Source organism: Tenrec ecaudatus, chromosome 1 (assembly GCF_050624435.1).
Source record: "Tenrec ecaudatus isolate mTenEca1 chromosome 1, mTenEca1.hap1, whole genome shotgun sequence".
In the NCBI taxonomy this organism is placed as follows: Eukaryota; Metazoa; Chordata; class Mammalia; order Afrosoricida; family Tenrecidae; genus Tenrec; species Tenrec ecaudatus.
Window position 1 is genome coordinate 229,266,168 of NC_134530.1, and position 288,358 is coordinate 229,554,525.

Consider the following 288,358-nt stretch of genomic DNA (forward strand, 5'->3'; position numbering starts at 1 on the left):
TTCTGGTTTCAATAATTCCTCTCAGTTACCTTGCCCTTGGTCACTCCCTACCAGTCCTCCCATCCCCTCCCTCCACTGGTTTTGAACCACTTGTTCCCTTGTCTCTGGGTTGGCCAACACCTTCTTCCTTCCCCTACTTCCCACACTCTCATGTCCCTCTGGGACTGTTGGTCCTGTTATTTTCTTCTCACATTGTTTGTCCAGCCTATCTCATCTAGGTGGACCAGCAGATATATTAGTATGTGCATAAAATTAGGGATGGCTTTGACAGCACCAAAGTGGCACATAAGAACATGGCGACGACAATTATATTGTGAATGAGGGGAACGCGTGATGGGGACCCAATGCCCATCTGTAGACAACTGGACATCCTTTGCAGAGGGGTAGTGGGAAGGAGATGAGTCACTCAGGGTTCACTATAGCAATAAGGAAACTCGCAACCTTCCTCTAGTTCTTAAATGCTTCCTCCCCCCCAACTATCATGATCCCAATTCTACCTTGCAAACCTGGTTAGACCAGAGGATGCACAGCGGTACAGATAGGAACTGGAAACACGGAATCTAGGACAGATGAATCCCTCAGGACCAAATGTGAGAGTGGCGATACCGGGAGGGAAGGGGGATGGAATGGGGGAACCGATCACAAGGATCTACATATAACGTCCTCTCTGGGGGATGGGCAACAGAAAGGTGGGTGAAGGAAGACGCCGGGCAGTGTAAGATAAGATAAAATAATAATTTATAAATTATTAAGGGTTCATGAGGGATGGGGGATGGAGGGGGATGGGAAAAAAGGAAAATTAGGAGCTGATTCCAGGAACTCAAGTGAAGGCGAATTTTGAGAATGATGAGGGCAACGAGTGTATAAATGTGCTTTACACAATTGATGTATATATGGATTGTGATAAGAGTTGTATGAACCCCAATAAAATGATTTTTTAAAGACAGGATATATCAGATCAAGCCGCTTCCCTGGAATGTACATGTAAGCTTGCCCTGGATGCACTCTAAGAGGATCAAAAGAACAATCCACATCTGGAATTATGAATTCACATTTGTTTTGAATAAACTCAGTTGCATTGCCTTCACAAACAATGAAACAAAAAGGAACATGGGGACGACAGCAGCAACACTGACAAGCTAACAAACAAAAAAGCTAATAACATACAAAATTTAAAAGAAGAGTAAAAAAAGAAAAAAAAACCAAACGACAGGAAAAAAAGCCTATTAGTAGTTCGAGGTCTGTTTGTTGCCCTTAGGAGTGATTTCTGACAAGTCTGATGGGGTGTCACGTCCTGGCCCCAAAGTCCATCCTTTATGCTCCCTCGGGACCTCCTTGCTCTGCTTCCCCCGCTGCTCCATTGCACGCTTGCAGTGTTTTGCCGCTGAGTTTATAAATTAGATTGAATTTACTTAAAAACATACCTAAAATCCTCTTTGTTTATACAGTCTTAAGTTTCTCTTGTTGTTAGGGCAGGTTTCTTTTATTTTGGTAAAGGTGAGTGATGTTTAGTCAGTGCTAATAAGGGATGATCTTAAATGGAGGGGGCTGACGTTTCCCAGCATAGTAAGCATGAATTACTGCTGCTTGATTGGAGTACATTTTAAGCCTCTTTTTAAGATTCCTTTTCTGGCTCTAGAATTTTTAATTAGGTTGTAAATTTATAGAACCCCAATGCTAGCAAAGAGTAGAGCTTTTGCTGCTATAATTAAGATGACACTTTCATTTACAATTTAATAGAAGGTGGATATCATGGCGCTATCTTTTCTCTCTCTCTCTTTTTGTGTGAGGCATTCTTAGCTTGCTGGAGCTTGTTAATGAGAGGTTTCTGTGTATCCGGAGTGGAAAAAGCCTTCCCCATTGACTCATGCCTGTTGTTTTCAGTCTTATCTTCCGAATTGAAGCGGTGTAACTTAATATCATTATCAATGGGTAAAGCAGGCCCTTCGCTTTGGAGTTGGGGAGGTTCATGAGAGAAGGGAAATGAATATGTTAGGAACAGTCACAGGAGTGCGAGAATCTGAATAACCATGAGAGAGAGAGAGAGAGAGAGAGAGAGAGAGAGAGAGAGAGAGAGAGAGAGAGAGAGAGAGAGAGATGGTAAAAATCCGAGAACCAATCCTACGCCTCTTCCCTAGTCCTGCCTTTCTCTGAGATGTTGCTCTCTGCATGTGGCATTTTCTCTCATCTCTTTCCTCTTTTTCTGAAGCCCGTGCTGACATGTTGGAATGTAAAACAATTGTAACTAAAGAGTTTTGCAAAATGACGCCTGGAGGCCGACATTTAGATATCTAAAGGCTATTTTCACTTTTCCTAACCCATCCGCATGGTTCAACCAAGTTATGTACTATTTAACATGTGGTATTGAAAGAGGAAAGAAACTCTACAGAGGTACGGCTAAGCAAAAGGTCACAGTACATAGGTGTAATGGAGTAGTATTCAGTCAGGAAGAGTATCGGAATATGCTACCATAGAGATGAACCGGGAAAACATGGTGCTGAGTAGAGTAAAGATGGCTGAGGACAAGAACAGTGTGCAAGCCCACTTCCATGGACTGTTGGGAGAGGAGACTGCATTCAGCCCTTCATGTAGGTCAGTCATTACCGGGGCTGCTGGGGGAAGCTTGAGCGGGGACTTGCTGTTGAGTTTGTTCTTGAGGTGCTGAGAAACGCTGGGAGCGAAAGCCTGGTGATGGTTGCACATTATGTGAATGTAATTAACGTCACTGAATTGAGCACCTCATTAAGATGACAGTGTTTTTGCTATGCACTATCTATATTTTTATCACAATCAATTAAAAAAAGTCCATCCATAAACCACTTTGGTAAATGACATTTTTTCAGCAAAGTCAGTAAACAGCTGAACATAAGTAGTGTTTTCCTAGTCCTCTGCTGGGGTCTTGTAAGAGCCGCCACATGGTTTCCCACCGCAACCTCCCCATTTCACATTCCCAGCAACCACGTGGGAGCTTCCGGTTACTGCACATTCTGGCCCATACTTGTTGTTTTCCACTTGTTCAAACCATAGCTGTTTCAGTAGGGGTAACATGGAATCTGAATATGAGTTTGATTTGAAATTTCCCAAGAACAACTGGCACTGAGTGTCCTTCATTGTGCTTGTTAGCTAATTTTATGATTTCGTTGGAGAGTTGTCTATTAATAATTCATAATGTAATTATATTTTTGTTGTTGTTAATGTGTAGGAATTCTTTGTATATTCTGGATAGTAACCCCCCAAATGTGATTTGCATACATTTTCCTCTGTGGGGTATCGGTTAACTTGGCACTTTGTATGTAGAGCTCATGATGCACAAATGCTTTTATTCTGAGGAGGTCCCATTTATCTAGTTTTTCCTTTGATACTCCTGCTTTTGGTGTCGTACCTAACATCATATTGCCAAAAACAAGACCCTAAAACTTCACCCCTTTGGGTTTCTTCCAAAGGCTTTTATAGTTTCTATATTTTGGTTGTTGACCCTACTACGTGCACTTTTGTCTGTGGGGCGATACGTAAGCCCATCCTCATCCGTTTGTGCGAGAAGATGCCGTTTTCCAGGCACCCTGTGGAACAGACCCTTAATTCCCCGCTTCGTGGACCTGGCACTCTCGACATGGAAGTAGCTGTCTCTGGTCTATGTATCTGTCTTCACACCAGTACTTTATAACACACCTTAGGGTGTGTACTTCACACCAGTACTTTATAACACACTTTTGGGCTTTTTAAAAATTAAATTATTTTATTGGGGGCTTGTACAACTCTGATCACAATCCACACATACACCCATTGTGTCAAGCACTTTTGTATAATTGTTTCCCTTATCATTCTCAAAATATTTGCTTTCTACTTAAGCTCCTGGCATCAGCTCCTCGTTTTCCCCTCCTTCCCCGCTCCTCCCTTCCCCATCCCCCATGAACCCTTGATAATTTATAAATGATTACTTTGTTCTGGGGGACAGGGAAGAGAGGGAAGTGGGGAAAAGGAAGTGGGTGTTAACAAACCCAGAGACAAGGAAACAACAAGTGATCCAAAATCAGTGGCAAGGAGGGTGTAGGAGATCTGGCAGGGCTGGCTCAAGGACAGTGTAACCGAGAGGAATTCCTAAAACCCAAATGAAGGCTGAAAATCATAGTGGGACCAGAGGAAAGTACAAAGAAATAGAGGAAGGAACTAGGAGGCAAAGGGCATTTATAGAGATCTACATACAGATAAATATATATATTTATATACAATGAAGGGGAAAATAGATCTATGTACATATATTTATAGGTTTAGTATTAAGGAAACAGATGGACAATGGGCCCCTACTCAAGTACTCCCTCAACACAAGAACACTTTGTTCTAACAATTTGGCGGTCTGAGATGCTCACCTTCCTGATATGATCGCTGAAGACAACGGGTGAACAAGCAAATGTGTTGAAGAACGTTGATGGTGCCTGGCTATCAAAAGATATAGTGTCTGTGGTCTTAAAGGCCTGAAGATAAACAAGCGGCCATCTAGCTCAGAAACAAAAAAACCCACATGGAAGAAACACACCATCTTGTCCCAACATGATGGCTAAAGACAAAGCGGGGGCACTTTTGGATTTTTAAACTGTAGTAAGTATCTCACTGTCATCTAGTCCATGCCCAGTCAGAGTAGAACTGTCCTTGTGGGTTTATGAGACTGGAAGTCTTTCCAGGTGTAGAAAACCCCATCTTTATCCCTTGGAGCAGCTGGTGGTTTTGAGCTGCTTAACTTGTGGTTAGCAGCCCAATGTGTAATCACTATGCTACCTGGGCTCTTGTAGTAAGTGTAGATGTAACAGAACATTTGCCATTTCAACCTGTTTTTACATATATAATTGAGGGACATTAATTATGCTCATCATCTTGTTCCAGCTATTTTTCCATTACTCTTAACAGAAGGTTGGGAGAAAGATGGGGCTCCCTGCTCTAATTAAGCTTTAGTCTCAGAAACTGGAAGAAGCAATTCTGCTCTGGCCTACAGAGTTGCTATGAGTCAGAATTGATTTAATGGCAGCTGGTTTGGTTTTGGGCTTTGATTAACAGAACTTCAGTTCACCCTAAGCAGTAACTCCCTTTCTTTCTCTTTCCTACACTCAATCGCTGCTAGTAGACTTTTATTTCCATATATCTCTACCTAACTGCCATTGACTGGATTCCAACTCATCCTGTTTTTGGCTTCTGTCAAGTCAATCCCCACTCATATGAGCCCTGTGCACAACAGAACGCTATCCTGCTGAGTCCTGAACCATCCTCAAAATAGTTGTTATGTGTGAGCCTATTTTATAGCCACCATGTCAATTTATCTCATTGGAGTCTTCCTTTTTTTAACTGACCCTCAACTTTAGCAAGCATGATGCCCTTTTCCAGGGACTGAAGCATGTCCAAAGTACATGAACCAATAAACTTTGACCCGTACCTTACATCATATATGAAATCAACTCAAAATGAAACAAGGCCTGAAACCAGAAAATTCTGGGAAGAAAACAGAGCAATAAATCTCATGTATCTGTCTTATCTGCTGCTGTTCCCACATCTTAAGAGTTCATTGCTAAATGCTACATTCTGGAGCAGTATCCCTATATTTTCTTCATGTGGGCGGTAATATATATATATATATATATTTGTCCCTCCACTATTTTCTAATAGTGAAAATAGTGTCCAATCCCTATTTAGTATATATAGTACCATCACTGTTCCTAATGAAGTCTGTTCTTCATTGAATGGAACCAAATTCAGATTTTATTAATTCTGTTGATTTTCTTGTCTTTTGCATTTATCCCCCACTTGTCTGTCAGTTTGACACTCTGTGGCGGCTCATGTGTTGCTACGATGGCGGAAGCTGTGTCACCTGTATTTAAATACCTACAGAGTCACCCAAAGTGAACAGGTTTCAATAGAGCTTATAGACTAAGAATAGAAGGAACTGGCTGCCCACCTTGGAAGAATTAGCCCCTAAAAACCTTATGTTCAGCATGGGAACATAGTCAGACACTGGAAACAGAGTGTGTTAGTCCGGGTTGACTAGGGAAACAAATCCAGAGACACACACATGTATGTAAGAAAGAGCTTTATATCAAAGAGCAATTGTATATTGAGAAAACATTCCAGCCCAGTCCATATCAAATACATATGTCTGATTTTAGCCCATCTTTCCAACGCTAGTCCATAAATTCCTTTTTAGACTCATGCAACCCATACAATCATGCCGAATGCAAGAAGAACACAGGCAGGTGAGTGGAAAGTGTTGTGGATCCAGTAGCACTGGAAGTATCTCAGCTCTGGCATGGGTCTCCCCATGGTTCCTGCTGTTCCAGGGCTCTGGCTCGATCAGCATAGTTCCATGTGGCTTGTCAACAGGAATATAGGGAGGAAGACAGGAATTCCTAGAATCCTCAGGAGATTGGATATGACCTAGTTGACAGGCTAGACTCCACCCCTTCTCTCAAGTTGACAAGAGATTATATAATTGCCACACGGAGCATTCATTGTCAGAGGTAGTGCCAAAGGATGGGCCCTTTAGGTTGGAAGGCCTCCAAAATGTGACTGAGGAAGAGCTGCTGTCTCTGACCATAATCGACCAAGGCGATGTAAACAGAGTAAAGCCTGTGGGAGTAGCAGCTTTGGGATCGTCATTTGCTGCTGGGGTGCAACTCAAAATGAGAAAAACACCTGCAGATAAATGACAATTAGGACTGGGAATTTACAAAGTATGACTCTAGAACAGGGTTCTCAACCTGTGGGTCTCCACCCCCTGGGGGCCAAACAACCCTTTCACGGGTCGCCCAATTCATAACAGTAGCAAAATTATAGTTATGAAGTAGCAACAAAAATAATTTTATGGTTGGGGGTCACCACAATATGAGGAACTGTATTAAAGGGTCACGGCATGAGGAAGGTTGAGAACCACTGCTCTAGGAGAATTGTAAGTTATCCAAAATGAAATGGAACTCAGAAAGATAGTTATTCTAGGCATTGGGGAACTGAAATGAACTGGTAATGGCCATTTTGAATCAGGAAATCTCCTGGTTTCCTATGCTGGGAATGACAATCGAGAGAAATGGCATCACATTAATGGTCTAAAAGAACATTTCAAGGTATATCTTGAACTACAGTGATAAGATTATATTTATCCTCCTTCAAGGAAATCTAATCAATAAAACTTACTCAAATGTATACAGCACCTATTGATGTAGAAATCAAAGAATTTTACCAACGTCCACAGTCAGAAATTGATCAAACATTCAATTAAGATGCATTGCTAATTATTGGCGATTAGAATGTAAAAATTGGAAACCCAGAGGAAGGAACAGTAATCGGAAAATATGGCCTTGATGATAGAAACAAAGCTGGAGATTGCATGATACAATTTTGCAAGATCAGTGTGTTAGATAGGATTCTCTGGAGAGACAAAACCAGATTTCTAATAATTATATATATATATATTTATACAGATTGATAAATATATAACACAAGAAATGAACAGTTAAATTATAAGGCAGCACAAACGGCTCAGTGCAACTCACTCCCGTGAGAGAGTTGTGAGACACTGGCAGTCCTTCAAGTCTTGAGGGCTGCCAGGTCTGTAGAGAGATTCAGGCTATCCTGGCACAGGCAGCAAACAGCAAGGCAGGTCACCAACAGTCAGCCAGGTCTCCAACAGTTAGGTCACCAACATTCAGTCCCCATCCCAAGAGATGTAAATTCCAATTGTGTGGTGAAGCATGTCTTGAAGAAACCTCGAATTACAGTGACACATCCATGGGTTAGGTGTCCCATAGGTAGTGTAGCTTGCAAATTGAGGCACAAAACAAGCAAGGCAGCCACACACTTTTCCGATGATCAAAGAGCGAGAGACAAGAAAGGCAAGACTCGCCGAGCCATTTATCTCTCCACCCTTCAATTAATCCCACATGTGCTTATTGGCCAGGCTGGCACAATAAACTAACTACCTCAGTCAGCGACTTGTTCATAGCAAATACCCTTTTCCAACAACACAAGCAGTGACTGTACACGTGGACTTCCCCAGATGGAATACATAAAAAGGCAATTGACTATGTCTGTGAGAATAGACTATGGAGAAGCTCACTGTCAGCAGCTAAAACCAGGCAAGAGAGACTGACTGTGGAACCAACCATCAATTGCTCATGTGGAAGTTCAAGTTGAAGCTTCAAAAAAGTAAAACAAGCTCACGAGAGCCAAAATATGGCCTCGAGTCTATCCCACCTGAATTTTGAGAACATCCCAAGAACAGATTTACTGCACTGAACACTACTGACAGAAGATCTGATGAACTGTGGAAGGACATCAAGCACATCATAAAGGTGATTAAAGAGACAGGGAAGAAAGGAAAGATCAAAGTGGATGTCAGAAGAGACTCTGAAACTTGCTCTTAAGCATAGAGTACCTAAGGCCAATGGGAGACAGGATGAAGTCAAAGAGCAGAACAGAAAAAGCCAAAGGGCAGTTCATGAAGCAAAGTAACGTATTTTTTTTAGGCTTAAGTAACTGTGTTAGTCCGGGTTGACTAGAGAAACAAATTTAGAGACACGCATAGGTGTGTTAGACAGAGTACGTTATATCACAAACCAATAGTACATTAAGAAGACATCCCAGCCCAGTCCAGATCAAGTCCATAAGTCTGATATTAACCTCCCCCATAAGTTGACACTAGTCCATAAATTCCTCTTTAGACACACACAGCCATACAATAATGCCAAATGCAGGAAGATCACAGGGCAGTGGGTAGAAAGTCTTGTGGATCCAGTGGTGGTAGAAGTATCTCAGTGTTGGCGTGATTTTCCACGTGACTCTTCCAGCTCCAGGGTTGTAGCATAGATCCATATGTCTTGTCATCAGGAATACAAAACAGAGAGTGGGTCTGGCTTCCAGTGAGCTATTTATCTCCTTAGTGCCTCAAAATGAAGTCATCAAGCCCCACCCCTCCACAAGTTGACAGGAGATTATATAAATGCTACAGTAACTTTATTGCCATATATACTCAAGTAAAAGCCTGCCCAAATATCAGCCGAGGCACCTAATATTACCACAAAAACTGAATTTAAATATGCTGAATAAGATAGACTGGATAAACAATATGAGAATAAAATAATGGGACCAGCGGTCCCAGAGGGACATGAGAGTGTGGGAGGTAGGGGAAGGGATGAGGTGTTGGCCAACCCAGAGGCAAGGGAACAACAAGTGGTTCAAAACCAGTGGAGAGAGGGGATGGGAGGACTGGTAGGGAGTGACAAAGGGCAAGGTAACTGAGAGGAATTACTGAAACCAGAATGAAGGCTGAACATGGTAGTGGGACAGGAGGAAAGCGTAAGAAAATAGAGGAAAGGAGTAGGAGGCAAAGTGCATACATAGAAGCCTAAATATAGACATGTACATATGTAAATATATTTCTGATTATGGGGGAAATAGACCTATGTGCATATATTTATAGGTTTAGTAGTAGGGTAGCAGGTGGACATTGGGCCTCCTCACACGCATTCCCTCAATAAAAGAGCACCTTGTTCGGCTAAACGGTCATTTTATGAAACCCATCTTCCCAACATGATCGCTGAAGACAGACGTGTGCATAAGCAAATGTGGTGAGGAAAACTGATGGTGCCTGACTATCAAAAGATATAGCGTCTGGGGATCTTCAAGGTTTGAAGGCAAACAAGGGGCCATCTAGCTCGGAAGCAACAAAGCCCACAGAGAAGAAGCACACAAGCCTATGGGAACACGAGGTGTTGAAGGGATCAAGTAACAGACACCAAAGAACAAAAACCATCATTGCGTGATCACCTTCTCCACATAAGCGCTGAAGACGAATGTGTGCATAAGTAAGTGTGGTGAAGAAGGCTGATGGTGCCCGGCTATCGAGAAATATAGCATCTGGGGACTTAAAGGCTTGAAAGTAAACAAGCGGCCATCTAGCCCAGAAGCAACAAAGCCCACATGGAAGCAGCACACCAACATGTGTGATCATGAAGGGCCAAGGGGACCAAGTTTCAAGCAACAAATGTTGGGGGAGGGGGGAATCATATCGCGAATGAGGGGAGTGCAGGATGGGGACCCAATGCCCATCTGTAGACAACTGGACATCCCTTGCAAAGGGGTAGTGGGGAGGAGATGAGTCACTCAGGGTTCAGTGTAGCAATAATGAAACTTATAACCGTCCTCTAGTTTTTAAAAGCTTCCTCCCCACAACTATCATGATCCCAATTCTACCTTGAAAACCCTGTTAGAACAGAGTATGCATAGTGGTACAGATGGGATCTGGAAACACGGAATCTAGGACAGATGAAGCCCTTAGGACCAATGGTGAGAGTGGCAATACTGGGAGGGAAGCGGGGAGGGAAGTGGGGTAGAAAGGGGGAACTGAACTCGGGGATCTACATATAACTTCCTCTCTGGATGGGTGAAGGGAGATGCCGGGCAGTGTAAGATAAGATAAAATAAAAATTTATAAATTATTAAGGGTTCATGATGGAGGGGTGAGTGGGTTGGATGGGATAAAAGGAAAATGAGCTGATTCCAGGAACCCAAGTGGAAGGCGAATTTTGAGATCGAGGGCAACGAATGTATAAGTGTGCTTTACACAATTGATGTATGCATGGATTGTGATAAGAGTTGTATGAGCCCAATAAAATTATTTTTTAATGTGCTGAAAACACGGCTTATACACGAGTGTATACCGTGTGTCCTGTATAAAATCGGCTGGAGCCTGGGCACTCAGCTCAGAGACCAGTGTGAGGCCTTCACCAGCTGGTCAGTGGATCCCTGATCGTGAGCCCTGGTGAATCTGACCTTTCCAGAGGCCGTGCTTCCTTGTGCTGTGGGCAGGGTTGTTATGGGTCAGAACTGAATCGATGACGCCGAAAAACAATTTTTTATATGTACTCTAGTTTTTATTATTATTTTCTCCATTCTGGTAGCTAGTTTTATGTTTGTTTGTTTGTTTGTTTGTTTGTTTTTCTGGTCTCTCAAGATATATAGTTTGGTTTTTTATTTGAAATCATTCAACTTTAATATGCATGTTTGTACTATGAGTTTCTCTCTGAACATTGCCTTTGCTCTCTCATAAATTTTAGCATATTGTACTTCTGTTTTTTATTTGTGTCTAGGTGCTTTCTAATTTCCCTTAAGATTGCTTCTTTGGCTCGTCGTTTATGCAGCAGTGGCTGCAATCTTTTGAAATGTGTTTTCTCTTTTCCATAATTTAATCTCACAAGTTAGATAACCCTAAATGACCTTTAAGAAATATATCTACAAGATTGGAGTGATATAGTTGGTGACACAGCGTATGCTTGGAGATGATTTCCCCAAAGACTTGGTTGTTCACCTCGGTGAGTCTTTAATTACTGTAGAATGTGGTTGTCTTTAATCATTTGAGTCTTTAATCCACTTGGCATTCATTTCAGCCTGAGTAGACTACAGCTTCCTGTGTTTCTTCAAATGACTTTCCAGTTATACACATCTCTGTTACTGAGTAATGTATCCTCTCCGAGGTGACTTGATGTCATTTTTATCATATATTAGATCATTATATTTAAATATATGTCACATTTTATATTTTAAATGTTTCTTTTGCTTATCTGTGTTATCTGTTGTTATTCTTATAAGCCTGTTACCTTTTTCATGATTCTTTGTTAAAAAACATTTTTTTCTTGGCATTTTCTGGTTTATTTTCCCCAGATACACGTTGGAGTCACTTTGTCATGCATGTTGTTGTTGTTGTTGTTAGGTGCCATCAAGTTAGTTCCGATCCATTGTGACCCTGCTCCGTCCTCACAATTATGCCTGAGCTCCGTGCTGCAGCCACGTGCCAGTCCATCTCCTTGAGGACCTTCCTTTCCCCGCCTCTCCACTTCACCATGCACGGTGTGCTTCTCCAGGGACGGTTTCCCATGACAATGTGCCCAAAGTACGGAAGACGAAATCTTGCCCTCCATGCCTCTAAGGAGCATTCTGGCCATACTGCTTCCAAAACAGATCGCTTTGTCCTTTTAGCTGTCCACGATACCTTCAACTTTCTTTTCCAGCCCCACCGTTCAACGAATTGAGTATTCTTTGGTCTTCCTTATTCCATGTCCAACTTCGACATGCATATGAGGCAATTGAAAATACAATGGCTTGAGTCAGGCACACCTTAGTCCTCCAAGTACATCCTTGCTTTTCTGTACCCTAAAGGAGTCTTGTGCAGGTGATTTAGTTAATGCAACTCATTATGATCTCTCGACTGCTGTTTCTTTGAGCATTGATTGTGGATCCAAGCAAGACAAAATCCTTGACAACTTCAACCTTTTCTCCATTTATCGTGATGTTCCCTATGGGTCCAGTTGTGAGGAGTTTATTCTTCACATTGAATTGTAATCCATACCAAAGTTGGTTCCCCCAGTCACACAATAGAATGAAACATTGTCTAGCCCTGTGAAGTCCTTGCAATTGTTAGGTTGAGCCAACTATTATAGCCACTGGGTCATTCCATCAACTTGGGGGCTTTCTCTTTTTCAGTGCCCTTCGACTTCACTACCACTATGTCCTTTTCCACTATGACCGGTCTTTCCTGATGACTTGTCTGAAGTAAGTGAGACAGAGTCTCACCGTCCTTGCTTCTAAGGAGCATTCTGGTTGTATATTTTTCCCAAGACAGATGTGTTTATTTTCTGGAAGTCCATGGTAACTTCCCTAATTTTCGCCAGCACCATCTTTCAAATGTATCCTTTCTTCTGTCCTCCTTATTCTGCCTCTAACTTACGCTTGAATATGAGGTGATTGAAAATGTCATGGTTTTGTTAGGTGGCCGGGTAGGGAATTGTCCCTCTCTATGCCGAGGCGCCCCTACAGGAGGTTGCTGCAGAGAATCAGGTGAGCCCAGGCAGCCATAGGGGCTGGAGGGCATGCTTCCATTCAGGCTCCCAGCCAGGAAGAGGTGGTCCATCTAGGTGGGTGGTACACTTGGACTAGCCCATCTATGCCAGGTGAATTTAATTCAGCCAACGGGGCTAACCAGTACCATCAACCATGCCTTCCAGTGGGCAGTGGGTGGTGGGGGCACCCTGAAAAGCAAGAAACTTTGAGATCACCAGCCTTGTGTTCTCTCTCTCTTTCTCTTGTGCTCAGTTTTTGTAAAGCCTGAAACTGCTCCTATCCTTTATAAAAAATGCACTTGGATCACAAACCGAGCTTTAGTGTGAATTCTTTCTCGTGCAAAGCCAAGGACCAAGGTATTTCCCACCCAAGGAAATTTAACAGTTTGTGTCAGGCACACCTTCATCCTCAGAGGGACATCTCAGTCTTCAACAAATTAAAGAGATCTTGTGCAGCAGGTTTGTCTAGTACAATATGTCCTTGGAACTTACTACTGCTTCATGAGTATTGATTTTAGATCCACACAGGACAAAATATTTGGCAACTTCAGTCTTGTCTCGGTTTACCATGTGGTCATCTATCCATCCGGCTGTGCGGATGTTGATGTTCTTTATAGTGAGTTGTAACGCACACCAAAGGTTCAAGCCTTTCTCTGCGTTAGCACCCTCCTCGCTTTCATCAAGTAAGGTGTGTCCCTGCATAATGTGAGTTATCAGTGGGCTGTCCTCCAATCCTGGTGTTGCACTTTTCTTCATACAGGTCAGCTTCTCGGGTTATTTGCTGAATTACAGAGATTGAATAAGTCTAGTGAAAAGATACGACCCCGACACACACCTTTCCTGATTTGAAACCACTCAGTATTTCCTTTTTCTGTTCGAACAACTAACTTTTCATCCCTGAACAGGTCGGCATGAGTACAGTGACTTCCCATTCTCCTTAATGGGGTCCCCAGTTTGTTGTGACCCACATTGTCGAATGCCTCTGCTCCGTGAGTGAAGTACAGGTAAACATCTTTCGTGCATTCTCCTCTCACTGAAGATTCATGTAATGTCAGCAGTGATATCCCTCATTCCACATTCTCTTCTAAATCCATCTTGAATTTTTGTCAGTTCGCTGTTGATGTATATACCCTCCTATATTTTATGCTCTCCCCTAAAGAATCCTGATTGGATTGCATTGAATTTCTGAAAGATTTGTTGTTTCATTCAGACACAAGAAAACCCTTTTTTTAAAAAAAATGTATCTTATGTATCTCAGCTAGATTTATAGCCATGCACATTTCTTAGGAAGTGATTCTAATTTTACTTCAAAGGTTTCATTGCTATTGTTACTGGAACTTAAAATTTTTCTAACTTATTTTTCATAAGTTGTGTATTTTTGTAACTGACGTATTACTGAAGTCTATTAGTTTTACAGTTTTTTAGAAGTTTTTGAATTTTAAAGGTAGAGAATTAACTCATTTCCAGATAATTATATTTTTTCCTATTTACAATGTAAACATAAGAAAAAAGGAAAGAAATATATATCAAGGTATCAATGAAATATTTTCTTAGAGATCATATTTACTTTAAACTTTTAAATATCAATGAGATGAGACTAAAGTATGAAAATCATAATCTTTAAATAAAATTTGAATATTAATGGGATGAGAGATTTAAAAACTAAAACAAAATTATAGTTGTTACAAGTTAACAGATATATGAAAAACACTCTAAAACAAATCATATGCTACAATAAAGGAAAGAGAACTACTTTTGAAAAATATTGATATAGAAGATGGAGAGATAATAAAAGAGGTAAAGGAAACTGTGAGGTGGGGTTGCGGTACTTCTGTCTTACCCAATGAACAAACTTAACTTCTTTTTTTTTTCAAACTGTCAAGCATTTGCTTTCAGGTAGATAAACTTTACCCTCTTCATATCCTGATTTTAGAGGCCTGTGTCCTAAAAAAAGCCCCTTCTCTTTGGAAAAAGGACATATGTCTTAACTTGGAATCTCAAATAGAAGAATCCCCATATAGTTTCCCAGTCTATCTGTGTGGAAGCTTCTTTGGGAACCTTTCCTGTTTTTTCACAGTGCAAAATTATTATGAGAGTCTGGCTTTTTTTCTTCTTCCTTCCTTTTTAAAAAATATCATTTTATTAGGGGCTCGTACAAATCTTATCCAAATCCATACATACATCAATTGTGTCAGCACATTTTTACATATGTTGCCATTATCATTCTCAAAACATTTCTACTTGAGCCCTTGGTATCAGCTCCTCACTTTTTCCCTTTCCTCCCCGCTTCCCTCCCCCATGAACCCTAACACCCATTGAAAAGGAGTTTAAAATGACAAAATGAGAGAGAGAGAAAATTTCATGGAACTAGAATGTGGAAAATGAAACAATTTATATTGAGTTGCAACTATAAACTGCTTATCAGCGTCAGAAACACATAAGCGTTTTTAAAATGACAAACGTGAGCTTTACTACAATATTTTCCCCTTGACATGTTCGAGTTGTGGAAAACAGTCATGAAGATCATTTTTGCAGTAAATGTCGAAAAGCTTCATCGGTTTTCCTACAAGCTTTTCTTACTTCTTTATGTCAAGAACAGCATTCGGATCATTCTTTCGGGGTGTTCGTTTAAAGTTGCCATTGTCGTCATTCTTAGCATCTCTTTGGGCACAGCTACATAAATACTAAATAAAGAGACGGCTAGCAATGAACTCGGGGTGTACGTTAGGGCAATGAATCAGAATCTTACAGAGTGGATTTAGTGAAGCCGGGGTTCCAGTTGGTCAAGGGTCCTCTGTGTGGAGACTTGCTAGGAGGACTCGTGGGTGTCAGCCTTCGTCGCTCTGATACGATGGACACATAGTCAGATGCACAACTAGATCAGACCATAAGGAAACAAAAGATAGATCAGATCCAGAAGGATCCAGATGCAGGATTTCTTTCTATTCTCTCATGTTCTTTCTCTAGCAACAATATTACAGCAACATGTGTGTGACGCTTCTGCCCTAGAAAGCCTACTAGAGATTTAATTTCCGGGTTTTAATTTAGGGTTGATCTCAGATAGACCTTCTGCCCATCAGTGTAGCAAATGTTCACACCTCCAGAAGGAAACCATGGGTTCAGCATCAGCCACGGTGTTTGCACAAACTACCCAGGGCCAGTGAACCCCTATTATCAATGAACTGTTAAGTGGGGACATGGTAGGAGCCGAGTTCCTAGATGCCAGGCAAGGGCCAGTCTTGCAAGCGGGTCTAAGGATAGTAGTTTCGGCCTGCCTGCTATGCTCACTGTTTTCTGTACTTACACTCAGTTACCCCAGAAAGTCAGACTGTGAAGAAAGTGATTTCGAGTTAATTTTGGTGTATGATGTGAGGCACGCACTAAAGGAAACTTTCAATATGAGGGGACTTCAGAAAAGAAAAAGATATCCCCCAGGTACTTTTGAAACCCCCTCATATGGACACTCAGTTGTCTTAACACTGTTTGTTGTTGAAAAGTCTGCTCCTATAACTTGATTCCTGAAATCTCTATTCTGTTCTACTTACCTTCCTTGTTACCAGTACTAGACTCTCTCTCTTTTTAAAAATCATTTTATTCGGGGCTTTTACAGCTCTTATCACAATCCATACATCCATTGTGTCAAGCACATTTGTACATATATTGCCATCATCCTTTTCAAAACATTTTCTTTCTACTTGAGCCCTTGGTGTCAGCTCCTCGTGTTTTGCCTTCCCCCTCCCTCATGAGTCCTTGATAATTTATAAATTATTATTATTTTCATGTCTTACCCCTGTCTCCCTTCACCCACATTTCTGTTGTTCATCCCCCTTGGGGGGGTTATACGTCAATCATAGTGATTGGTACACCCCCCCCACCCTACCCTCATGGTATCACTACTCCCATTATTGTTCCTGAGGGGGTTTATCTGTCCTGAGTTCCTTGTGTTGTGAGCTCTTATTTGTTCCATTGTTCATGCTCTGGTCTAGCTGGATTTGTAAGGTAGAATTGGGGTCATGATAGTGGGGGTGGGTGGGGGAAGCATTAAAAAACTAGAGGAAAGTTTTATGTTACATTGGTGCTATACTGCTGGCTTATCCTTCCTTGTGACCTTTCTGTTAGGGCATGTCCGATTGTCTACAGATGGGATTTGGGTCTCAACTCCACCCACTCCCCACTCCCTTGTGCCTCTTGTTTGCATCAAAATGGTTACTTGTTTGGGGTCTTCTGATGCCTGATACTTGATTCCGTCATGACACCTTATGATCACACAGGTTGGTGTGCTTCTTCCATGTGGACTTTGTTGCTTTCCAGCTAGATGGCCGTTTGCTTATCTTCAAGTCTTTAAGACCTCAGACAATATATCATTTGATAGCTGGGCACCATGAACTATGGATACTACATTTGTTTATGCACCCATTTGACTTCAGTAATCATGTCGGGAAGGTGAGCATCACAGAATGCCAGGTTATTAGAACAAAGTGTTCTTGCATTGAGGTAGTACTTGAATAGAAGCCAAATGTCCTTAGTATTTAATATTAACATATTAATATTTAACATATATGTACATAGATTTATGTCCCTATCATTATCTATAAACATACTTACATATGTACGTGCCTGTATTTAGACCTCTATAAAGGCCCTTTGCCTCCTAGTTCTTTCCTCGATTTCCTTTTATTTTCCTCTTATCTCATGATCATGTTTGACCTTCATTCGGCTTTCATTAATTTTTCTTGGCTACATTGCACTTGATCAAGCCTCACCAGGCATCCTACACCCTCCTCACCATCAATTTTAGATGACGTGTTGTTCCCTTGTGTATGGGATTGTTGGCTCCACCCTTCCTTCCCCTATCTCCCCCTCTTCCATGGTCCCCCTGCCTGAACCATCGGTCCTTTGTTTTATCCTTGGGATTGTTTATCCTGCCTGTCTTATCTAGATAGACATGGAAAAACAACAACAACAAAAACCAGAACAACAACAACAAAGAAAAGCCTGTAAATAGTCCCAGGTCTGTGTGTTGACCTTTATGTGTGTTTTCTGGTTGAGTCTGATGAGGTGCCACGCACTGCCCTGAAGTCTATTTTGGGGATTCCTCAGGAACTTCATTGCTTTGCTCCCCTTGCTGCTCTGTTGCATGCCCTTCGTGGTTCACCGTGGTGTGGTGAGCTCAGATTGGGCCCATTCCCGAACTCTGCCTCTAGCTTTGTCCCCTGTAATGCTTTGAGTTAGTGAGGGGATGCTGTGTCTCGTGGTGGGGGCCAGCCTAATGTTCCTCTCTGTGCACTGACTGCTCCCAACAGGAATATCATTCTCAGAGCTTGGTGGGCCAGGCAGCATTCCGCTCGCTCTTTCTCTCACCTTCCCTCTTAGTTTGCTCCCGTACCATACTGTCTTGAGTAGCTTTTTAATTATTTAGGAATACAGGCAGTATAAAAATCTTCCAATTTTGTTCTCTTGAAAATACCTAAAAGTTAAATATATTTTATATTACTTTTAAAGCACTTTAGGGGGAAATAGAGCTTGGGTCTATAGTTACATTAACTAGTAGATAGATGGTGCCATCTAATGGCTAACATAAAAATCTGCTTAATCAATTGCCTGAGTCTTAGCGAGGTGCTTAGGTCCTGCTTCCATTTTAACACAGAAATCTTTGATGCTTTTAAGGTCCAAGATACATTTTTACTTAAGTGCATATTTTCATTGAAATATTAAGATAATTATTTTTTTCATCTCAATTCCTGATGTTTCCAAAATTTGACTATATCAATGTGTGATGATTTTATGTCACATAGAAAGGCATGTGTGTGTGTACTTAGCATATTTAAAAATATTTTCACTTTGAATTTTTAATGTCAAATCAGTTTTCACAAGCAAGTGACATTTGTGCACCTTCCCATCTGCGATCTTTTCACGTTCTCCTTCCTCCCTCCTCTTGGCTCTGGAGCGCCGTTATGATCGCTGCCCGTGGGACTGCAGCTCTGTTGTGAGCAGAACTCATTCTTCCTGGCTTCCTTCCCTCCCCCTGCTTCTTCCCTCCCCTCCATCCTCTTTTCTCTCTACACATGTGCTAACGAGATACATATCTACGACCCGAACATAAGAACATAAGTACATTCTGAAAGGTGCTTCTAGACTCTCAGGGGCTCTGAGGCTCCCCCCAGAGGCTGTATGGAAGTTCGCATAGTCCAGCCCCGAGCAGTGCCCTGAAGAAGACTGCTCAAGCTTGTGTAGCCCAGGATTTCCTAACTAGCTCATCCTACGGCCTCTTCCCTTTTTTTTTTTAAATGACATTTGTTAGCATTCTGTCGACTCAGTGTCCTTCAGACTGTTGAGAAATAATTCTTCTTTTAAGGATATTATTTGAGTTTTGTTTCAATGGAGTCATTTTTTTCTGGTCATATAAAAATACCCGTTCTTGATCAAAAGCCTGGAGATTGCAGAGCGATGTCACTGTTGTTTCTGCTCACGGCCGAATCGAGCAGACTCTGACTCTTGACCGCTTCCTGTGTGCACAGTGGAACTGCTCTCGGAAGTTTCCAACGCCAGGACCCTTTAGACTCAGATTGCCAGCCCTGTTTGTCAGGCAGCCCATGGGAGCGTTCCAACCACCAGCTTTTATTTTAACTTACTGTTTTAATTAAATACTTATATTGGGGGCTCTTACATCTCTTACATAATCTATATCCATCCATTGTGTCAAGCACATTTGTACATATGCTGCCATCAACATTTTCAAAGCATTTTCTTTCTACTTGAACCCTTGATATCAGCTCCTCATTTCTTCCCCCTCCCTCACCCACCTGCCCTTCCTCATGAACTCTTGATAAGTTATGGATTATTATTTTCATATATTACATCATCCTTGTTCACCCTTCAACCACTTTTCTGTTTGTTCCCCTGAAAGGTGATTATATGTTGATCCTTGTGATCAATTCCCCTTCTCTCCTCCCACCTTCCTCTTATCCTCCTGGTATCTCTGTTCCCATTGTTGGCCCTGAGGGGTTTTTCTATCCTGGATTTCCTGGGTTGCAGACTCTTATCTGTAGCAGTGTGCAGGCTCTGGTCTAATCTGATTTGTAAGGTAGAATTGAGGTCATGATAGTGGGGTGAAGGAAGCACCAAAGAACTAGAGGAAAGTTGTGTGTTTCATTCGTGCTATTCTGTACCCTGATTGGCTCATCTCTTCTTTAGGACTCTTCTGTGAGGGGATGGCCAATTGTCTACAGATGGGCATTGTGACTCCTTGCTCTCCCCCACTCACACTGAGTATGATTTTGTTCTGGGTCTTAGATGCTTCATACCTGATCCCATTGACACCTCATGATCACACAGGCTAGTGTGCTTTTTCCATGTGGACTTTGTTCCTTCTCAGCTAGATGGCCATTTTTTTTAATCTTCAATCCTTTAAGACCCCAGATGCTATATCTTTTGAAGCCAGACACCGTCTGCTTTCTTCACCAAATTTGCTTATGCACCCATTTTGTTTTCAGCAATAGTGTCAGGAACGTAAGCATCACAAAATGCCAGATTATTAAAACAAAATATTCTTGTGTTGAGGGAGTACTTGAATCAAGGCCCAATGTCCATCTTGAACCTTAATTATTAGGCATATAGATATAAGTACTGTATACACTCAGGTATATATCAGTCACAAGTCTCTCTTCCTTTCTCAGGTGTGCATGGATTGCTATGAAACTTCCTCTGATAACTGCATTTGCTGTGTCCCATAAGTTATGGTATGTCATGTGCTCTCATTCTCATTGGTTTCTAGACATTTCCTAATTTCATCTCTAATCTGTGCCAGTACGTGCTCCTTTATCAATAGAGAGTTATTCATCGTCCAATTGTTTGCTCTTATTTTTTTTCGTCTTCCTTTTGTTGATTTCCAGCCTTATTGCACAGTGGTTAGAGAGAGGGGTCTGTGTGACATCAATGTGCTTAAATTTATGTAGATTCACCTTATGTCCCAGCATGTGGTCTATCTTCAAATATGTGCTATGTGAGCTTGAAAAGACTGTGGGGTTTTTTTTGTATTTGGATGAAAAGCTCTGTAAATATCAGGTCAAAACCAACACAACAATAACACACACACAAAAAACAAAATAACAACCAAAAGAAAGCCACTGACAAAATTGGAAAAGCCTATACATGTTCAGTGTCTGCTTGTTTCCCTTTACACGTGTGTTCTAGTCCAGTCTGATGGGGTGCCATACTCTGCACACTCTGTCTCTAGAGTCTGTTTTTGGTATTTCTTGGGGATTTCGCCACTTTGCTCCTCTTGCTGCTGTGTTGCACACCCTTAGTGTTTCTCCCAGGTGTGATGGGGTCAGATTGGGCACAACTCCTGCACTGTGTCTCCAGTGTTGTCCCCGTGGTGTTATGGTTCAGTGAGGGACGTCGTGTTTCGTGGTGGGGCCGGCCCTATTGTTCTCTCTGTGCATTGTCTGTTCTGAGCAGGAATATCATCCTCTGCCCTTGGTGAGCCAGGATCTCACCAGCTTTTTGACTAATAGCATTTACCTATTTGCACCGTGCATATGGAACACACATAATTCCATCATCCACATCTATTAATATTTAAATATAGTCATATATGTTGTGCTGGTGGTAGTGGTTAGGCGCCACTGAATCAGCTCCAATTCTTAGCAGTCCTACGTAAAGCCGAACTAAACAGTGCAGCAGTGCCTGGCCCTGCACCATCCTCACAGGTGTTTTGTGTGAGCCTGCTGCTGCAGCCACTGTGTCAGTCCATTTTGTTGAAGGTCTTCCTCTTTGGGGCTGCTCCTCTACCCTATGAAGCAGCATGTTTTTCTTCAGGGGCTTATCTCTCCGGAGAACCTGTCCAAAGCACGTGAGATGAAGTCTCACCATCCTTGCTGCTAAGGAGCTTTTGCTGTACTCCTTCCAAGGACAGATTGGTTTGTTCTTCTAGTAGTCCACGCACTTTCCGTATTCTTTGCCAGCACTGTAGTTAAAGTACATCCAGTCTTCTCTGGCCTTCCTTATTCAATGTACAGTTCGTTCTCATATGCAGTTGAGGCTATTGAAAATACCATAGCTTGGGCTAAATGCACCTTAATCCTTAAAGTAACATCTTTGCTTTTTAATACTTTAAAGAGGTCTTTAATCTGCAGCAGATTTGACCAGTAATATATAGCCTTTTAATAGACATATGAACATTTTAAAACCAAATGGAGGTCACATTTTGTAGACTGCTTTGTATCCTGAATAGTAAATGCATGTAATACTTCAACATGGCTGTTAGTTCATGCTTTTGACTATTTTTCTTTTTTAAAAATTTATATCTTATTTCTTAATTGCTATATGCTATTCTGTTATATAGACATAATATTTATTTATTAACTTGTCTTCTGTTCCTGGATGTTTAGATGTATATGCAAAGTCTAAACTAATATTTTTTACTTGGTCTCTAAAATCCATTGCAAAGGCTACACAGAACTCGCAGGCAGAATTCATAATTAAAGGATTTATTAAGGAAGTCAGCAGTTGTAATGTCACTGGGAAATGCTCAGGGTTGAGCTATTTATCAAGACATGTTACAAAGTCCAGTCAAGCCTCCTAACTAATGCCCAACGGCTTAGACCCCTCTGCTGTAAGCTTCGGCCTAAAGGCATTCAGCTTCAGCTCCGTGGGCAGCAACACCAGCTCTCCGAATGAAGTGCCCAGAGGAACCCTTCTCCAGTAAGCCTCAGCCCAGAGGCACTCGGCTCCGTTTCCGTGGGTCAGCAAGTCCCACTTTCCCAGTGAAGTGCCGAGACCATCCAGGACATTCACTGCACAGGGATCTTGAGTCCAGAGGACTCCCTCCACGTCTGGCTCTTGCTGATGCGGTCCCTCCTGCTTCTCAGAAGTAGGATTTTATACACAGCAGGGTGCCATTCCAGGGAATCTCACTGAAATTACTCACAGTGAATCCTATCAGTATCTTCCCTTACCTTCTGACCAGACCCATGCAGGAAAAGTTGTTTCATGAGCGTTAGAGACTTTGACTAGAAGAGCCACATCAAGTAATCCACTGCCCTTCCATTCTTGTACTAAGCTTACCATGCTACAGTACAAACAAAACACGTATAAGATGTAACAGCTAATTAATTCTTTAGAGGAATTCCTAGCACTGGACTTTCTGGGTCATCATTTTATGGTTCTTTATAAAATTTGTAATAATGTACATGGATAATAATCACATTTGGGATTTACCTTTTTGTCATCTCTTTGTTAAAAAAGCAACACAGAAGACTCTGCTGCTAGGGCTTTAGTTCATGCATGCCACATGGATTTCAGCCCGTCTGCGATCAGTGGGTTCTCTCGGTAATGCACTTTATCTTGTTAGGGTGCCTCAAAACCATGGTTTCTCCGGGGAGCTGCTAGGTCAGCTAAGTTCAGTGCCGAGAGGTCAGCGCAGAAGATTGTGGGCCCTGCTTTGTGGGGTCTCAAATGGGCAATTTTGATGGATTTACTCAAAGGACACAAAGCGATCCTGAGGGCTAGTTAGGAAGAAATTTTGGGAAAATTGAAACCTTCTTTGATGATAAAAAGGCCAGGAAAATTGCACCAAGAAACGTTTTCCCACCACAGTTCACTTGCTCGCTCTTCAGGGGAACAAGCAGCGCCCCCAGGAGAATTTCTGTGGGAGCCCTACTCCGTCCACTCTGCAGCCCTGGTCTGCCCCTTCAGACTTCTTTTTGGTTCCGCAAAAATAAATATATACCACATACACTCCAGCATATGTCGACCCGAATGTCAGCTGGGGCACCTAATTTTACCACAAAAACTGCATAGAAATATGTGCTGAAAAACTCAGCTTATTCTTGAGTATATACGGTATCTCCATTTAAGAGGAACATGATTTGAGTTCCTCCGTATGCCCAAGCTGTCATTTGCTAGGGTGTAAATTGAAGAACACAGATTTCGGAAATACAGATCTAGATGGAGGCTCCGTCAAGACACAACACTTTCACATTGTGATATTTTTCTTTAATGCAGATTTCTATCCATTTGTAGCAGTGCTTTTACTTGCCGTCCTACTACCGCTGTAAATTGAAAGTGAATAGTTTTTCATGTTTAATGATGATTTATAATTATTTTTGTGAATGTTCTTTGAAAACTGGTTCAATAGATATATTACTTCTCTGTATTTCAAAATATCTAGGGCATAGTAAGGAAGATATTCTTTTTGGCCACATATTAAAATTTGCCTTCCTCTTTTTGATTAATCTTTGAATTTTGTTAGTGGTTCCCCCCCCTTTAATAAATATTAAACAGACAGACAAACAAGAAACCAGGTGGTGTGGAATTGATGCTGATTCATAACAAGGACCCCTATGGGACAGACTGGAACACACTCCATGGGCTTCCCAAGGGTGGTAACGTGTGGAAGCGGACTTTCAGAGTGGCCAGTGCATTGAACCACTGACCCTCCGGCTAGCAGCTGAACCTTAACTCTTGTGTCACCAGCATTTCTATGTAGAAAAAGCATGGGTTTTTCTTTAAGGGTTCGCTATGTTTATAAGCTTCTACTTTAAAATTAAGTTTTATTGTCGTTATCTGTTTCACGGGTAGTTAACATAGACTTTTCTGGTTTTGAAAGTAGTACAGATTCATTATTGAACAATTCTAAGACAGAGATTAAGAAAAAATCAAATTCAATTCTTATATCAAGAGTAACAACATTCATTGAAGAACCAGCATATTTATCTTTTCTTCACTTACTTAAAACCCTGTCATATATCTATTAGCCATGCATACCGAAATTCATTCTGAACTTTTATAGTGTTTTATTGCACAATCTAATTCGCAGACTTAAATTTTTTTTTCAATGCAACCAGAAATAAAACTTAATATCTGGTTTAGTATATTTTTAAACATTCTCTTTCAAATCTTTAGCATGAGTTTTGGAAATAAACCTCTTAAACTGACAAATATGAGGGGGTGTCCCCCACAAAAATGGAATTTTGCTTTTCAAAGCTATGTATTTAATTTTTTTTTACAAAATAACTTTATCACTCTCCAAGGACTCTCTATTACACTTAATACATTTGTCAAGTCTGCTATTGAATTTTTGTAAACAATTTTCCAACTCGTTTGTTTGGATGGCTGGCAGCACCTCCCTCGGTTTCAGCTTCACCTCTTCTATGTCGTCAAATTGCTGTCCTTTCTTGTTCCTTCATTCACAGAAACAAAAAGAAGTTGCACAGAGCGAGGTCAGGTGAGTAAGGTGCATGGGGCAAGAGAGGCATGCTGGTTTGGTTTTATTTTGCCCAAAACTGGTGCACTGAGATGACTGCTTGAGCAGGTGCATTGTCGCGGTGGCAAAACCAGGCCCCCGTCTGCCACAAATGAGACCTTTTTTAGTCACCCACTGTTACGCAATCTTTTCAGACCGTCTACATGGAAAGCTTGATTACACATTGTGACCTGGTGGAATGACTATGAGTCAACATTCTTGTCCAGTCGGGAGGTTGAGGGACGTCCAGGACGAGGTTTGTCATCACTTGACACTTCACCTTCTGGGAAATGAGAAAACCACTCATACACTTGAGTTTTCCCCATAGCGCTATCCTTGTAATATGTGTTGAACCTTCACAGCAGTTTCTGCGGCACTTTTCCCGAGGTGGAAACAAAATTTCACAGCTGCACACTGTTCTCTTCAGTCAGTCTTCACAGAAAACAAGGTTCCAACGGAACGACTTTTATGAAAAAATTCCCTGTGACCAGAGAGAACCTTCCCAGGTAACACCTCTAGGTGCACTAACTCCGAGGGAGTTCCTTGATGCTCACCTAGTGGGAAAAAGGCATACCATGAAACCTCCACTCCGCCCAGTGAAATTCTGTTTTTTTTTGTGCGTGTACCCCCTCATATATCTTCATATTGACTCAAGAGAACTTCATTAAACCCTGGTCGCTGTTGTTCTCTTTCTGTGTCTACAACGTGTTTGTATAATGTTCTCTGAGTAGGATCAGACAGTATGTGACCTTTGCTATTGCCTGCCCCCCACACTTATAATGCCCTTGACGTCCAATTAAATTGCTGTTTGTATCAAGATATTTTATTTTGCTAAGACTGTGCCATAATATGGAAATTTAGCCTGTCCGTTACCTGATGATGGGCATTTGAGTTGTTTCTAATTTTTGACTATTATTCATCAAGTTGCTAAAAAGATTCATACAGATCCCCCCCCCCCTAATTTATAAAGGTTCATTTTAAGATCTAGGCCATAACCAAGTAAAACCATGTGTAAATTTCTACCCAACACCAGCAGATGGAATGTGTGGTCGCATCATTCTGCCACTAGCATTGTCCCTTTTTCTTTAGTGTATCTAGAGAGCTTGTGCTGCCTTCCATCCCCCCCCACACCCTCCACCATCGCCCAGTCAACTCCCCCACACACACCCTCCACCATCGCCCAGTCAGCTATTCACACATTTTATTTTATCACACTCCGTGCAGACCCTTCAGTGTAGCAGGACTCTTCCCATTTCCATCCTGAGTTCCTGTTTCCATCTGCCCATCTTCTCTGCCTCTTCCTGCCTTCTGAGCTTGGTTTTTGGGTTTATGCTGCTGTTTTGGGATGTAAATCTTCATGTCCCTTGGGTAAATGCCCGAGATGGTGATGTATATGAGCATTGGTTGGTACTGACTCATAGCGACCCCGTGCACAACAGAACCAAACACTTTACGTCCTGAGCCAGACTCACTGCTGTTGTTAGGTTTGAGCCTGTTGGTGCAGCTACCATGTCAGTCCGTCTCCTTGAAGATCTTCCTCTTTTTCACTGACTCTGATGTAACAAACACGATGTCCTTCTCCAGGGACGGGTTTCTCCTGGTGGATAACATGTGCAAAAAAGTGCGTGAAATGAAGGCCCACCGTTTGAAATTGGAGACAATACTGGTTTAATAAGAATCCTACAGCATAATTGAAGACTTAGTTTACCTACTAGAAACCTTAATTGCTGGGTTTTACTGGACTTGTATTATTTAGTTATTTTTAGTCTTTTTCTCCTACATTTTGAGTCAACTTTTTTTTTAACAATTATTTTGTTTGGCTCCTAAAAGGGAAGTGATCTTGCAGTTATTTTTTGAATTTTTTTTTGTTTTGATGTATTGTTTCTTTAATATCAAGGTCTTTCGTGTATCATTCTTTCTTTCAATGAATTAACAATCATACCCAATTTACTATTCTTAGTATCCTCTACAATATTGATGACAGTGTTCTCAATTCCTTCATTCAGGCCATGGTCAAGGTATTAAATGACACAGCTCTATGGCATGCTTCTCTTGAAGCTGATTGAGCCATTACGTCGTGAATACACGTGAATACAGTTACAGCCTTTCGTGTATGATCTATTTCGAGGTGCATCTGAACACTCAGTCATACAAACAGTTATTTACTGTGCCCTCCCTTCAAGTGGCTGTTCCGCTAAAGAGAGTGTGACTCACCTGGTCTCTTTGGCATTGGATTCATTAACCAAGAAGGACAAATGTGACAGACCAGAGTTGCTGGCACACAGCTAAAAGCAAAACTGATACTTGTTTCAGCGCGTGCTTAAGAGGTGTCTGAGGCGGTGTGGTTGATCATGAGCTGTTGTGTCCACTCCATTGTTGACATTGTAACAACCCTATATGTCTCTGGGTGATGCAAAGGACTACCGTGCTTGGCAGCTAACCAAATGGCCGGATAATCAAGTCTGCCCATAGGCGCCCGGGAGAAAAGCCTGGCAATCCACTTCTGAAAAACCAAAACTCCATGAAGCACAGTTCTCGGGCACACACGGGCTGGCCCCAAAGCCTAATGACATCGTTTTTTGGACTTTTGAAGCTTCATCTAGAGTCTGTCGCCTAGCTCTAGATTTGTTGATGTAACGGAAATTTCATTTAGGAGAGAATTAGGTTTGTTCAAGAACGCTACTTGTCTGCTTTCCTTATCTACGTAACTACCCTTACATGGAAATTAATTTGTTATTTTGATATATATCACTAAGACATAGAACTTGTCCCTCGGCGTCACATGTTTTTCTAATAATTTCTGCAAAATTGATGATCTAAGTTGGTATTTTGATAACTAATATTTTCCCATGTATCTACAGTAGTATTCTTAACAACTAGCATTTTGTTTTTAACCCACAGCCTATATGTTGTTGATTTCAGTGTCAATGTAACCATTGTAGACGGAAGATTGTTTGGCAAAATTTGTGTGGTGTAGTCTCCTATTAATGGAGCCATAGATCCAACACATATTGTATAATTTGTTAGATGATTGTGAAATAATGCCACGGACTGGAAGTTCTATGTCTTTGGAAGTAGAGGCATCAAGGGGGCAAAGTGATCTAAAAGGCGATGTCGGGCATGTTCTGTGTGTGGACATGCGTTTCCTAGTTTGCACGTGTGACACAGTGTGAAAGGTGGGCTCCAGAAACACGCTTCCTTGCTGCATATTCACTCGAGGCCCAGAGTGCTAAATACCAGGCCTTCATCCACTGTTGCCTGGAACACTGGCCTAGCCTTCAGATCGCTCCCTTGCTAGTTCTCCTTCATGCCCATCCTCATTTCAGAGTCCTTATCAATTCTCTGCCGAAAATACTCTGGCTGAGTCCCCATTGCCTCAAGAGTAAGATCCACACTTCTTACCAACTTTTCTTCAGTCTCCTGACTTTGCCCTCACTTACTCTCCAGCATTACCTCTTGTCCCAGTTTCCATCTTTTATCCTTTGCCCTTACCGGGTCATCAGCTCCAGCCGTTGGGCCTTCTCACCATAAATGGCATTCTTTCCTTTTCACTTTCTTCCTTTCTGCAGCAGTGTTGTGCCTACTACTTATGTACATGTCAGTGTAGGAGTCGCTTCCTCCAGGGAGTCTTCTGGAGTTTCAAAGTCGGAACTAAGTGCTGTAATACTTACCAAGTCCCTGAGTGCAGGGCCCACGTTTGTCTTGTTCAGGGTTTCATTCCTATTACTTCATTTTTGTAATTTATAACAAGTCCCTTAAAGAGATAGAGAAAGAACTTGGAGGCAAAAAACCATTTATAGATTTATAGAGAATATATGCGTGTGTATATATAAATATATTAATATAACGATTAAGATCTAGGTCTATTTACATATATTTATATGCTAATTATCAAGGTAGCAGACAGACATTGGGCCTTTACTCAAGCACTCCCTCAATGCAAGAACACTTTGATTTAATAACCTGGCATTCTGTAATGCTCACCTTCTTGACACGATCGCTGAAGACAAAAGGGGTGCATAAGCAAATGTGGTGAAGAAAGCGGATGATGCCTGGCTATTAGAAGATAGAGCATCTGGCGTCTTAAAGAGGCTTGAAGTTAAACAAGTGGTCATCTAGTAGGGAAGCAACAAAGCCCCCAGGGAAGAAGCACACCAGCCTGTGTGATCACGGAGTGTCAATGGGAGCAGGTATCGGGCATCGGAAGACTGAAAACAAACAATCATATCAGTGCGAACAATGGGGATCCGAGTGGAGACCCAAAGCCCATCTGTGGAAAATTGGGCATTCCCTCACAGAAGGGTCACAAGGAAGGGATGAGCCAGTCAGGGTGCAGTATCGCACCGATGAAACACACACATTCCTCTAGTTCTTTAATGCTTCCACCCCCCAATATCATGACCCTAGTTCTACCTTAAAAATCTGGCTATTGAGAATGATGATGGCAACAAATGTACAAATGTGCTCGATACAATTGATGTATGAATTGTTATAGAAGCTGTGAGAGCCCCCAATAAAATGATTTATAAAATAATAATAATAAATAAGTACCTTAAAAATAGTACTTCTCTGACTTTTTTGCGCACCACAATCAATCCTGTTCCCCAGGGATAACATTGAAAGACGCATGACATTTCCTTAAAGTTGTGCTTGGGATTTAAAAACTATAAGCAAATTAAAACGTTTTTATTTTTATCTATCTCAAATATGGAATTAAAGTTTGCTTATTAGTGTAATTATTGAATATCTCCTTAAATCCCATTCTAAAATGGGTGCTGCTGAAATATGCGGTGGTACAACATTTCACTTCTTTCAACTTCGTCATTACGTTGCTGGCTTTCTGATTTTTGATCGGCAATTTTTCTCTTCAGTTTTGAGACTAGAGCTGATTTAATTACTGATCACCCCCAGAACCTAAACTTGTAGCACAACTCCCTTACTTTATAATACTTTCCTTATTGAAACTCTTCTACTTTACTGGTGTAACGTGAGAACTTACTCCATTTCAGGACTTCCCACTTGATGGCACTAACACCACCAGCCAGTGGCGGCTCAGTGACTGTCTGCCACAGAGATAGATCACTTGTGCAAAACCCTTGAAGAAGCCCTGCTGGCTCAAGGACAGGGGTTCAAACTTACCAGCTGCTCTGTGGAAGAAAGATGAGGCTAGCTGGTCCTGGAAAGATTTACAGCCTTAAAAAGCCTGAATAGGGCTCTCTGGGTCTGGGTCGACTCAGTGGCAGAGGGTTTGGGGACCTATGCCTTTTGGACTGGGCAGCATTTCATTGTTAGACATAGGTCTCCATGAGACATCAGCGTCAACTTGGCAGCTACTTCAGTGGTGGTGGGTTATTTTTGCTTTGACTATCCCCATGGGGGTAAAGTGGTCACACGTTGGGCTGCTGCTAACTGCAAAGTCAGCAGTTAGAAACTCGCGGCCCCTCCTCAGGAGAAAGACGAGGCTTTGTAAGAGTTATACTCTCAGAAATTCACAAGAGCAGTTCTACCCTGTCCTGCAGGGTTGCTAAGAGTCAGAGCGGACCCAGGCAGTGAGCTGTTGTTTGTAATATAGCCAATGTACATATTAGGCCAAAGGGTAAACTGTTACCACTTTGTAAGTAGGACTCTGAATGTTACATTCTGTGATTGCAGTGCAACTGAGTCGTCTTTGCGCAGTTGTTGTTGGTAGGTGCCCTGGACCTGGTGCAGACTCATAGCAACCCTTTTCAAAACCGAAGGAAACCCGTCCTGCGACATCCTCACAGTCGTTCTTCTGTTTGAGCCCGTTCTGCAGCCACTGTGTCCGTCCATCGGGACCAGGCCTTCCTCTTTTCCACACTCCCTCTTCTTTACCAAGCAGGATGTCCTTCTCCAAGGACTGGTTTCTCCAACAGGTCCAAATTTTGTGAGACAAATTCTTGCCATCCTTGTTTCTAAGGAGCATTCTGGTTGTACTTCTTCCAGACAGATTTGTTTGTTGTTGTTGCTTAGATCTGTTTGTTCTTTTGGCAGTCCATGGCGCCTTCAGTATTCTTTATCAGTACTGCAATTCAGATACATCAGTTCTTCTTCAGTCTTCCTTATTCACTGTCCAACTGTCACACGCATATATGAGGCAGTTGAAAATGCCCTGACTTGGGTCAGGTGCACCTTAGTTCTTAAAATAACATTGTTGGACAGTGTAATATATGACAAAGTAATAATAATTATGAATGATGAAGGGTTCATGAGGTAGGGGGCAATGGGGAAGGAGGGGGGAAATGAGCAGCAGATATTAAGGGCTCAAGTAGAAGGCAAATGTTTTGAGAATGGTGATGACAACAAATATACATATGTTCTTGACACAATGGAGGTATGTATGGATTGTATAAGAATTGTATGAGCCCCCAATAAAATGATTCAATAAGAAATAAATAGCGTTGTTGCTTTTCAACACTTTAAAGAGGTCTTGAGCAGCAGACTTACCCAGTGCAGTGTGTCACTTGATCTCTTGACTGCTGCCACCATGAATATTGATCATGGATCAATATTCAGCCTTTTCTCCTTTATTATGATATCCCCTATTGGTCCAGTTGCAAGGGTTTTAGTCTTCTTTACATTGATTTCCAGTCCCTACTGAAGGCTGTAATCTTTGATCCTCATGAACAAGTGCTTCAAGTCTTCCTTATTTTCAGCTAGCAAGATGGTGGTGTCTGCAGACTGTAGTTTGTTAACAAGCTTTCTTTCAAACTTGATGCCGAATTCAATGAGGGGCCCAATGTTACCTGTTGCTTTATCAATGCAAATGAAAGAATGCTGAGCCTGTGCATTTGATGGTCCTGAGAAAACATGATAAGCTGTTGAGGAAGAACGACTTTTGCTTCCATCCGTATGTGTTCAGACACTGAGTCTGGGCCTTTTGTACCCTGCAGTCAGGTTGTCAGTACAAGCCTGGTCACTTATAAAGGAAGCAGGCTGGTGGGGAACGAGGATTGTAGGGTGAGAATGGATGAATCTGAATTTATAAGAAAACAACTCACGATAAAAGGATACTTTCATTACTGTAAGGAAAAAAACTAGTTGGCATAATATTAAAATTTATTAAGAAAGTTGTCTAAGGGATCTGAAAGAAATGGCCTTGAATTTATGAGCAATTTGATGGATAAATCTAATCCTGAAATAAACATCTGCAATTATGGCTAACAGTGCAAATTGACTTGTAAGTAACTAGGAAATTGTCCTGTATTGGGGGTTGAATTTTTAGAACCTTACTTTTCGTATCCAAGCAATAAAATCTTACTTGCTTATGGAAGAGCAAAGAAATATTGAAAAGTAAATGAAGAGGAAGCATCATGCATATGTCTTCATCCTAGCATCTATCGTTCAAGGTGTTTTGGAGGAATTGACATGTATCGAATAGATAATGAAAAAGTTGAGGCGGATAACTCTGATTTATATTTCACAAGACTAGTTTTGTTTTGCTGTAGGGCCTTTAGCCGGAAAATACGCATGTCTTAGTGTAAACTTCTTTGAAATTGTAATATTGAAGCCTCAATCAAGACTGTCTGAAGAAAACCCTCTCCCAGAGAATGTTTAGTAAGGATTTGCTATCAAGCATTTGGTTGAAACATTTAAGTACATAGTAAGTATATTATTATTATTTTATCTAAGTATAAGTGTCTCGCTATGATATCTAAGTATTAAGTATATTACTGACTTGGTTTCCCTTACTTAATTAATGGTTAGGCTTCCGTTTTAACTTTGCTAATATTTTAAAAGTTAGATTTGGGTATTTTTGGTTCCACTACATGCATACAGTTTCAATTAAATAATGATATGGGAAACAAGGTTCCATGTATTGGTGATTTGGTATGTGAAATGGGTTGTGTCGTGTTTGTTTCTTCAAGGTGGCCCAGGGGAGCATTTCTTAGCATTTCTTAGAGCACTTTTATTTCTCTGTTCAGAGGCTGCCCCACTGTCATCTGTACCTGCCTTGCTGGCCCTTTAAGTTACTCAGCAGTGAGATATACCACATATCCCTTAAGGTAGTGGTTCTCCACCTTCCTCATGCCGCGGCCCTTTCGTACAGTTCCTCATGTGGTGGTGACCCCCAACCATAAAGTTATTTTTGTTGCTGCTTCATAACTGTAATTTTGCTACTGTTATGAATCAGGTCACCCCTGGGAAAGTGCCCTTCCACTCCTGAAGGGGTCGCGAGCCACAGGCTGAGAACTGCTGCCTTAAGGGTACTTTTTGCTGATTGATTTTAGAAAAATTAGAGTTAGTAGTTCAGTATTACAACATTCCACTGTTTCTAAAATTCGTACATCATCTCAGTTTTGCATTATTTATATCATAATATAAAAATTTCAAGAGTGATTTCATTTGTGAAGGTAATTGAGATGTTTCAAAAGCATGTTTAAAGTGAGCACATTAATCGTTCATACCCTTGCATTGTTTGTTGGAATCGCTGATAAGTTTTTCTTCCATATCCAAAGCAAAGCAAATTCTGAACCTGTTCTGAAAAAGAAACTGGAAAAATATTTAAGGTTCATTAAATAGAAAACAAGCTTTCATCTGAATGTACATGTTTATTTCTTACATTGTTCCCATTTGGGGCCAAGAGATAGAGTTGCATCTATAAATGAATTATGAAAGTATCCATGACAGGTAGTCAGGGACCAGAGCTGCACCTCCAGCAGGGCTAGTGCACAAGCCAGCCCTTAGGTTTCAAACAGTAAGTTGTTGTTTTTATCTTGTTCTCTTTGTCAAAAGAATGGAAAGGAGTTTATGCACTTTATTTACGTACTTATCTAAAATGTGATGCATAGGATAATTAAATCTTTTAAAAATTGAAATTAATTTGCCTTGATACCCATACATTTTATTTATGACAGAGTAATTATGAGTGTGGTACCAATAACTGAAAGTTTTAAATATGTTCGTTTAATTAAATATCTCCTTGGGCTTAGTGCCAAAGGTTTATAGGTAATGGTTTATGCAAGTATCCTTGTATTTTCCTCATAAACTCTATAGAAACAGTTTGCATGAGAAAATGTCAAGTGTAATTTAAGCAAGATCTGCGATACTTTCAAAGTTAAAACGGTTGCTTTTATTTTGACAAGACTTTAATCGTGTCATTTTATATATAGAAATTAAAATGATTTTTTGCCCTTATTTGGGAGTTGGACTTGAATAATTTTTAAAGTTTCTATGTATATTGACATGCATGTACATTTCTATGTATGCAGTAAAAAGAACTAGAACCCATTCAGTATATGTACCATAATCCTTAATCATGGGCAAAGTAAACTCTTTGTCCTTCCTGGTAGCCCTTGTAGCAGTCCTGGTAGCAGTTTGAAGCCATCAGCCCTCATGGGAGGAAAACGAGACTCTGTACTTCTGTACTTTCAGTCTCTGAAAGCCACGGGGCAGATCTAGTCCATCTTGTAGGGTCGCTACGAGTCAGAGTTGACTCGATCGATGGCAGTGGGTTTGGAGTGTGGGGTTTTGGGTGGCAGCCTTTTAAGTTCCCAGTGATTAACCAAAAGGTCAGTGGTTCAAGTTCTACAGGAGAAAGATGTGCCAATCTGCTTCCATAAGGATTATAACCGTGGAAACTTTTAGGGAAGGGTCTACTTTGCCCTGTGCTGTTGCCACGATGTGGGATCAACGTGATGGTGATGGGCTTGGTTTTAGTCCAGCGCCTCGCGGGACTTAGTTATTGCCTTTAGGCGCTTCGTGTAGAAGGTCATATATTACACATTATTACACAGTGAGTAACTTTGTTTGATTGAGCATGACTAATGACTCAGCTTTATTATTCTATAAATACCTTTAGTCTTGGTATGCAACGCACAGCTGTATCATTGATATTGGTTCATAAGCATCATCCTAAAATTCGTTTTTAAGATATTTTGAAAGTATCGTTGGAAAAAATGCACTCCCAGTTTTATGTTTCGTGTACTTATTTTGAGAGAACTAAAATTAGTTGATCTTTTTTTTAAAACATAGAGATTAAAAACCTAAGTATTGCTTCTAGGTTTCAGCTTCGTACCCTCCTGGGTGTATTCCTAACAAAACCTGTTTAACCCTGTCTCTGTGTTCAGTGATGCTGCAAACAGGTGCGGTTAGTAATACACTTGTCTTGGTCTCTGTAGGGTGCCATCAGAAGAAGGCCCACTCAAATAGCAGTTGTTGAGGCCTCTGCGAGGTCAGCTCAGAAGGTGACTGTTTCCTGGGATCCCAAACGGTGATCCTGATAGATTTGCCCAAATGTCAAAGGACATTCACAGGGGCCTATTGTGATGAAGTTTTAAGAAATTTGAAAACTACTTTAGAGAAAAGAAAAACAAAGAAAGTCGGTAAAATTGCACTGAGGAATTTTTTTTCCTTCATGACAATAGACCTGCTCATTGTTGGCAGGCAGCAAGGATTTTCAGTAGGAAACCTGACTGCTCCATTCTACAGCCCGTTCTTGCCCCGAAAACTCCTTTTTGTCCCCAAAATATAATATTTCAAAGTAACACAATTTGAATCCCTCTAGAATGCCCAGGAACCATTTTGATACGGTATAAATTGTCGAGCACAGATCCTTCCAGGAAGAGTTAGAGGGGTGGAAATGCTTCCCTGAGGAATCTATAGACCCAAATCCAGAATATGCTCAGACACTTTCAAGCTTCACTGTTTGGTGCTTTTGTCTACAATTTTTTTTTAGAATTTTGTAGCAATACTCTTTGGTTTATCCTCATGAAATACTTGCTCAATGTACATGTAGGCTGTGTTACTTTGATCATGTACCTTTCTTTTGTGTTTTACATTACAGGTTGGCATGTAAAGATGCTTGGTGTTGAAGACCTTACGCTCTAGAGTTAAACTATCTGGATTCAAATTCAGGTTCTACTGCTTCCTAGAATGTGACTCTGGGCAAGTTATTGCTTTCTGGCCTCAGTTTCTAAAAGACAACGATGATAGTATTATAGCATTTAGCTATCACAAAAGCAATATAACAGTACTTAGAAAGTGGGAGTCAGTGAGGTTAGAGGAGAAGAATTTGGTTTTAGGAATCAGTATGCCTGAGTTCAAATTCAGTTTTGTCCTCTAGCAGTCGTTGTACAGTTTGGAAACATTTACTTATTTTCTTCCGAGTTTTGAATCCCGTATCTGTAGTACTGAGTTGCATTAAGGAACAGGTGAGATAATGTTTGCAGAGCACTTCAGACAATCCTTGTCCAGCAATTGCTTTTATTCGATCTTGTTAATGGCATTTTAGTCAGGCTAGGTTTTGATGTTTATTACATCGGAAATTTGCAAGTGTGCATTATAGGGAAGTGGCTCAGTAAAATTTTAAGTTAATACTAAATTCAGGAAATTCAGTTCTTCAAATATATATATATTAACTTAAGCTAATCATTAACCTATATTCTATTAAAAGGAGATTTTGAGGAGATTTTAAAGAGGTTCTCCTTAATAGGACAATGCATTTTTAAATTTACTTATTACCTTTTATTGTGAATTACACGAATGTTTACAGAGCAGCTCATCCGTTTCACATTGAAAAATTCATACACGTTTTGTTTCAGCTCATGCACTGCCATCCCCTCAATCACTTATCCCATGTCCTCTCCGTGTTTTCTGTGTCCATTCCTCCTTCTTTCCCGACCCCCTGAACTTTGTCCACGAGTCAGTGGTCCCTTTGATCTTAAATCGCTGATTAGTCTAACAGGACGGAGGAGCAGGTGAGTTCAGTTCTAGACCTGAAGTGTGACTGCAGTCAGCCAGTGAGCTTCGCCTCTGTCTGATTCTGAGCTCGGTTCCGTATGTTTCTCCTTCTCTGTCGAGGAAGTCCGAAGCAGATCCTTTTCTGAGAAGCCGTGGTCACCGGGCAGCACCTCGTTCTGATCGGAGGGTTGTGGACACGTATGTGTGCGTAGCTCATTAGTTCGTTGGATTAAGTGGTTCTGTATGCCTTTCTATGGTCACCACTCTTCCGTCCTCTGGACACAGGGAGACCAATGGTTTCACCTCAGATTGCTGCTCATGAATCTTTAAAACCCCAGTCATTACTCACCAAAGAGGATGTAGAGCATGTCTCTATGAAATGTGGTAGGCCAGTTCACCTTGGTGTCCTTTAGACTACGGTTCCGAAATGCCCAGCTCGGCGACTCCTTCCCTTGGGGTGTTCGATTATGTCTAACCATTGGACCTTGCATGCTCCATCACCTTCATCAAGGTCAATACACATATACACATACAAACATCCTCTGTCAAGTCTCTCTATACATATGACTGTAGGTGTACTCCCATGCCTTCCTCCCGTACCTGTGCAGCCTGTGTATCTATGGAAGCTTCGACTTGAAGGTCACCATGGCAGGATGGTGCACACAACAGTATTGCCTCTATTTCAATTCCTCCCCCCTCAATGTCTTAGTCCATGTCTGTCATTTGGGGCTGACCTGCTTTGTCATGTGCCATCCCTTTCACCCAAGCGAATATTCATCAGCCCTCTAGCTAGTGACTTCCCTCTGCTCCCTCCCCTTCTGTGGCAGTTACATAATTTCACGTCAACCTGAAGACATGTAAACGTGTAGGGGTGGAATTTAGCTTGTCAATAGGGTCACAGCCTGATGACCTCCCATGGAGTGTGACCAAGATATATAGCTTTCTGGAGGGCAGCACCCTCTTCCTCTGCCTTCACCTTCCTGCTTGCTGCCATGCTGAGAGCTGCGAGAGCCCGCTAATGTTACCTCCCACCATTGGTTCCACAGGACTTTGAACCTACCAGCCTGTGATCTGCATCATTGCATGTGACTTCGTGAGTCTAAAGAGGGACTTAAGGACTATTATGGGACTCATGGACTTGAGTTGCACCTGGTTGGGATATTTTCTCCATATAGATTTACTTCTGGATGTAAAACTCTCACACATATATGTGTGCCTTTGGTTTTGTTTCGCTAGTCAACCCAGCAGAACACACCTTGCACTCTTGGTAACCACCAAAGAATGCTTTAGTGTGAAAACCTATTCTTGACTTTGTACAGTAGTGATCCTATACCGTATATGTTCCTGTGTACTTGACTAATTCCACTCACCATAAGGTCCTCCTGGTTCATCCATGTTATGAGAGGCTTACCATTGTGTGTCTGTACCAAGGTTCATTGAGTCTTTCTTCCATAGATACCCAGGTAGGGTGTTTCCATCTTTTTGCTGTTGTGAATAGTGCCACGAGGATCATGGGAATGCATCCATTTATGTCACGATTCTTATTTCTCTCAAACATATACCTAGTGGATGAATGGCTGGATCATAGGGCATTTCTCTTCCCAACTTGATGAGGATGTGTCACAGTGATTTCCAAGTGTATCCACCATTTGACAGTTCCACGTGCAGTGTAGGAGGGTTTTAATATCTCCACACCTGCACCAGCAATTTTTGTTTTCTGTTTTTGAACTTTGTTATTATTCTGAAGTGGGGAGATATTTCACTTGCAGGGAGATGCATCTTAAACTATTCATAGTACATCTAAGACTTTAGTGGGAAATTCAACTCTTAGGCTGACTGAAAATGTATTTTATATTAGTGAGCTCTGCCAAGCCCTTTGCGGTTGAGTTGATTCTGAGATCTGTCCCCTAGGTATTCCAAGCCTGTAATCTTTATGGGGCAGGGGCTCTGGTGGTGCAATGGTTACATGCCTTTGCTGCTAACCAAAAGGTCGACAGTTCCCCCACCAGCCACTCCACAGGAGAGACATGTGGCCTTGGGAACTCTGTCACCTAGGGGCGTGATGAGTTGGAAGCTACTTGATGACCATGCATTTAGTTTGGGGAATCTTGAGCTGAGCAGATTGCAAAATCTGACTTTCTTGGAATGGCTGGTGGATTCAGACTGTAGATCTAGTGCTGAACCGCTACACCCCCAGGACTCCTTCATAAGGTTCAAGTCAATGTGACTCTACTTAAACAATATTATGACTGATGTACAGTATTTATACTTTTAATTTCAGGGTGTTTTCTGTTGTGGTTTTGTATGAAGGTGAGATTTGTTAAATGTTATTATACACCAAACTGAGCTGAGATACTTTGGTAGCGTGTCATTTGAAATAGTATTGATTTTCAAAGAAGAATGAAACAAAACAGAAGTCACACTCTAAGTATTTTTATTTGAAATGCTGTTATCGATTTTATTGGCTACAATTGTATCACTTAAAAATATTTCGATACATGAAGTGTTTCCAGGGACTGGGGAGGGTGAGGTGTAGCCAGGTGATGTGCAGAAAGGGGTGTAAATGCTGCCGAGTCTGGCATCTTGCACATCTTTCCAGTGGTGGAAGTCACAGTGTTCGTGTGAAAATTTGAAATATAAAATCTTATCACTAGTAGAGCCCAGCACTATTTATCGTTTTCCAGTTGGATTTGCATTTAGTGAGTAAAGTCTTATAGTTGTTCACAGAATTTATGAGTTAAAAACAAAAAACTAAATATTTGGGGAGTAGCCTGACATTCACCAGAGCACCGTACTCATTTCCTACTATTTACTAGTGTCTGTGTTAGTCCGGGTAGACTAGAGAAACAAATTCATAGGCACACATATGTGTATAAGAAGGAGCTTTATATAAAAGAGCAATTGAATATTGAGAAAACATGCCAGCCCAGTCCAGATCCAGTCCATAAGTTTGATATTAGCCCATATGTCTGAAACAAGTCCATAAATTCCTCTTTAGACTCACACAGCACATGCAAGGATGCCCCATGCAGAAAGATCACAGGTCAGTGGGCAGAAGGTCTTGTGAGTCCAGTGGCGGTGGAAACGTCTCAGTGCTGGCACAGGTCTCCACTTGTCTCTGAGAGTCTCAACAGCAGGAAAGAGAAGGCAGAGAGAGAGAATGGGTCTGGCCTCCAATGAGCTATTTATCTTTGTCGTGCCTCCAAATGAGGTCATCAAGCTGCTGCAACCTGATTGACAGGCTAACCTCCACTCCTTCGTTCAAGTCGACAGGAGATTATGTATGTAACTGCCACAGTGTCCACACTTAAGTATTCTGTTGGCGTGTAACATGCCCAGAATGGAATCATTATCTAAAGAGCCCTGGTGATGTAGTGGGTCACCAGCTGGACTGTTAAGGCAAAGCCATCAGTTCAAACCACCAGTGCTCCTCAAGAGAAAGATAAGGCTTTCTACTCCCATGAAGAGTTACAGCCTCAGACGCCCCCGCGGGGAGAGCTCTATTCAGCCTCAGACGTCCGCAGGGACAGCTTTCTGCCCTACACGGGCACGTTGAGTTTGGTTTGTTTTTTGTTGTTTTTCCCTCCCCCTGCCCCTTTCCCGTTCTCCTTAGCCTCCATGTCACCAACCCTGTTTGCCTCGCTGCGGCTGTTTTTCATGTTTGCTAATGGTGTACCCGTCCATCCCGTTACTCAAGGTAGAAAGTGTGGAATTATCCTCAACTTCTCTTCTTCATCCTCTACTCGATCAGATTGTCCTTGAACGACCACTCTAGAATGCATTCTTCTTCTCGGGCACCCGGTATTACTGCTTAGTTTAAGAATTCTCCATGTTTGCCTGGAACTTTTCCATGATCTCACAGTTGGCTTGATAGACACTACTCCCCCGCTGCTGTTGATTGGTGTCAGGCATTGTGATTCCATGTGGCAAACCTGTCATCATGTCGGTCTATGCAGTCATATCACTGGGGTAGTATTAAAGGTTGTTTGACAACTTGGACTGCACTTTTAAAAAAATCATTTTATTGGGGCTCTTACAGCTCTGATCACAATCCATTTGTATGTCCAATATGTCTAGCACATCTGCACATATGCGGCCATCATCCTTTTCAAAGCATTTTCTTTCTACTTGAGCCCATGGTGTCAGCTCCTCATGTTTTCCTTCCTTCCCTCCCCCATGAACCCTTACTAATTCATTTTTTCCCTGTCTTACAGCAGCCACTGTCTAACTTTTCTGTTGTCTGTCCCGCTGGGAGGGGGCTATATGTCGATCATTGTGATCAGTTCCCCCTTACTCTCCCCGCCTTCCCTTACTCTTCTCCTAGTTTCACTAATCCCCTTTTTGGTCCTAAGGGCCTTATCTGTCCTGGATTCCCTGTATTGTGAGCTCTTATCTGTACCAGTGTACACGTTCTGGTCTAGCCAGATTTGTAAGGTAAAATTGGGGTCATGATAGTGGGGGTGGAGAAGAAATATTAAAGAACTAGAGAAAAGTTGTGTGTTTCGTTGATGCTATACTGCACCCTGACTGGCTCCTCTCTTCTTTGTGGCTCTTCTGACAGGGGGTGTCCAATTGACTAGTGAAGGGCTTTGGGTCTCCCCTCTGCCACCCCTTCATTCACATTGATATGATTTTGTTTTGTTTTGTTCTGGGTCTTTGATGCATGATGCATGATCCCTTTGACATCTCACGATCACACAGGCTGGTGTGCTTCTTCCATGTGGGCTTTGTTGATTCCGAGTGAGATGGCCTCTTGTTTATCTTCAAGCCTGTAAGACCCTAGATGCTATATCTTTTGATAGCCAGTCACCATCACCTTTCATCACATTTTCTTATGCACCCATTTTGTCTTCAGCAATCATTTCAGGGAAGGTAAGCATCACAGAGTACCAGGTAAGTAGAACAAAGTGTTCTTGTGTTGAGGGAATACTTGAGTGGAGGCCCAATTGGATTCCACTTTCATCTCCAGTGGTATATATATCCTTGTTCTTTCCTGAATGTTCATTCATTCATTCACTCATTCTTTAGTAAAAGTCCAACATTGTTAGCTGTTAAATGCATTGAAGACACAGAGATAAATACGACAGTTATGACCCTTGCTCATTTGTGTTTGTGCACATTGTTTCTTTGTCTTTGGCTCTGCTGTATCATCTACTCTTGTACTATGTACACCATTTCTGTTATTTTAAACCGTGCTCAAGTGTCCTCTCCTTTCTAAAGACATTTGTAATATCCCCAGCTAGTGTTCCTAATATGTGTGCCGGCAACACTTTGTATTTCTGCTTCTATTATAGAACTCACAGTATTGCATTACATCAGTTTGCTTGTAATTACTGTTTCCCAGTTAAGAGAGCGACACAGGAGGAGCGCAGAAATAGGACTGAGGTAAAAAATAAGAAGAGAAGGGGAAAGGAAAACAGGTGAAGCAACATGCGCATGGTTAGCAACACAGACTCTGGATCCTGACTCTGCATTTCCTAGCTTGGCATGTAGTTAATTTCCTTTTGTTTCTCTGTAACTCTGTCCCAGTTTGTCTCAGGGATAATAATAGTCCCGTCATGGTGACAGTTAAATGTGTTACTATTGTTATACACAATGAAAAATGGTGAAGAGTACACAGTATATATTGTTATGCTGCTTAGTATATATTATTATGCATTTACTGCTGTTATTAACATTTACAAGCTTTCTTATGTATTTCTTAAATTAGGAGAGATAGCATTCGTTTTATTGCTGTTTGTTAGTTTGTTTTCCCGCTCATCTAGTTTTTGAGTTGGAAGGGTTTTAGGTTACATTATGTCTAATTCTATGTGGCCACTTTTAGGCATCAAATTTGTTGGGGGCTGGAGGGTGGGTAACTTTTTATTGTGATTTAGGGAAAAGTTTACAGAGAAATGGCTTTCCATTAAACAGTTCACACGTGCCTTTTTGATTGGCGACATTGACTGCAGTCCCCACAGCATAACAGCGCCCTGCCTACTGCCACCACCGGCCCTTATTTCCTCCCCCCCCCCGCCCCCCTCCACACACATCTGACACGTGCTGCCCTATTAATCTTGTAAGGCTGGTTTTTTCTGAGAACTATCTACCTCCCTAAAAGCATCAAACTTTTGTTCTAATTATGTTTGTTCTTCTCAGTTAGTTGGGAATTTACATTTCAAATCATTATTTTTATATTCAACAATGTAAACAGCTTGTCAAATCTCCCTGTTGCTTGTCCTGCCTACGCCCCTCACCCCCACCCGCTTTTGGCTCTTCTCCGTCTTGTATGTAATTATTTTCTTCATTCAAACAGTTAACACTTGTCGACCTTCTAACCGTAGGAGCCCTGGTGACATGGTGGTTATGAGTTGGGCTGCTAACCACAAGGTCACCAGTTCAAAGCCACCATCTGGGAGAGAGAGAAGGCTTTCTTCTCCCATAGAGAGCTACAGCCTCAGAAACTCGTAGGGACTGTTCTTCTTGGTTCTACAGGGGAGTGGGAATCAACCCATAAAGTGTTGAGATTGGGGGGGGGGACCCTCTAGACAATTGTTGTCCCTTTCCTGCCTTTCTCTTGCACCCCTGGGATAAAAAGTCTGCTTCCGGTGGTCTTAAAACCATTGTCTTGGGTTTTATTTTATAGCAGTGGTCTCATGCATTATTTACTCTTTGATAATTGGCTAACTTCATTCAGCAGAATGTCCTCCAAATCCATTCATATCATGAGGTCGTTCATGGTTTTATCATGACTCCTTCGCAGTGGGTAGTCTTCCATTGTGTGTATGTGACAGAGTTTATTTTGATTTATTCTTGCACTGATTGATCTTGAGGTTGTTTCCATCTTCTTGCTACTGTGACTAGTGCTGCGATGAACATCCATCTGTGGTTGGGGTGTCCGTATATCTACTTGTGTTTTGTTCCTTATTTCTTTAGGTTTTACAGTGAGCTTAGAGGCTGCTGGGTCATATGCTCTCTCTGTTCTCCGTGGTCCGGGCAGCTCACTGCCACCCTCCCCGGAGCTCATGCAGCTGTCCAGTCCCGCCCGCAGGGTTCCCGTCTCTCTGCTCTCTGCCCAGCATTTCTTACTTTCTGTTTTGTTTTAACTTTGCAAGCAACGCTGGTGTGAGGTAGTAGCTCATCATTTTTTTATTTACACCTCTCAAATGGTTAGTAATCATGAGTATTTCTTCATATGTTTGTTGGCCCCTGGGGTGTCGTCTTTGGTGCACTGTTGGCTCATAGCCTCTGCCTCTTTTTAATTGGATGCCTTGTTTTTCCCATGTTGGGGGTGGGGGCAGCGAGCAGTCCCGTGGAAGGCATCGACCTTTTGGGTGTACTTAGTTTGGAGGCTAGAAGGGTTGTGCCTTTAGATACTTTCTGTTTGTACTGTTACAGTAAAATACTGTTCTCCTTTCCCCTCACACCAGATCCCACGTAGCTAATTAATGAATGTCCTGGCTGACGATAAGCTCCTAGTTTCACTCGTAGCTCATCCTCAGGCTTGAAGGGCACCGTTGTTTTTGCTTCATTGGGTTCCTGGCTGTGCTCCGGACTGAGTCTGCGGTCCGTAGGACTGAAGTCTGGGAATAGTTTCTTGGTTCTAGTAACAGCACTTTTCCCAGGAGCTGGTGACCAGCTAGCACTTCCTTCCACTCCCACTGCCTCCTCCCTCACTCTCACGGCCTCTCCCCTACAGTAGCACTCTTTGCTCCATCCCTCCCTCGCCCCTGTGGGCCCAGCTTTGAGGAGATGATAAGGCCACATTCAGGTCTACACCTGTGTAGCTCTCACAAACAATGAAAGATGAACCAGCTAGTGACTTCATTTTAAAAAAGCTTTATTGACATATAACTCACAGATGCAATTCAATAGTTTAATCATATTTAAAAAGAATCGTGCAATCATCACTCCAGTCCATTTTAAAACTCTTTCTTCTTTCTTGTGCTCATTAATTTTAGCCTCCCATTCACCCCAGCCTCCTCTGACATCATGCTAAGAAACTGTGAATCTAGTTACTGTCTCTATAGATTTACTTACCTTTGATTTCATTTACAGGAAAACATACCAAAAACAAAACATAAAACCCAACAACAATAACAAAGTAAAATAGAAAAACAAGCAAAAAGAAAGCAAAAAATATTAAAAATGCGAACAAATGTAAAATAAGTCAAAAGGGAGAACTGATGACAAGGTTTTAAATTATAATCGAGCTCCATCTGTATTAATCCGCTTTCCAGTGCCTCTGTCTGCTGGCAGCCTATTCGTACCCTCAGTCAGTGATCGCAGGGAGTTCACTGGAGGCTTCATCCATGTGACAACCTGGCGTTTGGATTTTGGGTTTCCACTGCCATCCATAACCTTCTACAAAGTGGGTGCTCGGGATTTAAGCTGGGAGCTTAAATACCCTTTCCTCCTCGGGTCTTGGATTTTATTATTTACTGTCCTGGGATCACACGGGCTAGTGTGCTTCTGGGTGCATTTGGCTGATGCCTTATTTGGATGGCTGCTTGTTTTAAGACAAGCCTTTATGATCTCAGATACCGTTCTTCCTGATAACGGGGCACCATCTGATTTATTGGGACTTCATTTTTAACAAATGAGTTAGATGCTAATTACCACAGCTCTTCTGATTAGAGAAAATACCTTGGAGGTATGAGATTTTAGGTGTTTCTGAGAACTAAAAAGTCAATTGTAGATGGAGGGAGGCCTCATGAACCCTTAATAATTTATAAATTGTTATTTTGTCATGTCTTATAATGTCCGAAGTCTCTCTTCACCCACTTTTCTGTTGTCCGCCCCCCGAGAGGAGTTTATATGTAGATCCTTGTAATCGATTCCCCCATTCTACCCCACCTCTGGTATTGCCACTCTCAGCACTGGTGGTCCTGAAGGGATCATCTGTCCTGGATTTCCTGTTTCCAGTTCCTATCTGGACCAGTGTACATCCTCTGGCCTAGTTAGATTTGTAAGGTAGAATTGGGATCATGATAGTGGGGAGGAGAAAGCATTTAAGAATTAGAGGAATGTTGTATGTTTCATTGTTGCTATACTGCATGCTGACTGGCTTCTCACCTCCCGCGACCCTTCTGTAAAGGGATGTCCAGTTGTCTACAGATGGGCTTTGGGTCTCCGCTGTGCACCTCCACCCTCATTCACAATGACATGATTTTTTGTTCTGATGATGCCTGATACTTGATCCCTTTGATACCTCGTGATCACACAGGCTGGTGTGCTTCTTCCATGTGGGCTTTGTTGCTTCTGAGCTAGATGGCCGCTTGTTTATCTTCAAGCCTTTAAGACCCCAGATGCTCTATCATTTGATAGCTGGGCAGCATCAGCTTTCTTCACCACATTTGCTTATGTACCCATTTGTGTTCACCTGATCATTTTGGGAAGGTGGGAACGCACTGATAAGATTTTTTATCCTTTGATGCCTGATACCTGGTTCCTTCTACACTTCGTGGTCACACAGACTGGTGGGCTTCTTCCATGTGTTCTTTCAGAATTTGAATATGTGATAGCTAGCTCATTATAGCAAAATTCCGATCTGTTTATATACTATGCAGTGATATCCTGTGTCTGACCCTTTGCACATGCGGTTTCTTTTCACTGGAACATAGTCTTATCTGAGCTCATTCTTGAGGAGCCCTGGTGGCTTAGTGGTTACACACTGGCTGCTCGCTGCACGGTCAGCAGTTCAAACCACCTGCTACTCTGCGGGGCATAGATAGGGCTTTCTACTCCCCCAAAGAGTTACAGGCTCAGAATCTCACAGAGCCATTTATGAGTTGAAATCGGCTCAAAAGCAGTAAGTTGATTTGTTTCTTTTGACTAAATCTTACTAACTCCTAAAATCGAATCCCAGAAACAGTAACTTTCAGAAAAGCTGTCTTGATCCCTCAATATTTGATGAGCATTCCATGGTTCTAATAGTTCCTGCCCTTTCCGTGTCATAACTTTCATGATGTGGGACTGTAACTGCTTCCACTAGCGTGCTCTTGGAAGACAAGAACTATGTCTATCAGTGCCTGGCACCCCAGACAGACTTGCCGGCTGAGTGAATGCGTGCTATGATGGAGAAGAGTTGGTCGTTCCAGGGAGAGAAGAGGAGTTTTTATTTAGGGAGAGCTATATAACTAGAAAGAGACATTGAGACTTTTGAGATAGGAATAATAATATACGGCATGTTCTCATGAGTTTAATTAAGTAATGAACCAGTACCTTAGAATTATTTTTTTTAGTCTTATCGTAAAATTTCTTTAATACTCTTCAGTGGATGAAACATAAGATAAATGCTTATTTTGTAAACTCCTTTGTTTTGAGATTATTTGTTTCCAATGTAATTTATAGGGAAACTGGGATTTGAATGAATGCTATTGCTTGAATTGAACAACTGTCATTAAACACAGTTAGTGTTTCTTATAAATGAAGCTGTCTTAAACTATGACAATTAAAAGATATAATTCAAATAAGCCAGCAATTTAACACATGTATGGGGGTTTCCTTTTATTTGTAGTTTAAAAGAAGTAAATGCTTACAGCTGTGACTTTCTCCCTCCAGTGTCTCCAGAGGCAGTTGGATGTGTGTCAGCTGCTGGGGTGTTTATTATCTTGGTGCTGCTCCTTTTTCTCTGTATTAATAAGAAGTTCTGTTTTGAAAATGTTGGCGGGTTTCCAGATCTTGGTTCAGGATACAGTACAAGGAAAAATTCACAAGATAAAATATGTAAGTATGATGTCATTGCTTCTCTTTGTAAAAGAATGTTTTAGTCTCTGCTACTCCATTATTTTGTATGATTTTAATATATAGACAATAAAAGGTTGATTTACATTTACAGAAGCGAACATTTGAACCACTATTACGTGAAAGTAAAATATTTACCATTAAGTAAATTATGCCAATTATATTCCTGTTGTCCCTAAATTGTCAGTTTATTGCATACAAATGAATTGTCCACTCTATAAAAAATGAATATCTTATATGTAGTGTATGCTTTTGAGTCACTAATATGGACAGATACACTTTAGGAGAAGAGGGTATCCTGATGCATTTGTAGCTTAAATCCATTGTCCAAGTAGCTTCCTAGAGAGTTTTTTCCCCAGGGTCTCCCTGGGGCTTTTGGAAATGTTTCCCCCCTTCCTTTACCTGCTGTTGCATTTCCAGCGGATGGCTATTTCATTGTTTCCCCCAGTAATTCGGAGATAAGAATCTGAGCAGGGAAGGCAGTGTTCTGCTGGCTCCCTAGGCAGCACAGGCATTGTATGATGTGAATAGTCCGAGATCCCATCATTTATGAGGAGTTTGACGCTCCTCTTTCTCTTATGCAAAACTATGCCTTTTAACTCGTTATGAGTCTTAATTTTGTATTTTTATAACAATAACTGCAAAAACAATCTGAGAATTACAAACGCAAGGTGTTAAATTAGGGCTTTAAGGAATAATAACAAAGAGCCTTTTTTATATGCGCAAATGTTCGAGAGATACTTTTCTAGTGTGATAACTTAAAAGTTGACAACCTCCTTGTTTGTAAAAATTGCAATTGGATTCTCTGACTTTTGAGTTAGAAAACTATACAGTACACTCTATGGTTTTGAATTGATTACATTCAGTGTTTTTCATACTTCATTCCAGTTCTATTTTCCGATCTTTTGGATAGTGAGAGATGCTCGTTAATGGTAGGCTCTCTGCAGCATTGCGTTATTTAGGTGCTAAGCACAGGTCAGTACTTTGACCCTACAGCCGCCCCAGGACAGGAAGGTGAGGCTTTCTACTCCTGTGGGGAGTTTGGAAACACGCAGTGAGTTTGCTTTTGGAGTAAAATTATTAGCATTTCAAATACATTTATTTATATTGACCATGTTAGAAGTCAAAACTAAAAAATCAAAATTTTATGTCAGTTTACTTTTAAAAATCATAAATATATTAACATAAATAACATTTTACAACTACAAATCTATTTCCCCTATGAGAAAATGTTTGGTAAGAGGGACTGTCTTACATTTTTGCAAACCATTTTTAACCTCTAGTGTAGTAGGTAACAACCGGATTCTCATATTTTTTACATCTAGTCTGTCACGTAGCCTCCAGGAAATGTTGCAGCAAATGAGAAGGAGAAGGTTGCACACCACCTTCCCGTTACTCGCCAGTCAATTCTGCGTCACGTCAACCCTACAGGACAGAGGAGAACTCCTCCGTAGGGTTCCGGAGACTGCAAATCTTTTTTCTTTCGCAGATTACGAGGCATTTATTTTCAACAGCACAGCAGAAAACATGCTTTTGATTGTGCTGAAGTGGATTTCCGCATTCGATACAGGCATCCTGTTTTAAAACAGCCAACGTGGCTTCATCCTTTATTAAATCGCTGTTAGGCTTTTGGGTGCAGAGATTAGTTTTGGGCTCAACTTAAATTTGATGCAGTGTGTCAGTCCCATGTGTCAGATTCTTGACCTGGGCTGAGTGAGAATCACTCCAATTAAGTATTAGTCTCAGGACTAAGACAAACCCAAACAGAACTGGGATAGTTTAATCCCTTGATATTCTTGCCAATACTGGATTGAGAAGTCAAGATACAGAGACAGAGAAAATAACAGCAGGAGGGGGGAAAAGACGAGGTTATTTCTTTGAAGCCAACCTTTCATTGGAGTCATGCATAGCGTTTTCTGGAGAGACATGGCTACCACTTTAAAAGATCTTAACAGGTACAGGATGCACCTGAATTTGAAGGTTAGTTATAAGGGGTACAAAGGAGAGAAAGGCCCCAAAGCCAAACTCACTGCCTTTGAGTCAACTCCCAGTGACTCGATAGAGCAGAGTCGAACTGTCCCTTTACGCTTCAGAGACTGTAAATTGTTCAGGGAGCAGACGGTGAGGCTGTACATCTTCCTGTGAGAGATTTACCTCCTTTTCCACCCATGGAGCAGCCGGTAGGTTAAAGAGCTGCCCTTCTCTGTTGGAAGCCCATTGCTTAACACACTGTGCTACCAGGGATCCTAAGTATCATCTTAGTAGATGCTATAAAAGTAATATGGACATGGAGGATCTTTGCAAAGTGTCTTGGGGACCTGTAAACATTTTCTGAACCTTGGTTTTCATGTCCATTAACTTAGTAATGATGTCCTCGAATTATGGTAAAATAAAGCAAGATGATACTTGTAAATCCAGTACCTTCTCTCTGTTAACCACCTCTTCCCTCTCTTATTCCTACCTCTTTTTAAAATTGTTTCAATGGTTCTCCTGAAACTATTTCCCCTAAAACGAAGACTTTTTCTCCTAATATTTTTCTTCAATTTGAAACAGTGCACATAGTTAATAAGATAGAATAGTTCCCCAGCTTGAACTATTAACAAATAAAGTGAAATTACATAATACAATCCCTTTTTATACTTCTTCCTTGCAGGCGTAGAATTACAAAAACCCATAGTATCTGAGGGGCCAAAGCTTGTCTTGCTGCTGTTATGATAGCTATGGAGTGAGAAAAAATGTCATTACATGTGAACAAATGGTTTGATTTGTTTTTCTCGACGAGTCTTTACTTCGACATATTTCTTCCAGCGAGTCATGCATTTACAGAAAGAGTAAAAGCTACAGTGTGAAATACCAATATTGAGCTAATGAGTAGCACCATCCAAGTAAATACTAAATTGAAGTTCCCAAATGGTTGATATTTTAATTACGAAGAGAAAATTCCAGAATCGCACCTTTTAGAAAGAAAGACAGAATTAGAAAATGGCATTTTTCAAAAGTTTTCAGCCACATCTGCCGTCGGTGTCCTCTCTGGTGGACACAATTAGCAGTGCTGTCGAGGACTTGACCTCTGCTGTCGGGGAAGTCAGCTACGCCCTAACTGACTCCGTTGCTGAGCAGGTGACAAACATGATACATGGGTTTCGCCCAGAGGAGGGGAGCGCTGCAGTACAGGAAGTGGTAGATGCTTCTAAACAGGAAGACCTCCGATTACCCGAAGTCTCCAAAGATGCCAATTGTCAACAGACACCATCCAATGTAGAACACAGAACAAAGCAAATAAATAACTCTGACACGTCATGGTCACAACAGCAAGAACCAGATATGCACAAAGGAAGAGTACTGAAACATATTACCAATAGGCAGCAGACTCTGCCGAGGCAGCGGGAGCCTAGAGGTGCCGGTGATTGTCTGGAAGGCCCCGTGAGCGCGGGGACATCTGCTCGCAAGCAGAGTGCACGGGCTGGAGCGACTGGTCAAGAACCTGACAGTGCTGAGCAATGTCACGGTGCGAATTCTGGCCACAGCGCACACGGAGAAGTCCAAGAACCAGTAAACCCAAGAAAATACCATAAAGAGAAAGGGGACACAAAAACCAAGAAAAGGGGAAGCATTTGGGCCAAGAAAGGGACAGCCAAAAGTAAGGATGGAAAATATTGTAAGCTAAGACCAGACAAAGGTGAGGTCTGCAAACGGTGTGTGAGCGATTGCATTTCTCTCCATCCCCTCCACCCTCACGGAGGGATGACATCCTCCAGATCCCTCTGCTTTCCTCTGGATCTCTGTATTGCTCACTTGCACTTCTTGTTGACTCCTCTTCTTGCGGCATCTTTAAAGGCACTTCAAGGATATGCATGCTGCTCGTACAACCTTAGGTACAACCCGGGTGCAGGTTAAACGGTTTTCTCTCTAACTTCCCCCGACTCTGTGCACAGGAGCCCCCTGGTTCTTGTATGCAGTGTGCATGCCTCCATGGGTGTTGCTTTGATGTGGCCTCGATGCACGTTCAGACCAAGCCCAAATGGAACTCTTCAACTTAAACCAAAAAGAAAAGAGCCGGCCCACTGTTGTGGAGTCTCTTCTCACTTGCGGCCACCTCCCAGGGTGGGAGAAGCGTGTCATAAGATTTCCCAAATGCTCCCCGCAATCCTCACTGGAGCCAACAATCTCGTCTTTCTCCTGCTGGAGTGGCTAGTGAGTCAGCCTGCGACCTTGGGGTTAGCACTCCAGTGCTTAACCCCTGGGGCCACCAGAGCCCCTCTGATCAGTTGAGTCAGAATTAAGGAGTAAATGTTTTCTGTTCCTTGACAGCAGTGGATTGTGTTATTTTGATTACTACACTTTAGTGTACATCCACCCCCTAAGCAAAGGACTGGAAGTCCTAAAATGTATATTAATGAAATCTATCTGTAAATCACATGAATTTATGTCTTTATTTTGCTTGAAACTAGCTCATGTGTGACAACAGAATTTAAGTCAGTTTCAATTTAACTTTTTCTCTTTTTAGAGCCACTGAGATCCGTGGTTAGATCTGATGGGCGAGGAACCTGGCGGGTTAGCGTGTATCATTTATTCACTCAGCCATCCATTATGCATTTCCTATGACTCCTCTGTGCTTACAATGAGCATACATGAACAACTGATTAACATTCATGAGCTGTCTTTAAGGAATTAAGACTTTAACTCAACCTTTAGACTTTTCAACCACAATGTTTGTGATTGTTTTCCAAACAGCTGACTGGTAATTGGCTTTGGTTGCAGAATTGCTAAGGAGTACTAGTAATTCACTGCTGATCTGATCACAAGGCCCAAACGACACTAGTATTTATTTATAAATTGTGTATCTGGAATTTTTCTGTAAATTCCATGAAAGATATAACCAACACTGAGTAGTAGTAGAAAGGAGCAAGACTCTTATAGTTCCACTGCACATACAATGGGCCTTCAAAAGTTAATTGGAAATTGAAATGAAAGCATTACCAGAATTCCCCCACAACATTTTAGAAGCGCCTCATGGATCAGGGATCTACTGCTAGTCAATGAGTGTATGAATGGCTTCTAAATAATATAGAGGCTGATGCAGGATGGATGATCTAATTAGAAAGGAAAACCACTTTATTAGAATAGATCTACTTCGCAATCTATTCTTCTATAGCAACTATTTCAATGTCAGATTCAGGAATTTTTGACAGTCCTAGTGTAGGTTTGTGAGCTTTATTTTTCTATAGTCACAGTGGTAAACAAAGAAATAAAACGAAAATAAAGTAGTGTAGTTTATATATTATTTTCTTTAAAACTTAACACAGTAGCGTGGTTTATTCATGGACACAGCACTAGAGGGTTTGGAAGTCTGTTTTGTTTGCATTAATAAGCATGCTAGTACCTAAAAACTCACGTGGCTCTCAAATATGCCAGATGATGTGGTTAGATGCTATCAAGTCTGCAAGCTCTCACAGCAGCCCTGTGCTGTACAACAGCGTGAAACGCTGCCTGGTCTGGCACCACACTCACAACTTAAAAAAAATCATTTTATTGGGCTCTCATATAACTCATCACAATCCATACATCCATCCATTGTGTCAAGCACATTTGTACATTCGCTGCCCTCATCATTCTCAAAACATTTGCTTTCCACTTGGGCTCTTGGAGTCAGCTCCTCGTTTTTCATTTTTTCCCCTTCTTCCCCATTCCCCCTCCCTTATGAACCCTTGATAATTTATAAATTATTATTTTACCATATCTCACACTGCCCAACATCTCCCTTTACCCACTTTAGTGTTGTCCATCCCCCAGAGAGGAGGTTATATGTAGATCCTTGTAATTGGTTCCCCCTTTCTACCGCACCTTCCCTCCTCCCTCCTGGTGTCACCACGCTCACCACTGGTCTTGAGGGTTCATCTGTCCTGGATTCCCTATCTGTACCACTGTACATCCTCTGGTCCAACCAGGTTTGTAAGGTAGAATTGGGATCATAATAGTGGGGGCTGGGTAGGGGGAGGAAGCATTTAAGAACTAGAGGAAAGTTGTGTGTTTCATTGATGTTACACTGCACTCCTCCCTGCTACCCCTCTGCAAGGGATGTCCAGTTACATACAGATGGGTACTGGGTCCCCACCCTGCATTCCCCCTCATTCACAATGATCTGATTTTTTTGTTGTTTGGTGCTTGATACCTGGTCCCTCTGACTCCTCGTAATCACGCAGGCTGGTGTGCTTCTTCCATGTGGGCTTTGTTGCTTCTGGGCTATATGGCTGCTTGTTTACCTTCAAGCTTTTAAGACCCCAGACACTGTATCTATCGATAGCCGGGCATCATCAGCCTTCTTCACCACACTTACTTGTGCACACATTTGTCTTCAGCATTTGTATGGGGAAGGTGGGCACACGATGATGATTTGGTTTTTTGGTGTCTGCTACCTGATCCCTTGAACACCTCCTCACAATGGTTTTCATGTGTGTGCTCATTGCTGCAGCCACTGTATCTGTGCATCTTCTGGGGAGACTCTTCCCCTTTTTCACTGCCCCTCCACTTTACCAAGCAGGTGTCCTTCTCCAGTGAGTGTTCCTTCCTGATAACAAGTCTGAAGCACGTGAGATGAAGTCTTGCCATCCTTGCTTCTAAAGCTCATTCTGGCTGTACTTTCAAGACAGATGGGTTTGTTCTTCTGGCAGTCCATGGTACTTTCCTTATACTTCACCAGCACCATGATTCAAATGCACCGAGTTTCCTCTGCTCTTCCTTACTCACTGTCCAACTTTCACATGCATAAGAGGTGATTGACAAGACCATGGCTTGGGTCAGGCACAACGTTAGTCCTCAGAGTGACATACATGCTCTTCAACACTTTAAGGAGGTCTAGGACCTCTGCCACGACTTAACCTATTGCATTATGTTGTTTGATTTCTTGACTGCTCCTTCTGTGAGCATTGATTGTGGATCCAAGCAAGATGACATCCTTGACCACTTCAACCTTTTCCTCTGTGTATCACATGCTATCAGTTAATCCGGTTATGCCCTGGTGATGTAGTGAGTTACTACTAATCACAAAGTCAGCAGTTAGAAACCACCAGCTGCTCTGAGAGAGAAAGAGGAGGCTTTCTACTCCAGTAAAGATTTGCCATCCCAGAAACCCACAGGGCGATTCTACTCTGCCCTCCAGGGTGGCTGTGAGTCGGGATGGACTAGAAGGCAGTGAGTTGGAGAGCTACATTGAGTTGTAATCCATACTGAAGACCACGTCCTTGAGCCTCACGTTCAAATGCTTCATATTCTCTTCACTTTCAGCAAGTCATATTGCTTCATCTGCATATTACAGGTTGTTAATAAGTCTTCCTCTGATCTGCTCTCTACCTCATATGGTCCAAGTTCCTTCCTCATCTCGTCCAGTTTCTCCTATAATCTGCTCAGCCTACAGGTTGAATAAGTATAGTGAAAGGATACAACCCTGATGAACATTTTCTCTGATTTTTAAGTCACTCGTTTTTTCCTTGTTCTGTTTGGTCCAGGGCCAGGATGGGCACAATGAGGCTTTCTGGAATTCCATTCTTCTCAGTGTTAATGTATAGGGTTTTTTTGATCCACACAGTCAAATACCTTTACATAGTGATCAATACACACAAGTAAACATCTTGCTGATGCTCCAGTTTTGAGCCAAGATCCATCTACCTCAGCAATGATAGATATCCCTTTTCCCGTGTCCTCTTCTATATCCAGCCTGAACTTGTGACGTTAAACATCTTTCTGATTACCCTCTGCCTTCTGTCAAGATCCAGCTGACATCGGTAATGATGTTCCTCATTGAATACCCTGTTCTGTATCCCTGACTTCTCCCTGTGGATGTTTTACTCCAACCATTCTTGAATGCATTGTTGAATAATATTAATAATATTGCTCAATAATTTCTGCATTCTGCTGGGTCACATGTATTTGGAATGGGTATGAATCTGATCTCCGTTAATTGCTCAGGTCTTCCATATGTCTCGGCATACTCTATTATGGCCCTTGGCACTGCCCTTTGAAATGTTCTGTTCAGCTATTTTGCCTGATCATTTCTTTCGATCATTGCTTTAGTGCACGTTTCAGAGACTCTTGACATCCACTTTGATGTTTTCTTTCTTTTCTGTTCTCTTCATGACCTTTCCCTAACGTCACAGCTGATGTCCTTGATGTCTTCCACAGCTGGCCAGGTCTTCTGTCGTTAGTGTTCACTGACTCCAATCTTTTCTTGAGATGGCCTCTAAATTCAGCTGGGATATGCACAAAGTTGTTTTTTTTAACTCTCGTGGACTTGTTTTTAATTTTTCCACCTTTAATATGAGCTTACCTTTGAGCAACTGGTGGTGTGTTCCACAGTCCGCAGCTGGCCTCAGTTTGATGGCTGATATTGAGCAACTCCATGCATTCCCACAGATGTTGCCAATTTGATTTCTGGGTATTCCAGCCAAAGGTGTCCACCTTTTTCTTGTTGAAAAAGAGTATTTGCTATGAAAGTTGTTGGTCTTGCAACGTTCTATCATTTGATCTCCAGCTTCGTTTCTATCACCAAGGCCATATTTTCTAATTACCAATTTTTCCTCTGTTTCCAACTTTTGCATCTTCAGCGCATGTTTGATCAATTTCAGACTAGGATGATAGTAGCGTTCTTCTTCATCACTGGCTTTAGTAGTTAATGTGTAAATTTGAATAATAGTTGTATTAACTGGATTATCTTGTTTGTATATAGATATTATCGTATCACAGACAGCGTATCTTGTGATAAAGGTAATACCATATCACAGAAAGCATGTGGAGACATTTCTTGAAGTGTTCTTTTTTGACGATGAATACAACACTTTCCTATTACATTTGTCAATCCAGACATAGGAAATTCTATGCCTGTCTGAATTAGAATGGCCAATATCAGTTAATTTCAGCTCACCAATGCCAACCTTCACTCATTTTTAATGACTTCTATTTTTTTCCTAGATTGATAATTCCAACATTACACAGCGACACACACGCACCGCAGTATGACAACTTGACAGACAAGTGGTGGGTTCTAGAATCCTACCAGAATTAAAGTCAAACATTTTATATTCCAAACTTTGTTTTGAAAGATTGACCCATCATTTAGCTGAATGGACTGACTGCTCCCATAAAGATACATGCAGCATCAGAAACCCTATGTCGGGCCATGTGAGTTGGAATGGATTTGATGCAGAGAGTTACTGTTTGTTTTTGTTGGTACGGTGAAGAGGGGTCACTTGAAGCTCAGTGGTAGAATTCTGCCCTTCCACATACAATTTCCAGTCTACACAGTCACCCATGCCTATGAGTGAAGGCTTGCATGTTACTATGATGCTGACTAGCTTTCTGTGGAATATCCAGACTAAAACAGACTGGAAAGAAAAGGCTGCCCATCTACTCCTAAAAAATCAACCAGTGAAAATCCTGTGGGTCAGCACAGTCCCATTGTGTTGTACATGAGTTGCTTTGAGATAGGGGCCTAATAGACAGCAGTTACCATGATACAGTATCGATAAGACATGTGTTCTGGGCTCTGATACAGGGATTGTAAGGCATAGAAAGTAGAAAGAAGAATTTCTTATTTCTGAAGCAGGGCTACTGTAGGTAAAATTTTTATAATAAGTGAAATATCACTTAACACTTTTAGTTCCTTTCCACAAGAGTCTCAAAGTTCTCCTGCTGCCTTAAGCCACCATAGTGACCTTCTTTTAGAAAGTAGAACAACTTTGAACTGAATCAAAGGCTTAAGTTCTAAGTTGATTCTGCCACCTTCTCAGCACCCTCCAGCGGGACTTAAAAAAAATCATTTTATTGGGACTCACCCAGCTCTTACCACAATCTATGCATCTATCCATTGTGTCAAGCATATTTGTACATATGTTGCCATCATCAGTTTCAAAGCATTTTCTTTCTACTTAAGCCCTTGGTATCAGCTCCTCATTTTTTTCATCCCTCCCTCCCTCATGAACCCGTGATCATTTATAAATTAGTATTTATTTTCTCATGTCCAGTGGGACTTTTTGCTGTAATGGGGGTGTTTTTTTATTTCTGCAAGGTTCAGTGCAGCACCCACTAGCCCCTATGCCTTTTAAGCATCTGAAATGTGGCTTATGACACTGAGAAACTAGATGGAACATTTCACTTAATTTTAGTTGGTTTAAATTTAAATAGCCCTATGTGGCTATATTGGTCAGTGCATAATATATCCCCCCTCAAAAAATATATCAGTCATAGTTTTACTTTTTGATTCCTTTATTTTATTAAACTACAGAAATTTAATAGCTATATTTAAACCCACTGGCTTCTAACCCTAAAAACGTTGTCCCATATCTTAAAATTCTCTGACTCCCCATCAAAACTTCAAACCTTGATTCCTTTAGTTCATATGACCTCAGATGAGTAGTTCTCACTGCTGTAATCTAGAGTGATTTAATAATTCTGAGAAGGTAAGCTTCTTGGTTTAAATTAATCTCAGCATAGTACAATTTCCAACTGTGTTGACTTTTTTATTATTAAGATGATAACTAGTATTTACAAACTATACAATTTATAGATTCTGAAAATTTTATCTGAAGTTCAGGCTGAACTTTTAAGTAAACATTTTCTCGTAGCTCCACCTTTTGCGGGTAGGTAGTGTTCGCCGTTTGATGTCCACCCTCCCAGACATTTCTCTCTATGCTTGTGAACATGGAGTGTGTTTTCAGTGGGCTGTAGGTGCATCTCATGTTTCATAACATCTTTTAGATGGCGTAGCTCTCTTCTCCCTACCAGTCCTTGTCGTTGTTCACCACCCATTTTTAATAACTGCATAGTACTTCTCGGTCTGAATATGTCACGGTTCACTTAGCCAAAACTCTCTGTAGGACCTTTAGGCTATGTAAATAGATGTTTTCCCCCTTTGCTCTTAAAAACAACTCTTCAGTGATTTGTATTAAATATATATATATATATATTTGTTCACGATGATGATTTGGTTAGGCTGGATTCTTAGAAATGGAGTTGATAAAGTCATAGAAATAGATCATCAAATACTTTGCAGATTAAAAAAGTTGGTCTGTATTGCCAAATTGTTCTCTAGGAAGCTGACCAGTGATAATAAAACCAGGACAAGTATATAAATCTGCCCATTTCTCCATTTTGCTTCTATATTGGCATGTTGGGCATTTTAAAAAATTTGGCTAAGATGACAACCAAAAACGTCTCCTCACAACACATTGAGTGCTCACTTAAAACTTCCTATATGTGCTCTTTCCTTTTAAATAAAATCTGACTGCTTTATTTGACCAAATTAAATGCTTTCCTAATGTTTTCAATTGATTGTTCAGACCTGAGAGACAGACAGACATTAGTACTGATATAAAATGCATGTGTATATGGTAGGGCCCCCGAATATATTTTAATTTTTAAAAATTGTTTAAGTTGAGGAGCACTGTGCTTTATTTTATATATACTTTCTTTTCAACATGGTTGAAAAATCCATATGATTAACTTAGGGATATAACTGGAATGTGCAAACTGTATCTTTTTCTACTGAAACTTAACACAAAGTCCTTAAATGGGAAATTTAAGGATGAAAACATATAGCTATATACTTATATAGATATAAATATGCACACAGACAAGCTTTATATACATATGTACACATACTCTATTAGTTTGTAATTTTAGAAAAATATGTGTATTTGCATATATATAGTTTATGTGTGTGCAGATTTAGACCAATATAAATATCTGGATATATGTTTTAATTGTTCGTATGTATGTATATGGTAACACACATATATAATGTAAGTAAATTTGTCCTATTCCAGTGCATTAAAACGATCATTTTCTCTCTTCAATTCCAAATAGATAATTCCTATATGGACCAAGATGAGCACGGTTCATCCTCTGAAAGTGAAGATGAAGCCCTGGGAAAATACCATGAGGCCTTATCCAGAACACACAATCCCAGACTGCCAATGGCAGATTCCAGACAAAAGAACTATACTTGGGAAACAAGGCAAAAGTACAGTCCTCTGTCTGCAGAGTATGATGGGTACAGTAGTGAAGTATCAATAGATGAAGGTAAGATAAGTTGATTATTTTACCGTATTCAATCACAAACTGTCAAATTAGAATATAGATTATACTTAAAATTTTAGGCCTCTGTGGTCACAAAGAAAAAAAATTGAGAGATTGTATACATGATATTTCTGGGAATATAACTCATTCAAATGAAAATATCTGGGCTCAAGCCAAAAACAATATCTAAAACAAAACTCTCCCCCCAAACACCATGAGTTAAATGCGTGGCAGTTGGCACTCCCATTCCGCAGGGAGCACATGCCCTGGCAAGCTAGAGCTTGATGGGAGACGTGAGTCTGCCGCTCCCTCAGATGGGCGCAGTGTCTGTGTGCCTGCGGTGGGAACCCATGCGCGCTTCGTGTCTCGTGAGGGTGACTGTGGTTCCAGGGCGCAAAGGCATGCTTTTCTGTTCAACGTGGCCTTGAACCATGAACCGTGTGCCCTGCAGGGGGAGCGGCCCTCTGTTGCACGGGGGAGGGAGAGCCCCATGAGAGGCGTTTCTGTGAGCTGGGGCTATATTATTCTCTGCTTGAGATTGGATTCATGTGTATGTTTCCAAAACCATTTTGTTGGGGGCTCACACAGATATTGTATTGTCCCGTGGTTCAGTCACATCAAGCAGTCCTGTCCAACTGCTCCCACAGCCGGTTTCCCGCATTCCTTTCCTTCTTGAGCTCCTTGACCTCAGCCCCGCTTTACCCCCTCCCCCACTGCACCCCCAGGACGCCTTATTCTACCTGCTGTCTCCATAGGGTCATCAATCCTGGGTGTCATGCACTAAAAAACAGAAAAACATATAGCTGAAATTCAAGAGGGTTACTCCCAAAGACAAAATACATCTGAGATAAACCCCAGTGTCAAACACACACACACACACACACACACCGAGAGAGAAAATGTTGAAAACCAAATAGGCCCAATGTGCATCAGCACGAGGATCAACTGACAAGGTTTTAACTTGTCAGTTTAAATGACATGTTTCAGGTCAGCTTTCTCATTTGGATCTTCTGTCATGATCTCTCCAATGCACTCTGGAACCCCTTTCTTCCCATCCCTCTTAGGGATCTAGGGAAAGCAACAGGGGCTTGTTTCCCGTGTAGATCTCACAAATGTATCTTGGGCTCCCGTTGTCATCCACAGCCTTCTGCAAACTAGACTCTGATACGACTCTCTCCTTCACCTTCAGATCATTTGGTTGCCGTCCTTGGGTCACTGATGTGGGTGTGCTTCTTTCATGTGGACTTAGTTGAAATCTCATTTAGATGGCTCCAGGTTTGGAAACAAGCCTTGAAGACCTGGGATGCTACTTTATATGATAGCTGGACACACACCATCTACTTTCGTCACCGCACTTTGCTCTTGAACCCTTATTTTCTGTGTTCCCTTACTGAGGGCGAGTATCGAGCAGGGCCTTGATGTAAGAACGAATTGCTCTTAAATTGGAGCTCGGATTTAATGTGAGCCCAAAACCCACTCCCGAATCCATGTGTTTTTGTCTGCTTTTGGCTCCCTTTAGAGACCTCCTTGTTAATTTATGTTAGAGAGTCTTATCGATCATCTCCCTGGGGCATAAAGATCTACCTTTAATATGGTGATTGATTAGTCTTGGTACTAATATTTCACACCGCTGTTGAGAAAGGGATTCTGGACTAGTGTAGGGTAACTCCTGTATTATAGTACATGAATTATTATTCCCTTGTACTGTTTACACAGACGATGAGAGTTGGTTGTCTGTAATATTCACTGAGAATGTCAGTCACAGGTTTGCCAGAATAATATATATCTTGATACAGCATATAGGGCGTCCATGTAGTATGTCAATAATTGCCTCCCTGAAGTTCAGTACTCTTGGTATAGCTGTTTTCTGCTTCTTCAAACACCACAGTTTAAGGAATTTTCCAGGATGATTTTGTCGTGAATTGATATTTACCTATGTGCAGACACTGACCAGAACTCAGCCTCTGTAGAAGATGCAAGTCTTAGTTGCATTTTTCACCTCTTTCTATAAGAGAACGTTTACAAAGATATTGCTACTAATTGAAACATATTGCTCTACACTTAAATAAATTATTTATTGTCTTGATTAGCTTATGACTCATAGTAGTTGTCATGTTTATATCCAGATCTGAAAAAAAGACCAATACCTCTTAGATATTTTTTCTATTATGATACACACACATACGCATTATCTATGTTTTCAAAGTTGTGGCTTGTGTTTTAGGGTCTATTACTACTAATGACTTAATATTATACGCCAGCACTTAGCTTTCAAAGGGTTAAGTCCTCTACTTTTGCATTTGGCTGTTTGCTAACTGAAGATTGCTGTCCTTCCTGCTGATTCTCACTAGTACACGGTGAGGAGCCTGGTGCCATAGTGGTTATGCTGGGTGCCGGACTGATAACTGCAAGATCAGCAGTTTGAACCCACCCATGCCTCCTCAGGCGAACCATGGGGCTTTCTACTTCCTGGGAAGTTAGCCTCCGGAACTCTATCCATAGGGTCGCTGTGGGTCAGAACTCACTCGATAGCAGTGAGTGAGCTGAACACACCGGTGTAATAAGTTAATCGAAAACTGATCTATTTCTCTATGAGACATAAGGGAAGAGACAAAAAATATTAGACACGAACTCCACCCTCAAATATATCTTTCCTAGTCCTAGAAAAAAATTAAGAGTATACTAGCAGAGATTACCAAATATTGCATAGCAATAAAGCCAATCCCCCAACTTCAGTACATCCTCGGCACACGTTTTGTAGAGCAAAAAGAAAATGGGTGTTGAAGTCTAATCCTTGTTTGTATTCTGACTCTATCACTTGAATTGTTAACCATGGAACCTGGTTTCATTTCTGTATAATGTGGACGATACCTACCTGACAGATTGTCAGGCACCTTAAAAGATACCTGTGGAACAGTTTTCAGTGTACTATGCTAAATAAGTAGAAACAATAAATAGTAGTTGTTGATCGTGATGTGACAATGGTGGAGGAGCCCTGGATTTGTAATCTCTGACTCCAGACACTCCCCCTTTGCCCCTGCCATTCAGAATGTTTTTCTCTACTCCCTCCTTCCCCTAAGGCCCTGTGCTCGCTCCCCTGCACCTCTGTTGTCTCTGCACAGCAGTCCTGCTTCTTGAGCGGCAGTGTCACTGCTGAGACGGAAAGGGTAGCTTTGATGGTGCCTGGATTCCTGCACCAACCTCTCTTAGGGGTGTGGTGGCCTACAGTTCTCTCTCCTCTCATTTATTCTCAGATTCACCACCCATCGCAGCCTTCCCGAAGCGTATCGACTCTCACTTGCTTGATAAAGCACCTAGACTAAGTAAGATTTCTAGGCATTCTGAAATTAGATGTCGGTGATTTCATAAACATTTGTTGAGAGCTTTTTATGTGCCAAACAGTATGTTGGATACTATGAATAAAGCAAGCTCGTTTATCTCAAAAAGGCCACAGTCTGGGGTAAGAAGTGGGTTTATGCATAAAAGCATGTGGTAACAGCTCTCTCCGTTACATGAGTAAAGTACTGTAGGGATTCAGAAGAGAAGGTGGGCCAGGCTGTTTGGGAAGGATAATGGACACTTCACAGAATAGGTGGCCTTGGCACTGGGCTTCATGGTGAGCCCTCTGCCAAGGGGTAGAATAGCGGTGGCATGAAATCAGGCAAGCAAAGGAGAGGGTGTTTCAGTGTCTTGAATTAGGATTTGTGTTTGGAGAAGGGGCAGGGACTAAGTGTCTGGCTCAGGAGTTTGGATATCGTGTTATAGGAACTTAAAGCCCTAGAAAGTTCTAAGGCAGGAATATGAAACTACCAGGTCAGTTTTTCAAAGGAAGATTATTTAGCTGTCTTTAAAGATGCTGGACTGGAATTGATGGACTCAAGATATCTTTGTGAATGACTGCGTGCAGTGATAGAGGAAACACAAGTTTTAGTCTACTAAGAGAGCACCAAAGACATGAGTTTATGGGAAAAGGAAATAAAGTTTGAAGAGACCATAAGATGAATATGGAGATGAACACATTTGTTGAAAGTCAGACGTGGAGATTTAGGGTAGGGAGGAAATAAATGAGAATACAATAATGAACTTTGTGAGATCGAGGCACCTTGAGAGGTGTATCATAGATTATTGATTATTGAAAAACTAAAGATCACTCAGTGCCACAGGCCACTGAGAGGAGAATTTAATTAAAGAGGGACATTTCAGGCTCAAGTTCTTAAGTGAAAGCAATTTCAAGTTCTAGTAAATCCATAACATGCACACAGGTTAGCGTGGATGAGTACATACAAATCTAATCGCTTTTAAGGAGAGGTGGGAAATGCCAAACCTTTAGGAAAGATATGAAAGAGCTTCATAGAAAAGATAGCATTTACATTGGATAAATTATTGATAGTTTCAGTGCAATTGCTTTATGCCCCAGGGGGATGATTGACAATGTTTTGTTTTTTGTTGGTTTGGGGGTGGTTTTTTTTGGGGGGGGTGTTGTTTTGTTGTCTGGTTGGTTTTGTTTTTGTTCGGATTTTGTCATCACCATCATCTTTGCATGGAACAGACTGGTGTGTGTCTTCGATGTGAGGGAATATTTTGGGAACAGATGGGATAAAAAGTCCACTTGGCTGCAACATGCAGGAGAATAAGAGATGCATTTGGAAAAAGGGAAACGGTCTAAAGCCTGGAGTGTCTCCCTGACAAAGAAGTTCAGATTTCATTTATTAGCCAGTGTGTTTGTCTGGGTTGACTAGAGAAACAAATTCATAGGCATTCATGTGTACAAGAAAGAACTTCATATCAAAGAGTAATTGTATATTAAGAAAAGATCCCAGCCCAGTCCAAATCAAGCCCATAAGTCTGATATTAGCCCATATGTCCAGTACCAGTCTATAAATTCCTCTTCAGACTCATGCAACTCATGCAATGATGCTGAGTACAGGGAGATCACAGGCCAGTGGGTGGAAAGTCTTGTGGACCCAGTGGCAGTGGAAGCATCTCAGTGCTGACAGGGGTCTCCACGTGGCTCCTCCAGCCCCAGGGCTCTGGCTCCATCAGTATGTCTACATGTGGTTTGTTAACAGGAATGTCTGGCAGGTAGCTTGTGTGTCTCACCCTGAGGGAGGAAGACAGGAGTTCCCAGAATCCTCAGGAGAAGGCCATGCCCACACAGAGACCTCAGTGTCCTGATTGACAGGCCAGACTCCATGCCTTCCCTCAAGTTGACAGTAGATTATGTAACTGCCACAGCCAATGAAAACCCCATGGCCATTTTTAGAAAGTAACCATGATCAGCAAGTAACCATGATTTGCTTTTAAAAGGTTAATTTGGCAACAGGAAGACTAAAGGAAAATAGAGCGAGTAAGAATGCCTTTGGAGTAGTCTCTGTGGGAAATGATAAAAATCTCAAGGACATTGTTGGCAGTAGCAATATGGGAGGATAGGGCAGACACGATAGTGATAGAATTTCCTGGATTCTGGATGTAAAGAAGGAAGGAGGTGTCAAATGTGACTCTGGAGTTCAGTGTGTAGTACTAGGAGGATGACATGCAAGTGAGGGATCGCTTTCATTTTGTTGGACGTCAGAGGATGACTGTCTTTGTTGTTGTTCTTATTAGATGCTGTTGTCATTAGCTGCTGTTTAGCGACCGTTTGTACAGCAGGAAGAAAACATTTTTTGGACCTCTGCTATCCTCACCCTCTTGTTATGTTTAAGCCCCTCTTGGCAGCCACTGTGTCAGTCCATCTGGTGGAAGCGCTTCCTCTTTGTGGCGGCCCTTCTACTTTCCCAAGTAGGATGTCCTTCTCCAGGGACTGGTCTCTTCTGACAACCTGTCCACAGTGTGTGAGACGATATCTGGCTATCCTTGCTTCAAGGAGCATTCCGGTTGTACTCTTCCAAGACAGATGTGTTTGTTTCAGGGCTCGATGATACACCCAGTGCCCTTCACAAACACCATATTCAATAGCAGACATCATTCTTTAATCTTCCTTATTCCCTGCCCAGCTTTCAGATTCATATGAGGTGACTGAAAGTACCAAGAATTGAGGCAAGGCCATCTTAGCCTTCAAAGTGAGTGGCATCCTTGCTATTTAGTACCTTAAATAGGTCCTGTGCCACGGATTTTCCCACAACAATATATGACCAGCTTTCTCCACTGCTGCTGCTGCGGCTGCTTTAAAAAAAATCATTTTATTGAGGGCTTATACAACTCTTACCACAATCTGTCCATCCATCCATCCATTGTGTCAAGCACTTTTGTACATTTGTTGCCATCATCATTCTCAAAACATTTGGTTTCTACTTTGAGCCCTCAGTATCAGCTCCTTATTTTAAACCCTCCCTCATGAACCCTTGATAATTTACAAATTATTTTGTCATGTTTTACACTGTCCGATGTCTCCCTTCCCCCACTTTTCTGTTGCCTGTCCACCAGGGAGGGGGTTACACCTCCTCCCCTCTCCACCGACTGCTGCTTCTCGTAGTGGTGAGTGAGAGTCCAAGTGAACTGAAATCTGTGCCGTCATCCTTGTCTCCATCTACTCTCATGCTGTCTGCTGACTCAACTGTGACGGGTTCTGTTTTCTGTACATTGAGTTGCAATCCATATTGAAGGTTGTAGTCTGATCTCCATCAGCAAATGCCTGAAGTCCTCTTTGCTTTCGGCTAGCAAACATGTGCCATCTGCATACAACAGGCTGTTAATGAGACGTCCTCCAATCCTGATGCATACCTCTTCTTCATATCGTCAACTTCTTGTAGTATTTATTTGGCCAGCATGTGGACTGAATAAATATGGTGAAATGATACAACGCTGCTGCACTCTTTTCCTGATCTTAAACCATCCAGAATCCCTTTATTTTGTTTGAATGGTGAACTGTTGGCCTATGTACAGGTTTTGCATACTCATAGTTAAGTGTTCTGGAATTCACATGCTTTGCAATATCGTCCATAGTTTCTTATGATCCACAAAGTCCAGTGCCTTTATATATTCAACAAAACACACGTAAACATCTTTCTAGTATTCTGCTGTCAACCAAGATCCACCTGACCCTCTGACGGCAGCAGTGATAGTCCTGTTCCACGTCGTCTTCTGGATCCAGCGTGAATTTCTAGCGGCTCCCTTTCCATATTCTGCTGCAACAATTCTTGAATTGACCTCACCGCCAAAACTTTACCAGCATGTGATATTAATGATATTGTTCAGTAATTTCCAAATTCTGTTGGACATCTTCTTTGGAATGGGTACAGTATGGATCTCTTCCAGGTGGGTTGACCAGGTAAATAAATGTCTAACAAATTTCTTGGCATAGACCACTGAGTGCTTCCAGCTGTCTATCAATTTCAGTTGGTATTCTGTCAGTTCCTAGACACTTGTTCTTTGCTAATACCCCTAGTTTAGCTTAGATTCCGTTCTTCAATAGCACAATTTCTTGATGACATGCTACCTCTTGAAATGATCTCATGTCAAAAATTCATTGTGGTACAGTGACTATGTATTCCTTTCAATCATCTTTTGATGCTTCCCGCATCATCAGTATTTGGCCATAGAATCTTTCACTATTGCAACTGGAGGCAGACAGTTTTGCTTCACTTCTTTCAGGTTGATATATGCTCACCATGGCTTTCCTTGCGGCTTTCTGACTCCAGGTCTGTGCACACTTCATTATAACACTTTGTCTTCCTGAGCTGTCCTTTGACAGTATCTGTTTAACTCTTTTATTTCATCATCTATTCCATTTGTTTTAGTTATTCTTTTCAAGTCACGTGTCAGAGTTTCCTTTTGTCTATTTGTTCTTTCCTGTCTTTTTTGTTTTTTAATCATTTTATTGGGGGCTTGTACAGCTATCACAATCACATCCATTGTGTCAAGCACATTTGCTGCCATCATCTTTCTCAAAACACTTTCTTTCTACTTGAGCCCTTGGTATCAGGTCATCCCCCCCTCTACCCTCCCTCCCACATGAACCCTTGATAATTTATAAATTGTTATTATTTTTTCATGTCTTATACTGATTGATGTCTCTCCTCACCCACATTTCTGTTGTCCATCCCCCTGGGAGGGGGTTATATGTAGATCATGTGATCAGTTCCCTCTTTCTCCTCCCACCTTTCCCTTCCCCTCCTGGTATCACTACTCTCATTATTGGTCCTGAGGGGTTTATCTGTCCTGGATTCCCTGTGTTTCCAGCTCTTACCTGTACCCATGCACATACTCTGGTCTACCCAGATTTGTAAAGTAGAATTAGGGTCATGATAGAGGGGGGAGGAAGCATTAAATAACTAGAGGAAAGTTGTACATTTCATCGGTGCTATACTTCACCCTGACTGGCTCGTCTCCTCCCCGCGACCTTTCTGTAAGGGGATGTCCAGTGCTTACAGATGGACTTTGGGTTTACACTAAGCACTTCCCCTCATTCACGATAAGATTTGTTGTTCTTTGATGCCTGATACCTGATCCCTTCAACACTTCATGATCACACAGGCTGGTGTGCTTCTTCCATGTGGGCTCTGTTGATTCTTAGCTAGATGACCGCTTTTTTACCTTCAAGTCTTTAAGAACCCAGACACTATGTCTTTTGATAGCCAGGTACAATCAGCTTTCTTCACCACACCTACTTACGTAATCGCTTTGTTTACAGCGATTGTGTCAGGAAGGTGAGCATTACGGAATGCCAGTTTAATAGGACAGTGTTCTTGCATTGAGGGAGTACTTGAGTAGAGGCTCAATGTCCATCTGCTACCTTAATACTAAACCTTAAATATATGCACATAGATACATTTCCCCATCATCATATATAAATATATTTGCATAATATACATGTCTTTATTTAGACCTCTATAAATGCCCTTTGCCTCCTAGTGCTTTCCTGTATTTCCTTTGACTTTCCTCTTGTCCCACTATCATGCTCAGCCTGCATTTGGGTTTCACTAATTCTGCTCGATTACATTGCCCTTGATCAAACCCTACTAGTCCTTCCATACCTTCCTCCTCATCAATTTTCAATCACTTGTTGTTCCCTTGTCCCTGGGTTTGTTAACACCCACTTCCTTTCCCCCACCTCCCCATCTCCCATGTCCCCCCGGAACCGTCAGTCCTGTTGTTTTTCCCTCCAGATTGTTTATCCCACCTATCTTATCTAGATAGACCTGCAGAGATAGTAATGTGCACAAAAACAAGACAGAGCAAAACAAAGCAACAAAAGAAAACAACAAATAAAGGAAAGGGCTGTAAATAGTTCAAGGCCTGTTTGTTGACCTTTAGGAGTGTTTTCTGATGGGGTGCCACACCTTGGCCCCAAAGTCTACTTTTGGTATTCCCTGGGGACTTAGTTGTTCTGTTCCCCTTGCAGTTCTGTTGGATGCCCTTAGTGTTTCACCTCGGTGTGGTGGGGTCATATCGGGCACAGTTCCTGCACTGTGTCTCCAATGTGTCCCCAGTAGCATTATACGTCATGAGGGACACCATGTCCCATAGTGGGGCCGGCTCTATATTTCTCTCTGTGCTTTGGCTGCTTGGAGCGGAAATATGGTCCTACTAAAGAGGTCTGAGGGGCCAGCCCCAATCCCAACTATGTGGACAGCCCTGTCTCCCCACAGAAGAATTCATTTCAGAGGACAGCACTTAAGTTACAGCTCAGGGAGAGGGACATGTCTGATCAGAGCACACAGGAGCAAATGAAGGGGGTGGAAGGGAGAGTGGAACACTCCCTGGCTCACCATCAAATCTTTTTATAGATGTTATCAGTTTGATTCCTTTGTATTCCACTTGGCAAGGTCCACATGGATAGTCACAGTTTATATCTTGGAAAAAACATGTTTGCAATTAAGAAGTATTTGATCTTGCAATTCTATTATGTAATCTCATTTAATTTCTATTACCAGGGTCATATTTTTTTCAGCTATTCATTTTTCTTCCTTATTTCCCACTCTTGCCTTCCAGTCGCCAGTCAATGCATCTCAATTGCATGGGTAAGGTAGGAGATGAATGTAGATTTGTGCTGCTTGTAATCAGATATCTAAACATTTGGAAATGTTTTTTAAATGTAATAGATTTAAGGCATGCTGTTTACAGATCGAATTTGATTGAGGGATAGAAATCATATACATGGATTAAATTGATAAGGGAGACTGCGTGCAGAGCAAAGAAAGATCAGAAGATGATTCCTTTTGATGGCAGGAGGATGAAGGCTGTTCCTAGAGCAGAGAAGAAACAGTAAAGGAGATCCAGGGCGTGTGGTATTTTATCCAGCTTGGGTGGAGATTGTGGGACAGAGGAGGGCTGTGTGCATCCATGGTGCACAGTGCTCGGAGTAGATGAGAATCCACACAAGTTTCTTTGGACGTTTCCGGTAGACATTGATCAGTTTCTTTCAGTCATAGTAAAGAAACGGAAAGAAACTAACTTTTGTTGCATACTGTTTTTTAAACCACCTCTTACCTAATCTTCTAATCAACTTTCAGAATCCAGAAAGAGCGAGTTTAAGGGCTAGTCACTCAAGTGTTCACGTTCTCTTCCACCCACTAGTAATAACCGTCTAGTATATCTTTGTGAGGGACGGTGATTTGCCTCCAATGTACAATGGGTCTCCACCAGGTGTTGTTCTTCTCATAGCTGAAACACTTCCCCCTGAACCCCTGCTCCCTTCATGCCGGGTCACCTGAGGGCGCTCCTGTGTTTGTACAGTTCTCTTGGTAGGCTTCGGCTTGTCTCTGAGGGACAAGTAAAAGGGTAGTAGATAAACTTACACTACTCTCTGCTGCTCTGCCCCTTTATGTAACACATTAGCTCCATACAAGTCCGATGTGGATTACTTGGTTGAAATAACTGAAGGGACTTTCAAGGTAAAAGAAAAAATATTTTTAAATGCCCCTTTTTATGTAATACGTTTTCACCATATGCATGCAGATTGGGAGCACGGAAGTCTATTTCTCGATGGCCTGGTCAGTTCTAGCAGAGAAGCTTTGGAAGAGTCATATTGGAAACATCTGCAAAAATAGAAAAGGCGAAGGGAGGTATCGATAGAGACTCCTAAGAGGCCAGTAAAGGAGAGCTGCTTCCACAGGAGATCTCCAGCTGTGCGCCACTGTAATACATGCGCTCAGTCTCTGTATACATTGTCATTTTGTACTCACAGCGGCAACTCACTCTAGTGTGCGAGATTATCCCCATTTTACAGAAGAGTTTTTTTAAGAGTCATTAAGGGTTTTTAGCCTATCATATAACAGAGTATAAAAACTGTACTTGTCTAAATTAATATTGTCTAGCTTCTACTAGGTCATCTGTATTGCTTCCTAATTATTTCATGTGTGATTAGTCCCTTCAGTGGACCCTTTGGAGGTCTTTGTATACCATGAATCTAAAATTGTAATACAGATATTCTGGAAAAAGTCAGGTGCGTGATAGCATATTGGTTGATCATGCTCTCTCCTCTCGGTGGCCGTGTTAATCCTCCATTCTTGTTAAATGAAAAGGGGATGGCATTTAAAAGAAACATTTCCAAGAAAAATAAACATTAAATAATTTAGAAAATTCTTTTTGTTCATAACTTAAATGAATTTTTACTATACCATTCCAGAAATTAAGAGCGTTTTCTAATAATCTCTTTTTTAAAAAGATTTCAGAGTCAAATTCTAGGTCATGAATTTCCTGTTTAAATTGATAAGATAGACCAACCTCTGCAGTTCTATCCATGCTAATTAATACTTCCATTTTCATATGAGATAGCAGAGGCCTATTATGGATGATTTTATATAAAGAACAAATTTACTGTAAAATTATTAGAGTGCTATTCTATTATTTGTAGCTTTTCATTCTTAGTTTCTATAGAGATTGCCAAGCTATATTTATATGTCTTAGCACAGCTGTATTATTAAAATCATATGATGTTATTTTTTTAGTTCAGTTAATTTAAAGCACTATAATTTCTGACATCACTTACGTCTTAGGGTGCACAGTCTATAGATGTGTGTATACGCGTATGTGTGTGTACCCTGCATTCTCTCTTATGGGAATGTCAGGGCTTTCATGCTACTAATTTTGATGTTATTTTAAAATTAGGACCATTAAAATATTCTTTTAATTTAGATATTACTTTAAAAACTAATTTAAGGAGCGCTGGCAGGACAGTGGATAATGTGCTTGGCGGCTAACTATAAGTTGAGTGGATTGAACCATGCAGCTGTGGGCGAAAGAAAAGGCAGCCTGCCTTTGTTCAGATTGACGTGCAGCCTTGCAAAGCCCTGTGGGCAGTTTCCTCTGAGTAGGAATGTCGAGAGCGAGAAACGCAAGGTCTTTTCTTTTACTCCTGTCACTCGACTCTCCTAGAGGTGTACACGATCATGAGTTGATATGTGTTTATTCTTCAAGAAAAAGAGATTCTTTGAAAGGGGATAGAGCACTTTGGAAGAAGGCCTGTAAGGATGACCCGAGGAAGAATGTGGGAGGAGAACCCACTGTGTCGTGGCTGTTTCCATTGCTGGGCTTTAGGTAGGCTTGGAAGGAAGCCTTGGCAGAAGTTTCTTGTGAAGGGGTCAAGGATTCTTTTAGGAAAGAACTCCACTGCTGTCTTCTCTTGGAGTGCAGAGGTGTCTGTGCATGGCTGGTGAATGGGAAGGCAGTTGTCATGCAACCATTTGCAAGATTCGTTTCCTGAGAGAAGTTTAGGAGCCAGTTATGACAGCCTTGGCCCAAGAATAAAACATTGAATCATGAAAAGGCAGTTCTTAGTATAGCTTGGTATCTGCTTCTTAGATTACTTGTCTGGTACATATTCCATCTAATTTATTTCTGAGTCCCGTAGAGAACAAGGGAGCTATATAGTAAATTCTGAAATAGCTCTGTCAAGAAACCCTGTAATGTCTAAATGAGGCATCACAGTGTTTTGGGGTCCTTTAAAAAAGGGAACAGTATAAACATTCTCTCCCTCTCTACTGTGGATCACCCTGCACTTTGGCACCTTGAGGACATAGGGCAACTAGCAGAGACTGTGCTTGAAAGTGTAACCTAAGAGTAACATCATCGAGGCCATCCATGGTCAGCTAAAGCGTCCCTCGTTTCTATTTTCGTACATTGCCATCACATGAAGACCCAGGAAAGGATCTCCAAAGTTGTCAGTGGCATCAATGGAAGGTGCTAGGCTCTGGAAGATTTGAGTTCACTCATTTGTTGCTAACTCAGGCATTGTTGTGTACTTACCGTCTTAACAAAATGGTCTCAACACAGATGGATTTCATTGATATCACAGCCTTGCGAAAAAGAACAAAAATGAGAAAAATTTTCACCAGCTCTTTTTACCTCTGTCTCTTTTGTTATCTTTCTGCCACTATCATTCTTTACCACCAAAACACAAAGCATAACAAAAATATACTTTTCTGCTAATCAGAATCTCCAGCCAAGGTATAAGTCTTCCATTTTCAGACACCATTTTGCCACATCCCCACCCCTCATCTGTCAGCGTGTCCTGCTGCGGTGGCTCGTGAGTTGGTGTGGTGCTGGAAGCTGTGCCACTGGTATTCCAGTGCCAGCAGGGCCCCATGGTAGACAAGCTTCCCCAGAGCCTCCAGACCAGCGGTCCTCAATCTGTAGGTCGTGACTCATTTGGGGGTCCAATGGCCATTTCCCAGGGGTCACCCGATTCATAACAGCAAAATTACAGTGATGAAGTAGCAACGGAAATAATGTTATGGTTGGGGGGTCACCACAACATGAGGATATGTATGAAAGGGTTGCGGCTTTAGGAAAGTTGAGAACCACTGCTCTAGACCAACACAGATTAGGGAAAAGGAAGAAGTAGGCCACTTATGAAAAATTAGCTACTAAACCCCCTATGAATGGCAGTGGATTATTGTCTGATAAAGATGAGCCCCTTAGGTTGGAAGGCACTCAAAATATGACTGGTGAAGAGCTCCCCTCTCAAAACACAGAACTGAATCATGTGGGTGGAGGCGAACTTTCATTTGCCAGTAGGGCATGATTCAAAAATCACTGCATTGATTAGGAATGTGAATGTACAGAGTATGAATCTAGGAAAATCAGAAGTTGTCAAAAATGAAATGGAACACATAAACATAGACAGCCTAGGCATCACTGAATTGAAATGGAATGGTGTTGGTCCTTTTGAACCAGACAGTCATAAGGCTCACTATGCTGACTGATAAATTCAAAAGCAACAGTGTTGCATTCGTCAGCCCAAAGAGCATCGTAAGGATTCTCCTGAGGTAGAATGCTATCAGAAATAGGATCATATCCACATGCCTCCCAGGAAGACCAATTAATATGGCTATTATTCTAATGTATGCACATATCTCTAAAGCCAAACATGAAGAAACTGAAGAATTCTACCACCTTCTGCAGCCTGAAATTGATCAAACATGTGTTCAAGATGCATGGATAATTACTGGTGATTATAGTACAAAAGTTGGAAACAAAGGGGAAAATGGTAGTTGTTTGAAACTATGGCCTTAGTGTTGGAAATGAAACTAGAGATCGCATGACAGACTTTGGAAAGACCAATGATTTCTTTATTGCAAATACTTTTTCAATGACATAACTGGTAGCTATACATATAGTCTTTTTGAGGCATAATACACAGGAATCAAATTGACTGCAGTTGTGGGAAAAGGCAATGAAGAAGCTCACTATCATCGGCCAGAACAAGGCCAGGGGGAAACTGTGGAATAAACTATCAATTTCTCCTAGACAAGTTCAAATTGAAGTGCATGAAAAGGAAAACACGTTCATGAGAGCCGAAGCATGATTTTGAGTGTTCCCCAAATGAATTTAGTGACCATCGTAAGAGTAGATTTGACTCACTGAACAGCAATGACCAGAGAACAGAGGGGGTATGGAGTGATATTAAGAACACTGCACATGAAGAAAGCAAAAGGCTATTGAAAGACAGGAAAGGGGAGAAACACACGGATATCAGAAGAGCCTCTGAAGCTTGAATGTAGAGAAATGAAAGTGACAAGAGGAAATTAAGAAAAAAAAGAGTTGAATGGAAAATTCCAAAGGGCAGCTTGGGAAGACAAAGTAAAGTATTATAATGAACTTTTCAAAGGCTTAGAGTCAGAAAACCAAAAGAGAAAAACATACATGACATTTTGCAAGCTGTGAAAGAACCGAAGCAAAAATCCCTGATTCAGGTTGCAATACTGAAGGATTCTATGGGGCAGCTAATGGCAAGATTGGTGTTTCAGACCCACCAGCCACACATGGGAAAGTTAAGACTTGCGCCCATAAAGATTTAGGGTCTTTATGGATCATAATAGACGCAGTGGCTTGGTTTGGTTTTTGGTTTTGGGGCAAAATAATGAAAGAGGAAAGGAATAGAGTCACTGAACCCCAAAGAGCTTGTCGCCTTTCTACCATTTCAAGAGCAAGCACACGATCAAGATCAGGTAGTATTGAAGGAAGCAATTCAAGCTGAACTTTGGGCATTCGTAAAAAGCATGGCTCCAGAAATGGGCAGAATGCCACTAGAAATGTTTGAACAAGCAGTCAAATCACCGGAAGCCCTTGCTTGTCTCTCCCAACAAATTTGAAAGGCAGCTACCTGGCCAACTGACTGAAAGAGATTGATATTTGTACCCATTCCAAAGAAAGGTGGCCCAACAGAACACAGGAATCATTAAACAATATCATTAATATGACATGCGAGTACAATTTTTGAAGACAGTTCAGAACCGGTTGCTGCACTGTATTGACAGGGAGTTGCTAGATTTCAAGCTGGAGTCAGAAGTGGATGAGGTCTGTGACTGCTGACTTTTGATGGATCTTAGTTTAAAGCAGAGAATATTTGAGAGGTGTTTACTTGTGTTTTATTGAGTGTGCACAAACATTTGGTTGTATGATTCTTAACAAACTACGGATAACTTTTCAGAGGTAGAATTCAAGAACACTTCACTGTGAACACGCAGAACCTGTACACAGACTAGGAAGCAGTTCTTTGAGTGGAACAAGGAGATATGCGTGGTTTAAAATCAAGGAAGGTGTTCATCAAGGCTTTTGTCGTTTCACCGTACATAGACAGTCCATATGCTGGGCCTATAATCTGAGAAGACAGACTATGTGAAGACAAATGTACCTCAGGATTGGAGCAAGACGATTTAATACCCTGCCTTGTTCACATGTCACAACCTTGCATCTGAAAGCAAAGACTTGAAGCATTTATTGATAAAGATCAGTCTATAACCTTGGATGTGGATTGTACCTTGATGTAAAGCAACTGTTTTCAACCTGTGAGTTGTGATCTCTTTGGGGGTCAAACGACCCTTCCACAGGATCTCCTGATTTATAACAATAGTAAAATTATAGTAATAAAGTAGCAACAAAAATAATTTTATGGCTGGGGGTCACCACAACATGAGGAACTGTATTAAAGGTTCATGGCATTAGGAAGGTTGAGAACCACCGAAAGGAAATGGAAGTCCTGACAGGTAGACATCATGACAAACAGAAAAGATTGAAGTTGTCAAGAAGTTCATTTTACTTGGACCCACAATCATCTAACATGGAAGCAGTGATCAAGAAATCAAGCAAAGTATCTCATCAGCCAATGCTACTGCAAAACAGCTGTAAAATATTGAAGAGTTAAGATGTCACTTGAAGGATTAAGTTGCACCCAACCCAAGCTATGGTGTTTTTATTTACCCATACGAATGTGAAGCTTGGACAATGAACAAGCAAGTTGAGAGGAGAATGTACGCATCTGAATTATGGGTGGGTGAAGAATATTAAATCTTCTATGGGCTTCCAGAAGTACGTTAGGGTGCTCCTTAGAAGCAAACATGGCAAGTCCTCATTTCACACATTTTGGACGTGCTATCAGACGGGATCTGGAGGTGGACAGATGGACATCCTGCTTGGCTAGTGGAAAAGGGGGAGCAGGTGAAGAAACAGCTTGATGAAGTGACAGCGATGCTGTGTGGGCAGCACAGGAGAGAGTGGGGTTTGTTCTGGTGTACGTGGGGCTGCGTTCCGCCTGAACCAACTCAGAGGCTCCTAATACCCACAGCTACATACCCTCATATGTAACATCATCTGATTAAGTACCTTTCCCACGTGGATTTATTTCTTATGGAGATCATTAATCTTAATTAGGCTCCGGTTAGTGCGCCAGTAGGAGGATTCCTTACAGTTATAAATTTCTAAATTGGTGTGTCTTTCAAAAAAAAAAAAAAAGAAGGCGTGTGGGGGTAATCTAAGGAAAGTAGGTAAAAATGAAATGGTTATTTATTTATGGTGTTAACTTTGTGCAAATCTTTCTTTCATTTGTTTGTAGATGACCCTGATTATGTGCTTTTCAGTAAAATATTCTGTCATGGAGAGAGTAAAATAGTTACAAATAAATCGGAAACTAAAGAGTGAATTAGTGCTATTGGTTTCCCCTGAAAACCTTTGTTGACTAAATTATATTTAAAAAAACTGGTTAACTTCTGAATACAATTTTCCCGGTTTGCTCTTCCAGGTTTCCCCTTATGTACACCAGATATAGTACAAAATCACCTTATTGATATTTGTAGTCTTTGTGTATATATATCTATAATTTATTTTCTTTCTTTTGTGGGATCATTTTTTGGGGGCTCATACAGCTCTGATCACAATCCATACATCCATCCATGTTTCAAGCACATGTGTACATTTGTTGTACATATGTGTATATATATTTTATAAGCTTATTCCACTCTGTCCCTAAAGTTGTAATGTGCTGTTGTAGTGATTTGCAAGTGAGTCTTAGTGTAGGGAAGGATGATTTAAACATCATTCGTTTTCAGTTTCTGCTAAGTTAGAATAAGTTTCGCTATTGCTGTTGCTTGCTGTGGAGTTGTGTCCGAGAGACCTTACGTATAGAAGACCAGAATATTCCCTGGTCTTGAACCTTCTTTATGATATGATTTGGGGTTTCCTGTTGTAGCTACTGAGTCAATCCATCTAACTAAAGGTCTCTCTCTTTTTCATTGGCCTTCTAATCAAGCTCCATGTCCTTTCCTAGTGATTGGTCTTTCTTGATGTGCCCCAAGAGAATGTCCTGCCTTACAAGGATTCTGGTTGTATTTAATATAATTGATTTGTTTGTTCTCCTGGAAGTTGACATCATATTCAATATTCTTTATCAATACCACCATTGGAATGCATCAATTATTTGTCTTCCTTTTTTATTGTCCAATTTTTGCAAACATATGAGGCTACTGAAAAATATTTTTTGTTTAATAAAGTTATCTATATTTTTGTAAGAATATATTTTTATTTATCTTAGCATTATTACATGGGTGTTTACTTAGTTTATTTCTCAGTTTATTTAGCAGTTTCACATTATTAGCATTTCGTTTGATTTTCCCTGGTGGGTAAAGATGTTTTTAGTAATTTCTTAAGACTTGACTAATTTTCTACTATGTTACTTGGCATTGTTGGTTTCTTCAAGATTCTGCACTTGAGCTTCATTTTCTTAGAAGTGCTTATATCTCTCTGTGCCTTTTTATCTCATAATGGATCCAGGTGTGATCTGTACATGTTTGTGTATTATATTGTGCTTTAAGTGACTCGAAAGGCCATTGAGGGGACTGCACTAACCTAGAGGTGATATTAGACATAGTGAATGACTGGTTTAATGGTATGCATGAATATATGAATCAATTATAAGTACAAAATCAGACCATATATTCATTTTATTTGGGAGATATGTAAACATTTGTATTATAGACTAATTATTAAACATTATAATAATAGAAATTATCTAATTATTCTAGTAATTTCTGAATAGGTTATTTTTAGAAATTATTGGTATAATTTTTAATATATATTTATTCTTGCTACTGGCCAAATGTATGTTTTTCTGAGCAACAATTTGACAGTGGAAGCTGCCTCAAACTCTTCAGTGGTTTACCTATTAAATTATCGACCATTAATTGACCTGTCTCAATATCCAGAAAGTTTCTCTTAATATGAATTCTGTGCTTCATGATACAAAACCTTTTATCAACTTCTGCTGAATGAATCAACAAATATATTAAAATGTTTTTATATCTTCACTGTTTAAAACAATTACATACAGGTTGTCTCCACCTTCAAATTACTAGAAATTGCACTTGGGACCATCTGTTACTGTTCTTGTACGTCTTATCATTAGACATATGCACTGCATACACTGTTGCAGTATGAAATTTGATGTTGTTATTCTAAAAGGTTATAGTATCAACCTTTTAAAATAAGTAGAGATCAGATTTATATAGATAGTGACAGTACACCGCAAGCGTGATCATGAGGAGTCATAGGGACACATAACAGCAAAAACATGTTGTTGAGAATGAGGTGGACTGGAGCAGAACTCCCCACAGAGGGCCCACAAGGAGGGGATGAGTCACCAGGGTGCAGTAAAGCATCAATGAAACACACTCTGTTCCTCTGGTTCCTTGAGGCTTCCTCACCCCCCACTACCATGACCCCAGTGCTGCTTCCCAGTGCAGACTAGACCGGAACATGGACATAGGTATAGAAAGGGATGGGGGCTCACGACACACAGAGTCCAGGCCTGGGAATGGTGATGCCAGAGGAGTAGGGGAAAGAGGTGGAGAGGAAGGGAGAAAGGGGAACCAATCACAGTGATCGACATATAGCCATACACCCCCCTACAGGGGGAAGAACAACAGAAAACATGGGGGGAAGGGAGACAGTGGTTTGTGTGAGAGACGAAAATATTAACAATGCATAATGTATCTGGGGCCAGGATTATGAAGGTGGGGAGGAGGGGGAGAAAAATAAAGAGCTGGTAATGAGGGCTCAATGGAAAGTAAATGTCTAGAAAAGAATGAAGGCAACATATGTACAAACGTGCCTGACTCAATTGATGCATGGACTGTGATAAGAGTTGTACAAGCTCCCAATAAATTGAATTTTTAAAAAGATAGTGACAGTAAAGGTAATTATATAGAAAACTAGGGGGGAAATGAAGTATCTGTTTACTTACTTCAGACCTGATTTATGGTGGTGTTGCATCAGAACCCTGTTGGAAGCCAATGAGTATCAGTGTTCATATGTTTATATTGTGTCAGTAGATGCTAGACATTTCTAAATATCAGTAAGAATATTAAAGAATATTAAATATGTATGCATTACATTATACTCCCTACAACACACACACGCACATACTCTTCCCTTAGAAAGGATTTCCGTTATAAATTATAGAACTTTGCCTCTCTCATTACAAATCAAACCATAATCAGTGATTAGATCCGGGCTGACATTCAGCCATATGGTACCATATAGCTTCATTTCTGTATCTGGGTCTGGCTCCAGCACTTTTTTGAATTAGCTGTTTTGTTAAATATTTTTAAAAATAATTTTATTAGGGGCTCATACAACTCTTATCACAATCCATACATCCATCAATTGTGTCCAGCACATTTGTGCATATGTTGCAATCATCATTCTCAAAACACCTGCTTTCTACTTGGGCTCTTGGTATCAGCTCCTCATTTTTTCCCCTCCCTCACCACTCCCTCTCCCCCCTAAACCCTTGATAATTTATAAATTATTATTATTTTGTCATATCTTACACTATCTGACGTCTCCCTCACCCACTTCTCCGCTGTCCGTCTCCCAGGGAGGAAGTTATATGTAGACCTTGTAATCTGTGCCTCCTTTCTCCCTCATCTTCCCTCCACCCTCCCGATATTACCACTCTCACTATTGGTCCTGAGGGGTTTATCTGTCCTGGATTCCCTGTATTTCCAGTTCCTATCTGTGCCAGTGTACATCCCCCGGTCCAGCCGAATATGTAAGATAGAATTGGGATCATGATAGTGGGTGGGAGGAAGCATTCAAGAACTACAGGAAAATTGTATACTTCATCATTGCTACACTGCATCCCGACTGGCTCGTCTCTTCCCTGCAGTCCTTCTGCAAGGGGATGTCCAATTTCCCACAGATAGGCCCTGGATCCACACTCCGCACTCCCCCTCATTCACAATGCTTTGATTTTTTTTTTTCGGTCTTTGATGCCTGATACCTGATCATTTCGATGCCTGTGATCTCACAGGCTGGTGTGCTTCTTCCATGTGGGCCTTGTTTTTTCTCAGTTAGATGGCCCCTTGTTTATCTTCCAACCTATAGGACCCCAGATTCTATATATTTTGACAGCCAGGCACAGTCAGCTTTCTTCACCGCATTTGCCTATGCACCGACTTTGTTTTCAGCGTTTGTGTCGGGGTAGGCTGGAGTGCTTGTTCCATGTGGACTTTATTGTTTCTTAGCTAGATGGCTGCCCATTTATCCTCAAGCCGTTAAGACCCCAAGCGCTATATCATTTGATAGCCAGGCACCATCAGCTTTCTTCACCACTTTTGCTTATGAACCCACTTTGTCCTCAGCAATCGAGTTGGGACGGGCTGGTGTGCTTCTTCCATGTGGGTTTTGTTGTCTCTCAGCTAGATAGCTGCTTGTTTATCTTCAGGTCTTTAAGACTTCGGGTGCTATATTTTTTGGTAGCCGGGCACCATCAGCTTTCTTCACCACATTTGCTTGTGCACCCATTGTCTTCAGCAATCGTGACAGGAAGGTAAGCATCTCAGACTGCCGAATTGTTAGAACAAAGTGTTCTTGTGTTGAGGGAGTACTTGTGCAGGGGCCCACTGTCCATCTGTCTTCTCAATGCTCAATCTATTTTCCCCTTGTCGTGTATAAACATATTTACATCTTTCTATGCCAGTATTTAAATCTCTATGACTACCCTTTGCCTCCTAGTTCTTTCCTCTATTTCTTTGCACTTTCCTCTTGTCCCACTATCATGTTCTGCCTTCTTTTGGGTTTTAGGAATTCCTCTCAGTTACATTGCCCTTGATCCAGCCCTGCCAGACCTCCCACACCTTCCTTGACACTGATTTTGGATCACTTGTTCCCTTGTCCCTGGGCTTGTTAACACCCACTTCCTTTCCCCCGTCTCTCCTACTCCCATCCACCCCCCCTCCTGGAACTGTCATTCTGTTGTTCTCTCTTCTGGCCTGCTTATTCTGTCTATCTCCTCCAGGTAAACATGCTATGTACCATCACAAGACTGAGTACAATGAAGCAACAACAGAAAGTAAAACAATAGCTACAACAACACACACACACACACACACACACACAAACGTATAAATAGTTCAGGGTCTGTTTGTTGTCCTTCACAGGTGCTTTCCAGTCAAGTCTGATGGGGTGCATTGCCCTGGCACTGCCTCTGTCCCAGGGGACTTCATTGCTCTGCTCCCCCTGCTGCTCTGCTGCATGCCCCAGAGACTGGCTTCAGTGTGGTGAGCTCATGGCGGCCACAATTCCCACCGTGTCTCTAATGTTGTCCTCAATGGTGCTATGGGTCAATGAGGAACGCTGTGTCCCGTGGTGAGGCCGGCCCTGTGGTCTTCTCTGTGCATTACTGTTCTGAGCAGGGAACATTGTCCTCAGGGCTTGGTGAGTCAGGATGTGCTTCACTCTTCCCCTCGCCCCGCCCCCATCTCCCCTCGTTGGCTCCTGTATGCTCTCTCCTTGAGCTGTAGCTTCAGTGCTGTCCACTTAAGTGAATTCTTCTTGGGGGGGGAGGATGGTCCTGTCCACTTGGTAACGGGGCCGACCCCTCAGTCCTCTCTTTCGGTTCCCTGCTTCATGTCAGTGTGTTGCGTTCTTGTCTTGGAGCTCTGGGTTGAAGTCTGGTCCCTCGTTCCCTGTGGAGACACAATCAACACCCTCCCCCTGTGTGGGTTAGTGCCCTGTTCCCCCAGCTACCCATACACCCCCCCCTTTTAATGTGCTACCATATGTATCCCATATGTATCCCTGAGTTTAGTCTGGCCCCTGCCATATTCCCTGGACCTCACCCCAGGGAATGGTGTATACAGTGTTTTCTTCCCTAGGCTCCTTTTGAATTTTTTGATCTTTCCTCAGGGGACTCATGTAGTACTTGTCCTTTTGTGCTTGGCTTACTTCACTTAGCATAATTTGCTCCAGTTCTTCCCATGCGGTGATGTGCTTCATGCATTCATCACTGATTTTTAGGGATGCATAATACTGCATTGAATGTATATAACAGAGTTTTTGTTTGTTTTGTTTTATTTAATAAATCATTTTATTGGGGCTCATACAACTCTTATCACAATCCATACATACATCAATTGAGTAAAGCACCCTTAGACATTCGTTGTCCTCGTCATTCTCAAAATTCGCCTTCCACTTGGGTTCCTGGAACCCATTTTCCTTTTTCCCCCTCCCCCTCCCTCCCCGCTCCCCTCTCCCCAATGAACCCTTAATAGTTTATAAATTATTTTATCTTATCTTACACTGCCCAGTGTCTCCCCTCACCCACCTTCCCATTGCCCATCCCCCAGAGAGAAGGTTCCACATAGATCCCCGAGATCGGTTCTCCCTTTCTACACCCCCTTCCTTCCCGGGGTTGCCACTCTCACCGCTTGTCTTGAGGGGTTCATCCGTTTCCAGCTCCTTGCAATTGTGAACTGTGCCTCAATGACTGCTGGAGCACAGATGTCTGGCCATGGTTTGTTTTTTTTTTTTTTTTTGGTCTCTTCTGAGTATGTGCCCAGTAGGGAGATTGCTGAATCATATGGTAGCTCAATTTCCAACTGTTTTAGATATCACCAAATCGATTTCCATAATGGCTTACATACCTACAGGGCCCCCGGCAGTGGACCAGAGTTCCTATCTCTCCACATCCCCTCCAACACTTGTTTCTTTCTGACTTCTTGAATTGGGCTATCTTTGAGTGTGTTAGGTGATATCTCATAGTTGTTTTAATTTTCATTTCTCTTATGCCTAGAGAGCTGGAACATTTTCTCATATATTTATTGGCCATTTGGATTTCTGCCCTTGCGAAACTCCTCAGGTCATTTGCCCACCCTCTGAGTGGACAATTGTTTTTTTCCTTGTTGTAGATTAGCAGTGTATTGTAGATTTTAGTAATAAGGCCTTTTTCTGATGTGTCATTGCTAAAGATGTTTTCTCATTCTGTGGTCTCTCTTATTACTCTCTTGGAGAATTCTTTCTATGTACATAAGTGTTTTATATTTAGTATGTCCTACTGGTTAATTTGTGCTTCCTCCATGTTGGTGTCCTTCCTGACTTCCAATAGCCTATGTAATCCCTGTGCCAAGGTTCTCAGGTTTGTCCCAATTCCCTCATTGATGGCCCTAATAATTTGGGGTTTTACCTCAAGGTCTGTGATCCACCTTAGGTTTATTCTTGTGCATAGAGTGAGGTAAAGGTCTTGCTTCATTTTTCTGCAGCTACATATCCATTTTTTCCAGCACCACGAATTGAAGAGGGCATCTGCTTCCCATTTGATATTTTTTGGGCCCCTTGTCAAACATCAGTTGTCTGTATGCTGATGATTTTATTTCTGGATTTTCAATCCTTTTCCATTGGTCTGAATATCTGTCATTATACCAGTACCACACTGTTTTGACCACTGTGGCTGTTTAGTAGGTGCTAAAGTTGGGTGAAGCAAGCCCTCTGACTTTATCCTTCTTTCTGAGGAGTTCTCTGCTAATTCTCGATTTCTTCCCTCTCCATATGAAGTTGGTATTCTGTTTTTCCAACTCTTTGAAGAAAGTTGCTGGAATTTGGATCGGGCTAGCATTGAATTTATATAGTGCCTTGGGTAGAATTGACATCTTTACAATATTGAGTCTGCCAATCCATGAGCGTGGGACCTCCTTCCATTTGTTGAGGTCATCCTTGGTTTCTTTTAATAGTGTTTTGCAGTTTTCCTCATACAGATCTTTTGGTTTTTGAGTCAGATATATCCCTAGATATTTCAATTTGTGTTTGGCTACTGTGAAGGGTACCCCCTTCTTGACCCCCTCTTCTGTGTCCTTGTCTGATGTGTACAGTAGTGCAATAAACTAATGTTTGTTGATCTTGTCACCTGCTACTGTGCCATATTCCTCTATTGCTTCCATTACTCCTCTTATGGAACTTTTTAGGATTTTTCCATACATAAAATCATATTATCTGCAAATAACAATAGTTTCACTTCTTCCTTCCTCAGATGAGTACCTTTGATGTCCTTTCTTTGCCTTATATTGTTAGCCAGGACCTCCGGCACAATGTTAAATAGGAGTGTGGACAAGGGACATCCTTGTCTAGTCCCTATTTTTCAGAAGATTTGATCTCATCTTTTCTCCATTGACTACCACATTGGCTGTTGGTTTTTTAATATATAGGTTATAATATATTGAGGAATTTTCCTTCCATTCCTATCTTCTTGAGTGTCTTGCACATGAATTGGTTTTGAATGTTGTCGAATGCTTTTTCTGCATCTATTAGTATTATCATGTGGTTCTTATATTTTTTCATTCAATGTGACAAATAATACTAATGGTACTTCTAAGCTGAGCCATCCCTGCATCCCTGGTATGAATCCCACTTGATCATGGTGAATTATTTGTTTTTTATACTTTTGTATTCTGATAGCTAGTATTTTGTTAAGGATTTTTGCATCATTAGGGAAATTGGTCTGTAATTCTCAATTTTTGTGAGATCCTTGTTCAGGTATCAGATTTATACTAGCTTCATAGAAGGAATTTGGGAGTTTGCCATCTTTTTCTATGGTCTGGAAGCGTTTGTGTAGGATTGGTGTCAGTTCCTTCCCTGAATGCTTGATAGAATTCACCAGTGAATCCGTCTGGTCCCAGTGACATCTTGGTTGGTAATTCTTTGATAGCCTTGTCTATTTCTTCTACTGATATGGGTCTGTTGACGTTCTTGATGGCCATTGGGGATAATCCAGGGAGGGATTGTTTTTCCAAGAATTCATCCATGTCTTCCAAGTTTTTGAATTCATTAGAGTACAGTCCTTCATAGCACTATGTAATTATCCTTTTGATTTCACTATAGTCTGCTGTAATATTCCCTCTTTCATCCCTCATCCTTGCTATTGAAATGTGTTCCTTCCTTTCTTTGGTCAAATTCGTGAGAGGTTTGTCGATTCGATTTTTCTGTTTGAAGAACTAACTTAATATTGATTTCCCCCCATAGTTTTCTTATTTTCTCTCTCCTGAATCTCAGATCAAATTCTTATTATTTCTTTTCTCTTTCTGTTAATTGGATTTTCTTGCTGACTCTGCTCTAGTTGCTGTAAATTTTGTGCCAGTGTATCAGTCATAAGCCTCTCCTCCTTATTTATGTGTGCACGTAATGCTATGAGACTTCCTCTGCTTTTGCTGTGTCCCTTAAGTTTTGGTATGCCATGTTTTCATTCTCATTGATTTCTAGAAATTTCCTAATTTGATCTCTTATCTGAGCCAGTATGCTCTTCTTTTGCAATAGAGAGTTACTCATTCTGCAATGGTTTGTCCTTGATTTCTTTTATCTTCTTCTTGTTTATTTCCAATCATATGGCACAGTGGTCAGAGAGATCTGTATGAGATCAATGTGCTTGAATTTATGTAGGTTCGACTTGTGCCCTGGCATGTGGTCTATTTTCATAAATGTACCATGTGGGCTTGAATAGAATGTGAATTATTTTTTGTTTGTGTGGAGAGCTCTGTAGAGATCTATCAGGTCAAACTGTCTGATTGTAGTGTTTAGATCTTTAGTCTCCTTGTTGAGTTTCTTTCAGTGATCTATCTCTCTCAGAGAGCGGTGTATTGAAGTCACCTACTATAATTGTTGAGGCTGTCATTTATTTTTTCATCCTTTGGAGTGTTTGCTTGACATATTCTGCTTGACGGTTGTTTAGCAAGTAAATGTTTAGAATGCTTATTATTCTTTATGTAATATTGCCTTGAGCATTATGTAGTGTCCATCCTTATCTCTTTTTATGGTTTGCACTTTGAGGTGAATTTTATCCGAGATTAGGATTGCAACCCTTGCTTTTTTTTGAATTGCAGTTTGCCTGGTATGTTTTTCTCTAGCCTTTGATTCTTAGCCTATTTTTGTCTGTAATGTTGAGATGTACCTCCAGTAGGCAGCAGATGAGGGGTTGTGTTTTCCAAGCCAGTGTAATAGTCTCTGTCTCTTAAGGCCTGAGTTCAAACCATTAATATTCAGAGTTATTACATCTGTCTATGGACCCTGTGATGTCATTTTATCTCTCTTATATCGGTGCTTTCCTGCCTCCATTTCTTTTCTGTGGGTTGTGCATATGTGTGTTTGTGGTTCATTCTTGCCGTCTTTCCATCGTTTCCATCTAGTTCTGTCTTGGGGGGGGGGTGTTTTCCCTTTGATGGTCTCTAGGTGGAGTTGTTCTGAGTGGCGGTCTCTTATATGTGCTTGGTGAGTGTTGTTCTTCTGCCCATACTCAGTCAGCAAGGATCTTTTGCGGTGCTGGCTTCCTTTTAGCATATTCTTTGAGGCTTTCCTTGTCTGGGAAGACTCTCACTTGTCCATCAACTTGATAGATACTTTGGCTGGATAGCGTATTCTTGGGTTTGCATTATTTTCCTGAAATTTTCAGAATACACTGCTCCACTGTCTCCTCTTCTTCATGGAGTCTGCTGACAGGCCTGAGCATATTCTTACCTGCTTGCCTTTATAGTGGTTGCCCGTTTCCCCTCGCTGCTCTCATAATGCTCTCCTTTTCTTCATAGTGGGCATAGTTTAACAGCCATATGTCTTGGTGACTGCTTCTAGAGATTCAGCCTAGTTGACGTTCTTTCGGCCTCCTGGATCGTTGCCTGGTTTCATTCATTAAGTTAGGGAAGTTTTCCTCCAAGCATTCCATCACTATTTTGGATGCGAGTTTCCTTGATGTGCATTCCTCCAGCAGGCCGATAATTCTGATGCTGTTTCTTTTCATAGCCTCAGACATAGCTCTGAGGTTTTCTTTAGCTTCTCTGATGGGCTTGTTAGACTTTTTCTCATGTTTATTAATTTCTGCTTGAGAATCCTCTAGGTCTCTGGCGCGGTTCTCTGCCATCTCCATTCTATGGGCGATGTCTGTGAGTTTGCTATTAGTTTTTGTTATCTCGCCCTTTAACTCCTGTATTTCCCTTTGGTGCAGGACCTTTGTTTCCTCTATCATCTCATCCTTTTTCTGTAATGTTCCTTCATGTCCTGTATGGCTCCAAGCAGCATTCTGAAGATTTCTTTCTGTGGGAGGTCAACCTCTGCCTTTTCTATGACTGCTGTTAGGTCCATGTGGTCCTCTGGCATTGGATTTTGTTTCTCGTTTCTTGTTGAAGCTGTGGAAGCAGCTTGCTGTTTGTTGGTCAATTTATTGGAACTAGCTGCCATTTTCCCGGGTATCTCTGAGCCCTGGGCTCCCTCTTTGGGAGGTTGGTGTTGGTGTTTCTGCAGGCTGCCTTTAGCCAACTGTCTCCCAGGGTTGTGTTTCACCTTTGTCCTGCTGGGGATTCCCTCTCATCTTGGCCTATGGTTGTGCTCCAATCACCTTAGGTCTCCTTAGGGGCTGTTTGCAGCTGTGCATGATGCAGGGGAGCTTATTTAGGGGATGGGCTGGGAATTGGGTGATCTGTTTCTGGATAGGGTCACTTCCCTCAGGTAGGCAGGTGGGAGAGGGGCCTCGACTGGTATGCAGCTCCACCTCTTGAAGCACAAAGGGTGGTACAGAATGAGCAGGGAGAAGGGAGAAAGCAGTGAGCAAGCCCCAAAGGCTTGGGTCCTTGTGCTGCAGCTGCAGAAACTTCTGCCAGACCAGTGTCAGGATGGGAACCTCTGTGTGTGTGTGTGCGTGCGCGTGCACGCACCCCCAATGGCAGGCATGCTCCTGTATGGGGTGGGGGAGGCCCAAGGAGGGGGCTGGCTGGCAGGTCTGCAAGGAGTGCATAGAAGGGGCGGGCTGCTCTGAGCTGAGCCCTCTGAGCCTTCAAGCAGGTCTGATTGGCGGTTTGAGCAGAGCTTAAAGGTAGGGCCTCTGCCTTCTGCCTGGCTGTGACTCTGGGCACACCTCCCAGGAGAAAGGTGGAGGATCTGGCCCGCTGTACCGAGAGGGGTCCCGGGTGGGGCCCGAATCTGCAGGGGGTGGCAGGTATGCTGGCTGGAGCACCCACACGAGACTGCGTGCATCCTGAAGTAGGGTGGGGGTTATTGACTGGCGGTTTTGTGTGGTGCGCCGAGGCGGACACAGCCTCCGCCTGCATCCGGCTGCCCTGTGGCCAGTCCAGGTAGAGCAGGTGCCTGGAACCCTGCACAAGAGACCATGGGCATCCACACAGAGCGCTGGGTCCGCCAGATGCTCTGAGTGGTCTTGGGAATCGACAGACAGACTTGATACCCCAACTCCGCCCCCAGTTCTCCCCACTCACCGATCTAGGAGCTCCAGGTGTGAGCTAACTATCTGGCGACCATCTTCCCCCCCACACACTCTCCGTTAAATATATTTTTATATATTCATTGTCTCTATTGCCAACTTGATCACAAAAATAATTTATTGGGATGCCGTCATAAGGTTAGACTTACCTCTTCACGATAACTAGAGGTATGAAAGACAGTGCAGTGAAGAGTTGAATCAGTTAGGTTTTGTTGTTGTGTTACCTGGACTTGAACCTTGCCATCTTCCTCTCTGTTTAATATTATGTGGAAAGTGGGCATGATGATTAAAAATATAATACCAAAATTTGTTACTAAAAATTAATACTGAGTGTTAGGTTAGAGTTTGCTCTTATTTTTATTAGTAAAATTAATGTGGTTGCTGGTGTTTGGCTGGGTACTCAGTGGATTTGTGAAACTCAGATGAGCATTACAAAGTAATGTTCTTTCTAGAACCTCTTCCCAGATTACTGGGCCTCCATGATCTCCCCTCCATTAAAGGGAATATCTATAGTGTATCAGCAAGGCCAAGTCTTCAGTTAGTCCACTACTGTACACCCCACCCCCTCTGCTTGCTTCAGTTTCAGAGGCAGTCCAGTAGAGGCTACAGTACCCATAAGGAGAACATAGGCAGTGGCCACAATCTGGGTGGACCTGATGGACTTTATCTACTGACACACCCCACTGGCAGCACTGGTTCTTCCTCTGGTATCTGTGAGAACATTCCGTGCTAAGACTAAGGCATCCCCCACCCATGGATCCCAGAAGAAGACAGATATGAGACCGTACTGTGTCAACACTCTAGAGTTCGAAGGTATTCAGGAGTTGGGATTTGTGGTGGTTACTTGCTTAGACAACTTCCAACCTAAGAAGTGCTGGAGCCCCATCCGAATAAAGAAATGAAAAGGTACTGGTACCATATGCCTGAGTGTGAGCCTCACTGATTATGGTTTGATTGTAAGTGAGATAGGTGATGGATGCCTTATTACTTACAAAACTTTTTTTTCCCTAAAGAAAGTGTGTGTGTGAAAAGTATATATGTTTAATGTTTAATATGAAAAGTATGTATGCTCAATATTTAATATAGTGCTATTAAGAAATGTCTAGTGTATATTAAGTGATAAAAGCTAGGCAAGTTTAAAAGTAATTAAAGGAAGATATGGGCTAGAGGAGACAAGGGTGAAAGCTGGATTTCTCAGAATATTATTTTACATTAAAGTGCAATGAAATTAAAAGATGTTTCCTAAATGAAGTATATGTCAACTTATACAAAAGCACAATAAAGCACAACTGTATATTGAGTAAGCTTAACAATATGAGGAAGGCTGTTTAATGTATTTTTTAAGTGGAAAGTGTTTCCAGTTCCTGTCTGTACCAATCTACATCCTCTGGTCTAGCCAGACTTGCAAGGTAGAATTCGGATCATGATGGGCGGTGGGGGGAGGGAGGAAACATTCAAGAGCGAGAGGAAAGTTGTATTTTTTATCATTGGTATATTGCACCCTGACTGACTCGCCTCCTCTCTGAAACCCCTCTGCAAAGGTATCTCCAGTGGCCTACAAATTGGCTTTGGGTCTCCACTCTTCACTCCCCCCCCCATTCACTATGGTGAGATTTTTTGTTCTGATGATGCCTGATACCTGATCCCTTCGACACCTCGTGATCGCACTGGCTGGTGTGCTTCTTCCATGTGGGCTTTGTTGCATCTGAGCTAGATGGACGCTTGCTTACCTTCAAGCCTTTAAGATCCCAGATGCTATATCTTTTGATACTGGGCATGTAGAGGGAGAGTGGGTTGGAAAGGGGGAACTGATTACAAGGATCTACATGTGACCTCCTCCCTAAGGAACGGACAACAGAAAAGTGGGTAAAGGGAGACGTTGGACAGGACAAGATATGACAAAATAATAATTTATAAATTATTAATTGTTCATGAGAGAGGGGGGAGTGGGGAAGGAAGGGAAAAATGAGGAGCGGATGCCAGGGGCTTAAGTGGAGAGCAAATGTTTTGAGAATGATGAGGATAGTGAATGTACAGATGTGCTGGACACAATTAATGTATGTATGGATTGTGATAAGTTGTATGAGCCCCTAATAAAACTATTAAAAAATAAAAGTAATTCCCTTTCAGTGCAACAGGGCAGCAAGGGGATCAAGTAACCAAGTCCCTGGGAATCCTAAAAATAGACTTCTGATTGGAGAACAGGGCTTGACACCTCATTAGCCTTGATCAGAAAACATACATAAGGGTTAGCAGGCTGACCTGGAACTATCTATTGGGTTTATTGTTTGTTTGTTTTTCTATTTCTTTCACCCTGTGTCTATCTATATAAGATACGTAGGAAGAACAATTCTGAGGAGGAAACAATGAGATCGGCAGTTCCGGGGAAACATGGGAGAGGAGGGGGAGGGGAGTGGGAGTAGGGAGCCAACAAACTCGGGGATAAGGGAAAAACAAGAGATGTAAAATTGATGGTGAGGAATTTGATCAAGTACAACGTATCCAAGAGGAATCACTGAGAGCGAAATGGAGGGTGAGCATGATCATGGAATAGGAGGAAGGTTTAAGGAAATAGAGGAAAGATGGAGGAAACAAAAGCTATTATAGAGGTATAGCTATATGTATGTATATATGTAAACATTATAGTTTCTAATGAAAAGGATGGAGTTAAGTATTAAGATAGCAGACGGACTTTGGGCCTCTACTTAAGGCCTCCCTTATCAGAGAACACTTTGTTCTAATAACCAGCCACTCTTTAATACTCACCTTCCCAACACGATCGCTGAAGACAAAATGGGTGCATGAGCAAATGTGGTGCAGAAAGCAGATGGTGCCAGCTTTAAAAAGATGCAGTACCTGCGATCTTAATGGCTTGAAGTTAAACAAGCAGCCATCTAGCAGGGAAGCAAATAAGCCCACATGGAAGAGGCACACCAGCCTGTGTGATCATGAGGTGTCGACGGGAGCAGGTATCAGTTATCAAAAGATCCAAATCAAACAATTATATCTATGTGATAGAGGGGACTTGGAGTGGAGATAAAGCCCATTGTAGACCATTGGACATCCCCCCACAGAGGGATTACAATGAAGGGACGATACAACCAGGGTGCAGGACGATTCAACCGAAAAAACAAACTTCATTTCTGTAGTTCCTGAATGCTTCCTCCCCCCACTACCATAATTCAGTTCTACCTCACAAATCCGCTAGACCTGAGGACATTCATTGGTACAGATAAGAACTCTCGACACATGGAATTCAGGACAGATGAAACCCTCAAGAATAGTAGTGGGAGTAGTGATATGAGGGTAAAGGACTGGTGGGGGTGGGGAGGAGAAAAAAGGGAGAATCTATCAGAAAGTTGAATATATAACCACCCCCCCCCCAATAAAGGGACAGATAACAGAAAGGTGGGTGAAGGGAGACAATGGGCAGTGTAAGATACAAAATAACAACAATAATATATAATTGATCAAGTATTTACAAGGGTGGGAGGGGAGGGGAGCAGAAGGTGGGGTGGGTGGGAAGAAGTGCTGATACTAAGGGCTCAAGTAGATAGAAATTGGGAAATGTCAATGGCAACATATGTACAAGTGTGCTTCATGCTGTTGAATGATGAATTGTCAGAAGATTTTTAAAAGCCCTCCAAATAAAATGATTATTTTAAAAATTTAATTCATTTTACTAGGCCTCATACAACTCTTATCACAATCCATACATACATCAATTGTGTAAAGCACACTTATACATTCGTTGCCCTCATTCTCAAAATTCGCCTTCTGCTTGGGTTCCTGGAATCAGCTCATTTTCGTTTTTTCCCTCCCTCTCCCTCCTTGCTCCCCCCTCATGAACCCTTAATAATTTATAAGTTATTATTTTATCTTATCTTACACTACCCGGCGTCTCTCTTCACCCATTTTCCTGTTGCCCATCCCCCAGAGAGGAGGTTATATGTAGATCCCAGTGATTGGTTCCCCCATTCTACCCCCACTTCCCTCTCGATATTGCCACTCTCACCCTTGGTCCTGAGGGGTTCATCTGTCCTAGATTCCCTGTGTTTCTAGATCCCATCTGTACCACTGTGCATCCTCTGATCTAACCAAGTTTGCAAGGTATTATTGGGATCATGATAGTCAGAGGAGAGGAACCGTTTAAGAACTAGAGGAAGGTTGTGAGTTTCAATATTGCTACACTGAGTGATTCTCTTTAAGAATAGTATATCTTTTTATTGCACACTTATAAACTTTTCCTATATATTTGAATTTTAAAAGAAAATAGAAACATTCAGTGGAAAGTTTCTAATACAGCAAAAACTGTTGAACTTAATTTCATCAGGGTAAATGAGTCAACAGAATATTTTCCTAATGTATTGTAAAACCTTGTCCAATCAAGATATGTTTATTCTAAAGAGTGCTTAAATCAAAGTAAGTGCCTTTTCCAAATTAATTAAATTTATGTTAAAAATATGAGATGCTTTGAATGCAGTTAATTTGAAATTCATTAATTAGAGACCCATACATTTCAAATGAACATGTTTAAATGTATAAATACAGTGCACATTAAAAGAGAGCATATTCTCATTTTTACACCATTCAGATGAAATAAACTTTAAAACCAGAGTAATGCTATTAGTGTTTCTGAAAGTCTTTCCAATGAGATGAAGGCTTTAAAAGAAGCCACCATTTCCCATTTTATATCTGTGATGTCATAGTTAAATTCCACTAATGAACAGAAGGATCCTTACTAAATGAGATGCAATTGCTTTGGCGTGGCGTTGGGCTTGTGTACATTCGTCAGCAATAGCCAGTAGAGTCTGCAGATATGGAATCAAATGACATATTAGTAATAAGTGAGTAATATGTAATAATATAGGTAATATGTTAGAGCAGCTGTTACAAAAATTAAGGTTTCTAAATCTTTAGGGAATTACTTATATTTGTTATTTCTGTTTTAAAAAGAGCATTTTTTAAGTGACTTGATAACATAATTCTTCAGGAAGAATATAGTTTATTCTGGAATGTTTGGCACATTTTATTGTGTATTCTGTTTGTCTTTGGGAAACATAGTGTTGTTATATCTTTATTTATTTGAGAGTATAAATTGCATAGCCCACAGAAGGCTGTTTATAGTTTACCGTGATAGCAGTCCCCTTGAACATCGCAGCAGCCCGGAGGCAGTGCTTCCCTGTGCTGTGCATCAAGTCACTCTGAGTCAGAGCTGACCTGAGGCACCTGCCAACAACAAAACCTGTAAAGCAACAATTGCTACTGTTTCTGGAGCACATTTTCAGTATTTTTTCAAGCTTAATAAGGTCTTACCATATACACTCGAGTATAAGCCGACCCGAATATCAGCCGGGGCACCTAATTTTACCACAAAAACAGCATTAAAAATTACTGAATAATAACATTTGGGGTCTTAAAGGCTTGAAGATAAACAAGCAGTCACCTAGCTCAGAAGCAACAAAGCCCACATGGAAGAAGCACACCAGCCTGTGTGATCACGAGGTGCTGAAGGGATCAGTTATCAGGCATCAAAGACCAAAAAAATCATAACATTGTATGCACTGCTTCCTCATACGATTGCTGAAGACAAATGGGTGCATAAGCAAATGGGGCAAAAAAAGATGATGGTGCCCGGATACCAAAGGATATAGCCTCTGGGGTCTTAAAGGCTTGAAGGTAAACAAGCAGCCATGTAGCTCAGAAGCAACAAAGCCCACATGGAAGAAGCACACCAGCCTGTGCGATCACGAGGTGTCAAAGGGATCAAGTAACAGGCATCATCAGAACTAAAAATCATATAATGGTGAATGAGGGGGAGAGTGGAGTGGAGACCCAAAGCTTATCTGTAGGCAACTGTACATCCCCTTACTGTAGGGTGGCGGGGAGGAGATGAACCAGTCAGGGTGCGATGTAGCAATGATGAAACATACAACTTTCCTGTGTTTCCTAAATGCTTCCTCCCCACCCACTACCATGATCACGGATCGCAATTCTACCTTACAAATCTGGCTAGACCAGAGGATGTACATTGGTACAGATAGGAACTGGAAACACAGGGAATCCAGGGTGGATGATTCCTTCAGGACCAGTGGGTGAGAGTGGCGATACCAGGAGGGTGGAGGGAGGGTGGGGTGGCAAGGGGGAACTGATTACAAGGATCTACATGTGACCTCCTCCCTGGGGGACAAACAACAGAAAAGTGGGTGAAGAGAGACGTCGGACAGTAAGATATGACAAAATACTAATTTATAAATTATCAAGGGATCATGAGGGAGGTGGTAGTGGGGAGAAAGGGGAAAAATGAGGGGCTGATGCCAGGGGCTTAAGTGAAGAGTAAATGTTTTGAGAATGATAAGGGCAATGAATGTACAAATGTGCTTTACACAATTGATGTATGTACGATAAGAGTTGTATGAGCCCCTAATAAAATGATTTTTAAAAACATACTGAAAAACTCAGCTTATACACAAGTATATATGGTAAACAAAATGTAAGTTATTTCAAGTGTAAAATTCAGTGATTTTTAGTAATCTTACCAAATGGTTCAATTATCACCATAAATTAGTTTTAGAACATACTTATTCCCTAATAAGATCACTCAGGGCATTTCTAGTTCTCTGTCCCTTTTTCCATGCTCAGCCTCAGTCATCTTTCTTGTTCTGTAAATTTGCATATGTAGAATGATCCATTGGAAGTCTCTTGTAGCTGATTGCGTTCACGTAGCATGTTTCTGAGAGTCACCCATTGCTGTAGTGCATGTCACTTGTTTGATCCATTTTCTTACTGGATAGTACGTTATTGCTTAGGTAGATAGACTACATATTACGTGCCAGTTCACCAGTTGATGAGCACTTAGAACATTTTCGGTTTTCTGCTGTCATCTAAGTACTCGTGGAAGTACCTGCTGTGGTTCAAATACTGACAACAAAGCAACACGTGAACTATCAAACTACAACAGAGGAGTGGTGAGATTCATACAGTAGTGGTTATATAATCCGAATTTTCTATGCCTCTCACCCTTGTCATTAAGTTGGCATTCTTCTACAAAGAGGAAATTCTTCTTTCTCAACCCCATTGACTTTTCCCCATCATTATTAGAATGAGCTCAAAGATCAATGTGTTATCCATTCCTAAAGTTTTTTAACATTTGATGCTTAAATTGTCCCAAAGTTGGATTTTGGTTGCCCATTCAAGCTGACTTTTCATTTGCCCCCATTCAATCTCAAGCACTTCATTATTTTACATACTTTTTGGAAGAGGAAATTCTAAACTCATCCTTTATTTAAACTGTTTCCTTTTTGTGTGTGAGAAATGGTATTTAGAAACTAAGGTCTCACTGTGCTTTTTAGCACTGGATGTCATTTTTTAGGCCTTTTCAGTGGGCCAAGTCGCTCCTATACCACTCCTTCAATTCCATCGTTTGCTTCCTCTTCTTTTCCCATGTAGCATCCAGTGTTTTCCCTTTCACTTGTAGACAGAATTGTGGTTCCCTGCAGGATTTTCCCATGCAGTTATTCAGTTGTTCAGTACTGTAAGGCTAGTAGCCTTAAAAAGTTTGTGGAAAAATTCTATTATCTTTCAAGTACATCTTTTCATTAACTTTTTAAGTCCCTTGCACATACAAAATATACTCACTTTTATTTATCAGTGTGTTCAAGTTCCAAAGACAAGGTCATTGTGTGAAAAAATGTCTTTATGAAAAAATGGAAGGTGGCCAAATTAGATCACAAAATAGAAATGATAACATCATTAGATAATTGCCAAATTACATCATTACAAATCACTAAGAATCCTGGGCCAGCCCAGTTGGCGGATAGCCTTAACCATCACAACCACTTTATTATTCACCTTGGCATTCTCAACTCATACCTTGGTGTTTGTTACTCCCAGGTTTAGTTCACTAATGAGCAAAATAGATGGTTAGTATATCTTTTTACTGTGGCCTGAAAATTCAAAATTTTGGGTGGATAGTTCAACAAACTTATTAAATAAAGCAAAGCATAGGAATTTTTTCAATCTACTTATCCTTAAGAATATATCTTACTAAAGGTGTACAGAGTACTGTGCTCAAAAGTTTTCTGGATTAACTCCTTTTCTTTTCTTCTTAGTGGTTTCTTTACTATACAATTTAGTCTATTTTGTCTGTTTTATTTGGGTTGTTTTCTCTTGTGGAATTGGATTTTTATATTTGTAAAACATTAGTTTAAAGGTAAAGTTTAATCAAATGTATATTCAAATAGATCCCAGTTCCTTTGTTAATTCTTTTAACAGTATTTTAACTCACCTCTCTTAGTAACCGTTTGCATTTGTTTTTATTTGTACTTTCTGTGTTTCGTTTTGGAACATTAATGTACATACGGCATTTATTGCCCCTTTACTGTATCTGCAGGTATATTGTGTGTATGTACAGAGATGTTGTGGGTTCTGTCCCAGGTCACCTCAATAAAGCAAATACTGTAGTAAAGCAAGCCATGTGACTTTCTAAATGTCCCAGTTCATATTAAAGTTACGTTAACACGATGCTGTGTTCTACACAGTATGCAGCAGCAGTTTGCAAAAACTATGAATATTGTAAGAATTACCAAAATGTGTTGTTAAGACACAAAGTAAGCACATGCTGTTGGAATATAAACACTGATAGATTTACATGAAGCAAGGTGGCCTTAAACCTTCAAGTTGTAAAAGCAAAAAACCTGAGACGTGCAACAGGGAAGTGCAATACATCAGGCATGCCTTTCCATGTGTATGTATTTATTTACTTTGTGTGGAGGACCTGCTTCCCCCAAACCGAATGGGCCTAAGGGGTGGTTGTGTAAGTGAGGGGTAAATTGAAGAGACATCAGACAAGATAAAGCTTGCAAGGGCTCAGCTCTCAGTCATGAGTTCAGGAGCCAGGACCTAGCAGAGAGATAAGATGTAATGGAATCTCACGAGTTTATGTAACCTCAGGCACACAAGCCACAATAAGCATATATGTTATAGGAAGGGGAGGAACTAGAGGCATACATGTGAGAGGAAGGCACATACATAACAAAATGGGTAGACTTTAAATTCAAGATGGCAGCCTAACTTTCAAGTGAGTGGAGCACCTGGTGGTGTAGTGGTTATGCGTTGGACTGCTAAATGCAAGGTCAGCAGTTTGAAACCACCAACTGCTCCCTGAGAGAAAGAAGAGGTTTTCTAATCCCATAAAGAGTTAGTGTCTTGCAGTTAATATTTTATTTTGTTAGAGATGAAATTTCAACAAGCTATGAAAACACTTTATGAAATGTTAATAAAATATTGGGGGGAAAAAGATACAAATGACTCCGATGAGGGGATTTGTCAGTTCTGCCATTCCACTGGGTATAAAGTGAGCCATCTCAGAAGCAGAAAGGAGTATCACACGACCAGTACAAATTAGGACTAAGGGTGGACCATGGACAAAATCCCTTCACAGAGAAGCAGCCATGGATGAGGCAGCATGCTGTGCTTAGATCAAGCCACAAAAAGTGGTGGGATTCTCCGGCCACAGAATGATAAAGCTGCGTGACTTCGGGCAGGGACTGGCTTGCAGAGTGAGGCACTGATGGGCTTGGTAACACTAGGACCAGCAGGGCAGGGCAAAGCCCAAAAGGTTGTGTGGCTGAGGGGTCAAGACCAGAGGGAGATGTCCCTCTCAGAATGACTGAGAAACACGCTATGGACAAAAGAACTGTTTCCTGACCATTTCTGATCCTGACTTGTAACCTGTTAACATCTCTACTAAATTCTCATAGTTGTAAAACTAAAAAAAGTTACAGTCTTAGAAACCTACAGGGACAGTACTCCTCTGCCGTCTGGGGTTGCTATGAGTCAGAATTAACTTGAAGGCAGTGAGTGTGTGATATCACAGTCTATTCACCAATCTTCAATGGACAAGGATAAGTCAAAAATTATTGCTACCAATCGTCTAATTCATACATGCATAGGTTTATTCTAAACAAAACCTTGAAGCTTGTCTTCAGCCACTTTCTGATCACACAGACATTAAAAACGTCAGATTTCATCAGAAGACTAATTATTCTTATATTTCTGCCAGCTTTGTTTCTGTGCTAGCTTTTGCTTCTATAATAATGATACTGTCAGTATTTTTTAATCGCCATTATGAATATCATACATATTTTAAACATTTTTGAACTTTCTAGTTGTCTGCAACTTATGTTGCCTTTAGACCATGTTTTCATTTATATAAGTGCATATATGTTCAAATTTCTTGTTTTGTATTTTGAATTGAAATCAGTCAAAATATTCTATTTTTAAACATATTACTAGTAGTAGCATATTAAATTATTTTCAGGGTTCTATTCAGTGTCTCTTGAAGAACAGTTACTTTTTCTATTAATTAAATAATTTTAGTAGGTCCAGATTCTTGTCCTCTCCCCAGTACACACCCTCAGGAAGCTATTTTACAGGGCTTCAGCCATAGGAACTTTAAAGAGGTCTTGGTCAGCTAATTCACCCCATGTTGCAATGTTGCCTTGGGTGAATCTGCAGCATAAGACCTCTTTAAAGTGTTGGAAGTTAAGAATCTTACTTTGAGGACGAAGGTGCACCTGACACAAGCCAAGCCATGATACTTTTAATCATTTCATATTCATGTGAAAGCTGGACATTGAACAAAGGAGAAATGATGCATTTGAATTAGGGTGCTGGTGAGGAATTAGAAAAGTACGATGGACTTCCAAAGGAACTATTTGGAACAAACAAATCTGTCTTGGAAGAAGTCTAGCCAGAATGCTCCTTAGAAGCAAGGATGTTGAGATGCATGTCACATACTTTAGACATGTTATCAGGAGAGACCAGTCCCTGTAAAAAGACAGCATGATTGGTAAAGGAGAGGGGCAGTGAAAAAGATGAAGAGTGTCCACAAGATGGACTGGCACCGTGGCTGCAGCAGTGGGCTCACACCTACGGACCGTGGTGAGGATGGGGCCGGTCCAGAAGGTGCTGTGCTCTGTCATCCTTAGGGCTGCTGTGATCTGGAGCTGACTCAGTGGCACCTGATGATAACATGACAGCGGGCATAGAAACAATGACATTCTAAGGCAATTTAAATATATGACAAAGAGTTGACAAATAGGAAGCCTTAGAAATGGTTGAGTCTATCCAACATGAAATTAATGAGTTATGTTAATTAAACTTTACAATAAAAAATAGTTGCACATGTTTAGTCATTGTTCATGAGTTTCCCTTTTAAATTAAAATTAGTCCCCAATGAGTGAACTCATTCTCTCTTTCAGTTTTAGCTGTGTTATGAAATGCCAAAAGCACTCTAATATCCCCCACATTTTTTTCATTGCCAATATCATAATTTCACGCAGTATCCACCAGGTGACTACACATAATTTTGACTTTATTTTATTTTCAAAAGGACATAGTCCAGGTTAGAGAAGGTCAGTCTATATCACAGTGTGGACATTTATTAACTGTTACACAATATTGATATTTATAAACATTTCTACCTAACTTTAATTTTTTTAATTTTCATATACAGAAGATAGGATAGTAGTATGGTTGCCTTTGTTCTTTTCTAGACCTAATTACTGGTTTATGCCAAGGGATTGCCTGCTGTGCTAGGCACAGAGATAGAAGAATAGCTTTGTAAGGGAAAATAACTTTTCTGCTCTGTCTGAGAAGCAGCAAGTAGTCATGTGTAGCTCAAGTAGGAGTAAGCAGTAAAATATGAGACTGCAAAGTTAAGTCTGTGTCGATCATTTAGCCTCTTTGTTGTTGGCCAAGCAATCCAGACCTTTAAGGAATGAGGAGCTATGACGAAATGTTTACGTGGGAATGTTACATGACCTGGCATTTGTTTCGGGAAGGTAATACTACAGAGTCTATGATGAACGGATTAGAGGTGGGAGAAAATGTTGTTGATATGTGCTGTCCAGTTCTGACTAGTCATCCTATGTACAACACAAGGGACACCTGCTGGCCCCGTGCCATGCTCACAACGGTTCTTATGCGTATGTATGCTTGAGCCCATTGGTGCAGCCACGATGCCAGTCCATTTCATGAGAAACCAGAGGTAAGAAAATACATTAACTGTCCAGATAAAAATTGTTTATGGTTTGGATTCGTGATGTACTAATGGGACTTTTAACAGTTTTGTTGGCCCATAATTCACATATCAAACAATTCAATAGCTCTGTCACATTAAGAGGAGTTGTACAGTCATCACCACGGTCAGTTTTAGAACACTTTCTTCATTCTTGTACTCATCGTTATTAGCTCCCCGTCTCCAGCCAACCTCCCCTGCAGTATCTCCAAGGAGCCATTAATCCAGCTCCCATCTCTCATAGGAATTTTAAGAAGCAGCTAAATGTAGCATTGCTATTGTTCACTAGACCATTCCGTGGATTGTGCTTGTGCAGTGAGTGTTTAGATGCTAAACTTCTCGTACCAATCTCAGTAAACGTGAAAGCTATTAACCAGTATTCTAACCTAACTTGGTTTTATTATAAGCATACCTTTTAGGTTTAATGGAAGTAGTATAAGGCATTTTTCTGTTATTTTCCTCACTTTGGAGTGGGCCGTATCTTCCAGAGAAATGGTGTCATGACTTTTTGTTCTGCTTCTTTGATGCCTGATACCTGATCTCATGGGCACCTCATGATCACACAGGCTGGTATGCTTCCTCCATGTGGGCTTTGTTGCTTCTCAGCCAGATGGCTGCTTGTTTACCTTCAAGCCTTAAAGACCCCAGACACTATATCTTTTGATAGCTGGGCACCATCAGCTTTCTTCACCACATTTACTATGCACTCATTTTGTCTTCAGCAATTGTGTCTGGAAGGTGAGCATTATGGGATGCCAGGTTATTAGAATAAAGTATTGTTGCATTGAGGGAGTACTTGAGTAGAGGCCCAGTGTCTGTCTGCTACCTTGATACTTAACATATAAATATATGTACATAGATCTAAATCTTATCAATGTGAATGAGGGGAAGTGCAGACTGGAGACCCAAAGCCCATGTGTAGACAATTGGATATCCCCTTATAGAATGGTCACAAGGAAGAGACATGCCAACAAGGATGCAGTAGAGTACTGATGAAACATACAACTTTCCTTTAGTTCTTTAATGAGTCCTCCTCCCCACTATCATGATCACAATTCTACTTTTCAAACCGGCTAGACCAGAGCATGTACATGTGTACAGATAAGAGCTGGAAACACAGGGAATCCATGACAGGTAAGCCCCTCAGGAACAACAATGAGAGTAGTGATACCAGGAGGGGAAGGGGACTATGCGGGAAGAAAGGGGGAACCTATCACAATGAACTACATATAACCCCCTCCCAGGGGAATGGACAGCAGAAAAGTGGGTGAAGGGAGATAGTGGTCGGTGTAAGACATGAAAAAATAATAGCAATTTATAATTTACCAAGGGCTCATGAGGGAGAGAGGGGAGGGGAGGGAGGGAAAAAATGAGCTGATCCCAAGGGCTCAAGTAGAAAGAGATGTTTTGAAAATGATGATGGCAACAAATGTACAAATGTGTTTGACATAATCTATGTATGTATGTATTGTGATAGAGCTGTAGGAGCCCCTAGTAAAATGAATTTTTAAAAAAGAAAGAAATGGCATCATGGAGGAGAGCTTTTGAGGTGCTGCACATCCGAAAAAGCAGTTAGTTGTACTCTTTCATAGAATGATGGTTTGGCTGGGTATAAAATACTAGTTTGGAAATCCTGTTCCTTTAGAATTTTTAATAATAGTTTATTTTTAACAGTTTCACTGGCATACAATTCACATGGCATACATTTCTATAGTCACATCCATAAGAGTTGTACAGCCTTCACCACAATCAATTGCAGGACAGCTGCTGTCGTCCACCTACATGTGCTCTTCTGGTAACAGGGCCGTTCCCACCGCTGGTCCTGGGTCACAGGGATTCATCAGAGGCTTACCCTACGCAGGGAGCCTGTGAATGCGTTTTCAACTTTTACTGTCATCCACAGCCTTCTGCATACTAGACACTCAGGATTTAAGCTTGAATACCATTCCCTCCGCCAGGTTCGCATTTTACTATTTATAATTCTTGGATCGCACCAGCAGCTATTGTGCCTGTGCGGACTTATATGATTTCTCACTCGGATGGCAGCTTGCTTTAAAACAAGTCTTTAAGACCCAACACACTGCTCTTTCTGATAGCCGGGCACCATCTCTTTCCTTCACCACACTTTTCTATAGCACCTTATTTTCCATGATCACTTCCTGGGGGTGGGTATTAAGCAGGGCTCTGTCATGAGAACTAATTGTTCTTAGATTAGGGCTATGGTTAAGTGCAAGTTGAAAATCCATTCATATATTCATGGTTTAAATATGTCGCTGGTTCACTTTAAAGACAAGTATTACTTTTTTTGAAGAACATTATAAATTATTCCCATGGGAATATAGTAGTTCTGTTGATATTACTATTAATTTAGCCAATGGTACAGAATTTTAAGCCCTGTCAAGAAATGTATATACGTATAGGACACTGTGTAGAGGAAAATACATGGATGGTTGATTTGTACAGATGAACAACTTAGGTGTCTGAATACCTCACACTAACAATGGGAGTTAGAGGTAGCTCGAAGCTTTAGCTAATGAACCTGCATAAAGGCAGAACTGAGCTGTGCATACTATAAAGGGCAAAGGGCGTATGAAAACAGCACGTATGGGAGGCTTGAGCTGGCACTTTTTGGGCACTCTGTAGGCAAGACTTTTTAATCAAAGTCCAATGATTTCTTCATCCACCCCTTAGAATAGTGCTCATCGGACCCTTTCCGCCGAGCCCATGAGAGTATTTCAGCACCTCTCATCTTCTGTCAGTGTGTTTAAGGTGAAGTCCAGTCCTCTTCGGAGTTCCAGTAGGCTCCTTCTGATGTGGGCTATAGAAGGTGTGAACTTCAAATGGACAGAGTCTAAAATCCTAGTTCTCTGTTTTACCTGGCTTGGATTGCCAAGGACTAAATACTAGCTAGCTCAAAAGTGCCCAGTTAGGGACATGATAGCAAGCTTAGTCTCCCACTGGTGGTCTACATTCTTAATGTTAAGAGTTACCCCCCCCCCAATGATAGTGTATCCCCCCTGTCTGTGGAAGCATAGGCGCCTCCTCTGGGACCCTGCCGCCTCTTGACCTAGGTTTCCACTAAGATTCACTAATCACTCTTGTAGGAGTGTCTGTTAATTTGGGGTGATCGTCATGTTACATGGCAGGAACTGATCGGTCTTTTCCCTCTCTCCACATCATGGAAAATTACTGAGCAGCCAAGGTGAGGTCCTCCCTGTCACAGGGCTGCGTGAGCTCCAGGCAGGCACACGACACACTGCCTGGGAAAGTGGAATAGAAGATTAGATGACTTGAGGGCAGAAGTTCACCTTTGTCTTGGGGTTTATTTCAGAATTTTGTAAGCCTTTGCCTCATGGTCTTCTCAGTTGCACAGTTACTGTGAGAAGCCTAGGCCACTTTAGGTTTTACATAACTTTTAGGTGATTTATTTTACTGTCTCTGATGTCTTTAGAACCTTAAGCTTCTTCCCTGTCTGGTGAAACTTTGTCGCGTTGTACCGTCTATATGTGGCTTTGCAAACTTGGGGACAGGCACTTTGTGTGCATACTCATGTGCTTCAGATACGAGTCATATTTCCTGACTCGTTTCTTCTATCGTGTCCTCCATTCTCTTTTCTTTTTCCTCCCTTCCATTTGCCTTCATTTTGGAAAGTGAAATAGCTTCATGTCGGCTGTCTTACATTGCTCCTACCCTTTTGTTAGACTTTCTCTGTTCCCCATGCTTTGTTGAATTTCTCCTTTCATAGCTTAAGTTGTGGGGAGTTTTCCCCCCTAAGTCTCTGCTTGTTCTTCTGTAGCATTCTGGTCCTGTTTCTGAACTCTGATATCTTTTCATCATCGAGGGTATGTCTGCCTCCTTCCACATCATTGAAGCCCTTTCTCTCTCTCTCTTTTGTTTTTGTTTTGGCCTCTTACATGATCTGTTTACTTTTTATTTGTTTTGCTTTGTTTTGGTCTTGTCTGTCATGGTGAAGGTATTTTATTACATGTATGGAGGTTTGGGAGTTTTGTTCGTTTTTTTATGCTTTGTCTTTTTTAAGAGTAATACGTGTAAAAACATCAGAAGTTCTGTGTGCACAAGCTAGGATTGTCAGGTGATTAGGACAAAATCTGACCATTTCTTTTGGGATGCCCGTATGTCAGTAGTTAGAGGTGTATCTCTGAGTTTATTCAGTTTTCCAATTGTGTCATCCATTATTCTACTTTTGGTGAGAAATGTGCTGGAGAAATAAAAGGTAGCTGAGAATTTCACCATTCATCACCTAGACTTTCATTTAATTATCTGCTTCTGTGCGATCCCTCTCCCTCTCCGCCTCTAATTGGAAGCGTGAAGGATGCTAAGGAGGACAGGATTATTTGCACAGGGGAGGGGGAGCTCAGGTGGGGAAGGGGGGCTGGTGGATTCTTAATTGCTTGTTATGTAGGCTTTCGTCTGCCTTTTCTTATTGTCAGCACACACCTCACCTACAATTGTTTCATTATATCTGAGCCTTTCTAGAGCTCTGTGGATGAAATTGACTTGTTTTGAATCATATTCTGATTTGGCCACATGGGTCAGTGCATCTGAATACGTTATGCATGCACAACTAAAATGGCATCTTTGCTGATTATTATCTATGGCGTAATTAGCTTTTCTGATTCTTGCCCTACTTATATGTACAATGTAGCTGACAATCCCTACCTGAAAGAGTTACTGTGATGACTAGATATATGCCTTTGATATAATAATGGTTCTGAATAAACAGTAGCTATTACTTTATTGCTAGATATGAGACAGGGACCGCTGCCACTGACTCTATCTGACTCGCAGTGTCCCAATAAGACAAAGTAAAATTGTTCCTTAGGGAAAAGACAGCCCCATCTTTCTCCTGTGCAGCAAGTTTGAACTTCTGGCCTCTGGTTAGCAGGCCAACACTTACCCCTTCCTCCCGTGCTGCTGTGCATATGAAATGGACTCATAACTCTCTCGGCCACCAGGGGCGCCTGTATATAGGAAAGGTATTCAAAAGTATAAAATTCACTAATATAGTTAGACAATGTTAAATTGTTTTAAAAGAATTAATACATTTGGAATTGTCTAGAGAAATTGTAAAAATTACTCTTCTTTTTTTATCAAGAGGGCAAAATACTTCACCTTCCCCATATAAGTATGTTCTTAAAAAAGATTTATCTTCTGTCTAAAAAGTGAATTCCAGTTCTAGTTAATTGTCAGGTATAAATTAAAGTTTAAGTGAAAGTGTGTCCCCATTGTTAGTTCAGCACTGACAACCCTTTTACAAATCACCTCTCAACAAGGGTTTCCCTTTTCATGTAGACCATTTGGAGGCACCACATAAGTCAGAGTTTTCATTTATATTTATAAAGCATTTCAGTCTTGGCCTCAGACTACCAGTGAGTGAGTAGGTGAAAATTCTCTAATTATACAGGTAGAGGCAACATTTGCTTTTTAAAAACTTACGGGTATCTTATGGGTATGAATCAGTATTCAATGTCTTCGTCTCATAAGCTTATGTTCAATGAATTACATTTGGTGACTTGATATTACAAAGCTATGATCAGTTACATATTTCCACTGCTGTGCTCTCCGGAGCTGCTGTACCTCAAGAGCTAGCAGTAAAATCCCCAGTAAAGGAATCTGACCCACTGCCCTTCAGTGGATTCCAACTCATAGCCCCCTGTCCAATCAGAAACCAGACTCTGTCATCTAGTGGACCCCAGCTTATCCAGTCCAGGAGTTCCAAGGCTGTCTTTACAGAAACGGACGGCCTGGTCTCTCTCCTGCCGAGTGGCTTGTGGGTTCTGATCCGCAGCCTTTCACACAGCAGTGCAAGGAGTTCATACCCGTTAATCTATAGGGTATCAAATTAGATAGTAATGAAGACAACTGAAAGCTAATTAAGACCAAACATTAGGATGCCCGTGCTCCTCGAATGGGTTCTGCAGATGGTGTTTGATGTACAGGAAAATAAGATGAGTGTCTAGAAATAAAAATACAGGAGAGAGAAACTGGCTTCTTATCGCTTATTTTGTTGGTTTAAGAAAGGGTTTCTGTGTTAGAATTTTTTCTGAGTCGGATTTTCTGGAACTAAAAAATATAGAAACTTATAGGTAATAGCACCTGTAACTCAAATCAGCAGATTGAAGACAAACTCAAACTTAAGGTATTTAAATTTACCTCTCCCATCCTTTAATATGTTTTCTAGTGAGACAGTCTCCTAGTGCATTTTGTGGCCATCAGTGCTTATTCCTGAAATAGTACTTTTACTGACAGTGTGGTGGTAGAGTGGTTATGTGTTGGGCTGCTAACTACAAGGTCTGTAGTTCAAAACCACCAGCTGCTCCTCGGGAGAGAGGTGAGGCTTGCTACTCCAGTGAAGCATGTTGCAGTCTCAGAAACCCACAGTGATGGTTCTACTCTGCTCTGTGGGGCTTCTACCCGAGGGTACTAATTTCTAATTCATTAACTATTTTTTGGGTGGTGCTTTGGGGGGAAGTATCAGGTTACTAACTACAAAGCCAGCAGGTCAAACCCACCAGCCAACCAGCCACACCTTGGGAGAACTGAATACACAGTTCAGGATAGAACTTCCCAGTGGGCTTCTGAGACTGTAACTCTTTATGGGAGTTGAGAGCTTCATCTCTCCCCCTCTCAGTGGCTGGTAATTTCAAACGGCTGACCTTACAGTTAACAGCCTAATAAGTAACCAATAACTATGCCACCGAGGTGCCTTCCTAAAACTCCCACAAATTGACTTTTCTGTTCTCAGAATTGTCGATTATGTTACTGTGGATTGTTCTTTGTTACACACATTAACTTACTTGCATGTGAATTCTCAGTATCTCACATCGTGCTTGCTGAGTACAAATTTAATAAAGCAACACTTTTAGCATTTAATTGAAACAAAGTCATGAACCAAATTTTTTTTTTCAGTTAAAAGCTTTTTGTTTACCCTGTTACCATGAGGCATTAACTTTGTTAATGATTTATTTATTTGGGCCTCTTGAGTCTGATTCTTTCATGTGCTTTATCTTTCCCTTATTTTGCATTTATATTGATGGACTTGAAAAAAGGAATAATAAGTCATTCATGTTTGATTGTAAGCTATATTGATTCCCTAGAACTTGACAACAAAATCCTTCACACAAGCAGATTTCTGATGGTCCTTTAAGAGCAAAGACTATGGAGAAGGCATGCTTGAAGTGCCCCTGTCCCCCCCCCCCAAGGCGTCTCCTCTGTATTTAGGTTGTCCCTCAGGACCTCTGCCATCAGCAGCAGGTGATTGGACTCTTGCAGGAGGGGCCATTATCCTTATGTCAATTCCATTTGTACCGGGATGTTTAATGGGACTCTGCAATGAAGGGTCTAAAAACGTACTGAGAGGAAAAGCCCTCTGGCCCCACGCCGGCCCTGCCCACCCAGTCCTTGTCCTGGGTCTAGAGCTAAAGGCCACAGTCAGTTTGAGTCCAACAATTTCCTGAAACTTTAATAAATCGAGCCCCAACTGGCTCTGTTTCCCACAAATACTGTTCCACTGCCACATCCCCACACAGCACATATCAAATACGTAGAAGACCGTGGCAGGAAAAGAAAAGGGAGTCAGAGTTTGCAAGTTGGGAGCTAACAATCTGAAATCTTTGAAGGACATGGGAAGGGTTTGAGGCTGCTTGTGAGAAGTGTGGAAAGCAGACCAGAAATAGGTGTGGACGCAGATAGGCAGCCAGCATGCCAAGAGATGCCCTGAGCTAGGAAGGAGATTGGGGGGCATGGCCTACTGGCCACAGGGTGAGGAAGGGCCTCGGTGAGATGGATTGACGCAGTGGCGGCATTGATGGGCTCAAATATAAGAGCCATTGTGGGGGTGGCACAGGACCCGGCAGCATTTCGGTCTGTTGTACATAGGGTTGCTGTGAGTCAGAACCGATTCGATGTCACCTGACAGCAACAACGGCAGGGCATCTCTTGGTTTGCACACTGCCTGTTTAGTTCCACACCCCTTTCCCTTTCTTTTTCGATATCCTCCACTTTGCCCAGCATAATGTCTTGCTCCAGGGATCGATGTGTCCTGATAATATGTCTAACGTACTTGACCATCCTGGCATCTAAGGAGTATTCTGGCTGTACTTCTTCCTAGACAGATGTTTATTCTTAGGGTAGTCCATGGTACTTTCAGTGTTCTTCCAGAGCACCATAATTCAAATGCACCAATTCTTCTTTGACTTTCCTTATTCACTGCCCAACTTACACACATATTTATGAGGGGATTGAAAACACCATGGCTTGATTGAGGCACATCTTAGTCCTCAAAATAACACCAACATTTCAAAGAAGTTTTGTGCAGCAGATGTACCCAATGCAGTGCATCATTTGATCTCTTCACCACTGCTCCCAGGGGCATTGATTGTGGATACAAGAAAAATGAAATCCCCGACAACTTCAACCTTTTCTCTGTTTCCTGATGTTACCTGTTGGCCCAGTTGTGAGAGTTGTGTTTTCTTTGGATTGAGTTGTAATCTGTCCTGAAGACCGCAGCCTTTGATCTTCAACAGCAAGTCCTCCGCACTTGCAGCAAGCAAGGCTGTGTCATCTGCTTATCTTGGGTTGTTAATAAGCCTACCTCTCATCCCGATGCCACGTCTTTCTTCATATAATCCAACTTCTCTGATCATCCACATGCACATATTTAAAAAGAAAGCAACCAAACCCGTTGTTGTTGCGTCAGTTCTAACTTTCGATGATCCGAGGGGTGTCTGAGGAGACCTGCGCTCCATAAACTTCCAAGTGGCTTTTTTCCCCCCCAAAGTACATCTCCAGGCTTGTCTTCTGTCGACAAACTAAATCTGTGCCTATTAAAATAGAAAGTAGGATATGAAGTGCGGACTGCACTTTCCTCCGCCCTTCTCCTCCAGGACCTGGGGAAGCGGGGAGGATGGCTAGCGAGTGCCCAGACACCTCTTCTCCCTTTGCCTTCCTGCTCTGACTCTGTTATATTGGAATGGTGAAAGGGAGTAGCACAAGTTGTTATGGTTGCCTTCTTCTTATTATTATTATTACAAGTAAAAATGCTGCGGTTCATGAGGGGAATGCGCTTCACGATTTAGGGTAACACAGAGCAGAAAGGATGCTATCACCCAGGCCTGTGTATAAGGTAAAACAAGGAACTTAGGGTACAGTATTCTGATTTGTGGTTGGTGAGGTGAGGTGTCCAGAGCGGGTAATCTGGAAGCTGAGCTTTTGCTAGGATCAGTTTGCAAAGTATATGTGGGGTTCGGTGACTGGATGCAGTTCATGTTGCAAAGGGGTAACCAGGGTGATCGCAGACTGCCTATGTGACAGATTTGCTGAGAGAAGGTGCTGGAGTATTTAAACTGTGGATTTTGTTTTACTCCCTCTCCATGCTTTTACTTTTGACACCAGTAGCCTAATTGTAGCCCATAAGAGAGCAATTCATGCTCAAACATTTTAAAAGATAGAAAAATAGGAGTCTTGCTCAGACAATCATAAGATTGGTGAGCCATGATTCTGAGACCTCTGGAGTGTTAGGAACAGGACATACACTTTAATCTTACATGCAGCAAATTTCAAGTTTCAGTGAGCATTGCTACCTAGATAGATTGTGTAAAATTAGATAAACTTCTAAAGGTTAGGTACCATTTAAGGTGAAAAATAGTTCCTTGACTGCACGATTCAGTCTACACAAAAATTAGCTGTTGCCGAGGGAAAAAAACAAACCAAGCTAAAACTAATCCAAACTCATTGCCTTTGAGTCGATTCTGACTCAGAGAGACCCTGTAGGACAGGGTAGAACTGCCCTGTGATTTTCTGTAGGTGGGTGCTGTACCACTTTATGGGAGAAGAATCTAAGCCTCCTCTCTCCTCCATGGAGCACTTGGTGGTTTTGACTGGCTGACACTATAGTTAACAGGCCAGCGTGTAACCCTCTACACTACCAGGGATTGCAGACAACAAAACAGGGCAAGCAACACGGACTGCTACAAGACATTAACATGGAGTCAGGCTTCAACCTCAGCTAGTTTCCTTCAGGAGTCCCAGGTCCTCTCCTTTGAAATCCTGCGCACACTGCTAGGCTTCTTCCAATGGACTGAAACCACCGACTGTGGAGGTGGCAGCCCACCATTTAGCTGTTCTGGGACTCAGGCACACATGTGTACAGAATGTTATGTGTATGGGATAGAACATCCTTTATGCTGCCCCACAGAGCTGCTAGGAGTTAGAAATGACTGATGGGGGCTTGGTTTTATGGCAGAGCATATAGATGTGTAACCTGGAGATTACCAAATGTTTCTAGTACATGGGCACGACGAGGATGGCCTCTCAGTGCCCCAGCCAGTAGAGCATAAGTTTTTCTTACAGTACTCTAATCGCGCCCATTTCTCATTCCTTCAACTGGTGTAGGGTGCTCTCTCAGGATGGCGTTTATCAGCTAGGCTGCGCCTCTCTGCTTGCCCTTGTTGCTTGAACCCGCTCGTCTCAGGCCAGTTCTGCCACCCAAGCCCACGTTGTCGAGTGCTCTCAGCTGCAGGGTTGGGCCCTCGCCACCACTCGCGTTTCATGTGCATCAGTCAGTGCCGACCAGGCATCGCTGAGCTATGACCGTGCAGCGCTCTCTCGCCCGTGAGAAAAAGAATCCCCCACTGGATGAGTTGATGGAGTCCTCTGTCGGGGCAGTGGGCCCCGAAGTGTTAACAGCACTGCAGAAGTCTGCGCCTTTCGTTCACACACAGCATGTTTCCTCCCCAGGTTGAGGATCTAGTGCCAAAATAGTTTGGCAGGAAGGCTTCGCTTCCCAGCCTTTCTCTGGTGCGGGAGGTGCTGCTGTTCTCGGACCTTGTCTTCCACGTGCTGCGACCGGAGTTCTCTGAGTGTGCATGTCAGGGGTCTCCTTGCCCCGTTTAGGAATTGTGATCGTCTCGGTCCTTCGGGAAGTGTGGGGTAGAACGCAGGGAGAAAGTGAGACGCTGCTGGGAGTTAGAGTGTCATTAATCCCATGCAGGAGGCGTCTCCTCTGCACTCCTGTCTAGATTCGACCCTAACTCCACCTGCGTTTCCAGGAAAATGCTCTCTGCAGCGTTATGAGTTAGTTTGCGTAGAGTAAATGGGTAGAGCCACTAGGCGAGTGTGTCCTCGGCAGCCCTGTCAGTGGCAGACGTGGCTGTTAGTGTGGCCTTTCCGTACACTGTGTGACAGGGCATGCCATTGGCCCACTGTGCTTCCTCTTGCGGAAGGAGGTGATGAGCTTGGGGAATACAGGGGTTTTCAAGAAGTCCCTGGGAACGTGGAATTAAACATAACGGTTTAACAGTTGTTGCGGCCTTTCTTGCCCAGTCTAGTCTCTTCCACTCGAGAGCCACGCCTCTGACTGGGCTGTGTCTTCAGGATCATCCTCTCCCGTTACAACTCTTCAAAGAAGCGCTTCAGGATCTCCATCCCGCTTGCTTACAATTTCCACAGAAAGCTGTGCTCAAGCTTCCTGCACAAGCTGAACGTTAGCTGACAATGAAATTTCCGGTCAGCATTGTGTAAACTGAGCCGAGTGCGGGGTCGGCGGCATTGGCTGTTGTGTCTGCTGTTGTCTCCTCACTTGGGGCGGAATGAGATTGCTCCCTGGCAGCTCGGTGGTCTGCCACCCGTGCTTTCTCGGGCGCCTTGTGCCCATAAGCTTTTGATAAGGCATCAGCGATTGCCCTTGCTTCCGCCCACGCGTCACCAGACATTTGGTGTTTTCCTTGCTTCGATTGTAACAGAATCCATGTTGCTTTGACGGGGATCTTTTCAATCAGAGGTCTTATTCTTAGTGCCTCTACATCCTACTCAGACGTGTTACAACAAGCCAGTACAAGTTGACTGTGGTGCACACGTTTTTTTGAAAGCCATACCTAGTCGTGTCATATTATGTATGCAAGGGCAAGTCAAAAAATATTGCTGTAGAGCCCTAATTTTTTTATTTTAAAAGAATGTCAAAATGTGCCACTATTGTTTCTTGACAGACCCTACATCTGGGTCTTAACCTCTTGAAGGTGGGTTTCATCTTTCTGACCTATCCCTGATGAATTCTGAAGTCTTTGATTGATACCACGTCAAAACAGCAGTTTCAGTCTCCTTCAGAGACTCCAATCATGCTCTTCCTCAATGTTCTTTGAGTTTAGGGAGTAAAAAAAAATGCCCAAAGGGGGTAAAACAATCTGGGCTGTAAGGTGGCTAGGGCCAGATTTCCCACTGAAATACTCATGGGGCAGCCCCTGCGACCGCAGAGGAGAGAGCGGGTGCATCATCTTGAAGGAAGCACATTCCTCAGTGCAAGTCTCCTGGCCTCTGTTGTTTAACATTTTCATGAAATACCTTTCTAATAAGTCCCTGTGATCATGCTGTGTACTTAGAGAAAAATCTGCCAAGACGATGCCTCTGGAATGGCCAAGCACAGCCACTCCAAACTTCTGAGCTGAACTCTCGTGTCTTGAGATTGTCGGACCCGTCGGTCCCCTTGGAAGGCACTGTTATGATTGGAGCCCTTTTTATGAAGGCTTCCGCTACGGCTCCTTTATGAGACGGAGACAAGTGTTTGACTCGGAGAGCTGCTGTGCACCCGCCCACTGAGTGACAGAGACATGCTTATGCACCTTTTGTTTGGAATAAACCTGTGCATTTATAAACTAGAATTAAGAGTAGCAATACTTTTTGACTCACCCTCATGTGGTCACCGAAATAACAACAGCTAAGATATACGTACGTGCTTATCACCCTTGAGTCCTTTTATGGATTATCCATCTCCAGAGGACAAATCTGGCTAAGGAGAGACTGTGGGACTGGAGGGCTCAGGGCTCAAGCACTTTGCCACCCTTCTGTGCTGGGTCAGAACTTCCCTGCTGCCTGCCAGCTTCCAGGGCTGCACTCCCACCCCTGCCTTCCTGGGCCTGGAGTCTGCTCTGCTCCTGGGCCTGGTGAGTCATGGAGCTTCTGGGCTTGCTGCCAAGGCTCTGGGAGTCTGGCGGTGCACCCAGCCCCACTGAGGGGAGGCTGCAGGCCCAGTTCACCTTCTCTTTGGGATGTCATTCAACTTGCACATGTTTCTTCGAAATACCCTCTCCAAAGTCTCTTTCGTCCCTCCCTTCCCACCCCACAGTAATTAACGAGCTGCAGAGCCCCAGGCCACGTAGGAGCTGAGAACCTGGAACAGGTACCCTTGACTGAGTGCTTCCACATCGCTCCCTAGAGCCATGGATAAGGCTGGCCGTGCAAGAGAGCTGGACCAGGAACCTCACTAGCAGAAGAGAACAGAAGACACAGGGCAACTCAGTCCAGTCTCCCAGCCTAGCATCCTGGAGGCTACCTAGAGACTGAGCAGGGAAGGGGCCAGGAACTTCATAGGCCTCATTGCTGTGCCCAGCAATTCATTAATGCATAGAGGTTGGTTTTTTTTTTTAATTTAAACTACTGTTGTAAATTCAAAAATGTAGTTAGCAAGATAGTTGGTAAGTAGGGAGTAGGTGTGTTTATTTTTCAAGAGCCTATAATTGTGGGCAAGGGATCTGAACATGTAAAGGGAAATATTTCTCTAAAGAAAGGACAAGATAGGAGTCTACTTTATCCCCTTTATTCTATCCAAGCCAGAATTATTGCTAGGTGAAATGGGGCATCGTTTTTTTTAAAACAACTACTTGTCCATTTGCTATTGCTGTTGTGATTTTTAATTTAGCTGCGTCCATTCTTCCAGCATCAATTGATTGAATTGAGGTGAAACTTGTTTTCCTGCTACTTTCTTACTGGGCAGGTATTGAGCAGATTTGGCCCACAGTGTTATCTATCAGCTCCCAATTAAATTCAGGTCTTAATGAATGAACATCTTGATCTAGCCACTCTGTCATCTGAATGTTGGTTTAATTTTTTTGTCTCTACAAGGAAACAAAAAGATACATGCTGCATACCTGAACTAGATTTCTCTGTATTCATTGAACGGTTGGTTCCATGCCTTTACTCTATTTCCCCAAGGTCTGCCATTTAATCTTTTTTTCATTATCTCAGATACTATTGAGTCCTTTCTCTCTATCCCATTAATTTCATCCTTCATATTATTGTACCTTGACATTAATGGACTGTCATTGTAGAGGATATTATGTTTGGGATAACTGTAATATTGAATAGGACCAAGATGAAATTTTCATAATTGAGTTGGGTTGCCTGAGCAATGATGTCACACAGATCTGGGGAGTTTCTTTAAATGATGAGTCAAGTTTGAAGCTTCTAGGAGGAAAAATGATCAAGCTATGTATATACTTACTCTTCCTTAGGAGAATTTTAACTCAAGGCTAATCTATTATGTGTCACTACGAAACATTTGTGTTTTAGTAGCATCAGAGATAATCTTTTATAGATTAAGACTCGCTTATCTTTCTTTTCTCAAGTATTAAAAGTAAATACCATTGACTGCAAAGGTGAAAGACTAATTTCCGGAGCAGAGGGTAGTTATTGCTGTGTCTTGTCTTCCTTTTCCAATGAACCCCAATTTAAATTTGCATAACTCAAGTAAATCGCTGGGGCCATTTCTACATACAGTACTAATTATAGCAGTCTTTCTAGTAGGGACGGTTTAATTCAATACATATAAATAACACTGATTTTAATGGTATCGAATAACAATCCCCAGTGTACAGGCAATCCCCAGTTTGCTTATGCCCTGGATCCTTGAATTTGTAACTTTTGTTTACATTTTTGTTCTTGGCAAGACTTCAAATAACCTGTTGTTATCTTGTGAGCTTTGCGATTTGAATCATGCTCAGCTTTGTCTCTGTCACTACTTAGAATTAATTTTCTTTAACTGCTGTAGTTGGCTTATTATTTATTTTTTCAATTATCCTTTTTTCTTCAATCGTGTAAAGATCTATTATATAGTAGACTTGCATTTTTGGCATTCCATTGCAGAAAGTATCAATTTGTCAGATAAAAAGAAAAATTAGATATACTTTATTCATGTTAGAGTCCCACCCTAGCTTTTCTAAAGACAGCTTTGACTTAGAGTTGCAAGCCTGGGGATATTGATTTGAATTATGCATGACTGTCTGGTGTGCAGTTGCATTAGCCTGCTGGATGGATAATGTAAACATGTTCTGAATTTTAAGTACATGACAGTATATGAGTGGCAGGTTAAAAATAGAACTAATAACCAAGTGCTTATTTGGAAATTTGATTCTTACAGTGTAAAACTACACAGAAATAATCTCTGCAAATGGTTGGCTACCATTAGAATAGCATGTTTTGTATTCTACAAATAAAAAAAATATGCTGTCTGATGAATGTACTACAGGGTCAGTAATTTTTTCTCATTTGTTGAACCTTTGGCAGTAGAAATCAAAAACACCACACAAGTGAAGGATTATCTTTTACAGCTTATTAATTGAGTAACAGGCATGCCATTTCATATATATGTGTGTGTGTGTGTGTGTGTTTGATTTTTTATTTTGTAGAAAGCTTTCTGTTGCTAGTTATACCACCATGCCACCTGCACAGCCATTCTGAATTCTAGCAAGGCAATGGTCGTAAATATTAGAGATTTACAAATGAAATTTGACATACAACTCTCAAAAAATCCTGTATCTTTCACTCCCATTTCAAATTGGGGGAACAGAGGAAATCCTAAATGCAGCTTTATGCCTCTGACATCTATATTTTAATTTACATTTCTAAATAAATGTTTTCCTTCCCAATGGTACTAGATCTTTAATCTGATTTTAAAAACAATTGCTACTTCTACTGTTTGATAGTCAATGTTGTAATTTTGATACATAATGTTCTTATATTGTGTGTGTATTTGTATGTTAATCAACTTGGCCCATTTTCCTTTTGACTTGATAGTATTATTTTAATTAATTCACAGGAATGATTGGGTATTATGAAAATTATCCTTTTCTTCATGTAATAAATTCTTTTTCAAATTGATACTTTAAAATTTAAATACTTATTGTCAGATTTTTCAGTTTTTTCATTTATGGCTTCTGGATTTTATGCTGTACGTTTTAAAACACCTTTTTATTTTAAAGTTAATTTTTTTAACATGCTTTATTCTAGCATTTTTTAAACTGGTAAATCTTTGATCTGTGTAGGATTTATTGTACTGCAAGGACTCAAACTGAGATCTAGCTTGCTTCTTTTCTAAATTGCTGTCCATTTATCACTATGCTATTTATCACATAATTAGTAAACCACTGATTTGAAATACTACATTTATTATATACTCAATTTATTTTGGAGTTCACTATAGACTTTATTCTATTCCAATTAATTTCTAATGATAGTGAAATACAAATTTTTTTGGCACCAATATTTCCTGCAAAAAATAGCTTTTTTATTTTATCTATTATCTTGTTATTAATGGATCAATTATGTCTTTGTAATTTCTTCATTTGACCTCACTGGGATTAGTTATCAGCTCTCAGCTATGCCTTTTAAGGTTAACGGAGTAGTTTTCACTCGTGGGCCACATACTTCTATTCTTGCACACTTTTAGGTCTTCCTGTCTCAGTCAGCATCTTTGTTTCTTTTTAAAAGTATGCTCTGCTCTCGAGTTTTTAGCAACTCCATCAAAGGACACCATAGAACCAGGCCTTCAAGGGAGACATTTACTCGGTGAGCAGGCGGCAGATGCCCTTCTCATTGGGACGTCACTACTCTCCATCACCTGTTACATTGCAAACTAACTAATCAAAGGCTTCATATTTGAGACATTCTAGCCTCAACTACAAAGGAGTCTAAGATATCTAATTTTAGGCTTTCCCCCTTTTGTCGTACAGGAACACACAAAGAAAGTCAGGATGGATGTTGAGTCTGATAATGCTTATTACCTACCATAATATTCAACCAAAGGGATTAGAAAAATACAATAAAAACCAAGAGGAAAGAAATTCCAAGGAAATTTTTTAAAGGATGAAGAGTAGAATATGTTTATGAAAATGAGTCAGATAATTTAGAAGAATCCATAAGTCAGTCAATGTAAAATTTGGTCCTTTATGAGAGGAAAATATAAACTTCTCAAAAATCTAATCTAGAAATAGGTAAATAGATGAAAGTATGAAGGCAATAAAACAATAGTTAACTGAATAAGGTTAATAAGATAATGTAGCTAGCTTTATTCTCTTCTTTAAAAATTCACAAGTTTAGCAAGAAAATTCAAATAACTACATTGGCTTGATAAGAATGGAAAAAAACAAGATACAAAGCCAGGAAAGAAATTGAAGATGGCATCAAAGAATGATCCACCCCAGAAGGATTAAGGTGCTAACGTGTAATAAAAGTGAAATCTTTCAGAATTATGATAGTTTCTACACTAAGCCACTCTAGAATTCTTTAAAACTTGGAAGATTCCCCAGTTTAATTGACAAGCTATCCTAACCCCAATTCTAAAACATAATGAACACAGCAAAGCAAAATCAAGACAGACAAGAGGCCTTCCCCTTTTACTAATGGAAATGTGGAAATCCTAGCTCAAAGAGGAGCATTCTGTAATAAAGGGAACGAACAGGGCGTCGTAGCCAGGTAAGCTTGATTCACAAAATTTAGTGCTTGAAAATCAATGTATAATTCTTGTCAACAATAAATGTTCCTTGTAACAGAATGTATTACATTATGTTCACTATCAATTGATATTTATAGATTTCTATGGCAAGAAAACACATGAATAATGTTTATCTGAAATATATGTGTTATATGTTTATATGAAGAAAATTTTGAATGTTTTCCACAGTGTGGTTGACGGTCATGCCATCTTTCTCATATGAGAGGCATAAATATAGATACCAGTTTTTTCTAAATCTATTGTTTAAAGTTATTTAATTAGTATTCTTGTGAGGCTCTGACACCTTTATAAATTTCATCTTGATAAAATTAAAAATAACATAGTTTTTGAAAAGGGGGTTGTTGTACTAGTTATTATAAATCTATGCGTGATCTCTCTTTTTTTTTACTTTAAAATACTTTACCCTAAAGGAACTGCATTTTTTGTCTTTTAAAAACACAGCACTAAGAAGGGAAAAGTATGTATTTCTGAGGGCAAGTCAAACAGCTTTTCTATAAAACTTTTATAGACGCTTGTTAAACAAAAACATCCAAGTGTGGAGCTACTGTTTCTCAGCTTATTCTCCACCTAGGTCCACACAGTTCTGAAGGGGGTGCGTCCACCTCTATTCCTCCTCCGAAGAATTCTGTGCTCTTTGATTTACACGGTGTTCTAACATCTTCAAGCTACTCAAATTGTGTTCTCTTGACAATGTTCTCTGAGTTAAAAAGAAAATGTCTGAAGGAACCAGAGCAGGCTGTCAGGTGACTCAGGTAGTTTCCCAATGACCTTCTCATAAGACAGCTTCCAGGAATCAGTGGGTGCATTGTAATGATAGAAAAACAGTTCTCCAGTGCAGCGCTACTTTCGGGTCTTTTCCTCACCCATGCAGTTTTCAATTTCCTTAAAACTTCTTCCCAATAAGTCCCTAGACCATTCAGTGTTCTGTGAGAAAATCTACCTAAATTGCCCTTTGCAATCTCAAAACACAGTTGTTAAAACTTCTGAATTGACAACATCTGTCGTGAATTTGGCTGGCCCAGCTGATCCCTTTTGAAGACACTTTTGATTAGACTTGATTAGACCCCTTTTTGACATTCTACCAAGACTAAGGTACCATATGTACTCGAGTATAAGCAAACCCCAATATCAGCCGAGGCGCCTCATTTTACCGCAAAAACTGCATACAAAATGTGCTGGGAAAACTCGGCCTACCCTCGAGTATATACGGTAAGTGTATTACTGAGGGAGGGCACTTGTCTGCAGTCATCCACTGATCACAGACACATATTAAACACACCGTATTTGAAGCAAACCTGGCGTGTGTGTACTGGAACACTGGTAGTGATACTTTTTCACTTATCCTCATTTATGTACCCTTTTTTAATATCATAAATTAGGACCGCTCTGTCTTGTCTACGAAGTACCTAGTTTCAGTACAATAGACATTCAAATCTCTCAATTAGATTACTTGTAATCAATTGTTTTCAACCATAATTTATGTTGTCAGTTTTATTGTAAATATTATTTGTTTATAGTCCTGTGACATTATGAACAATTGTCAATACAAGTTTTCTGCTCTTATGTGATGAGTTCATTTGGAGAATAAATTCCTAAGATTGGGAGTTTTAAATTAAGTTTTGTTCTCATGAAAGTTTTTAATACAGGCAAATTGCGGTGCCTTCCAATTTGCTCTTCAACATCAGTGTATAAGAATGTCTGGCTGATTTATCAACACTGGTGTTTCCAATTTCCTACAGGAAAATAAGTGTATTTTCCACAAGTTTTAATGATAAAAAGAAATTCATTCCACATATCAAGAAAACAATATGAATAGTCTTTGTACAACATTATGTAGAAGAAGTTAATGTCCAACCATGTAAGACTCTCAAATCAAGCCAGAGGAGGAAATAATTTCTCAGTAAATGGCTTGGCGATATTTTGCTGGCTGTTTTAATAATAACAGTTTAATACTACCTCCTACTGTGTATCAAATATTTTCAAAGTAAAGAAATTTTCACACCATTTGAAAAACCTAGAAGAAAAACAAACATGAATAATTGTCAAACATGTAAATGCAGCATTACTTGCATATAGAAGTTTTGATTACTAAACATGTTTACATCCAAAGCAGATGCAATCTAGGAATAAAATTTGCAGCAGTATTTGCAACAATATAGGCTTATGTCTTTAATACATTAAGAAGATGTTTAGCTTGCCAACAAAATAAAAACCTGAGAGCCCAAATAGGCAAATGGGCAACAGAGAAGCAAAGCTAATTCACAAAGGATGTTGTGGATGTGTGCCATCCAACTGATTCTGAATCCTGGCAGCGGGCATGGGTAGAGGAGCGCTGCCCTCGAGGTTTCCTAGATGATCATCTGCACAGGGCAGCGCTATGGATCTTTGTCTTTAATCATTGTATTAGGTGCTCATTCAACTCTTATCACGATCCATACGTACATCAATTGTGTAAAGCACATTTGTACAGTCATTGCCCTCATCTTTCTAAAAAAATTTACTCTCCACTTAAGCCCTTGGCATCAGCTCCTCATTTCCCCCGCTGTCTCCCTGCTCCCCACTCTCCACTCTCTCATGAACCCTTGATAATTTATAAATTATTATTTTGTCATATTTTACACTGCCTGACATCTCCATTTACCCACTTTTCTGTTGTCCATCCCCCAGGGAGGAGGTTTTATGTAGATCCTTGTAATTGGTTCTTCCTTTCCACCCCACCCTTCCTCCACCCTTCTCACCACTGATCCTGAAGGGATCATCTGCCCCGGATTCCCTGTGTTTCCAGTTCCTATCTGTACCAGTGTACATCCTCTGGTCTAGCCAGATTTTTAAGGTAGAATTGGGATCACAATAGTGGGTGGAGGGAGGAAGCATTTAAGACTTAGAGGAAAGTTGTATGTTTCATTGTTGCTACACTTTACTTTCTCTGGCTTGTCTCCTTCCCGCAACCTTTCTGTACTGATGGGCTTTGTATCTCCACTCTGCACTCCCCCTCATTCACAATTATATTATGTTTTTGTTCTGATAATGCCTTATACCTGATCCCTTCGACACCTCGTGATCGCACAGGCTGGTGTGCTTCTTCCATGTGGGCTTTGTTGCTTCTGAGCTAGATGGTCGCTTGTTTACCTTCAAGCCTTTAAGACCCTAGATGTTTTATTTTTTGATAGCCAGGCACCATCAGCTTTCTTCACCACGTTTGCTTATGCACACATTTGTCTTCAGTTGTATTGGGGAAGTGAGCACACAATGATATGATTTTTTTGTTCTTTGATGCCTGATAACTGATCCCATCAGCACCTCATGATCATGCAGGCTGGTGTGCTTCTTCCATGTGGGCTTTGTTGCTTCTCAGCTAGATGGCTGCTTGTTTACCTTCAAGCCTTTAAGACCCCAGACACTATATAGATCTTTTCTCCCACCTTGCTGCTGCTAAATTCAAACCAATTATCTTCCTTCTGGTTAGTTAGCAGCTGAGCGTTAATGGTTGTGTCATCCAGGCTCCTTCCACCTATTGTTAGATGCCCTTGGATCAGTTCCGATCCAGAGTGACCCCCATGCCCAACGACCAAAGCACTGCTCTGTCCTGGACCACAAAGGATAATATATGGGGAAAAGATTAAATATTAATAACCGAGGAATTGACACTAATCTAGCAATGAGATCATATGTTTCATTAATATACTTATTCTTATAATAAGTAAAATCATTTTCTAAAGAAACATAAATGTTTAGGTACAATAAAATTAAGCATATATGTACAAGAATTCAACATCTAGAACTTACTACTGAAAACAGGATTTCTATAAGTTTAATGAGTTACAATTTGTGAATTCTAATGGAGGCTATGAATTGGCACTGGTATTGTATCTTAGCAATTTTTTACAGCCTTTTAATTTTCAAAGAAATATTTATACTTAATAATTTAATGGGATGGTACTTTTGATATCATTCTTAGGATGGGCTGCTTAATCTGATATTTAAATGTCTTCTTCACTGAACAGTATCTTGGAATAGAATCTTTACTATTTTCTATGCTTTTATAGTTTTTATTAATTTTAATATTTAGTAATTGTCAAAACAATCTCTATGACTTTAACTTTTTAATTTGCTTTTAAATTAAACATTTGAGCCTACAAATAAGAATCTCAAGAAATGATACATGCATTCTCTCACTTTGAAATAGAAAAGGTAGAAAAAGAAATAGAAAATGTAGAGATCGAAAAGAAAGGAAATATGCATTTACGCATATCTGATTGTCTACTTGGAAGAGGAAGGGGACTTTACAGGCAAATGATTACAAAATAGTAACAACTCAGCCATTTTGTCTAACTCCCATTATCCCTAATGATTCCCTCTAGCTCTGGTTAGAAACAAGCATCTAGTGTTCAATGGCAGTGATTGTGCCTATATAGCATGTTCTTCTAAAAGAATGCTCCAATGTTTCTGAAGGTGTTTGGAAGGTATCACTTAACAAGTTAAGGAAATTCCCTTCTGTTCCTAGTTTGATAAGATATTATATATATTATTGATGTTGAATTTTACTCATTACTTTTTCTGTATCTTGAGAGTGCATGTGTATTATTTGGAGTCTGTTTAGTGTTGTGAATTATAATCACTATGCTAAGCCTTCCTGGTGTCTTGCATTTCTCAAATAACACCCAATTGGTCATGCTATCTTGGATTAATTCTTTTCTTTTCTCCTAGGATGGTTGTAACTAAGTTCCATATGGAACTTGATCGAGACCTTCATATTGCCCTTGTTTGAGTTTAGATCAAGGTTTTATGAAACCATATTGAGTTTGAAATATTATGTCTAAGATTGAGAATATTTATTCGATACATTTTTAATCAGTTAGTTTGTAATCTCTCCTTTGTGGTGGGGGCAGGATTTTATCCATTCAGTAACTAAATATTGCAGGTTTAGTTGGGTCATTGTATTCAGTTTTAGTAAATTGCCTTTTCCCGGGAATTCTCTAATTATCCTCTCTATTGAATTATTTTATTATTTCATTGACCTGCCATGTTTCTTAAAACTTTTTGATCTGGATGCCTGCTTTATCACTTTTCAGTAGTTTGTTTTTCTCTAATACATGTCTCGAGGTGTTTCCAGTAGTTGTTTATTGTTCTTAAGGGATCCCTGGCAGTCCAGTAGTTAAGTGCAGTCTGATAACCTAAAAGCCATAGGTTCTAGCTCACTAGCCGCCGCTTCCATAAAGAGTGCAGCATAGAAGCCCCCTGGGGCAGCTCTTCCCGGTCAAGGGTTGCTCTGAGTGAGAATCAACTCAATGGCAAGGATTTTGATTTGGGGTCTTGTTTTTCTCACACTGCTTGCTATTCCTCGACTCCGCATGTTTAAGATGCACGATTTACATTTGTTGCTATGGCTTTCCTAATTTTTATCGTGATTTGTTTTTCAATTCATGAGTTCTCCCAAAGTTAAAGAAACACTAAGTGTATTGAAAATCTCTACAGTATGGTCTTTTAGATAATCCCTTCTTGCTCCAGAATCCTAAAATAGTTGATGGTCACAAAACAGAATCTGTGTGCTATTTATATCTACTATGTGTTTTGACTTGGGTTTTATGACTGATGTGTAACTTATTAGTAAGAGAGAGGGTATAAAATGTTCAACATATCTACCAAAGTAATATGAGGGGGGCTATGAAATTTTCGTGCAAAAATTCTATTATCTTTTCATTCCAGTTTCTCCATAAATGTTTTCATACTCGCTCATGTGTGCATGTCTATACATCGGAATATGCATTACATGGCGTTTCTGTGAGTCAGAATTAACTCGAAGGCAGTGAGTTTGGTTGTAGTTTTATTGTTATGATAACCTTCTGGGCTGCATTTTTGCACAAATAACGCGTGCCTTCTACATTTGTTTGCCGACTAAGTCTCTCCTCTCCCAGAGGCATTTTGGGAAATACTGCTGCGTCGATATTTGTATCTTCTTGCACATTGTGAAAAAATAGCACACTTATGAAAATAGCTCATGGAACATGAGCACAGTTTGCAAGCAAATGTAAAATGCATGAATAATGTGTGTAAAAATATAGTATACCTATATGCCTTCTAAAAAAGTTTAGCCCTACAGCTGTTTCATCTGATAAAATTTACCTGAACAGTTTTGACTGAGTTTTGACCGAGTTTTGCAAAATGTACCTGTCCGCTGCTTTAGCATGATTCTTCCTGCATTCTTAGTTTTGAGTGTGCCTTTTAAATGTTTGGTTTCTATTTGTTTATTATTATGTTTAGTATAATTAAACAAGTTTATTTCATCACCTTAATTTGACATTTATTATGTTGTTATTTCATTGCTTCGCTTTTCTCTCTTTTTGCCTTTGTGTTGATCAAGCATTTTTAATTTCTTTTTCCCCTCTCACTAGTGGTTTCTCACTTTGCCCAGGATCCCTGATAGCCTAGTGGTTAAACATTGGGCTTCTGCCTGAAAGGTCACCAGTTCACATTCACCAAGGGCTCCTGAAAGATCACATCATCGAAAACCCTCTGAGGCAGTTCTTCTTCCTGTGGGGTTGATGTGAGTCAGGATCCACTCGATGGCACACAGCCACCACCAAACCAAAACCATGCTCACTCCCACTGAGTCAATTCTGAGAGGGCAGAGCTGCCCCGGTGGGTTGATGAGACTGCAACTCTAAGGGAGTGGAAAGCCTCATCTTTCTCCCACTGAGCCACTGGTGATTTCAAACTGCTGACCTTTTGGTTAGCAACCCCATGTGTTACCCACAATGACAACAACAGTAGCTTGTAAATGATATTTCCCCCATTTTACTCGATTAAATGTGAACACGAATGTTTTATCAGAAGGCTAAAATTCATCAATATCTCTCTCCTATTCTCCAGTAGTAGTCCAAAGACTTGAATCCATCAACTCTGGTCATGCTTTCCTGTTTTGTGAGTGTGGTTATGACGTATTGATTTCATGACGAAATCTACAGTGCCTTTTGATTTGTGCATGATGCGCTCATCGTTAACAGGGACGTCATTTGTCGGAATCCTGTGTGATTTGCCCTCAGGGCGTGTCCACTGAGAATGGTGTGTCAGGAAGGTGAGACATCACTAGATTGGTAAACTTTTTCTTTTACGTAAATACATTTTTTGATGTTCACAAAAATCAATGCTAATATAAACTTAGAGCCACACATTTTGTGACGTTAGGTCTATGGTTAAAGGTTCCCAGGAATGTGTCTCCTACTTAAAATAAGCTGGGACAGCTTCCTGGAGACAGCAAATGTTTGTTGTTTTTTACCCCTTACGCCAGCGGTTGTCAACCTGTGGGTCGCAACACCTTTGGGGGGTTGAACGAACCTTTCGCAGGGGTCACCCGATTCATAACAGTAGCAAAATGACAGTTAGAAAGTAACAACTAAAATAATTTTATGGTTGGGGGTCACCACAACATGAGGAACTGTATTAAAGGGTCACGGCATTAGGAAGGTGGAGAACCACTGCTCTCCCAATTGATTCTAGATTTCATTTCTGATCATCATTGGCACTTTGGCGCTTCTGGGTGGGCTTGAAGTCCAGTCCCTGCTTTACAAACACCACAACCCTCATTCCCCTAATTCTTCTCACCCTCCTCTGCTGAACACCACCACCGGTAGCTGTGTTTACCTGGGACTGTCAGTGTTTACCTGAGTAGAAAACCCTGTGTCTCTCCCCAGGAGCCACTGGGAGTTTTGAACTAGCAACCATGCGCTTGTGCAGCCACTATAGCACCAAGGGCTCCAACTAGAGGTGTGGTCATTAAATAAAGAGAAGTGGGATCATACGTATACGTTAAAGGAGGAACACCTATTTTTTCCCTCCTGAGAATAAATATTCACAATAATAGTAACAAAAGTAACCACTCAAATTTGCAGACATTTAACACTAATATTGTGTTAGATTTCAGAACAAGTTCAACTTCAGTTGGACTAATCTTTTGCTTCAATACTTGTAAATTCCAAAAGCTACTTAAATTATTATCTATCCCGAGGCTGTTTGTAGAGAAACAGAGGTCACCAAGTGTGGAGGTTCGGACCATTAAAATGTTTTTTGCTCACTGTATTATGCCCACAAGAAATAAGTATACAGGTAGTCATTCAAAAAGAATATTGAAAACAAGTTAGAGTTTAAATGTGTCTACAAAATCCTGGTTAACTTAAGTTGTAAAAATATTAATAAAAAGTTATGGAGGACAAAAATATTATCTAGGGAAAAAAGCCCAACAATGTAAAACAATTCCAATTCACTACCTTTACAGCAATAAATTAAAACATGTATCAATCAGGTCTTGAAAATTTCAACTAAGGGGTTTGGGTTTTGTCCATTAAGAGAGGCTTTCTAAACAAAGTATTGCTTGAACAGATTTGCATTGAAGCACAAAAAGCTTACTGACTCATTACACTTAAATTTCTTAAATGGTGTGTTTTATAATTAAAACAGCTCTCAGCTTCCTTATTGGATAACTAGAAATATATCCATCAAATAATGCCCTCTTAAGATGAATCATTGAAACCAAACAAAAAATAACCATAGTTCCTTTTTGTTCCACACAAGTATATAGAAGAAACATTTTTTAATATATTTGTATGTTTCTCCTCCGAATCTTTAATTAAAATTCAACCTTCAATTCAACTTGGAGATGATTCAGAGTGAAAAATGTTTAACATCTGATCATAAATCCATTACCATCCAGTAATTGAATTGATAATGTTACGAGAAATTTATTTGAAGATTTAAATCACCACAGTAAACAAAAATTAGGGTAAAATACTTAAATAATCATATAATCAATAGTTAAATAGAAAAATGATTAAAAACAAACAAAACCTCACGACTGGAGGACAGTGAGTGGGGTGTGTGTGTGTGTGTGTGTGTGAGTGTGTGTGTGTGTGTGGTGTGTGTGTGTGAGTGTATGTGTGTGTGTGAGTGTGTGAGTGTGTGGTGTGTGTGTGAGTGTGTGTGTGGTGTGTGAATGTGTGTGTGTGAGTGTGTGTGTGAGTGTGTGTGAGTGAGTGTGTGTGAGTGTGCGTGTGAGTGTGGGTGTGCATGTGCGTGTGTGTGTGCGTGTGAGTGTGTGTGAGTGTGTGTGAGTGTGAGTGTGTGTGAGTGTGTGTGTGAGTGAGAGTGTGTGTGTATGTGTGAGTGTGTGTGAGTGTGTTTGTGTGTGTGAGTGTGTGCGTGTGTGAGTGTGTGTGAGTGTGTGTGTGGTGTGAGTGTGTGAGTGTGTGTGTGTGGTGTGTGAGTGTGTGTGTGTGTGTGTGTGTGTGTTGTAGAGTCACCACATGAGGCAGGGTCTGGAGCCCTTACCTGGTCCTGCAGAAAGACCTACATGAACTTTCAAACAGGGAAATGCTCTAGATTCCTTTCATATCCAGCAGTTTTCTCTCTAAGAGAATTAACCCCTTAGCCCATTGCTATTCCAAATAGAACTATTAAGGGTAATGTGATCGTGTCCAATTTCTTCACTTCATGGACACCGGCCCACAGGGTTTCCATGACCCATTCGCTTCTACGTAGCAGACCTGAGTTGTGCAGGCAGTGGACCATGCTCACCTGTCCCTGAACATGTGAGGTCGGAATCAGCCAGGGTGGGTATTGGAAGAAAGGCTTGTCAGCCTGAAGCACCAGCCACTGGAAACTGTGCAGGATAGTGCTACTCAGAGATACGCATTCACCAGAGTCTCCTAGTCCATCCATCTCAGAGCAACTGAGTTAGCGGACTCACACTCCAATCCCAGTATCGTCTCTCACTGTTCAGATAGCTTTTTCTCCCCATCCCAGACTTAAAAGCTTTAGCAATTACGTTTTTCTCTAAGGACTTATTCGGCAGTGCAGGACCTCTGGTGACTTAGTGAGTCACATGTTAGACTGCTAACCACAAGGTCAGCAATTCAAACCCACTACATGGAAAGAGAAAGATGAGGCTGTCTGCTCCCGTAAAGACGCACGACCTCAGAACCCCAATAGTGCAGTACTTCTCCACGATGTAGGGTCACTATGCTTCAGTATCAACTCGATTGGCAATCAGATGAGGCAATGAATTTGGTATGTAATTTAACCCAAATGCACACACACACACACAGAAAGTAAATAAATGGTGTTTATCACCTCTTGGGGGAAAATAGCTAAACTTGAAGTTGTTCTGTTGTGATCTGTATAAGACTCCTTGTGGCGCAGTAACCAGTGGTTCCACTCATCAGCCTGCCACAGGAGAAAACGTGGCAGCCACCTTCCTGTCCGGAGCCTTGGGGAATCCTCTCTCATCATAGCCCCGGCATGGAAATCGCCTTGCTATCATTCAGAGCGCATTGGAAAGTGGATTATTGCAGCTGCAGTGAGGTTACGATTTAGCACCTTATCATTTGCTCTCCCCTTTGACCCATTTAAAATTTGTTCTCGCTTTTAGTATTTTCTGTTTTCTTTTGAGATGTTTTTGCTATTTTTTTCTTTTGTAATGTATAAGTGTACTTAAACTAGAGAAACATCCACAGAAACTCATATATGTATAAGAGAGAGTTTTTATATATAGGATAAGTGTACATTCAGAAAGCATCCTAACCCAGCCCAGTCCAAGTCCACAAGTTCAACTTAGCCCATATGTCCAATACGGATCTACAAAGTCCTCCTCAAACTCACAAAACCCACACAATGATGTTGAATGCAGGAGGCTCACAGGCCGATGGGTAGAAAGTCTTTGGATTCAGTGACAGTGTAAGCATCTCAGTGCTGGCAGGGGTCTCCACACGGCTGCTCCAGCACCCAGGGCTGCATTGGGGTAGGTCCATGTGACTTCTCCTCAGGGACGTCTCGCAGGAAGTGAGCCTTGCCAGCTGAAGCAGGGAACTGACTAAGGCAGCTGCACCCTGGTCCAACCATGAGAGAGCAAGAGACCCCATAACTAGAAAGGCGAGGCTCACGGAGCCATTTTTCTCTCTGCCCTTCAATTAATCCCATGGTGTTTATCAGTCAGGTTGGCACAATAAACGTTTTAAGTTTTTCTAGATATGAAATCCAGGATGGGTAAACCTGTAGAGAGAGTAACTGGATTAATAATTTCTTAAGGGTAAGGTAGGGCAGGTTTGCGAGGATATGGAGGGCTAATAACAATGAGTACAAGAAGAAAGTATTCTGAAATTTATTGTGGTGATGATTGTAAACTCTTCTTGATATTATATGATAATATATTATATGATATGTATATTATGTGCTTATAAAACTTTTTTTTTAAGGTTACAGCCTAGGTAACCTGAAGGAACAGTTCTGCTCTGCCTAGTGGGGCTGTAATGAGTTGGAATTGACTTGATGTTCTTGGAGTTTTTGCTTTGTTTGTGGTTTGCGCTTTGTTATACATGGGCCCAGAGGATGCACATTGAAATCAGGTGGCTACCTGCTGCTGGGAATCCCACGTGATACCTTGGACCTCGGGGGGAAGCCAGGAGAGGAGCTGATTTAAGTGGATCAATATGATCTGCCCATCAGTCAATTCAACAAGTTTGATTTTTCATAGCTCTTTGTAATGAGGAAAACCATATACTGAGACATTCTCTGTAAATTCAAATAAGAATTTCACAGCTACATTTTCCCTCCACAAATGTTCACTTAAATTGAGGAACAGTCTGACCTGGTAGAATGAACCCAAAATACACTGTCCCCCTCACATCAAAATAACCCCACAAATGCACAATGGGTTTTGGGGGTACCCCCTTCTATATAGTACTAGATTGCTGTTTCTTAATCATAAAATTTAGAATTATACATTTTAATGTACATGTTCATTAAAAGAACACATCTCACTATATTTAGTAATTCTTTTTTAATGTCATATGAAGACAGGGAAACCTATGTGTTCATTTGCCATTTTACAAACTTTTTTGCTGTGAATTAGGTAAAGGTTTGTAGAGCACATCATCAATTTTATATTCAGCAGTTCATACACGTTTTTTAATTCATCCATCTTAATCTCATTTTCTTCAAAACTAAAATTGTGTGGGTTTGAAAGGAAGTTTACCTCTCCATTCCATATACATTTATACTATTTTTAAACATTCTAAATCACATAAGGATCTTGCTGAAAAATATTTTTGTTATAAGATCTGTTTATGCTCAGTTTAATTTTACAAAGATATAAGAGATAGAAAAAGAATTGTAAATAATTAAGAAAAAGTAAATTGCTACCAGAAGCAAGTATAGGTCAAATGAGAGGATTTCTGGTACAATTCAAATTGTTTTTACGAATAATTTTTCCTGGTGGGATACACAAAATAATGAATTGTATTTCTACAATGATGTTTGTATGTATGTGATAAGTCAGCACTTAATCCTGAATAATCTCGATGGTCACATTAATGAGTTCATGTAATTTTTTATTATGGGTCATTCAATATGGATATCTCTAGGAGATATTTTCATTGTTATTAGAAGCTTTCACTACTGAAAAATGTCAAAATATAAACTTACTTTCCACTGCAAATTTAACTCGGGGTGGGCCTTATAAATCCACATTTTGACTGTTATATTGACTTGTTTCCATTTGCATATGAATATTTTCTTTCACATTATCTTTTATTTTCGACTTGTCTGTTCATTTGAAGTCTGTTCAGATTTTTACAAAGATCCTGCTGGTCAGCTGATTTGTTTATTGAAGCACACATGGGATCATACACAGATTTATTTGATTTTTATGTTTTTAATGAGTAGGTACAGGCAATTATATATTCAGGCAGTCTCTATGGTTTAGGTTCCTGCCATGTCAGTTGTCTTGCGTTTGATGAGACACATAAAGCAGTTGTAGGAGAATGCTTGTCACTGGTATCCATGGTAACGCCAAAGATACTTTGGAACTCTGAGGGATAGCGTAAGCTACAGTAATAGGTCTCATTATAAGGGCAAAATACATAAAAGGTTCAGGCATATGCTTTTAATTAGTTGCTAAAAATAGGAAGGACTAGAGGGGATGCAGTGAAGTCATGTATTTTTCACTGTTAGAAATAGCCTAGGCAGCAATGGAATGAAATCATTGTTTTGCACGGATGGAAGGAGGGCTGAGCACTCACCGTCCCATAGTATCCTAATCATAAATTGAACGTGGGGGAACACAGTGATAAGATGAAGGCTTCGTCTCATATTAATACATGTGTAGACCTTGCTTCTCATTTCAAAAGCATGTCCTTGGCACGACCCTTCAGACATGTCCTTGTAGACTGAGTGTACCGAGGAAGACCTTCCCACTTTCTAGTCTAGCGGCACAACGGGTAGTCCTGATACTGTGCATCATTCTTTTAAGATGCAAATGAGGACAGTAGACAAAATTCTTGTTATTCACGTATATTAAATTTTCTATATTTTTGGAACATATTAAATTTGAATGAGTTAAAACAGGATTCAAGAAAAGAAGCCTGAAATAATCTAGTTTTTTCCGTAAGAGAATTGTGATAGATAAAAAGATTAATAACTCTTTTAAGACAAATTTTTTTTTAAAGATTTCCTTTTGAATTGCAATCTGTAAAGAATAATCTTGTATTGCATTGCCGTTCAGCACATTATTTCTTCCTGTTGCTATAGAAACTAATTCTGCTGCAGCTGTGATTGCTAATCAAAATTCTAACATTATACAACCTTTTTCCCCCCTTAGTGCTTCATTTTATTTTTAGTTACAAAATAAGGAATTTTGATGGTGAGTGCTTAACAATGGTCAAAATATTAATGCAAAGATTTTTTTTAATTTTAGCCCTTTCCTGTAAGAATACAAAGGTATTATTATTGCATAGTTTCAATATGAATAACAAGAAAACAAAGCCTTTTGCTGAATTACAAAGGTCTATAATTGCTATATTACATCAACATTGTGAAGTACTTAGCTGCTTCATAATCCTAAATTGCTACTATTTCAGACCTGTTTTTGAAGTGTCTGGTTACTTGATGTTATAAAAAAAAAATTTTAAGAAAGAAAGAAAATCTTGAAGAATGCCTGAAGTCTTTTAACACGAATGGGATAAAAGCTGTCCTATTGTTTTTGTCCTCAAAGAATTGAGATCTCTTTCCAATTTATGTCATATGTAAAGGCTAATTAGTTGTTCCTCCTTGCCTTTATTGCGATATCTCTCCTCCCAAAGCCACACTGTTGACATCACCTAGTTTAAATCTATGTGCATTTTACAGGCCAAAACCAAATTGTTTTTGTCTTTCTAAGAACATTGGTTCCTTTCCATTTCATAAAACAAAAATAAAAATACTTCACAAAATTATTCATAGTGTTCTACATCATATAAAAGTTTAACAGGGCTTATCCTGACTCTAAATTTAAATCTTTGCTATGTTTGTAGTACCAAATACAGTATTTTTATGTGCATGTTATATACAATTTTACTTTCTGATTTGGGCCATGAAATAAGACAACATTGAAATTTGTAATTTCAAATAATTTTATTTACATGAAGAGTCATTGGCATGTGAAAAGGCATTCTTCGTTGTCTTCTCTGATATGTGTAAAATAAAGCGCAATGGGGAGAGTAGATATGATTTAGTAATGCAGTTTTATCTGTTTTTTTTCCTTTCAGTTGCTGATGGTATTGATAGTAATATCTATTAGCTTTCTTCTCTAATGTAATGTAAACCTTGATCATTTCTATATCTCAGAGGTGCTTGGAAATTCATTTCTTAGGCACGATAATTCTTTTGATTTTAAAAAAAAAATCTTTCTGATTTGCATTACACTCCACTTGACTGAGTCTTTAAAGTAATTGTAAGTCATGATTAATATTGATTGTTAGATGGAACTCAAGTAAAAGCTCCAAGTGAAGACCTCATGCCTAACACAAATGGCACGGGATGGATGTATTCTAAATATAAGAGCTAAAGAACATTGATGCATGCAGTCACGCCACAGCTTGCTTTTTGAAAAACCCTGTGTACATACTTCTGTTAGTGCATGTTCCTTACAAAGTTGGAATACTGTTCTGTGCAGCGTAAGATTCCTACAAAGTTCATCTGTCAACAAATTTAGAAGTTCTGTTTCTTTTTCTCAAGAATACTAAAATTGAAGAAATCTATGTCTAATTCAGTTATCTTCTCTGAACCTTGCCTGCCTCACCAAGTTGTTGTATTAGTTAATATGAATGCAATAACTATAGTAATAAACACCTCTACTATCACTCAGCACTACACTAAGCACTTGAACCACTGACTCAATCCTGAAAATTCCAGTGAAGTTGATTGTATTATAACTCTTAATTTAAAGATGAGAGAGCAGAGGCAGGTGTGTTGTAATTAAATTATTCATGGCCACACAAATATGAAGGGGGCAGACGTTGACTTAGAATCAGTGCCATCCTTTGAAATACATTTTTCTGGCCGGAGGGACAGTTGTCCACGTAGTAGTTGGGATTGGTTCTGGTTGTCTTATTTCTTTTATATTACTGTAACTAACATGTATTTTTATACTTATTAAATTCTTACTTATCCATGGTGCTTTGCATTTTACAAGGAGCCTTGGAGGCTCTGTTAGGTAAGCCACTCTGAGAAAGATGAGGTTGTCTACTCTCTTCAGATTTATAGGTCGCTATGAGCTATGAATCAGAATCAAAACTATGGCAGGGAGTGAGTGAGTTTATGAGTTGGAATTGCCTTGATGGTTGTGGGTGGAGCTAAACTTTGAGAACCTTAAGACTCAGTTACTCTTTTCACGATCTCAGAGACAAGTAGGAGAAATATGTGTGTTTTTAGCATTTTTATTGAGATATAATTTACTTACTGTAAGTTTCACTCAGTTTACCACCAGTGAGTTTTAGTTAATATATCAAGTTGTACAACTATCACCATAATATAATTTTAGGACATTTCATCATCCCCCAAAGAGATCTCATACCCATTAAGCAGTCACATACCAACCATGTTTCTACTTTTTGGCTACTACAAATAATGTTGCTGTGAACATTTATGTACAAATCTGTGTGTGTACAAATCAGTTTGAACAGCTCAAAGCCCATTTGGGGTTCCCTTCATAGATAGTAGGAGTGGAGTTCAGGGTCAGATGGTAACTGTCTGTTTAATAATTTTAGAATCTGTTGAACTGTCTTTCAAAGTGTTGTACCAATACACATTTCTATCTGCAATGTAAGAGGGCTTCAGTAATTCACATCCTCACCAACACTTGATATTGGCGATCTTTTTTATTACCATTTTTCTAAGTACATGAATTGCTATCTCAGTAGTTTAGGGAAATGTGTTTAAAAGAAACTTTTTATATGGTGTGCCAGGTGTTATGGGAGGTAGGTACAGCATGGCAGCACAAAAGAGATCTTTTGATATCTGACAGCTGCTTCCATGAGCACTGATTGTGGATTTTGAGATCCTTGGCAACTTCAACCTTCTCTCCATATGTCATGATGGTGCCAATTGGTCCAGTTGTGAGGAGTTTGGTCTTCTTGACTTGGAGTTGTCATCCATACTGAAGCCTGCACTCCTTATTCTCTGTCAGCAAGTGCTGCAAGTCCTCCTGACTTGCAGCAAGCAACCATCTGCCTTCTGCTTATTGCCGATCACTAATAAGCCTTCCTCCAGTTGTTCTTCGTATAAGTCAGCTACTCAGGTGATTTGCTCAGCACACAGACTGAATAAGTATGGTGGGGGAATACAACCCTGGCACACACCTCTCCTGATTTTAAACCACGCGGGATTCCCTTGTTCTGTTCACACATCTGGTTCTTGATTCATGTACAAATCCTTGCATGAGCACATTGAAGTATTTTGGAATTTCCACTCTTCTCAAGACTACCCATAGTTTCTTATGATCTACATGGTCCAATGCCTTGGCATAGTCAATAAAATATAAGTGAACAACGTTCTGACATTCTCGGGCTCATATCTCTGGCAGCTCCCTGTCGATGTACTCCTGCAACCTTTGTTTCATGACCTTCAGCAGCATTGTCCTTGCTTCTTGTATCAGTGATGCTGTAGTTAGCGCATTCTATTGGGTCACTTTTTTTCAATTGAGTGCACATTCAGGTCTCTTCCATTCAGTTGGCCAAGTAGCTGTCTCCCAAATTTCCCGGCAAAGGCGAGTGAGTGCTTCCCGTGCTTCATCAGCTTGCCGAAGCCTTTCAGTGGGTGTTCCATCAATGCCAAGAGCCTTGTTTTGGGCAAATGCTTTCAATGCAGCTTGAACTTCATCCTTCAGCACCATTGGTTATTGCACGCGTACTACTTCCTGAGGTGGTGGAATGCTGACTACCATGTAGACTCGTGTATAAGCCGAGTTTTTCAGCACATTTTAAATGCAGTGTTTGTGATAAAATTAGGTGCCTTCGCTGATACTCGGGTCAACTTATACCCGAGTATATACGGGAGTCTTTTTGGTGCAGTAACTCTGTTCCACCTTCTTGTGATGTTTCCTGCATCATTCAATACTTTGCCCAGAGAATCTTTCACTATTGTAACTCAAAGCTTGATTTTTCTTCTTCAGTGCTCTCAGTTTACGATATCTGAGTGTGTGCTCCCTTTTTGGTTTTCTAATGCTGTCTTTGAACATTCCATTATAATATTTGACCTTGTCTTCTTGAGCTGTCCTTTGAAATTTTCTATCCAGCTCTTTGACTTCATCAGTTCCTCCATTTGCTTTGGCTATCTACAAGTAAGAGCAAATTTCAGAGTCTCTTCTGACATACGCTCTGATCTTTGCTTTCTGTCCTGTCTTTTTAATGACCTCTTGCTTTCTTCGTGAATGATATTTTTTTTGTCTCTCAAAGCTCATCAGGTCTGCTGTCATTGGTGTTCCATGTAACAAATCTGTTATTGGAATGTTTTCAGATTCAGGTGGGACAGACTTAAGGTTGTGTTTTGGTTCTCAGGTGCTTTTTAAAATTTTCTTCAGCTGTCACTTGAACTTGCATGTGAACAATTGATGATCTGTTCCTCAGTTAGCTCGTGGCCTAGCTTTAGCTGGTGATATTGAGCATCTCCGTTGTCTTCTCACAGATGTAGTCAGTTTATTTTTTGTGTATTCCACCTCGAGAAGTCCCATGTGTATAGTCACCTTTTGTGTTGTTGAAAATAGGTGTTTCCTATGAGCAAGTCTTTGGTCTTGCAAAATTTTATCATTCTATCTCCAGCTTTGTTTCTATCTCACTAAGATCATATTTTCCAACTCCTGTTCCTTCTTTTTTGCTTCCGAACTTGTGAGTTCTAATTGCCAATAATTAGCAATGTATCTTGATGGAAGATATGGTCAACTTCCAACTGATGACATCAATAAAAAATATCTAGTGCCTGGGAATGTTCTCAATTTTGAAAAACCAATAAAATCAGAGATTTAAGAAGCTCAACAAACTCTAAATAATATACATAAGGAAACCCACATCAGAGCACATTACAATGTAAATTTGGGGGGCAGGTTGGAGAAATGAGAAAAATAATATAAATAGTCAGAAGTAAAAAATTAAAGAATTACACGTAGACGAACAAAGTTAAATGATAGCAAACTTCTCATTAAAAACAATTAAAGCTGGAGGCATTGAGATACCATCTTAAAAATGCTGAGAAGTATGTGTGTGTGTGTGTGTGTGTGTGTGTTGGAGGGTCATGTAGAGCCTATCGATCAAAATTCTATATTCATTAAAAGGTTTCATGGAAAAATAAAGACAAATCTTTTAAAAATTAAAGCAGACAAACAAGAATGGTGAAGAAATTTGTTACCAACTGACCTCTCAGTGTCTTAAATTTTTCCCACTCACAAACCTTTTGTCCAAGAAATTTGCAGCACGGGCAAACACCTCGAATTCACTGCATATTTGATTCTGAATTCATTTTGGTTGTTGTGCCTTCAGAAATGTTCTAGTGTCGTCAAAACATTTGTAACCCTCACGTTCAGTTACTGGACCCCATATGGGTTTGAGACCCATCGTTTAAGAAGCTTTAGATTCCAATGAACACTAAAGAAGTATCCACACAGATACATATGCAGAGTAGAACTCTGCATCCATCAATGTTTCAATGAAACATCTATCAATGTTTCAAGGCTGTGATTTTTCAAAAGGAGATCACCAGGCCTGTTTTCGGAGGTGCCTCTGTGTGGAATTGAACCACTAAGCTTTTGGTTAGTAGTCTAGTACTTACCAATGTAATTCATCCAGGGACTCCTGTACCGGGTAGTGTTGAGTCACTTCTACCTTACGGCGACCCTAAGTATAACAGAGCAAAGCACTGCCCAGGCTTGCACCATCCTCATGATTGTTGCAACATGTGAGCCCATTGTTGCAGCCGCTTTGCCGGTCCATTTCATTAAGGGCATGCTTTTTCACAGATCCTCTACCAAATATGATGAGCTTTTCCAGGGACTGGTCTCTCATGATACTTCCAAAGTACGTGAGACAAGGTCTTCCCATCCTTTCTTCTAGGAAGCATTCTGGCTGTACTTCTTCCAACATAGATTATTCTTCTGGTAGTCTACAGTGCCTTCGATATTCCTCACCAACCCCATAATTCAAATGCGCAATTCTACTCTGATCTCCCTGAATTCATTGTCCAACTCTCACAGATGGCTTGGGTCAGGTGCACTTTGGTCCTCAAAGTAACATCTTGCTCTCCATGTGGTCTCGTGCAGCAGATCTGTCCAATGCAGTACGTTATTTGATTTCTTGACTTTACTTCCATGAGCACTGATTGTGGATCCAGCAAAGTTAAATCCATGGTAGTGTCGATCTTTTTCCCATCTGTCACGATGGGTCCAGTTTGCCTAGTAAGGACTTTCATTTTCTTGACATTGAGTTGCAGTCCACACTGAAGACTGCATGCAGTCTTTGATTTCCATCAGCAACTGCACCAAGTTTTCCCTGCTTTCAGTAAACAAAGTGTGTCTTCTGCATACCAAACGTTGTTAATAAACCTCCTCCAATCCTGATGCTGTGTTCATTTTCATATAATCCAATTTCTTGAGTTCCTATAATAGCATCCTGAAATAAAGTACTAAAGAATAAGGAATAAGCGGTCTAATGTTTCACTGTTGGGAGAATTAAAAGACTCACATTTAGAGGGATACCGTGTTCGTGAGTTGGAAGACTAAATATTGGTATGGTATCTATTGTCCCCAAACTAAATATAGCTTCAATACAAAGCAAATCAATTTCTGGCCATGTTTTTTTTGTATGTAGTTGACATAGTGTTATGGTTAAATGTTTATGGAATTGAAAAGGCATAGCATAGTCGAAACAATTTTGAAATAGGACACAGTTAAAGAACTTAGGCTGCTTGATTCCAAGAGTAGGTGTGAAAAGCTGACGTGATCAAGAGTGTCGTGTATTAGCAGAGACTATATATGTAGATCCATAGAGTACAGCGGAAAACCTGCCAGTTACAGTAACTTTCTCTATATTCCTTCCATCTCCTTTTACTGTTTATAGCATCAGTCAGTTATGAGGGGGGTAGTTTGGAGTTGTTTTTGTTTGTTATTGTTGTTGCTAACGGTGTTTTATTTGCCACAGAATTCTTTAACATTAAAATTCTGGGCTTGAATTTTGTCTTCAGTTTTTCAGTTTTAGAACTGCTGAGTGTGTTCTTTCCAAGTTTTTGCTTTTGGGTGTGCTAACTCCAAGTTTTTGCACATATATGCCAATTATTTTCAACAAGGTGCATGGCAATTCAATGGGGGAAAGAATAATCTTTCCAACAAGTGTGCTGGGATAACGATAGTCACATGGAAAAAATAATCGCCCTCAATTTGTACTTTACTATGCACAAACATTAGCTCCAGGGGGATCATAACCTAAATGCATGAGAGCTAAAATCCCTCAATTACTCGGAGAAGACATAGAAAATCTTTGCAATTTTTAGTTAAGTAATGTTTCTTAGAATTAAAAGTAAAAAGAAGCATAAAAATTGAATTAATATAACTTTATTAAACATTTAAACATTTGCGTCTCAAAGACTGCTATTAAGAAAATCAAAAGGCAAGCCACCGACTAGGGGAATGGGGCAGGATGAAGCGGTCTGCTCGCTAAAGATTGAAAGTCTCAGAAACCCCAAAGGACACTCCCAAAAGGTTGCTATAAGTGGTGGCATTGAGGTTCTGTTGTGATGTTGGCATGGTTTCTAAAAGACCTGAATTTGATGTTGTAAAGACTTTGCTGTTGTTATTGAATAATGTCACGTGAGTTCCAAATACGGGAACCAATTGTGGCAGAGTAAGAATGCCTTCTCCACCAGCAGTTGGAGACTCTGACCTCTGAAAGCAGGTCATTAGATTCATCATCTGAGATGCCCCTGGGTAGGTGGAAATTACCAACCTTTTGGCTGATAGTCTAGTGCTTAACCATTTGTACCACCAAGAACTCTTAACAAGTCAACAAACCAAACTCACTTCTATCAACTGGATTCCAGTTCATAGTGGCCCTACATAGGGTTTCTGAGGCTAGAAATCTTTACAGGAGTAGCGACCTCATCTTGGAGCAGTTGGTGGCTTTGAACCACCAACCTTTTGGTTAGCAGTCCACAGCTCACCAGACACTTCCAGGAAGACTCCTTTAAGAAGCAATCAGCTTGATTAAAAAAAACTATACTGACCAGGGACAGTAGAGGATTAGCCAATTAAATTTATTCCATAAATGCTGAAATAATTAGAGATATTTAAAATGAAGCCACCTAAGTTATCGTTGCATACCCACTGGCATGGTTAAAATAAGAAAAGACTCTCATTAGCAAATATTTATGAGGTTATGGAGCAAAAGGAAATGCATACCATTTTTAATTTGAATACAAAATGGTACTGCCACTTAGAAAACAGTTCATAATTTCGTATAAAGTCAAACACCCATCTATGTGAATGGAACAAGGGAATACTGCATAGTTTAAAATGAGGACAAGGTAGTATCCTGTCACCATACGTGTTCAATCTGTGTGCTGAGCAAATAACCAGAGAAGCTGGATTATATGTAGAAGAGTGCCATCCGGATTGGAGGAAGGCTTATTAACAACCTTCCATATGCAGAAGGCACAACTTTTCTTGCTGCAAGCGAGGAGGGCTTGAAGTACTTGCTGATAGAGATCAAGGATTGCAGAATGTCTAGAGGAACAAAATCCTCACAACTAGCCCAGTTGGGATCATCATGATAAATGGAGAAGAGGTTGAACGGATCAAGGATTTTTATCTTGCTTGGATCCACAATCAGTGCTCATGGATGCAGCAGTCAAGAGATCAAAAGATGCATTATACTTGGGCAAATCTACTGCACAAGATTCTTTATAGAACACTGAGAAGCCAGGATGTTACTATGAGGATTAAGATGTGCCTGGATCAAGCCAAGCTATTTTTCATTGTCCCCGGTCCATGTGAACATTGGACATTGAATGAAGAAAGAAGACTGTAGAAGGATCAGTGCATTTGGATTGTGGTGCCGAGAATATGGATTGCTAACAGGACAGGCAAGCTGCACAGCCACAGTGCTTCATAGAGACGAGTGTGGCAAGACTTCTTCTTACATACTATGGATACGTTGTCCAGGGAGACTAGTCCCTGGACAAGACATGTTTGCAAAAGAGAGGAACAGTGAAGGAGAGGAAGGCCCTCAACGGGATGGGTTGACACTGGCTCCAACGCCGGGCTCAAGCAAAGGAACACTTGTGAGGTTGATATATGTGTTTCGTTCTATTGTACAGAAGGTCGCTGTGGTCAGACCCTACTCTCTGGCACCTAACAGCAACCATATGACTGAGCAGTCAATATAACCCACTAGTCACTGTTGTCCAAGACAAATCAAAACTCGAACACAGATGGATGTTCACAGAAGCTTTCTTTCCAGTAACCAAAACTTGAAATAACTCAAGTACTCGCCAATGACTGGAGATAAGCACATTGTTTATTTTTACAATGGACAGCTACTTAGAAATAAACTTAGAAAACCACATATCGATGCACAAATTGAATCGTAGATATGTTTTCAGCAAGTAAAGGGAGCCAAAATCAAAAGACTATATACTGCATGATTTCATTTCTATGAAATTCCAGAAAAGGTAAAATTGTCCTGAAAACAAAGCAGGTCAGTGGTTGGCTTGGGGATGGATTCTTAGGGAGGCAATAGACATCAGGGAGCTCTGGGAGAGGCGAGAAGGTTTTCTATCTTGATCATGGTCTTAGGTACAGTACAGTAGACCTTTGTCTAGACTTACTGAAGTGTACATTGAACATAGTGGATTTTATTGTATGTCTAATAAGCAAAACCACAATAATGTAGTTAATTTCCTGGCATGCCGAAATTTGTAAATAAAGCTAAAAGGCTAGTTTCAATAGCATTATAAAGCTGTATTCAGAAATGCATCCGCTGACGTAGCCACAAAACTATTGTTGGCGCTTATGGATTTACTGCCTCTTTAATCCACTCCACCTCTCAATAGTAGAGCTATCTTTCTGAAAGTACACAGGAAGGAGCATTTTTATAAATTTGTGAGTTGTCTTTCAATGTGTATTAGAAAACATCAATTCCTTTCATGAGTCACTAATTTAAAGCCTCTTGTTTAAACTCATTAGGTATTTTTAGATTTAGGTGCTATATGGTATTCGTCGTTTCAGAAGAATCTTGTATTGAAAAGAATATTCATGATTAAGCTATTTCTGAGCTGTTGGTTATCTAACGGCGTCAGTGTTAAACACTGATCGGCCAGCTTCGTTTTATACCCCCATTAGCTTCTTTTCATCGAAACGGACTGTAGCATGCTGCTTTTCATTGAAGTGGGATTGAAATATGTGTGATAGGACCACTTCCACCAAATAACTTGTTCGAAGACACTGCTTATTTTTAACCAGCACGGCACTGGGGCTTAGTGTGTTGCTAAAACTGTATGAAATTGCTGATACCGGATACTTTTTGACCTGTGGGGGAAAAAAAAGAGGCAGTTTCATATGGTTGAATCAAATGTTAACCCAAAAAGTGTCTATGCACTGTCCCCACTATGTACTGTAAATGTGTTGTGACTAATGGCTGCTCTTTACTGGTTTCCAGTCCATTCGACCGGTTTTCTTGTTTTCCCCATTCACTCCACTTTTCTCCTCTATCTCATTTGCTTGTTCTGCTCCCTAGTTCTTGCATCTGACCCAGAAATCGGGACTTTTCAAGATAAAGATAGTGAATAAACTTGCTCCATTACATGCACTGACCATCTAAGTGATCTCTGGCTTTAGAATTTTTTGCTACCGCATGAATTTATTGCTTTAAGCTTAAAGCGTGAATCTTCAATCTCAAAGAAATCCATTTTAAGGGTTAGTAATCAGACTGATTTTAAACATTCGAGGCTAGCCTGGCCTTTACTAGCCTTTCATGGAAATAGAACCATAACGTGTTCATCATTTGTTTGTTGCAAAAGTATAATTCCAATGAGATTCATCCATATTGATATATGTGTTAGTATTTTATTTCTTATTATTGAGTAGCATTCTATCGTTGGTATGATCCGTTTACCTATTGATGGACATTGGGGTTGATTCTACTTTGGGGCTAGGCATAGTGGCTACTCATAAGGTCAGCAATTCAAAACCACCAGTCACTCCAAAACCACCAGCAGAAGGATGAGGATTTCTAGTCCTGTAAACAGTTGAAGTCAAGTAAACCCACAGAAGCAGTTCAATCCTGCCCTATACGCTTGCTCTGAGTCAGAATCCACTTGAGAGAGGCATAAAGCAACTATGATCATTTGAGTTCCAGTCATTTGTGAACATATACTTTTATTTTCATAAATCATTTTATTGGGGGCTCATACATAACTCTGATGACAATCCATACATACGTCAATTGTGTAAAGCACGTTTACACATTCGTTGCCCTTATCATTCTCAAAACATTTGCTCTCCACTTGGGCTCTTGGAATCAGGTGCTCATTTTTCTTTTTCCTTTTTTTCCCCTCCCTCCCTCCCTTTTCCCCTCCCTCCCTCCCTTTTCCCCCTCCATCATGAACCCTTGATAATTTATAAATTATTAATGTATCATATCTTACACTGCCTGACATCTCCCTTCACCCACTTTTCTGTTGCCCATGCCCCAGGGAGGAGATTAGGTAAATATAGGAAAGAGAAACAGGGATCATAGGTAGGTTTCTTTATAAGAAACAGCCAGGCTTTCCAAAGTGATTGTACCATTGTACACGCACCCACCAGGAACCTACGAGAGTTTCAGTTGGTCCATGACCTTCACAATTGGTGCTGTTTTCCAGTCTGTTTAGTTTTTGTCATTCAAGTAAGTATGATGTCGGATATCATTGAAAATTTAACTTGCATTTTCTTTTTTTTTAAATCATTTTATTAGGGGCTCATGCAACTCTTATCACAATCCATACATACATCCATTGTGTCAAGCACATTTGTACATTCATTGTCCTCATCATTCTCAAAACATTTACTCTCCACTTAAACCCTTGATATCAGTTCCTCATTTTTCCCCTCCCTCCCTGCTCCCCTCTCCCTTCCTCATGAACCCTTGATAATTTATAAATTATTATTTTGTCATGTCTTACCCTGTCCTATGTCTCCCTCCCTTCACCCACTTTTCTGTTGTCCATCCCCCAAGGAGTAGGTTATATGTAGATCCTTGTAATGTGTTCCCCTTTTCCACCGCACCCTCCCTTCACCCTCTGGTATTGCCACACTTACCACTGATCTGAAGGGATCATCCGCCCTGGATTCCCTGTGTTTCTGGTTCCTATCTGTACCAGTGTACATCCTCTGGTCTACCCAGATTTGTAAGGTAGAGGGAATCATGATAGTGGGGGTGGAGGGGGACCATTTAGGAACTAGAGGAAAGTTGTATGTTTCATTGTTGCTACACTGCCCCTTGACTGGCTTGTCTCCTCCCTGCAACCCTTTTGTAGGGGGATGTCCAGTTGCCTACAGATGGGCTTTGGCTCTCCACTCCGCACGCCCCCTCATTCAAATTGATATGATAATTTTGTTCTTTGATGCCTGATACCTGATCCCTTCAACACCTTGTAATCGCACAGGCTGGTGTGCTTCTATGTGGGCTTTGTTGCCTCCAAGCTAAATGGCCGCTTATTTACCTTCAAGCCTTTAAGACCCCAGACACTATATCTTTTGATAGCCAGGCACCATCAGCTTTCTTCACCACATTATATTATACACACATTCATCTTCAGCGATCGTGTCAGGAAGGTGTGCATCATGGAATGCTAGTTTAATAGAGCAAAATGTTCTTGCCTTGAGGAAGTACTTGAGAGGAGTCCATCTGCTGCCTTAATACAAAACCTATAAATATATACACATAGATCTATTTCCCCAACTTCATATATAAATTTATTTACATATGCACATGCTTGTATTCAGACTTATATAAATGCCCTTTGTCTCCTAGTGCTTTCCTTTATTTCCTTTGACTTTTCTCTTGTCCCACTATGATAATCAGACTTCATTTGGGTTTCAGTAATTTCACTCGGTTACATTGCCCTTGGGGGAAAGGAGTTGGTGTTGACCAACCCAGCGACAAGGGGAACAACAAGTGATCCAAAATTAGTAGCAACTTGTGTTTTCTTAATGACTAATTATATTAAACATCTATTCGTGTGCTTTTTGACTGGTTGTATTTTTGTTGTTGCTATTGTTGTTGAGAAATGTGTTTGAAATATTTGATTATGTTTTTGTTGGATTTCAGCATTCTTTATGTCTTTTGGATGAAATTCCTTTATAAGATGTGTTGTGAATTTTTCCCCAGCCTATTCACTCATTCATTTTTCATACAATCTCTCAAATAATAGGTTTCCAAGAGGAAAGAAGTTCCATTTATAAATTTTTCTTGAAATATTTTGTGCTATTAAACTAAGTAATCAATTGTTTTCCTAAGATCATGAAGATCGCCTTCATTGTCTTCTTCTATAAATGTTATGTTTTTAAATTTGATGTAGATTTTATAGAGATCTGTGGTCTAGCTGGCATTATTATTATTATTTGTATTGTGAAATAGGTCATTTTTCCATAGGGGTATTTGGTTGTATCATTACCACTTTTTAAAAGACTGTCCTTTTTCCTATGGAAAATAATTAGTTCTAACCATTAGGGTCTATTTGTGCTTTCCCTATCGTATTCCATTGATCTGTATATCTAGTCTTATGCCAACAAAACACTATAAATTGATAGTAACAAGCTTAAATAAGGTAGTATCATTTTTCAACTTTTTCTTCTATTTCAGCATTCTTTTCTGTGATGTATCCTATATCCTTTTCAATTTTATATAAATTTTAAAATCAGGTACCCAACTTTTCTTCTTTTTTCTAAGTTGTTATTCTGTGTCCTTTTCTTTTCTATCTAAGATTTAAAAGCAATTTCTCAATTTGAAAAATAATCAGCTCTGTTTAGAATTTTGTTGGATTTTATTCAATCTATATAACTACTAGGAAAACTGGACATGTGGACAATAGTCAGTCTTTTGGTTCATGAACGTAATCTACATTTATTTAAGTCTTCCTTAATTTTCTCTGTAAACATATTACACATCTTTTGCTGAAGTTTCTCTTAAAATTTATATGTTCACTAATGTTGTTGTAAACATCACTGTGTTTTTGTTTCCAACTGTTTGTTGGTAGACTACGGAAATACACTATATTTTTGCATAGGCTATAAATCCTGCAAAGTCATTACATTTAGGTGTAAAGTTCTGAGTAGTTCTTGTACATAAGCAAATGTCTTGAAGAAATGAGTTGCAGAGTCTGGGGGATCCGGATCATAGTTTAGGGAGAAAAAAGTTAATTGGCATAACACAGTTCACAAAGACATTATTCTGTTCTCTTACCTACTTTGCTCTTAAAATGTCATGAGCAGATATAAGGTGCAATTATTGGTCTCGCTCCAGAGAAAAGAAACATGTTGAAAATCAAGACATGTAGAAACATTTAATCCAATGAAACACTCTTTACCAGAGCACATTGACTCATCTTTCCCTCAAAGTGGATGGTAGACTTGGACTGCTGACCTTGCAGTTAGCAGCCAATACTTACTCTATGGCATTACTAGTGTGTGTGTGTGTGTGTGTGTGTGTGTTCTGCTTCAAGATATTCTCTTTATCGTTAGTTTAAAGAAATAGTTTGATCAGTACCACCTCCTTGCCCCCTTCTCCCCCCCTCCCGTGTCCCCCCAGAACCATTGGTCCCGTTGTTTTCTCCTCCAGACTATTCATCCAGTCTATCTTATCTAGATAGATCCGTAGAGATAATAATATGCACCAAAAATCAAGTCATTGCACGATAGGTGATGAGTGAGAACACAGCTATGACAACGAAAAAGGAAACCAATTACCCATAGAAGAATAAATTAATTAAAATTAAAAAATTTTTTAAAGAAAGAAAAACCTGTAAATAGATCAATGTCTGATTTTTGATCTCTAGGCATGTCCTTCAGTCAGGTCCAATGGGGTACCATGCTTTGACCCCAGAGTCTATCCTTTGTATTCCCTCGGGGGCTTCCTACTCTGCTCCCACAGTTGCTCTGCCACATGGGACAGAGGAGCAACGAGTGATCCAAAATCAGTAGCAAGGAGGGTGTGAGTGGCTTGGTAGGGATTCAGCAAGGGCAATGTAACCGAGAGAAATTACTGAAACCCAAATGAAGGCTGAGCATGATAGTGGGACAAGAGGAAAATAAAAGGAAATAAGGGAAAGAACTAGGTGACAAAGGATATTTATAGAGTATGTACATACGTAAATATATTTATATGAGTGTAGGGAAATAGGTCTATGTGCATATATTTATAGGTTTAGTACTAAGGCAGCAGATGGACATTGGGCCTCCACTCAAGCACTTACTCAATGCAAGGACACTTTGTTCTATTAAATTGGCATTCCAGGATGCACAACTTCCAGACACGATTGCTGAAGAAAAATGTGTGCATAAGAAAATGTGGTGAAGAAAGCTGATGGTGCCCAGCTATCAAAAGATATAGCATCTGGGGGTCTTAAAGACTCAAAGATAAACAAGTGGCCATCTAGCTCAGAAGCAACAAAGCCCACGTGGAAGAAACACACCAGCCTGTGTGACCATGAGCTGTCAAAGGGATCAGGTATCAAACATCAAGGAACAAAAAAAATCATATCATTGAAAATTTGGGTGAGTGCAGAGTGGAGACTCAAAGCCCATTGGTAGCCAACTGGACACCCCTTACTGAAGGGTTGTGGGGAGGAGATGAACCAGTCAGGGTGCAAGGTAGCAACGATGAAACATATAACTTTCCTCTAGTTCTTAAATGCTTCCTCCCCCGCCCCCACTATCATGATCCCAATTCTACCTTACACATCTGACTAGACCAGAGGATATACATTGATACAGATAGCAACTGGAAACACAGGGAATCCAGGACAGAGGACCCCTTCAGGACCAGTGGTGAGAGTGGCAATGCCTGGAGGGTGGAGAGAATGTGGGGTAGAAAGAGGGAACTGATTACAAGAATCTACGTATAGCCTCCTCCCTGGGGGAGGGACAGCAGAGAAGAAGGCAGAGGGAGACATCAAACGGTGTAATATATGACAAAATAATAATTTATGAACGATGAAGGGTTCATGGGGGAGTGGGGAGGGAGTGGGAAAATGAAAAATAGACTATGATATGCCTAGATGTCATTCTCTTCACATGCATCTTATTTATCTTAGGGGTTTTTTTTGTTTTGTTTTGTTTTTAATCTTAGGGTTTGCTGTACATCTCCAAATTAATGTTTTTCATCTCATTTTGGCCTTCAGGGATGATATGTCTTCAGTTGTTTTGTATGCCCTAATTGTTGTGACTTTGACTTCCACTACAGTTACATGTGTTTTAGACTATTTGATACTGCCTCTGAGGTCCCTGCGTCTGTTGATTTTTCTTCCATTTCCTGTCTCTCTGTTCTTCAGATTGGATTCTTTGTATTGCTCCTTCTTTTAGTCTGTCATTTCATATCTGCTATTAAATCCAAACACGTGAGTTCATTGTTAACCATGTTTTTTAGTTCTATAAACTTAGTGTAGTTTTCTTTTTTAAAAAAAATGAATGTTTCTATCTTTTTACTCATTTAGAACATTTTCATAAATTTTGAAAGCCTTTTTAAAAATCTTTGTACATGTTCGTAATACATATTTACAAATTCCTTGACAGTAAATCCTAGTTTCTGGACTAGCTTGGGTTTTATTGACTGCTTTTTTAAAGGAATCTGATGGGCAGAGGGTACTATGGGCTATATTTTCCTTTCTTTTTGTAGGGAGAGTAATTTTTAAAATTTAATACTGGAAATTTTGGATAATAGGTTTATAGACTCTAGAGTATAGGATATAGACTATTCTTCTTTTTTTTTAATAGTGTTAATTCTTGTTTTAGAAGGCATCTCCATATTTTAAAAACTTGTTTAAACATGTCTCTGTAATCAGTGGATGGCTGCAGACAGTGTTCTCTGAGTGGGACACTGGTCTTAGGACTCTCGTTTGGGTGCCTCCACACACAGGTCCAGTCCAAACACTGTGACTTCTGAGAGGAACCAGGTGGGCCAGTTACATTCAAGGAAGTGGGATCAGTTAAGAAAGCTAAGGCGACTATTTGGGGGGTTTCCAGAGAGGTGATCTTGAAAGATAATCTCAACGGACACAATTGCAGGAGCTATTATGGCAAAGTTTTATGAAAGTTAAAAAACTGTATTGGTGAGAAAATGGCCCGGAAAATTGTGCTCTTATTTCAGTGCATTGATCACAGTGAAAGAAGAATGTCTTCAATTGCTATTGACTGGGACTTATCTGTATATTACTTTAAAGGTGATACAGTACATATGGTTAAAAATACCTCTACATTTTCTAGTTTTCTTTTGTAAATTTTCATGAGGAAAAAGGTAAATTATATTTGTCTTCCAAAACTGCTTGTTATTTAGAAATATTCAGTGAATTTGTAGCAGTGAATTTAAAATATTTTCTCTATCGAAGTCAAATCAGTCTTTTCCTATGTTTGTATGCATGTTTTTCCTTACGGTCAAAATTAATTTTATCTATTAAGCAAAGTAGTAAAGTAGCTCCTACTTATGATCTTGGATTATGTGTATGTTAAATATTTTAATGGCACTTCTGAAGGAGGCAGTCAAAGCACATACATCATATAGTAACTATTGCCAGTGAGTTATTATTGGACTTCTTAAAGTACACAGGGAGTGCCTACAATAGGACAAGAGCTGTGGTAGGAATTTCTGTATGTCTTACATATCATTCAATATTTAGACAAGCCTCCCATCTCAATATTTCCTGAAATAAATCTTAAGTTATTTTCAGATTCATTAATAGTATGGTCTAGTTAGATTATCTTAACTGTTCCTGCTAGACTTTGTGACATTTATTTTTGGAAAGCAGTTTAAAAGATAATGTTTCTCTTTTCCTTTCCCACTTTCACTCTGATATTTTTTAGATTGGTTTTAATTAAAAGAGCACTAAAACTTCAATTATTTATATCTCTTTATATTGTCTGCTTAAGCACACAATACAGTGTTATTTCATGATCTTTGAACTCAGAAGTTTCTCTATCCTGCCAGTTACTGGTTGGGTCACATGAAGGAATGTATCTGCAAAAATTATTTTTCTCTTTATTCAACAAAAACCTGAGTAACCGTTTTAAGCACCTTGCTGTTTATTGGATCTTCTGGACACCACTCGTAGCGGATAGCTTTTTTGTTCACCTTATAAATGGTTGAGAACGCTAAACCCATACATGGAATATGCTTCTGCTGCCAAGCACCCTGGTTCATGCTCCTGGGGAAGCACTGGACTGCTGCGAATCACTAGGTCTGCGATTCCAACCCTCCAGCTGCTCTGAGTGAGAACAGTAAGACTCCCTGCTCCCATAGAGATGGACTGTCTGCTCTCATCAAGATGGGCAGCCTGTGGAATGCACCGCAGAGTCCCCATGAGTCTCAATGGACTCAGTGGAAGCTGATGCAGAGGGTTTGGTTTTGGTTTTTGGTCAAGCTGCAAAGAAGCCAACAAGTCTTTTGATTTTTAGTGAGAGGTGGGGCAAGGGCTAGTAACTTATCTTTGATTTTGGGATAAATGCCATGTTGTTGGCTCCTCAGAAACTTTATTTTGGTGGCAAACACGCGTATTTGTGCAGGATTTTGTTCTGGCTGCGGTCGCACTGTGTAGGGTACCAAGGCACCTGGTCTCTCAGGTCTCCTCCGTTTCATCACGAGCAGCAGACTCAAGGAGAGGTGGTATGAAGCGCTGAAGCAGCCAAGGTCTCTGTGGCGCAGAACAAAAGTGTTTGATTCTGTGTTTTGGAATCAAGACAGTGGTGGTATCGCGGGCATTGCCAGGTGAAAATAATGTGTTGCTGTCATTTTCTCTGGATTGTTATGAAAGAAAAGGCATTTGCTCAATTAAATTTCATATCAAATACCAAAGCTGTATTAATTTTCTCAAGAAGGAGATTCCATCTGGTGTGGCAACTGCGTGAGGTTGAAGTAATCTAATTAAGTTTGAGATAACCTGCCATGATTTTTCAAGCCTCTTAGTTTATGTGAGGACCAAACTAGTGCAGAAAGTGACCAACCCCAAACTTTTCTCAAATCTCTGAATATTCTTTCTCATGATAAATCCAAGCACAAGGAAAATAGCAAGGCCATTTCTTAGATTTATTCACAGGTCTTTGATGTTACCTGATATTATTACATGTGGGTTTGGTTTTAAAATGTTGCTTTCTAATGATTCACGGCGTATGTAGACAGACTCGATTGACTTGCTTATGTTGACCTCGCAGCCAGTAACCTTGCTAAGTTTACTTACCAACTCTAATAGATTGCTTCTCGCTTGTTTGGGGTTTTCTCCATCACAGTCATCACCTTCGAGTAATGACCGTTTTATTTATTTATTTATTTCCAATCCGTTTGCACGTTCGTTTTCTTGCCTAATTGCACTGGCTAGGACCTCCAGTGCATTGTTGAATAGAAGTGATGATAGCAAGGCATTGTTGTCTCATTCCTGATCTCAGAGGCAAAGATTTCAACATTTCACCACTAAATACATTTGCTGTAGGACTTTTATAGATGTCCTTTATGAGAGATTGAGGAAGCTTGCCATCTATTCCTAGTTTGTTCAGAGTTTTTATCATGAATGAATAGTGATTTTTATCAACATTTTTTAATCTATTAAGATTGTCACTTAACTTTTCACTCTTTTTTTCAGTGCAATGAATTATGTAGATTTTCAAATGTTAAGTCTTTCTTGAATTTGGGTAAAGAAATTTGCATTCCTAATATAAACCCAACTTGATTGTGATATAGTACCCTGTTTACTTATGTCCGAATTTTGTTTGCTAATATTTTGTACCAAATTATTTTTGTGCCAAATTATTATGTATATTTGATAAAAAGGATTTGGTTATAGTTTTGTTTCTTGTAGGATACTTGTTCAGACTTTGATGTCAAGGTTATGCTAGTTTTTATAAAGCAGTTTCAGAAATGGTCCCTCTTCTCCTATTACCTGAAAAGTTTTGTGTAAGCTTAGCATTGCCACTTCTTTCAATGGTGCAAATCACTAATGCAGTGTCGGCCTGGGATTTTCATTGTTAGGAAGGTTTTTAGATATGTATTAAATGTCTTTAATAGATGTAAGTTTATATAATTTTTAATTTTCTTCTTGGGTCTGTTTTAATAGGTTGTATATTTTTCCAGGAATTTGTCTATTTAATCTAAATTTCAAGTTTATTTTTACTAAGTATAAAGGTACCTTTTGTGGAATGGATTTCTCATTAAACGTTTTGTTGTGAATTGGGTGACGGTTTATAGAACAGAGCACAGGGTTTTTAGGCAACATTTTATGCTCTCTCTGTTTCATATCATTCATGATAATCTCCTCAATATACTACTATCTATCCCACTTCCTACTGGTGTCTCCTCATCCCAGTCTTCCTCCTTTCCTAACCATTCTGAACTGTGCTTTGTCCTTGGGTACATGCTGCCTTTCCCCCCCTCTTAAGTGGTTTTCTTAATATTAAATCCAGGATATACCCCAACAACAATAGTAAAATAAAACATAAAAACCTCAGTCCAAAAGAAAGCAGAAAAAAACTAGAACAAATTAAAAATTAATCATAATAGAAAACAAATGATGTTTAAATTTAACTTAAATATATCTTCATTGCTTCACCTTGCACTCTGTCTAAGGGCAAGGCTACTCATGTCCCTGGTCAGTGGTCCAGAAGAATCCAGTAGAGGCTTGATCCCTTGGAGGACTCTTTGAAAGGATTTTAATCTTTCATTGCCAACCGTACCCTCTGGCAAGCAAAGCACACAGTTAATTAAGCTTTAATGCAATTCCCTCTAATGATCATCCTTTTCCTTGTTTACAATCCTTGGATCACAAAAGCCGGTGCCCTTCTTGCATGTGGACGTGGCTGGCGCCTCTCTTAGATGGCTGCTTGTCAGGCAAGCTTTGAGGAACCCGGATGCCATTCTTTCTTACAGGCAGGCACTGTCCACTTTCTTTGCTTTGCTGTAGACCCATATCTTCGTGATCCCTTCATGAGGATAAAGATAGCGCAGGTCTGATTGTTCTTTAGGTTAGGGCTTATGGCTGGTTAAGTGTGAGTTCAAAATTCGTTTATTTGTCTAAGGTTTCGATAGATCCCTGTTCCATTGTTGGGGCAGCATTATGAACTTTTTGAGAAATCATCAAAGTAACCCCCATGGGGTTTTGGTAATTCTAGTAATAGTATCATTAAACTAATACAGGACTTAAAATACTATAGAGATAAGAGAAATATTCCTATATCAGAAATCTTTTTGGACTAAAATACATGATATGTTCACTTATACTCATTTAAAAGCTTAAGTGACTGAATCCTGTTTAAGAAAACAATGACAGCACAGGGCACAAAGTTCAGTGACATTCATCCATTAAGACAAAACTATGTGTGTAGAAGTAAGGCATGTCTTCAAGTACTAAGAAAATATTAAAGTGACAAATACATGGTTGTCTTCAGTTGCCTATGAGGAGCCCTGGTGAAGTAATGTTTATTCGTTGAGCTGCTAACCACAAGATTAGCAGTTCAAAACCACCAGTGTCTCTTTGCGAGAAAGACAAGGCTTTCTACTCCTATAAAGAGTTGCAACCTTGGAAGCCCACAAGGTCGCTTTACCATGCCTTATAGTGTCATGATGAGTCAGAATCAACCCATTGGCAGGGACTGAGAAGTTGCCTTTTGGGTGACCTCAAAAGCGAGAGTTAGATTGTAATCCTCTTCTCCCGCTAGCGTTACAGCTTTACGTCCAAAGGAGTGTATCAGTTTCTCTAATCTGCAGCAGGTGCACTTAAAGGTAAAGTTTGGTTCACCACGTGTCTTTTATGATTCAAATCCTTCTGATGTGGCTTGATGCATTGTATTTTTATCTTGCAGTGATTAGTATTGACATTTTCATGACATTAATGAACATGGGATATTCTTCCATTTGTGCAGGTTTCTTGGTTTCTAGTAATATTGATCTGTAGTTTTTCTTGTACAGGTCTCTTGTCTCTTTGGTTAGTTTTCTTCCTAAGTAATTTATCTTCTGTGTGGCTATTGTAAATGATAGTGCTTCAAATTCATTTATTTCTGCTCTATTCTTTATGATTAATTTTCTCCAATTGATTTGGGGTTTATGTAATATGTTGTTCATTATGTAAAGGGCAAAAAAGCCCTTGTTTGTTTTATTTTTTATTAATAGTTTTATAGCACTGTGATATGAGAAGATGGGTTGTAGGACCTCAATAATTTCAAATTTATTAAGGTTTGTTTTGTGACTTAACGTGATCTACCCTAGAGACCATGCTGTGTGTGCTGCGTGTGCTGGAGAAGAATATATACTTGGCTGTTGGTTGGAGTGCTCTATGAATGTCTAGGAGTGCAAGCTGGTATTTAGCATATCAGTTTCTTTATTGAATTTCTTTCCTGATCATTTTTCTTTTCTCAAGAGTAGAGTATTGAAGTCTCCTACTATTATTGCTGAACAATCTAGTTCTCTCTTCAATTCTGTAGGGTGTGATTAATGTATTTCAAGAGTCTTTCATTGGGAGAATATATGTTTAGTATGGTGATGTCTTCTTTTTCTATTTTTTCTTTTATCAATATGTCGTGTCTTTTGTTATCTCTCATTATTTGTCTTTAAGTCTATATTATCAGAGATTAATATTATTATTCCTGCTTTTCAATGGCTGCCATTAGCGTGATACATTTTTCTCCACGCTGCTATCTTCAGTTGATTTTTGTCTTTGAGTTTAAGATATGTCTGTCTTAGGCAGCATATTAATGGATTCTTATTTCTATTCCTGCATGTTACTCTCTGTCTTTGATTAATCCATTTAATTTATTGACATTCAGTGCCCTTATTGATATGTCTGAGTTTGCTCTCATTTTGTTGTGTTTTTTAGGGTGTTTTTTATATATAGTTTTATTGGTGTGTCTGTCTTGCTTTGAGTACAGTTTGGGTTTCATGAGATTGGTTTCTGGGTTTTCTTGCCCTGTCTGACCCTCTCAGGTTTCTCTGCTGCTGCTGTTGACAGTCTGTACATAATTATCCTGTTAATATTTTTTTATTATACTAGTCTTGTTTTTACAAATTCCTTTGATTGTTACTGATCTGGAAGACCCTTTATTTTTCCCTCGTATTTATAGGATAATTTTGCTGACCATAGGATTCTTAATTGCGAGGTGATTTTTCACAGAAGTTTTATGTGTCGCTCCATGGTGTTCTTGCCTGCATGACTTCTGCAGAGAGGGCTTAGCTTATCATTTACTATTGGTTTGCCTTTGTAACTGGTGTTCTTTTTCCCCTAAATGCCCTCAGGGTTGTCTCCTTTTCCTTGAAATTGGGGTTTGACTATGGTTATGTTCATCGTTTAGGGGTCTATCTTGTTTGGAGTTCTCCCAGTTTCTTAAATAGTTATTTTCTCCTCCATTATGGTGTTGGGGAAGATCTCCTCCAAGATTTCTTATACTATTTATTTTCTCTATAGACATTTTTGTTTCTTTTTTGCTCAGGGGTTCCGATGATATATAGATTGTTCCTCTTGATCAATCCCACATTATTCTTGAGTGTTCTCTGTATTCATTTGCTTTTCTGCTTTCTTATTTCTCTTGTTGGTTTTAATTGGAAGAATTGATTTTGAGCTCACTAATTTGGTTTTCATTTTTTTCTATTCTGTTACTCAGGTCTTTAATTGTGTTGTCTACTGCTATTGTCTTTTTTTTTTCTCTTCTAGAATTACATTTAACATAGATTTTCTAGTTTTTCCATTCTTTTCTTCATCCATTAATAGCACCTAAACACCATTTTTTGTTTTCTGTTTATGGTACCTCCAGGCCTTATTTTCAATGTCATCCATTGAGTTTGGGTAGTTTTCAGTTTGTGTTAGTCTGAGTAGACTAGAGAGACAAATTCATAAGACACTTATCAGTGTAAAAGAAAGAGGTTTATGTGCAAGATCTATTGAATATTCTGGAAACATCCCAGCCTAGTCCAGATAAAATCCATAAGTCTGGTATTAGCCCATATGTCTGATAACAATCTAAAAATTATTCTTCAGACTCACAAATCACATACAATGATGCTGATAGGGTACGTGCCAGTCAGCAGCAGCTGTGGGGGTGGGTCTCAGGCCTGTGGCAGCAGCATAAGGAGAAGCGGGTGTCTCCGTGTAGGTCAGGGTAGGTGGCTCAGAGCCACGCGACTGGCAAGGCCCTCTATCCAGGCAGAGCTACTGCACTGTAGGCGTAGGAGCTGCAGCTGGGAAAGAGGCAGGGAGCGGAAGCAGGAAAAAGTGCTCTGGGATGGTGGAGAGTGGATGGGAATGGGTAAGTGCTTCAAGGCTTACCTGGACAGTGGTTAAAGAGAGGCCCAGCAGTGGTGTCAGCTCCTGGTGGGGCAGCAACGAATATTTCCAGTAGGAGCCAATAGGAGTTTCCAAAAGTAGGCGGGCGGAGGCAGGCACTGTGGGAGTAAAGAAGAGAGATCAAATAAAAAATATAAGAGGCTGTATGAACGGACTAAGAGGTTTATTAAAAATGATGGAAACTCTCATAAAGTGGGTAGTGAAAATTAATAGGTATAGGGAAAATTAATTTTACAAGAAAAATAGAACAAAAAGAGATGGTGGGAGGGAAAAAGAAGATGTAAGCAACGAGAAATCATACACATATATGGTGGGATTTAGCTAGTCCCCACTGGTTCGGTGGAGCCAGTACCTAATTTTTGTTGAGTTCTGTGAACCAGTTGTTAATATGACACTTGCCATCAGGGCAGCAGGTTGCCACCCAATATGGAACTCACAAAGTTACATTCCTTACTCTTCTTGAACATTCATCTGTGCAAGGGTGTATTCGAAGAGCCCATGGTAATGTTCATTCTACCCATAGGTATAAAAAATTAGATGGAACTATGCTTGTAATACATATTGATTCATTTTATAAAGCATTATACTTTTGATTAAATACTACATTTTTATTCCCTTGCATTTGTTACCTGAGTAAACAGACATACCATAAAGAGAAAAAGTGCCAAACAGTCTGAAGGTGACATGCTGTCATTCACTTAAGCTCTGTGTCATGCCTGATTCCCACGAGATTTTAAGAGTGCATTATGCAATTCCTAAACGTGTTCAAAAGCTAACAGTCTTGTCAGAACAATGGCTGTCAGTTCAGCAGCAGAAGAAAGGGGTTTTTGAAAGATGAACATAATCTGTTCAGAGAAGAGAAGTCATCAAACTGTTTCCAACATATCAAGCCAATGACTGTTAGTCTAATTAGCCTACTTCTAAAGCAATGGGATCCCACTCCCATGGTGAAAAGACTGTTTAGGATAAATCACACAGCTGATGATTCTCAGATAAAAGAAAAGAATATTAATGGCAGTTTGTTGTTCTTTTGTCAGGTCTTCATAGTTAAAATTATTTTTTAATTATTATAATCTAGTTTTATCTTCCTCTTATTGTTCCTATTTAGAATTAACTGTATGAAATAATAAGGTACCTTTAAATATATGTATATATATAATATTTAAAGTGGTCATTAGGGCAGCAAACCAGTTGTTAAATTATTTAATCCCATTGAGTGTGTGTGTGTATGTGTGTGTGTGCGCGCGTGTGCGTGTGTGCGTTCAGAAGTAGAATTAAAGGAAAAGTGGGAGGGAGAGGAGGTAGGGAAAAGTAGAAGAGAAAGAAAAAGGCATAGCCACGGCTTGGGTTAGGATGCTAATCCTGTTGCTATAGCAATGTGCACACAGGGGTCCTATCAGCCAGGGCATGTGGGTGGACGAAGGGAAAATGCTGTGGCTTGGTTGGGATGCACTTTTCTGTGGCTGCCTTTGGCATGCATGCGTGTTTACTCAGTGGAGGCGCATCTGTCCAAAGGGTGCAGAGTGCATGGGAAAAGGAAAGAAGCAGGAGACAAATATTTAAAAACGAAAGGAGAAAGTGCATACGCCGGGCAGTGGAGGCTTCTTCAGAGTAGCCCATCCATCTGTTTTCCCTGCAGGGCACTGAAGGCTGTAGGGGTGTGTGCATGGGAGCAGAAGCGGTCACGGCCGGCCGCACGTCAGTGGTGACAGGGAGGCCGGGGCAGTCTCTGCTCCTGCGCTGGGGGCCATGTGACAGCCACGCTTCCTTCTTCCCTTTCGCTGTCCTACCCCACAAACTCTAGCTGTAAGAAATCTTGGCATACTTAACTTTTAAGTTGTTCTTCTGGGTAATGAAGGATTTCCTTTTCACTAGAATTTTTTTTATGTCTCTTGGATAGCTCATGATTGTGCGCATTGCTTCATGTAGTTGGCCCCCTGACTGTTCCTTGACGAAGCCTGTTCATGTTGCCGTCCTGCTTTTTCTTTTCCTTTCTCTGACTGAGGTGTTAATGTTCTCCATAAATTTTAGTAACTTGTCCTTTGCCTGATAGGAACTTTTTGGCAAAAAAAAAAAAAATGTTCGCTGTCTGTGGCAAATTCTCCTAATAACCACAATACAGCCTTCAAAAAACAGTGTTAGCATTAATAGAAGAGGGAAATTTGAAAGTAATGCTGCACAATTATAGGAACTTATTGGGCAAATATCAAAATGAGAACATACTATTTTTCAATCTACCCTCCGCGGTAGGTATGTCTACTTCTGAGGTGGTGATGGCATCGCTGTAACCCTTCCCCCAGAGAATTCCGAGCTCTTCAGTTGACATCATGGCAGAAGGACAGCTTTTTATCCTCAAGCGACTCTGAGCATGCTTCTTGAAATGTCCTTTGAGCTTGAGAAATTCAAAGAAGCCTGAAGGGACAAGCTCAGGGATCTAGGGTGAACGGACTAAGATTTCCTCGTGTGGTTCCTGTAAGCTGACCCTTGTTGCCTTATAGAGTGCCTAGGTGCCTTGCTATGATGTGTGCAATTTTGATGGCTCGTTCCTGACCAGGGCAGTTCTCAGTTTTCTCAGAACATCTTCTTAAGGAGCCCCTGTGGCTTCCCTGTGTACCTGAGGAAAAGCTCATAAGATTTCCCCTTTTGAGTCCCCCCAAACAGGGTCGTATCTTAGGAGCTAGCCTCTCGGCCTCAGATGGAACAGGCCTGGCAGATGTCCACAGAAGCTGCTGTCTTGAAGGCAACCCTGGCGAGGCTGAGACAAGTGTGTTACTGAGAGAAATTGTCTCTACTACCCCTTGATTACATGTTTAGTCCTGTTTTGTTCGGAGCACACCCATCCATGTATGAACTTGTACCTTCGTGGCAATTCGTTTTGTTGCTATTGTTTTGTTTGTTTGTTTTTGTTTTGTGGGTTTTTTTCAATTCTTTTTGACTTAAAACACTCATGACCATGTAACCCACAGGCTTCATTCAAGGTTCATTAGATGACTAAATAGTGCTTTTTGTCACGAAGGGATACATTCCAACTGAACAGATGTGCCCGTCATCCTTCCTGGCTGCTGACACCATCTCAGGACTCCCTCTTTCCCCCACATAGTCCCTGTCCTCACCCTGCTTGGGCTTACACACCTGACTCTGGTCCACCGTCACACGTGGACACTTTCCTGATAGCCTCTTAGATTGGGACATCCTACGTGGGGTCTCCCATCTCTTTAGATGCTCTCCGCAGCCTGCTCAATCTTGGATTACCTTCTTCAGACACCACAGTGCACCTGGACAACCCATAAGAGTCATCCCTTCCTGGCGCAGACCCGAACATTCTGACTCCACTCTGCTTGCCAGCCCTCAACGTTTCCCTTGGTGTGGAAACTCTCCTGCCCTGACTTAGGCTCCTCTGTCCCAAGCCAGGCTTCTGCTTAGTGGTGAATCCTCCTTGTCTTCTTGAGATGTGTACAGGGCCTCTAATTCTGATCTGGCTCCAACACCTGCTGTTGGGCAGTTCCCAGAAGTGGGCCCTCTTTCCACCCTCTAATTTCCACCTCTGTGCCTCACTCCTGGTCACTTCAGACTCCACTGTCTGCTTGGTCTTGAACGGAGCACACTAGGCTCTGCATGCGTTTGGATGACAGCCTCATCTCCCTCAGCCTCTGACGTCAGCCTGGGTCACTGCAGCTGCCTGCCCCTGCCACCTCCAAGGCAGACCCTTGCCTTCCTCTGCCTCATGGAGCGACTTTCGGGCTGAAATTTTCAGAAAGGGAAGGACATAGGGGAAACTAGCTATCTTTCTAATGTCTGTGGAACTGGCAACCACATAACCCTTGTATCCCTGATGGAGTTCGCCCATCTTTTTATGCTTTACCATTCTCTTCCAGTAGTTTATCAATTTTATTAGTATTTTCAATGAATTTTATTATGTTTGTTGATGTTCTCTTATTATATTGCCTGTTCTTAATATCTGTTCTTTATTAGTCCTCTTTCTTTGGGTTTCATTTTCTGTGTTGTTTAATAACGAGATGGATGTTTAGATAATTGGTTTTAACCCCCTTTCCCTAATATATGCACTGAGACTCATAAATATCCTCCTAAACACAGCTTTGACTGCAGCCCACTGGTTTCTTTTTAGTAATATTTTGTCAGTACATTTTCTAATTTCTATGTGATTTCTCTCTTGATCCTATGAGTTTTCAGAAGAATATTTTAATTTCTATCTACTTTTACTGTATTCCTACAGATTTTGTCCTTACGGTTCTATTTCGGAGATCTAGTTCAATTTCACTGTGATCAGAAAATAACTTTATAGTTCCAATGTTTTGAAATTGGCTGAGCCTTAATTTATTACCCACCATAGTACTTGTTTTGGTAAACTTCCACAGATACTTGAGAAGGAAAGCATATTCTGGTGTTGTTGTGTTTTAGAGCAGCAGTTTAAAAACCACTATCTTAATGCTTAATGTTTATTTTCTAGATATGCATGCATCTGTTTTTTTCTAGGGTAAGGGAGGATATTTTGTCTTGTTTTATAGATGTTACATAATATGCCAGTAATAAATTAAACTGCTTAAAATGTAGTCCTACATAAAACCTTTTATAGATATATCATTTCCATTAAAATATTTGTATGAAATTAGGTAGTAAAATGAGCAAAATAATGGGAAGGTATCATCATTTTGACGTTTGATAGTCCCACCAGAAATACATTCTTAAATTTGATATCAACATTGTAATATAACAGTCATGATAGATATTTCTTGATAGAAAAGCTTCCTGAAATGTTTTTCAAATCAATGAAATGTAAGCCAAATAACTCAATTAATTACGACACTGTATAGGCACCATGAAGTAATTCTTAATTACGAAAGTTTTAAAAGGGTGAATTCGTGAGTTAGGTATTTTTCATGAAACTTGTATTCCAAATGCAAAAGTGAAGACGAGACTCATGTGGTCTCACTGTTTTCATAGAAACGTTGAGGAGATGTGGCGGTGGGCGGGCGGGTGGCTGTGAAGTGTCCACGTCAGTGTCCACTCAGCGGAACCCCGCGTGCCCTGAGCCGTCTTCACGATGGCCGTGGTGTTCGGGCCCGTTGTTGCAGGCACTCGGTCCATCTCTTTGAGGGTCTTCCTCCGTTTCCTGCTCTTCTGCTTGTCCAGACATGACGTCTTTTTCCAGGGACTGGTCCTCCTGGTAACACGTCCATTAGTAGGTGAGACAACGCCTCACCACCCCTGCTTGCAAGGAGCATGCTGATTGACAGATTTGCTTGTTCTTTCGGCAGTCCATGGTACTTTTTGGTTTCTGTCCCTGTGACCCCGTGCTCTTTGGATCTCGACATAGCATGACCAAAATAATTTAGGCGTTTAATCCACAACATTCAGAATTTTTCTTCTCTTAAATCCAGAAACAGTAGTGAGATCTAACCACTAAGCCTGAGGTAACATCTTTAGCACCAAACTTATTTAAAGTCATTTGTTCCTTGATCTCTGGAGCAGTTACACTAAATGGAAACAACGCCTGGTGACTGGCATGTAGTTGTGTAAATCCCTTCATTGCTTGGCAAGTAGACCAGAACCTAATGTAAAAAATTAGACCAGTGCAAATGGATGTTGGCATTGTCACCAAACAGAAATTATACTGCACTGGTTACAGCCAAAGGAAGTTAGAGAAGGAATGGTGTCCTGCAGAATCTACTAGGGGACAGAAACACACGACAGAGAAGGGAGCCCGTGTAACCCATTTGAAAACAGCGACAGAATTGATACCTTGACGGTTAAAGAAGCCAAAAGCTGTGTCCTGTTGGCCTTCTAGTCTACAGCCCCTTCTGCCCACATCGTCCCAGCAGCCACTCCCATCGTGGGATCGGAACAGTGAAGCTGGCGCCATCCAAGCTTCAAATACGGGTGCTTCTCAGTCATGGAAGCCAATTGTGGCGATCCATTCCCCTTATCCGCAATGGGTTTAAGGACAAGCATGTGCCCGTAGCTTGGCTTCTTAGATCTTTTCTCTGTTTCCTATCATCTTCCTCCTGCCCCACCATCACGCTCAACCTTCTTCTGACTCTTAGTAATTCCTCTCAGCTAGATTGCTGTTCCTCCAGCACCCCCAAGATCTCTGCATCCTCCCCGTTGTTGATTTTAATTCCCTCGTTTTCCCCCTGTCTACAGTGTTGGTTGCTCACCACTCCCTGCCCTTGCCTACTCCCAACAAGTCCCTTCAGAACCATTGGTCCCGTTGCTTTCTCCTCGAGCTTGCTTCCCATGCCTGTCTTACATCGGTAGGCAATACCAACAATAATGGAGACAAAAGCAAAAATAAAAGATTGAATACAAAGAGAAAAAAGAAGGGGGAAAATATACTAATAACTAGGGGCAGGGGGGAGCATATATAATTCCAGGTCAGCCCGCTGACCTTTATGTCTGTCTCCCCACTGGTCCTGGGGGAATGCTGGGAACTACTCCTCCTAGCCTGAAGTCTGTTTTGGGGGTTCCTCTGGGGATTTATGGCTTTGCTCCCGTTGCTGATCTGTTATGTTCCCTGCTTGGCTTGCCCTACGGTGGGGGGTTCAGACCGGACTCACTCCCTGCCATGTGTCCCCAGTCCCGTCCTCTGTCTTGGTGTGCTCCAGCGAGAGAACATCGTGTCTCAGCCCTACAGTCCGCTCTGTGCCTTAGCAGCTCCATGCAAGGACATCATGTGCTGATACGGGGTCTCAATGATCCCCCCCACTTTGTCCTTGTTGGTTTGCTTCCGTGTGGGTGTGGCATGCCATGCCCCAACCTGTAGGTTTCGTGTTGTCCTCTGTAGCATGTGCTTCTAAGGAGGGTCTTTTTGGCTCTGACGGGGGCCAGTCCTTGTAGCCCACTCTTCATGCGTTGCTCCATGTGGTTACATTTCCTTCAGATTTTGGTGCGCTGTGGTGCGGTCTGCGTGTACACTCCCAGGTCTGTGGAGATGTACCGATACTTCCCACTCCCTGGGTGGGTGGGTGTTCTGCTCCCCCAGTGCCATCATCTCCCCCGCTCCTCTCTTCTCCCTCAATCCCCCCCCTTTCCCCTTCTTTTTGTTGGAATCACATGTACATCCTTGGGTTTGGCCCGTCTCCCACCCTATTGCCTGCCCCTCAGTCCGTACCGTGTGAGAAAAGTGACTTGTCTTCTATACCTACTGTGTTGATTAGACTTACCTCAGCGGACTCATGTCGTACTTGTCCTTTCATGATTGGCTGGCTTCGCTTAGCAATTTCCTCCAACTCTTCCCATGAGATGGTGTGTTTCATGTGCTCATCAGTGCTTTTTAGTGATGTGTAGCACGCCACTGTATGCATGTGCCAGAGTTTTCTCACCCACTTGTCTATCAATGGAAATTTAGGTTGTTTCTAATTCTTTGCAATTGTGAATTGCCTCGCAGTAAATATTGGAGCACAGACAACTGACCGGGTTTATTTCTTACCCCTTCTGGGTATATGCCCAGTAGAGAGATAGCTGGGTCAAGCTATGAATAGAGGTACAAACATAAGTGTGTCCATATGTAAATACATTCATTCATAAAAATAGAAGTATTGGCCTATGTACATATATTTACATAGCAATACACTGAGGTAGTGGATAGACTTTGGGCCTCTGCTCAAGCCCTGCCTCGACGCAAGAAGACTTTGTTCTAACAACCTGGCATTCTGTAATGCTCACCCTCCTGGCATGATGGATCGCTGAAGACAAAATGAGTGCATAAGCAAATGTGGTGAAGAAAGCTGATGGTGCCCAGCTATCAAAAGCTATAGTGTCTCGGATCTTAAAGGCTTGAAGGTAAACAAGCGGCCATCTAGCAGAGAAGCAACAAGCCCACATGGGAGAAGAGCACCAACCTGTGTGATCATGAAGTGCCATCAGGACTGGATAACAGGCATCAGAGGACCCATAAAAAACAAACAAACAATAAAAGACCATATTGTTGAGAACGAACGGAGTCAGAGCAGAGACCCAAAGCCCATCTGTCGACAATGGGATATCCCCTCACAGAAGGATCACAAGAAAGGGATGAGGCAACCAGGGCACAGTATAGCACTGATGAAATGCAGAAAATTCCTCTGGTTCTTTGAAGCTTCCTCACCCCCATTCTCATGACCCTAGTCCTGCCTTTCACTGCAGTCTAGCCCAGAGCATGTATATAGATACGAGATAAGAGCTCACAACATATACAAACCAGGAACAGGTATGGGAGTAGCAATACGAGGAGGGTTGGGGGGATGTGGGGAGAGAAGAGGGAGGAGAAAGGAGGAACCGATCGCAATGATCGACACATAACCACACACACACAAACACACACACAGAGGGACCAACAACAGAACCCGTGGGGTAAGGGAGACAGCGATTGGTATAAGATATGAAAATAAATGTTTTGAGAATGATGAGGGCAATGAATGTACAAATGTGCTTTACACAATTGATGTATGTATGGATCGTGATAAGAGTTGTATGAGCCTCTAATAAAACGATTTTTTAAAAAGTAATTCACGACACCTTCTCTGTGTAGTAGGCACTACATGTAGCGTTACTGGTATAGTGAATAAACTATAGAATTAAGGCATTTTTTGCAGAGGCTCATTTTATTTGTATCTCAATAAATATTCGGTTTTATACCTAAAAATATATGCAAATAATAATTTATCAAGGGATCACGAGCAGGGAAAAGGAGAGGAAGAGAGAAAAAGAAGATTTGATACCAAGAGCTCAAATAGAAAGTAAATGTTTAGAAAATAATGATGGTGCCCGGCTACTGAGAGATATAGCGTCTGGGGACTTAAAGGCTTGAAAGCAAACAAGCGGCCATCTAGCCCAGAAGCAACCGAGCCCACAAGGAAGCAGCACACCAACATAGGTGACCATGAAGGACAGAGGAGACCAGGTCTCCAACATCAAAGGTGGGGTGGTGGTGAGAATCACATCACCGTGAAAGAGGGGGAGTGCATGATGGGGACCCAATGCCCACCTGTAGACAGCTGGACACCCCTTCCAGAGGGGTAGTGAGGAGATGGGCCACTCAGGGTTCAGTGTAGCAACAATGAAACTCAAAACCTTCCTCTAGTTCCTGAACGCTTCCTCCCCTCCCAATCATCATGACCCCAATTCTACCTTGCCTTGCGGACCTGGTTATACCAGAGCATGTACAGCGGTGCAGTGGGGATCTGGAGGCACAGGGAATCTAGGACAGACGAACCCCTCAACACCAGCGGTGGGAGTGGCGACACCAGGAGGGAAGGGCATGTAGAAAGGGAGAACCGATCTCGGAGATCTATGTGTAACCTCCTCTCTGGGAGATGGGCAAGGGGGAGGCGGGTGAGGGGAGACGCGGGAGTGTAAGATAAGATATAATAATTATTTATAAACTATCAAGGGACCAGGGGGAAAGGGGGATCGGGGAGGGAGTGGGATGGAGGGGGGGGAAGGGAAACCGAGCTGATTCCAGGAACCCAAGTGGAAGGTGAATTATGAGAGTGACTGGTGCAACGAATGTATAAGGGTGCTTTGCTCAATTGATGTATGTACAGATTGTAATAAGAGCCTTATGAGCCCCAATAAAAAGATTAAAAAAATAAAATGGCATTGAGCCATAAAAAAAAAAGAAAACAATGATGGCAACATATGCACAAATATGCTTGATACAATCGATGTAGGAATTGTTATCAGAGCTGTAAGAGCCCCCAATAAAGTGATCTTTTAATAAATTTTTTTAAAGCGCAAACATGTGTGAGCCAGTTCTGTCCAATGAGATATGTAGAGCAGTCTGCTGAGAGATTTCTCAAAAAGATTACTCTCTTTAAGGGGGAAAAATCATAAAAATGGTATGCTGACACCTAGAAACACGACACTGGGAGATTTTAATGTCTTGAAGGTGCCGTAAGTATTTAGGTGTGGCCATTTCATTTGATTCCGTGGCTGGTGAGCGTGCACGCTTAAATATGGCCTAAGGGGTTTGGGTTTCTTGATTTATAAATTGTATCAGTCCCAAATAACAGAAAACCCCACTCTCACTTATTTTAATAGAGATGTATCTGTCTTGGCGCCAGGAGATTTGGGAGGAGTTACTCAGTGAGCAGCCAGAACTCCAGGGTGTCGGAGATCCAGGGTCTACAATTTTCTGCTTTTCCTTCCTTAGCTTTCAGCGCCTGCTTGTCACTTTAGGGTTGCCACATGACTACTGGCCCTCCCGTAGAGGAAGAGGGAAGATGAAGGGGCTGATCTGCCTGCCTTGGTCAGGAAATCAGAAGTTCCCCTGGCAGTCCCACCCGGACTGCTCTGCTGGAATGCGTCCAGGGAAAGGAAGAGAGTCTGGATTTCGTTAGATAGGCCCATCAGCTGTGCCAGCCACGCAGATTTACCTCCCCTTCTCCCGCCATATGCACTACTGCCTTACGCCAGATGATCACCTGAGACCTCTTTTCTCTATGTTAATCTGTAATTTTGTTTTATTAGCCACTACTTGTAATGTGTCTCGTGTTATCTTCGTTAATTTAGCTTGACTTATATGAGGCAGGTGGTGTATGCTAAAAAGTTTGTTGAAAAGTCAAATGAAAAGAGAGTGGATTTTTCCCCACAAACTTTGTGAATCCCCTCCTTATTCATTCCGGAACGTTTCTACTTTTCCTTATGTTTTATAAACTAGGGTTAATGGATTAGACTTCCTGGTATCACATTTTTCTTTTTCCAAAATTGGGACTCCTGAGCAAATATGTAAATGTGTGCTAACTTCATGCAAATTAAAAATTTTCTTTTGAACCCGGCATTGTGGTAATTTTCAAATGAGTCTGTGTTCTAGGATAATGTTTTTCTTTCTCAAGAAGAACAGAAGATCTATTGAATATCTGGGCTGAACTCGATTGTCAGTTATTATGCAAACGACCTCTTTCAGAATCTTCTTTTGAGAAAGGAAACCCACAGTCCCTTAAAAAAAAGGAATCAGTAGTGTTTAAATTTAATACCTGACATTGCATTCAGGATTTACCTACACAAGCTGAACTATTCTTAAATTGCAGACTGAATTGTCTTTCTTTCCATCCACCCCTACTTGAGCCGACATCCTTGTTCGTGAATGTTTATTCTCAGTCGCTGAGGTACAGATTTTGAATATTACTTGAGAATGAAAGACAGTGTAATGTAATGAGCTGCGTGAGGGAGAGACGTCCTGGTGACACTGTGGACTAAGCATTGGGCTGCTAACCACAAAGTCAGTGCCTCAAACCCACCAACTGCCCCTTGGGAGAAAGATGGGGCTGCCGGTTCCCTTTAAGATTTACAGTCTTGGAATGTCAGCGTCCATTCCGTGGCACTGGGTTGGGTTTAGGCTTGAGGGCAGAAGTAGAGAGACCTGCTATGAAGAAGATGGAGCCAGTCTTTAAAGGGAATAGAGACCTAGACGCATAATGGGATGGGGGAGAGGGTGTAACTTATCATGGAAAGCAGAGAGATGCCGGCTTAGCAGACAGGATGAGGTCTTGACTTACAGTGCAGCTCACTGCAGGATTCTGGACTCAAGGTAGACTTCAAAACAGCTCTGACCCAGCTAAACCTAGCACTAGTTTAAGTTCGTCTTGGGAATGGGGAGAAGAAAAAAAATAGAGGTATTGATGTCTGTTTTGCATACTATATTTTTATTGCTTTTTTAGATAGGCCACAGCTCACAGGAGAATGGACAGTGAAGTGTGTGTGCTGAAAGGGAGAACCCAGTAACTAAGCTGTTTGACTCGGCCTTGTCATTTTTCCATCCTGTGGTCTTCATAAGGAGTTCTTTTAGTATATAATTTTTAATTTTCTAAATCTTATTACAGAAAAAGAGAAGGGGTTGGGGAACCAGGTTGCTTCGTTTCTGTGTCTGATCTTGAGACGGAGAGAACTCACTAGTAAATCTTAACAGTTCCGTTGCCACAAAATGTTTCCACCCAGTTTTTACAAAGTTATTGACAATTATTATAGACTGTACTGTATGTGAGGCTAATTGGAAACAGTGACCAGATTCTTAATCATTATCAGGAAACTGCATTCAGAGAATGAGAAGAACCCCCCCACTGGATGAATTGCAGCCACCTCCGTATCAGGATGACAGTGGTTCTCCCCACCTCTCATGTACGCCCTCAGAGATCGGGGACAGTAAATGTGAATATTCCCACTGCAGCAACAGCCCAAGATGCTCATATAACAAGTGTCCGAGTGAAGGAAGCACAGGTCACGAAATAGAAAGTTTTCATAACAAAGGATATGAAGAAGATGTTCCAAGTGACAGCACGGCAGTCCTGAGCCCGGAAGTAAGTAAAAGCACATAGAATGTTGACATGAATGTGATTTGGAGGCTGACAACCCTGGGCTTTGCAAACGCTTGATGAGAGGAATTGGTCTCCTTGCTGCCTTCTCCTTTGGGGCTATGAGTCCAGTGAACAGCCTTGAACTAAAGCTGTAGCCAACAAGCTTGCCAGGACCACCCCAGTCCTCAGCCTCCCTCTAGAGGAAGATGGGTAGCTAACAGTGAGCACAACAGACACAACTGAAAAATAATCTTCCCTCTGCTTGCAAGCTCAAGATCAATTGTTTTGTTTCTAGTTTCTTTATAGAATCCATTCTGGACTCACTCACTCACTCACTCACTTACTCTCATTCAAAAAAGAAAAAGAATACATTCTGGAGTTTCTTCTTTCTTTAATTTGGAGATTATTTATGTTTCTGAATTTTAAAAATTATTATTATTATTTTACTATTGAGAGGTGCTCATTAATATTGTTTCATTGAGTTTTCAAAACTCCATTGCATTTGTCCTGCATTGACTATGGAGAGGGGGAACATGGCGATCAGCTTTTAACTAATCATTTCCGTTCATGGTATCAATCAAAAACAGCGGTTGGTGGTTCCGTTTTAAATGAATTATTTCTTTGGAGCAAAATTGAAAGCAACCTGTAAAGTCTTACCATAATCTAAAAAGATTTTTTTAATATAATCTTTCCATAATGGTGGAAATTACGATGGTAACCAAGAGGTTTTCATAAGATAGCAAGTCCATTCAGGTTTGCTTTCCTTTGAAGTTTCACAATCACCTCTCCCACCCCCCCTTTTATAATCTCAGGTAACATTTCATAATACCGTACTATATTGGGGTTCTTGGTGAATTGTCTGATATTGTCTGATATTGTCTGTCAAAATTAATTAATGGAGGCAGTTTCCTAATATATAGAACAATTCCACTAGAGATAGAATTTGCTTAGCTTTAAGAATTTTTTTCTATAACTGTGGAAAACGGTCTGTTGCTAGTATTTCTAGTAATATAATAACTGTCCTGGAAGAAAATCCTCCATTAATATTTTGATACATGAGGATTTCAAGATCTCTATCAGACTTTGCATCTGTGTTCTATCAGCTGTTTTTGTAGATTTTCATACTATATTGATAGCAACGCATTCACTGTGAATTAACGATAGCAATGATGGCTATCACCAACTGGGCCAAGAATTGTGCTATGCAGCTGACTGATACTATCTTCAGGAAGTTATCTCTATTTTGCAAATGAAAACACTGAAGCACCGAGGGTTAAGCCATGCACCCAAAATACTAGTAGTTATTCACTGTATTATATTGCCTCTCCTGCTCTAAATTGTTGTGTGGGACATTAATATAGTGCCATCCAAGTGCCCCACCAGGCAAGCTGATTCAGAGGACTCAGACCATATGAAGATGCTTGAATTGCACACGTACACGCATGGGGGCATGCAGGGGTATTTCTCATGTAAAACAAGAAGTAAGGAGAGCAAGATGAAGTAGATTAATGCACTTAGGATAGGGTGCAAGTTGGCGGAAAGGCAATACTGTGTGAATGCTCGTTTATACTCAGACTAAGCTGTTATGTCTTGTCCTTTTCTGCTTCAGTAGAACTTCCCTATCTGGTCTGAGTTAAGTGTTTGGCTGCTGATTGCAAGGTCAGCAGTTCAAACCCACCAACCAGTTGTCTGCTCTCATCAAGATTTACCGTCTCAGAAACATTATATCCAGATGCTGAGTCAGAATCGACTCTATTCCAGTAGGTTTGTGTGTTTTTTTAATAAGAACTAGAGTTGAGATTGAGGAAGGGTGTCTGGGGCCAGTAATAGGCCTTTGATTCATGAAAGAAATGCATGCAGGGGCAAGTAAACCTCGCCACCACTGAAACGTGTCAGGTGGTCTGCTGAGAATACACAGGTTTTATCCACATGTGTTAGTTAGGACACATGAAGGGCATAGCTTTCAGCCCAAAGATGACCGTAATCATGGCCTGGGCTATCCATTATGTTTTCCATGCAGACTGTCCATCCTGGCACATCTCACCTTTTACTGGCTTCGTTACTCTCTCTCCATCTTGAGCCCATCTTCTGACCTCTATGTCACACGAAAGAGCTCCTCACTCGTTCTCTAAAGAGAACCCATCCTCTGTGTGGTCCGTGGTTCTTAAATTGCTAAGTCGCTCTCTGTTAACTAGTTTTCCTATTAGTTTTTTGTGTCTACTATAGGAACATTGCACACATTCAAACGATGCAGCAAATGCACGTTGCGTAAGTGTGGATAGCTTGTTCATAGAAAATTCACTCCTGCGCTTCTCTAAATGCCTTTGCTTTTCCTCCCATCCTTGAAGTGGATACAAGTTAGCAAACAGAAAAATTCCCACCTTCACCTTGCTTTAATCCAGGCTATCCAAGAGCCTACCCACATATGTGATTGTGGATCCCATGGCAAGGAGTCCATTCATCTATTGGTGACCTGCTGTGGGCTAAATATTATTTAAAGCACTTAGACACCGTGAAAGGAAGGGTTTTTTTCCCTTACTGCCTATTAGCAAAATGCAAATAGTAGCTATTACCTAGTTTCACATAAAAGCTACTATTTACATTTTACAGTAGCATGTGTTAGGATCTGTTTCTTTTATCTGGTTTCACCAGAAGCCCTCTAGTGAAGTAGATAAGTGCTTGGTTGCTGACTGACATTGGCAGTTTGGACGGAACCAATCACACCCCAGAAAAAGATGTGGCAGTGTATTTCCATGACTACTGTAGCCTAGGAAACCCCTTGGGGCGGTTCTGCTCTGCTGTAAAGGGTCACTGTGAGTAGCAACAGAGCCCATAGCAACAAGTTTAACTTGGTTTATCCATCTGATCTCAGGAGAATTGCCTGATTGCCCAGGGCAAGGCTTTGGGGAGGGGCGTGTACAAGGAGAAAGGGAGTAGGGTGTCACCGAGTGAAATAAAATTCAGAAATATCTGTCTAATACCTTACAAAACTTTTTATTACCTTAAAAATCCTAGCCTCCTTGCAATGTTTTAGGAAATATTTAAATAAGAATATCCAGGCCAAGCAATTAAAAATGCTAAATTACCAATCATGAAATAAAATACATTATCATATTTTATTATAAACTGCAAGGTTTGGTTTGGATTGAGGATTTGCTTTTTTATAAATCAAGAGCACGTTTTTGTGCTTTAATCACACTGCATTAAAATCTCTAAATTCTTCCATGAGAGTTTTTCTTCCTCCCCCAAGTCATGTTTTTCAATTGTGAATTTTTCCCTCCTAGGTGATGCTAATGTGTCACTATTGACATTAGAGGATAAGAGCTAACAAGTTCAAAGACTGTGTGTCTAATTCTCTACTGCGTCCTTCGTGTAAAAGACAGCCTGGCCCAGCCTCAGTGCAGCAGCTAGAGTACGGAATAAGCTGCTGCAACAAAGAGACCCCACTTACAATGGTTAGAAAGCACAGGTGCCTCTTCATTTTCTTTGAACCACAGTGCGCAGATGAGGAGTCTAGGGTTAGCTGTCACCTTTGCTCTGCCGTGTCATGTGAACCACAATTCCTTCTCTTTGGTCGCTCTGACTGAGATGTTACCCTAACCCACATGACCTCAAGCTGACCCCGGCCATCCCACCTCTCAGTCTGCTGGTGGGAGAGCAAAGGAGAGAGCGGAGGGCATGCAGATTCTTTGTAATAGCTGATCTGGATGTTTTACACATAACCTCTGTTTAATCCCACTGGCCAAGGAGAGTCATAGGGCATGTCAGCTGCCCAAGAGACAGAGACATGGCGTTTCCAGCTAACAGCCCTCGGGTGTTCTGTCGACTGAGTGCGCAGAGGGAAGACACTGGGGTCAGCAGCAGTCATTGCCATAATAGATCGTTAATAAAGGTGATGGTCACATTTTAAAATGACAGGTTTTAAGATTTATTAAAATACTTGAAGTGGCAAAGTGATGTAGTTGATCTAATTTTGGCCTTGTCAGTAACTAGCTAAAACTCATTTATATTCCAAGTAATTGGACTAAGAAAACTGCAAGTAAAATGGGTACAATTTCTCTTACTCCTGTAATTAAATGTGCCTTTTTAGTCTTTCCAAGTTTTTGTAAAAATGTGTATTCCTTCATTTTCAGCAGTAATTGGTATTAGAAAATAATACAGAGTTTTTAACTTCTGGCTACAAACCAAATAAGGTCTGTGTTGTGGAGAACAAATTTTTGGCTGTATCTTCAAGCCCTTCTATATTTTATATTTACATAAATTTTTAAGTCCAAATATGATCGCATTATATAAAAAATGAGACATTTTCGAACAAACTCTGAAAATGGGAACAAGCATTTTAATAGAATTGTAATTTTATTTGCTTTCTCTCTCCAGCCTAATACTGAGTTGTCAAATGCGTTGTCTAGGATGTGAAACACAAATGTAGTGGTTTCCTATCAAATAAACAGACACAGGGTAGAGTGTGTATTTTCATTCATAGAAAATATGCCCAACTTTCTCAAACGTGGGATGCTGAGTATTGAATTATAAATTTATCTTTATTTTCATGAGGGTTTGAGTAGTATATACCTGTATACACTGCTTTGCCCCTATAGATTTAACTTCAGATTAGAGGTAGCTGTTTCATTGTGAAAGTGAGTCAAATTGTTTTCATACAACCACCCTCAAGAAATATGAGGCACTTATTTACACACCAGATTAAAGAATAATGTTAAAAAGCTGAAAATATTTAAATTTGCTCTTCTTAGGATATGTCAGCACAAGGATCATCTTCGCAGCTTCCTAAACCTTTTGATCCCGAGCCAGAAGCCAAGTATGGCACGCTGGATGTGACTTTTGACTATGACTCACAAGAACAGAAGCTCTTGGTGACAGTGACAGCTGTCACTGACATCCCGACATACAGCAGGACAGGTGGCAACTCGTGGCAAGTACACCTTGTTCTTCTACCGATCAAGAAACAGAGAGCGAAAACCAGCATCCAGAGAGGACCGTGCCCCGTCTTCACAGAAACGTTCAAATTTAATCACGTCGAATCTGAGATGATTGGAAATTATGCAGTTCGGTTCAGACTGTATGGTGTACATCGCATGAAAAAAGAAAAAATTGTGGGGGAAAAGATTTTTTATTTAACAAAATTGAATCTTCAAGGGAAAATGTCATTACCCGTGATTCTGGAAGCTTCTTACAATCATTCTGTGAGTACCTCATCAAGTAGCCTGGGTGTATGTAGTTTATGGTCATAGCATGTCCTGTACATAGTCGGGTTTTTTAACCTACAATCAATTCAAAAACTGCCTGAGTCTGTTTTTCACTTAGTAAGAATACCTTTATACCATGTCTAAACCCTGGATAGGTAAGTACAATTTTTATTCTCACCTATAAAAGTTGCTCTGGAAGATGATATTTATTTATACATTTTATTTTAGCCTTCACAGGGTCTAACCTATAGTCTTACACATTTGTTCCTGTATTCAGTATTTATTATATGAGTGATCACAAGGCCATCTAAACTCCAGATAGAAATATGCTGTTTTCTTTCCAGGTTAAAAGTAGATGGCACCTGAAAAGCTATCTAGTTACCTAAGTCCTGGCTGACTGTTTTCAGACCTGCTCCGAGACTATTTTAAAGGTTCAAAAAAATAGTACAGCCTTGTTATCCTTTCCATAAATAAAAATCTCAAAGTATTTCTGGGAGAATTCTTAACTTTAACTTACTTTGAATTAGTTCTCGCTTTTTTTTCCCTCCAAGGTCTAAGTGTCTCCCCCATAATGTCCCCTACGTGTGCGTGTGTGTGTGTGTGCATGTGTGTGTGTGTATGTGTGTGTGTGTTGGTGGATAAACTCCCATAAAGGAGAGAAATGTCTACATTGTTTATTTCAACAGGGAGGTACATTTTAACCACATAGTTATTTATGAGAAAAGCTGTGATGTGCTGTACGTGTAAGTTATGAGCTATATTTATTCTATATTACATTGAGCTAAAAGCATTTTAATCATGTAAATACATATTTAATTATATTTGTATTTTAAAATGAAGCTATAGTATTTTGTTGTGGGGCTGTTTTTAGATATATTGTTCCAAGGTTAAAATCTCATTGAATTTATACCAGGCAGTATTTGGTAGAGCGTTGACTAATCACGTCACCATACCATTTGAGCTAGATGATTTGGCCAGTTTCAAAACAAAAGGTAAATATAACAAACCTATATGGGTTTGTATGATAGGATTTAGCCTTTGTTGAGAGAATTAGTAACTTGTTATAGGTTTGAATTTTTTGAATGACCACTTTGGATACATGCCTTTTAAAAATAACATCTTCACTTTTTCAGAGGAATGAAAAATAGAAAGTATAGGTAAGATGTCAAAGGGAAAAGGAACAAATTTTTGTTGTGACTTGATTATACTATCTATAATACTCAAAACAGATTTTAAAGCATTCTTAATATTTGATCTGAGTGATCACTAAATAATCTGTGGAAAATAACATCCTTTTGATTGTAATACAACTCTGATATAATTAGGAAAAAATCATATCATACAGAGGTATGTATTTTATGTTGCATACTCCAAGGAGCCCAGGTGGCGCCATGGGTTCACTACTGGATTATAAACCTAAAGGTTGGCAGTTCAAATCCACCAGCTGTTCCTCAGAAAGATGAGACTGTTTGCTTCCATAAAGATTGACAACCTTGGAAACCCTATGGATCACTTCTACTTTGTCCTGTAGGGTGACTATTGAGTCAGATCGGCTTGATAGTGGTGGGTTGGGTTGTGGCTTGGTTGTTTACTTCAAATTATGTGTTCCAAATTTTATATTTATTATATTTATTTCACACTAAAAATGAAGCCACAGAAAATATGATAGTTTTATTTTTGTCATGCTAAAGAATCACATTTTTATGTGAGATTCTGTTGCATATGCTGAGGAGCCCTGGGGTGCAGTAGGTTACATGTGGGGCTGCTAACTGGAGAGTCACCAGTTCGAAACCATTAGCCAGTCAGTGGGCCAAAGATGAAGCTTTCCACTCTTGTAAAGAATTAGAGTCTCAGAAACCACGGGACAGATCTACCCTACTGCATAGGGTTTCTCTGCGTCCGCATGGACTCAGTGGCAGTGGGGTTGGTTTGGTGTGTCTTGCATGCACTAGTTTATCATCGTTGATCCTGCCGTCTGCCTTTGCCACACAGAACACCCGACTGTTGGGGAGTGTTCACAAAGCTGTAAGAAACTGTTAAGTAGTTTTTAAAACATTAAGTTTACATCTGAACAAAACTATATATCTTTTGCCCTTATAGAATTTTCCCCTCAATATTTAGTTGCCTTTTCTCATTATTCTTTTTTCCCCATCTCTTCAAACAAATCTCATTGCTTCCTTGCTTGCAGGTTTCTATGCCAAAAACCACTCAGCACAGCATGATTATGCGATTAACATTCATAATTGTGTCCACCAGTTGTCTTCTTATTAAAAGATAATACTGATAGAATACTGCATATTTCTGTATGTTTTTATTAGCTGGCATCAAGTTGGTTCCCACCTCAGGCAACTTCCTCTTTAAGGGACTGAAAGACTGCCGCATAACTGTTTTGGTCAATCCTCTGTGGCCCATATGGTTTCACTCGCTGATTTTTTTAGGAAGTAGATCACCAGGCCTTTCTTCCTTGTCTGAATTAGTTTGGAAGTGCTGCTAAATTAGCAGCATACAAGCCTCTGCCGACAATGGGTGGTGACTGTACATGAGATGCGTTGACTGGACATTGTCCTGCATGAACGGTGAAAGCTCACCATTGAACCACTACTGCCTTTACTCTGTATACACTGTAGCATTAATATTGTCTTTCTGGAGTTTTTATATCTGGAATTCTGAATTTTCACTTTTCTGGAATATTGTTATTAAATTTTTGGAAATTCGATATTACAAAAAACTTTGTTGCTAGTTTACTTGGATGAGTTCAATTCTAGTTTTGCAGGATATAACAATAATTATTACATGCACATGTATGGAAGTTTTATTCATAGTGAAACATATTCTATTAGACCTTGAATGATTACTGATTATTATAGTTCTTGTGAACTATAGAAAAAGGAATTCTTGGTATATGGTGTCAGAAAGCTTGGTCAGAAATTATCTCCTGCGGTTAAATGAAAATCAGACTTATAAACCATAAACTTATCTATTTAGCTAAGAAGATTCCCTAGCAAAGTGTTGCTGATCTGTTCTTGATGCTTATAGTGAAATACAAGAGGAGAGAGAGAAATTGAGAGAAAACAGTTAAACAAAAAAGAACCAAGATTTGATGAATTGGGAAATTCATAGCTTATCCAGATGGCATAAGATGCTGTATTTCAAGAATTTCTACATTTCAAAAAGTAGCTGAAAACTGGTATAGAGAAAAGGCTGAAGATATGGCTATGCAACTTTTTCTGAAACCTACAAAGGATCAAAAAGTCCGTGTATGAAGCCATACAAAAGGGCTTTCCAGGAGAGTAAGGACGCTGCTAGTAGGATCATCTCCATCAAACCTGAGAGTCGCTAGGGAGCTTTCTTTCAGAGAACTGTCCTTTGAACATCTCAGCTGAAGCTAGAGACAAAAAGGAAGAATTGTCTTAAAAGATGTGTGATCATAGCTCAGTCTAATGGCATGAACCTTTGTAAAATTCTCACAAGACTAACAAGATCCTTGAAGAAAAACAATATTACATCAGCACAAATACTCTTGGCTTGGACTGAAAGGACAGAGAGACATAAATAAAAGATTGGATGGCTAGACCCCCAAACATTTCACTGTTAGAACACCGTCTGACAAAACTAATTTAATGAGTGCTGTTAAACTCATGGCTATGAGGAAGTCATTATATAATTAATTTTTAAATGTTGACCCCAAGTTTTATTCTAAGAGAGTTGAAAGAAGAAGTCAATGACTTTTAAAAATAGAATTATGAAATATTAGAACTGAAAGTAGGACCTGTAGTGGAAGAATGAGTCAGTGGTCAGCTGTTAACCAAAACATAAGTGGTTCAAACCCAGCAGCCACTATAAAGAAGAAATACACGGCAATCTCATCCTGTAAAGAGTATCAATTTGGAAAAACTATGGGGCAGTGCCGCTCTGTCCTAGAAGGTCGTGTGTGTCAGAATTGACTTGACAGCAGCAGAAAAGGTTTTAGAAGTAATTTAGAGAGATCAGATTGCTTACCTAGTTTCTCGTGGTCACCTGGTTCAAGAGCTAGACTTGGAATGCAGTTTTCCTGATTTTGAAAGAATACATTTGTAAAATTCAATTTAGTTGAAGAAGAATCCTAGGTCATTCTGTACAAGCTCTCACCAGCTTCTAGGGAGGTGAGTTAGGCTAGGTCCTCTAGAGAAGCAATATCATATATATATATGAAGAAATTTCTATCAAGAAAGTGGCTCACACAGTAGTGGAAGTGGGCAAGTCCAATCTAGTTCAAGTTCATAAATCAGATGTTAAGCTGGAAGCTTTTCTTGATTCACTTGTCTGCCAGGGCTGATAAAACCAGGAAGCAGGAAGACCACAAGCTGGTGGAGGCAGAGACGGATTGAAGGTTAACAGGTCAAGTTCATGGCTGCCTAATAAAATGAATACAAGGTCAGCAGGCAGTATAACAGATGCTGATCGTTCCAGCATCAGCAGGCAACATGGCAGGCCACTGGCTCAAACCCAAAGAACCAGAGGTCAATGCAACAGATGCAAGATCTACACCAGCAAGAAGAGGCAAGCCTTACACCCGAGCCTACTTAAATAGGAGTAGACCACACCTCAAGGAAAGTTGCTTTGGATTGCAGCAGGGTAGTGGACTGAGAAAGGAGGCTGCCACCCCTCCCTAGTCTGCTTACAACTGCTTTGTTGCTCATAGCAGATTCATCACGGAGTCACTTACATTATGTTGGAGCACATTATGGGGGAGGCTTCAACTGCCAAGCTAATGAGAATCCTGGCCCAGCCAAGCTAACACAAAACCTATCACAGAAGGGAATGAAAAAATTTTGGACTGAATCACCCTCACAGATTTTTCTTTCCAAATACCTAATGAATAAAGTAGAAACTATGAAAATTAACATAAAATTTCCACCACCCATCTGTCAGGTTGTCAAAGTACTGTAGGCTATGATGTTGGAAGCTGTGTCTCCAATATTTCAAATACCAATAGTCACTAATAGTGGGCAAGTTTCAGGGGCACTATCAGACTAAGACAGAGAAGGGGGAAAGGCCTGGCCATCTGCTTAGAATGCTAGCCCATGAAAACTATCGATCACATCAGAATATTGTCCGATACAGGGCTGGGGGAAAAGCCCTCGAGGTTAGAGGTACACAGTGGTCACCATGATTAGAATATACCAGTGACCTTAAAGATGGCACGGGGCTGGACAATGTTACATTCTTTTGTCCATGGAATCACCATGAGTCGGGTGATTTGACGTCAACCAGCAACAGTCATAAAACTCACAAAGACATCAAGAAAAAAAATTCTGGAATGGCAAGTGGAGACAATCAGCAAAGCCATGCACATACCCCCTGCTTCCATGCTCTCTACTCTAAAAACCATGCCGGGAGTCAACCAGTATCTTTGGAATTTTGGTTAATAACATCAGTTCTATAAAGAGACCAACTCGGATTGGGTGCCCTTATTCAAATTGTACTGTTACTCTCTTCTGTGGATTGCACCTCTGCGTAGACTCCTTTCCTTTTGAAATGGCATTGATTTTCTCAGCATAAATACATGTTTTGGTTGATAACAGAAACCAGTATAAGGAATATGATACTGTTACAGCAAAAAATTAAAATATTTATGACATTGATTTTCGGAGGTAAGTCATGGGCAGTGATGACATTTTAATTGAAGGCTAGAAGAATGGTGATTTATGTTGTGCTATGACAAAACATTTGTTCAAACGGCCACCTATCCTGACATGGATGGTATCTAATATAGTGTGGGAAAATAGGGCGATAGTAGTTGAGGCATTTAGTTACTATTAGCTGCATGTGACAAAGTAGTGTGAGAAAGACATGGTCTCTCACTACGACCTGTGCCCAACAAAACCAAACATAGGGCAGGGCAGGGAAGGGAAGAAGAGGCGCTGATACCCAGAGCTCAAATAAAAAGTAAATGTTTGGAAAATGATGGTGGTGACATATGCACAAATATGGTTGGTACAATTGGTGTATGGAATGTTCTAAGAGCTGTAAGAACCCCCAATAAAATGATTTTTTAAATTATTTTTTAAAAGACATGATCTCAGGGGAAATAGATTTGCAAGTAAGCATGAAGGAAGCAGAATGGGGAGAATCCAAAAATTCAATAAATAGGATCAGAAAGTTCAAATGAGTCATTTCCAAGCGTATTAGATAAAACAGAAAAGGCTGAGCTAGAAAGAATTCAGCACTACGGCGTCACCACCAAGTCTGGAGTTAAAACGCTTTGTAGAGCCCTGGTGCGCCAGGAATGCGGTGCTGCTGAACAAGCTGGCTGTGGGAGAATGGAGTGAATGTGCGGCTTTCCCTGCGTGGGCATGAGAGAGACGAGAAAGGAAGTGAAGAAGAGAGTTCCTACTTTCCAGTTCCATTCTTCCCCTTTCTGAATGGGAATGTTCATGGCAGTTGCCCTCTTTCTGTTTCATAATTGCATATTGGATGTTGGTGTGGCAAATCATTTAGCAGTTAGTTCTTGGGTCTCCAGATCAAGAAGAACCACATCCGCATTTAATTTAACCCACAGCTAAAGTCGCTGCCATCAAATGGGTTCTGACTCATGACCCTTTAGGACAGAGGAGACGCGCCTCTGTGGGCTTCCGAGACTGTAACTCTTTACCAGAGTAGAAAGCCTCCTCTGTCTCCTGGGTGAGGCTGGTAGTTTCAAACTGCTGACCTTGTGATTAGCAGCCCAATGTGTAACTCACTATGACACCTGGGCTCCTTGGATTTGGTTTAGAGGTTAATCATTTAGAGACTAGAGAGGCTTGACTTTGAGTTAAACACTCTGAATAAATAGAACTGTGGGGTTATTTTTCTTGGGTGAGGCTGAGTGTGTTCTGCAGTAGAACAGGTGTCAGTGGCTTTCCTGATTGTTCACATATCCCCTTTTGCCAACCTGCAGAAGAGTCATGTTGAACTCAAGTGTACCCATGTGATTTCCTTTAATCTGGTCAGACCTTTAAGCATCAGAATAAAGCCTCTGTGACCATGAAAGCGTATGTGGAAATAAAACTTCTTTTGGCTTTGGTACTGATTGTTTAGACTTTCTCACTTTCAGTCTCTCACTCACTCTCTCTGACTTACTCTCTTACTCACTCTCTCACTCTCACTCACTCACCCACTCACTCTCTCACTCACTCACTATCTCACTTTCACTCACTCTCTCACTCACTTACTCACTCTAATTCACTCACTCATTCTCTCACTGTGTCACTCACTCTATGACTTACTAACTCACTCTCTCACTCAGTCTCTCAATATCACTCATTCATTCATTCATTAACTCATTCACTTGTACTCTCTCTCACTCACTAACTCACTCCCACTCTTACTCCCTCCCTCCCTCCCTCACTCACTCACACACTGTCTCACTCACTCTAAATCACTCTGTCACTGACTCACACTCACTCACTCTCTCACTCATCCACTCACTCACTCTCAATCACTCACTCTCTCACTAAATCACTAACTCTCACATGCACTCACTCTCTCTCACTCACTCTCTCACTTACTCTATGACTCATTCACTCTATGACTCATTTTCTAACTCACTCTGACTCACTCTCTCACTCTCTCACTCAGTCTCACTCTCTCACTTACTCACTATCCCATTCTCATTCACTCACTCTCTCACCTACTCTCTCACTCTCGCTCTCACTCATTCACTCACTCACTCTCTCACTCACTCTCTCACTATATCTCTCTTACTCTCTTACTCACTTTCTCACTCAGTCTCTCACTTTCTCCCTTACTCTCTCACTGACTCTGACTCACTCACTCACTGTCTCTCTCTCACTCATTCACTCACTCTCTTACTCACTCAATCTCTCACACTATCTCACTAACACACTCTCTCCCACTCTCTCACTCATTCTCTCACTGACTCACTCACTCTCACTCACTCATCCACTCACTCCCTCACTTACTCGACACTGATTGTTTATTAATAAAGATCTTATTGTCCATATAAAATAGATATTTCATATAAATCATAAACATACAGTTGATATGTTAATTTGATGAGGCTTGAGGGTGTTGTCCCTGCAACATCACCCAGTTTGTGTGATAGAATATTTGTTGTCTGACAAAAGAGTGTGTTGATTTCTGTGGCAAAGAATCTCATGAAGTCAAGAAGCTGAGTAATGAAGTTGAATACTTCTGGGGAAAACTGCCAGGCTCCTTATGTGTATTGCAGGTTAGATTCTCTGTGAAGCACATTCTGAGATGGAATTAAGGGTGGATGATATGTATATATAATCATGTTTTCTTTCTTTATTTTTTAACATTTTTATCAAGGGCTCTTACAACTCTTGTAACAACCCATCCATCAATCGTGTCAAGCACATTTGTACATGTGTGGCCATCAGGCAGAAGTATATTAAGGAGTGCCTTTGGGACCAATAGTAGTGGAAGTAGGAGGAGAAAGAAGCAAAATTGGCCTGCGGGATAAGTCAAGTTTCACTGCATGCCAAACCACAGCTTCAGTCAACTCTAGAGGGAAGTCCAGTTTAAAAGCCCATCAGCGTTGTCCCTAGTTGGGCTGAGAATGGCCAGGTCTTTACACTCACACATCAGTCAGCCATTGAATATGGGCTGCTTACCTTGAGCCAAGAGGGCCCTGGTGGCATGGTGATTACACATTGGGTTGCAGTCTGCATGGCTGACAGTTTGAAACCACCAGCAGCTCTGCAGGAGGAAGACTGGGCTTTCTACTCCTATAAACAGTCAACGTCTCAGAAACCCACAGAGAGATCGCTGTGAATCTGCATCGACTCAGTGGCAGTCGGTGAGTGAGCACCTTGAGGGAGGTGGCTTTTCACAGATGAAGAAATTTCAGAAGAGACCGATAGCTGAAGGCTGCTTCTCAATAGTTCTTGCAGCAGCTAAGGCAACTAGGTTTTCACTGGTGACAAAGCTCGGTAGTGTGTCAGTGTCTTCTTCAATTATAACCCTGTACGGTATAAAAGGAATACCCTATTTGATTTTTAAAAGTGGAAGGTAGATAGACAGAAACCTGATAATGTTAATATCCTAATGTCATTAAGAAAAATGACTGTCTTCAATGTATGTCATCGCTTCTTATTTAATTTGGAGAAGAATCACTTGAATTAGAAAACAATCTCGCTGAGGAAGACAGCATTACAAGAAGGCAAGTTATTCCTTTAGTTGTATTTTTGTCTATTTATATAAAGCAAAATGGACCGCTTTTATAAAATACTTATAGTTTGATCACATATCAAACTAACACCCATTATATCACCAAATAAGTCCTATGTATATAAAGATATCTATTGATGTTTCCTAATAAGTTGTAAATACAAAGTTTGGCATGATTTTTTACTGTTTTATTTGAATTATTTATATATAATGTGTTATTTGGAGTATTTTGTGGTGAGCATTTGTTAGTTTTTCAGAAATATAGAGTTGGAAAGGCAGGAAGGAATTTTGATGCCCAAATGAACAGATCGGTTCCTAGCTACAGTCTAGGTTGTAGGTTGAGAAAAAAAGAAGAAGAAGAAGAGAGAGAAGTGTAAGGCCACAGTAGACAATTTAAGTTTGTCTAAAATATAATAATACCCAAAGCCAAACTCACTGCCATCAAGTTCTAGTACCATTCATAGTGATCCTGTCGGACAGAGTAGAATTGCCCTTGCGGGCTTCCAAGACTGTTTAAATTAAAGAAAACTGTCAGGGTTCTGAGAAGACACTAAAATAACAGAGTATATCATAGATCAGAATTACCCAGAAACATGGTGAAAGGATTCTGGAAAGAAGGCACCTCATAGGAGTGTATGAGGAGCCTTGGATTACTGTTGGGTAAATGTTGGACTGCTAGTAGCAAGGTCAGTACTTCAGACCCACCAAATACTCCTTGGTAGAAAAATGAGGCAATCTGCTCCCATAAACACTTCTAGAATCTGGAACCCTATGTAGGGTAGCTAAGAATGGAAGCAAACTTGCTGGCAGTGGGTTTGATTTTAGTATGAGCAAGGTATTGAGCCATGCAACAAAGCATCACAAGAAAATGGAAGGAATGCATAAGAATCACTATACCAAAGAACTGGTCAGCATGCATCCATCTTCATGAGTGGCATGCGACCGAGAATCTATGGCATTAAAGTTCTAACTGCACTGAAGACATTAATGCAAACCAAGGCTGCAGAAATTGATGGAATACTAATTGAAATGTGTTTTTTAAATTAATGCAACACTGTAAGTACTCACTAGTCTATGCCAAGAAATTTGGGAGACCGGCCAACTGGAAGAGATCCAATGAAAGCTGACTAAAAGAATGTAGAAATTATCGACACTATAATTAATATCATAAACAGGTAAAATTTTCCTAAAGATAATTCCACAATTGTACATCCACAAGGAGCAACAGTACATCAACTGAGTGCTGCCAGAAATTCAATCCGGTTTCCAAAGAGAATATGAAACTAGGGCAATATTTGCTCGTGTCAGATAAATCTTTACTGAAAATTAATCTGCTATTCTGATCCAGAGTAGATGAATATCTTTCTGTTAAAATATGAGCAGGACTTGTTATAATCCATCAGCCCAATCCCCTTCTTGCTCAGGTTCCATATTCCGGGTCCTGCTGACCTAACAACACTTATACCCTGTTAGTCTTCAGCAGTTGTGCCCTAAAGGCTCACATCCTACAAGTACCCGTTGTTTTCCTGCAGACAGGGATGGAGTGGTCTGTGCCCCCCACTACCACATTGCACCTTTAGACTTTTAATGTGGCCCCCTTGTGAGTAACCCTCAGTGGGCTATTCATTTTTTTTTCTGTTGTAAACTTGCAGGATTTTGTAGATTTTAGTAATATTCCTGATGTGTCATTACTAAATATATTTCCCACTCTTTGGGTTCTTTCATTACTCTTAAATCTTTTGAAGTACACCAGTGTTTTATCTTTAGTGTGTCCCACTCATCTATTCCATCTTCCTCTGGGTGCGTGTCCTTCCTTATTTCTGATAGCCAATGTATTCCTTGAGCTAAGGTTTTTAACTCTGTCCCAATTTTCTCATTGATGATCCTGATAGTTTAGGGTTTTTACCTTGAGGTCTGTGATCCACCTTGAATTTCTTGTGTATGGAATGAGTTAAGGGTCTTGCTTCATTCTTCTCCAGGTTGATATCCAGTTTTTTCAGCAACATTTGTTTAAAAGGTTGTCCCATTTGATATTTTGGGGGTGCTTATCAAAGAGTAGTTGTCTGTATGCTGCTGTTTTTATTTCTGGATTTTCTGTTCTTATCCATTGGTCCAAGTATCTATTGTTAAAACCAGTACCATGCTGTTTTGACAACTGTATAATAAGTTTTAAAGGCAGGTAGTGCGAGCCCGCCCACTTTATTCTTCTTTAGGAGTTATTTGCCAATTCTGGGCTTCTCTTTCCATGTGGGCTAGGGCTTTTTTTCAGTTGGTAGTTCCAAATGAAGTTGGTAGTCAGTTTTTCCATTTCTTTGATGATACTGGTATTTGTATTAGGATTCCATTGAATTTATGTAGTGCCTTAGGTAGAATTGACATTTTAACAATTTCAAGTCTTCTGATCCACGAAAACGGGTTAGTCTTCCATTTGTAAAGGTCCCTTTTGGTTTCTTATAATAATTTTTTACCGTTTTCTTCATACAGATCTTTTGGTTGTTTGGTTAAGTGTATCCCTAGATATTTCAATTTATGCTTGGCTATTGTGAAGGGCACAACCTTCCTGATCTCTTTCTCTGTAACCCCATCAGTTGTATAAAGCAATCCAATTGACTTCTGCTAATCGGTCTTATATCCTGCCACTCTACCATATTCCTTATCGCTTCCAGACCTGCTATTATGGAGTTTTGGGGGTTACAATATATAAAATTCTATCATCTGCAAATAGCAATAGTTTCACTTCTTTCACCAGACCTTTAATGTTCCATGGCCTTACATTATTAGCTTAGGACCTCCAGGACGATGTTGTACAAAAGTGAGGACAAGGGGCATCCTTGTGTGGTCCTCTTTTACAGTGGGAATGTTTTCATCTTTTCTCCATTGATTAAAATCCTGGCTTTTGGTTTTTCATATATAGCTTATATTATATTGAGGTAATTTCCTTCTGGTCCTATCTTCTTGAGTGTATTAATTAGGAATGGGTGTTGGATGTTGTCAAGTGTTTTTCCTGCACCTATCTATATTATCAGGTGGTTCTTATCCCTTTTCTTGTCCATGTAGTATATAATTATGATGGCTTTTTGGATGTTGAACTATCCCTGCATCTCTGGTATGAATCCCACTTGGTCATAATGGATAATTTTTTATAACCTTTTGTATTCTATTGGCCAAAACTGGACTTGTTAAGGAATTGTTGCATGAATGTTCATTAGAAATATAGGGTGTAAATCTCTATTCTTGTGGGATCCTTGCCAGGTTTGGGTATCAGTGTTGTACTAGCTTCATAGAATGTGTTTGGGAGTTTATCATCCTTTTCTGTGTTCTGGAAGTGCTTGTATAGAATTGGTGTCAGCTCTCCCCTGGATGCTTGGTAGAATTCTCTTGTAACACCATGTGGGCTAGGGCTTTTTTCAGGTGGTAGTTCCTTGATAACCTTCTTCTCTATTTCTTCTTTTGCTGCGGGGCTGTTTAGCTTCTTGACATCTATATGAGATAATCTGGTGAGGGTTTGTTTTTCCAAGTATTTGTCCATGTCTTCCAAGTTGTTGTATTCATTTGAGTACAATCTTTCAAAGTACTGTGTAATTGGTCTTTTAATTTCATTGGGGTTCATTGTAATTTCCCCAGTTTAATCCCTCATCGTAGGTATTGACATCTGCCAATTCCTATTTTTGTTAAATCTGCCAACAGTTTGTCAATTTTGTTAATCTTTTGAAGAACCAGCTTTTTACTGAGTAGATGTTTTGTCCATAGCTTTTTTGTTTTCTCACTCATTTATCTCTGCTCTGTTTTTATAATTTCTTTTCTTTTGTTGTTAGAAGGATTCTGTTCTGTTGACTCTGCTGAAGGTATTATGATAGTATATTGACCATCGGTCTCTCTTCCTTTTTCACATACGCATTTATCTCTATCAAGCATTCTCTGATAAGTACATTTGCTGTATCACATAGGTTTTGGTATGTTGTATTCTCATTTTCATTAGTTTCTAGAAATTTCCAAATTTTGTCTCTAATTTGGACCAATACTCACACATTTTGAAGAAGTAGGCTATTCTTCCTCCACGTATTTGCCCTTATTTTTAATCTTTATTTTGTTGATTTCCAGCTTTATGGCGTAGTGGTCAGGAAAGGAAGTCTGAGTGACCTCTATATGTTTGAATTTACTCAAACTTGACTTGAGTTACAGCAAGTAGTCTATTTTCAAATATGTGCCTATGGGCACTGGAGAAGAATGTGATTTATTTTTATTTTTTAATTTTTGTTGCCATTGCATGGAGAGATGTGACTCATCTATCATGGCAGGTTGTCTGGTTGTAGAGTTTAGTTCTGTAACCTCCTTGTTGAACTTCTTTCCCACTTATCTTTCTTAGGAAGTGGCATATTGAAGTCTCCTACTATGATTGTTGATCCTGTGATTTCTTTTTCAACTTTTGAAGAACGTGACAAATTTTGAGGGTCTCTGATTGGACCCTTATATGTTTATCATGCTCACTGACTCTTGTTCTACTGATCCCTTAAGTATTATATAGTGCCCATCCTTATCGCTTGTTATGCCCTGCACATTGAGATCGATTGTCAGAGATTAGAATCGCAACTCCTGCTTTTTAAAAGTTTTCATTAACTTGACATACTTTTCACCAGCCTTTGATCCTCAGTCTCTTTTGTCTGTGAGCTTCAGATGTGTCTCTTGCAAACTACAAATTGATGTGTTCTGTTTTCTAATCCATTCTGCTAGCCGGTGTCTTAATGGGTGAATTCAGACCATTGACATTCAGAGTTATTACTTCCATCTGTGGATACGTTGTTGTCACCTCGCACCATTTATGTTAGATATTTTCCTACCTCCCTCCTTAGCAGTGTCTTGTGTATGTGCCCGAGGATTCATTCTGCCTTCTTTTCACCATTGGGTCAATGACGATTTAAGTGTCACTTTCAGTGTGTTGACTTCTGGATAGTATTACACCATGTGGTGGTCTCATGTTTGTGCTCTGTGGATATTGGTCTTCTGTTCAAAGTGATTTGGAAAGTATTTTTTGAAATGCTGCATTGTTTTTGGTTTTTTGGGTGTGTTGTTTTTTTTTGAAAATTTCTCTAATTTTTTCCTTGTCCAGGAAAACTCTAATCTTTCCACCTATTTTGATGGATCATTTGGTGGGATAGAGGATTCTTGGGTTATTGTTATTCTCTTTCAAATTTCAGAAGATACTACTTCACTCTCTCATCTTCTTCATGGTTTCTGCTCATAAGTCTGAACATATTCTTATCCGGTTATCCTTATAGGTGACTGTACTTTTTGCTCTAGCTGCTCTTAGGATTTTCTCCTTTTCCTCCAAGTTGGATAATTTGACTACTATTTGCCTTGGTATGTGCTTTTCTTGAGATTCAGTATCATTGGTGTCCTCTTTGTTTCCTAGATGGTTGTCTAATTCTCTTTCATTAAATTGGGAAGTTTTCTTCCAGGAATTCCCCTGATAATTTTGGCTATTTATACCTTCCTTATGTTTTGTTCTGGTTTCCCAATTATTTGGATATTGTTCCTCTTCAGAGCATTAGTCATTGGTCTCAAGTTTTCTTCAGCTTCTTTGATTATCTTGTTTGATGAATTTTCACGATTGTTGAATTCTGCTCAGCTATCTTGGTTCTCTGATATGGTTCTCCGCTTCTTCTAGCCTATTGGTGAGACCTCTTACCGTATTATTTGATTCTGTTGCATCATCCCTTAACTCTCGTTTATCCCTTCTGTATGTGGACTCTATCCTCCCTATTATTTTATCCTTTTTCTGTATTGATTCCCTCATATCCTATATGACTCTAAGCAGCATTCTAAAGTTTCTATTTGTAGAGGTTCAAAGTCTGCTTCTGTGTATGTCACTAAGTACAGGTCATCCTCAGATACTGCATTTTGTCTCTCTTGCTTTTTTGTAATGATTGCTGATTTGATTTTTGGCTGTATGTCATTTTGGTGGAGCTTGGCGCCATTCTCCCTGATGTCCAGGAGCCCTGTGTTTTCTCTCTTGGGGACTGGTAAGAATGATTCTAAGGACTACTTGGAGCATACTGTGTTGTGGAATCATGAGCCTTAGACAGCCGGAATTATCTATTTGGAGGGCAGCTCGGGTAGCCCTCTCATGCAGTGCAGGCAGGCAGTCACGGGCAGCAAGGGTTTCACTGGGTAGGCCTATCGCATGGGGATCTCACTGCACTGTGCTGCCAGGGCACCGCTGAGTGCTCGGGTACCCAAGGTCTGCAGGGCACTGTGGCACCCAGGGTCCATGCAGCTCAGCTGGTGCAGACCAGGGTGGCTGGGGCACCAGGTCACAAGTAAGTCCTGGCAGTTCTGCAGTCTGGGAGGGAGGAAGGTATGGAGGGTCAATGCTGAGTGGGTTCCATGGGTCAGAGCAGATCCCTGTGGTGCCGTCAGACCTAATTGCATGTCCCAGACCCACTCAATCTCCAAGTCCCCAAACCAGCCACCACTGAAGAGCTCCCAACATGGCTCCCCCTACATCAGCACCATCTTACTGGAAACCAAACCATTTGATATTATCTATCTTTGTATACTTATTATCTTAGTTCAAGAACAGTTTGCTCTAATAGTGTACCATTGTATGATACCTTCCTAACACTGTTGAGGACAAAATGGGAGCATAAGTAAATATGGCGACGAGAGCGCTTGATGCACTGCTATTAAAAGATTTAGTATCTGGGGTCTTTGAAGGCTTTTAGTTAAATAACCAGCCATCTATCACGGAAGCAACAATGCCCACATGGAAGAACCACACCAGCCTGTGTGATCCATGAGGTGTTCACGGGACAAGGTATTGGAAGTTCAAAAACAAGGAACCAAATTGATGTGAAGGGGTGTGGACATAGTCGAAACCCAAAACATACCTATAAGATAATTGGACAGTTTCTTTCAGAAGGGTCACACGAGGAATGAAAACTTCAGGGTGCAGTAAAGCACTGATGAACTATCTAACTATCCTCTGCTTCTTTAATTTTTCCTCCCCTTACTATTATGGTTTTTATTTGTTTTACCTCGTGATCATGTTAGATTTGTGTATGTTCATTTGTATGTTTAAGGCCGCTTGGTACATGAAAGACAAGATAGATAACCCTTCAGAAACAGTAACAGGAATAATAGTTGCCTCAGAGTACAGGAAGAGAGGGTGTGGGGAAGGGAGGAATAGGGAGCTGATAACATTGATGACTGTATAATCCCTATTGATGGGATCAAACAATAGAATTGTATGTGAATTGATATATAATTGATATATATCATAGAAGATACAGCAAAAAAACTATTATAGGAAAAATCATAATAAGGGTAGGGTGGGGGAGGAGGAGATAAACAAGAGCTGATATCAGGAGTTCAGGAAGAAAGCAGATGTTTTGAAACGGATTGTGGTAACAATTGTACAATTCTGCTTGATATGTATGATTGAACTAAGAGTTGTTGTGATATCTTTTAGAGCTCCCAATAAAATGATTTAAAAAAAATTTTTAACAATTTATTGGGGCTCATACAATTCTTCTCACAGTTCATACTTATACATACATCAATTGTATAAAGCACATCTGTACAGTCTTTGCCTTAATCATTTTTTTCTCCTCTTTTCTTTTTTTACATTTTATTAGGGACTCATATAACTCTTATCACAATCCATACATATACATACATCAATTGTATAAAGCACATCCATACATTCCCTGCCCCAATCATTCTCAAAGCATTTGCTCTCCTCTTAAGCCCCTTGCATCAGGTCCTCTTTTTTTTTCCCCCTCCCTCCCCTTCCCCCCCTCCCTCATGTGCCCTTGGTAATTTATACATCGTTATTTTGTCATATCTTGCCCTATCCGTAGTCTCCCTTCCCCCCCTTCTCTGCTGTCTCTCTTCCAGGGAAGAGGTCACATGTGGATCCTTGTAATCAGTTCCCCCTTTCAAACCCACTCACCCTCCACTCTCCCAGCATCGCCCCTCACACCCTTGGTCCTGAAGGTATCATCCACCCTGGATTCCCTTTACCTCCAGCCCTTATATGTACCAGTGTACACCCTCTGCCCTATCCAGCCCTGCAAGATAGAATTCGGAGATTAAAAATTTTTTAAATGACACAAGCTACATCTAGGAAATACTCCTAAAGGCCAATGAACTGAGCTTGAACTACTAGCAATTTTTCTTTTAATATTTGCTATCTTTTTCTTTTGTTTTTTATTTGTTTTGTTTTTTACGTTGTAAATTTTGTATGTTAGTGGCTTTTCTGCTTAAAAAAATTTTTTTAATGAAATCCTATAGGTATGGAAATGCTGTAGGCCAGGTCTATTCTGTCTTATAGGATCTAGATGAGTCGAATTGGTTTAATAGCATTGAGACCTAGTGAGAATTTTGAAAGAGCTGATAAATACTATTTAGAAATTTTTAAGTATTTTCTCCCAAGCTTGCTTGAAATTTAGTTTAGAAAATATGCAACTTTACATTTTACATATATATATATATATTCTCTTATAGTGAAAAATGAGCTTCAGAAATACTGAATTCAGATAGAAGACAAAGAAATATAGCTTAAAGAAACCAACTTGAATAAATTAATTATTTTCAGAACAAAGAATAATTCTAGTTATGGGAAACAATGCATATTAGTCTGGGGATTTTTAATATAATCTCTTTAAGCAGATAAGTGATCATAGATATGTGATCTCTGTTATTGAAAATAACCATGGATCTGCAAGCACACTATAAACCTGCTCAATACTGGAGCTCCTATTGGATAAAAGACATTTTCAAGCATTGAGCATGCAAATACGTTCTGCTGTAAAGGTTAAATCACCATAGTGAACATGTTAACAGTTGAGACAGTAATGTGACCTGAACTGAGTTTTCCTTAATGTGATAATTCAATTACATGAGACATATGAAACTAGATTATGTGAAAATCGTATTATATGAGATAAAAGAAATATTCTTAATTTAATTCAAAAAGTCTATTCTTATTTATGTTTAAAAGTCTAAAGATATTCTTTCATCTTACAAAGAAATAATGACTATTGTTTTGTTGTAATCCTGGAAACCTAAAATTGTTTATACAGGCTAGATCTTAGGTATTTACAGTGTTCTTATTATAGTCTGCTACTTTTGAGCAACTAATTATTACAATGATACTAAGTTGTACTGTTTCTCTTAGTAGAAAAAGCTAATAGACCCTGAAACTTGGTAAATGTGACACATATAGTTTTGCTTTGTTATGTTTAGAATTATCCGATGTTGTAGAATCAAAGAGGATAATTTAGCTCTTAATATTTTTTAATTTTACCATAAAAATAAGTAGTGAAATGATTAGACTTTGATTTGCATATTTTAAGGGAATAGATTATCATTTTAATTCATAGAAAACAGCATGTTTTTTAAAGTACTTATTCTGTATTAGCTAATTTTAACATACAGGTAGTACCCAAAATATGACAGTGTTTTGTTCTGATGATTTCATAGTAACTCATATCTGATTTAAGTCGAATACTAATTTTTTCCCAGTATTCATTGTAATTGACTCATATTACCAGGACTTTTATAGATCCAACTTGTATTTATCTTTGGGAGCTGGAAATATTGTTTATAAACTTACTGATACATTTTCATATGTACATAAAAGCATACAGATCATGGGAATTTATATCAACTATGCCATGGGTGCATAGTGGTTAGCGTTAGCACCACAAGGTCAGCAGTTTGAAACCACTAGCCTCTCCTCAGGAGAAAGACAATTTTCTACTTCAGTAAAGAGTAAGAGCCCCAGAACCTCCCAGGAGCATTCTACCCTACTTTATAGGGTCACTATAAGTCGGCACAGATGCAATGGCAGAGAAAGTGAGTGGTGAAGAAAAGTTGGACAATGTTGGGCTTTTACTAGTTACAAAGACAAAAGTCAACTTGTAGAAAGCTCTGGATCATCTAGATTATTCCTCGGAGTGAGGATGGCGTTCGTATTTGGAAAATTAAGTGGGCATTAACTGTGTGGTCCTTTTCTCTTTTTCTTCCTATATTGTGAGTTAACATCTCACGGCATCCCAAATCTGCCCGTTGACCTTAGGAAAATACTGACTGTCATCACTTGGAAATGTCATAAGCCAGGGACCACCTGTATATATTTCCCCGAAATGAAAGCTGGCAAGGCCCCTTAAGCTGTGTCCCACCTGTAAAAATGATTTATTTGTGCCAACTCATTTGTGATTTGTCACAAAAGATGAAAGCATTACTAAATAAAAATCTATAACTTTAATACCCTAGTTATTAGATTTTCAAAACCAAGATTATACTTGCATTTAGAAGGGCTGGGAGCCTGGAAGTTGGGAGTGCAGACTTACAGTTACGGGCTGGATTCTCATCTTGGCTCCCCCCTCCTTCCTAATTATGGGCCTCAGTCTCCACACAAAAGCCACCTCATGCAATTTTTATGTGAATGAATGAAGAGTAAGAATTTGGTAAATGTTACCTATTGTTGTCATTGCATGTGATTCATGTGTGACTACATTTAACCTTCTAATTTTATAGTAATCTTAATTAAAGACTAGTCCATAAACAAATATACTTATTCTTAGATTGTAGTCCAGATGCAAAAAAATCTTACATTATGTTTTTGGAGTTTCAACATCATAGGAACATAGCAATATGGAAAAGAAGAGAGTAATGTACTTCAGATCAATCCCCATGTTTTAAAATTAAAGTTTTATCATTGGTTCACACACTACTTATGTCTGCATTAGGAGCTTTGGTGGTGGCGTGGGCTATGTTTGGGACTGCTGACCACAAGATCAGTAGTGATTTTAAAACCACCAGCCGCTCCACAGGAGAAAGATGAGACTTTCCACTCCTAGGAAGAGTTACTGTTTGGAAACCCACAGGGGCAGTCCTGTGGGCTCGCTGAGTGGAAATCAACTCAATGGCACTGAGAGCGAACGCGTGTTCTCACACTGTAACAGCAGAGGAAGTGGTATGTCAAACATCAGATGGCCATGAAGCCAAAATAATTAGTGGTCTATCCCTTTATAGAAAAATGTTGCTGATCATCTGTTTAGAAGACAGAGGTGAAAAAATAAGAATTTCCAAAAAAGGGATGGAGGAAAGACAGGCATAAGGGCTATTAAAAAAAAAATAAACGTCTGCAGAGTTGAACAATCCAGGCTGGTGTAACATATGACTAAGATATTAAAGAAGAGCAAGAAAACAGGGGAGGAAAGTATTCTTAAAAGGCAAGAAAAGTTTCCCGAGTTGAAGGGCTACAGTCTTCAGATTAAAGACAAATTAAAAAGTTTACCCCTAGACACATTATTGTGACATTTCAGGACGCAGAGAGTGACGAGAAAGTCCTTATGGGCCCCGGAGAGGAAGACCAGGCAGCACAAAGTAGAAAGGTCAGACGGCCATCATGCTGCACAACTGCAGTGTTTGCTGCTTGGAACACTGTCGAGCTAAAGTTCCAAACTTGATGGCAAAATTCTTCTCCCTGGATTGTTTTATCTGTGTAACCTCCTTAAATCCTCATCGCAACACTATAAAAATAGGTCTCATGTATCCCCATTTTGCAGGTGAAAAAACTTGTCAATGACTTTGAACATATCCCCAAGTCATTAGGTTCTATTTGATTGCTTGGCCATCTGTAAATATCTGCAATTCCTGGTAGTTTCCTTCCTGTACTTCAAGAGAAGTGTGTTTCCCAGCTTCCCTAGAATTCTGGTCGTTAACCAGTTTCTCCCATTTGGGTGAGCGAGTGAAAATCTGCAAGATGGAAAGTGAGGCAAATAGGTCCAGAGCCAGTTCCCAGTTTCTTGGGTACAAACAGGCCAGTGTGCTGGCCATGGAGACTTCCTGACCCCTTGGTCAATCCTGTTTTCAATGAAAAGTTCCTCTCCACCTTCCTTGCAAACGTGGTAGTAACTCCTTGATGGGTCCGCATTTCTGGAAGTCATTTGTAGGGGATGCAGCTTCAATCTTGCTCCTCCAAACTTCCTAAATACTTTATGAGCATCTGATTTCCTGAATTAAATCCCTTCCTTCATGAAATATCTAGAGTGGTTTCTCTTTTTTTTTTTTTCACTGACTGTGACTGACACATATCACAGTCAACTCTCAATGTTAACCGCAGAATAAAGAAGTCTGAGAGCTTGCCAATTTTCAGCCTTAAATCAGGGTGCACCTTAAAACATGCTGCAGTAAGATACTGCCAGTCATTAGTAGGATTTGGTTTTAATTAAAATGATTGATTAACATATGCTTTCTGAGAAAGATTCCATTAGTCAAAAGAGAAAAGCTACATTCGCTTACTTCACTTTTGGATAGCTTTTCCCTGTGTCCGGTGTTTTATCACTTGATGTAAATTAGCTCACTTCACCCTCACAGTTAGCCTCTGCCTTAGGCACTATTACCTGCCATGTGTACCTAAGGTACACGGGATTGCAGAAGGTCATACAGTGAGTCACAGAATAGGGCCTGAACCCCGTCCGTCTCCTGATTGGTGCAGGCAGTTTGCACGCCAGGCCCAGCCTTGAGCTTCCATAAAGACTCCCACCAAGACAACCTCTCGCCACAGCTCTGCTCTGACATGGGTCACTGTAAACGGCAGCTGGTTATACGTTTCATTACATCTTATTGTACCGGGTTTGCCTGGGAGTGTTGATAAAACCAAGCTTAAGGTACACCCATGTTTTTTTTAGATGTGAGAACACACAGAATCTCCAAAATGTTCAGATTTAGTGATATTAGTTTGTTTTAACTCACAAACATAATGTCAGCCTGACCCAAAAATGAAAGCAAAATGTTCTCTTTTGTATCCAGGATTGGTATGCTTGAAAATAAGTCTTTTCACTTAAAAAAATAATGCCTCATGTGGGTAATGCGCTAGCTGTGGATTGTTTAATATGTTATAACCAAAATAATTTCATGAAAAATGCTAGATTCCCTCTGTATTACTCTGTTCTGCTTATTTTAAAATGTTGGTCCTTTTGGAATGGTTACAATTCTTTGATGTTTCTCTTCATTTCCTTCTGAATCTTTTATGAATTTATACCCTAGAATATATTACAGAATTTATTAACTCTAACCATCCAAAACTCTCACAGCTCAAATCAGTTTGTAAGAGCTTACTAAATTATGTTGGTCACCTGTGTGATAGTAGCGCGTGTAGTGACGTAGTTCTCCTTAAGGAATGGGGCCACACAGAAGGAGTTGGAACATTGACGAGGACAAAGTATGTTTCTTTATCGATAGTCCCCAACCTGATGACTGCACATGCGTCCAAACGTATGCTTCAGTCAGTGTTTGGACAGTGGGAGAGTAGACTAAGGCTAACTATCATGGGTGAACTCAAGAATCATGGAGAACTTCCATACCAGTTAGACATTCTTTCCTACGCTCTACTCTGCCCTCTGTCACCACCTTCACACCCCTGACAGTGGCCCCAGCAGCCTAGAGAAATGAGACTGATCAAGAGGCCTCCCATTAAGGCATCTGTGACAGAGGGGTGGACACTTGAAATGTGGCTGGGTTAGGAATGGCTATAAAAGAGACTCCTGCCAACTTCCTCTCAGCTTTGACTGGCTAGGACTTGATTGGGCATCACATGTCTGGGCAGAGACGCAGGAAATTCAAGTGGCTGGCACTGTCCATCTCCAGACTGAGAGGGGGCTCTTCTAACAGTCAACAAAGGGATTTGAAACCGCGACTTGAGGGACAAATAGCAGTGTTCACGCACTGTGGCTTTACCATCAAAGGTTCTGGTAACAGGCTTCAAGTTTGTATATTAAGGTGGCTGTATGCTTTTTGACATAAGTCTACCTTTGGGGAATAAAAGCATAAAATGAATTTCTCCTTTAAATTTCCACCCTTTTCTCAAGGATATAATATTTCCTATTTAAAATATGATTGTTAGAGCTAATAGATGGCCATTAATTATTTTCAAGGTAGATTTGTTGTGTAATTTATTGACTGGTAAACAGCTGTCCTACTGTAAAAGCAAGCAAGTTTGCAACCCACGTACCCTATTTTTCTTTCCTATCTGTATTTGTATCAGTTACCAAATGCTGCTATAACAGAAATAGCAAAATGTGTGGCTTTAAAGAACAGGAATTTATTTTTCTCACTCAGTCAAAAACCTCAGAAGCAACAAAGCCCACATGGAAGAAGCACACCAGCCTGTGCGATCACAAGGTGTCGAAGAGATCAGGTATAAGGCATTATCAGAACAAAAAAATCTTACTATAGTAAATGAGGGGGCAGTGCAGAATGGAAACCCAAGGCCCATTTGTTGGCCACTGGACATCCCCCTGCTGAGGGGTCTAGGGGAGATGAGTCAGTTGGTGCGATGTAGCACCGATGAAGAATACAGCTTTCCTCCAGTTCCTAAATGCTTCTTCCCCACCACCCACCCCCCTCCAACTATCATGATCTGAATTCTACCTTGCAAGCCTGGATAGAGTAGAGGATGTACACTGGTGCAGATAGGAGCTGGAGGCACAGGGAATCCAGGGTGGATGATACCTTCAGGACCAGGGGTGTGAGTGGAGATACTGAGAGGGTAGAGAGAGAGTAGGTTGGAAAGGGAACCGATTACAAGGATCTACATGTGACCTCCTCCCTGGGGGATGGACAACAGAAAAGTGGGTGAAGGGAGATGTCAGACAGGGCAAGATATGACAAAATAATAATTTATAAATTATCAAGGGCTCATGAGGGAGTGGGGAGCTGAGAGAGAGGGGTAAAATAAGGACCTGCTGCCAGGGGCTTAAGTGGAGAGCAAATGTTTTGAGAATGATGAGGGAAAAGAATGTACAGATGTGCTTTACACAATCGATGTATGTATGAATTGTGAGGAGTTGTATGAGCCCTAATAAAATGATTTTTTAAAAAAACCTTACTTCCATCAAGTGGATGCTAGCTCATAGTGACCATATAGGACAGGGTAAAACTGCCCCTGTGAGTTTCTGAGACCACAACTCTTCACTGGAGTAGAAAGCCCACCTTCCTCTTCCGAGATGCTGGTGGTTTTGAACTGCTGGCCTTGCATAATACAGCTGGACACATAGCCACTATACCACCAGGGCACTTCTTAAGACTCTTGAAGGCTAGAAATCCATATCAGGGTCTCCACTGTGCCAATTCCTTCCTTGTTGGTAGCCCTGATTCTTCGACTTCCAGTTAGCTTCACATGGCATCTGTGCTCCTGCTATGTGACTGGCCATACTGTCATTTTGAAGGACTCAGAAGTAAATTTAGAACCTACCCAACTTAACCACACCAAATTTGCTGCCATTGAATCAATGGTCACTATGAAGTGACTCCTGTGAGTTTCATGGGAATAAAAAGCCAGTCTTTCTCCTGAGGAGCCGCTGGTGGTTTCAGAATGGGGGCCATGCAGATCGCAGCCCAGCATGTGCCCACTACACCACCGGGCTCGTACTCAAGAGTGCCAGGGTTAGCATGGCAAACCCTCTTTCTAGACAAGCTCATATTTACAAGCAGAGGCCACAATTAAATCCATGGCATCATTTGGATCATCTTTTGATAATAGCCTATTTTTAGCTTTGAGCTTACTTGTTTCATGTGTATTTCACAGGTATTTTAGAAATGCTACCTGAACAACTTAATAGTTTCAATGCAAAACCAAAAGCTGGATATTCTGAAATGGATTCACTTCCCAATCCTCTGCTCTCCAGCTTAGAAGGCAGGAATATCTCTACCACGTATCGATGTTTTGGAAGCAAGATTCGCTGACCTACTTTTTAAAAATTGGCCATTGAAAACCCTTTGGAGCACAGTTCTACTCTGACATCACCAGTCAGAACTGACTCACGGATAACTGGTTGACATAAAGAGCTAGAGATTATATTGAGTAAATATTTGATCAGTTAAGATTCTGTCAGTTTCAACTGAGGGCAAACCAACTCAAAATGGCTTCGACAATAAGGAAGGATCATTGTTGTTTTTAAACTGTTGGCTCAATCCAGTGACTCAAATGATATCCTCAGGCTCCTCACTTCTCAGTTTCTCCTGCTCTGCATCTTTGTCTGCCAGCTTCATAATCAAGCTTCACATAGTGGCTTCTAACACCTTGCAGTTCATGAGGTGACCTGCCCATCCCAGCACAAATAAGCCATCCCAGGCTACAGGGAGAGACTGCACAGAGGAGGGTAAAGACCTGGAGATGGGTGACAGGTCACTTCCCAGGCATAATGCGTTAGAGATGGAAATGAGTTAGCTTAACAAGAAGCAATAAATGAATACTAGGGAGATAGCAGCTACTGTCTAGTGACATGGTTATTTAAATTTACTACGTGTAAAATAAAATTAACTGGAGCTTTGATGATTGGACATACCATAAGTAAATTCCTCTTTTAACCCTTTGATGATGCCTCAGAACTAGGCAGATTTTTCCACATATCACTTTAGGAATTTGTGAGTTTTGAGTTTCACATCATAATTAGTGTCTTTCTGACATGCTTAATTGGCTTCAAGCCCAGTCCTGATGATTGGTTCCTAGTCCTGATAATGGGGAGTCACTTTAAAATAAAGATGCCCAGCTCCCGCAGAAAGCTTTTTGAGTTAAAAATTGAAGTGGAGCCTAAGAAAGTAGATCTCTAAAACCTTCTACACATGAAGTTAATGCTGAATTTGTATTTATTGCCTTTTCCCTGGAGACTCCGTCTTCTCTCCATTTCTTAATCCTCACTGTATTTCCCAGGGGACCATAAGGACCAAAATGAGGCACTGCCAAATTCTGAAACAACTATCAGGTGTGACGATAAGATTAAGTATGAAATTAACATGTGACTCACATTTTTTATTATAAAACCTGTAACTAGTCTAATGTATTTCCCCAATACCATCCACTCAAATTGCAGCCAACTAAGTATTTAAAATTATCTCTAATGCAATGAATTTCATGTAAAACACTTGCATCAGGAATTGGGTTTTACTGATGAACTTTTAATAGATCTACATAGGAAGAAATTGTTATCAGCATAAGGAAATGTTTGATTAGCTCTTTGATTCACTTTGGCTTCCTGCAAAACTTTCTATTTCGGGTATATTTTTAAACATTAGAATTATCTCTTTGATTCATTAGCAACTTAGCATATTTTGAAAACAGAACAAGATGGAAAACATTTTAAATAATGAATGCCATTATAGCCATAAGGAAAACAAACCAGTGTTTGTTACCAGTGTTCATTACATATAACCTAGAATACGAGGTAGATTTTCAAGTCCACTTACATAAGCAAAGTTCATTGCTGCCCTAAAGACGTAAGAACTACATGTTCAGGATTTCATAAATTCAGCCTTTCCTGAACTTCACTGGCCTCTTAGGAACACAGATCTGTTCAAATATACCAAGTGGTTGATTGACGATCCTGAAGGCCATCTTTAGAGGGTACCTCCACCTGGACCACCCTGAAACTCACACTGTAAATTGATGTAGGAATGAAGATGACATTGAAAGTTTTGTTCCAAAATTATGCACATCATGGTAAAGTGAAATAAAAGCATTGCTGTTTCTATAGATGTTTCCTGGGGCCTACTTTGAATGCTCTGTGAGGATATAAGCTAAAACAACAGTAATGTCATTAAATGAAATAACTCACGTAGCTAGAGAATTCATCGTGAAGTTGCATTTAGACTCAGAAATGTTTCTATATCCATATTTTAATGAACATATAAATCATGTTTTGCTGTTTCAGTTGTCAGTAAACTATTCACAATATTCACAGTTTGTATCAGAACCGATCTTCAAATAGTCTTGTTTTCTGGCAAAAGAGAATTTTCATTACCATTTTAAAGTTTAAGAGAGGAAGTCTGAAACTCAAGATTGTCATAAATTTAGACTGCACTCATCGTTGGCCTATTACTTTCATGATTACAACTTGTGGTGCATGGTGAGTAGTCGCCCAGCAAACGCTGGTTGTGCTGTTATTCTCAGCATCAGCATCATCCCCTGGTGCTGCCCCTGCTGCCATCGCCACTGTTTCCACCACCTTTTACTCATTTCTTCCATAAAGATCGTTTAATTGGGTTCCCTTGGATGGGAATTTGTAGTTCATTATTTTCACAGTCCACTTTGTCCCCACTATCATATTACATGGATAACGTTTTTAAAATACTTATCCCATTTGTATGGACCATTTTATGAACAAATAAGTAAAAATTATTATAAAATGTCAACGAAAATGGGGACTTTTGAAGTATTTATTTTACCCTCATGTAGTATGTGGCCACACATACTGTGTCTTTCATGTGTTACACCATGAACCATCTATTGTAATTTTAAGTCTGAGTATTCTGTTGCAATGTTTGTGTGTGTACATGGGTACATCAGGAAGCCTTGCTACTAAGGTTCCTGTTCATACAGGTTTATTCCAAACAAAATATTGAACCTGCCTCTGTGATCAGTGAATGGATGAAGACAAGTTTTTTGTTTTTGTTTTTCGGTAGTGTGGGTATAATAAGGTGTCCTAAAAAAATTACCACTCAGAATAGCGGCTTCTAAGGGGATTTGCTGAGACAGTTAAATTCAAGACAGAGAGATCAGTTCAGAATGTTATGCCAATTGTTTGGGAGGATTACAAAAGGGTAATCATGATGGATTTTCTCTAAGGACACAGAACAATCACAGAGACTTATTAGGAAGAGGTAAGTCACGGAGGTAGTTAGTTTATTGTGCCAATCTGGCCAATAAACACATGTGGGGTTAATTGAAGGGCAGAGAGCTAAATGGTTCGGTGAGCCTTGCCTTTCTAGTTCTCAGGTCTCTTGCTTTCTGATGGTTGAACCAGGGTGTAGCTGCCTTAGCCAGTTCTCTGCTTCAGCTGGCAAGACTCACTTCCTGCGAGATATCCCTGAAGAGAAGCCACATGGACCTGCCCTAATGCGGCCCTGGGTGCTGGAGCGGCCCTGGGTGCTGGAGCAGCCGTGTGGAGACCCCTGCCAGCGCTGAGATGCTTACACGTTCACTGACTCAGCTTTCCTCCTGCAGTTGGCATCATTGCATCTGTTTTGTGAGATGGAGGAGGACTTTGTGGATTGTTATCAGGCGTATGGGTTAATCTTGGACTTGTGGACTTGGCAGCACTGGATTGGAATGTTTTCTTGATGTGCACTTACTCTGTTCCCCAGGTCGTGGCTGAGGGATTTGAACAACTGTTAGCGGCCTAAGACGTAACCGACCACACCACCTGACATCCCTTCCATGCCTGAACTGCTAGCAGCTTATAGACATCTTTTAAATATATGTTTTCTAACCTCATTATAACAGCTTCCAGTGATCTTTATTTAGAAGGACTGTAATCACAGTGATTGAAGGACCTTCCTATGAGCCAGCAGGAAGTTAGGTGGTTGAAAAGATGGTAACTGCTTCTTTTAATTAGGGGTCATGCGGCCCTAGGACTTCCTCACCCTAATGTGGCACTTCTACCCCCTTCCAGTGGGGAGAGTCCTAAAAAAGACGTACACTTAATGTAACATCTCAGCAGTTGACCAGATCTAGATTCTCTAGAAAGTCAGATCCAGTTTGGGAGACGACTCCTGTAATCTAAAGGTTGGGAATTCACACATGCTCCATAGGACTGTGAACAATAGGCCTGGCAACCTGCTTCCATAAAGATTACAGCCAAGAAAACCCCTGTGGAGCGGTTCGACTCCAGCACACATGGGTCCCTCGAATTTGAGTCAACTCGATGGCAGCTGTAACAACTACAACGTTCCCTTAGCTGCTCTGACAGCGAACCACGGGCCTGCGATTCGGGTCTTCCTCTTCATCTAGTTATTGAAAATAGGACAAGAAATCAATCATGGAAATTGCGTAGCAAATGGATTTTATTTCATTTGATAGCTGAGCACAACAGGAAATCCCTGAACATGAGTAGGCAGTTGGATTTACCCAAAAGTGGTACCAAAAACGACCAACCTCATTGTACGGTCCAGTGAATGTATTCAAGCTGTTTCTTGCCTTCTATATCCAATAAATGTATTCCCCAGTGCATATCCAAGAGGACTCCCAAGACAGTTCAAAGCCTTCTGTTTTGTCTGAAATACTATTTTTACCTTTTAGGGGGCAAGTAAGAATCTTGGGATTGGGTGGAATTTTGACTTTTTTGGACAATTGTATAGTTGATTATCTCTGCAATCCCAGCCGTAGAGAGAGATCTTTCTTTCATCTGATTGTTCTCCTCTGAACCAAGCCTCTGTTTGCATACCTGTGCCTAAGTTGTGTATGTGTTATGTTAGCATGTCTCAGGTTACTGGCCTCTGAGATTAGGCAATAGGCAGAGAGACTTATAAACTATGACAAGATACATGAAGATGTTCTTTTGTAAAGGACCTAAAATCAGCAGCCCTAATATCATTTATTCATTAAAAGTTTAATGAACAAAGAAGTGAGAATTGGGATACAGGAGAAAAATAAATAGGGGTAAGTAAATCATAGTCTCTGGTCTCAGTCATCTTGTAATTTCGTAGAAAACTAATATAGCCACGTAATTCTAATGTAGTGTGCAATGTTAAGTATCCCAAGTAGATATAATAAAGTGATACTAGTTCTCCCCAAGACAAAGAAGACTTGAGAGGTAAGCTAGCCCTTGAACTAGATCTTAGAAGATGAGTCAGGTTTGGATAGGTGGCCATGAGTGGGGGGACAGGCATTGTCAGTGTATGATAAGCCAATCCCAGAGCTCCATTTTAATAAGAATATAACAAGCACTGTGAAAGTAGAAATTGGAGAGAGACTAATTAGGAGGTTTTGTCAAATGAGAGCCAACACAAGCTTAAATTACTTTGTAGCAAGGAGGATGAAAAAGTGGAGATGGGCGTCAAAGGACGTAACAGGGGAAGAAGCTAAGCAATAACATAAGGGAATTCGGTGGTCAAGGAAAAGGGGCGAGCCCCCCAAAGTTCAGATAGATGTGTGCATGCTTAGTGGTGACAGTCACTGCAACTGAAAATCGCACTGCCATCAAGTTGATTCTGACCCGCTGTGACCCTGTAGGAAAGGTAGAACCGCCTCTGTGAGTTTCTGTGACTCTAGCTCTGGCAGAGTGCAAGGCCCAGTCTTTCTCCCTCAGAGCGGCTGGTGGCCTTGAACTGCTGACCTTGCAATTATCAGCTCTTAACACACCAGCAGCTACACCACTAGGGTTCCTGACAGTAACTAAAAGGGGAATAAAAATTGAGTTGGCTTAAGGGAAACTAGAAGTTTAGTTTTGTCTTAAAGAATTTAAAATGCCTATCAAATTACCCAAGAAACAGCTTTCAACCAGTTAAGGGCGACATAAAGGTTTTAGTCATGTGGGTTTCATTGTGTTCTACCTCCCCCCACCAATCCCAAATATGTGAAGAAATCCTAACCCCTGTACCTGTACACCCAACCCTTTTAGGAAATAGAGGTTTTCTTTTGTTTGTGTGATCATATCAGAGTAGGGTGGATCCTAACTTAATCACCTCTGAGATATAAACAGACCAGAAGAGAGAGACACTCACTAGGGGAGACAGACACCCAGGAACATCTAAAGGTGGGTCCTTCCCTTAGACCCAGTGCCCTGATTTGGACTTTCTTCCTCTGAGGCAATATGTTTCTGTTCTGTAAAGTCACCAGTTTATGGTACCTTTTGTAAGAGCAGCATGAGGTAGCTGAGACACGGGGAAACTGCCCTTCGTGAGCAGTGTTCACGTTTGAAATGGAGAAGTGGGGTAGAAATAACTTAAGGGAACTGAAGAGGGAAAATACGGAGAAGTGTCACAGTTCTTCATTCTCCCAGACCTTGGCCGCTACGCCAGTAATGATTAACTCCTATAGTTAATGAATGAATTCTTTGTAACAGAATTAGATGAACAAAGTGTGTCACATAAAACCATCTTGTTGGTACCCTTGACATGGACCATATTTGCTTTCAACTAATGCATGAAACAATTTCGAACATCCTAAGTGAACCCACCTAAACAGTTTCTTCTATGTTCTATGAAGCTGCTTTGGATCATTCCTATTTTGACTTGATGATAGAATTTCAAAATATTGCAATATTTCAAGGAAGGTAAGATAAATGATAAACGCTAAAAGTTAATCAGTTTCTGGAGATTGCACCTAGGACATCTAAATCTGAGATCATCTCATTATTAATATGATTAATTTTATGCATCGTACTTTCAACATTTATGTCTTTTCTTGAAAACCCAGCAAACACTGTAAAGACGTACTTTTAGAATAATTGTAAATTTTGCAGTTTTGCTGTGGGCATATTGCAACCCTATCAGATTAATTTCTGTCCTAGGGTTAAATTTCTTTTGAATCTGCAAGTTGCGAGACTTTCAAACATCAGGTTGTTTTACAAATTTATTTTTCATGGCCCCTTAAGGATATTAGTTTCTAAATTAGAACAGAAATTTTGACCAATAATGATGGAGTTGGGTGATAGAGATTAATCTTCCTGCTGTAATTAACTATAAATCATGCAAAATGAGACATGGGGAATATCTAAGCATTGAAAAAGTGATAAAAAGTAGGAGGCTAACATCTAGGGAAAGGCGAGCACCCAGGGAGTTAAGACCAGCATTCAAAGGCCTGGACTAATATTTCACTCAGTATCTGTATGTCATTTTTAATTCATTCATCTGTTAATAGACTCGGGTCATTCCTCCTTTCAGACTATTATGAATAATGCTGCCGTGAACGTTAGTGTGTGGTTACTTGTTGGACTCATTGTTGTCAAGTCCTGAGAGTGGAATTTCTGAGTCATGGTAAGTCCATGTTGAAGTGGAATTCGATTTAGGAGTTGAGTTGCTAGAGTCATACAGTAATTTCCTACTTAACTTTTTGTGCTGCCCAATTGCTTTCCATAATGGCCATGCCATTTCTGCGTGCAGTGCATGAGAGTTCTAATTTCGCTACATCCTTGATAACACTTTTTATTTTGTTAGCACCTTTTTGGAGCAAAGTACCTCAAGCACCCCAAAAGACTACTGTCATCTACTTTTGCTCTGACTGGACCATTTCCACCTTTTGGTAGCTATTGTTGTTGCTCTCGCGGTGCTTTGGGGTCACACTGCTGAAACCATGTTTCATGCCTTGCTACAATTCTTAAAAGGAACACTTCAGCATCTTGATCCCACTGTTGAGATCGGGATGCAACTGTTGTGGCACCGAGCAGAAAGTTTGCTCAACTTTAATTTTTCAGTCAGAATTGTGCAAGTGAAACCAAATGAGTTATCTGTAGTATGGCAATAGGCAATAGTTACTAGGCAATAGTTTGATTCTTTTGAGGCTTGCGTTTAAGCTTTGATAGAAAAGACCAGAAATTCTTTTGCGTTAGGCCAATTTGGCCCCACCTTGGATATGTCCATCAATGTGAGTTAGACGGTGTTCTGTTGTGCCCCATAAGGTCCAGATATTCTTTAGCTTAAGACCAATTTGACTCCACTGTGCTGACAATAAGTCCTGGTGGCATACAGTTTAAATGCTTGACTGTTAACTTGAAAGTTTGGCTGTTAGAACTCACTAGCTGCATCCTGGGAGAAACAGGTGGCTCTCTACTTCCATTAAAATCACAGCCTTGGGAACCTTATGGTACCATTCTATTCTATTCTACCGAGTTTTTGTGACTGGGAATTGACTCAGTAGCACTGGGTTTGGGTTTTTTTGTTTGGTGGGTTAGTTGAGGTAATACCTTATGCCCATATGAATGTTCTGCACCCTGGTTATTTAAGATGTGAATTATTACCAAACCCTTCTGTATCTTCAAAATCAGAAGGATAACGGCTTCACACCTACCTCTTGTCCCACTCTAGTTTCTCCCCCTCTTTCTTTTTCTCTCTCCATCCAGCCCTGAGTTTCCTACCTTTTCTCCTATGGATCCTTATGAATGCATTGGATCCTTATGGATGCATTAGACCAGTTTAATAATCCAGGATCACCTTCCTATTTCAAGATCCTTAAATTCATCGCATCTGCACAGATTTTTGATAGGGAATTGTTGTCAAGTCAATTCTGACTCGTGGAGACTGTATTTTCAACCAAATGAAATGCTGCCCTCTCTTGCATCATCCTCAGAATCATGAGCACACCTGAGCCGACACTCTGGCTCCTGTACTAATCCATCTGCCCAAGAATCTCCCCCACGCTCATCGGCCATCTACTTCACCAAGCAATCCCCTTCTCTAATAATCCTTCCTTATTATGTGCCCAAGACAGGTAACTGGGCAATGTTCTGCTGTGAGGCTTGTTCTAAGTGGATCCTTTTTAGAAATAACCTCCTAATGCAGCGGTTAACGCCTTCGCTGATAACCAGACCATCAGCAGCTCAAACCCACCCACCACTCTGGTAGAAAGAAAGCTGCAGCAGTTTGCTTCCATACTGATTATAGCCAAGGCACCCTCGCAGGGCAATCCTACTCCATCCTGTAGGGTTGAAATGAGTTGGAGCTTACTTGGCAGCAATGGGCTGTGTTTTGTTTTTATGAGGAGGGTGATTTTATTTGATTACTAGGCCTTCCATCCTACTCTGTCCTAGTCTAGAAGCTTGCTAAAACCTGCCTACCATTGATTACTCTGTGATAGACATATCAATGGCAGACATGAAAATTTTTTTATAAATTATCAAGGGTTCATGAGGGAGTGAGGGTGGGAGAAGTAGAAAATGAGCTGATAGCAAGGACTCAAGTAGAAAGAAATATTTTTGAAAATGATGATGGCAATATATGTACAAATGTGCTCGACCCAATGGGTGAATATATGGATTGTGATAAAAGCTGTAAGAGCCACCAATAAAATGATTTAAAATAATTAATTTTAAACAACCAGAAATATCAATGGCATGGTCACCAGCATTGTAGTAGCAGCACAAAAGCCCCCACAACAGAACAGACTGTCAGGCAGGTGGTAATATATTCACAGGCTTCGAGGACAGGAGGGGGACATCTTTGGAGGAGCCGTTATTCACAACCATAAGTTACAAAACTATATGCCATCTTCTATATTTACCTAGATTTAGAAAACCAGAAAGGAAAACCATGCTCAGCATATCTTAAAGTGAAAATACTCAAGAAAAATTTCAATTTCAGCGATGCTGAAAGATTCTATGGGTAATACGTTGAGTGATGCAGGAAGCAGCACAAGAAGACGGAAAGAATACAGAATCACTGTACCGAAAAGAACTAGGAGATAGATGTTCGACCATTCCAAGAGGTAGCATATGATCAAGAACCAGTGGTACTGAAGGAAGGAAGCCCAAGCTGCACTGAAGGCCTTAGCCAAAAGCGAAACATCATGAACTGATGGAATACCAAGTGAAATGATTCAACAGGCTGATGAAGCACTGGAAGCAATTACTTACCTATGCCAAGAAACTTGGAAAATAGATACCTGGCCAGCTTCCTGGAAGGGATCTACTTTTGTTCCCATTCCAAAGACCCAATAGAATGTGTAAACTGTAGAACAATATCGTTGATATCACCTGCAAATAAAATTTTGCTGAAGATCAACCAACATCGACTGCAGCAATATATGACAGGGAGTGACCAGAAATTCAGGCCAAATCCAGAAAAAGAGGAATTACAGGGACTGTCATTGCTGACAATCAGATGGATGGATCATGGCTGAAAACAGAATATGCAAAGCATTTGACTATATGGACCATTAAACAAAGCACCTATGGATAGCCTTGAGAGGAATGGGGGTTCCAGAACACTCCATCATGCTCATGGGGAACCTGTACATAGATCAAGAGGCAGTTACGTGACCAAATCAAGGGAATATTGCATGGTCTACAAAGAGAAAAGGTCTGTATCAGGACTGTATTATCTCACCATATGTATTCAATCTATATGCTGGGCAAATAATTAGAGAAGCTGGATTTTATGAAGAAGATCTTGGCATCAGAGTTTGAGGAAAGTTGGTTAACAACCTTCGATATGCAGATGGCATAACCTTACTGGCTGAAAATGAGATTGCAAAGCACTTGCTGTGAAGAGTATGAGTGCAGCCTTGAGTGTGGGTTGTCACCCAATGTAAACAAAACAAAATCCCTTACAACTGGACCAATAGGTAGCATCATGATAAATGGAGGAAAGACTGAATTTGCCAAGGATTTCAATCAGTGCTCCTGGAAGCAGCAGTCTAGAGATCACAACCCATTGCAATGTGAAAATTTGCTGCACAAGAGCTCTTGAAAGTATTGAAACTTTGAGGACTAAGGTGCAGCTGACCAAAGCCATGGCATTTCCATTTGCCTCCTATGCATGTGAAAGCTGGGCCTGGAATACGGAAGGCTGAGGAAGAACCATGCATTTGAATTTTGGTGCTGGCAACGAATACTGAAATTTCCTTGGACTGTTAAAAAAAACAAGTAAATCTGTCTTGGAAGAAGGACAGCCACAATGCTCCTTAGAAATAAGCCTGGCAAGACTTCATCTCAGGTATTTGGGACATGTTATCCATGAGACTTGTCTCTAGAAAAGGACAACAGGCTTGGTAAAGTACGGGAGCCACACAGAAAAATGGAAGGCCCTCGCTTCACAAGATAGCTTGACACAGTGGCTGCCAGGATGCACCCATTGTGAGGAGGGTGCAGAAGCAGGCAGTGTTTCGTTCTAGTGGGCATGGGGTTGCTATGAGTCCAAACCAAGTCACAGGCATCTCACAACACGTTTACTTAGGTAGTCGTCTTTACTTGTCTTCTTTGCTTCTTGGTGCAAATTCAAGTTATTCTCTACTATCATTTCATTTAAGTCTGAAGGATCACTTTCGTGTTTCCTAAAGGACATGTCTACTTGGAAACATTCTGAAATGTTTTGTTTACATGAGAATATCTTATTTATTGTTTTTGAAGAATATTGTAGTTGGATGTAGAATTCTTGGTTGACAGTTTTTTTGTGTGTGTGTATTTTGTTATTATTTTTCTTTTGAGCATTTTGGGTATCTCACTTCACTTCCTCCCCGTCTTCGTGAATTCTGGTGTGAGGTTGGCTAGCTATTCCTCTACGGAGGATGGCTGTATATGGTGATTTTCTTTCCTTTTACTGCTCTCAAGGTTCTTTGTTGTTAGCTGTCTAGTTTGACTACGGTAAATCAGACAAATCCTTAGTTCAGAGCTTTTAAGGTGTAGTCAGACAAATCAAGTAATGCTATTTGTGGGGACAGTGGTTTGGGGAGCTGCACACTACACTCTTCTCCTCTCGGTGTCTGCTAGGCTGCTAGTGTTCACAGTTACAGTTCTTGTAAGACTTTTGGTTTGCGGGCCACTGAGAGAGGAGGGGAGCGGGAATAAGACGTCTTTAAAATGATCTCTAGCTCGTTGCTCTTCTCAGCATTTATCCAGTTTTCTTGAATAGACACTCCTCAGACCGCTGTGAACCTTTGATTAATTTTCAGCACTCTGAAAAGTAAATTAAAAGAAAACACTTTTTTTATGTCTTTGAGGAAAATTTACATAGCAAATTAGCTTCTATAATTTAACAACTTCTATACATACATTGGTTACACTTTGCACAACCTGTCAGCCTTCCCATTGGTTCCATGCCAGGTATTCTGTCCCCATTAAGCTAGCTTCCTTGTCCCCCTTTACCTTTAAACCTTTGGTCTAGGGCAGTGTTTTCCAAAGTTGGGGGCGGGCAATGGAATGATTCAGAGGGGCCACAAAAGCAGATACCTAGAGTTTATTCTGGATTATAGGGTATAGAGCAAAAGGTTTTAATAGCCGGGGGGGACTGAGTAATTTTTTTTCCTGAAAAGGGGGTGGTTGGCCAAATAAATTTGTAAACTTGTGGGGGGCCAGCCTCCCCATAATCAAATGGGTCCAAGCGACATCAGACAAGATAGAGCCGGCAAGGACTTGCCTTTCCATGATGACCAGAACCAGAATGAGCAAGTAATTGAAGGGAAGAAGTTAAAAGGTGGACATAAGTTTTGGGGTGCTCACCTCTGCAATGACTTCAGGAGCCAGGTGCACAGAGAGAAGGAGAGAGAGCGTCATGTAAGCCCACGCGTTTATATAATCTCAGATTTACATTATCGTGGGCATGCGGGCCACAGTAAGCACATACGTAACAGGAGGCACACACGTAGCATGAAGGAGACCAGCTAGGGGTATAAACGCAATAGGAAGGGGAGACACTAGAGACATACATGTGAAAGGAAGGCACATATGTGACAAGATGGGCAGGCTCCAGAGTCAAGATGGCAGCCTGCCTAACCTTGGTCATCTCTGAGCTGGGTTGACCTTAGGTGTCTTTGAATCTTCTCAAGGGGAACAAACTATGGTCCTTCTCAGAAGGGGGTGGGCCCTACGTAGGGTGGGACAGACAATAGCATCTGATTGCTCTTGATGGCAGACAACCTTCAGGCAGACAGCCTTCAAGCAGTTGACCTTCAAGAGTACAATGAGTAACCATGTGTTTTCCAACAACACCCTAAATTTGGCATTACTATGGGGGGACATTGAGGGGAATTACTTTTATTTAGGAAAATGAAAGTGGGACACATCTCCAACTCAAGGTTTCCTCCAGGGGAGCCTTGGCCTCCCAGACTCCTTAACGTATGAATGTTGAGAGTGTGTGCAGACTCAGTGTTCTGTTTCCCACAGAAAACTATGCTCTAGGGTGGAGGTGGACGGTTAAGCCTCATTTAGATGATTGTTTCAAGGAGTGCAGTACACATAGGTGATACTTATTCGATGAGCCACTCTGTCTTTTGGCTGAGAGGTGGCCACTGGGGTCATCTGAGTTCCAAATCTAAAGGATATATATCCCAGTGTAATTGACCCAAAAGTTCCTCTAGAGCAGTGGTTCTCAATGCCGCGACTCTTTAATACAGTTCCTCCTGTATTTTCGTTGCTCCTTCTTAACTGTAATTTTGCTACTGTTATGAATCAGGTGACCCCTGTGAAAGGGTGGTTCGACCCCCAAAATGCCTACTGGTCTGGGAAATCTGGCCTTTGGTAACAATTTCAATTATTCTAATTTTATTTCCCTCTATGCAGGACTATCTATCATGTTCTGGTCAAAATGTGTGGGAGTAGGTAGGCATCATATCTATCATGGTTCTGGTCAAAATGTGTGGGAGTAGCTAGGCATCATCTTTCAGGCTTTAAGGTAGGTGAGGTTGTGGTTCATGTAGACTGTTAATCCGGTAAACTAGCTGCTTCTTTAGGGCTCTTTTTTTTTTTCCTTTACAATGGTTGATGGGGTATGGGGGGGGGCGATTTTTTGTCATTGTTCTTGTTGCCTTTATGGAGGATCAGATTTTCAGATCTCCACTTCATCATTCCACTCCTAAGGATTTTTGAGTGGGGGGCGGGGGGAGGTGTCAGCATCAATGACCCGTTTATGGAAGCCTAGCACAGCCGTGTCTGATGTTCCACTCCATGGAGCAGAAGTTAGTGAGACTGTAGTAACCTGATCTAAAACAGTCTTCAAGTCCAGAGAAGCAAAAGGAACCAGTTGAGTGGACAAGAAAGAAGACCTGCTTCAACAGAGATCTCTCCTATGCCTGTTCTTCCCTCATCCCTCACATCTTCCATTTCCTACTCCATACACCCAGATGAACTCCAGGATGATGGTGCATAGGGACCATTAGAATGGGCGAAGCTGGCAGATTCCATTGTATTACAGAAATAAAGTTGCCTTCGAGTTAGCTATTGTCAAAGCATTGGTCATATGTTAGTTGTTAGTTCGTTTAGTCTTATACCTAGACAGGCAACGAATAAGAATAAGAATCTATATTTTAATGGAGGAAAATGAAGCTGGCATTCGAGAAGTTGCCCAGAGTCTCGGGGCTAGCAATAGGTAAAGTGGTTCTTGTATCTTCTGATTCCTTGAAAGCACTCTTAGTGCTTCTAGCTGGCAAGACGCTACTGGGGGAGTTTTCATAGTTAAGAGCTGATTCTGAGATTATTTCTGAAAGAAAAACCACCAGAATGAGGCTGCTGGATGTGTGAATTAGAAAAGGAGGAGAGCCTCCTATTTCCTGTGTGAAATAGGCATGTTTAGGCCGTTGCAATCAGCCAAGGTACGTATGTTTCCTCATGTGGTGACGTAAAGATCAAGTAGCTATTAATCCAATGGGAGAATCTCAGAAATAACCATGGAAGATTAAGTAAAAAATTGATATATTTTGCTAATTTTCCACAAGATGTCAGCAGCACTTTAAGCAGTAACAATTGCAGGGCTCGTGTGGAGCAGGGTCTCTTTAACTCTGTTCGATATCATACAGATGGGAGGATATTATTATGCTCCTCGGTCCCGCCATCCACTTGTACTGTGGTGTCTCGACTAATCTCACACATCCATTAAAACTGCACTTAGTCTTTACCATCTGCAGTATTATGGCCTTTATGCCTGTCGTAGGGTTGCCTGACTATAATGCTAAAATGTACATTTTGACTGCTCAGAAGACTCACAATGCCTTGGAGAAACTGGGTCAGCAGGGGGCAGCACAATCTTACAGTATTTAAAAGGTGGTCATTGGAATGACCACTAAGGAACAGAAGGACATTCGAATAGCGCGGTTTATGTTTTACAAGGTTTCAAAACATTTGACCCCATGATTTCAAGTGGAATATCATTTATGACACAGATCTTTGAGGCAAAAATGGCATTAACCGAAATGTAATTGTGCAATATTTATTTGTAATATCAAATACCGAGTCATAGGACTGTTTTGATGAAAACACCCAGAATACATGTTTCTTGTGCTGCTTTCTTCTTCTTACAGATGAAGAAAGTGAGTTTTATGGAAATTTTAAAAGATGCTCAAAATCATCCAGATGGTAGCAAGTCAGAGTGTGTATGTTTACTACAAAACAATAAACGATAAGCTCTCATACTTAGACAACGGCTTATAATATATCTTATTCCTCAGTTCCCCAAAAGAGTCATCCATGAGATGCGGCCAATTCTGATTCACAAGATGAGGTGTTTGGAAAGAGAAGAGTACCAATAGCAACACTTCTACTAAACAGCGTACTGTGCCCTCTCCTGACACTGAACAAATAAGTAGAAATCATACCCAATGTGGAGGGGGAGCAGGCAGGGGGGCGGCATGAAATAAAAGTATCTTATTTAATAAAAGTATTTTTTAAGTATCCGCTTAAGTGTAAAGAGTCAGGAGACCTAGTCACATGTTAGCGTGAACATTGTTTCAGAGTTTTGTAGCCTAAGGGCTTTTGCATAGATCCAGAGTTGTGACTTCTGTCTCAAAATTAGCGTAGCAACTTCTTACGGTTGAAAACCTTGTTTTCCTCCAGGATGCTGCAGTATTTGAGGCACTGGCGGCACACACTGGTTACTACGGTAGTAGAGACTGCAGCACTGGAGACGTTTAAAGTACTAGAATCACAGTCATCCCTGTGTGATTGGGTGCATTCCAAATGTGTTCAATGTTTTCTTTATGTGGAATTATTTCAGTCTATGTTTTTAATACAAATACATGTGTATACTACTGGAAATTTAAATAGAATGCTAACTAGAAAATTGTCCCAAACTATTTTTTAAACATCTTCTAACTTTTGGGCTATATGCAATATCTATAAATTTTTTATTAAATACTTTTATTGGGGGCTCTTACATCTCTTATCACAATCCATACATTCCATACATTCATCCAGTGTGTCAAGCACATTTGCACATATGCCGCCATCACCATTTTCAAAGCATTCTCTTCCCACTTGAGCCCCTGATATCAGCTCCCCACTTCTTCCCCCTTCACTCCCTCACCCACCCTCCCTCAGGAACCCTTGATAAGTTATAGATTATTATAACTTACATCTTCCTCCCTCGCCCCTCACCCACTTTTCTGTTGTTTGTCCTCCTGGGAGGGGGTCATATGTTAGTCCTTGTGATAGACTCCCCGTTTCTCCCCACCACCCTCCTCTAATCCCCCTGGTATCTCTACTGCCCTTGTCGGCCCTGAGGGGTTAATCTATCCTGGATTCCCTGTGTTGCAGGCTGTCATCTGTAGCAGTGTGCATGTTCTGGTCTATTCCGATTTGTAAGGTAGAATTGAGGTCATGATAGTGGGGAGAAGGAAGCACCAAAGAACCAGAGGAAAGTTGTGTGTTTCATCAGTGCTATACTGCACCCTGACCGGCTCATCTCTTTCCTGTGGCCCCTCTGTGAGGGGATGTCCAATTGTCTCCAGATGGGCATTGGGTCTCCACTCCATGTCCCACCCATTCACCTTGGATATGGTAAGCAGATATTTTAAGGTCTATATTTTGCTAAAGGATTAAAAAAATGAAGCATATTTGGTCGGGATAAAATGTATCCATAGGCAAATGCAGTGTGACAAATTTCTTGAATATATGGCCTTTTGGCCTTGGGTATTGACTGCTGCCAAAAATAATTGTTTGGCAAATGTCTGTCCTGTCATACCTTCTACACAGAGACGGTCTGTCAGTTCCATGTACCTTCGGGAAGTTGACAGTGTACTGTGCAAGTACAGCACATAAAATCCAAGGAGGAGTTGAGTCAGTTCGTGTGCAGATTAGATTATGGTGGCCTACCGAGGGATTGGTCAGCATCTGGTCTTGGTGGGAGTCTTTTGAAAGGGCGAGTCGCACAGAGGTCGTGGAAGATCACAGTGCCAGCCACAAGAAGAGGCTGCAATATAACCCCTTCTCACACGCTTAGTCACGCCAGATGTTTGGTCTTCTGTGACTTTTCTAAGGCCCAGGTCGAAGCATGTTATTCTCTTGTTAAAAATGCTTTTCTTTCCTCCCTCTACCTACAGAAGAGGTCCAGTTTTCTTATGGTATTTCTTATTTTTTTTTAGCTTTATTCTCTTCATTTGGCAGTATTTATTAAGTACCTCCTGAGCGATCGATTGTTTACTAACTGAGGCCACAGAAGATGACGGGAAAAAAATACAAAGACTGAGCCCTCCAAAGACTTCCTCCCAGTCTGCTGGGAAGGACTGCAAGCAGCACAGCACAGCGGGCCACAGGAATATTAAACTCCGACTGGGGGAGTAAACTTTAGCCCTAGGCTTCTTTTCTAGCTCTGTGTTCCCACCCTCTCTCTGCTTCCCCAGCCACGCCAGATCACTTTACATTTGCCATACGAGCTACCTAGTTTGGAATCTTAGGTCATAATCTCTCTGTCTTTAATAACTTTCCCTTTGCCTATTGAAATCCCTTAGGGCCAGCATCAAATACTTCTTCTCAATAAAATGTTCTTCACTTATCCCAGGGTTTATCATCCCACCTATGTTCTCCTAGAACCCAGTTCAAGATATTTTTATCAGCGGCTCCTTGAAACCAATTTCTCTGTGTCCTGCAATGCCAGGCATTAAAGCAACAATGCTGAAAATTATTGCATTTCCTGAAGTTCCCATAATCATAGCACCTGTTGCCCTAAAATACCCCTTAGTGGAAATGGGTATTCTGACACAATGAATAATACATTAATATTTGATTAAATCCTTGGTGCTAACAAATTGGCTTGACTAAAATGAGCCCCCTGGGGGCAGACATTCAATAAACTTGTATACTACTGAGTTCCAAGGAGCTATTTTGTTTCTATTCTACTCTTGTTTCTTTCAGTAAGATAAAACAGTATGTGGCCTATTAATTAGTCTTTGGAATGGGTCTGAAGTCTGGACAGGAATAGCGCAAATTAAATCAAATTTAAGGGATGAATTTGAGCTAAGTGCTCCTCAGAATTATTAGATAAACCGAGAGTACAAGTATATTTCTGTTACTTTGGTATAATGGACCCAGATGATATTATACCAACGTTCCACACAATTTTTCCCCAGTGATTCAAACCTACCAAAACCAACATACCAAGCTCACTGCCATTGGGTCAAGTCCAACTAATAGCAGCCCCATGTAGTGTTTGCAAGGATAAATCTGTACAGGAGCAGACAGCCTTATCTTTCTCTCAAGAGATGGCCAGTGGGTGTGACCCACTGATATTGCAGTTAGCAGTCCAATGCTTACCCAGCAGTACTAGCGGGACTCCATAGTAAAACTTAGATCATGACTCATTCCAACTGGGAACATAATCCCCACTGAAAATAAAGTCAAGCCATTTTTGTGAAGAACAAAGAAATGATTCACCACGAATTAATCCAAAATGAATAATGTGTTGTTATTTCTAGAATGCAAACTAGTACAACAATGTTAAAGAGATTATCAACTAAGCATGCTTTAAACGAGAAGGAGCAGAAGTCACAGGAACTGCGATAAAATAACATGGGAAGGGAGGCAGGCTTCATAACCATATGGGACTTCTAGAATGAAAAATAGAGCCATTAAGTCAATGGCAAGAAGAATGGCGGGTGGAATGAAAATGCTGGACATATTTTCTAATAAGTACATCAGAATGAGAGACTAGAGAAAATGAGAGGCAGTGTTCAAAGTAGGTAAACCAGCAAGATGAGGAGGCACAAACCCCAAGCAGGGCTAATAACAATGACTGTATGCCTGTAACAACTGTAGCAAATATTGAAAATGACCACCAACGACAAATGATGAAACAACCACAGAGAAAATATGTTGGAACAACAATTTGAACACAGAATTCTAACAATAAAGCCCAGAGGACAGCGCGGAGGCAACGGAACTACCAATTTAGAAAATAGGACTGCCATTTAATGGTCACTTAAGAGAAAGCACAAACTCAGAATATTGTTCAAGAACGAGTCAAGAGACTTTACCACCACACAGACTGCTGCTGAAATATATTTACTGTTTAGCATACCAATTACTATTTTTTGTTTTTAATAAAAATTACACTACTTAGAAAGAATATTGAACTGGAAAAACTTGAGGCGGAAGAAACGATGGTGAAAACAAGAGATATGTAAAAAAAATAAATAGAATTCTAAATAAACAAACACTCGTAAATCAAGAAGAAAATACTAGTAAGGATTTGGAAGATTTCTATAATACTTAACAAATTTGATTTAAAAGATGTATGTGGAATTTCTACAGGAGCACTGGTAGTGCAGAGGTTATTCGTTGGTCTGCGATCATCATGGTCAGCAGTTCAAAACCACCAACAGCTAGCTTCTCAGAAGAAAGACTGGACTTTCTACTCCCATAATCAGTTACAATCTCGGAAACCCACAGGGGGTCGCTGGAAGTTAGCATTGACTTGATGGCAGATAGTTTGGTTTTGACCTGGTACATTAAGAATTTGTAACTTCTACAAAAGTCCATCATACTCGCACTGAAGACACAAGTGCCACAACAAAGTGTGGTGAAGAATTCCCACAGTGCCTGGCTGTCAGAAAGTATAGTGCCTGTGGTTTTAAAAGCTTGTCAAAAGAAGCCACTCTCTAAGTGAGATGTCAGCTAAACTCCTATGGAGAGAGCATATCACCCTGTGCAATCCAAGGATTATTAATAATAAAATCCAAGAGCAGAGGAGGGAAATGTATTAGAGATTACATTTTCAGAGCAGAAGTGGAGGGCAGTGAAAGCAAAGCATCCATTTGTAGAGACCCCAATGGGAATTGAGGCTCCATTGAATTCCCTGGGACCATTGACCGGGGTTGTGGACAGTGTTTCCTTAGAGTGCATCAGACAGTGAATTAATGCAGATGTAGTTAGGTTAAATTGTAACATCTTGCTTGTTTTCCCTTTGGACTCATTTTTAGTTTGTTTAGTTTTCATTTCCTACGTTCTTTTGGATGCAGATTTTTCCATGTTTTGTCTTTGTTGTTGGAGAGGGTTTTTTTAAAATAAGATCTTCTTTATATGAAATCCAGGATCGTTAAGTCTATAGAGACACTAACTAGCTTGCTAGCTCCATAGCATTAGTGCAAAGGAATTTGGAGGGGAAGGTGCGCTAATAACAAGTATGAAAGTGAAGAGAATGAGCTACAATTGAGTGTGGTGACGACGGCACTACTTTTTAATCTATTCAGACAATTGGATTGTGTGGTAAGTCGATCATATGTCAGTAAAACTGTTGTAAAAAATGTCAGTCCTATTCTATACTGAATCACAAAGGAAGTCTCCACAAATATCCAAGGATCACGGTCATGTAAACTTCATAATTTGACCTCTTTGCAGTTAAATTAGAAACTTATTCAACAAAATATCAAGCATGTACTACACACTAGGCATTGTTTTAAGTACTCAGTATAAATGAGTGAAAATAGACATATATTAGGACTTGCATGAAATTTACATTCTAGTTATGGGGAGAGAATATAAACATACTAAACATACTAATGATATGGTATGTGAGAAGTTTGTAGTATGAGGGAAAAAACAGAAACTGAGTGTCTTAGGCTCGGTTCTCAGAAGAAGCAAAACCAGTGAACCTTGGGTATGTATAAAGAATTTTCAACAGTTTTATTGGCATATAATTTACAGATCATACAACTCAGTAGTTCTACCACATCAAGAAGAGTTGTACAGTCATCACCACAATCAACTTAAGAATATTTCTTTGTTTTTATTAGCTCCCCATTTCCCTCCAACATCCCCTGTCTTTCCCCCCAAGGAACCATTAATCCAGTTACTGTCTATAGACTCACCTAGCCTGGATTTCATATGCAGAAAACATTTTAAAAAATAATAACAATCACAAAGTAAAACATAAAAACCTCGATTGAAAAGAAAGCAGAAAATATTTTAAATTAGAGAAAATTTTCAGTGGATTACAAAAGAGATCGAATGATAATATGTTCAGTTTTAACCTGTGTCTGCAGTAACCACTTTCCAATGCACTCTGCATGTAGCAAGGCCGTCCACACCCTTGATCGATAGTCAGAGAGGATTCACCAGAGGCTTAATCCCTTCACTTTCTTTTCAAACTGAAACAACTGTAAAATGGTTAATGAGTAAGATACTGTGTTTAACCTAACGGTGTCTGCCACAGTTAACTTTACAGTTCTCTCTGCCTGATGACAGGCTATTCACATCCCTCAGCTCCCATCCCAGGGAATTCACTTGAGGCGTGTAATCCATGTGTGAATCTGCACATGGATTTTGGGCTTATACTGGCATCCGTAGCAAACCAGATGTTTACAATTTAAGCTCTGCTGCCATTGCTGCTTTCAGATTGGGATTTTATTATTTACATGTCTTTTTTTTTTTTCATTTACAATCACAGGCTGGTGTGTTCCTCCCATGTGGACTTAAGTTGATACCTCGCTTAGGTAGCTGTTTGAAGACAAGCCTTTAAGACCCCAGATGCTATTTTTTACTGATATCTGGGCACCATCTAGTTTCTTCACCACACTTTGCTATAGCACTCATATCTTCAGTGATCTCTTTATGAGGGTGAGCATCAATGAGAGCTGTGTCATAAGAATTGGTTGCTCTTATATTGGGGCTAGAATTAAGTACAAGCTCTACATCCATTCATATATTCATGGGATATGTATATACCAGATCTACCATATACTTACTACTTTAATGCCCTCCTTGCTTCGTTATGATGTGTATTATTATGGTAAGTGTAACTCTGCCATTGTGAATATAAATTATTGGAAGTTTTCTTTGTCACCAACCCCCATTGTTTATATAAATAGTGTCCACTTACTTAAGAGCTTAATTTGTATACAATTCATGCATTTCAGTTTACAGCTGGCCTATAATTTTCTTAACACTTTTAAATTCTATACCATTAGATAAATTTATGAGCCTATCAGTAGAATTACCATAAATCCTAGGGGGATGATTGAAAAGAGAGAAATTTATATCAAGAAAATGACTCATACAGTTGCAGAATAGTCAAGGCCAGGCGGATTCCAAGTTGATGGGTCACATATAAGGCTGGAGGTTTATCCTGACTTAGTAGCTTCAGGGACTGACAACCCTAAGACTGGCAGGAAGACTACAGGCTAGGCTGGTGGCTCCAGAAGTGAATGGATCCAAGGTCAGTAGATCAGATGACAGGAAGCTGATGACTACCAGGACTGGCAGACAATTGGCAGGCCATTTGCTAACGTCTAAAAATGCAGACCCAGAAAAATATGCAAGCAAGCTTTTCCACAGCAAGCATTCCTATGGCCACATTCCATTTAAAAAAATGTCCTCTCAGTTGATTAAATCAGGGTTGAAACTTAAGAAAGAATGTTTTGACTCATTGCCAATTCATAGCCACCCTATAGGGGAGAATACAACTTCCCCTGTGGGTTTCTGAGACTATAAATCGTTGTAAGGGTAGAAAGCCTTATATTTTCCCCTTGATTGGTTGGTGTTTCCAACGGCTGGCCTTGTGGTTAGCAATCCATGACACCATGGCACCAGGGCATCTAAGAATTTCATCCACCTGAGTGTTCTTACAGTTGATGGAGTGGGTGCTTATAGCAGATCCCACTGTGCAGGCACTTGCATTAGGACACATCATGAGGAATTATTAGATCTTAGCTGCTAAATGTCTGGCCCAGCCAAGTTGACACAAAAACCTAAATACCACACTGGTTAAACAGGGTCAAGGATGTCAGTAGGGCAGGAAATGCCATTTTAAATAAGAGATCATGAATGTAACATGACAGAGATTGAAAAGAGGTGGGGGTATGGCCACGTGGTATCTGGGGAACAAACACTGCAAACAGATGGAGCAGCCAAACCTAAGGCCCCAGGGAAGCGTATTCAACTAGAACCCCATGATGAGAGCTAGAGTAGTTGGAGGTTAGGAAAATGAATCAATCTCTCCTGTCCTCCCACCCCAACCCTATGTGTGTGGATACTCAAACAGCAAGTAAAAATATTTCTAAGTTAGCACAGGGGCGGAGGAAATTAGAAACATTTAATCACAAAAATAAAAAGCAGTACTCAATTTGTGGGGTCCAGCTATAACAGTATTATAGGGAAAAGTTTAATAGCCTTAAATATTTAAGATATTTTAGAAGAAAAACATTGGCAAGCTAAAATTCTTCAACTCAGGATGTTAGAGGTAAAAGCAGCACTAAAGAGTAGAAGTCAATGAAAGAAAAATAGTACAGAAGTTTACCAAAATCAAGTGCTGGTGCTCTGAAATAACTAAAGAAATGAACTCCAGGAAATATTGATCAGGAAAAGGGGGGGGAAGCAAGTATTTTAAATGAAAAGTACTAACTACCAATTCAGTGGAACTTTCAAAATCTTAAGATGGAAACTATAGGAAAATGCATTTGAAAAGCTAAAGAAAATGAGCGCTTTCCAGGAAAAAATTCTGAATCTCAAAAATATGATGAAAGAATTGATCAAAAACCTGCAAAGACTTAGTCCAACTAAAGAAATCAATACGTTGTCAAAAGGATCCTCTTCGAAGAAAGAAGGGGGGAAGATAGATGAGTTACACAATCAAGTCTTACCCAACTTTAAGTAACGGATAAACTCTTACGTTATGCATTGAGGTAAGTAAAAAGAAAAAATGTTACAAAATAATAGACACTTTTGAACAAATAAATCAAAATATGACACTATCATTTCTCAACACGCCCTCCATCTAGGTCTATTTGCTTCTGAAATTGGTACTTCCATTTCTCCAACTCTCCCTTGAAGAATTTCTCCATTTACGCTGCATCAAAATAGAAGTTTGACATCATAGCGAACTCAAATTGTGTTCATTCCCCATGTTCTTGGAGTGTAGGGAACATAAGATGTCTGAAGGGGGAAGATCATGTTTGTAGGGTAGATGGGATAAAATTTACCCATGGGATTTTTAGAGGAGAGTCCTTGGCTACCCTCAAAGAATAAACAAGTGTGTTGTTGTGACGGAGAACATAGGGAAGGTTTCTTGGGAATGTTCTACTTTCAAATGGTGTGAGAAACCTATATACTAACTTTCACAGAACCGTCTTTCCTCTTCCTTGGCTCCTGCAAGACCCAACCCAGCAAGGTGTGTCACCAGTAGAACAGTGGCAACATTATCAGCTGTTACCTGGGTAACAGGCATCAGTCAAAGAATGGGGACAAACAACTCAGTTGACTAGACTCTGTAAAGACATGTCTTTTCTGCCTGGCATCCATACCTCCTTCTTGTGACCATCATGGCTGGCTTTGCGTAGGGCACCTTCCTGCTGCTGTGTACTTCTGATGACATGGGCTTCATTCCAAAGCTCCCGAGTTAAATCTCTTGGGGCCCTACCCAGCCAGTTCTGGTGTTATGTTTGAGCCTTCAGGAAGCTGCCTGATAATGAGGAGGGACAGGACTGCCTAAGAATGAAGCCAATTTGGGGAAACAATCTAGAGAAATAGAGAAAAGAGAACTGGTTCCCAATAAGATAGTTTGAGCCCTGGATCCATGTGTGCTTGAAGCTACATCTGTAGCCCGCATTGTCTAAGCCTGCTCATGTTGGATATTCTGGCATTTGCAACTGAAAGTACCCTAACTAACTAGACTAGTATGGTAACTAGTCTATTTTAGACAGACTAGTTTCTAATTGTTGTAGTTAGGCCCCAGTGAGTCGCTTTTAACTCAGTGGCCCCATGTGATAAGAACTGCCCATAGGGATTTTGCAGACTGGAATCTTTATGGGAACAGTCTGTCTCCAGTTCAAGCCTTCAGTTCGCAGCCAAATGTATAATGGTCAGGCCACCTGGGCTCCCGAATCTCTCTCGTTCCCTCCCGTAGGCTTTCCTTTAGATTGACTTGAGGGATTTTGCCCCAACCAAAATACAGAGTGGTCCTCTGTTTCACAGTGGGGAGGAGGTTTGGCAGCAGTTAATGCAGCTCCTGCAGTTGCCTCTGGCTCTCTCCTCCTTAGCTTGCCGAGGACGTTCCCTTCCCTGGGGCTGGGAAGGGCCCTGCCTGGGAGCTCTGCTCTCAGCAGCTGAAACTCCCCAATAGTGGCTGCCCTGACATTGCAGCAGGCGCTGACTCCCTTGCTCCACACTCCAGCACTTTCCGCACCCTCATCGCCCATCTTCTGAGAAGTCTAAGGAAAGCATTCCCTATACAAATTAAATTTAACACTAAAACATCTCCTCCAGCCAGGGTGAAAATGTCCAACAGAAATGACTCAAGTTTATCACCTTTAAAGGTAGGGAGCATAAGTGGTTATAAATGAACTCAGTTCGGTATTACAAAAATTCCAACGTGCTGGTACACTTACTCGGGGTCTTTTCTATTCTAAGTTTTTCTCTGTATGTGGTCAGGTCCCCGCCTGCTTTTGAACCTGTGTGAACATCGTCACTAGGGAAATCTAGTGGGGCTCACAAGCACCAATTCTGGTTAAGGTGAACATTACATAGAATTTATTCTCTTCTCTGAAAAATTAAATACCGTATATACTCGTGTATAAGCCGAGTTTTTCAGCACAAAAAAAATGTGCTGAAAAACTGGGGTTTGGCTTATACACGGGCCAGTGGTACCCCAGTGAGGTGTAACATCTGGTTGGAGCCCCCCCACCCCCCAGGTAACGGGAGGAGCACCCTTTATCTTGCGGGTGATTGCCATTTCTCCAGTTCATTCAAAGTCCCGCTGACACTGCAGGGCTTTGAATGTTTGTTTACTCACATCTAACCAATCAGAGCCGGCCTATGACGTGGACAGCTTTATTCACAGAAGCACCCTTAGTGATTCACTTACACCGTCAGTTGAACTGGTAAGGATGTGTCTGTGACTGCACTCAGTCTCTCCCCTCTGGTCTCTGTGTTAATTCACATCCTGCATCCCCGGCCCGCACGGACTCCACCACCCCCCACCCCCACCCCCAGCACGTCGCGAGGAGGGAGGGGCATTACCATGAAATGTCTTTTTCAAAGTCTTCTTTTTTTATCCTATTAGAAAAGGATACTTTTGAACCAAAACAAAAACGCCCGTCATATGAGGCTGGTTTCAAAATGAAGGTCGTGTCAAAAGCAGAAGAAAGCAATAACAGTATTGCAAGTAGGGAATTCTGTGTTGACGAAAAGCAAGTGAGGGTGTGGCGGAAAAATGAAGGCTGACTTGGAACAGATTCCAAAAGCTAAAAAAGCTCAGCATGATTTGACGTCTTTTTATGGGGCTCTAGAGAGTGAATTGCATAAATAGGCTATGAAGTGTCGTCAAAATGGTTACTGCGTAACATGCATGGGAATCCGCATACGTGCACTCAAAATGGCTAAGGATGACAAATATAAAGCACCAGGCATTGAAAAATTTGCTGCGTCAGCTGGATGGTGTACCCGCTTCATGAATAGGTTTGGCCTACTATGTTTGAGACAAAGAACAAAAATTTCCCAGAAATTGCCACAAGACCTTGAAGAAAAAATTACCATATGTCATTCCAGCCATTTATTATAAAACAAAGAAGGATTTATAATTATGACCTGGCAGATATTGGGAATATGGATGAAACTGCCATGACTTTTTATCTTCCAAGTAACAGAACTGTGGCAAGTTTAGGAGAAAAATACATTTTTCTCAAAACCACAGGAAATGAAAAAAAACACTTTACAGTTGTTCTATCATATTTGGCTAATGGAACTAAGCTGTGTCCTGTCATTGTTTTTAAAAGAAAGGTCTTACCTAAAAAAGATCAGTTTCCCACCAAGAATCACTGTGTGTGCACATGTTAAAGGCTGGATGGATGAAGATGGAACAAAAAAATGGCTGGGAGAAATTTGGAACCAGCCACCAGGAGCAGCCTTAAAGAAAAAGCCATCGTTACTTGTTTGGGATATGTTCAGATCCCACCTATCGGATGACATAAAAAAATTGGCAAAATCTAGTAAAGTTACTTTAGCCATTATTCCAGGTGGGCTTACATCTGTACTGCAGCCTTTGGATGTATCTTTGAATAAGCCTTTTAAAGACCGTGTGTGAAGGATGTGGCATGAATGGATGTCATCTGGTCAAGCCTGACTAACAAAAGGAGGAAATCTCATGAAGGCTGACATAGAGTTAAGAGCAAAGTGGGTTTGAGATGCATGGGAAGACATTCCAGAAGACATGGTGCGACGTGCCTTCCAGAAATGTACTATTAGTAATGCTATGGATGGCAGTGAAGACTGCGCTTTGTATGAAAATGACAGCAGTGATGGTGATGACGGATCTCAGTGAGGACAGCGTCTATGATGACCTCACACCAGCCGAAGCTCTGCATTGGGATACGGATGATGATGAGGAATCCAGTTTTGAAGGATTTTAACTCTTTACATTTTAGTTTGGTTGCTGATTAAGCTCAGGGAATAGTACTCTTAAGGTCTCATTGCTGATACCTTATTGTTTTTGTTTAAACTATTTTCCACTTACTGTGCCAGTTTACTAATGTTAAATAATTTGTCCTTTTATTTGTTTTTTTTTAATTTAACATAAGTATTTAAATACATTACCCCACTGATGCCTCAATTTTTAGTAATTTTATTTTCATTTGTTTTGATTATTGAAACTCACTGATAGCTTCTGCATTTCCCACCCTAGGCTTATACTCGAGTCAGTCAGTTTTTCTGGCTCCCCAGGTAATAATTAGGTGCCTCGGCTTACACTCAGGTCGGCTTATATTCGAGTATATACGGTAGATTCTTCCCCTCTTCTACGTGCACAGGATTGCTTATAATTCTTCTCCTAGAGGGCAGAGGAACCAGGGAGAAGGAAGTACTAAGAAGAAGTAAAATATTATGCCAAATGGTAAGAAGTTATACTTGGACTTTGAGTCTCTTCCTTGAAGTAGGCCTGGTTATGAATGGACTCTTGTGTGATTTGGGTTAATCACCGCAGATACCACTCCCCTAGCAAGCCCCAGTTAGAAATCAATGATGGGATCTGCTGAGAGCACAGATAGAAATTCCAAGACAGACACTCAGCTGAGCAGCGTTCCCTGAGGAAGAGTCTGAGAAAAGATGCCACTGGAGTATAGCGTACTTGTGTTTAATTTGCTTGTAGTGTCATCAGTCTGCGTATGTCATTCTTTCTATGCTGTTTATTGTGTTCAGTGATTTCCTTGGTCCTTGGATGGCAGAGGAAAGGCAGAAATCTTTGAGAGATTCATCCCCCCACACCTGTTATTTGAACACTGCTATATTTCAGCAAGGCTAATTCAAGTAGAAGATGTCTCTTTGTATGACAGTATCGTGTATGTAATGTGTGAAATTCCTCAAAAGTTTTTCCTTAAAATTTTTTGAAGTTAAAAAAAAATTTTGAAATTAATACATTTATGCAATTGTGTTTTGAATAGATCCAAAGCCACTCCCACCATTCTTTTATTGTTTCTGAGTGTGTGTGTGTGTGTGTGTGTGTGTGTGTGTGTGTTCCACCTACAACTGCTGTAACTTGTAAGGACCCTTACTGGTAGGTACTGTGGGTTACACATTGGGCTGCTAACTGCAAGGTAGGCAACTCAAACTCACCAGTCACTTTCCAGGCGATAGATGAGGCTCTCTGCTCCCCTAAAGATTTACAGCCTTGTAAATCCTCTACAGCAGTGGTTCTCAACCTTCCTCAGGCCGCGACCTTTTAATATAGTTCCGCATGTTGTGGTGACCCCAACCATAAAATTATTTTCGCTCCAGGAAGGGGAGAGCAGGGAGGGGGAAAATGAGGAGCTGATACCAAGGCTCAAGCAGAAAGTAAATGGTTGAGAACGATGATGGCAGCAAATGTACAAATGTGCTTGACACAATGGATGGATGTATGGATTGTGATAACAGTTGTATGGGCCCCAATAAAATGATTTTAAAAATACTGTTACCCATGCTACACCATGCTTCAAGACAAAATTCCATTTATTTGTAATTAGAAATAAATATTTCACAATATATAAAATATATTTTAAAAATTTTCATTGCAACTTCATCACTGTAATTTTGCTACTGATATAAATCGGGTGACCCTGATGAAAAGGTCATTCGACCTCCAAAAGGGTTGCGACCCACAGGTTGAGAACCTCTGCTATTTAGGGTTCTTACAAGTCACAGTTGACTTGGGCTTCATGGGAATTTTGTGTTTTTTCATTTTGTTTCTGTCTCTGAGATGGAATCTTGATGACAATGAGTTGACTCTTGGTTTTTGGCTGTGACTTAGTCTTTGAAATTTGCTTCAAACAAGTTAAAGATTTGTTTTATATTCACAGGTATAGATATAAAGCACTCTTGCCTTATCACGCTTGCCGTTTTGTTGGGCTTGTTGCTGGGAAACCAGACTCTCTCTCCCCTGTGCTGTGCGGCAGTGAAGTGGGAGGACTTGGCTTTTTTCCTCAAGAAAGGCCTTGACTTCAGGCACCACTCTGTTGCTCAAACTTGGCAGTTTGCCCTCTCTGTTAATAAGCAAATATTAGGCTCACATCTTGTTATCTGACAGTAGGTTAAGTGATTTCATTTGAAATCTATGATATTATGAAAAATGTACTCACAGTGTTCTAACGGATGCTGCTGGCGTAGCATTCTAACCTAGCAAATGCACCAAATGTGCACTGGCATGTTACTGACACTGTTTTCATGAGTGATGATACGCCCTCATTGAAGCTTACTAAAATTATGTTTTCTCCTCCAACTGTCATGAAAACATACCAAGCTATGTGATTTGTGTATCCACGATTTAGAAATATAAGATGCACATTCCTTGTGATTTTCCACTCTCTTGTTGAGTTAGATTTGAAGAAAGGAGATTTTGTTTCTTGGAGCCTAGATCCATTGAGTTAATTCAGTTCCCGGGTGTGTAATTCTTCTTCAAGGAGTTATGGCCAACAGTAGATTTAAATTTGAATGTTTATTTTTTAAAGTATTTTTAAGCTTTTAAGATTTTAGATCACATGTTATATCAAGTAATAGATTTATGGTCTCCTGTTTGTTAGTTCAGTGAATCCTAAGTCTTAAATATTGATTTTCATCACTGTATATGGAAGGATCCCTGATGTTGTAGTGGATTATATGGTGGACTGCTAACCACAAGATCAGCAGTTCAAACCCACCAGGTGCTGTGAGAAAAGATGAGACATGGTGTCCCTTAAAGAAGTATAGCCCACAAACCCACAGGGCAACTCGACTGGGCCCATGGGGTTGTGGTGTGTCAGAATCGACTCCATGACCGTGAGTTTGGCTTTTGTTGTCCAGGCTCTTCACTTTCGTGTGTTATACATTTGCATCAAGTATGAAGGGGGTTTATAAAATTCAATGAAAAGTGAAATTAAAAGATACTCGTCATTTTTCATGAGCTTTGTGAAGCTGCCTCATATATGTTCAACGATTTTTTTTTTGTGAATGCCAACACACATTAGAAAAGATGAAAAAACAGAATTGTATAACTTATTTATCACACAGCATAATGCATGTAACTACCATCTGGTTCCAGAAACAGGATATTGTCAATGAGACCAGAAGCCCCACTCTTCACATCCTCACGCCTTTTGACCCTGCTCCCCCAGTTTATCAGAACTCTGACTTTTACACCAATCACATTTCTGCTCTCCTTTATAGCTTTGTTTCCTATTTGTGCATTCCAGACACTCTAGTTTTGTTTGACCTGGTCTTTTTTATTTTTAATGAACTTGTTCAATTAGGTGTCCTTTTGGGTCCAGCATTTCTTACCCAGTCATGTTTTTAAATGTAGTTATAATTGCTTTTTGTTACTATATGAGTTCCCTACAAATTACTTGCCCTCATCTTGTTGGTGAACTATGGGTTGGCTGGGCCACAAAGAATTATGGTGCTGAGAACCTCTTTCACTTGATAAGCTTGATAAACAGTGCACATCACATCCTTTTGGTGGGTATATGCCGTATATACACGAATGTAAGTCAACCCAAATATCAGGCAAGACACCTAATTTTACCACAAAAACTGCATTAACAATGTGCTGGACAGAGAGGAACTGGAAACGCAGGGAATCCAGGACAGCTGAACCCCTCAGGATCAGTGGTGAGAGTGGTGATCCTGGGAGGATGGAGAGAAAGTCAGGGAGAAAGGGGGAACAGATTACAAGGATCTACATATAACCTCCTCCCTGGAGGATGGACAGCGGAGACGTGGATGAGGGGAGATGTCAGATGGTGTAAGAAATGACAAAATAATAATAATTTATAAATTATCATGGGTTCATGGCAGAGGGGGCAGCGGGTAGGGAGTTGGGAAATGAGGAGCTGATACCAGGGGCTCAAGTAGAAGGCAAATGTTTTGAGAATGATGATGGGAACAAATGTACAAATGTGCTTGACACAATGGATGGCTGTATGGATTGTGATGAGTTGTACGAGCCCCCAATAAAATGATTTTTTTAATGTGCTGGGAAAGCTCAGCCTATACACGAGTATATGCGGCACATAGGACTGCAATCGTGGTACCATTTTGTTGTTGTTAGTTGCTCTTGAGTCAATTCCAACTGTGGCTACCCCAGGTTTGCAGAGTAGAATAGAGTATATGTATTTTTAACATTGTAAAAAGTGTTATCACTTTATATTCCCAGCAGGGGAATATGAGAATTCGCATTGCTCCCTGGCAGCCCATCTGTTGGCTGGATGTGCTACTTCAGGATGTTAGTTCCCATTTAACTGTTTAGTAACACAGCAAAGCATCACTTCACATACTCATTGGCTGAAGTTGCTGGACTTGCTCGGGTTCTCTTTCTTACTCATGTGTGAGTGTTCTCCACATGTTCTGGGCCCGAGCTCAGTGCCTGTTGCCGACAGCATCTCACAGTGGGTGCTTTGCCTTTTCAACTTCTTAATTTGTCAAATTAGCCAACCTTTTCCTTGATGATCAGTCATTTTATGTCCTCTTTAGGATGCCTTCCTGTCTGTTAACAGAAAAGGGCTTTGTTGTTTTATCTCTTACATTTAGAATTAGATTTGAATTTTTAGATATAGGTTGATTCTCATTTATCCCTATGTGGATAACCAATTATCTTATTTACTGAAAACATTACCCTTCCCCTACTGCTCTGTTAGTTCCAGATTTGCTATAAGTCAGCTGTCCACATATGCAAATGCATGTGGGCTTTCTGTTTGATTCTGTTACTCTAGTTCACATTGCTAAAGAGCCTTTGTAAGTATTTATCAGGTTTAAGACATCCTATCCTACGCTTGTCTCATGAATGAATGGTAACTTTTATATGCTTTTATTTTTTTTATAAATTATTTTATTGGGGGATTTTATAACTCTTATAACAATCCATATACCAGTTGTATCAAGTGCATTTGTACATATGTTGCCATCATTGTTTTCAAAACATGTTCTTTCTAGTTGAGCTCTTCTTCTTCCCTCCCTTCCCCACCCTCCCAACCTTGAGAGCTCTTGACAAATTATAAATTATTATTATTTTCATATCTTACACTGTTCAATGTCTCCTTTCACCCATGTTTCTTTTGTTTGACCCCTGATGGGGGGCAAGTTATACATCAATCATTACAGTCTTTCTCCCCCCACCTTATATATTTTTATTGAGATAATTTTTTCTCATTTTTTCTGTTAATATGGTGAGTACATGCTTGGTTTTTCAAATACTAAATTAACTTTCAAAATACATCCACAAAAGTCATAAAAACAGTGTGAAGTATAGCCCACATGAAATTTGAGAACACCTCAAGTCAAGATTTCATTCCTTGAACACCAATGACCAAAGAGCAGAAGCGTTATGGAATTACATCAATGTCATCATAGATTCAAAGATTCATTTAAAAGAGAAGACATAAATAAAAGATCAGTGTAGGTGTCAGAAGAGACATTGACGTTTGCTCTTGAACACAGAATACCTGAAGCAATGGAAGACTTGATGAAGGTAAAGGGCTGAGCATAAGAGTCCAACGGGCAGCCCAAGAAGACAAAGTAAATCATTATGACGAAATGTGCAAAGATCTGGAGTTGGAAAGCCAGAAAGGGAGGCGTTTACTCAACAGCTTTAAAACTGAAAGAACTGAAGAAAAAAATCGGGCCGCCAGTTTCAATACAGGGGGATTGTGTGGGCAAAATATTGAATAATTCAGGAAGCATCACAAGAACATGGAAGGAATAACCAGACTCCCTGTACCAAAAGTAATTGGTCGGCACATGTGCAAGCACCTTGAAGAAATGAAGCTCTGAGCCTGGAGAATCAAGACCCAAATCTCAGATAACACCAAGATGGATCAGCATAACATCGTTAACAAAAACCGTGTACCACATCCTACTTTGGTGAGTAATCCTGCTGTCTTAAAAGCTTGTGAGCAGCCGGCAAAAGTGCAACAATTGGACTCACCCCATCCTGAGGAAAGAATGACAAAAAAATCAAAAAAGATGCATGAAAAAGCAGTCCAATAATAGCCTGTGCAAATGTCAGTCTCCACAGCCATGAGACAGGAGGGACTAGATGGTGCCCGGCCACCATTAGCAACTGCTCTAAGATCACATTAGAAGGCCCTAGATAGACTAAGAGAAAAATGTGGAACAGAACTCCAGATCATAAGAGATCAGGCTTATTAGTCAGATCGTGACTGGTAGACACCCCTGCCCCACCCCCAGACTATGACCATTAGCCACTTTTCAGATCTGAAACTGAGCTCTTTTCCAGGGTAGAATAATTAACCATTTAATATCAGAAGGGCATTATTTACCCAGAGACAGAGTGTTCGCAAAGAATGAGTAGTGGAAACAATAAATACTGGGAGGAAGCCATGGTATATTGAGGGGATTGAAATGGATGAGTGGAAACCAAATGTGTACACATTCTTGAATGTGAATGTTCACATCTGCTCTGTTATCCTTCACCTAACTCACAGTAAAAAGTATTTTTAAAAATCAGAAGCACTTAAATATTAAAACAAAAGATTGACTAAATAAGTTTCTGTATATTTAAAAAGAAGAAGAAGAAATTCAACCACATATTGCGTTGGGCAAATCTGCTGCATAAGACCTTTATAAGGTGCTCAGGGGGCCTAAGGTGCTCCTGTCCCAAGCCATGTTTGTTTGTTTGTTTTAATCATTTTATTAAGGGCTCCTGTAGCTCTTATAGCAATCCGTCCATCAATTATATCGATCACATTGGTTCCTATGTGGCCATCATTTTCAAAGCATTTTCTTTCTACGTGAGCCCTTGGTATCAGATCCTCTCTGTCCCACCCCCCTCACACCCTCCCCACAAGCCATGTTTTTTCAGTTGCCTCATCCGCAAGGAGCAGCTGGGCAGTGAAGAAGAAGCATTTGAACCCTGGACTTGGTGGGAGATAATCACAAGGACCGCCAAGTGACCACATGAATCTGCCTCGGAGAAAATACAGCCGGAATGCTCCTCTTAGAATCAAGTATGGCGAGCCTTCATCTCACATGCTTTGGCTATTTATCGGGAGAGACCAGTCCTGGAAAGGACATTGTGCTGAGGCGAGGGAAAGAAGACCCTCCAGTGGCTGCAACGCTGGGCTCCAATCTGAGAGAGGGGATGGCACCCATGGGCCAGGTTTCCTTCTGTTACGGAGGGTCTCTGTGAGTTAGCGCTGACTCGGTGGCTCTGCGCAACCAGTGGGCTCTACGTTCCTGTTGTTAACCCCATTTAATACTTGACACATAGACTACAGGAAGGCTTGACGTTCAAATCCCCCAGGGATACCTCAGCAATGAACTCCTGGTAGTCTGCTTCTGAACACAGCCATTGAAACCCCTGTGGAGCCCACTCCTAACTCGAACTCTGACCTGCGAGGGGCCCCCGGGGAGTGAGACTGGACTTGATCACTGCTAGTGGTGCAGAGTGCACGTGTTACGTGTGGCTAGTTGTGTCGTTGCTCTGAGCTTAGTCAGAGTTTTTGAATGTAGGTTCATTAAGCAGAGCATTCTCTGTTTCGTCTGTCCTGTCATGGCCTCATCGGACTTTGGCTTGGGTGTTTGCTCCATTTGTAAAGGAAGAGGGGTGTCTCCTCTCTCCCCTCTCTGGAGGACTTTAGGTAAGACTGACACTATTTTAGAATTCACTAGCAAAGTCATCTGGGCTAAAGTTTTGTTTTGGTTTTGGGGGAAATGTTTTGAACGAAAATTTTAAATTTCTTCAGTGGTTATAAGATTGCGCCTATGTTCCTCCTGGGGTCTATTTTGACCAGCTATCATTTTGTGGGAATATGTCTATTTCTTTCAAACTTTAAAATAAAATTTTGCGTATGAAAGTTATTCCACCCTTTTCAGTCTCCAGAATCCACAGACTGTGTAGTACTAAGTGCCCCCCTCCCCCGACTCTTTTTTGGAAGGACAAATATTCTTCCAATCTTTTCTTTTCAACTCTTCTGCATCTCTGTGTTTGAAATGTTGGTATATAGATGACAGATAACTTTATTTTGCTTGATCATGTGTGATCATCTTTTTTCTTTAAAGGCAAGGTTAGGACATTTCACATTTAATGTAATTGGGTTTAAATCTGTATCAGTTCGTTAAGGTCAATAATTCTTTAAACAATGAGTTTTCCCATTCAGAAGATTAGCAGTTTATTAACACCTCTGAGTTGATCTTCTCCACTGCGTAGTTAAGTATGCAGAGATTTATGAACGCTTCTCCGTTCCTATTATTTCTCTGGCTGCTCTGCAATGAGTAGCGAGCCAGGGATTAAAATACACGAAGGACAATATTTCTACTCTGGCGCTTTGGGAATTCGCCTTACAACTCTGTTCATGTGATTTAGCTATTTAATGCCAATACACAAAGCATCAACAATGCATCTCTTAATATATTGCTTTAGCAAAACGCTATAGAAGTCTTCTTTCTAAGTTAAAAAAAAGACTTTTTTTTGTTTAATTTTCAGGGCTGTGACTCCCAGATGAGCATGTCAGAAATGTCCTGCAGTGAAAGTGCATCCTCGTGTCAGTCCCTGGAGCACGGCTCAGTTCCGGAAATCCTCATTGGCCTGCTGTATAATGCTACAACTGGAAGACTATCTGCAGAAGTGATCAAAGGAAGCCACTTCAAAAACTTGGCAGCAAACAGACCACCCAGTGAGTGAACCAAAAAAAAAATATTCAAAAAAAAATTTTTAACCATTCTAATGTTTTCTGCATTTGCAGGACTTTCAGTATTAGGACCTTTGGTGCTATTATTGAGTGTGAACCAATCAAAAGGGTACGGGTCAACTAATCAGTGTCATGTTTTCTCATTCCCAGCAGACAAATTTGAAATTCAAAATATTAATTACAATATGGCAGGACTTTTAAGTTTTCACAGTGACTGGGAAAGCAATTGCCCCCGTGTGTGGAGCCATTTTATTCAAAAGTTACAAAAGTTAGAGGGTTTTTTAACTGCCAGTACCATTCCACAATTAGCAACGGCTTATTTGTTGCAACCAAAACCCAGTGCTGTGTGTTTTCTGTCCCCACACAGTACTCTGGACTAGTGTGTTCACGTCTCTCTTTTCCTCCTTTTCTCCAGGAACAACTGAAGAAACATAGAAAGTGTTTCTTCATTTGTTTTTCTCTTTTAATACCATGAACCAGTCCTTCCAGCAGAGAGCTCCAGAAGGAGGTGTCCCTTTCCTTCGCCAGGGCAGAGCAAGGAAGAGCTTGCTACTCCCCCTGGGCACAAGGAAGGGAAAACTGGGCCATATCCCCCTGCCCAACTGTCTCCTCCCAGGGAATGAGGTGTGCGTTGTGGGGGTGCACAGTGATTGTCGCCCGGTGTACCTCCAAAACTGATTGTTGACACCGATGAGAAAAAAACTGGGCAAGGAGCAGCTTATTTGTACTTTTCTACAACCAAAGCAGTTAATGTCCTCAAATGAAAAATTTTAAAGGAATCCTTGGTTAATAAAACCCCTTAAATTTGCATAAAGATAAATTAAATTTGCACACACAAAAAATTCTTCATAGACTTGTGAAAGGCAGTCTCATAGTCCAGATATCAAACCTTTATTGAAAGAGAGAAAACTTCCTCCACTCCTGAAATAAAATCACTTTCCTTCTTACCACCCTCAAAATGCCCCAGGTAAACAACCCTCTTATTCAATGCCGGTGAAAAGTCATAAAAATAGACTTGGTTTTTCCCAAGTGGAACTGGGAACCTTACTTCTTTTTTCCTTTTTTTAAATTGGAACCTTACTTTTTAACATCCATCACACACTATGTCTCCGTGAATTGAAAGTCAGAGGCTAAAATCATATCCATGTTTATGCCCTTGAACAAGTACCCTAACTCCTCTATTTCTTGATGAGTAACAGTAAGGTCATGTCTGACATGATGTCTGTCAGACTCAAAACTCAGAGAAAGGTGCAGAACAGGAGGATGGAATTACTACCTCTCCCCCCTCTTATTTCAGAAGGGAGAATTCGGAGGGAGGAAAGAAGCAATTGCTATAATGAACATTTGAAAATGACTTGATGATTCTTATTTATGCACATATAGAGTGCAAATTCAAGTGGATTGGAGGTAACTCAGTGCTCAATGTCTGGGCATGGACACTGGAGGATGGCAAACCTGTGGCAAACTCAAGCTTGCATGCCCTGGCCTGTAGACGAACTCAGTTTTCAGCCACACAATAACGAGGTCTGTGTGAGGGAACAATGAAACTAGTCAGATATGCCCTCCTTGGAATAATCAAGCTTTTTTTTTTTTTTTTTTTGAGATCAAAAGGACAGCAATTACCCAAGGACAAGGTTCAAAGAGTTAGGAAGGGAGGAGGAAAGGAAACAGGAAACACAGGGAGGAAGTGGGATAAGTGATGTTTTCATTGTCCGGGTTTGCAATCAAGGAGATGAAACAAAATGGATGTAGGATAAGAAAACTGATCTGCTCTGTAAACCTTCACCCAATTCACAATACAAATGCTAAAGAGAGAGGCCATGTCCTGCTGTCAGAAATTCAAATGATTGCAAATTGGATACACTGTGCCAGGTTAACATTATTTGGGGCCACATTTAGCCACTGGTTCTAACAGCTCTAACTTCAGCTACAGTTTAATTTAAAAGTTTAACTGCATAGACTGCCTTTCTGACCCTACTGCGGTCACTCAGATGAAAACAGGAGGGAAGAGAAGTAGTAGATAAGACACAAGGAACAATGACTTGCCACAAGAATGGATACTCTCAACCTAAATACCCAAGAATCTACCGAGTTGTGATAGAGACATTTGTGCTGAGCCTCACAACCTAGAGTGTATCTTTCAGGGCAAAGAACAGGCGCTACCACAGTAATTTTCATGAATTATTTTAGAATTCAGTCTTCAGTGTCAGCTAACTAATGGTTTGTCGGGGAGGTACTTAATGAGTGTGTGTGTGTAACATTTCAAACAACTCTGAGAGTGGAGTATTTGAAGAACACAATGTAAGACAGTGTTATCAATTTGTCTAAACTGAATGTACTACAACCTCAGGGTGTGACCCATCATAAGGGCCTCGAAGCTTTTGGACGATGTGATAGGCTGAATAATCTAGTTCTCAGAGCAAAATTTTTTATATTTATCTTTTATTGTGTGTAACTGAATTTGAAATTAAATGGTGTGTAATACAAGTGTTTAAAAGACTAAATACTATATGGGTCACGCTAACATTCCAAATAATCGTGAAAATAATGGCCCCATAATGACTTTTATTCCGTCTTTCCCAATCTGCTAGTTTGCATGATCCTTTATTCAATGTGTTTTAGGCCAAAAGGATATCCTTATCAAGATGCCCCCCTTTTTTAAAAAGTGTTTTTTGTTTAAGATTACAAAATGGCCTGAAAAATCCTCACTCCATGAAATTTACCCCACAACCTTTTGGTTAGCCCCTGTACCTGAATTAAAATGAAAGGTTTTGTGTTCTTCCACCCCAGTGAAAAAATGTTTCCTCTTTAAGTCTAACCTTTGACCCTCTCTCACCCAACAATTGACATCTGGTCATTATTTCTTTTACTGCTTTCCACCCCCTGTTGTCAGATGGACTGTTCTGTTGTCTTAAACACTTGATAGGTGGACAGGTTTATATAATCCGAGGTGAGTTCCTGTAGAGGCTAATTGGATGTTGTCCTTTCATGCAAAACAAAATGCCCTAAAAACTTGCCAGCAGGGAAGCTGTCCACCATGTTGGTTTCCAAAAAAGAAAAAAAAACCTGCACATGTATTATCTGTGGTACTTTCAATAAAACTAACTTAGGCTTTATCTCTGATTATGGATGATGGTATTCAGGATATCTGGAAAACATGCAAAACTTTTTTAAAATAAAAGTTTTAATTTTTTTCCATTCATTATATTTTAATTCATAGAACAGAAATAAAGGAGCTCTTTTGTGGAAAAGATGGCAATTTTCTTTAAAATTAATTGGCATTTTAAAGTAAGTACACATGATGGCTCAACATGCTGAAGATCATTTGCATGAGTCTAAACAACTTGAAATGCAATCTTTTAAAAAGAAGATTGCTCTCCCAAATAATGAGCGTGTACATTTCACAATGAACACTAAGCATCACATCGATTTTTTTGTAATCCATGAAAATGCACACGATACCATGTTAAAAACCACATTAAATTTTGCCAAAAAGGAACCCTATCATATTTATTTTAATTTGCCGAAAAGCACATTAAATGTACTCTTGCATGAAACCAGGAGAAAATCTCCCTTGGTTTGCTGAACTCTGAGCTCCTGGTGTATTTGGCTTCATTGGGGCCTTCGGTGTTTTTAAAATCAATTTTTAAAACCTCATCCATGCAGAGATTTGTTTGACATTTCATCCTAAGCTGTTTTGATGTCATCTTTGCATCCTTGTCTTCCTGTTTTCCTCTTCATCATTTGCCTTCATCTCTATTTGTTTGTTCTTTCTTATTCTCAGAAAACCCAGTGGAATGCTTTACAGTGTTGTGGCTATGTGAGCTTGCTAACTGTTTATTAATGCTATGATGTCCTGCCTAGGGAAGCTCAATGGGAAGGGGCTGGGGTGGTAGGGGAAGGAGGTCAAGGATGGGGTGGGATGAGAGGATTGGGGAAGGATTATGAGGTATACCTTTAAATTTTAACTATAATGTAGAAAGAGTGAGGTTAAGCTATTATTACCCCCATCCCCCGCAATTTTTTTATATACACCTGGCTGCTTACATTCACATTTCTTAAGCCTCTAGTTCAAAATGGAATGGTTGAATTTCCATTTAACTTGGTAAACTCTTGGTATAGTTCTTAGAATTCTTAAGCCTTGAGTTCAGAATGGAATGGTTGAATTTCCATTAAACTTGGTATACTCCATATCCTTAAAAAGTGTACATGCTGACTCTTCTAGGGAAGTGTGGCTTTGAACTTGTTTCAAATGATGTTTCTGGTATGTCGTTTGTTTTGTTTCGTTTTTCCTGTAGATACATTTGTTAAGTTAACGCTACTGAATTCCATGGGCCAAGAGATGTCCAAATGCAAGACATCCCTCCGCAGAGGGCAGCCAAATCCAGTGTACAAGGAAACCTTTGTGTTCCAAGTGGCCCTGTTTCAACTTTCTGATGTGACGCTCATACTGTCTGTATATAACAAACGCAGCATGAAAAGAAAAGAGATGATAGGCTGGATTTCTCTAGGTCTGAACAGCTCTGGAGAAGAAGAGCTCCATCACTGGACTGACATGAAGGAGTCCAAAGGACAGCAAGTCTGTCGGTGGCACGCATTATTAGAGTCGTGATGGACAGGAGAAAGGCACAGTCTCCATCCACGGCAGCAGTATCTCGGGTTACAACCCCGCCGTTTTTATCTAGCAACCGTTCCCAGACCCCTCCCTTAAAGAATCAGATTCAACATTCTACAAAATGCTTTACATTCTGTGGAAAGAACAGCAATGCTTACGCTCGTGAAGAAAAGATATGTCTCTGATAGAGCTTAATTGGGGGGGGGGAAAAAATAATCAGAAACTTTTATCATCATTGTTAAATTCATAATCCCCCACGGATTTAGTAACATGCGTTTGAAGTTTCTTTTACTTTCATTTCATTAAAAAAATCGAAATTATAAGTGACTAAAAAGATTCACAAGTGTAGTTGTAATACTACTCTAGAACCATTCTCCCCATTCCATAAAACACGTTTTTACTGGCCAGTCCCTGATGTTTATAATCGTCTTTAATACGAGAAAGTAGCCCTCCAGTTCCACATAAGTCGCAAGGATTTCAAGCGCTTTTGAAATGGTTTCACGCCAGGTACTTCTCCTGTCCTCCGCTGAGGCTCAGTGTGGCTCTGCTCTGCACAGCAGCGCCAGGCCTACGTGCACGCAAGTATTCATTTCCATAAAGGAATTGTTTTTGCATGTTATCAGTGAAATTCCATTCTTCATTTGCCTCTGCTCTTGCCTGATCCAAAGAGACCAAGCCACTGTCCTGGTCCCTTGGGAGTCTTTTAGACAGGTTGTCCTGTAGAACTGTGTAGCTTTCTGTTGAAAGCACTTCTGGGATTCTTGTATTCCAATGTAGGAAGCTAATAGAGAAGGGCTTTATGCTTTCTTTCCAGGATTGACTCTTTTAAACTGTGGTAAATTAAAAGTGTTTAGGGTTTTTTGTTTGTTTGTTTTACAAACTGAAAAATACAGCAGCTAAGTTGCTGAAAATCGAAAACAATTCAAGGTAAAGGGAATTTTAATGATCTGCTCTGGGCTTTTCAGTAACCAACACTGCATCAAGCAGACAGCATTCAAAAGAAGTGGTTCTCTGTAAGTCCTCGCTCTCACTTCCGACACTTGATATTTGTATCACAAATACTGTCCAGCGCTCAGTTTGCATTAGAGCCTCCTGGTAAGAAAGAAGCAACAGCAGCAGCAGCAGCTCTGGGGCGCACTCTGAAGTTCCTGGGGACCTGTGACCAGGGTTATGAAATGTACAAGCCCGTTCTTCACTAGGGTGTCTTCCTGTGCCTTCCGTGTAAGCTGAAATGTGCTCACACAGCTTGAAAGTTGTACTGGAGAAATTAGGCCTTCGAATTTTTATGAATGTCAAGGTTCCTCAGAAGAGTGTCAGGAAGATCCGTGATCGCTACGAGTTGTGTAGCCGTTGTATAAGGCACGCGGGGTTTTAAAGGATAAGGCACTTTCGTTTGCTTTATATTTGGGAAGGCTGATTAACCAGGACTATGGTAATGACTTCCCTTATTTTGCTTCTGACTTCATTTTAGAGTACATTTTGTATATACGAAAGCCTCTTCTTTTTCTCCTCCTTTCTGGTTACAGCGGGCAAAAATGTACCATATCCCAACGACTGGAAAGCAGTATTGCACTGTTCCTAGTCCCAAACGAACTACTCTATATTATCCTAAAATAAAATGTGCTATTACGAAACCAACAAGATCATGCCTAGATATTATCACTTCAGCTTGGCTGGACTGAACGGCCTTACAGAGATATCCCCAAAGACAGGAAGCTCCCGATGGGTTTTCATTGTTCCTTGAAGATACGGCAGCTCTGCACCGCTACACATCCATCCAAATACGTTTTAAGAAAAAAGGCAAATGCTCTCTTGGGCAACATGAAGTTTAAGAATGTATGTGAGGAAGGTAAATTACAAGGGACACTCTTTTATAGTTATACCAATGCGCTTTTTTCAGAATTTTTTTAATGGTTAGATAAAGAGTTAGCACATGAATCAAAAGACATTTTGAAGCACTTGTTTTTTGGGGGGAGGGGGCGTTGTCAACAAGATGGGAAAAAATTGGAGGAGATGTAGTTTTTACTGAGAAATTGGAGTTAGACAATTGATGCTACAAATATTTTTTTCTGCCTTTGGGACAACTGACTACATTGCTAACAACTGGAATTCTCCTTAATAAAGAGAATTGTCAGTCATATTTGTAGCTGTAACAAAGCCTAATCAAACACGTTAATAAGACCAGCGTGGTGCTTTCACCTTTAGTGAGAAAAAGACATAATGAGATGTCATTTATTAAACTACTTTTCTTCCAATTATGCCCAGAAGTCTGTGTGCTTTGTTACATCCTTAAGGTTTTATCTGGTATAAGTATCAAATACAGTATGGCCTATCAAAGTAATCAACAATCAAAGAGAAATCAAGAAAGACGCTACCTCCACCCCACCTGGCACATTCTCTGTGATTATGAATTAGCTGTGTACCTGGGTGGGTGTGTGTCAGTGTGCGCACACATGTACACACAATGAATTTTTTAAAAGACTTTTTAGACGTAGCTTTTTTTCAGGTAAATGAATAGAGAAACATTTCTCAAATTTGGGGATTATTTTTCTCCTCTCTACTGATCAGGAATTCTATTTAGTTTGGGGTGCTATCTGCCACCATTCTCCTTCACACATAGCAAAATATATATCTTTTTATCCTGTGGATTGACATAACTTGGAATAATTACTCCCCCCAAAATGTCTATTCTTTTGGAAAAGGATTAAATAGGGCTCAAGAGACCCACTTCATGCTACTGAATCGAATGTACAAGACAGGACTACTGCTTTTTTGTGTGCCTGAATTTGCATGAAAGCTTAGACGCAAACCCTGTATTTCAGTAATTATAGCAGATAGGGACCCACTGGTGGGCAGCAGGTGTTGGCTCCGAAACTTGAGAAAGACAACCCACTTTCTTATTGTTCTGTGAAAATCCCTCAAGTTTTATAATAAAATAAGATCATCCAAATATGCCAATTGGCTGCTATTTATGCGGGCTCCTGGGCCTGGAATAACAGTTTTTATTTGCCTCCCAGATGACTCTAAAATGAAGCTGTTTATTACCGTCCAGGAAACAAATAGACCTCAAACCAGTAAGAATTTGTTTGGGATAATATTCCCCTCACCGCTCAAAAGCTGTCTTACCTACACTTGTGCCTTCATTGCTGTCTACATTTTATGTGAAATTCATTTGCCTGTTAATCTTACTAAGGAACCCTGGTAGCATCATGGGTTACACATTAGACTGCTAAGCACAAGATCAACGATTCAAACCCACCAGCCAGCCCAGGGGAGAAACAGGAGGCTCTGACTCCTGGAAAGAATTCCAGTCTGGGAAGCCCACAGGGACAGTCCTGCCCCATCCCATAGCGTCGGTCGGTATAAGTTGGAATCAACTCGATGGCAGTGAGTACAGTATCCTCTTACTAGGCGTTCAGCAAATCCTCAACAACGTAGTTAGTGACAAAAAATAATCAATTGGATTACAATTATTAAGAAGGACAAACAAACCAATGAGAAACTAATCTGAGGTAACCTGGTGACTGCTGTCTGTCTAGTCAGCCCCATACTCAAAGGAAGCCTATGCCCAGCAGGATCTGATGCTTATGATTCACAGGATTTTCACTGATTTTTTTTTTGTAAGTGACTCGCCAGATTTTTATTTAATTGCTTGCCTCTCCTGGCGAACCCTTCTCAGCGCCACATCAAGCCACACTCCTGCACTGACAGATGAGTGGCGGCTGTAAGGGAGGTGCCGAGGCTGAGAGTCAAAACGGAGTCTGTCTGCCGTGTGGTAGGCTGAGTTCTACCCCTGACCTGCCCCTGACACCCTGGTTGGGATACACATGTCTCGATAGAGTCCATACTGCAGATGCCAGGGGCTCTCGACCTTATGAAATGTTGGGTTCCCGTCCTTTTTAATTTGCTCCTCACTTGAATCAGATACGAAACCAATGATTTTGCAAAGCAAGGTCGCATCCATAGAGGAAATGCAAATAGAGGAGAGGGTGCTCTTGAAGATGGACGGGGCACTGAATGACTTCAGGCTGTGTTAGTCCTGGTAGACTAGGGAACAAATTCATGGACACTTATCTATGTGTAAGATAGAACTTTGTATCAAAGAGTAACTGTATATTAAGAAAACACCCCAGCCCAGTCCATATCAAGTCCGTAAGTCCAATATTAGCCCCTATGTCCGATTTCAGTCTATAAATTCCTCTTCAGACTCACGCAGCCCAGGCAATGATGCCAAATGCAGGAAGATCACAGTTCAGTGGGTGTCAAGTCTTGGCAGTGGAAGCATCTCAGCGCTGGCAGGGGTCGCCACGTGGCTCCTCCAGCTCTCTGAGTCTCTCCACAGCAGGAAAGGGAAGACAGAATGTGTGTCTGGTCAACAGAGAAGACAGGTTCCCAGAATCCTTTGATTGACAGGCTAGACTCCACGCCTTCGCTCAAGTTGACAGGAGATTATGTAACTGCAGCAAGTCTCTCAAGTGAGAGGAGACACTGGTGTCTGAAGGTGTACATTTAATGGAAGGCTGTTAAGGGTCCGTTACGGTGAGTTTGGCTTGGTTGTAGGTCAGGAAGAATAGCTAAAACTAAACCCACTGCCATCAAGTTCATGTCGATGACCCTGTAGGGAAGCTAAGCTGCCCCTGTGAGTTTCAGAGACTGTAATTTTTGTTTGTTTGGTTGGTTGGTTGGTTGGTTGGTTGGTGTGGTTTTGTTTTTTTTTCTTAACTGTAATTTCTTAAAGGAATTGAAAACCCGTCTTTCTCTCAAGGAGCTGCTTGGTAATTTTGAACTGCTGACCTTTCGAATTGCAGCCCAATGCACAATCACTAGGCCACCATGACTTGTAAGAACAGTGGGTGGTGGGCACCATTAAATCTTCAACAAAATCTATATCTAAATGTGACTAGAAAGGCAGCGTATATTCACATAAAATGGTCATTTGCCTAGATAAATTAGATCCTCCTCAGAGCATCTTCACATTGATAATTATTATTCCAAAGTTGCCCTATTCCTAGTTTTACCCCCATTCACCATAGCCATCAGTATCGTCATCAGCAAGCAGACTGAATATTGAATGCAAGCTAATGAACGTTATTTAAAATATGATCTATGCCCTCCAAAATTCATAACACTGAGTAGTAACAGCCGTCATTTGCTGCGAGCAGCACACGAATGAATTGTTTTACTCAGGTTCCCGACTCCTTGAAGTAGGTGACATTATGGATCTCTTGCCAAAACTGACTTGTCCCCGATGACCCGGCAGGTAAATGATAAGGCTAGGATTAGAACGCAGGTGTAAATTAGTGTAACACCCAGACTCTGTCCCACGCTGGGTATTGTGATTGTATCCATCTTTATAAACTGTATAAACTGTATGATAAGTTCATTAGCAGGCCACCCACCTTAAAGCAGTGTTGGCAGGCACCGCGTGGGCGGAGGGGGGCAGAGAGTAATGAAAAAGCAAAAGAAAGAGAAGTCAAAGACAAGAAGACTAGATCAAAGCACAGGCTTTGTCATTTTGTGTCATACTTCATAGACGACTTTGACTTTCAAAGAGTTGGGGATTCGTTTATTTCATTGCTGTCTGAAAACATGTTGAATCGGTTCTGTTCTTTGGCCACGCTTCGAAGGCCAGGTTTTTGTTAGTAGTAACAGGATCAGTCGTCTTTCTACTCCATGACGTGGGTATCTCTTGTCTGTGTTGACCACAGCTTACCCCTCTCGAGGTGAGAGAGAAAGCTCTGGTTTTCTTCTATGTTCCCATTGTATTGATTTCTAATTCTTTTCTCTCCAGTATGGGACTGGACTGGAATCACAGCTGGTTTTATTATATACATCTATATATATACATTATGTAGTATATACATCTCTTACCACCACCCCCCCAAGCCCACCACCACTGCCATTGAGAAGATATGACTCATACACCCTATAGAGGAGGCTTGGTTGTACAGTCGCTACAGAGCTCCACTGCTAACCGGAAGGTCAGTTGTTTAAAGCCGCCAGGCACTCTGAGGAAGAAAGACACAACCATCTACTCTGTGAAGATTGACAGCCTGGGAAACCTTAAGAGGTAGGTCTGCTCTGTCCTAGAGTCAGTATGACACTGCCCCTTGTTTTGTTGCTCCCGTGGCATTGAGTCGGTTCCAGCTCATAGCACACCACGTCCCTCCACGCAGAACAGAACACCGCCGGCCCCGCTGCATCCTCACAATTCGTTCTGACGTTGAACCCATTGATGCAGCCACTGTGTCCAGCCCCTCCCTGAGGGTGTTCCTCTTCGTTGCTGACCCTCTACCAAGCAGGATGTCCTTTTCCAGAGCCAGGTCTTCTCTCCTGGCAACACATCCAAAGTACTCCAGGCAAAGGCACGACGCCCTCGAGTCTAAGGAGCATTCTGTGTGAACATCTTCCAGACAGATTGGTTTCTTCTTTCAGCTGTCCATCGCACTCCCAGTATTGTTCTCCAGCACTGTCATCACAGTGCATCAGCTTTTCGGCGTTCTTCCTTATCCCTTGTCTACCTTGCCCGTGCAGGCAAAGTCATTGAGAATGCGAGGCCTGAGTCGTAGTCCTCAAAATGACCTCCTTGCTCTGCAACTCTTCAAACAGGTCTTGTGCAGCAGATGTACCCAATGCAGTGTGTCCTTTGATTTCTTGACTGCTGTTTCTGTGAGCACATTCCTCATCTTCTGTGCCCCTCTGTACATAGTAAGCACTCAGTAAATACTGAACTAGAGCCCTTGTGCAAGAAATTGACAGTACTGCTGTATAAAGTCTCAATTTCTATAAATCTGGTATTATGTGTGGATTTATTTACACCTTCACTTAATATATCTTTATGGGCACCTGTGTGTACCGTGGACTGTGCTAAATACTAGAGGTGCAGAAAGAATGAAATTGATAATCTTTGACCTCTTAGAGTTTGTGCTCCAAAGTAGGAGCCTAGTCACAGAAGGATGTCATTCGGCCTAGAAGGATGACCTATTAGAGAAATGCAGGACCGGGGTATTCAAGGCGTAAGGTAGGAGCACAGCATGGAGTTCAGAAAAGCCTGTCTGGAGGAGACAACCCCAAATGGGGTCTTAAGACACCAAACCAGTTAGATCCCCATAAAACTCCTGACCACATATTCCCTTGAAAGGCGGAATATGCAACAGTAGTTTCTGAACTTTAATGGATTTAAGGATTGATTGGGAGAGTGTATTCCAAAACTCCATGTCCAGAGATTCTGTCTTTTGGTCTTAGGTGGGACCCAAGAATCTGTGTTTTATTTATCTCTCCAGGAAACGCAGCCCTAGTTAAATTGGTGCAAGCAATGAACGCTGGTAGAATTTTTGACAGTTGTGTCCCAGCGTCCATAAATTATGCCATGCAGTGTTGTCGAGAGAAAAAAAGAGTCACAATTTGATTCCCAAACAACGCCCCCCAAGCTCAGCCACCCCTGGGGGGATAGGGCAGGGTGGGGGAGCTGCTGTGTAAATAAGACAGGTTAAACTAGGGTTAGTGTTGCTCGCCTTAGACTTGTGGGCCCATAAAATGTTATTTTGATGAAAACATAAGTGGTATTTAATTATGAGTACCCATATATTTTTTAATCATTTTATTAAGGGCTCATACAACTCTTATCACAGTCCATACAGACATCAATTGTGTAAAGCACATTTGTGCATTCATTGCCCTCATCATTCTCAAACCATTTGCTATCTACTTAAGCCCCTGGCATCAGCTCCTCATTTTCAACCCCTCCCTCTCTGCTCCCCCCTCTCTCATGAATTCTTGATAATTTGTAAATTATTGTTTCGTCATATCTTGCCCTGTCTGACGTCTCCCTTCACCCACTTTTCTGTTGTCCGTCCCCCAGGGAGGAGGTCATATGTAGATCCTTGTTATCAGGTCCCCTTTTCCAACCCACCCTCCCTCTACGTTCCCCTCACACCACTGGTCCTGAAGGTATCATCTGCCCTGGATTCCCGTGTTTCTGGTTCCTATCTGTACAGTGTCCATCCTCTGGGCTAGCCAGACTTGCAATGGAGAATTTGGATCATGATAGTAGGGGGGGTGGGTGGGGGTGGGGGAGAGGGAGGAAGCATTTAGGAACTAGAGGAAAGTTATATTTTTCATCGTTGCTACATCGCACCCTCTCTGGCTTGTCTCCTTCCCCAGACCCCTCTGCAAGGGGATCTCCAGTAGTCTAGAAATGGGCTTTGGGTCTCCACTCTGCACAACCCCCCTTATTCACTATGATAAGATTTTTTGTTCTGATGATGCCTGATACCTGATCCCTTCAACACCTCATGATCGCACAGGCTGGTGTGCTTCTTCCATGTGGGCTTTGTTGATTCTGAGTTAGATGGCTGCTTGTTTACCTTCAAGCCTTTAAGACCCCAGATGTTATATCTTTTGATAGCTGGGCACCATCAGCTTTCTTCGACACATTTGCTTATGCACCCGCTTTGTCTTCAGCTATCATATCACGGAGGTAAGCACACAATGATATTATTTTTGGTTCTTTGATGCCTGATACCTGATCCCTTCAGCACCTTGTGATCACACAGGCCGGTGTGCTTCTTCCATGTGGGCTTTGTTGATTCTGAGCTAGATGGCTGCTTGTTTACCTTTAAGCCTTTAAGACCCCAGATGCTATATCTTTTGATAGCCGGGCACCATCAGCTTTCTTCGCCACATATGCTTATGCACAAGCTCTGTCTTCAGCAGTTATGTCAGGAAGATGAGCACCATAGAATGCCAATTCAATAGAAGAAAGTATTCTTGCATTGAGGGAGTCCTTGAGTGGAGGCCCAATGTCCTTCTGCTACCCTAATACTAAACCTATAAATATATGCACATAGATCGAATTCCCCATCCACATATATAAATATATTTGCATATATACACGTCTTTATCTAGACCTCTATAAATGCCCTTTGCCTCCTAGCTCTTTCCTCTATTTCCCTTGACTTTCCTCCTGTCCCACTATCAGGCTCAGTCCCCACCAGGGTTTCAACAATTCCTCTTTGTTACATTACCCTTGATCATGCCCTACCAGGCCTCCCACACCCTCCTCACCACAAACTTGGATCACTTGTTCTCTTGTCCCTGGGTTTGTTGACACCACTTCCTTTCCCCCAACTGCCCCCCCTCCCATGTCCCCCTGGAACTGTCAGTCCCGTTGTTCAGATTGTTCATCCAGCATACCTTATTTAGACAGACCTGCGGAGATAATAACATGCACAAAAACAAGGAAGAGCGAAACCAAGCAACAATATACAACAAAACAATAACAAACCAGTGACAAAAACAAAATAAAACACAACAAGAAAGAAAAGTTTGTAGTTAGTTCAAGGATCATTTGTTGGCCTTTAGGAGTATTTTCCAGTCCAGTCTGTTGGGGCACCACACCCTGGCCCCAAAGTACACCTTCAGCATTCCCTGGGGACCTCGCCGCTCCATTCCCTTGCTGTTCTGTTGCACCCCCTTAGTGTTTTGCCTCGGTGTGGCGGGATCAGATCGGGTAGCACCCGTGTATATTCACAGTCAACAGAACTCTTTTTTCCAAAGTGTTCTTTGGGATAAGATACAAATGCTATTCTGTTTCTGTTCGGATTCCTGGAAGTTTCTTTGGGATTTTGTCAGAGTCCCTTGCAGCCTGTCTTTAGGAATGATAGGTGTACAGCAGAGATGCTGCGAAGCTATTCCTCTGAAAGACAAGTTTGCTAGCAGGCATATTGTTCGTGTTGTGGAGAATGAAAATGTCGCTTCAAATACCTCGAAACCAAAGAACAGTTCATCCTTTTCCGTACCCGCTCCCCAACCCGAGGGGAAATGTGACCCTGAGGGTAGGAGGTTTTGAAGAATGTTTTTGTTTTGTTCTGGGGTTTTTTCCCCTAATGAAATAATTTGAAGCATCCCTACCCCATTCTTTCCTTTTGGGGCCACTTATTTTCATCCATGAGAGTTTCTGGGCCAGGGAACGCTGCTGGAAGCATTCCCTTGACTTAAGCCATTGTTCAAAGAATTTGTATTCTTACTGTTGCTTTTAACATAACTTTCTGACCCCCTGAAGTTTTATGAGTCCCCCTAAGGAAGATTTTAAGCTTGACTTCAAGTTCTTCTGGAAGCTTGCAGATTCTCATAAAAGTTTTGCCGGGTGGTGGAGGAAGCATCTCCCCAAGTTTGAATTTAGCTGAGTACTGACCTCTTTATTTTCTAAAGTTGGGGTGCACCAGGGTAAGTCCTGTGCTCTCAGGCAGACGTTGCTTTTCAGAAGGAAAGCTACGGTTTGTCAGGAGAAGACCCCATGACGCGCGACGCGGAACCATGGTGGAGCTTGAGCCACGGCTCTGCTTGACAGGCTGCTTTGCAGCGGGAGCCTGGCTGGCTCAGGTCACACTCTCGGGTGGACACCCAGGGATGATAATGGCCTCATCACGGAGCTGTAGCCAGCATTGCCCAAGTGAAGCACCCATTTACCATGAATAACATCTGCATCTGGTACAGATGGCTCTAAAATCCGTTGGAAAGCCTGAGAACATCGTCTCACGCCCCAGCCAGTTCTCCAAATTCTGAAGCCGAATCCCTACCTACACTGAAGGGCTTTCAGCAGGTGAAGGTGTTCCCACGTGCTCATTGAACCAGCCGTCCCTGCACGAGAGCATGTGACAGGAAGGGCCTGCGGTTCGTCCTTCTCTGTACCCCCTCGGTGTTTGGCACAATCGTAGCTGTCCAGTGCCTGGCTGAACCATTCCGTTTCTGCAGACATCCATAAAAGAAAGAAGCCGGCAGTACTTTTCGTAGTGCAGAGATAGTATAAAAAAATAAGAATAAATTTAAAAACTTGGTCCACCACGTGGACTCGCTGGAGCCATGCTGCCGGCTTTCCAAAATGAGTTAGCCCAGCAACGCTGTGTATGTCACTCCACACCCCCTTCGATTCACTTCATGTCTCTCCCCCTCACCAAACAGGAAATCCGGGTCCGAAATAGAAAAGATTGTTGGGCAAATCACAGCACCCAAGCCCACACTGCCAACCAAGCATGGGTTTACTCCATTAGCATATTCCACTCAGTCTTCTCCACGAACGATGACGGACTTTTGAGTAAATGGACCCGTCACAGCCACGGGGGTGGCATCTTTTTGCATTGGCGTCGTGGTTACCAGATGGGCAGCTAACTGCAAGGTCAGCAGTTCGAAACCACCAGCCACCCCTTAACTGAAAAGCCTTTCATTTACAGTCACGGACACTCTATCCTGTCCTACAGAGTCCCTTTGAGCCAGCATCAACTCGATGGCAGTGAACTTGGTTTGGCAATCTGTATGGTAAACGGCTTCGATTCTCTTGATGATGAACCTAAATGGCTCTGTTGTCATCACACTCAACCGATGAACCCCAGGACTCTTTACTAGGAACACCACATTTCTGTCACCTCTGCTCTCAGCTCTCCTCTGTGACCGCTGCATTCCTTTTCACGACCCTTTGCTGCAAACAGCAAGTCAGTACAGCCTCCGCAGGGCCTCCGTTCGCCTGTCCAGCGAGTGCTCTGGGCAAGGTCCCACTCACTGGGCTTCTGTTCTCCCTCATTTCACCTGTGTCCACTGCCTCCTCAGGGGTCGTCTTTTGCACGAGCACATTGAGCATTCACAAAGGCTTCTTGGTTTTTGTTCCTTGCCCTCCCTCTGAAGATCAGAGGGCACGAAATTCATCCACTGAAAAATGAGGTGCTTTGGGCAGTTGAATTCATTTAGTGACCGAGGACGGTGGTGGTTTTGTGGCTGCTTCCGTGTCACCAGTTGAGCTGGTCGTGGCTGGAGGTCTGGCTCTTCGCTTCTGTCTCTTTCCCCGCTCGCTTTTGTCCGCGTCTCCACACAGTCTCAGGATTTGTTCATCAACGCTGAAGACGGCCTCTGGAGGAGTGATGTGCGGGCGTTCCCCCTCGGGGTCCCATGGCCTAGCCAGGGGGGCGGCCGGAGAGGCTGTCCGACAGGCTTTCCAGGAGGAGCAGTGCACAATGCTTCCATCGTCAGAGGGTCGATGTTGCCCAGTGATTGGAGTGGTGATGCCCCTTACCCCGAATAGTGTGAGAAGTACCCTCCCTCAACCATGCGAGATGAGTTGGGGACACATTGGGGAACTCTAAAAGAAGGTTGGCATCATGATATTGTAGCACTTGACCCCTCAGTACAGGAGCATTACTAAACACGTAGCGGTGGAGCAGAGTCACTGCTGTGACAATAGTTGGGTGAGGTTTTTGACATTTTTTTTCAATGCCAAGTTGACAGTCTGCATCTGAAAATGCCCTTCTCCCCACCCCTCTCTTCTTTCTTATTCTGATTTATCAATAAACCTAATTTGTACTGTGTGATATTTCAGTTTGTCTTTTCAATCTCCAAGACAACTCTCAAAAAGAAAAACCCCAAACTCTTTGCAGCGTGTTCGTTGAGCTTGTGATGTCTCCCTGACACTGATTGTGTTTAAAATGAATGCCCAACAGATGAAACAGAATGCTGCATTGTACGCTGAAAAACATAATTCTCTTAGGTTCGTTTACACAGCCAGATATTGATGGAGTGCTTATTTCCACGAATGGAAGCAGTTCATATTGAGTATGCCTATTTCGTTTAATGAGGAAGCAGGCATCGCTCTCCCCCTCGCACCCCCTTTCGTCTGTGATTTACAGTTTCTTTTTGCCTTTTCACATCTGGATGAAGGGCGATGACTATGAACCTCTTCATAGCACTTCATTTGCCAGCGTCTAAGGATGCGGCTCCTCTCACATCAATGTTGATGAAAGTCAAACTAAGTACCAGTAGGGACAAAGACCCCACGTGCAACAGGAGGACAGCATCTTAACCCCAACAGGACACACCTGGAGGACCCAAGTGTGAAACTGGGAATTCAGTTATAATGCAGTAGAAGTCAGACCTTCCTGGGAATGAAGAATTGTGGGCCATCACCTCGTGCTCTGTCATTTTAGTCTTTCCCCCGCCTGCTTGCAATTGTTTTGTTTTTAAATTGTGTGAGGAGAGCAGAATCCAGCTGATTTGTAAAGTTTTCCTGTAGGAATTTGCAATTTCAAAATCTAGAAGTTGATTTTAAAAAAATCTAGAAGTTGAGGTAAATACCGTAGTTAAAGGTGTGTGTGTGGGAGGGGGGGTTAGTTAAAAGTGTGTGTGTGTGTGTGTGTGTGTGTGTGTGTGGTGTTTAGAGGGGTGGGGCCTGTTTTGTGTTGGGGCAGTCTTTTCAGGTAAGATCGGGAATGTCTGCTGCATTCTGTAATGATGTCAGCTTTGTCGTCTGGGAGAAGCCCTGAAGAGCTTTTGCATATAAATTGGTCAGAACTTAAGTGTGTTTGAACAAGAGAATGATGATACTTCCAACAGAATTTTCATATTAGAAATGCTACATTGAGAGGAGAATTCCAGGGGCGGCTGGCATGAGCAAGTTACTTTATAACAGCTCTGCATTTGATCAAAATGACTTTTATTGCTGGTGGGGGGTGGGGAGAATGGCAAGAGCTTTGAGGAATCTTTAAAGCTGTCTTAGAGGGGCCAGCCCAAAGTTTTGTCAAGCCTTTTACCCCAATTTTGAAATAGGAAAGAAAGTGTAAAGATCACTTCTCAGTTAAATTATTCTTGGGAAAGAACAGCTACGATACGATTTGTTAAGATCTTGGCAAATACGGGGAGCTGTTCTCTTTCTAAAACGTAAGAGGTTCATCACGGCTTCAACCCCCTTGGGTTGGGTTTTGGTTCTCCACATAATGACTTCCCTGACAATGAGTGGGTCTCTATTCTATATTCCCTGCCTTCCTCCCCGAGCCCCTTCCTCTCCCTCCCTCCCCCATCCTGCCTCCATCCCCTCCTTACTTCATTCACGTGGGTGAGGCACAAAGCTTCCCTAACAATGTACCAGTTTCTACAGAGCTTTCTTACTTATTTTTCTAATAATGGATGTACTAGTATGGTGAAGTTTAAATGCTCCGTGAGCAAAGCCCTCTTACACAGTCTGAAGAACTACACTGCAGTTAACATTTCCCTTGGTCCTCAACGGTCTCCAACAACAGCTTTGCTAGTGGCCCTAAACCATTCATGGATCTTATTGATACAAAGATATGCCTGTGTGGTTATCAGTCGAGTTGCATTATTGTCACATATTAACTTGCATTTTAGTCTAAATATAAACAGATGTGTGTGTGTGTGAAGCCATCTGTTTTGTGGGAGGAGCATATACCTGCTCATTTCCGCGTGATTGACAATGTGCTGTATGTTGCATTTTAATTGGTGTCAGACTTTTCTACTATCTGTACATTGATTGTCTCGGTGCCTTTTCTCCCTTTGTATTACTGTACTACATAAAGAAATCTGTGTAAACAGTGTGAAAAATGTTAAAACTATTGCTCCAGGACATTTCAATGGCAGTTTAACTTTTCAGAGAATAAACTTTTGTGTGGGTTAAAAGTTACTTCTGTTTACCTTATATAAGACATTTGCACTCACCTGTCTTTTCCGATGTTGATACACATCCGTTAGTCCTAATTTTTATCATTGGCAAGTGTTCATACGAGTGTTACACAACAAAATCATATGTTCAGTGACGTCAGCAAATATCCAGTGCGTACATCTCGATATTACTAAGACCTCGGAATTAAGAGGAGTCTCCCCTCCATGTGCTCAAACATAGTGCCTGCAACATGTTTGCATCAGACTCTCCTCTTGATTTGCAAGTCCGATCTGGCCTAAAGAGAGTCAACTGTGGAGATTTGAAACATTCTAAAATAGTCTCCCTTAAAATGTATAGATCACTGAAGAATGAAACTGACTAGCTACATGATCTCAATATCTTGAGCTGAGATGTGGATATGTGTACACTTACCTATTTTGCTCCTACAGTTAATATGAATCTCTTATCATTCACATCAGGCTGCCATTCTGTTGATAAGAAACCTTTTCTATTGGATAAGAGTAATTTTTAATTTTAAAAAAATTAGATCACTGATCATAAGGTGAAGTGTTTTACCTGATCCATTATCTTGTCAGTTTCTGATTTCCAACAACCAAAATATATAGGAACTGACTCCACAAGTACTATTTTGCAGATGGGAAAAAGAATTTGATCTTTCAGTACTCTGAAACTGACAGACATGAAAAGTGTGGCATTATTTATTCCAGATTGTTTTGGGATCCTTAGTTCCATAAATTCACTAGAAGTATCAACAGAAAACCGTAATTCATTTTTTTAATGCATCAACAATATGAATTGGTCTGGTTTAAACCCCTTCCCCACTCCCCTGGCCATTTCCTAAACTATTGAAACATACAATGAAGACATGAAACACTTATGCTAAAAATGAATGGGTTCGGGGTTGAGGCTCCAGCTACAGTGGAGGAATGTGTGCCCTTTCCCAGTACCTCCTCCCGAATTGTTTCCTCTCAAATAGTATTAGCTTCATGATGAAGACATTTAAGTTTGAAGAAGCAAAAAGAATAGACTTGCTTTTTTTTTTAGCACACACACACACACACACACACACACAAAGATTCTGCATTGTGACAATGACAGAAGTAGGGATGATTTACTAGTTATTTAGTACTTACCCTGAAAAAAAATCATTTTCATCTGGGTCATGGTTGATTGTCTTTCACAGAATGGCAATTGATATAAAGTAGAATTACAGAAGGAAACAGGCCCATCTGTCTTGCAGTTAGTAAAGCACTGTGCTCATTTTCTGTTGTTACACTGGAGTTCAGGTAGTTTTTGTGTGTTTGTTTCGGAGTTTCTTTTAATCACATCGTGTTACAATCTAATCCTAAACCCAAACAAAACCCAAGCCCCCTGTGGTCGAGTAGGTTCCACTTCAGCAATGCGATGGGGCACAGGAGAACCACCACATAGGCGTTCTAAGGCTGTGATCTTTATTGTGGGAGCCCAGGCTGTGTAGTGGTTACCCACTGGACTGAGAGCCACATTGTCGGCAGTTCGAAACCACCAGCAGCTCCTTGGGAGAAGGACTGGGCTTTCTATTCCTGTAAACAGTTAGTCTTGGAAACCCACAGGGGGGAGGAGGGTAGTATCACCATAAGTCAGCATTGACTCAGGGCATCAAGTTCGATTTTGGGTTTGACTCTTTCTTGAAGGAGATGGTCACACCTTCCTTCGACAGAGTGGATGGGTTTGGACCACCACCCTTCAGTTAGGAGGCGGACACTTACCTACCAGGCCACCGAAGCTCTTTGGAGACCCTTCTGACCAAGAAAACCAAGCCCACTGTCATCCTGGCGATTCTCACCGAGTGCCCTTTTAAGATATGATCTTTGCCAATGGGAAAGTCTCTTTGGTTACTTTAAAAAAAAATAAAACAATAACACTGACATTGAGTCCATTCCAATTCATGGCAACCCTGTACAGCGTTCAGAGATTGTCTATCTTTACAAGAGCAGAAAGCCTCAGCTTTCTCCCACTAAAAGGCTGGTTGGTTTGAACTGCAGACCTCGTGTTTTATAGCATAGTGCCTAACCCACAGCTCCACCAGGGCCCCTTTGAAGACCCTTCTCACTCAAAACCAAACTCCCTGCCTTCAAAGTCAGTATCGACTCATAGCGACCCTATAGGACAGGGTAGTACTGCCCCTGTGAGTTTCTAGCACACTCAGTCTTTCCCGCTGAGTGGCTGGTGGTTTTGAACTGCTGACCTTGCAGTTAGCAGCCCAAGAATAACCACTACCTATGCCATCAGGGCTCCTTATCAGGGCCAGACCTTAAGAATGAGGATGCAAGACTGATAACGGCTTTGAAAAATGCAGGCCCATTAAGACAGTCAAGTAAACAAGCACAGAACCTGTCTAGGGTCCCATGAGTCAACTAATGGCAATGTTGTGGTTTGGGGAATGCTGGTTTGGTGGGGGGTGGGGTTGTGTTTGGGGTGGGGTTAAGCTAAAGGAAGCGACTCTGCCCTGTGGTAAAGGCTACATTTTAAAAGGGGTGGCCTCTGTTTCAGAGCAACCCCAGATCCACTTACAAGTTATGAAAGCTACCGAGCTCTCAGGAATAACTCTCAAAACCTTGCTCAGTCAGACCCCAGAGTGTAATAGATGGGGGGGTGGGGGAGGCCTCGCAGAAGACAGAGCAGGGGCCCTGGAGAAAAATGGATGCAGGCGTTCCTCTGACAAGGTGGCCGCAGAACCGAACACAGCCGCTACTGAGAGGGAGGTGGTGGTTCCCGGACTGAAAGTCAATGTTTGCTGTGGATTGCGCGCTGTTCCCTCTCCCAAATAGCACCTCGACTTGCATCTGTCCTCTGCCTGCTCCGTGTTGTTTATTTGGTGGGAATTGGGTGCCAGACAACTTGTCTTGAAGTTATCGGTCACTGGGCCTGCTGGAACGGCTAGCGCATCACCAGACATGTTGACACGATTGCAGTAATTGGGTGGGAATTGACGGTGTGTTCCTTAGGGAGAATGCAAACTATTTAGCAAAATATGCGCTCACCTTTTCTTGTACACACAGAAAGCCTACCTTTCCCAGTGATGTTTGCAAATGCTTTAAGGATGTGACTGGGTCCTGGCAAATGGACTGTGAGGGAAAGTGACACACATCAATTGTAGGTCAGACACGTCTTTGGGGCTTCCTTTATCTGTCAATTATCTGGTGACATCCTAGAAACAGATCAAGCCATGAGCGAAAGGAGCCCTGGGCACTTGAATCACTGCTTGGAGGTCATCGTCCCTCCAGCCAGTCGTTTCTTCAGCGTCACAAACCAAACTTGTGTTGGGTGCTGGAGCTATTCCCTGTTCTGGGTTTATTTGGTTCCTTGTGTCTCCTACACTGATGTTTGTAGGTCAGCTCATGGATTTCAAGTTAGCAACTGAGGCATAGCTAGATGACCCCAGATAAAAGCAAAACCGCTACGCAGTGTGAGGAAAGCCCACGCTGGAAGCTTAATCATTTTTACGGAAGGGTTGTAGGGAGGAGATGAGGCAGTCACGGTGCAGTGTAGCAACAATGAAACATACAACTTTCCTCTAGTTCCTGAACACAATTAATACGCAGCTCCCTGAAGTTGTCATTATTCCTCTGGCACTAGGCTGTTATTGACAAGGAGTTTTTCCGCCTCCTCTTTCCTTCCTCTCCTCTCCCTTGTCTTTCCGCTCTGTCTCTCCCTCCTTTTCCTCCTCCTCTGCCTGCTTCCTTTCCTGACCTACTTTCTACAAGGAGGGTTCGAGGCGCTTGGGGTAAATGGACTGAATAAATACATGCTTTAGCCCTGGTGGTGTAGTGTTTCCGCATTGGATTGCTAACCGCAAGCTCAGCGGTTTGCAACCAGCAGCCTCTCCTCGTGACAGAGACGGGGCTTTCAACTCCAGGATGCAGGTACAGGCTCAGAAACGCAGAGGTAGCCACTGTAAGTCACGATGAGACAATATTAGCTCAGTGGCAGTGAATTGGTTGTTTTGATTTTTACAAAAATTTGGATGCAAAGGTTTACCCATATAAAATAAAGCTGATCTTTAAAACTCCTTACACATGCCAATCAACGTTGTCTTTTTGTAGTCTTAAAACATAGGATTCTACTCATTCACTAAAACAATACTGCCTAACCCAAAATACTGCGAATTATTTTCAGATCTTACTTAGCCATCAGTAAGAAAAACATCTCATTGCTTTGTAGTCCAATCTATTTTTGACAAAAATTCAGTGCTTTAAAAATTAATTTAAAAAACACTTGCTTATGGAAAAGTGAAAAACATTTGCAAAGTAAATAGAGTAGTATAATGAACCTTCTGTGTGACTCGCTAGATTTAATAGTTATCAACGTATCATTTTTGTATGCTCGGTGTCTTCATGCCCTCCTCGCCCCCACTTAAATTTTATTATGAATAATTGTTATTTTTAATGTAAAATAGTATTTGGTGTGATTCTAGCCTAGAAAATTAATGCAGAAAATAAGAATAATCCAGGTTTGTCGTGCATAAATTTGTTTATTGCAAAGTAGTCATGGGAAGGCATGCAAGTAAGAACTCAACTTTCATTTACAACTGGAGAATCAACATGAACAATTTCAATGTTAATGTAACGGCAGGAGTCCCAATCTTTAGACTTCAGACTTTTATCTTTCATGAGAGGTCACGGGTGGAAGGCTGGCTCTCTTCAGAGGTCCCCTGTAGCTCAGGTCCAAGATCGGCAGTGATGGAGACAAGATCTCAATTCCATCTCTGCCTTCTATTAGTGAGCAAGCAGACAGTTAGAATTTATATGTGAATGTGTCACCACAGCACCTATTGTGAGCGCTTATAGGTATGTATTTTGAAAGTGTGACTAATACCCTACACGCTTTGAGATCACCATGGAAACACACAGAACACGTAGCCCTGCCTCGAAATGCGGCAGTGTTAGCTACGCGCTTCTGACACAGGGCTGCACGCTTGCACGTCTTAGTCATGATTTAGATCATTTCCATTCACCCAGGAAGTTGTGTTATGTTTCTTCTTGACGGGTTGCCCTCAGAGACAACCTCTATTCAACGAATTCATCTGATATTAATGTTGGCTGTCCTAGAACACCAAATAATGGAATCATATAGCACGTGCTGTGTCCAACTGCTTTTGCTGCAGCTGAGGTCTGTGAGATGTATCAATGTCAGTATGTACTTTGTTTCTTTTTATGTGTTTGCTGTTAGACTCTATCAAGATGGTTCCAATTCACCGTTACTCCATATGGAACAGAACAAAAACTGCCCTGACCCGAACCATCCTCACATAATGGTTGTTATATTTGAGCCAATTACTGCAGTCACTGTGTCAGTCCATCTCATTGAGGGCATTTCTCTTTTTCACCCACCCTCTACTTTACCAAGCATGTCAGAGAATCCTTATTCGGGCACCTGTTCCTCTTATAACATGTTCAAGGGATATGAAATGAAGTCTCACCATCATCCGTCTGAAGAGCATTCTGGCTATATTTCTGGTAGCCCTGCTATCTTCAGTATTCTGCACCAACCCTGTAATTCAGTCATCAATTCTTCCCCCGTCTTCCTGAATATCCATTGTATACTTTCTTCTCCATTCACTGTGTTTCAGTTTTCTATTGCTACATAACAAGCCAGCCCACAGTAAGTGCCTTCAGAAAGTGACAAGCATGATTTCCTCCTGAATCTGTGCTTTGCACAGGGCATAGTAAAGATCAATTCCCTCAGTTCGACTCCAATTAGTTTGACTCCGAGGCTGGAGGCGATTTCTTGGCGAAAGGTTGGAGTCATCTGAAGACTAACTCACATGTCCAGTGGTTGATCCTAGCTGTCAGCTTCTTTGCTTCCTTGCAGCCTGGCAGCTAGGTTCCAGAAACAAGCATCCCCAAAGAGCAAGGCAAAAGTGTGTGGTATTTTTATTGGATAGTCTCCAATGTCACATAGCAATAATTCCAGCATAGTTTATTGGTCAACATGGTCACAATGTTTTATGGAGGTTAAGCATAACACAGCATACGAGGGGGTACCCCCCTAAAAACAGATCCCCCCAAAAGCTATGTATGTAAAATTTTTTTACAAAGCAATTTTATCAAAGAACTCACTATTACACCTAATACAGCTGTCAAATCTGTGATTCCATTCTTGGAAACATTTTTCAAACTTACCTGTTTGGATGGCTGACAGCACCTCCCTTGTTTTTCTTCACCTCCTCCACATCATCAAATTGATGTCCTTGCATGTCTTTGTTCTTTTGTGGAAACAAAAAGAAGTCTCACAGAGTGAGGTTAAGTGAGTAAGGTGTGTCGGACAAAAGAGGAATCTTGGGTTTTTTGCCAAAACTGGCACACCAAGATGGCTGCGTGAACAGTGCATTGTTGTGAAAAAAAAACAGTCCCGTCTGCCACAAATCAGGCCTTTATTGTTGCACACTGTTATGCAATCTTTTCAGAACCTCTACATAGAAAGCTTGATTAGCAGTCTGACTTGGTGGAACAAACTCAAAATGCTCTACAAGTCGATATTTTTGTCTGTTCAGAAAGTTGACGGACATCAGGAATAAGGTTTGTCATCAATCGACATTTCACCTTTTTTGAAACAAGAAAACCACTCGTACACTTGAGTTTTTCCCATCACAATGTCCTTGTAAGCTGTGTTCAACATCACAACAGTTTCTGCAGCATTTTTCCTGTGCAGAAAACAACATTTCACAGCCACACACTCTTCTCTTAAATCGGCCATCACAAAAATATGAGGTTTGAGTGAAACTACTTCTATGAAAAAGTTCACTGAGACCAGAGAGAATCTTGCCAGGCGACACCCCTGGGTGTCGTATCCTCAGAGCAAGTTAATCCATGCTCGCCTACTGGGAAAAAAATGTGTACTATGAAAGCTCTGCTCTGCACAATTTCAGGCTTTAGGGGGTTACTCCCTCATAGACTCAATGACTTGATGCTAGAAATGACAATGTCGCATTGCAAGAACACATAGGAGACTAGATTAGTGTCATCTTTGGACAATACAGCTTGCCAAAGCCCATCTTCTGGCCACAGTAGCTCATATTCTTTTTATAAACAAAATATACTCAACTCCTCTACCAAGAAGGAGCCTTGGCGCCATAGTAGTTGATGCATTGGACGGCTAGTCACAAGATCAGCAGTTCAAAACCACTCTAGGAAGAAAGATGAGACTGTCTACTCCCATAAGAGATACAGTCTCAGAAACCCACAGCAGCAGCTCTACCCTGTCCTAAGATGTCAGTCGATTCTCACTCAGTGGCAATGAATTTTTTTTATTTCTTCTATGAACCCTAAATATCTTTCCATTGTGGTTTTGTTCATCTGGATAGACTAGAGAAACAAATCCAGGGAGACTCCTATGTGAATAAGAAAGAGCTTGATCTACAAGAGCAATTGAATATTGAGAAAACATTCCAGCCCAGTCCAGATCAAGTCCATAAATCCAATATTATCCCATACATCCGATACCAATCTATTCAGTACTCTTCAGACTGATTAAACAAATGCAATGATGCCGAATGCAGGAAGATCACAGGCCAGTGGATGAGAAGTCTTGTGGCTCCAATGGCAGTGGAAGCATCTCAGCGCCGTCAGGGGTCTCCACGTGGCTCCTCCAGCTCAGGGCACTAGTGTAGTTACATATGTCTTGTCAGCTGCAATGTCTCCCAGGGAGTGAGTGCGTGTCCCACCTCCAGTGAGCTATTTATCTCCTTAGCACCTCCAAATGAGGTCATCACGCTGCAACCTGATTGACTACCCCTTCACTCATAAGTCTCAAATTGACAACAGATTCTGTAACGACAATTTTAAGGGTGGATGAAGCTCCTCTGGAGTGATTCCTTGAGATCAGCTCCTTGAGCGGAGTTCTGAAGAACTGTGGACTAAACAAACAAGTTATTCACGTGCAATCTGTGAAGGGGTTTCAAAAAGTTTATGGAAAATGGGAAATAAAAGGGAACGGAATTTTCCCACAAACTCTTTGAAGTCCCCTCATACAATGACCGTATTTGGGGTAGGCTAGATATATATATATATATTGCTGTCCCCTTCCATGAAAAGTAGTTCATGTTTTCAGATGAGCAATTTCATCAGACTCCTTCTTGTCCATAGCTGTTATCCAGGCCAATGGCCTCCTTCATTCTGCTTTATTTTGTTCCTTTCTACCCAAGTAGTGTGTGTAAACTTGTAAGGCTTTTGTGTATCAACTTTCAATCTGGCTTATTAGACAAAAACCGTAACGACAAACCTCTTCCAAGCGAGATCTCTGTCAAGGGACCTCTGTGGGCTTGCTATGGGACAGCACCCTGAAGTTGTTTAGGCGCCCCATTTTTAACCAGGGTAACCTGTGACTCGTAGGAAGATTTTTGACCTTTAAGACCCTCAGAAAGAAAAATTGACTTGTGCAACACAGAGGAACCCTGGTGGAGTAGTGGTTATATATTGGACTGTGATACGAAAGGTCTGCAGTTCAAAGCCACTGACCACTCCAAGGGAAACAGCTGGGGCTTTCTAACTAACACCACAAGTTACAGTCTCATAAGTGCACGAGGTAGATCTACCATCTACCTTGTCCTGTTAGGTCTCCAGGAGTCAGCATTGGCTCCATGCTAGTGAGGGTGGTTCTGGTTTGGGACACCACCCTGAGGCAGTGTAAGAAATTAACAAAAGAGCTTTCCAACCACTCCTTTCGCGCCCTGTTTAGACCACACTGTTGTGCGGCGCCATTGATTTGCCTAGAAGCCATGTCTTAATTTGAGCAACATTTACCATCTGGAGATGCCAGAAACTTAAAAAGTTTAATTTTCGAGCCCAGCAAGTCCTGACTTCTGATGTTTAACTGATGTTTTGGTTGTTTTCACTCTTATCCCTCCTTTCTTGTATTTTTATTGCAGCCCGTGAGAAGCCAGATGCCACTTTCGATATTCTGCCAGCAGATGTTCTTAGGTAGATTATTGGACTTATTAAGTACATCTCCGAGTTTTTCATAGCACCGCGAGTGACAGTCGTGACAGCGTTCCACCGCTGTGTAACAGAGCTCGTCTTTCCTCGGGCTCTCAGTAAAGTTGTTCGCCAGTCCTTCTCAGCCTCCACTGACAGCCTCTCCCAAGTCCTAAGACCACACTAATATTCCCCTCCAGGCCCTTTCAGCTCCTGCCCTCCACCTACTTCCAAACCCACTTCTTTTAGGTCTGTCTTTCAGCAACACCAGCGCCAGGTACCCGGCTCTGTTCTAATTCTCCATTGCTGAATAACAGACGGCTCTACACTTACTGCCTTAAAACAGCCACACCCATTTAATTTGTTTGTGAATCTGTAATTTGGGCAATGCTTGCCTGGGATGCCTTATCCCTGTTCCAGGCAGTATCAACCAGGCTAATTCAACGGCTGGAATTGACTCCCTGGGGAGGGACTGGGAGCGCCTGAAGGTATGCATACCTTCCTAAAGGCAGTCACCAGGGCCTCCTTGGAGTACTCTGCTGATTAGTTTCCGGAGTGTCTGGCGGGCCTCCAAAGCTAGCATTCCATGACAAGGAAGCAGATAACACTGAGCTCAGAAGCCACGGTGGCCATTTTTCACATTCTCTACTCATTGACACATCACACGGGCCTGCCCGGATACAAGTACAGGGCCTATTGATCATCCCACGATTTAGGGGCACATTCACGTCACACTGGAAGAAGAGTTTGGAGATGTGGTCTGTTCTGGTGGGCCTCTTTGTGAAATAAAATTTAACACGCTCCTCTTGGGTGATATGATTTCGTTTTAGCCTACAGTTTTCACCTTTATGTGATTCAAAGTCTCTATTCCTTTTTGTAAAAAAAAATAACCATCATAACTATTTGGGGAACTCCCACCCATTTTCAAGTAACCGTGATTGAGGATATAAAGGCATTTGTCCTTGCTTAAAGAGAAACCTAGCCATTGCCCTCCACTTCTGGTTGATTATGGTACTGGATAGGCATGTCTTTGTTTTGGCCAGAGGCTGGTCACATGAGAACTTAAGATGGGACATACCACACCTGATAGTCCTAAGACGACAGCTGGCCACCTCGGAAAGGTCAAGCCATCAGCATGGGGCCTTTTGGTCATGCGATATCAGTCAACCTGAAGACTGAGTCTAACTAAGCACAGCACGGTGGCTGAGTTCCACCGTCAATTAGGGCGATATAAGAAACTCCAGTAGAAACACTGGACCCAGAACGCAGGCAAACTTCCCAGTTTGGCAATTTTCTCCATGTGCACCGTCACACATCCATTCTGGAAGAGTATCGCATCCTGTCTCCGTGCAGAGAGGACCAGGGAAGTTGGACATTGGACTGCTCTTCTCTCTCTTCCCCTGCTGGCTTTGTCTTACCCTTCACTGTAATGCACTGCCCCTGTGAATGTAATAGCGATCAGTGAGTGCGATGTGCTCATCTAGCTATGAATTCTTGTAGCAAATGGTCAAGCCAAAGGATGGTTTTAGAACTCCTGAACTTATAGTCAATGTCAGAAGGGAGGGCAGTCTTAAGGACCCTCTAACTTTGCAGTGTGGTTAATTCTGGGTAAAAAGAATGAGGTGGGTTTTCACACTTCAAAAGAGTTTTGAAAATATTTTGAACAAAGACACCATCATTAGGAAGAATGTTTAAACTTGTGTATAATTCTAATTATTAACCCCTTAAAATAGATTAGTTATATGTATAATTAAAGGCATTATCTAATCTGACTATAATATTATTAATTATAATGGTTAGGCTAGATCACTTATCACAAAGAGAATTAAATTTTCCTGACAAGGGGTAGACTACTTGATTCTTCAAGCTCCCTAACGCCTGCCAATAATTTTATAAAAAACACTCTGAGACCCTTGGTATTAATTATTAACATGCTTGATTTTTCTTTCCCACCAGCATATTTCTATGAAGAGAATCAAATCCTATATACTTTCCAGTGAATATAACCCAAGGGTATATCACAATCTAATTGTATGCTTAATTCTTTCAAGAAATAATCTTTTAAAGGTTGGTTTTAAGGAGCTCTTTTGCTAAACGGTATTACAAAGGAGGCCATAATTTAAACACGCTTTTAAAGATCTCCCTTTAAAAAGTCCTTATTATATACCAGGATATGTAAGAAAGTGTTGCTGAAAAAAAACCATGGAATCCTTCAATAAAAAATATCAAAATGTGAAGTTATTGTCTCTAGACAAGCCCTCTGTCTCGCTCTGTCCACTTCTGAAGGCAGTCCTTCCATCTTTCTAACCCTTCTCTGCAGAGCCCCAGTGGTGCTATGGTTAAGCGTTGTACCGCAAGGTTGTCAGTTCAAGCCCAGCAATCACTTCTCCAGCGAAAAACGGAACTGCCTGCTGCGGTCCAGAGTTACAACCTCAGAAACTCCACAGAGAGGCTCTGTGAGTCCGGATGGCCTCGATGGCAGCAGACAACCCTTCCCTGAAGAATTCGGTGCTCTTCAATTCAGAACAGCACTTGGAGCATCCTTTATAGAGTCACCTCACGATCCATGTAAACTTTCCTTTGTGGGGAACAACAAGAAGTCTGGACAGGGCAGGATTAGGGCTATAGGATGGATGAGGTAAAGTTCCCCACTGAAAAGCTCATAGGAGAACTCTTGCTATCCTAAAACAATGCGCAGGTCCATGGTCATGATGAGAACAAAATCCTCATTTTAGTTTTCCTGGCCTTTTTAAAAGCTGTGTTCATCTGGGTAGACTAGAGAAACAAATTCATTGACACTCATATCTGTGAAAAAGAGAATTTCATATTAAGAAGTAATTATGTTTCAATAAAACAACCCAGCCCAGTCCAGATCTAGTCCATAAGTTCAGTATTAGCCCTACGTCTGATATTTGTCCATGAATTCCTCTTCAGACTCACGCAGCACATGCAATGATGCCAAAAGCAGGAAGATCACAGGCTGGTGGGTGGAAAATCCTGTAGGTCCAGTGGCAGTGGACACATCTCCAGGGCTTTGGCTCCCATCAATGTGGCTCCGTGTGGCTTGTCAACAGGAAGGTGAAGCAGAGAGAGACTGTGTGGCCCTCTTCCAGGGAGAAAAAGAGGACATTCCCAGAATCCTCATGAGAAAGCCACACCTACCCAGAGGCATCATTGGCTATGACCTGATTGACAGGCTAGACTCCACTCCTTCACTTATATCCTCAAGTTGACACATGATTATGGAACTACCAGAGAGGCCATGCACATTTTACATATTTTCTTAAAACATTTTCATAATATGCCCCACGACCATCCTGTGTCCTTCGAGAAAAGTCTACCCAGATTGCCTCTTTGTCTTCCCCCAAAGAATCATCATAATCTTCTGAACTGACCTCTCTGCCTTGAATTTAAGAGGCTCAACAGATCCCCTCGAAACTTCTATTCTTATTGGACCTTTTTTTTCCCTGAAGGCCTCATACTGAACTATGACAAGTGTATTACTGAGAGAACTTGTCTGCAGCCACCCACCGACTGCAGAGACGTGTGTAAACAGGCTGTGTCTGGAATAAAGCTGTGCCTGGATGAGTTGGCTCTCCGGTTTCTATCCAGGTCTAATTCTGTCTGCTGTATTCGCACCCACTTGTATTCTGTAGGCTTCCTTGAGCAATATGCTCTTTTAAGATGTATCTACATTGGATCAACTTAGCAACAGCACTTCGAAAAATTAGATAGAAACCTTAGGGGGCTGTTATTGGAGGAGCAACAACTCCGAGAAGCAGGGTAAGAATGTTTGCCCCACTCAAATAACGTAATCCAGCTCACTGGATTGTACATGGAGACACTTGAAGTGGTTATGTTTTTGCTGTTTATATATTCTCCACAATAACAAGATAAAATAAAATAAATTATTTAAAAATACTTTCCAGTAGCCACAGAGAAGATAACTTTCCCTTCGCAGCTGGCTAACCACAAATAGATCATCAGTTGTTGAGAACACGCATTTCATCACTCCTCTGCCATTTATCGAGGGAAAGGCAAGAACAATACAAAGCAGTATAGAAATGTCAGTTATAATCTTATTGTTGGGGAGGGAGTGTGTGTATTGAAGAAGAAGAATTTCACTTGCTAAGAAAGTGAAAGAGTCACAGTGGGTGAAGAAGAAAAGTGAGCCCAGGGATGCAGGTGCCGGGAGAGGTTACAGATACCCTGGAGCACTGGACTCACCCCAAAGAGGGCTTTTACTTAGAAGCAAGACGGGTGGACTGAGAACAGCATCTCTGTTACATCATTGCTAAGAAACAAAATAAGGCCTCCTTCCCACTTAGTGTTGTTCTACACCAACAAAACGCTGGACTGCTAACTGCGAGGTTGGAAGGTCAAACCCACCAGCAATTCCGTGGGAGAAAGATGAGGCTGTGTGCTCCTGCAGAGATGTACAGAGTCAGAAACCATATAGAAGGTCACTAGGAGCTGATGGGCTCAATGACAGCAGGCTCGACTCCACCTGTTGAAGGAAAGAAACACACAACCTTCTGAGAATCAAGACACAGAGTCTAACCATAAGGCTCATAAGTAATTTTTTTGAAATACCGTTGAATCATCCTCTGGGGGCAGAAGGCAATTCTATTGATAGTGTCATTAATTTAGCCAATGATAGGGAGAAAAATCTGAATTGGCAATGATCTCTCTCTCTGAAAACAGCTTCAAACTGAGATCAATTTAACATGTATTACTTCTTCATGTATACAGGGTCATGATAAGGCAGAATCGACTCGATGGCGGTGGGCTTTGTAAAATAGTGATGGAATGACTATAAATTGCTACCGTGGTCCAATAAATTTCTTGCACAAGCATAAAAATATACAACTTAAGTATTATTTTGCAGAAAAGCTGAAGGGAGACATTCTTCTTTAAATTGCTAAGCTCCTCACCATTCTCCCCTACCTTTCAGTAGTCGCCTGTTTCCCAACGTTACGTGGTCTTTTCATTGATTAAAAATATTTTTTCAGCTAAGAAACCTTCTATGGCATTATTCATATTATCAGTGATCTATTGGAAATCTTGAAAGGAAAAAATGAATTTGGTTATTCCTCTTATTCATGATGTTTAGACTTTATTCCTTGAAGTTCACTGGGGAATGGACATCACTGTCTTTTTATTGCCACTACAGGCAAAACTACTTTGATCTCAATAAAGTTACTTTGGGTTCTGTTAATATTGATTTCCATTTTATTCTAAATTTGTCTCCTTTTAATGGTAACAGTGAAATGTCTTGAAGAATATATGACCTCCTATGATAGTTTTGAAATATACTACCTGGCCATTTGCATTTGATGGAGCTCTAAAGGCAGTATTGTGAGTAATAAGTAAAGAAGGTCTTCACCATAAAAACCTTTGGATAAATTAATTTCTGAGTCATAGAGCTCAACATTTCAAGATGTCAAATGAAACTGAAATGCTAAACAAATTCTTTAGGTTCTATAGAGATGTGATTAAGGCTGTGGCAGAGAAAAAGAGGAAACGTGTTTAGATTATCCACCTTTTTTAGCCTTTGTTTCCAGAAAACCAGTAGTAGATGACCATTCTTGCCTTCTGTTTCAGTTAGAAATATGGTCATTTTATTCTTAGTGAAGTTATTTTTGTTTTTAGCCACGATTTTGGATTTATTCTAGATAGGTCTCTCCTTCATAGCAACAGAATGAGTTGTCTCAAAGGTCATTTAGGAGGACAGGCTGAGTCTGGGGATAGTGGAAAGATTCAGATTATGCAATGGTTCTCAATCTTGCTTGTGTTTAGGAAGAACCTAGAAAAAATGTCTTATTTAGAAATGCAGACTTTCAAGCTTTATCTGCACAGATAAATCCCAAGGCACTCCTAAATATCATTTATATTTTCCTTTTGGATCAACAGAGTCTCTCTTGCTTGGATGTGTGCATCCGTTTCTCTCGGCTTTATAGCATGATTCTTGAATTATTTTCCACAAAGTTTATTTTGAAGTTGGACCTACATACGTGCAGAATCTAGTCTCAAGCACCACAGGCTTTGAATGACTCTTTATTCTCAGAGGTCTTAAAAAGTATTGTCCAGATTTAATGTCGTTGCAGATTCAGAGTACACCTACGACGCTTCCCCACAACGCAGAGTGGTGACGCAGAACTAGGACACTGCCGTAAGGGCTGTCATTCACAACCAGCGGGGAGCATAAAAGGCTCACCCCCCTCCCGGTGGTGGTGGTGGTGGTTATTGCTGTTACTGAGTCAACTCAGTTCCGACTCACCGTTGACCCTGTGACAAAACAAAACGCTGCCCCGTCCTGACCGTCCTTGTAATTGTCATTGTGAACCCATTGTTACAGCTGCTGTTCCAATCTGTCCTATTGAGGACCTTCCATTCCACTGCCCTTCTGCTGTATACCAAGCACAATGTCCATGTCCGGGTCTGGTCTCTCCTAACAATATGCCTCAAACATGACAGGAAATCTCCCACCCTTGCTTCTAAGAAGAAGCATTCTGTCTGTAGGTCTTTCGAGACAGATTTGCTCGTTCTCTTGGCAGTCCATGGAACTTTCTCTTTCTTCACCAACGCCATCATTCAAACGCACTGATCCTTCGTTTTTCTTCCATATTCAGTGCCCAACTTTCACATGCCTATGATACCATTGAAAATAGCACAGCTTGGACCAGGCATAACTTAGTCTTCCAAGTAACACCCTTGGCTTTCCACACTTTAACGAGGTCTTGTGCGGAAGATTTACCCAAAGCAATGCTTTGTTTGATCTCCTGACTGCTGCGTCCATGAGCATTGATTGTAGATCCACGCAAGATGAAATCTTTGACAACTTTGGGTTTTTTTCTCTATTTCTCATGATGTTACCTATTGGTTCAGGTGTGAGGGTTTGGGTTTTCTTTATATTCAGTTTCAATCCATATTGAAGCTGAAATCCTGGATCTTAATCAGCAAATGTTTCAAGTCCTCCTTACTTTCAACAAGCCAGGTTGTGTCTTACGCCAATTGAAGGTTGTTAATAAGCCTTCCTCTGATACTGACGCCATGTTCTTCTTCATATGTATAATCCAGCTTCTCTGATGATTTGCTCAGCAGGCAGATTAAGTAAGCAGGGTGAGAGGACACAACCTTGTGTCACACTGTCCTTTATTTTAAACCATGTAGTATTCCCAGTTCTGTTCAACTGACTCATAGTGATGCACAGGTTTCTCGTGTGCACAATAAAGCATTTTTGGAATTCCCATTCTTAAAGCGTTTTGGAATTCCCATTCTTCTTAAAGCTAGCTATAGTTTGTTATGGTCAACATAGTCTAATGCCTTTGCAGAATCAACAAAACCCAAGTAAATATCTTTTAGGTTTTCTCTACTTCAGCAGATGAAGCACTAGTGCAAAGTAATTATAAAACCCAAGCCGACTCGTAACAGCATTTTCTTTGCTTTTAAGCCATTTCTTCCTTTGAGAATTTTTGCTGAAAGAAAAATACTGTTTTAAATCACTCCATTAATGGGGCTTTGTTTATAGCAGCAGGAAGCTAATCCAGGCAAGAAGCAGGAGGCAGTTTGGCAGCTAGCTTCTAGAGAAGAACCATTGTGGCAGAGACTAGAACTGTATCTGTGAATGAATAGGTGGTCTGACAGAGGATAGGTCTATGCCATAAATATATCCATGAACGTAGGAGCGTGTACGTGGGACAGAGTTAAGAAACTGCTTTCACTGTCATCACACACCTGTAGGAAATGAGTCACTGAGCTTAGGGGCTAAACATCATTATCTCAGGGGACATCAAGGTCAACTGGCACAAAGAGTGTTCTACATACAAGTGAGTAGCGACTGGGGTCTTGGATGCTTAGGCAGCCATTGAAAGTGCACCAATCGGTCTCTCCCTGCTCAGAGAAAATCAGAGTGAACAATATAAAAGACACATGGACACTAATAGTGTAGTAGACAAACTGGCCATACAAGCCTTGATCTCCAGGAGCCTGAAACCAGCAGAACGGCTCCTCGCTGCACTGCAGACCCATTTGAAAGGCACCGTATTCGAAGTGCCTGGGTGGAAGTGGAAGAAATGTGTGAAACAAAACTCAAAATCATAAAAAAGACCAGGACCACCAGTCAGATAGCGACTGGTGGAATCGCTAAGACCGAGGTAGTCACTCTTCAGGTCTGGAACCGAGTTCGCTCCCTTGGTTCAATTAGCAACTAAACGAGGTTGCTGTTTTTAGATGCTGTTGAGTCCGTCCCTACTCAGGATGGCCCTATGCACACCCAGAAGGAAGCCCCGCCAGGTCCGGCGCCGCCATTGTCACCGCTGTAGCCATGGTTGAGCTAGCCAGCAATAGACAGGTCTATAAGGTGAACGATAATACTGGGGAGGTGAGCAGAGCTTTAAATAATCAGTCACTGGGGATCAAAAGGGCAGCATTTACCAAGAACAAAGCTCAGACAGGATAGAAAAGAAGGAAGAATGGAAACACGGGGGAAATTCAATAAGTGATGTTACATTGCAGGGATTGCAATGGATCACATGAAGCAAATGCATATGAGTTGTTAAATGGAAAGTGATGTTCTCTGTAAATATTCATCCAATTCATGTTTAAAAAAATTTTTAAGATACAGTACACAAGGAAGAGGCAGGCATACAGTCAGGTTGTAGTATAGCCCCGATGAAATAGACAAGTTTCCTTTAGGTTTTTAATGCTTACCCCCCCCCAACTATCATGACCCCAGTTCTACCTTACAAATCCGGCTAGACCAGAGTATGTACACTGGTACAGATAAGAGCTGGAAACACAAGGAATCCAGGACAGATAAACCTCTCAGGACCAATCATGAAAGTAGCAATACCAGGAGGGGAAGAGGAAGATGGGGGGACAAGGGAACCAATCACAATGATCTACATATAACCCCCACCTAGGGAGAAGGACAACAGAAAAGTGGGTGAAGAGAGACAGTGGTCAGTGTATGACATGAAACTTTTTTATAAATAATCAAGGATTCATGAGTGAGGGAGGGTGGGGGTGGGAGGAAAATGAGCTGATATCGAGGGCTCAGGTAGAAAGAAAATATTTTTTAAATGATGGCAACATGTACAAATGTGCTTGGCACAATGGATGGATGGATGGATGGATGGATGGATGGATGGATGGATGGATGGATGGATGGTGATAAGAGCTGTAAGAGCCCTCAGTACAATGTAAAAAAATATATAGTACAGAGCATTGCTGATACTACAGTTCCTTGATCAGAAGTTGGTAGCACATTCTGTGGTAGAGGTGAGTTCATTTCTAGAAACTCGGCCAAGAATATCTTCTTTTTTTTTCTTTCTGTTCTCCTAAGAGTTCTATAAGCAAGAGTTGATTTTGTTCCCTACATTTACCTAATAGATAGTTGTTTTCACCTACAAGCCAGGAGCAGCACCAAGACCTAAAGGTCACTGGAAAGGCTGCTGGTCAGCACAGCTGGGACAGGAAGTTATCCGATACCAATGTTCCTGAGCATCTGATACTAGCTTACGCATGTGCATCTCTGTATTTAAAAAACTAAAAGGACTGGGGGGAGCGCGAGGTGGAGACCCAAAGCCCATCTGTAGGCAACTGGACATCCTCCTTACAGAAAGGTCTCGGGGAGGACATGAGCCAGTCAGGGTGCAGTATAGCAACAATGAAGCATACACCTTTCCTCTAGCTCTTTAATGCTTCCTCCCCTCCCCCACCCCCCCACCCCCCAGCTATCATGATCCCAATTCTTCCTTACAAATCCAGCTAGACCAGAGGATGTACACTGGTACAGATAAGAACTGGAAACACAGGGAACCCAGGACAGATAAATCTCTCAGAACCATTAATGAGAGTAACAATACCAGAGGGTAAGGGGAAGGTAGGGTAGAAAGAAGAAACCGATCACAAGGATCTACATATAACCCCTCCCTGTGGAGGGGTTATATGGGGGACAGACAGCAGAAGAGTGGGTAAAGGGAGATGTCGGACAATAGAAGACATGGCAAAATAATAATTTATACATCATCGAGGGTTCGTGAGGGAGGGGTGACAGGGTGGGAGGGGAAAATGAGGAGTTGATACCAAGGCCTCAAGTAGAAAGCAATGTTTTGAGAATGATGAGGGCAACAAATGTACAGATGTGCTTGACACCGTGGATGTATGTATGGATTGTGATAAGAGTTGTACAGGCCCCCAATAAAATGATTTTAAAAAGAAAAAAACAAAGTGCTGAAAAGCATGGATGCTATTTTGAGGACTGAAAACAAGACTAAACTAAAAGAACCACACGCTTGTTGCTGTGAGTTGCCACCAAGCAGATCCGAGTGCTGGTGACCCCATCTGAGCAGAGTAGAACTGCTCAGTAGGTTGTTCAAAGCTACGACTTTTCAGAAGCAAATCCACAGGTCTGTCTCCCAAAGAGCTGCTGGGTGGGTTAGAACCACCAACCATAAGGCTAGTGGTTGAGCACGCTGGCTCATTTTTGCCACCCTGTAGCAGATGGGTAACAAATTGGGCTTCCAGAAGAACTCGTTGTATCCCATCCACCCATAGAGGGAAGTGAAAGCTAAAATGATGTGCCAGCTCTCCCGTGCCTCTCGTGAGAGCCAGAACTCAACGGGACTGCCTTTTTCAGCGCCGTGCACATTTCCCACCTCTGATCGGGTGCTTGCTGTACGCTGTCACCACCTTTTAGGAGCACTGCTTTGTAAATATCCAGAGTTTTCTTTCTCTGAGAGGCTTCCGCCTTAAACAGGTCCCGGCTCCCACGGGTTTGGCTGTAGATGTGAGTACAAGCCCTCCTGAGAATTCTTAAGATATGTGGAGAAGGAATCCTCAGCAAGGATTTAGTGGAGGGTCAACGGCAAAGACCTCGTACTGTGGGGCTGTAGGGAAGAGATGGGCAAGTCAGGGTGCAGGGTAGCAACGATGAAACATGTAACTTTCCTCTAGTTCTTAAATATCCCCCCCCCCACACACACACACACACTATGGTGATCCCAATTCTACCTTACAATTCTGGCTAGACCGGAGGAGGTACATAAGTACAGATAGCAACTGGAAACACAGGGAATCCAGGACAGATGACTCCTTCAGGACCAGTGGTGAGGGTGACAATGCCTGGAGGGTGGAGAGACTGTAGGGTGGAAAGGGGGAACTGATTACAAGACTCTACGTATAGCTTCCTCCCTGGGGGATGGACAGCAGAGAAGAGGACTTGGGGAGACATAGGACAGTATAATATATGACAAAATAATAATAATTTATGAATGATGAAGGGTTCATGAGGTGGGGGGAGTAGAGACAGGGAAAATGAGCAGCAGATATTAAGGGCTCAAATAGAAGGCAAATGTTTTGAGAATGATGATGGCAACAAATGTACATATGTTCTTGACACAATGGATGGATTGTGATAAGAATTGTATGAACCCCCAATAAAATGATTTAAAAAAAAGACAGGTCAAGGTTATTGGTTGCTTCTGAGCTAGGTGCACACGTAGCAAAAATGGACAGAGAATCTGGAGGATTCATGTAGATGCTATCATATAGGGTAATATAGATGTTATTAAAAGACAAAGTTTTAAAAATAGGGTCTGGTAGATGGTAGATCCTTAGTAAATATTAGTGCTGAGAGTTTTTATTTTTTTATACAATTACCACACACGTGAAATTTGGTTAACTTTTACACAAAATTATCATTTTAAAATGTGATTCTTTCAGAAGTTTCTAAACCATCATGGGGGAATGTTTACAATATTCATTTCCTAAATAGTTAATGAGCGAAAGAGGAACAGAAAGTGGAAAGTGTTTGTAACACCTTTTGTTTCAAATATGTTGAAGCAACCTACCTGTGTGCCGGGTTTAAATACTTAGAACATAAATATTTCTTCTGTATCACAACATCAAGCAACAGCCCACAGTGTGGGAACAAATAAGCACTCCCGTGGGCAAGTAAATATGATCCAGAAAACATCCCAACCACCGGAACGGTGAAGTAGACCGAGCTGTACACTACGCTTCCTACTCAGATTCTTTCGACTTTGAAATTTTCTCTCAAATATATTTAGACACAAGGTGTCAGCACAACCCCAAGCTCAATTAATTCTCATCAGGCTATCCAGAGAGGACAATTTGGTCAAAAGACAGCAATATAACTCAGTTTCTCTATTTCAGGTTGGATATTTTACACTGGGGTGTATTGATGACTTTAGAATGCTATAACATAAATCCAAAGGCATGTTAAAGTTGTAGCACAAATAACATACAAGGCTCTGTCGTTGTTAGGTGCTATGGAGATTGTTTAAACCCTGTTTATAACAGAATGAAATGCTGCTTGGTCCTGTGCGCCATCCTCACAATTGTTGCTATCTCTGAGCCCCTGGTTTCAGCCACTGTGTCAATTTGTCTTGTCAAGGATCATCCTCTCGCTCACTGTCCCTCTACATGATGTCCTTCTCCAGTGACTGGTCCAAGGGAAGTGAGAGGAGTCTCACCAGCCTTGCTTCTCAGGACCTTTCTGGCTGGACATCTTCCAAGAGAGATGTGTTCACGCTGGCAGTCCGTGCTACTTTCAGTATTCTTTGCTCATAGTAGAATTCAAAGACATCAATTCTGTTTTGTTCTTGTCCAGTGATCCCATGCATATGAAGCCACTGAAAATACCATGACTTGCATCAGACATATCTTATCCTCAACGTGACATCTTTGTTGTATGCAATACCTAGTTAAATCTTAGCAAAACACAATTTGATTCCTTGAATGCTGCTCCTATGTGAATTGATTCTGGATCCAAGTCAGATGAAATCCTTGACAACAGCAATCCTGTCTCCGTTTATCATGAAATGATGTCTACTGGTCTAGTTCTGAGGATTTCGGTTTCGTTTAAATTGAGATGTAACCCATACCAAAGGCTGCGTGTGATCATGAAGAAGCGTCTCAAGTATGTCTGACTTGGACAGTTAACACTTAGTCAGTAAACCTTCCCTTCCCCACTACGACGCATGCTCGACCGGCTCCGGTTTCCTACGCTGTGTATAGCTTTGGTTTGTATTGTGTTGTCTGGTTTTTGCATGTCCATATTAGGATGTATTTCAGAGGCGTCATGTCATTGGAGGACACCCTCCTGAAATTGTGTTATATATTTTTCCATAGCTGACCGTTTTTTGTGTGTTTTTCCATTTTTTGATATTTGAAATCCAGGATTCATGGACCTATGGAAATACCAAGTAGAATAATAGTAAACATGTACATCCAGTAGGATGTTTCTGGGGAAGGGACTTCAGTGGTGGAGGCAGGGTGAAGGGGGCCATGATCTCAAGGGGTCCATGTAGAAAAAGAATGTTTGGAAACTCAGTGTGCTAGCAATTGTACAATTCTGCTTGACATGATTGAATTATGGAAAGATCTGATATGAATATTATTTTTATATTATTTTTTAAAGAAAGAAAATCCAGACTCAAAAAAGAAAATAAAAGAGGTGTCTCAAGTTCTGTTCGCGTTCAGCAAGCAAGGTTGTGTCAGCTACATATCATGGGTTATTAATAAGCCTTCCTCCAATCCTGATGCAGCGATTTTCTTCATGCAGTCCAGCTTCTTGGATTATTTGTCAGCATACATATTAAATACATATGTTGAGAGGATACAACCCTGACACACACCTTTCATGATTTTATGCCATGCACTGTGCCCGCGTTCTGTTCGAACAACTCTTGGTCTGTGTACAGGTCTTGCCTGAGCACAGTGAAGTGTCCTGGAATTCCCATTCTTCCCAGTATTATCCATAATTTTATGATACACACAGTCAAATACCTTAGCCTAGCTAATGAAACACAGATAAACATTTTTCTGAATGTTCTTCTCTCAACCAAAATCCAGCTGACATCAGAAATTATATTCCTTGTTCTATATCCTCTTCTGAATTGAGCTTTAATTTTTTGCAATTCCCTGATGGGAATTGTGGATTGGGATCCTCATAAAGGGTAGGGATGGTTCGTTTGAGTTGGTTGGTTGGTTGGTTGGTTGGTTGGTCGGTTGGTTGACTGGTTGGCTGGTTGGTATCTTGCAATTAGTAAGGTTTGACTTCCCAGCGTTGTTTAACAGGAAGCTGGAATGAAAGAAAGAAAAGAATAAACTCTTTCAACTTGATTCTTGTTTAACAAGATCACAAATTTCAGTTAGCATGATCTTCTTACAGGAGGTTAAAAGCATTCGTTATTCTTTATTAATTTGTTGGATTTTAAATCAATCGACTATAATAAAAACCCACACAGAACGCATTGCAGATGTTTACCTGGAACAGAAGAGGTTTTGTTGTTTAGCATTTTAAAAAAAAATATGCGTCGATAATATGCATTTCATATATATTAAAGAGTCTGAATTGTTGACAACTGTCAAAATGTTACATGTGTATGACCTCGCCCCATGTATATGGGACGTTCCTCTCTCTCGATCTCTCTCCCTCTGTCTTCGCAGGACTAGGTTTTATTTTATGAAAATGAAGGTAAATTTTTCAATCCAGTTAGAATTTTATATTTGAGGAGAAAACTCATAACAGATAGTCTAACTCGACTAGTCTGCAACTTGTGTCTATCAAATACTTTGCTATTCATGGGAATGACTCTAAAGGATGAAGTGTTTTGAAATGCACTCTGACTTGTCTGACTTCATTACACTTGATGTGGTTGTGCTATCCTGTATTCATAGGAATTGTAAATTGGTATTGCCTACAGAACCATTACAATGTGCAGCGGTTTTGGAAGCTCTCAAATCTGGCCACATCTTTATACCCATAAGAAAACGGGGGTCCCGGATAGATCTATCACTGGGGGGAGCTGGATTCCAAGCACATTGAGTCATAACGCACTGACGAATCCATAGATCGGTCAGAGTAGCCAGTTCTTTCTTCCGCTGACTATAATTCCTCACCTGGAGGATTGAGATATTTTCCTGTAATAATATGTAAAACAATGCTAGGTTAAATAAAAGATTGGCATAGATTGATTCTGAATTACAGCTCATTTCCCTCTGGTCTGATTATTATGAAATGGAATCTTTCAGAATGAACTCTTTCAGTCTAGGATTCCAATTAGGGGTTAGGTTTTTAATATTATTAATTTTTTTAATGCTATGCGATGTACTTTATTCCCTCTTGAGATTTACCATGTTGACACATGTTGTTGCATGTAGTTGAGTCAATTCTTGCTCACAAGGATCCAGTGTGACATAGAGTTTTCTAGGCTGTAATCTTCATGGGAACACAGCACCCGATCTTTCTTCCTGAGCAGCTGCATGAGTTGGGACTGTGCACCCTCTAGTTAGTGCCTGAGTGTTTAACCAGTGTGCCACCAGAGCTCTGTCTTTTTCTTTATTTCTTTATCTCTCTAGCTTGAAGACAATGCTAAGCATCTGTTACCTGCTTGTTAGGTAACAATGAAGAATGATAAGAAATCACAAGAAGTAGCTCAATCCTCACTTCCCCCTCCTGCTTAATCATCAGGTTAAGCATCATTATCTCATTAATATCTGACTGTGAAATTCCTTGACACCTGAATAGACTAGCAATTTATTTTTAAAGATATGGTACTTGATTGTGAAGCTTTCTGCTGGCAAAGATTGTTCAAAGATTTATCTTGCTCCTGGAGTAAATACCATATTTTTAATTATTCATAATGTTTCTCCTGTTTTTCTATAGACTTCTTCAGAGGACAGAAGTGCAGTAAGGCTCTTCTCTTACAATAACAATGAAATGTGAATAAAACACACGCACACACACTCAAAGCAGTCTATTATTATTCTGGGCAAACAAAATTAAGTATGATTTGCTAATGCTGCAGTCAGAAAACAACAAAAGGTGTAAAATGATGCTCTAGAGTTTATTATACTGCATGCACACCAGACAACGTAAATGAAAAATACTCGTAACTGAAGCGGAAAGTGGAAAGATTTCTTAACAGCTATTTCAGGGAGGAAAAATGTGAGCAAACTTATAAATATGACCAGAAATGCTTTATTTAGATTTCTGCTGAAAGAATACTCCACAATTGTGAGCGCCTTCTAACCAAGCTAAATTTGGTAAACTCCCTCTTGTCACACTGAATAAATAGTCCAAGGCTGGGGGTGGGGGGATTGAGATTTCGGGCAGAGTATATGAGTACCTGGAACCATTGGATTACTCTCTCCACAATGTTGAAAGCAACCTTCTGGGCTCTTTTCCCCTCCGTTTTATTGAGGAATAACTTGCATACAGTAAAATTCGCTGTTTTCAGCGTATAGTGTATCACGTACAGCCCTCTCAGGTCCCTGGGAGGTATAAATTGTTTGTGCTAGGCTACTGATGGAAAGGTTCACAGTTCAAAGTCACCTGGCAGCATCGCCAAAGAAAGCCCTGGTCGTCTGCTTCCATAAAGAGCACAGCATCCCCAATCATAAAACTTGAATAGACATTTCATCAAAGATGGCATTCAGATGGGCACCCAAACATAAAAAGATGCTCAGTGGCAGCATCAGCCAGCTGCAAATTCAAACCACAATAAGATGGCCTTGCACTCTCCCTGGAATGTTTAAGGTAGAAAGAATATAAATAAAGACAGACTATAACCAATGTTTGTGGGAATGTAGGCAAGTAGGAATCCTTATCCACTGATGATGAGAATGGAAAATGGCACGGCAGCTCTTCTTCTTCAAAAACACTCAAAACAGAACTACCATACGATCCAGCAGTTCCACTTTGAGGCATGTTCGAAAACTTCATAGCATATGAAAACAGTAATGATTTATAATCTCTCCAGGGGACACGAGGGTAGGGGAGGAAAAAAGGAGGAGCAGATACCAAGGGCTCAAATAGAAAGTAAATGTTTAGAAGATGATGATGGCAACATATTGCAAATATGCTTGAAACAGTTGATGTGTGGAAAGTTATAAGACCTGTAAGAGCCCCCCCAATAAAATGAGTTTTTTTTAAAAGAACCACAACTTTATGGCAGCACCCACTATTCACGGTAGCCAAAAGATGGCTACAAACGAAATGCCCATCAGCAGATGAATGGATAAACGAGATGTGGTTTGATCACACAAAGGAACCCTACTCATCCAGTAGGAGAAATGTAGTCTTCCATGTAATCTCGATGGAGCTTGAAGACAGTGTGCTGAGTGAAATAAGTCCATCACAAAAGGACAAAGAGTGTGGGACCTCGCTTACCTAAAAAGACAAATGTATAGCAAAGAACAAAGTTTATGATGGTTATTAGGGGTTAAGGGGAAGAAGAAAGGACTAACAGTAACAGAAAAGGTTGCTGTAATTAAGGGTAGAGTTGAACACTAGATGATTGCAATTGTCCGTAAATTCGATACCTATAAAAAGTTGAATTGTTAAAATCTGTGACAGATACATTTAGAACAACAAAACAAATGAGTAGCTGCTGAGGCTGCTTCTGTACAACCAAAATCCTCATGGGCTTGGGTTCCTTGGTGTGGAGGTTTAGGATCATGGTTGCACAGGACATCCCTGATCGTAATATGTTTAGTGTTTCTGTTCTACCTTCCCGTTTGCTAAATCGTGTCTTAAAAGCATTCACTAGAACACTGTAGGGAGGAAAACTGAGAATCAGAACCAGGAGGACATGGACTGTGTGCCTTCTTCTGTGGACAGATCCTGATCAAAAGAGAAGAACACTAAGCAGAGGAGAAATACAAGAGACCTCTGAGACCATTGCCCTGAGATTATTTTTAAGACTTAAACCAAAAGTAACCCCCAAAGTCTTCTTAAAACCAAACAACTGTGTAGCTAAACAAGTAGCAAAGGTCTCCCTCGAGCATTATGCTCTTTTGAGACGTATCTTCTGGGATCGAGGTGACAACAGCACTGTAGGTATTAGACGGGCCAGGGAGTGTGTGCTAGTGGGAGAACAACTCAGAAAAGCAGAGGTGAGACGGGCTGCACAACTTGAAGAATGTAGTGACTGTCGTTCAAGTGTACATGTAGAAATGGTTGAATTGGTGTGAGTTCAGTCATGTATATTCCCAACAACGACATCAAAATAATTACAGGCAAGAAAATCGTATGGAGTGCTTGGTACACCTCGAGTCCCCGTGAGTCTGAAATGACTCAGGAGCAATGGGTTGGGTTGGGTCTGTCGTCGTCCTGTAAGTGTGAACAAGACCATAGTCGCGTAGCCACCACCATAATAAGGGGCCCTGGTGGCGCTGTGGGATCAGCATTGGACTGCTTACTGCAAGGTTCCTGGTTCAAACCCACCAGGCAATCCATGGGGAAAGATGAGGGTGGCCTGTTCCCATAGAGATTTGCAATCTCTATGAGTCAGCATGACCTCAACAGCAGTGTGTTTATAATCAGTTACAGAACAGCTCTGTCATCCCGAGAAAGCCGCCTTTGTATTCAGGCCCTGCCCCTGTCAGTCCCTTGTCAGCACCAGGTTTTTTCCTATGGTTTAGTTACTGCATTATATATTTTTTTAATCAATGGGATCATACCGTATGTAAGTTCTGAGTCCAGTTACTTTCACTTAGCATCATGCTTTTGAGATTCACCTGTGTTTATGCTCTTCTGTATCTTTTTATTGCTGCTTAGTATGAAAGATGATGGTGATGAAGCACTGAGCTGCTTCATGAAAGGTTGGCTGTTGAGATCCACCCATCTCTCACTGGAGAAAGATGATGCAGTCTGCCGCCATAAGGAATCCAAGAAACCTAAACCGAACTCACTTCCATCAAGTCGATGCCCTTTCATAACGATATTTGAGTTTCTGAGACTGTAACTCATTGTGGGACTAGAGTCCTGCCTTTCCCCCTCCAAGTGGCTGGTTTTAAAGAGCTGACCTTGTGGGTCGCAGCCCACACTGTAGCCACGAGTCCTAAAACTCATGTGAGGCAGTTCTCCGCTGTCCTATACAATCTCCATGTGTCAAAATCAACTCCACAGCAAAGAGTTTAATATCTCATGGTATGGATTTCCCACTCACCAGTTGGTGGACACGTTTGGGTTGGTTCCAGTTTAGGACAGTTTTAAATAAAACAGCTATGAGCTTTCTTGTAAAAGTGTATTGTGTGTGAATAGAAGTTTTCTTGTCTCTTGGGAAAACAGTTGGAAGTGAGATTTTTTAGTCAGATGGTGTGTGTTTAGCTTTATAAGAAACTGCCAAACTGTTTTCCAAAGGGGCTGTAACCTTTCGCATTCCGACCAGCGATGTCTGAAAATGCCATGTGATTCCTGTCCTGGCCAGTACTTTATACTAAGAGTGTGGGGTTGTTGTTGGTTTGTTTTAATTTTGCTTTTTTTTTTTTTTTAGCCATTAGAAAAGGTGGTAACTAACTTATTGTGGTCCAAATGTGCATTCCCTAATGACTAATAATGTTGAGCCTTGTTTAAATTGTTTATTTGCTATCTGTATACCTTCTTTGGTACATCCCCCACCCCCGCCCCCGAATCATTAGCCTAATTTTTTTAATTAGGTTATTTGTATCCGGATTGTTGAGTTGCATTTCCTTTTCACTTGCTCTCAGAGATGTTCTGCATATATGAGTTTTGTGGTGGTCCTTTAAGCAGCTATGTTTTGCAAACATTTTCTTCCAGCCCATGATTCTCATTCATTTTCTACTCTTGTTTTTCCCCTTGCATTTGGCTGTCCCATTGTTCAAGCACCATGTCTTAGAGAGTTCCGAACTCTTCTCAGTTCTATTGATGTCTGTGTTCGTCCTGTCACCAAAAAGCATCTTGGTTACTGTATACAGTAGGTCCTGAATCGGGTAGTAGTATGATTTCTTCTTTTTCAGCATTGTTTTATTCTGGCTTCATGGCCTTAAAGATCAGCATATATATGTATGTGTGTATATGTACGTATCTATAACATGTGATAGGTTTACTGTACCAACTAGACCTCTATAGGAACATGTGGGCAGAGTTTAATCAGGCCACAACTTGATTGTTGGGTGATGTCGCAGTTGGTATCCCGTCTCTCTTCCTCCCTAGCGATCCGACCGGCATGCTGCTTCTTGAGTTAGTTCTTTGCCTCAGCCATGTGCTGCACTACCTGTGGGTTGAGCCAACCTGTGGTTGTGTCATTAGTGCTTGAGGCTTCTTTGAGACCTGATGCATATGTCAGTTGAGTTTGAGATCCCATAGGGCCGGCTTTGTCAAGCTCCAGTGCTACTGACTGTTTCTGTCCACCCTGGCTATCTTGCCTGAGGGCAGACTCTGATTTCTGCTTCCTTGATCTTGGACAGGCAGCCTATGTGAGTTGAAAGACCTTCAGTATATTAACTGTTCCATGAAAGTGAGTTGAACTGAGCTCTCTGCTATTGCTCTGTGAACTAATTAGCCATTATATGATTTCTCACTGTATAAACCTATCTTTATATATATACACACACATACATATATACACATATGTACATATATATGTGTCCATGTATATATGTATATCTATGTGTATATGTGTGTGTATAAATCACAAGTGTCCTGGTTTTGTTTCTCTAGAATATCATGTCTAACACAAATTATATATATATATGTATGTATATATAAAGGTTTTGACTGGGATCACTTTAAACTTATAAGTCAGTTTTGGGAGAACTGTGTTCATGGGAGCATTGAGTCGTCCAATGCATGAACACAGTGGCCATCTCCATTTATAAGACCTCCCTTGATTTCTTTCAATAGGACTTTGTAGTTTTCACCATACAGATTTTGTTACCTTGATGTCTAGTGTGTTATATCTTTTGCTGTTACTGTAAATAATACTTCCAAAAATTAAGTTTGTGTTAGTCTATAGAAATATGATAATTTTTTATGTATTGACTTTTTACCTGGTGAACTTGTTAAACTCAGTCACTAATTCTTAGTGTAGACTCTGTGGAATTTGGGGGTAGACAATTGCGTCATCTCTGAATGGAGACAGTTATATTTCTTCCTGTCCAAGCTATATACATTTTATTCCCTTTTCTTGCCTTACCACACTGGCTAGAACTCACAGAACCGTGATAAAGAGGAATACCGGGAGTTGAGAACTTTATTTTGTACAGGATTTCAGAAAGAAAGTATTCATTTTTCACCATTAAGTGTGACATTACTATAGGATTTTTATAAATGTTATGTATAAGTTCAGGCAGTTGATGGAGAATCCGTTTGCTGAGAGCTTTTGTTAATCATATTAAAGTGATCATGAATGTATGTTAAATATTTTCAACCATTTTCCATGCATCTAGTGAGATGATAGTTATAGACTGGATTGTGCACTCTCCAAAACATGTAATTAAGTTCTGGCCTCCTATTTGTGAATATATCATGTTTGGAAATAAGATTTGTTGTTATGTTAATTAGGTCATATCTAACTAGGTGGATCCTAAACCTAATCACACTACTCAGTGCTGTCATAGCAACTCTGTCGGGCAGACAAGAACTGCCCCTCAGGGTTCCCAAGGCGGTAATCTTTACAGAAACAGACTGTTACATCTTTTTCCTAAAGAGCGGCTAGTGGGTTTGAACCTCCTACTCTTTTAGTTAACAGCTGTGTGCTAAACTCTTGCACTGCCAGGTTTCCTAGAACCCACTCCCTGTTAAGTTATAAACAGACACAGACACACTGAGGAAAGGCAGACGCTGAAGAACAACAGGGCCTACCCAGAAGGAAGGACGCCCTCTTAATGCCAGGCTCTGAATTGGGGTTTTTCACCTCCTAAACTGGGAGAAAATAAATCCTTGTTCTTTGCAGTCACCCACTTTTGTTTGAGTTTTGTCAGCCACAGGTAGCAAGGGCGATGGTCACCTCTTTGTTGTTGTTTTCTCTTTTCTTTAATTTGTTGGCATGGTGAACTTTTGTTGTTATTGTGAGTTGCCCTTGAGCCGACTCCGACCCATGACTGCGTGCGTGTACAGAGTAGAACAGCTGTATGGCAAATTCAAGGCTGCGACCCTTCGGAGGCACATGGCCTGGCCTGTTTTCCAATGTGCCTCTGGGAGGTTTCAAACCACTAGCTTCTTGGCTCCTAGTAGAGCACTTAACCATTTGCCCCACCCAAAGATGTGGTCAGTTATGTTCATTATTTTCCAATTTTGAACCAGTCTTGCATTCTCAGGATAAATCTCACTGGGTCATGAGTTTTGAAACTTGGCGTAGCTCAACAAGACTTATCTTGAGGCTGACTGCAGTTTGGTAATTACCAGCTTATCGTGGAGGAGAAGTTCCTGGTAGAGCTTGTACTGGGCTAATTCTTTGCCAACAGGACATTTGCAGGACATCCTTTGCCAGCCCTCATAGTGCCAAGGGCGTAACCTCTGTCAAGATGTGCCAGTTTTTCCAAAAGAAACAGGAACTATCTTCGAAAATCTCGGAGAAGAAGCTAGATAGTCTACAGGGTTACTAGCTTACGGCAACCATAGCCTCCATCTCTCCTGAGGCCAGAAGAACCAGATGGTGACCAGCTACCACTATTGACCAGTCTGATGATCACGTCCGGGCCACAATAGGTGGACCCTGATAAAATGGGGGTACGTGTTCTAATTTTTTTCATTTTGTACATAATTTGAGCATCTGGTCGAGGCAGCAGATGAACATGAAGAGGTTTCAAGTTCAAAGACATCAATAATTTTCTGAACTAATACAAATAGCTATAGAACTTTCCCCTTTGTGTTTGGAGCAAAGATGAAGGGAGCTGCAGAAAGCTTGGTCTATGGGTGGAAGGGAGCAAGGTGGTGCAGGAGGAAAGTAACAGTGCCTCCATGTTAAGCCCACAGAAGGCAGATCTGGGTTCCTATCCTGGCTCTGACACTTACTAACATGCCATCAAGGACAAGGAATAGATCTCCTTGAAGTCTTCATTGCTTCTCTGTGAACGACCTCTCTCCTAGGACTGCTGGGTGGGGTGGAGGGGAATAGAGAACCTATGCCTTTAACATACAGTCAGGCCCCTGGACGGAGCTTTCAAAGTTGTTACTATAAACAGGAGGTTGGTGACTAAAAGACAAAACTGTTTAGGGTGCCACTGTTTGAAGATGCTATATCTGGGGGTGTAATTGTCCATGTGCTGGGCTGCCAATGGAAAGGTTAGAGGTTCGAGTCCATCAGAGGTGGGCTGGTAACCACTTTCCGAAGCATCAGCCACTGCAAGCCCCACAGAGCACAGCCCTACTCGGACACATGTGCAGTCACCGTACGTCAGAATTGCCTTGATGGCAACTGGCTATTGGTCTGGGGTTTCTCTGACTCCTTAGGGCATCTCCCATCTTCAGCTGAGGAAGGTGATGGACCCTCGGGGGTCCAGGAATGTCGCCACTCTAGCTTCACCCCTCCTGAGTCTTCCTCCTTTCCTTTCACTCCGTCCTTCAGCTGAGCAGGCCTTTCACTTTCTCTCTAGGCAAGGGGGAACTGTTTATATCCCCAGTCCTCAAATGCAAAAGTTAAGGTTCAGATCTTTGAGCTCTGATTTTGATAGATGAAGGAAAAATTGGAATTTTCTTTTCTAATGCAACCTGACTTTAAAGACTTTTCTCTCATTCGGGGCTCAAAAAAAAAAAAAAAAGGAAAGTTTTGACTAGACACCTTGAAGGAATGAGTAATTGGGATTGCAGCTTCCCACCAAGGCTCAGGGGACATGTAGGTCAATTGGTTTAACGTAGTCCGAAAGGCAATGGTCTACATCCCATTGGGGGAGTGGCAAGGGTAGTCTTAAAAGCATGTGTGTTACACTGGTTTGACTAGAGAAACAAATCCGGAGACACTCAAATATGTATAAGAGAGAGCTTTATATCAAAGAGCAATCATATATTAAGAAAACATCCCAGCCTAATGCAGATCAAGTCTGTAAGTCTGCTTTTAGCCCACAAGTCCGATTATAGTCCATAAATCCCGCTTAAGACTCATGCAGCACATGTAATGATGCAAAATGTAGGAAGATCACAGGCTAGTGGGTGCAAGGTCTTATGGATCAATCCAGTGGTGGTGGCAGCATCTCCAGGCTCTCGCAGGTCTCAGTGTGGCTCCATGTGACTAGTGAGCAGGGAGAGGGGCTCTGGCAGGTCTCAGAAAGTAGCCACATAGTTTGTCCACAAGAAATCACAGGCAGAGACATAGGAAGCTTCCAGAATCCTCCTCATGAGAAAGTCACGCCCACAAGGAGGCATCATCAGGCTGTGACCTGATTGACAGCCTAGAGTTTTCAGTGGACACCTACCGTGATTTATATCCTTTCTCCTACTGCTCATCTCTCCCCAGCCCTCTCCTCTGTTCCTCTGAAAATGAAGAGAGGGAACAGTGGATAGGGATTCTCCCCAACCAAAAAGCAGTGAGAAAGACATACGTTTATGAGTCAAACGGCCAAACTCACTGCCATTGAGTTCATTCTGACTCATCTCAAAAGAAAACACAAAAACAGAAAACAATTCACTGTCATGGATTCAGTGCTGACTCACAGTGACCCGGTGCGTTTCTGAGACTTTAACTCTTTGTAGAAGTAGAATTCAGTCTTTCTCGCGCAGAGCTGCTGGTGATTTTGAACTGCTGACCATGTGGATCACACCCCAGCACATAACCACTATACCACCAGGGCTACCTATTCTGAATCATAGTCACTCTATAAGACTGCTGCTGTGAGTTTCTGAGACTGTAACTCTTCTTGGGAACAGAAAGCCTTATCTTTCTCCCAAGGAACAGGCTGGTGGTTTTGAACTGTTTACTTTTTGGATAGCAGTCCAATTTGCAATTCACTACACCACCAGAAATCCTAATGCAAATCACAAATGGATTCAAATATATTAAGGGCATAACTTCTCATTTCTAGATATCTTTCAGAAGTTTAGATATTTTATATATTCCACAATATCCAGTGATGCATTTTCTGCTCATGAAGATAGTTATTGTTTCTTTTTCATTTTGGAAATCTTTTGTATTTCCTTAATCCACACATTTTGTGAATTTCCAATTTACTGTCACTGTTGATGTCCCTATGGGACAAAGTAGAACTGCCACCATAGGATTTTCAAGGTGGGAATCTTTCTGGGAGCAGGCCACCACACCATTTTTCATTCTGCCTTTTATACTTCCCTCCCGCTGTCCCCGGAATTTAAGGACGAATGAAGAGAGAAATGAAGGTGTCTAAGGACCTAGTGCTACTGTAACACTATTTGCTGAAATACCAAAAGGGAGGGTCTTTTAGAAACAGGAATTTGCTTTCTCATCTTTCTGTAGGGTAGAGTTCCAACTCAGTGTCCCAGTCTGTTGATTCCTTCCTTGTTGGAGGTTCCAGGTATCCTTAGACCACAGTGCCTGTCTTCCCCTGAGGGTGTGTCTCTCTGGCTACTTAGTCTGCTCTGTTTATCACTCAGAAATGACTAAGTTTAGGATCCACCCTACCCTGGTATGGCCTTATTAGCATAGCAAAAGGAGATCCTTATTTCCCAACAGAATCACACCCACAAAAACAAGGGAAAGGAGTTGAGGAAGGGGACACAATGAATCCCTAACAAAAGGGGATGGTGGTATTAAAGAAACAATACAAGGGAACAAGAAAA

The 288,358-nt window shown here is 41.0% G+C and overlaps 1 protein-coding gene across 1 annotated transcript; it reads left to right on the forward strand.

Moving 5' to 3' along the window:
• Positions 1–50,523: 50,523 nt before the first annotated feature.
• On the forward strand, positions 50,524–239,565 carry SYT14 (synaptotagmin 14). The gene is made up of 6 exons (XM_075542464.1): positions 50,524–51,220; positions 59,398–59,613; positions 168,382–168,653; positions 173,402–173,851; positions 234,602–234,791; positions 239,105–239,565. Exons 1-6 carry the CDS (start codon positions 50,524–50,526, stop codon positions 239,416–239,418), a joined length of 2,139 nt encoding a protein of 712 aa, XP_075398579.1. The 3' UTR covers positions 239,419–239,565.
• The last annotated feature ends 48,793 nt before the right edge of the window (positions 239,566–288,358 follow it).

Bases quoted from the DNA above. Each gene is read 5' to 3' on its own strand.
- SYT14 (XM_075542464.1), top strand. From the start codon at position 50,524: ATGGCATTTTTCAAAAGTTTTCAGCCACATCTGCCGTCGGTGTCCTCT. The intron at 168,654-173,401 runs GTAAGTAAAAGC...TGCTCTTCTTAG, and splicing joins CGGCAGTCCTGAGCCCGGAA to GATATGTCAGCACAAGGATC. The intron at 173,852-234,601 runs GTGAGTACCTCA...TTTAATTTTCAG, and splicing joins AAGCTTCTTACAATCATTCT to GGCTGTGACTCCCAGATGAG.